The 230,734-nt window shown below is 42.4% G+C and overlaps 2 protein-coding genes, 1 long non-coding RNA gene and 1 pseudogene across 10 annotated transcripts; 2 read left to right on the forward strand and 2 right to left on the reverse strand.

Moving 5' to 3' along the window:
• Window positions 1–8,357: 8,357 nt before the first annotated feature.
• On the reverse strand, window positions 8,358–154,305 carry BMPR1A (bone morphogenetic protein receptor type 1A). 2 transcript variants are annotated; one of them, XM_067710315.1, is made up of 14 exons: window positions 154,169–154,297; window positions 94,260–94,327; window positions 68,633–68,747; window positions 41,089–41,307; window positions 36,501–36,663; window positions 33,865–33,967; window positions 27,794–27,890; window positions 27,531–27,630; window positions 23,374–23,518; window positions 18,413–18,605; window positions 15,524–15,821; window positions 13,477–13,652; window positions 12,317–12,447; window positions 8,358–12,229 (listed from the first exon to the last, which is right to left on the reverse strand). In XM_067710315.1, exons 4-14 carry the CDS (start codon window positions 41,153–41,155, stop codon window positions 12,104–12,106), a joined length of 1,599 nt encoding a protein of 532 aa, XP_067566416.1. In that variant the 5' UTR covers window positions 41,156–41,307; window positions 68,633–68,747; window positions 94,260–94,327; window positions 154,169–154,297; the 3' UTR covers window positions 8,358–12,103. The 2 variants fall into 2 exon arrangements, with proteins under 2 accessions (XP_067566416.1, XP_067566415.1); XM_067710314.1 differs by lacking the exon at window positions 94,260–94,327 and having other exon boundaries at window positions 154,169–154,305.
• LOC137208512 (ATP synthase subunit f, mitochondrial pseudogene) lies at window positions 61,293–61,556 on the forward strand (annotated as a pseudogene).
• Window positions 154,306–154,541: 236 nt separating the features above from the next.
• LOC137209111 (uncharacterized) lies at window positions 154,542–168,091 on the forward strand. Its single transcript, XR_010935899.1, has 3 exons — window positions 154,542–155,540; window positions 157,199–157,345; window positions 163,893–168,091. It is a non-coding gene; the product is annotated as an uncharacterized lncRNA (long non-coding RNA).
• Window positions 163,301–230,437, reverse strand: LDB3 (LIM domain binding 3). Of its 7 annotated transcripts, XR_010935898.1 has the most exons (18): window positions 230,291–230,437; window positions 230,078–230,193; window positions 220,559–220,710; window positions 220,001–220,076; window positions 214,434–214,456; window positions 213,155–213,358; window positions 211,093–211,107; window positions 208,405–208,574; window positions 207,894–207,930; window positions 195,404–195,586; window positions 192,146–192,288; window positions 186,438–186,852; window positions 185,086–185,266; window positions 184,350–184,470; window positions 180,389–180,504; window positions 164,164–164,253; window positions 163,873–163,915; window positions 163,301–163,615 (listed from the first exon to the last, which is right to left on the reverse strand). XR_010935898.1 is itself a non-coding variant. In XM_067710310.1 (17 exons), the coding sequence occupies exons 2-17, from the start codon at window positions 230,168–230,170 to the stop codon at window positions 163,609–163,611; spliced, it is 1,953 nt and encodes a 650-aa protein (XP_067566411.1). In that variant the 5' UTR covers window positions 230,171–230,193; window positions 230,291–230,437; the 3' UTR covers window positions 163,301–163,608. The 7 variants fall into 7 exon arrangements, 6 of the variants coding, with proteins under 6 accessions (XP_067566411.1, XP_067566408.1, XP_067566410.1 ...); XM_067710310.1 differs by lacking the exon at window positions 180,389–180,504; XM_067710307.1 differs by lacking the exons at window positions 163,301–163,615; window positions 163,873–163,915; window positions 164,164–164,253 and adding an exon at window positions 172,254–175,031.
• Window positions 230,438–230,734: the final 297 nt, after the last annotated feature.

Raw genomic sequence — 230,734 nt, forward strand, 5'->3', positions numbered from 1 at the left:
TGAATTTATCTGTAACTTTAATTTGACTTCTTTTTCTCCTTGTCTCATGCTGGATAAAGCCCAAGACATGCCAAACACGAACTAAAATGTGTATAGCCTTCACCTTTTTTGCTTCCTCCAATAGCTTATGGCCACCCTAGTTCTTATTAGCATTTCTAACCAGGAAGGGAGCTGAGGGAAGAGAAGGAAGACTAAAAATCTCCCTCAACAATTATCAACTTTGGAATAAAGTGAAGTCCTTCAGATCTCTGCCTGGTTTGCAGAGCAAACCAGGATGGCGAGCAAAAGGATTTGGTAAAGTAGGTAGAAATTTGGGACAAAATCAAACTATTTAGTATGTGATTTTCATTACTCCAGGCCATATGTGACTTCACAATTCCAGTTAATCCTACACAAAACACTCAGAGGCTTCCCCAGTATCCACAAGAATACTGGCTTAGACAGTACGGCTTACAGTTATGGTTATTCCTACAATACCAATACATGGTTTTCAAAAACTTACAGGTCCTGACGCAAACAGGCTTGAGAAAGCAGTCATCTACTTGTCAGGAAACATTTTTATTTTGGTAGTAGGTATTCAGTATTTGTTGAATATACCTCTCTCCATACGAAAATCAGATTGGTCTGGGTGACAAAAAAGGACAGAGTTGGTTGTCAGGGTTCCCAGCCCTTCTCATTGTTTCCCTGGGCTCATGGATTCAAAGAATTGTCCCTTAGAATTTATTTACCACTAAGCTTGGTGTGCTTGAGGTGCTAAAATATTCGTGTTAAAAGGAACAATATGCCAGGCCACTCTGCCATTGATGGTTGACCTTGGGGTAAATCACGACCTCTCTTGAACATCTCCATCTGTAGTATGAGGTGGTTAGTCTAACAGCTCTAAGTATCCTGGTATTTTATTTTCTTGACCACAGGTTTGGCTCTTGCCTACCTACCCTCCCCTCTGGCCGGGGCCTCCTGCCCGGTACAGCTCAGCTACAAGACCAATCCTGACCCAAGGCGTGATGTATCTGGGCCACTCCTGAGCAAAGGTTGGAAAGCCAGTACCAGGTCACCCTTGCTGCTAGAAAGACAACACTGTGTCTTCTTTCTGCTCAGTCCTGCTATTACTGGTCAGGCTGTGCTGATGACTAAATGGAAACATGCGGGTAAATATAGTCTTAGCATTTAAGACTTTCATTTGGAATTTACTGCATATAATAAGCAGAGTGAACTGATCTCCTCTATAAGGGGCACATGTCTTGCAACCCTCATATGGCTAGTGCTATTCAATAGGGAGGTTATAAATGAAAGTGCTAACTGGTAAACTGGCCAGCAGCATGGATAAGTCACTCCAGAATTTTCCGGGGTGAGAACTAGAGAGACAACGGTTCTTTTAAATAGGGTGCTTTCATTGCAAATTTTACAAAACCTTAATATCAAGTTTAAGTGTAAATTTTCTGTTTAAACACTTCAATAACTAGGACCCCAGATTAACAAGAATTCTGACATTCATTTGATAGATTTCTTATCTCCATTAATATCTCTGGGTGGAGAATCTGTTTGAGTGCGCTGTTACCCAGGCGTCCAGAACAAGACAATGACTGAGCACAGAGTGGTATCAGACTTTCCCAAACCCAATGGAAAAAAAATACACACAAAAATACTCCAAAATATCATTGGAAAACAACAAAGAGTACCATAAGCAGGTCAGGAAATTTTAGTAATTCCTGGAAAACAGGAAGTAGAAGGGAACAAGCAGAAAATGAAACAGCAATAGGAAATCATAACTCAAAACATTTGAGAGATGGGAGTGATTTCAGGGGAGCTCAAACTCAAACTCAGCCCCTAACACACCCGGAGGGGTCTGTGGAGGAGAGGCAGTCAAGGCAGTGGGCAGTCTGTCCCAGCTGCCCCTTGTCTGAGCTAAGCAGCAGGCAGCAGTGGCCTCTGTTTTGAGCTAGAGCGGTGCCCGTCAATCCCGAGCTCTCAGTTACAGGGCAACTACTGACACTTGGAGGTAAGAACCTCCCACACCCAGAAGACACGTGTAACCTTATCACAATCCAGACTCCCAGGAGTGATCTAGAGCTGTGCCTCCACAAACTAGTACATGTCAAAATAACTCCCTATTTCAGAAACACCGTGAAGAGGATATATGGTCTATAAAAAATGCTTCTCAAAACTCCCCTTTCCTCTCATACTCTGAAGCTCCTCTGGTCTCCCATGATGTTTCTCTCGAAAACATCACCAACTCCTCTCCCAGCTCTAGCCTAAGCACCATTCCTCTATCCTCCTTCATCAAGGAAGTTCCCCCAAACCTAGCCCAACAATGACAAAACTCTTTTCTGGGGAAGGGGAAAGGTACACAAGCAGAGTGAGGAAAGCCTGAATCCTCTCGAGTAGGTAAGAAGAGAGCAAAGCATTACTTATTTTTGCTCTAACAGCTAGTCCCATCACTCCTTGATAAAAACAGGAAGCTGAGGAACACAGAACTGGGGTGAGCAGGGGTTGATGAATACACAGATGAGCAACTACTCCAAACTGCTAAACATCTGTGGAAAACTAGTCTCATGGACAAGAGGTTCCAAACTGAAAACTTTGGAATATGTAAATCTCTAGAAAAAATACAGGAAACTGGAAATGTAAATTGATTATTTGCCACCCAGATCCTGGTTTCCAAATATCATCCTCCCTAAAAGGAACCAAAGTGCCTTGGAGAAATGGCTGACCCAATGGCAGGGGCAAGGAAAGTACCAGATGAGCTTGGAACACCTTCATGTGCCCCAAAGTGAGAAGTGCTCAAAAATGATGGGCACGCGTCAAAAGGACTCAGGCGCCATCGTGATGAACTCCCAGTAGCCAAGTCTAGGTCAATTTGAGCCTCAAAACAAAAAATGACCTAATTGACTATAACTTATTGAATAAGAGTCCATACTGATAATAAAAAATAAATGAGAACAGAAGACTTATTCCTTGTAGCAGAATGCCAATTAATAAATGTAAATGTAATAACGGAATCAGAAAATCACCACTTTGTAACCACTGATTCAGGTAGAAGTTATCAATGGATGCTAAAACAGTCTCAAAGTATCTCTGGTAACATACTAATTACAAAGGGAAAACAGTAACTTCACAGTAGGGAAACTAGGTGAGTATCACCTTAAACAAACAATTGACAATGACACCATCAGTAATGAGACACACTGCTGCTGTGGCCTCCTGGTGGGATGCCCTGAGGACACAAACATCATGTCCCGAAAATCACTGGCCTTTACTCTAGAAAATGTTGGTACCGAAAGAGACAAAGCTGGAGAACTGTTTCAGATTAAACGAGAATAAGGAGACAGGACACCTAAATGCAATGCGAGATTCTAGGCAGACTCTGGACCAGGAAAATGTGCTCAAGGACTTTACTGGAACAACTAGCAAAACTTGAATAAGGTCTTCAGACTATGGTATTGCTGATAATTGTTATGGTATATTAACTTTCCTGATTTTGAAAATTGTACATAATTGGTTATATTAACTACCTGAAGTATTCAGGGATAAAGAGGCCTGAGCTCTGTAATTTACTCCAACTAGTTCAGAAAAAAGTATGTGTATGTATGTGTTTGTACACAGATATTCCAAGATGAGCCTTTGTAATTCTTGAATACACACAGAATGACAAAGCAATTGTGACAAAATGTAAGTTTATGAATCTGGATGAAGGGTAAACGGCATTCTTTATACTATTTTTGCAACTTTTCTGGAAGTTTGAAGTTTTTTCAAAATACAAATAAAGTTAAAATAAAATCTGGTTGTTGAAATAAAAACACTCAGTAGGTGGGCTGAAAAGCACAAGGCAGGATGAAACAAACATATGAAAGACATGTTAAGAAATATGGAAGCAACATCCACTGGACCTAATAATATTTGTCTAGTAGCAGTTCTAGAAAGAGGAAAGTAAAAAGGGAAGGGAAGAGTAGAGAAGTGATTGAAGAAAAGTTCCCAGATCTAAGGAACGATTAAAAGGACCCAATTAGTACTAAGTAACAGAATGAATGTATCTAGACATGGCAAAACTTCAAAACATCAAAAACAAAATTTAAATTCTATATTCCTTGAATTAAAAAAATAAGTTAAACTAAAAAGGACTGAATTAGTCACATATCAGACTTCTTACTGGCCACAGGGGTGCTGGAAGATCACAGAGTAGAATCTTCAGTTAGATTCTCTCTTCAACCTAACTACTAGCCAAGTATGAAGACAGAATCAAATAATAAAAATTACTTTTAAAGTGCTCAATTGAAATGCTTTTGCCAACAGCGTTGGTCTTTTTTTTTTTTTTTGCCAGAGCCTTTCCATTCTTTCTTTTAGTGTTTTTCAACACTTATTTGGACTTTAGTCATACAGGAGGGCAACACAGAACAGAGCAGCAGCTGTGCTTCAACCTGATTCTACAGTTGCTTTCAAAAAAGATTCCTCCCCTAAAAAAAATGCCCAAGTTCTTTCTTTGTCTAGCTTAAAAATACTTTCAATATAAGAATTTCACATTGACTTCTAAACAATGGTAACATTTCAGGTTCCCTGGATAAAACCTAGGCCATGACATTTTTCACAGAACTAGAACAAAAAATTTCACAACTTGTATGGAAACACAAAAGACCTCGAATAGCCAAAGCAATCTTGAGAAAGAAAAACAGAGCTGGAGGAATCAGGCTCCCAGACTTCAGACTATACTACAAAGCTACAGTAATCAAGACAGTATGGTACTAGCACAAAAATAGAAATATAGATCAAGGGAACAGGACAGAAAGCCCAGAGATAAACCCACGCACATATGTCACCTTATCTTTGATAAAGGAGGCAAGAATATACAATGGAGAAAAGACAGCCTCTTCAATAAGTGGTGCTGAGAAAATTGGACAGCTACATGTTAAAGAATGAAATTAGAACACTCCCTAACACCACACACAAAAATAAACTCAAAATGGATTAAAGACCTAAATGTAAGGCCAGACACTATAAAACTCTTAGAGGAAAACTTAGGAGGAACACTCTATGACATAAATCACAGCAAGATCCTTTTTGACCCATTTCCTAGAGAAATGGAAATAAAAACAAAAATAAATGGGACCTAATGAAACTTACAACCTTTTGCACAGCAAAGGAAACCATAACCAAGACAAAAAGACAACCCTCAGAACGGGAGAAAATATTTGCAAACGAAGCAACTGACAAAGGATTAATCTCCAAAACACACAAGCAGCTCATGCAGCTCAACATCAAAAAAACAAAAAACAAAAAACAACCCAATCCAAAAATGGGCAGAAGACCCAAATAGACATTACAGATTGCCAACAAACACATGAAAGAATGCTCAACATCACTAATCATTAGAGAAATGCAAATCAAAACTACAATGAGGTATCATCTCATACCGGTCAGAATGGCCATCATCAAAAAATCTACAAACAATTAATGCTGGAGATGGTGTGGAGAAAAGGGAACCCTCTTGCACTGTTGGTGGGAATGTAAATTGATACAGCCACTATGGAGAACAGTATGAAGGTTCCTTAAAAAACTAAAAATAGAACTACCATATGACCCAGCAATCCCACTACTGGGTGTATACTCTGAGAAAACCATAATTCAAAATGAGTCATGTACCACAATGTTCATTGCAGCTCTATTTACAATAGCCAGGACATGGAAGCAACCTAAGTTCCATCAACAGATGAATGGACAAAGAAGATGTGGCACATATATACAATGGAGTATTACACAGCCATAAAAAAAGAATGAAATTGAGTTATTTGTAGTGAGGTGGATGGACCTAGAGTCTGTCATACAGAGTGAAGTAGTCAGAAAGAGAAAAACAAATACCATATGCTAACACATATATATGGAATCTAAAAAAAAAAGAGAAAAACAAATACCATATGCTAACACATATATATGGAATCTAAAAAAAAAAAAAAGGTTCTGAAAAACCTAGGGGCAGGACAGGAATAAAGATGCAGACATAGAGAATGGACTTTAGGACACGGGGAGAGGGGTAAGCTGGGATGAAGTGAGAGAGTGGCATGGACATATATACACTACCAAATGTAAAATAGCTAGCTAGTGGGAAGCAGATGCATAGCACTGGGAAATCAGCTCGGTGCTCTGTGACCACCTAGAGGGGTGGGATAGGGAGGATGGGAGGGCGACGCAAGAGGGAGGGGATATGGGGATATTTGTATACGTATAGCTGATTCACTTTGTTATACATCAGCAACTAACACAACAATGTAAAGCAATTATACTCCAGTAAAGATGTTAAAAAAAAAAATCTAGGCCATGAGTAGTGAGGTGGGTGCAGGGAGCACTGGGGTATCTGGAATCACTCTGAATTTCATTCTGAGCAAGTAACCGGACAAAGACCAGAAAGATAAAGTTCAGAGAAGTAACAGGTAGGCCACATATATTGCATCTAAAAAAGAGAACAATTCAGCAACAATTCAATAACCTTTCAGCCCTAGTCTCTGCTTCTATCTGAAATATTTTTTCATGTACCTTTGCACTTGAACTAAGTTTCCTTTTACTGATTCCCAGCTTCAGGGTGACTTGCCCATTTGCTCTCACCCTGAGCTCACAGTGTTTAACTCCCCATGACTAGAACAGTGCCACTGCCATTAGGTGGCCTCTGCCTACACTCCTGGCCAGTCACCTGCAGTGGACTGTGTCCACTTAGGCTATACTGCTCCAGGGCTGAAGCCAGGCTTTCTTAGGAATATGCATCCAACTGAAGTATGAAGTGCAAGAAATGGTCCATGCATTAGCAACAGATAAATATTTCTCCAAGAGAATGAAGACTTAATGACTGAATTAGCAGCTGCTTAAAATTACCTACAAGGATTAGACTATTCTGGAAGAACAGTATCTCATTTCTTAATGTCTACTCTATTAATGCTACTAATGATGTTAAAGAAACCTTGGAAATAGTCACTCTTCCAACTAAACAGGGAGAGTAACATTATGCTGAGAAGGAAGAATTAATATATTTACCCAGTTTTTGAGTCAGCTTTTTATAGATGGAAAAAAAGCTAGGAAGTATTTGATAGGCCCAAGAAATCCCTGAGTCTTCTTTATCAAGCTGCACAAGAGTACATGCTATTGTTTCAAGAAACTGTCTTACAGTGACACTAAATGCGGATTCCAGTAAGGAATCTATAATAGGCTATCTCCAAACTTTTTTTTTAGCGGGGTGGGGTGGGGTGGGGGTGGGGAGACATCAACTAGTAACAAATCTTTTATAAGGATTTAACATGTTCAAATGACTACAAAAAGGCATCACAAGGCACACGGAGTGAATTTACACACAACTGAAAACAGCTCTGACAGGTGGTGAGAACGATATTGCTACAGAACAGAAGTAAAGCTACCTTTACTTCGATGAAGTTTAAGCTTTTAAAACAGCATTTGTTGCAGCAGGAACACCATAAGGCCAGATAAATGGATTACACTACTCTAAACTAAAAGAAGCTAGTTACAGGCAAGAAATCAGGCACTCTATTAGCAGAAAGAGAAAAAACTTCGAAGAAATTACCTGGCCAGGTAGTGAGATGAGCACTCTCTTACACTGCTCTTAGGAGTGTAAATGAGAAACCCTTCTTGGCAGCAAGACTGCAATATTTAAAGAATCTCAGATTTTTTTTTTTTCATCTTAAAGAATCTTTAAAAAGTTCATATCCACTGGTTCCATTTTTAGGAGTGTAATCTAAGAAAATAAATATATGAAGATTTATGTACAAGGATGTTCAATATATTGGTTATATTTTCCCAAACAATGAAAATAACCCAAATATTCAACAGGGAATTATAAAAATAAATTGTTCCATCTACTTAGTGGAATGCTATGTAGTCAATTTTTAAAAAAATGTTTTCAATGGATATATAATGACATGTTCTATCTTAACATTTAAAAAAATATGCAGCAGCAAAAAAGATCAAAAAGAAACATTCAACTGTAAATAGTTGTACTATCTGGCAATAGGATTTTGAATGATTTCATTTGCTTCTTTATTCTTTCCTATGTTTTCCAAAATTTCTGCAATGAGTACATATTTTTAGAATTAGAAAAAATGTTTTGTTCTTTTTTTTTTTTAAAGGAAAATAACCCTTGGCTATAATAGGCTTATATAACTATTATACCTTCTCTATCTACACAAAGGAAAGAGTGTGTGGCCACTTACCCGCCCTGTGTCCACACTGGGTTTCTGGTGGCTGAAATGCACATCTCAGGGACATCTGTATGTACACTAACTTATTTGTTATAAAATTTCACTGGATAGGTGACTTCTGATACACAATACAGTCCAAGCAGAGTATCACAAAACACATCACTAAAGTATACTAAAATAAGGTTATTTACTTAAAAATGATACACTGGATGTAATCTATATATAGAACAAAGCAATTAATGGTAAACTTAATAAGGCACCTTTTAAACCAGATGCTGTACAAAATACATTTAGTGTGTTACATATCAAAGATGAATCTATATTTTTGGTGTTTTACAAATGCATAATAAAACTGCTTGTTTTTAACCTTCTTTCAGCGTATATGTACAACTTTCCTAATTAAGCTATAATGATACGTTCATTTTATACAATATATACTACATTTTAGTTTTTAAATGGGCAAAGACAACAGTCACTAAAAGGGCTTAAATAATTCCATTGAAAGCATAGTACAGAGCACAAGGTAAAATTACAATATATTTAATCCTTGGCAAAAGCAGTATTCACATACCTTCCTTATAGGATGATTACACATAGCTTCATGTGATGCTGCCCTAGATTTAATCTGCTCTTTATGAATGTATCAGCTCTCTGCAGTTTTCACTGTGACTCTCATAATAGCACTGAGGCAAGAAGATGAACTGCTACACTGCTATTTTAACATCTGACCCAAGCAAATAATAAATATTACCACTTTTAAACAGTACAAGAGCTGCAACAATCTTTTTTAAAAAAAATCAATTCGTATTTCTGCTGTTGAAATTATTTTAGATATTTAGAAACATTTCAAAACGTGTATGAAAAGAAAAATAAATAATTTAATTTATAAAATCTTGCCTGGAATAAATTATTCAATATCAAATTTGATCTTGGGCCAACTTAGAGATGTATTGATTCTTTAAACATTGTATTGCATTTTTGTTCTAAACAGAAGCAAAGCATCTGGGGAAAAAAAGGTACTGAATAGAGCGAATAAATAAAAAATCTGGCACATTCTAGGAAAACATAATTTTCAAAAACTATAGGTCACTTTCTAAGCTCAAAAACACTCCTGAAATTGGAAAGGCAACACAAAATGTTGATTGAAATATCTTTTGTGAAAACATTTCCAGAGAAACCAGATTTGAATTTTATGCTTCAGAAACTTGTCCAATAAGAAAGCACAGGGAAAGTTTAGACTAGACACACTGAAGCCAATTCCTAGCATGCATGCCCTTAATTCTAAAGATATTGATATTTACCAGTATAAAGAGAACTCATAAGGAGAATTTTCTTTGAGGGAGGATTAACTTGTTATATTCAGGTAGTTTTGGTTTTTTGTTTGTTTTGATGTTTTAATTATTTAAAGGGATGACAGACAGAAGCTACACATTTTTAAGATGCCAAGTTGTAAGCTGGACCAAATAATGGCTTCCAGGGTTTTACAAATTATTATTTATGGTACTATGTAATACTTCCTCTTTTACTCTTTAAATATTTAAATATGAACTTAGAAATTTAAGAGTAAGAATAAAAGGAGAGAAAAAATAGATTTCATGCAACTTTTTTTTGACTTTAGGATTTCAAAAATGGAATCATTTGCTTTGTAAAGAACATGTAATATTAGAAAATATTTTTATTGAACAAGTTTCTTGGTATCACTTTTAATAGACCAATTTAATTAAAAAATCATTATAATGCTCTTGTACTTACATATTATCTGCAATTGTCTGCTTCCACATACTATTTTAACATTTCTAAGAATAGAGTTTGCCTTTCCTTACATTTTTTTATTAAGATGACAAATTATTTTCAAGATTTACAGTTTATCAAATAAAAAATAAATCAAGGTTAACCTTACACTAAGTAGAGCTCATAAGTATTCTTAAATCACTTGGAAATTTAGATAAAAATACCTGTACTTCTCAGTACAGAGATGGGGAAAACATTCTCAAACAGGAAGTTACTGGGTACTATATATATCAATATATAAATTTACTTATCTTGATAAACACTTCAAGCTTTAGTTATGTAAGATGAAAATTATTAAACTTGGTCAAAACTGTTAAAGCAAGTCTCAAATTTGTGATTGATGTATAGACAAATATGTAAGCATTTCATCCTTAAATGTCAGTCGCATTTTTGGCAATGGATGGATACATGCTCTGATTCCTCCCCTTTAAAGATTTTTTAACTACGTTGCGATATAATCACATTTATTTTATGCTATATTCAAGAAAACTGTCTCACTTTATGCACCCATGAGTTGTTTGTTCAGAATAAGATATTAATATTTAAAAGGCGTTACAGAAGTATAGTTAGTTTAAGTAGATCAGAATTACTCCTTGGGGAAACAAGGCATCCATAAATATGTAGCATTTTATTGAATAACAGCTATATGGTATAGATATAGGTACTGACTAGATATTGAACTTTTTGCCTGATTCTTCACTGTCTTCACAAACTTACGGAACAGAAATCATAAAACCAAAAATCTCAAATGATTTAAATGTCTAAAACAGTTGTTGACAAATGTGTATTAACTCTGTGACAGAAATTTCTAATTGGGGGATCCTTTCATAAAGGAGAACTGAGATGATGGCATCTTAATGAAAGGCTATACCTATGGTTAGTTCTTGATATTTAAACAAAGTCCTAGACTTGATATACTACTTTGAATTAATTCTGAAAATTTACATGTAGTTCTTCTACTTTACAACTTTTTTTTCTGAAGATCTTTTAATTTTTTTTCCCTTAAGGATGGGATATGAGGTACACATGAGCTGGTTTCTATAGGATGAATGTATGTACACATATAAAATATGGTTGTAAAGGAGCAGGTGTTTTGCAAGTAAAGCATATTACATGCAAAATATAAATAACTTCCCTTTTAAAAGTTACTGAGAATAAAGAATACAGAACATGGTTATAGGCACTTAAATTGCTATCAAATGCAGTAATTAGTACTCACTTCAATAAGAAGTGTTTTCTTTAGAAGGTTCATGGCATTGGAAGTTCCAACTTTGGATAGGATGCTTTTCATGACAAAAATAATAATTACCAAAAAAAAAAAAAAGTTTGTGGTGGGAGGAGAACAGTCCAAATTTACATACACTTTAAACTCCTTTTGGCCTTTATATCAACTTTAATGTTAAAAAATAAAGTTGGTGGAGAAGCTAGCTCACTTGCAAGGTAAATGGCTTTTATGTGATTGGCAAATCTTGGTCAGATAATGCATTTTTAAAGCACAAAACCAACAGCCACCAATATCTTCCTGTGCATTCATAAATTATTTTCTTCTAATTCAAATGGCAGCAGAGGAATTCTGGTATGCATGTATGTACACAGACACACACACACCATTATCAAGGCATGACAAACTATCATAAACTAAGCAGTATCCCAAACAGATCATGATCCATAGGCTGTTTACAAAGGTAGAATACAAATAGATTAAATTTTCTCAGGTAGAAGGTAAAAGTGTACATTTCTCCATCTCTGCTGAATTCATTTATCTTCTTAAGGCTTTCACAGAAAGCACCATTTTATGAACAGGTAATTCAGTACCCAGAGTTTGACTGGAGACATTAATCAGGATTGAAGTCTTGATGCAGTTCATAAAAACCCAATAAAAAAAAGGCATCAAAAACCACATTTATAATAAAGCTGTCCATATATAAAGAACGAAGTGTTTAGAAGTTCCCAGCTTGTATTCTACAGAGTACTGAAAGGTTTAATATTAGCAGCCTGTGAAGGTGTAGTGAGGAAAGAGTCTGAGAACCAAGTTAACATCCTTATTCTATTCTAATTCCACCCGTTCCTTGGGTGAAAACAGTTCTTGCAGTCTAGAATTTCTCCTCATGATTATTTGTCTGTCAAATCTTTACATCTTGAGATTCAACCATCTTGGCAAGTGTCTTCTTGATTCTCAGAGCTGTAAGTCTGGAGGCTGGATTGTGAGCCCAGCATTCTGACATTAGCTTCAAAACTGCTCGTAGACACTGAAAAGTAAAGAGAATGTAGTGAGTAGGTAAATATCGTTGGCAACACTCAGCAATCACTTCCTAAGGGGACTGAATTCCACTTACTTCATCACTGTTCCATCGATTAGACACAATTGGCCGCAAACGTTTGACACACACAACCTCACGCATATCTTCATATGATGGATCATTGGGTACCATGTTATAATATGGCAATTGGTACTCTTCTACAATTCCTGTAGTGAGTTAGAAGGTATAGTGGGCACAAAAATGGTGGCTGGACAAAATACATCAATCCATTCAGTACCTTCTACTGAACTATGGAACTGAAACAAATCCCTCCACAAAGAAGAAAAGACTACAGAGTGGATGATTCACTTTTAATAGTAAATGTATGTTCTCTTTTTTTTAATGTCTAATTATCTTCTCTACCCCCACCATAGCTGTCCATATTGGACATACCAATATCCCTTAAAATAAGCAAGGTGAACCACTCACTTACCCTAAATTTTCAGTCTAATTATTTATGTACACAATTGTTTCTACTAATGAATGAGGTTTTAATTTTTTTAATTATTTTTTTTTCTGCAGTAGAAAGACAACATATATGCAGAAAAGAGTTAATAAAGCAGACCTGAAACTGCTATTCTTAAAAGGCCTGCTTGCAAGACTGGCACTTGACTGGTGTCTGAGAACCTGCCTGGTAAACAGCTCCCTACACTCATATAAAACTAATGAAAAGGTGAGTCACTGTGCCTAGACTGTTTGTGCCAACAATATGGTTTATGCTGGACACCTGGCTTTCTTTCTAGAAGTTTGGAATTTTGATACATACTAGACAGAGGATGCCCACGGGACCAGCCTCCAAAAAAATCTTTGGGTACTAAATCTCTAATGAACTTCCCTGGATGACAATATTTTACACATTATCACAATTCATTGCTGGAGTAACTTAAGCAAATCCCGAGCGACTCCACTGGGAAAAGACTTTTGGAAGCTTGTACCTGATTTCCTCTAAACTTTCTGCCCCATGCACCTTTTCCCCTTTGCTAATTTTGATGTGTAGCCTTTCAGTGTAACAAATTTTAGCTGTGAAGACAACTATATGCTGAGTCCTGGGAGTCCTAATGAAATCACAGAACCGGGGAGGGGTTGATCTTGGGGATCCCTGACACACACGACATCTAAATTATACAACTGGAGCTGATATTTTTTGAATGATGAGTATACAAACATAACCAGAAACATGCTACCTAAACTCCTACCTCCTGTGATACAACGACGAGCCATTTCCCAAATAATCAGGCCAAAGCTATAGATGTCAGCCATTATGTAGGGCTGGAAATGGTTTTTATTCAGGCTTTCATCTAGCACTTCTGGAGCCATGTAGCGTTTGGTACCCACCCTAGTATTCAAAGGTACATCAACTTCATTTGTATCACTGAAACAGAAGACAGACAACGTCCAGGTTGAGGGCCAAGAACAAAATCGTTTCTCATCTATTTTTGTCTCATATTGTAAAAGTCAGGGTCTCTCTCTGTATATATATAACAAAATAAAGATCTATCTATCTATCTAATATGTCTACATCCCCTTAACAGAAATCCTTGGGGTCAGATGTATTTTGAAATTCAGCATCTTTCAGATTTAAAAAAGTAATATACCCTTTAAATATATACTATATATTATATAAATCTCCAGCAGGGTCTGCAGCAGTACTCAATCAAAATCATTAGTAAGTACACAGTGAAAAACTAAGTATGAATGTTCATACTAAGCTGGATAAATAAAGACAGTAAATACCTCACATCAGTTCAGGTCAAGTTTTGTCACCAAACAAGTTTTGTGCCTCTCTAAGAAAGAGAACAATACTGAATATAAAAAAAGTGGTACATAATTATATCCCAGAACAAGTGAATGTGAAAATTAATTGAGAGGAATCATTTGCTTTTATCATTCTCATGTGATCCTTTGTGATTTAGGATTACATTTTTTTTCTTTATGGATCCAACCAACTTAGTTCTACTGTGAGTAATGTTTACATAATCATATTGAAATGATGTTTATTGTTTTTTTCAATTTTTGGAGTAAATTTTAGAGTTAGAAGACATGAATGGTTTGTTTTTAGGTTTCCAGATCTATTAGGTTCTGAAAACTACTCTGAGGCAGAGATTAATATAATGTATTTTATATTTTCTTAAATTAGCATCTGATGAATATTTGAGCCAATAAACACTCCACTGATTAAAAACAACAGGATTAGAATACTGTAAAAATGATGGAAGAAGATTAAAAATTTTTAATGTTTGCTTTATTATGGACTAGTACTTCTATTTTATGGCCTGAAATGAGTTTTGAAATGTGAAATGGCTGCTGTATTCCAGAATTATAACATTAAAACAATTTAAATGGTTTTCTAAAAATCTGATATTCTCATTGTTTAAAAATATTGACAATATCAAGTAGTGATGAAGAAATGGCATACTTATATCTTGTTTATGGGAGTGTAAACTGATGCACGCTTTCTAAAGGGATAACCTAGATAATTAATTAATAACATACTATTAATAACTTAATATGTACATACTCTCTGTTTAGCCCCTTCTCTAGCAATCCATCATGAAGAAATACTTGTACAAGTATTCAAGGATATTATATATGGATAAAATACAATATTCATTAAAGCATTTATAAAATAATAGAGATAAACTGGAGGTAACTTTAATGCTCATCAGTTGAGTCACAGATGAAATAAATTATAGTACATCTATAAAACGGAAAACTTTCCTTAACACTGTTAAAAAGAATGAAGTAGATCTATATATACTGAAACGGAAGGATGTCTAAGACAATAAAAAGTAGGAAATCAAGAATTATGTAGAATAGGATGTAATTTTTGTTAAAAACAGAAAACACAACGACAACAAAACACGAAGACAGGGCTTCCCTGGTGGCACAGTGGTTGGAAGTCCGCCTGCCGGTGCAGGGGACACGGGTTCGTGCCCCGGTCTGGGAGGATCCCACATGCCACGGAGCGGCTGGGCCCGTGACCCATGGCCGCTGAGCCTGCGCGTCCGGAGCCTGTGCTCCGCAACGGGAGAGGCCACAACAGTGAGAGGCCCGCGTACTGCAAAAAAAACAAAACAAAACAAAAAAAAACCCACGAAGACAAACCCCCCCCAACCCAATTTATATAATTATATAAGCACAAATACATGTTTGGAAATCCACTGTCCTGAATACAAATACAAACAGGTAAATATCTTTAGGAGATAACAATAATTTCAAAACAATAGGTAAAGAACCACTCACCTGTTGAATTTAACAGCAAGGCCCAGGTCAGCAATACAGCAACTTCCATTTTTCTTGATGAGGATGTTTTTGCTCTTTAGGTCGCGATGAGCAATTGCAGGCTTTCCTTGAGTGCCATAAATTTCTGTGTGGAGATGGCACAGACCACAGGCAGCTGAATAAGCCAACTTAAGCAGGGCTCTGGTGTCTAGTGTAGCACATTTCAGGAAATCATAGAGAGATCCGTTTTCATGGTAATCGGTAATCAAATAGAGCTGAGTCCAGGAACCTGTACCTTTAATATCTGCTGCTATAAAACCTGTTCAATTAATGAATTTAAAAGGTTAGTTATCAGATGTAGCTAGGAAGAATAATGAATGCTCATTTAGGATACTGAGAATAACTTAGATATAATCTACAGGTAATAAAAATTTAACTTGTCTGACAAAATCTCTTGAATATATTACCAAAACTTTTATTTCTGTCATTTACATATAAAAGTCTATAATTTTGTAATTAATTTCAAGTAATCTTAATAATCATAAAAATGATAATATGACTAAGAAAAAGATCATATATATAATAACCTAGGGAAATGCTATTAATCTACATGATTCTGTAAGGATGAAGAACTATAAAGAAGGAATGTGGAAAAGGCTCTTCATTTCAAAATGAAAAGTGGACCCATTAAAATAATAAAGTTAGTGCTTCCCTGGTGGTGCACTGGTTAAGAATCTGCCTGCCAATTCAAGGGGCATGGGTTCGATCCCTGGTCCGGGAAGATCCCACATGCCTCGGAGCATCTAAGCCCGTGCACCATAACTACTGAGCCCGTGCTCTAGAGCCGGAGAGCCACAACTACTGAAGCCCATGCGCCACAAGTACTGAAGCCCGCGTGCCTAGAGCCCGTGCTCTGTAACAAGAGAAGCCACTGCAATGAGAAGCCCGCACACTGCAATGAAGAGTAGCCCCCGCTCGCCGCAACTAGAGAAAGTCCGCGTGCAGCAACAAAGACCCAACACAGCCAAAAATAAATAAAATAAAATAAAAATAATAAAGTTAAATATGTTCAACTAAGAGTTCGCTCCTAACTAAGCCAACTCCCACTTGCCCATCAATGCCTTATCACATTTTCCTTTTCAGCCTGGCTCACTGACAAGCAAGTTCACAATACTGGCCTTCTTTCTTTCTTTCTCTTCTCCCTCTCTTCAGAAAAAGGTGAGTGCTGAGTTGAATAATGTTCCCCCCCCCCCCCGCATTCATGTCCACCTGGTACCTATAAATGTGACCTTATTTGGAAACAAGGTCTTTGTAGATATAATCAAGTTCAGATGAGGTGATACTAGGTTAGAGTGGGCCCTAAATCAATGACTGGTATCCTTATAGGAAGAGGGAAATATGGATACAGACACACAGGAAGAAGGCCATGTGCCAACAAAGACAGAGATAGGAGTGTGGTCTCCCAAGCCAAGGAATGCCGAAGATAGCTGGCAATCACCAGAATCTGGAAGAGGCAAGGAAGGGTCCTCCCCTAAAGCCTTCAGAGAGCATGGCCCTGTCAACACCTTGATTTTAAACTTCTGGCCTCCATAACTCTGAGAGAATTAAGTTTCTGTTGTTTTAAGCCACCTAGTTTGTGGTACTCTGTTACGGACAGTCCTAGGAAACGAATATAATTAGTATAGGAAACTATACTCTTAGCAACATGTTATGCACTCTCTAAATTAAAGGGCAAGGAAATAGTACCTGAATAGAAAGTCAGGGAAGGTAGATGAGTTTATGCACCCTACTGATCAGATCACACCTAGGTTATTTTGCTACTGTGTGAATGGGGGTGAGGAGAGAGACCTACTAAGCATAGAACATAATAAATGAAGCTACATCCTATGAGGGAGGGGGGTGATTTAATCTGCAACAGGCAAAGGTACATACAGTTCAAGTTACCCTAGAAAATTGCTTAAATTACCTTTAAAAGACTTGTTTTTTGTTACTATATGACTAAGTCCAATAAACTATATTACTTCCACTTTGAAACTCACTGCTGTTTCTGCTCAGCTGGGTAGTAAATATAGACATACCTTGTTTAACCGAGCTTCACAGATACTGGGTTTTTAACAAATTGAAAGTCTGTGGCAACTCCTGCCACAAGTCTATAGGAGCCGTTTTTCAAACAGCATTTGCTCACTTCACGTGCCACATTTTGGTAATTCTCACAAACCTTCAAACTTTTTCATTATTATTATATTTGTTATGGTGATCTGTGATCAGTGGTCTTTGAAGTTACTATTGTAATTGTTTGGCATTTTTTAGCAGTAAAGTATTTTTTTTTTTTTTTTTTTGGTTGTTTTTTTTTTTGCAGTACGCGGGCCTCTCACCGCTGTGGCCTCTCCTGTTGCGGAGCACAGGCTCCGGACGCGCAGGCTCAGCGGCCATGGCTCACGGGCCTAGCCGCTCCGCGGCATGTGGGATCTTCCCGGACCGGGGCACGAACCCGTGTCCCCTGCGTCGGTAGGCAGACTCTCAACCACTGCGCCACCAGGGAAGCCCAGTAAAGTATTTTTAAATTAAGGTATGTACATTGTTTACTAGACATAATGCTACTGCACACTTAATATAGTACAGCATAAACATAACTTTTATATGCACTTGGAAACCAAAATATTTGTGGGACGTGCTTTATTGCAGTGGTCTGGAACCCAACCCCAAAATATCTCTGAGCCTTGTCTGGAAAGTGGTTGGTTGCCATTCAGGACTGGGTTGTATTTAAACTATATATTCCACTAGATTTCCTTTAGCCAAATGCACACAGCTGAACTCACATATGTTTTCAAAGCCCATGTGCCAGGCTTCCACCGGCATCCCACTAACCTTGAAGAATATGGAACTGACTAAAATCAAACGTGTACTCACCGAGTATGTTTTCATGGCGCATTAGCACGGTTTGATAGATTTCCGTTTCTCGAAACCAGCTAGCTTCTTCAGTGGTAAAAAACACTTTGACTGCCACTTTCTCACCACGCCATTTACCCATCCACACTTCTCCATATCGGCCTTTACCAACTTGCCGAACCATCTGAATCTGTTTGGCAATAGTTCGCTGAACCTTCATAGTAAAAAGTAAAATGAGAAGAACATATTAAGATTGAAAAAGTGGTTTAATAGGCCATCCCATCAGAAAGGATGGTGTGGGGCTTCCCTGGTAGCGCAGTGGTTGTTAAGAGCCTGCCTGCTGATGCAGGGGACACGGGTTCGTGCCCTGGTCTGGGAAGATCCCACATGCCGCGGGGCGGCTGGGCCCGTGAGCCATGGCCGCTGAGCCTGCGCTCCGCAACGGGAGAGGCCACAACAGTGAGAGGCCTGCGTACCGCAAAAAAAAAAAGGATGGTATATACAACCAACCAACTCGAAGATTAACATATATACAGTCATATCTGTTCCGCATATCTGTTCCGCATCCTTGGATGTGGAAGGCCGACTGTAAGGGACCTGAGCATCTGTACGTTTTTGTATCTACAAGGGGTCCTGGAACCAACCTCTGAGGTCTATCCTGAGGGAGGACTGTACTGTAATTCAAAAGGAGATGAAACAATGTACAATATATTCTAAAATCACAAAATAACAGGTTAGTCAATGTGGCAGACTGTTTGCAAAAATGGACTATATAATTCCCCTCCCAGTACACACACCCTTGGGTAGTCTCCTCCAGACTCTGGGCTTGGCTACATGTCTTGCTTTGGGCAAAAGAACAATAGCAATTGTAAAACAAGTGAAAAGTCTTTGTGCACCGGGGCTTGCCCTTTCTTGCCATTCTAGGGCACCCTGTGACCAAAATGAGCAAAACCATACCAACTGTTGGCCATGTACATAAACTATACCATTTGGCTCTAGCTGAGCAAATTCAGAAAAAGAACTGCCCAGAAGACCCACAGAATCATGAAAAATAACAAATGTTTGTTGTTTCAAGCCACTAAGCTTTGGGATGGTTTATCATGTAGCAAAATCTAAATGACAGTTAAAAATACTCAACTCAGTCTGTAAGACCCTACATGATCTGGTCCCTGCCTAACTCTCCTGCCTGATCATTGACTCTAATTCCCTCTTATTTACCTTGTTTCAGTTTTTAGAATTCACTCAAGCTCATTCCTGTCTCAATCTTTTTGCATGTGCAGTTCCCTTTACTTAAGAGTGTTGTTTCTCTTAAACACCTTCATAGCATACGTATTTCTCAGTTGCTGCACTTACCACAATTACAATTTTATTATTATTTATATACATATTTGTTTGAATTCCATCCCCCACTACTCACAGAATACAGATACTTATTTAGGACAATACTTGAAGTACAATACTGCTTTCATTAATATTTGTTGGATGAAACAGGCAGGTAAATTGCTACCTTTCATTTTCAGAAGCATTAGCAGCCATTCTAAATTAAAAAAACAACACTAAGGTCCCGGTTGGAAATGTAGTTAAAATGGGCTAGATTTTATGAGCATCTAAACTGACTTACTTTATGTATCACTTATTACAAATTCCTTTTGTGATTTCATTTTAGAAAGCCAGAATTATTGAGGTCTAATTTACATATACTAAAATGCACTCTTTTCGAGAACTGTGTTTTGACAAATGTATACAGTTATGTAACCACCAACATCACAATTAAGATACAGAACATTTCTATAACCCAGAAAAGTTCCCTTTACCGCTTGAAAGTCAATCACCTCCCCACCTACCTTGAGTCCCTGGCATGACTGATCTCTTTTCTTTCCCTACAGTTTTGAACATGACATAAATGGAAACATACAATAGGTAGCCTCTGTATCTAGCTTCTTTCATTCAGCATAAAATACTTTGAAATTAAAAAAAAAATACTTTGAAATTTACCTGTGTTGCTATTGCATGCATCAGTAGTTTGTTCCATTTTACTGACAAGCAGTATTCTACTCAATGAATGTACCACAATTTGTTTATCCATTTACCAACTGACGGACTTCTGGGTTGTTTACAATTTATTATGAACAAAGCTGCTATGAACATTCACAGTCAGTCTTTGCATGGACATGTTTGCATATTCCTTCTGTAAACAATTAGCAGAAGGACTGCTTCACTGTATAAAAAGTATATGCTTAACGTTTTAGTCAGCTATCAACCTGTTCCCCAAAGTAGCTGTATTCTGCATTTCAATCAGCAATATATGAGATTTCCAGTTGATTTAATTAATTAATTAATTAATTTATGGCTGCATTGGGTCTTTGTTGCTGCATGCAGGCTTTTCTCTAGTTGCGGTGAGTGCGGGCTACTCTTCGTTGTGGTGCGCGGGCTTCTCTTGCTGCGGATCACAGGCTCTAGGTGTGCGGCCTTCGGTAGTTGTGGCACACAGGCTCGGTAGTTGTGGCTCGCGGGCTCTAGAGCGCAGGCTCAGCAGCTGCAGTGCACGGGCTTAGGTGCTCCGAAGCATGTGGGATCTTCCCAGACCAGGGCTCGAACTCGTGTCCTCTGCATCGGCAGGCAGATTCTTAACCACTGTGCCACCACGGAAGCCCTGATTTATATTCCTTTCCACACTTAATATTCTCAGTTTTTGTCATACTAGTGAACGTGTAGTATCTCACTGTGTTTAATCTGCATTTCCCTGATGATGCTGAGCATCTTTTCATGTGTTTATCTGCCATTCTTACATCTTCTCTGGGCAAGTGTCTGTTCAAATCATTTGTCCATTTTTAAACAATTGGGTTGTCTCATTCCTGAGTTGTAAAAATTCTTCATATATTCTGCAACACAAATTCTTTATCTGAACTCCTTTGCCAGTCTGTGACTTATTTTTTCACTTTCTTAACAGTGTCTTCTGAATAGGAAAAGTTTTAAATTTTAAGAAAGACCAATTTATCATTTTTTAAAGTGACTCTTGCCTTTTGTGTCCTAAGAAATCTTTACTCAAAGTCACAATAATTTTCTAAAACATTTTCTTTTAAAGGTTTTATACTTTAATTTTTACATTTAGGTCTATTATCCATTTCAAGGTAATTTTGTATATGGAGTGAGATAAGGGTCAAGATTCACCTTTTGGCAAATGGATGCCCAATTTTTCCTGCACCATTTGTTGAATGGACTCTTTTCCCCACTGAATTACTCTGGCATCCAAATCAACTGATCACACATGTGTGCGTCCATCTCTAGACTGTATTCTGTTCCACTGATGTACATACCTATCCTTATGCCAGGATCACATAGTGTTAACTACTGTAGCTGTACAATAAGCCCAGAAATCAGGTAGTGAATCCTCTTTATTCTTCTTCTTCAAAATTGTTTTGGCTCTACTAGGTCCTCTGCATTTCCAAATAATTGTTAGAATAAGCTCATCAATTTCTACAAAAGTTTGCTCTGATTTTGATTTGGATTGAATTGAAACTATAAATCAGTTTTAGGATAACTGAAATCTTAATACTGAGTCTTCTGATTCAAAAACAGGTTAAAAACCTTAACGCTTATTAGGGGTTTTGTTCATTTCTTTTGGCAATGTTTTCTGATTTTTTTTTTTTGCGGTATGCGGGCCTCTCACTGTTGTGGTCTCTCCCGTTGCAGAGCACAGGCTCCGGACGCGCAGGCTCAGCAGCCATGGCTTCACAGGCCTAGCCGCTCTGCGGCATGTGGGATCTTCCTGGACCAGGGCATGAACCTGTGTCCCCTGCATCGGCAGGCGGACTCTCAACCACTGCGCCACCAGGGAAGCCCCATGTTTTCTGATTTTAAGTGTACAGGTCTTACATAAATTTTAAGTTTATTCCAAAATATTTCACGTTTTTGATGGTATTTTAAATGATAGTGCTTTTAAAATTTTAATCCCTAATTGTTTATAGCCAGTGTACATAAATTCAATGATTTTTGTACAATGACCTTGATAAACTCACTTATTGGTTGTTGTAGCTTTATGTTATCATCTTTGAGATTTTCTATGTAGACAATCATGTTGTCTGCACTGTCCTTTCCAATTCAATTACAGAATTACCTGATTCAATGAATTTTATAATTAGAGACCAATGTATTTACTTTAAACAAACCAACTAAACACAGAATTTAAAATCTATCTAGATATCTAGTATTTATTATAAGGGTCCCCTTGACCCCTAAGTCTGAATATTTCTATACATGTAATTCTCTTAGAATTATTTACAACTCGCTTTAACATCATTTTTATGAATTGTGTTTTGGTAACACAGTATTATATTGAGGGAAGTATCCTCTCTATGAAGATGATCTGTGGGAGTAACTTCCTTTTGATTTCAGAATCTGAAATAGTTATACTTCTCCCAACCAATCAGTTTAACCTTACAGATGCAAGGTATTTTACACCTGATTCCTCAAGTTGGCTGTTAAAAACCTGTGAGCTGGGCTTCCCTGGTGGCACAGTGGTTGAGAGTCCGCCTGCCTAATGCAGGGGAGGCGGGTTTGTGTCCCGGTCCGGGAAGATCCCACATGCCGCGTAGCGGCTGGGCCTGTGAGCCATGGCTGTTGAGCCTGCACGTCCAGAGCCTGTGCTCCGCAACGGGAGAGGCCACAACAGTGAGAGGCCCGCGTACCACAAAAAAAAAACAAACCTGTGAGCTTATGTTAACACTTACATAGCACTTCATGACCACATTTTCTCTCTTAACCTTGCTTGTGACTCTACCTTACTTTATTCAATTTTTCTTATTTCATATTTCTTATTTTAACTAATTTCATCTTGCATTACTGTAACCATCTTTCTAAATAAGGGAAAAAAGTGTGTCTAGTAAAGTCCCCTAATATGTAATTATTAAGCCGTCTACCATCATATGACAACACATTCTGTATTAATAAACCATTCATGTTTATATGACATTTCAGCTTACCAATAAGGGTAGTCCAGATCCACTACCAGAACTTTGTGACTGGTCAATAAGGTCTTTTAATGATTCCCCAACTGGAATAAATGCTTCATCCTGTTCCAAGTCACGATTGTAACGGCGTCTGCTTGAGATGCTCTTGCAATAATGTCTTTCAAAAAAAGCAGAAAATAATCTACATTAACATTCTAAAACTATAAAATTCTAAGGTAAGAAAAATCTTGAGGTTGTTGACACTATTATCCTTCCTTCATCACATGGGTTCATATCCAAATTAGTCTTATCATAGAAAAATATATCCTCTGTTAAAATAATGTCCAGAAATGGAGTTTATGAGGTAGAGAGATATATACTATCTTAAAATGGAAAGACGTCCATGGTACATTGGCAAGTGAAAAAAACAGATTAAAAAACAGCATGTAAAGTATGATCCTAGCTATAAACATTTAAAAATTATATGTATCTATACTTGTCTAAAAGGATCAGAAATATATCAAGTTGTATATAATAGTTATTGCTGGGAATGTAGGAATATTTACTTTCTACTTTACATATGTATTTTCATCTGAATTTGTAAGCATGTAGTTTTGTATCAAAATGAACAATAAATATACTTCCATTTTAAAAACGAGTTTATGGAAAAGAAATCAAATAAGTTCACTTAATTCATTCTAATATTTTCAAAGGCTTTTTAAAATTTTTTCAAATTATGAAATGTTTCAAACATGTAGGAAGGTAGAGATTAATTTATTAGGCACCCATGTGTAAGCCATTTAAATTTAATAAATATTGACCTTATGCTATGTTTATTTTAGATATATTTTAAATAAATAAACATTAAAATATTTGCAGCTGCAGCCATTTCCCTCATAATTCCATTTCCCTCATTTACTCCTAAGAGACAAACACTACCCTGAAGGTGGTTATATCCTTCCTATCTATGTATTTATACCTTTACCATAAAAGTATATACACATAAACAACATCGTTCCTCTGGACACAAATGGCATATGTTGTATTAATATTTTACATCATGCTTTAAAAAACTCCTTATGTATTACATATTTACCCATGTTGATACATGTTAAAAAAAACAACAGCTCATTTTTATTGATCTTGAGTGTGTGTCAGGCACTGTTCTATGACTTACTTCATCTTTATTAAACTCGTAAGTACTATTGTTTCCATTTTACAAAAGAGAAAACCATGGCCCAGAGGCTCATCATTTGTCCCAAGTCAGACAGCTGGCTAATTATTCTCCAATACTGAGGCAAGACCCTTCTGGGTACTATAACCAAAACCCCATGAATTATGAGGTTTTCAAGTCACATAGCTGGTGGGAACAGATACTATCCCCAGCCTTGTGTGAGCACTGAATACTGTTTCCTTCCATCTTTTCAGCCGTTCTTTCCCAGCCTTAGGTGGTTTCCTCACTTGAACACACTGATCACGATTCAGCTGAATATTCTATGGGAACGTTCTGAAGATGTCTGGAGTTCTTTCTCTGTGAAACTCTCCTTTCCAGTACTCTGTACCTATGAACTATAGCTGCTGCTCTCTCCCCAGACTCTCAGCTGTATCTCCTCGATTCGGTGTCTGCTGGGCTACACCTGAGTTCTTCCTGTGTCCCGCAGCCAGAAACTCTCTTCAGGGAGTAAGCTGGGCAATCACAAGACTCACCTCATTTGTTTCCTGTTTCTCAGGGATCAGTGCCCTTCACTGGCTGATTGGCAGCTACTAGTATGCGACTGGGGCTTACTGATTACAGGTTTCACTGTAAGACAATCTGCTTGGGCCATTTCACTGGACTTACTAGAGACAGAATACTCAGGTCTTTTTTCTTGGGCTAGATGGATTTTCCCCAAGAACAATCTTATATGTTATCTAGAGGGAACATGCTTGGTTAGCAGGGTTCTGGAGGGTAGGGGGGCCCACAAATTAGTATGTAAATATTCACTTTACCTCCTTATTTTTATTATAATACCTCACCCTCAATAATGGGATACCATAGCTAAGAACATTTTTGTTCTTTTCAGAGACTACACTTCTAGCCTTCTGTTAGAGAGATGGTGGAAAGTCACATCATTATTCAGAAAAAGAGTAGGGATCTCAACATCTGTGGTACTTGGCATCCAAAATGGCCCACAAAATTTCTCAACTCCTGGTATGCCTGCCTTGTTTACTTCCCTTCCATAAAGCAGAGCTCATCTCTGTGACCAACAGAATATGGCAGAAGTGATGGTGTCACTTCTGAGTCTAGCTCATAAACAGCACTGCAGCTTCCACCTTGGTCTCCTGGATCACTCACTCTGGGGGTGCGGGGGAGCCAGGCCTCATGCTGTGAGGAAGCTCATGCAGGCAGCTCAGTAGAGAGCCTCACATCAGAGGAACTAAGGCCTCCTGCCAACTTGTGAGCCTCGGAAGCGAGCTATCTTGGAAGGGGATCTACCAGCTCCACTCAAGCCTCCAGGTGAGCGCAGCCTCTGCTGACATCTGAGCCACTGTCAAGTCACTCCTGAAGTCCTGACCCACAGAAACAATGAGAGATAATAACTGCTGTTTCAAGCCACTAAGTTTGGGAGTGATTTCTTAATGCAGTATTGCACAACTAATACAGCATCTGACTTTCTAAAAACAGACTTTCAAGCAATCCTCTTGGTTTTACTGTCCCCCTCAACTTCACTACCGTAGATAACTGCTACTGCCAATTGAGCTTCTTGGGGAATTTTACAGTATAAACTGGTTGCTGTTTGTCTCATTTTCTAGCCTGGGATTCAGATTTCTTAGGTCTACAAAGTCACTACTCATCCATAAGCTTCACAGGTTCTACAGCTTTTTGCTGTTATCTTGTCTCCTTGTCCTAGTTGGACAAAAAAGTTAAAAACTCTTTATTGCTGTTTTAGTGGGGCACAACAAAAGTAAGTATGCTCAATCTACTTCTTTATCTAAAAAGTCTATTATCAAACATTTGAATCTTTGCCAGTATAATGGGTAAAAAATATCTCAGTACAATTCTAATTTATATTTTTCATATTATGAGTATTCTTAAGTCATCTTTTTATTTTTCTTTTAAGAGCCATATGTATTTCTCTTTAGGTAAAATATATGCTCATTTTTGGGGGCCTTATTTCCCACTGAATTGATTTTTTTCTTTTTGATTTATAGAAGCTCTTTATATTTGAGAAATCAGCTCTTTGTAATATAAGCTGCAGATATTTTTCACTGTTGGTCTGTCTTCTGACCATTTATGGTGGTTTCTACCACATAGTAAAGTTTTATTTTTATGTAGTTGACACCATCAATCTTTTCTTTTTTAATTTTAAGGTTTTGGTTTTTTTGCTTGTAAGTTTTGTGTCAGACTCAGATTATTTAAAAAAATTCTTCCAAGGTTTGTTCTAGTATTTTAATCAATTCAGTTTATATATATAGAGAGAGAGCGAGAGCAAGAGAGAGAGAGAGAGAGAGAGAGAGAGAGAGAGAGAGGGAGAGAAAGGGAGAGCGAGCACCCCAACCTGGCTAAAATTTATTTCAGTGTACGTAATTGATTCAACTTCATTTTCTGCCATATAGCTATCCACTCCCAAATCCATTTACTGAATAAGCCAACTTTTCCTCAGTGATCTGAAATGTTACCTTTATCATATAGTAACTTTCTTTATATACTTGGGTCTACTTATGGGTCTAGTAACGAATTCCACTGATCTCTCTGTTTATTCATATGCCAGTAAGATAATATTTTATTATTGAAGTTTATGCCCTCCTCTTATTGCTCTTCTGGCAAATGTCTTCTGAAATCATGACTAAATGCAAACAATTCTGAACTGCCAAATAACTAAAGAATGATAATACATACAGTTGATTTCTTGGGACAGGTTTTTAAATTTAGATATAAGAAAGTTCAATATTCTATAAATAAGAAAACCTTAAGTACTCGTGAACATAACAAGAAGTATAATGTTGTGTCCAATTAATTGATTAGTAGTAAGGTCTTCTGTTCCCTTAAGAAAACTATAATATAGTTAATTAAAGGAGATAACCAGAAAATACAAGTTAATGGTTCCTGAAATACATTCAGTGTCAATGGTTTCTGCCTACTGGCTTTAAGAACAACTGTTTATATCTAATAGTCAACAAAATATTTTGCATCAAAATAATTATCTTACTTGTAACAAAAGCAGCTGGAGAAGATGATCATAGCAATTATGCAGACAGCCATAGAAATGAGCAAAGCCAGCCATCGAATGTTGCCATCGAAAAATGGACCTGATAATGGAAGTAAACAATGAAAAAGACATATTATCTTTCGATCACATCTTAAAAGGAAAAAATAACTTGTAGTGTTGAACTCTAGAAAGCTTGCTTATTGTTAAAACCAGAGAAAATATTTTACTGAGAATCATGATTGCACTTTTCTCTGCTAACCTACCTATAACAACAGGGGGCAGTGTAGGTTGTAAATACTGGTTACATAAGTTGGTCCGACAACATTCTATTGTCCGGCGTAGCTGGGCTTTTGGTGAATCCTAAAGGAAGAAAATTAGAAAAAATTTGATACACGAAACTGATAATTAATTTTTTAAATATTCATAAAATACAGTTTATAATTCAGTGAGTGAAAAGGACCTGCTAAGTTTGTGTGAAAGTGATTATTGAAAAATTTAAATCTATGGTGAAATAGTGTTGTAAAGACTCTAAAATGTTTTTTCTTAAGGAGAATGTGGATGGTGTGTTAGAACACTAGACTATAACTTAATTACAGATAAACAAAAGTTTATATATATTTTTCACCCAAAATTTGGCATATCTTAAGATATGACTTATTCATTTGTTTTTAGTAAAAAAGTATTTAAAATCATGAGATCTTTTCCTTAAAAACATGGGTAATACATTTTATTACAGTGATAAACTAGCAGGGTAAATATGATCTCATAGGAGTATTGAGACTTAGTTGGATGAGACTTAAGATCTGACTAAAAAGTGGAGCGTGTCCTAGGCCAAAGAAATGACAGGTTAGAAAAGGTAGTCAAGTAGGCAGAAGATACAGTTGATGCTGCCTATAACAACAATGTGGAAACTAATGAACCTGATACGGAAGCAAGTTGAAGTGTACGTGGTGAGGATAAGGTCAAAATATAGAAACAATATTTCTGAGAGTTTTTGGGAGACCACCAACCAGATATGTGTCCCTAATACATCAGAAAATGAGCACAGGGAAAGACTGTAGTCATGGGAACAGATACCAAAAATTATATGTGAAGTTTTATTTCATTAAAAGTACAGTATTTGAGAAGTTCTTAACTTGAATGCTGACATTTCAGCACTACCTGCAAGAAGTGCCATTCTAGACCAAAATAGTAACAGAAAGGAATTGTCTGTCATCACAGAAGTAGCAAGAATATAAGCAGAAATCAACCTTCTTATTCTTAAATATCAGATGGGCAGAAAGGAGAAACCTCGGTATAATCAGGTGTTCCTTTAAAAATGTGAAAATGAGATTCCATAGGGGAATCTATATGGGATTCTATAAGGGACTTGAGATTATATAAGAGAAGAGAAGATGGGTCAAGAGTACTTGGAAACCTCCAAAAGCACAAGTTTTACATTTTACCTAAATTTTTAACTTTCTAACAATTGTTTTTACTTTTAAATGATCATAAAAAGAAAGAGAAAAGAGAGACATGTCAGAAGTTACACAGGTGACTCTGAAAAAAATATCCCAGATCTAGAGAAAACTTACATGAAGGATGGAATGAAGAGTATACAACTAAGATGAATAAAAGAAGCGTGAAGCATCCAAGAATAGTCCAGTATGGCTAAAGTTCAAAATGAGCTCAGCCTTGCAGGACAGAAAATGTAAAGAAAAATCAGGAAGGGGTTTTTGGCAGTGCTAGAAGGAAGACCACCAAGCAATGGATGTAGTATTGCCGACAAAATACTAGGGAATGGAGGACAAAGAAAATGAACACTTCCTTAACTCTCGTTTTGTTCCAGTCTTCTCTATCAAGGATGATTGCAGGAATGAAGAAGGCAGACCAAACGCCAGTAAGTGGGATTGGTATCCCAGAAGTATGCAGAGACCCTACAATGTTTCTGTGTTCTGTCTGAATTCCCATCTTCTCAGCTAGGTGAATTACATCACAGGAAGTTGAGAGCACTTGGGAGAAGGCTGAAAGTGGTATGATTTAAAGATTTTAAAAACGAGGAGTGCTGTAAACTAGATAGCTAAATGTTATATTACTTTTAAAAGGGAAAGAAAGACTTTGCCAACAACAGATTGGGGGCAGCACAGTATTATGGAAACAACAAAGATTTGGGAATCAAACAGCTTAAATCATAGCTTTGCCATTTATTAACTTTGTGACCCTGAGCAATGAACTTACTTCTCTCTGGGCTTTAGTTTCCTCTGCTATGAGACGGAGGATAAAAAATACCTGCCTTATAGGGTAACTAGGGGAAAATGAGGTAAAATATACCAAGCACTCAGCATATTAAATGCAAATAGTAAATGTTCAATAAATTAATTCTTCTTCCTCTAGTGAATGTGACACAGATCCCAGCTGACATTCTAGAATAAGTCACAAATGTTTGTAATCTCCTGGAAGACTCAATGTGGCTTCACTGAGAACAAGCAACATGAAACTCACATCTTTCTTATGTAGGTTAACTACGTATCTGGGTAGGCAAAAGTTACGTGTGTCTAGATTATGAAGTTGGGTGACACAACCTTTCCGGTTCCTGCACTCCCTACTCCCATGCTCCACCCAAGTCCATTTGTATCTCTGGATTTAGGTGGGCAATAAAAATCCTTGTGGGGAAAAAACTCACTTGGCATTCACAAAATAGGAGATTCTAACTTATTTAGTGAGCTTGAATGGGGGGGTTGCGGGTGAGGGGGAGTGGTACACGATAAAGGAACTGAAACCAAATTACAAGAGATGGCAGTGCGGTTTCTGAGAAATAATTCATCCTACTGGAAGAAACAGAATAAGCCAGATTTACCTACAGAGACTGGATTGTGTGAGGGAAAATCAAGGTCTGGGTGAAGCATGGTGATTATCACTTGAACTTGTTTTGATTCAAACCTGACAGTATGTGAAAGCACTGGGAGGAAAAAGCTTAGGTAAAAGTAGCAGAGCTGTTCTGCTCAGATGAGGTGCCAGGTAAATTAAGAGCGAGGTAGAGCAAGATACACAGAAAGTGAGATAAGTGGTGGTCAACATGTTTTGTCTGTGTAACCCCTGAATGAATTCTGAAAAACAATGTATCCCCTCATACATTTTTAGACTGACACCTAAAATTTTTCATCATAAATAGCTGCAAAGAACGTATTGATAATTCCTTGTATATTGCACATATTTTAAAATAAAATTAAAATAACTCTTAAATCTATTCAGTAGAATCTAAATAATATAGCAATTCAATACCCATTATCATTATTTAAAAAAATAAATGGTCAAAATGCTTCTTTAACAATTGAAAATTTTATAGTGTTCCTTTTGCTCCTTGAGCTCCTATTCCGTTTCCACATTTTCCACAATAATTATGTCCTAATGTTCATGGAGAGGGGGAAGGGTAAGCTGGGCCGAAGTGAGAGAGTGGCATAGACATATATACACTACCAAATGTAAAACAGATAGCTAGTGGGAAGCAGCCGCACAGCACAGGGAGATCAGCTTGCATAGCACAGGGAGATCAGCTCGGTGCTTTATGACCACCTACAGGGGTGAGATAGGGAGGGTGGGAGGGAGACGCAAGAGGGAGGAGATATGGGGATATATGTATATGTATAGCTGATTCACTTTGTTATAAAGCAGAAACTAACACAACATTGTAAAGCAATAATACTCCAATAAAGATGTTAAAAAAAAATTGTCCTAATGTAATATGTATCTTGATAAATAATTCTCCACATGAAAAATAAACATATATAATCTATTTTATTTCCTGTGATAGTATGTCTTTAAGTCAAAAAATTATTTTGGTTTGATTTATCATCACAATTATTATTAGTATAAAATTAATCAAAACTGTATATATATTATAATCTTTATTAAAATACTAATATAAAAAGAAAATTTTATTGGAGAGGTATGAGATGAATGACACTTTTAAAAAAACTACTTCATAAATTCATGGATAATTACTTATTGCTAGAATGCGAAAGTTTGGCATTAACTTTAATCCTATTTTTATCTTTTCCTTTTTTGGGGTCAGTACTAAGATTCTTTGTTCACATAAACAAAAAGATGATAATGGAAGGAACTAGTTATACCATTGTCCCATAATTCTTTAGAGACCTTCTAATCGTATGCTAAAACTCCTACAATGATCCTATTAGGAAAAATTATTTTACATGATCTAGCAAATTGGTTGAAAGCAAAAAATGAAAAACTACCAGATATGCAAATATATCTGCTATCCCCGAGTTCCCCACACTGATACTTAGATTTCGAATTATAACACTGTTTGGAAACTTGAGTATTTACATTCCAGGCCACTAATCTGGAAACTGTGACAAGGCTGATGGTGAAAAGGAAGGAAGGAAAAGAGAAATTGCTTAAGAAGCTCTGGTCTCAGGCAGATCAATATTAAGCAATAGGACCTGTGGAAGTTCATGATAGGTAAACCGATCCCCTTAAAACTATCCATGTGCCTATGCGATCCTTGTGTAATGTAGTCTGTGTGCACCCAGGTATATGCGTAACCCAGTTTAAAGCCTGCTTGGTTACATCATCAATATGGTAAAAGCTAACGTTTTCTAAGTCCTTACTATGTGCCAGTTGTGCTAAACTCTCTGCATATATGCTACCTCTCATTTGACCCTTAAGAACTCCTTTGCTGATGAGAAAACAACTTGAGAGTAAAGCTCCCGGCTCAAAGTTCCACAGCCAGCAAGAGGCAGCATGTCTATCTGAACACAGATTGTCAAGCTTAACAACTAAATTACATTGATAAATTCATTTGGGACACATCTAGTTGAGGGGGCCTGCGAGACACTGGTTACTACTGTCGAGCTCAGTGCTTTAACCACAGAGAGGTCTTTCTTCCAACATTTTAAAGTGATTAAACAGTGTACTGTAGTGCGGTTGATAAATATGCAAAGAGCATAAAACTGGAAGAGACAAACAAATCAGCATCCCCCAAATCCTGACAAATTAGAGCAAAGGATTAATTTTAATACAATGAAATTTAACTTAGACAAGTATGTGACAATTGTGTAACAAAACTCATTCCATTCCCACCTACTTGTTTGTGTCAAGAAACCAACAGCACCAATAAAGAATGGAAGAGATAAGGATGAGTAGAAGCATGAGTGAAAGACATGGGGATTTCAGCTGACAGAAAACTCCATATATTTCAAGAATATGGTACGACAATCAAACCTCTAACATGAGATTTGGCTGCATTTAGGAAAAGGGAAAGGAGTTACTAATTCTTGTTTTTTTTTTTTTCTTTTCTTCTGGCCAGACCACAGTCAATTCTGCATCTTACATTGAGAAACTGAAGAGTGAGTAACTCTAAAGCTGGTGATTATAAGGGGCCGTTGAAGTCATTTTGAACTACTATTTTCACTGGGCAAAGACTATAGGGTATGGGGAGTAAAGCGGTACAAAAAAAAATTTCTTCACATAGTAAAGGGCTACCATATTAAAAAGGAAATCAATTTGTTCTCTATGGTCCAAGGAAGTGCAAAGGAAGAGAGACTTGCAGTCATCCAGAGGAAAAGCTTTCTAAGGGTAAGGTCAGGTCATTACTACAGATGAAAAAGGTGGGCTTGGGAGGTAATGAGCCCCTGTCACTAGAGGTGTAGCAAACAGATGGGATGCAATATGTGCGAGCGTGTATGTATGTGTGTGTGTGTGTGTTCGCGTGCGTGCATGTGTGGTTTCTATCAACCCTGAGAACTTCTCATTAATTGGAATAATTTTCTAAAATAGCTGAGGCTTAAATTTGTTAACAAACAGCTCTCTCTGGAGCTGTTTTCAAAAACATTGGAAGGATCCCCTGGGGCAAAATTACTATACAGGATTTTGAAGAGATTAGGTTTATAACCCAAAGCCATCAATATGTTCATAAACTATTACTGATCCTCTGATTCCTTTGCTGTGCTGTTAAAGTAACTCCACTGAGATCTCCTTACAAGGACTTAAGGTCTCTAAGTCGTCTCAGAGAGATGTAAAGGTTATTTACCTGTCACCTTAAAGTCTTTCCAGTCACTTTTATAATCCAGAAATAAGTGTGACAGTATCATTCTTTACAGGCTTGACAATTAAAAAAAAAAAGATGATTTAAAACCTATTTTAAAGTAAAATAATCTGTAATTTCAATTGGCACAATCATATAACGTGAAGCAAGAGCTAAGCTTCCTCCAATATATTTGCTTCCAGAACACACAGCAATGTGCAGACCAGGCATACTTCTCCTTGGGGAATCAACGCTTTTCTTTTCCTGTGGTCCCTCCCTTCTTTATTTCATAGGCCTCAAATTAGGTCTTACCTTGCACTGAAAATCAGATCCTTCATATTTCATACACCCTGAAGCCAACGTGGTTTCTCCCTGGTCATCTTCTTCTATGATGGCAAAGCAATGTCCATTAGTTCTAAAAGAAAAAAAGCCAAAAAACCAAAAACCAACTTCACATTGGAAAGTACTAATTAAATCTCAGTATGAATGTGACCAGTTACTGATCTGATGGCTTTTAGTTCTGAATTAGAATTACATTCACATTTGACTTACTGGCAAAACCGTACGTGTTTTAAGGCAAATGAAAATTGTCATATCTGAACTAAAACCTAAAGGTCTAATAAAAATCCTGTGTTAGGTAGAAAAGGATTTTCTATTAAACAAGTCCCACCAAATATGAAATACTATGTAACTTCTCTTTGCTAATCATAGTCATGTGATCACAGAAAGATGATTTATACAACTTTATAAAGTAAATAATCTTAACGTTTAAAAATATACTTAAAAATAACTATCTCTTTTCATCCATAAGATTTTCAGTATTCCCATACTGTACACAATAATAAATAAAAACAAACTTTACTGTGAAACATAAAAATAGATTCAATGACAAAGAAAAGTATATTTGGGAAGACCAGACTAACTAAGATCCTGAGAGGCACTTTTTATTTAACATGATAGGAAAAAAGGGAGAACTTTTGAAGAGCTGAATTTTCAAGAAATTTATATAAATGGATTTGTATTTAATAAAATGTTATCGGGACTTCCCTGGTGGCGCAGTGGTTAAGAAACCGCCTGCCAATGCAGGGGACATGGGTTTGAACCCTGGTCCGGGAAGATCCCACATGCCGCGGAGCAACTAAGCCTGTGTGCCACAACTACTGAGCCTGTGCTCTAAAGCCCGCGAGCCACAGCTACTGAAGCCCGCACACCTAGAGCCCGCGCTCCGCAACAAGTGAAACCACTGCAATGAGAAACCTGTGCACCACAACAAAGAGTAGCCCCCGCTCGCCACAACTAGAGAAAGCCCACACGCAGCAACGACTACCCAATGCAACCAAAAATAAATTAAATTAAAATAAAATAAAATAAAAAATTGGAAAACCCCAGAGGGGAGTATCTTTAAAAAAAAAAGTTATCATTTTAGTACTAGTATGCCAGAATTTTCTCCTAATATATTCATTAGGCTTTCATGGGTAGGAAGAAACATCTAAAAGATTTTTTGTGTCCCTCCTTACTGTTCATATCAGTAAGTATACTGCTTACAGTTAAAAGAATATTGCATAATTATTCATTTTCTGAAATGAGAAAATGTTAAGTGTGAGGTGAAATTCTGTTAAAATTGATGATTCACAGTTTTACTCTGGGTTACTAAGCCTCTAACAAATAGCCCACACAGATCAAGCAAGAACTACAGACAAGAAGTCTGGCAAGAAGTCTCTTGGTGACAAAGGGAACACTCCCCTAACAACAGATCACCCAGTCTGCCAAAGAAAGTCAACCACCACCAGCACAAACAACAAATCTAAGACATGGTGAACCATCATATAATTTCAGTGTTTTATATGTATACATTTTGGCTTTATATCTGGTCACATTCAAAGAGCATAAAATTATTAGGGAAATACAAAACAAATCAATAATTATTGATTATTACACCTTTATAACAGGGGGACAACTGACTGATGAGATTGAGTCGTTCAGGGAATTTTTTTGGCTAGTAAGTCAATTCCTCAATGTGCCCCAAGAATATGGAATAGAATTACATGATCATATATAAATATTAATTAGTTAACATGAAATTAAGTAGAAAAATTAAAGTGGTTATATAAATCAGATTTGGATTTGCGAGTTCACATAAGAAAATAACACAAAATTAATTAAATATCACAATATCATTCTTATAGATCTGCAAAATATTTCAACCAATTTATTTATTTAATAGGAAGGTTTTTTTAAAAAAATAACTTATTTATTTATTTATGGCTGCATTGGGTCTTTGTTGCTGTGCACAGGCTTTCTTTAGTTGAGGTGAGCGGGGGCTACTCTTCGTTGCGGTGCGTGGGCTTCTCATTACGGTGGCTTCTCTTGTTGTGGAGCATGGGCTCTAGGCATGCGAGCTTCAGTAATTGTGGCACGTGGGCTCAGTAGTTGTGGCTCGGGGGCTCTAGAGCACAGGCTCAGTAGTTGTGGTGCACGGGCTTAGCTGCTCCGTGGCATGTGGGATCTTCCCAGACCAGGGCTCGAACCTGTGTCCCCTGCACTGGCAGGTGGATTCTCAACCACTGCACCACCAGGGAAGCCCCTATTTCAACCAATTTAGAATTACACGGTTTTAGGTGAATTTTCAAGGTTTCTTTTTGGTAATCTCTAAGTTTTCTACAATGAATATCAATCACTTTATGATAAAAAGATCACTAAATAAACCCAAAATGCTAGACAAATACCAGATTTCTTTTAACTCTTTAAAACCTATATTACTCTAAGGAAATAACCATCAATCACTTAATAGTAATAAATGTTCCTATATAAAAAACAAGAAGCTTTTGGCTCTTTGGAAAAACCATATAAAGTTAAAGAAACAAAATTCAGACAAAGTAAACGATTCTTAAAATAGTACTAATAGTACTATTCTCGTAACTTTAAGAAGAACTGCATAAAATACTTACATGCATGTGTTATTAATAGCATCATCCGGGCAGTGTCCTGAGCAATAGCACTTTAAAAAAGGCAAGGTATCCTCTGGTGCTAAGGTTACTCCATTTTCTGACTTTTTCTGGTCGGAGTCTGATTTCATCCCAGTACCATGGAGCATACTGTCTAGATTCTGCCCTGCATTCAAACATGAAGTTGTAAATAAACCATTCTGAAAAGCTAATTCTTTTATTCCAATTTTCAGTGAGAAGTTTCTAAGCTTTCTTATTGTATTAATTGCAGCTAATGTGTGTTTTAATTAAAAATAAATTTCATTCATATAATTAACATTTATTAACAGCCTAAAATGCACGGAAAAACTATCCCAGGTATTGGGATATATGGAGATGATTATGCCACAATTTTTGCACTAGTGAAAGACAAACAAGAGTGGCACAAGGTAGAATACGGTCATAACTTGTAAGAAAGGTACAAAATGGAAAGCAGTTTCAGAGAAGAACGAGATTATTTCCAATCATTAAAAAATATGTATAGCTGATTCACTTTGTTATACAGCAGAAATAACACACCATTGTAAAGCAGTTATACTCCAATAAGGAGGTTTAAAAAAAAAAAAGGCAAATTACAGTTCTTTTTTTAGACTCTCTGGTTCAAAACTTGTGACTAGTTTAAAAAAAGTAAACTCCTTTATTTGTACCTCTATGTGGAAGTGAAACTACTAAGCATCTTGCTCTGGATTTTAATTGCTTAAGTAAGGGAATTATGAGAGCATGGGGACTAATCATATTATCTGGTGCCTTTTATCTCAAGGTCATTGGTTCAAATCCAGACTACGCTGCCAGAAAATGAAGGTCACTGTAGGGCAGTAGTTGGCACATGGAAACAGAACTGTGTTCTTGCATTAGAGTCTCGTAGCCTCACATGACAGATACTGTCATATTTGATACTGATTCTTTCAGGCTGAAAGCAGAACAGAACTAAAACAACGTTTTAGTAATTCCTTTCTCCCTCTGAATCAGCTGAAATCAGCTAGGCTACTCCTTGTAGAGTTGATCTTCATGGAATGAAATGTAGAGCTAAAACAGGTATAAAATATTAAGAGAACTGTGTATGTATTTCATTATAGATGTTAAATAAGTGGTTCAAGGCATAATGTGAACTTGACTTAAAATTTAGCCGTACTGGTGAGATGAACTTGAAAAAAGTAAAAGTAATACATACACCACACATTGATAACAGGAAAAGAATGTGCTGCTAAATAAATTTTAGTGATTCCATGCCATAAATTTCAATAATGTTCACTTAATCCTCTAAATTGCTACAAAACGTAGACTTCATTTATGTTAAGAGCATCAACGAAAAAAAAGGGGCGGGGAAGAGTTTCAGGAAGGGAAGAAATCCACTGGGCTAGAAATGAGGAAATCTAGATTCTGGTCTACTATGTTCCTCCACCATTTATCTAGCTGGATGATCGTGGACAAGCCATGTCATTTCAAGCCTCATTTACTCAATAAGACCATAGGACTAAAGCATATCTGAGGTCTCTTAACCAGTTTTAAAATCATATTACAACAACAGAAGGAAGCATCAATTTAACTATGGAGACCAAATGGCAAACAATATATTTACACACGCAATTAGTTTTTCAAAAATCTAATGATACATAGAAAAAACAGTATAGTGTGGCAGAAATAACACTGAAATAACAGTGAGAAGTCAAGGGTTCAAGTCTTGAATACCTCCATTGATAAGTTAGTCTCTGAACCTCAGATCCCTATCTATAAAAAATGATGATAATTTCTGCCCAATTCAAGAGGGCTTAAATACAAAAGTGTATAAATGAAGATATTACTAATAACAAAGATCATACTAAAAGATCACCAATACCTGGAAAATTCAAAGTTACAGATGGTTAATCCACATAACTTCCGAGAACACTGTTTGAATTTACGAGATAGAAATATTTTAATCATAATAATTTGCATCTGAGGTTTATATTACCTCAAGTATTAATTAACAAAACACTGATTAGAGGCCAACTATGTGCAGGCAAGTTACTGAATGTTGGAAACTGATGTGGTCCTTGAGAAACTTGGAAGGAGACAAAGGTGTATGTGTGTGGAGGGGATAATCACATAAATAAACACAATTCAAAGAGTGATATAATACAAAGGTGCTATGTAAACAAAGGAAGGAGCCAATAACACAAACTCATCCTAGGGTGTCAAACGCAAAGAAACCTGAGCTATAAGTTGTAAAATTTCACTAAATAGAGGCATGGATACAAAGAAAAATAGCTAGCAACAGCCTCTCTGTACTCTCTCCCTAGATGACAGCACTTATTCCCATGGTTTAAATAAATCTCTTCGTTGATGGTTCCTAGATTTACCCCTTCAGCCTTGACTTGCTTAAGTAACTCAAAACTAACTCGTCTAAAATGGAATGCTTGACTTTTCTCCTCAAACCTGGTCCTCCCCAGGTCTTTGGCTCACCCTCCAAGATATATCTCACTTTTTCTCATTTTGGTCTAGTTCCTGCTATTACCCGGGCCCATCATATCATGTCACTTCCAAGACAAGACACTGATCTCCCTACTTCTGTTTTTGCCCCCTCCAACCCATTTCCCACACAGCACAGAGTTATCTTATAAACCTAAATCTGATCCTGTCATTCCCTGCTTAAAACCAATTAATGGCTTCACATACACTCAGAATAAAATCCAACCTCCTTCACCAGGCCTATTGAAGACCTGCAGGATTTGGACCCTGTGGACCTCTCTCTCCATCATGCCCAAACATACAGCCCTGTGTCAGTTCCTAGAACATGCCAATCTCTTTCTACACACAAGTCCTGTGTTTACAAAGCATAAAATTATGAGTCCTGGTGTGGGCTGGAGCTATGGGTTATATATATAACACCACTCTAGCAATCCATAGTAATCTCTAAGAAATAACTTTTTTTTTTGGCTGCTCTTCGCGGCATGTGGAATTTCCCGACCAAAGATTGAACCCGTGCCCCCTGCAGTGGAAGCAGGGAGTCTTAAGCACTGGACCACCAGGCAAGTATGAAATACCATTTTTTCGACATTGGTTTTAGTTCTTTTCCTTAAGAGCAAATATTTTTATCTTATTATTTGAAGGGAACTATCAAACTAATCTTCTTTGAAAGGAAATGTAACAAATTTTGCTTATATTTCAGAGAAATATAATGCTTACTAAGATTTTTCACTTATGCCTGATAACTAATTACCAATTTATTTCATCTAACAAAAGTTTATCGGGACTTCCCAGGCGGTCAGCTGGTTAAGATTCTGTGCTTCCACTGCAGGGGGCACAGGTTCGATCCTTGGTCGGGGAACTAGGATCCCACATGCTGTGCAGTGTGGGCAAAAAAAAAAAAAGTTTATTATATAACAACTTAGGATGGGGAATGAGAATTTTGTATCATATTGTCTCTATGTGATCTATATAGATTAAAAAAATTTTAATACTAAATACTGATTACCTGGGAGTAAGGTAGCAAATACAAATGTTACTATTAATTTAAGTCATCTTCAAAACTATAATAGCTTTGGTTGATACTGATCAACAAGGCATCTAACAAAAGACGTTAAAATAAAGATGTTTTATTAAATAACGTGGTGTTTCACACAAAAATGTAGCTTTTGCAAGAGTGCTTTTATATTCTCAGTATGGGTACTAAACAAGGGTACTAAACCTAAGACAAAATACAAAGAAGCTACAGGTTTCATTATTCTGTTCACTCAAATGAAAATGTCAAAAGATTTATGCTGTTAATCATAATTCTTATTAGCAGATTTTAATCATCACTCTGAACAAAACATTATGAAGAACAATCTGTGAAGGTATAAACTTAAGAGAACGGAGATGTTCAGTAAGTTCTATATAAAATCATTTTGCCAAATACCACTATCTCTTCAGTTTAAAACATTGTCCTAATTAAACCATACAGGGAAAAAGCTCATATGCAAATATATAGCCCATCTGATCCTAAGAGTCATCAAAATAACTTCCTGTTTGGGAGTTCTAAGCTGTGAATGCATAGTGTAAAATTACAATATTAGTCATAAATAAAACTTTGAGTACTCTGAAGAAATTTTAATATTTGGCACACAGAAATTCCATTTATGTTTCTCAACTCTTAACAACAATAAAATGTTTTTTAAAAATTGACATTTATTCCTTATTGTATTTTAAAGGGGAGAGGTATTTTAAAACTAAGTCTTGAGTACCTATTACCCTTAGGCACTAGGTCACCTACTTTATTTTACATTTTATCTCATTTAATCCTCATAAGACCTGGTGTTGTACATCATAATACCTATGTTACAGATAATACACAAAGTTCAAAGAGCCTGAGATTTTATACAGACTTGAAAATGTTTCTATCATAGTCAAGTTCAAAAATTATTTGGCATGTGTTTGTTCTTTGCCTCTATACTTAAAAGCTATTGGCATACTGGGCCTAACTGTTCAAAACGGGACATGAGTTGAAAGAGCGGTCCTAAGAATAAGTGTTTTTTATATACAGAAATAAATTACTAAAAACGAGATAAGATTGCTTAAATGAACACTGATTTACCTTGAACATGAGAAATGATGAACAGATAGGCTCCCAATAATCTGATGTAAATATACAGCTGAGTCATTGTTCAATTTTAACGTTCTCTGTACACTGTCACCTTTAATAACTAGTCTTGTTATGTCACTAATTTAAAAGACTTTCATTCAATGAGATTTTCTTGTAAAAGGTCTCGATCACTTGACAATGACTCCAGCTTCCACTGCTTTCTCTTGATTCCTGAAAGATAAAAATATTAAGAAGGAAATGAATATAACTGAATTCTGGAATGTTTTCAAAAACTAGGAGAGGAAAAACAAATGCCCAAACATACCTTTAAACAATGTAATACATTATTAAAGATTAATGTTATCATTGTTAAAAAAAAAAGGCACTGTAATTTAAAAGCTTAAATAATTTATTAATAGGTTGCCACCTCTCCTGACCTTAGATTAACCATATGTAAAATAAGATAAGAACACTAATATCTTAACAGTCTTTTCTGGCTGCTCTAAAGTAATTATTTTATTGCTATTAAGAAAATTTCTAAATATATTAAGAATAAAACAGGAAGAGCTGAATTTAGAACACTAAGCTAGGACTTCCCTGGTGGCGCAGTGGTTAAGCATCTGCCTGCCAATGTAGGGGACACGGGTTCGAGCCCTTGTCCGGGAAGATGCCACATGCCGCAGAGCAACTAAGCCCGTGCGCCACAACTACTGAGCCTGCACTCTAGAGCCCGCGAGCCACAACTACTGAGCCCACGTGCCACAACTACTGAAGCCCACGTGCCTAGAGCCTGTGTTCCTCAACAAGAGAAGCAACCACAATGAGAAGCCCCCGCACCACAATGAAGAGTAGCCCCTGCTCGCTGCAACTAGAGAAAGCCTGAGCACAGCAACAAAGACCCAAAAGAAACCAGCCAAAAATAATAAATAAGTAAATTAATTAATTAAAAAATAAAACAGTAAGCTACTCATAAAAAATTTTTCAATCCTAGTAGATGTGATAAATAAAAACAACTTGAATCTTTCTAATAAATAATGTATTCTATAGATAGAAGGCCGACCTAGAAAAACATTTAAATATGCAGCATGCTTCCTCATTAAAGCAAAAACATTAGAAATGTATCTTAAATGAAATTATTTACCTAAAATACTACAAATCTGAATTCATTAGGATAAAACTGAGCTTTTCATATGGATCACATGAAACATAACCTCCCCAATTAAGGTTTGGCAATTATAAGATAGTTAAAGAGGTAACAGAAAAAAAGGTTAGTTTGTGTAAAGATGAATATGATTCTGTTTCTTCTCTCATCCTGCTGGTTCAGGCAACTGATTTTACTGACGTCAGCCTGAATTATTCCTCAATGAAAATGATATTATTTATTTGTAACACAATTATCCTGGCATGATTTCTACCATAAATATCACAAGCTTCCTATGTTAACTAAGAATTTTTCACTTTAATTAGCTCTCCAAAGGCACTTAAGAGTATTGAGGAAATAGGATATACAGTGAGATGTCATTTATATTGTACATTTTATATATGGCTTATTCTAAAATCTCTAATTTCTCTACTATGAAATTAATTTGATTTCCATCTACATCATGTTGAGAGAGTAAGATGTAAAGTCTAAAATTATTACAGAATAACATCTGTAATATGAGTTAACAGTATTTGAGAAAACTCACTTCTTGAAATTATGGGATACTTGTTCCAGGTTTCAAATTCAAAAGAAGTTTCCAGTATATTTCCAACATTGAACTCTCTCCTTATTTCTATTTGCCTATTAAATATCTCCACTAGGATTACATCCCACCTGTCCAAATCAAACTCACTAACTTTCCTTCTCATTGCTCTAGACCTGCCTCCTCCTCCTCCACTTGCTATCACAGAGGAGGGTGGTGTCATCCCTCCAGTCACCCATGCCAAAAACCCTGGTATCATTTCTGCTTCTCTTCCTAGCTCTCACTCTCTCCCCATACCTTCACTCATTTATTCATTCACTCACTTATTCACCAACAGTGTTTTCTGAGTATGTATTATACATCAATGCAAGGGGCTAGAAATAAAAATATGAGTATGACAGATTCTACTTCAAGGGCCTCATATTCTTGGTCAGGAAACGGACTGCTATGACTGGTTCCATCTTTCAGTGTCACTGCTTCTTCATCAGTTTACTTAAGCTAATACGTGGTCCTGTCTCATTACAGGTACAACCAAGGCATCCTGCAGTACAGTCGATGAGAGCCTAAGCACCTGCCACACTCACAGTCCCTTTCAGAGGAAAGGGATCATGTGTGATTCCTTCTACACAAACATCTGTGACTCTACCACTCTCAGCACAAGTTTAAATCCTGGATCTGCCTTAAATAAGTAACTTCACCTCTCTGGATGAGTTTCCTCATCTGTAGAACTGGAATTATATTAACTCACAATTATCTGGAGAACTACATGAGGTAATAGCTAACATATATTCACCTCTATGTGGCAGACCATTACAATGCTTTGAATATATTAATATTAATTTACAGAATCATCACAACCACCTTGTAAGATAGGCACAATTTATTATTTTAACTTTACAGATGAGGAAACTAAGGCAAGTGGAGTTTAAGGAATTTATCAAAGATCACACAGCTGGTAAGTGTCAGGGCCATAATTCTAATCAAGAGGATCTGATTCTTGAGCCCATGTGTTAACTGCTACCCTATGCTGCCTTGCTGGATATTTTACATACATTACATAATGTAAACTATACATTATAAAGTATTTAGAAAAGCCTGGTACAGAGTAGGTACTTAATAAAAGTTTCCTCCTCTCAGACATGTTTATAACATACTTGCCAACCTGGCACAGGAAGTAACAGGTGCTCTCCACGACGATCCCATCTGCAAGACATTTTTATACACTAAAAACCCTGCAACAACTTGTATGGAGAACAGCTATCAGCCAAGAGAAGGCTAAAGGTAAAATGGCTTCAAGTGCCTCATTTGTAATCTAACAATGGAAGCCCCTAATCTTTTAAAGAAAAATGTTAGGTTTTAGCTGACTACAAGCTCAATAAGCATCAGTGCTTATGACAATTCTAAGACATGAAGGCAATCTAATCAAGCATTGATAGAAGCACACTGCCATAATCAAAAAGGGTAACCATCTTACTTTATCCCACCTGGTCAGGCCTCAAATACTTTAGAGAAGAATGACAAGAATGCAAAGGATAGAGAAATGACTACACGTGAGATACAACTGAAAGGACCAGGGATCTTTCCTCACAGAGTATCAAAGGAATAAAGTGTGAATGTACCTCTGCCAAGGACATGACAGGCATGATGCAAACAAGACTAGACCAATTAAATGACTTATCAGATTCCCTCCAGCTCTGAATTCCTGAGTGAATAGTGTTCTAGCTATTGAATGTTAATTTATTTCCCAAATATTTATTAAGTGCCTATTATATACATGATTCTGTATGAGACACTGAGAATATAGTGAGAGAGCAAAACAGACTGAGCCTTCATGGAGTTCACAAATAAGATAATTAAGATATTTAGACATTAAACAAGACAATACAAATGATACGTGATCACAACTTGAGGTGAGTGCAAAAAAGAAAAGTGCCAGGTCCTTGAGGGACATGGGGAGTGACCTAATCTAATCCAGATAGAGAGGTCAAGGGAAGCAACGTAGAAAAGTGACATTTAAGGTGTAATCTGAAGAATAAAAGAGTTATTTAGTCAGGTAAAGACACGAGGTTGGGGAGGGGGCTTGTTCTAGGCATAACGAACAGCCTGCTCAAAGATCTTGAGGCAGAGAAGAGCAAAGGAGAACACAATGTTTCTGAAATGTTGAGAACAAGGGTTAATGTAGTGGAAGATGAGGTTGAAGAGACAGAAAAGTCAAGGACCAGGTCAGGCAAGATCATATGAAGGATTTGGGATTTAAATGTAAGTGGGATGGGAAGGCAATTATCTGGTTTCTCTGTAATGAACTGGAGGGGACAAAAGCAGAAGGAAACAGACCATTAAGAAGGATATAGTAGCAGTTTAGGAGAGGGACACTAGTGGTTAAGCTTAGGGTGGTGGTGGTACAGTGGATGGAGTCAAGATATATTTCACAAACAGATTCAGTAGGCCTTGGTAATGGATTAAATGTGGGGGTAAGGGAGAGTGAGGGGTCAAAAAAGATCCCTACATTTCCGGCATGAGCAATTACCAAAAATGGGGACAAATGGATTTTGAAAAAAGTGGGGAGAAGAGATCAATGGTTCAATTTTTAGACATTTGAAATTACTCAAAGGGAATGTCTAATGGGCATTTTTTTGCGGTACGCGGGCCTCTGTTGTGGCCTCTCCCGTTGCGGAGCACAGGCTTCGGACGCGCAGGCCCAGCGACCATGGCTCACGGGCCCAGCCGCTCCGCAGCATGTGGGATCTTCCCGGACCGGGGCACGAACCCGTGTCCCCTGCATCGGCAGGCGGACTCTCAACCACTGCGCCACCAGGGAGGCCCTGTCTAATGGGCATTTGGTTCTGAAACTTAAAGGAAACTTTTGAGACTGAAGATATAAATCTGTTATGTCAACAGCATAGAGATATTTAAAGCTACAGTTCTGTATGAGATGGCCTTCTAGAATGAAAAGAGAAGAAGGCACCAGAACACCAATGTTCATTTAAAAATTAGATTAATAAAAGCATTAACATCATATATATTTACTTGGCATTCACTGATAAAAATAAGTTCATGGTCCAGGATCCATCATATACAATATTAATATAGTATACATTACCACAGCTGGAATATAAACTAATATTCATAAGTGATATTTTTCACAGTTAAAAAAACCCCACCAATCTACCAAAAGATCATTACGGTGATCTAAAATATGTCCACAAATGCTCTGACACTATCTTCAAAAGGTGAAGCCTAATTTCCTCCCTTGAATTCCCACTGGACTTAATGACTCACTTCTAACAAAATAAAATAAGGTGGAAACAACGGTTTGTCTTCTGAAACTAGATCATAAAAGGCACTTCAGATTCCTCCTTGCTCACTCTTAGGGAAGCTAGCTGCCATGTCAATAAGGACACCCACGCAGCCTTATGGAGAGGCCCATGTGGCAAAGAACTCAGGCCTCCTGCCAACAGCCATGTGAGTGAGCCACCTTGGCCGTGGATCCATCGGTGCCAGGGAAGCTTTCCAGTAACTGTAGCTTCATAGACATCTTAACCACAATTTATGAGACTTTAAACTAGAACCATCCAACTAAGCCTCTGGTGGACTCCTGATGGTCAGAATGAGATGATAAATGCTGGATGTTTTAAGCTGCTAAGTTTTTTGGTAATCTGTTGGGCAGCAGTAGATAACATTCATTGCTATAATACAGTCAATTCCAAGAAATTTGTTGAAATAATAAAAGCCTAATCACTATAAGTTATTGCACAGTCAACCAGAAGACAGAAGTCTGGAAGGCATAGTCAAGTCAGAGTATAACAATACAAGTATAACATAAACAGGGAATTCCCTGGCAGTCCAGTCGTTAGGACTCCACGCTTTCACTGCCAAGGGCCCGGGTTCAATCCCTAGTAGGGGAACTAAGATCCTGCAAGATGCGTGGTGCGGCCAAAAAAAAAAAAAAAAAAAGTATAACATAAATAGTCACAATGCTCAAAGAACTAACTGGATAATACAACTAACATCTTTCTTTCAAAGGAGTAACCAGAGTATATTCTTTGTTTTTAAATTACCTCAATAAGTAAGGCTCATTTTTTTGTGGGGGAAAACCTGTCCCTAGTTCCACACTATACACTGTTACATTTGCCCTTTTAAACTATGGATTCCATAACGATGACATCACTTCTGTGTTCTAGGTAAAGGCACTTTTCATATAATATCCTGGCAAATTTAAGAAAGTTAAGTTCTGATGTCAGTCTATTGGTTTCAAAAATCAGCTCCAGTATTTATTTGCTATGTAATTTTGGGGAAGCTACGTAAGCTATCTAGGTCTTGGTTTCCTTAGCCACAAAATGGGGACAATATTACTAACCTAAATGAGTTAGCGCCTTGCATCTCGGTATTAAGCACTCAATAAATAACAGATGTTAGTTGTTATTGTTGTAACTGTTGTTATTCATAACAGAAGTACTGATGATTTCCCCTTTATTTGTCCTAGCATATTAACTATTTCTAAAATTATGATATAGCAAAAATAGTAACCTTATTTTGCAACCATTCTTGAAACTGAGTATTTTATAATTCTAACATCTGAAAATAAAAAATATTTTTAAATTCCTAGAATAATTCATTGGAATTTTTATATGAAAATTAAAAATATCTGATCATGCAATGTTAAGAATATAAGGAAATGCAGACATTTGAAATGCCACATGATCAAAATTTTTAAATGATTCTCATATATATTTTTTTAACGATTCTCATATTTAAAAGCTATTATTAAGTAGTCCAAAAAGGCACCTAAATACATTTACTTTCCTTTGCTATATACACAGGTTGGTGGCTTCTTTTTCAGGATAATAAGACTACAACATTACTCAATAAAATATAAATTATTTTTAAATAAAAAAATTTAAAGCTTTGCAAACAGCAAGAAAGTTAAACCAAGAGTTCAATCAGGATTAAAAAACAAAACAAAACAAAACAGGAAAAGGCTGAAGTCAGCTGAAAAAACAGACTAAAGTCATTCTTTCCTCTTCCCGTTAAGCCCCCCACCCTTAATTTTTACTTTCTAGTAGTGAGGTTTGGGAATTTTCAACAGGCTGGCTTACTGCCAACTCCATAAAGTAGTAAGGAGAAAACTCCCCCTTCCAGGGGTCCTCCCCCTAGGCAGCTCCAGGCGCCTTGTCTGACAAGCTTTCTGAGGACTAGACTCACTGCAGACTTTCTGGCTCCACAGCCATTGTTTGCACGGCTGCTTTGCTCCTGATCCAGAGTTTGGATTAGCATAAGAATATTGTCTTTTCCCTTAACAAGCAACTCATCCATCCCCTCCCCATTTCTAACCTCCAACCCCATCAATTCCTAAACTAATATATACACATACAAATGGAGAAACACTACTCAGGTTATTTTTATATCAGTATAAAAAAAGTCACCCAAATCTAAACATAAACCCTTAAAAAATAACATGCTTAAATAAATAGTTATGAGTGTATCTGTGGTAATACACAGGAATCTCACCAAAAAGCCTGCCTTGGAGTCCATGCTGTGAGAACTTGTGATGGGTGAGACATTCATAATGAGAACTTTTGTAAAGTCTGAAAAAGGAGCTAAGAGAACCAACCATCTAGCTAAATTCTGACCTACAGTAGGGATGGGGAAGTTCCACTTCATAAAGACATTTCTAACTGTGATGTCTTCATCTACCCTGAGGTCACTAATTTCATCATCACCCTTGAAATTACCTTCTGACTAGACCTTCCTTTCCCCAATGCTCAATTATTTATTCAAAGCAAATTTAACAACATTTAACCTCTGTATTTCTGCTCAATTGTCCTCTCTTCATTCAAAACCTTTCACTTTCCTTCAGTGCCAAGAAACTGTTCTCCCCAACACAAGTAAAATTCTTCCAGGAACAGAGAGGTAAGACAAACTAGTATAGCATTATTATAGTTGATGTACTTAGATGTTTTATATCCCTCAGTGGGGGCCACAATATTAGATGCACAATAAATGCTTCTTTGTTTATGAACTATTTTAAAAAACAGGGGATAATCTATTTTCAAAACACCATTCAACTTTGTACTACAAATTCACTAACCTAGTTTCTCCAAAGCTTTTTTGTTTGTTTCATCTTATTAAACAAAAAAACCTCACAAATAATTAGAACTAGATTATGCTATATACCAATCTTTGGTACATCAGTGCTCAGAAGAAATTCTTAATGCCAGCAGTTAATTGAGAGGGTCTGGGTGTTATTCTTCTGTCTCTCCTCTGGAATAGCACAAATGACAAAAAAACAGGTAAAGTGAATCAGTAGTTGCAGAAATGCCTAGGAGGCAACAGAATTTGGTCATCCCTATAGGTATATTATGAGTAATGGTAAACAATACTGTCTTTGTTTCTGCACAATATTTTTATAGAGATAAAATCAGTATAATGTGGTTACTGAATAGTTCAGGGTCTAGCATAATACAGATCTAGGTCTTTTGTGCCAATTAAGTGAGAGAAAATCATATATAGTGTTTAGTGGCAACTTTATGTTAGCACATCACCATCTTAATAATTTGCAAGTTAGTTTTACATGCCTTATACCATACGTATATGACCCTTACAGTAAGTAAAATTATTCCTACTTTTACAGAGAAGAGACAGGTTCAGGAAGCTAAAGTGATCTGCTGAATTCTATACAGCTAGTAACTTGAAGCAAAAACTAAAACCCAGGTCTTTTATTCCCAAGTGCAGTGTTTTATCCAGTAAGTACATCAAAAGGGAAATAGGAAGTTATTCTTTATTGAGCCACATAAGATTTTATTCCATCTTCACAACTCTGCAAGGAAAAAGTGAAGCTCAGCAAAGTTAAGAAACTTGCTCAAGTTCACACAACCAATAAGTAGCAAGTCTGCTGCTGAGAAAGCTCAAATTCCATTCACTATTGCATAGTCAGGAGCGACAGGTAATGAGAAAAAAATGGAAACTACTGTGCCCCGTATTACACTATTGCTTTTCAGCAAAAACAAAGCAATAACAAGCCCCCCCCCCCACCGGCCCCCAAATAAAACCTAACCATTCTGCTTTGTGATGCTGACCTGGGATACCACTAACAAGTCTTTTACCAGCTGGTTCCTTGATAGGTTCTGCCAAAAGGGGAGGGAAGAAGGGACTTTCATCTTTCTGACTTTGTTTGTTGTTCCTGTCAGAGTTATCTGAACTACAGCCTTTGCCATAGCAGCAGCAGTAGATTCCATTTCCAGCTTCCTTCCACACTCCCAGAACCAGCCTCATGGCCCCTGTTCAGACCCAACTGTGCCTACACCTCAGGGTCTGAGTGCCAGCGCCTCAAGACCCCAGAGCAGGTCCTCAGGAGCCGGCAGTAGCTGGGCTCTGAGCTCCCTCAACAGAGGACTGGGTCAGGGCTCCACAGGGGCACTCCTCCAAGCTTCTAGGTTCTGAAACCTCAGCCTCTTAAGGGTGGTATTTGCTTCCCACAATTAGTATTTCAGTTTAATCCCAGTGTTCCTTTAGCTTTTTCAATCCTCTAATACCTGTGTAGTCAACTCCCTACACCAAATTCTCTCTGTTAAAATAACCAGTGTGGTTTCAGCTTTCCTGACAGGGCCCTGATTGATACAAATACTTTCAGAAAACAGATCTCAGAGGGTAACTGACTGACTATATCCACACATACATAACATTTTTTAATATATTCACTTCATCAAAGAGGTCTAACATTTCCTAAGTGCTTACAAAGTGTGTTTTAATATATATTCAAAGAGTATTCTAAGATATTCTGACTTTAGGAATGAATTCTTCTAGACTCAGTACCTATTTCACTTTTCCCACCACAAATAATTTTAACCTATCAAAGTTAGAAATTTGTTCAAGATTGGGTGGTCTTTCTGTTCTAACCTATGTGACCCAAGTCAAAATGCTTGAAAGAGCACCAAAATTTGGCTATCAAAACATTTCTCTTTTCCTTAGCGATACATTTAATCAAAAACTTCTGGAATTAACTCAGTAAATCCCTGTGGCCAAAAAATTAATTCAAATGCTAAATCAATTTTTAAGGAGACTATATCTAACTTCTAGAACTGGGGGAAAAAAGTCAAAGCAGAACTTCAAGAATAACAAAAAACAAACCCATTTTTCATTCAGGAAACCAAATCAAAGTATATCTGTATTTATGTCCTCAATATGAAACACCCTTTCAAAAAGAGTCACAAGTTTCTGCAAGTTTGTACCTCCCTAAGAAGATATGGAAATATACAGGTGATTTTTCGGTTGGAACAATGACTGGGGTAGGACAGGACACACAGTGACCAGGGCCCAAAATGGAAAATGCAATGCAATGTGCAAGGACAATCCCTCAAAACAAAGAATTGTCTCAACCAAATGCCAATAGGGATCTCCTTGTGGAGAAACAACTATTCTTGACGAGAACGACCTATCAGATTCCATTTTGTTTTGGCCACGCCACAAGGCTTGCGGGATCTTAGTTCCCTGACCAGGGATCGAACCTTGGCCCTCAGCAGTGAAAGCACAGAGCCTTAACTGCTGGACTGTCAGGGAATTTCCTCTTAGGTTCTAGATATTCAAAAAGCAATAGTTTTAGGCCTCTAAGAAGAAAAATTATCTTAATCAAACTAATGTCTGAATGCAACTTTACTTTTACTTTACTTTTTTTCCTTCTCATTTGACCACTTTACAAAAGGAATCATCTTCTTGCTGTGTTAACCACAGTGCTTGTACAATGCAAAAGTAATTTAAAAATCAACCATTTTTCTCCACTTTTTTTCCTCTATCTACAACTTTAAAAAATTCATTGTACACAGGTTTCCCTGAAGCACCAGAAGTAGAGGCTCTGTCCTAGCCCAAGCCAATCAGCATATTCTATCTCCTATGCCACAATGAAAAGTTCAGGGGTGAGCCGTACTAACATGGCCTAAGGACTTCAGCTGGCCCTGCAGAGATAAAGTCACTCTTTCAGATTGAACATGAATAAGAAAATAGCAGCTGCTGGCAGCTACGTTGGGACCAGAAGGGGAACCAGAGGCAGAGCTGGGAGAGTAAAAGAAGCCAGATCCTTGGAGCTATCAATGAGCTGCTCAAACAACCCTGCCTGACACCTGGATTGCTTAAGGACTTTTCAGTTAACAGCCAATAAATTCTCCTTATATTTTAGGTCAGAGAGAGATAATTTTTCTGATATAACCAAATATGAAAGGAAAAGGTACACTTGAGTATTCTGGGTTAGATGAGCATAAAATTAGTACTTCTGAGTAATGTCAAATATCTCAGAAAAAGATACTCAATAACACATATGCAAAAAAAAAAAAAAAAAGACTGGTACAAGATAGAATTACTTTTAAGATAGCTCAAATAGTACAAAAATTTACTTAATAATGTAATCAGCAGCTATATAATTTATCATTCCTGGTCTTTCTCCTCTTACCCCCTAAATCTGCTAGACCCTTGGTCTTTCTCACCATAACTAACAGCCTCTCTACTTCTAGCTTCCCAGGCCAAAAGTCGTGGAGTCATTCTGGGCAACTCCCTTCTTCCCTCTCATACTCCACAGGCTATGGTCAGCAAATCCTGTTGGTTCTACCTTCAGAATATATCCAGAACCTATGCACTTCTCACCACACATCCACTATTATCTCTCTGGTCCAAGTCACTAACTAACCTTTTGCCTGGATTACTGAAAAAGCCTCCTAGAACTGGACTCTCTGCTTCTGCCCTTATCCACCTACAATATATTCTCAACACAGCAGCCAAAGTGGTGATAAAAAGCATATTAGATCACATCACTCCCCTTTTCAAAACCCTCCAATGGTTCTCCAACTCACTCAGAGTAAAAGCTGAAATCTACCATGGCCAACAAGACTCCAACTCCTCTACTTCAGCAGCATGGGCCTCCTGGTTCCTCAAACATTTCAGGGATGGCCCTGCTGCAGGACCTCTGCAAGTTCCTCTGTCTATAATATTCCTCCCCAAGACATCTATCCATATGACTTGCTACCTGACCTCTTCCAAGTGCTTACTCAGTACCCCTTTCTTATTTAGTGTTCCTGCTCATCCTATTTAAAACTGTAATCCCATCCACACCGCTGGCACTCCCATCTTCCATCCCTGATATTTTTTTTTCTCTTTAGCACTTGTCACCTGTAATTTTACATATAATTTACTATTTGTTTTGTTTATTGCCTGCCACCTGCTCCAGAATGTATGCTCCGTAAGGGCAGGTGTATAAGTCTACTTTTTCACTCTGTATTTGTAGCACCTAGGATGGTGCTTGGCACATATTTGGTACTAAATAAATATTTGCTGAGGGAATGATTGAGTATAGCAGAAGGAATTAAAACGTTATGCCAATTCCTTTTACTTTCACATACAAATGAGACTCTCCCATAAGGGCTATGCTACGGATAAACTATTCCATTTCCTTTTCTCAACACAATTGAAATGATACAAAAACCACACTACTTCCTTTTGCTCACTTTGAGCCCTGACTTGTGTCAAGATCCAGTAAAAAAAACTTTTTTCCACTGTTTTCACTGGATATACTCAAGTTTGAGTATATGTGAGTAAATTAAAAGGTCTTGAGTATGTCTTGAGACTCAATGTCTTGAGTATATTTGAGTAAATTAAAAGGTCTTTAAGAAAGACATGTATCAGTAAACATTATTTCCCAAGACCTAAAATATTGCTTAAGGCAAACAATGGCTTGGGTTATATTCTGACAGTACCACATAGTTACAGCAAGTTAAATAATTGTGGAAATAACCACAGACAAAAAGAAAATACAGTCCTTTGGTACAAACAATGTGGTCTGACAAAGGGAACTTCAAAGCACTATCTAAACTCAACTGCAATCTTTCAATTAAGTAAAGGTTCAAAGGTAGTATTTATATGTAAATTGTAAGTAACCAAAGGCCCTGAATAAGACCAGAGGGTGTTAAAATCAGATTGTTAACAGTTCTGCCCTGACAAGCATGAACCACAAACTATAGGAAACTAAACCCTGCAAACCTATAGGTCTGAGAAACAACACTCAAGATGACAAATTCGGGCTTATTAATGTGAAGAGCTTGGAAATCCAGAAAGAGTTTTCCCCGTTTTGGATGAAACATCTCCATTTTATTTTCTTTACTCTGTCAGAACATGTCTTAGGTTAGAATGTGCTGGTTTAGAGTGTTTTCATGAAGAAATTCTATGGCAGACTTGACATTAACTTGTCCTTTTTTCCTTTTTAGTATCTTTCTTTCAGCTCCTAGTTTAAATACTTATCAACTTATATTTTTATTAAATATAAAAATATTTTTATTAAATATAAAATTTATATTTTTATTAAATACTTATCAACTTATTTTTTATTAAATATAAAAATATACTGTATTAAGTAACACAGTCTTAGAGTCAGGAGACCTAGGATTCAGTTGCAAATTCTGCCTAATTGGCTAGCTGATCTTGGCCCACTCACTTCCCTCTCCAGGCCTTAGTTTCCTCATCTGTAAAATAAATAATACCATGAAGACTTCTACCTCTCATATCCTATGAGTCTATGAACTACACTCCTGAATACAGTGCCTCAAAGACTTCACCTAATTATATAGGTACTGAGTAAAGCAGGGCAAATACCACTGAAGTGCCACCCTTTCCCTGGTTCTGAGGGAACCACTATTCTGATTATGGTATTTAACACTCATGTCTTTACATGCTTTTATACTATATGTGGTATATATCCCAAATAATATTGTTTTGCATACTGTTAAATTTGCTATAGATGTATAAAAATTGTATCTTCCTATATGTATATTTTTATAATTTGCTTATTTTTCACTCAACGTTGTGATTACCATCATAGATACATATAGTTCCTTTTAATTCGTTTTCATTGTTATATAGTATTCCATTTTATGATTATTTTATAGCTGTATTTATCCATTCTTATGTTGATGGACATTTTAGGTTGTTCCTAGGTTTTGGTATTATGAGCAATGCTGCAATAAATAAACTTGAATAGATGCTTTTGTTATTGTTGTTTGGGTAAATAATTCTGAAGGATAGATTTCTAAAAGTGGGATTCTGGGTCTGATAGTACTTTTGGTAGATATTTTGGTAACCCCCTCTGGGACTGTACCATTTTGTACTTCCAAGTGTACAACACTGATACAAGGACAATTTTAAAATACTGCTGAAGGATACAGAATAAACTTTAACACATGGAAAAACATACCACATTATGTATAGAAAACTTCAAGATCATGTACATCAACTGTTCCTAAATTAATTATAAACTTAATGATATTCTTTATCACATTACAGTTCCCTTCTATTCTTCATTTGCTAATAAGAGTTTTCATCATAAATGGGGTTGAATTACATCACGTACTTTTTCTCCATCTATTGATATAATCACAGTGGCTTCCTCCTTCAATGTGTTAATGTATAAATTAATTAGTAATAATCCGTATTAAGAGCTCTCTTTGTTTTTAAGATTTTTTTTTGATGTAGACCATTTTTAAAGTCTTTATTGAATTTGTTACAATATTGCTTCTGTTTTATGTTTTGGTTTTTTTGGCTGCAAGGCATGTGGGATCTTAGCTTCCCAACCAGAGATCGAACCCGCATTCCCTGCATTGGAAGGCAAAATCTTACCCACTGGACCGCCAGGGAAGTCCCTGAGAGCTCTCTCAAAGAGTAAGCTATCTGTGGTAGTTTTAAAATATGTCCACAAATTCTTTCGTTTTCCTCTTTTCAAGAGGTGGAACCTAATTACTTTGAGAGTGGGCCAGACTGAGAGATTCCCTCCTAACAAACAGAATAAAGTGAAAGTGACAAAGTATGACTTCTGAGACTAGGTCTTGAAAGGTAATGCAGCTTTCTCCTTGCTCTCTTTCTTGGATATCTATTCTGGGGAAACCCAGCTGCCATGGTGTTAGTATATTCAAGGAATCTGTGGAGAGGCTCATACGGTGAGGAACAGAGGCCTCCTGCCAACTGCCATGAGAATGTGTCATCTTGGAAGTGGATTCTCCTCCAGTCAAGCTTTTAAATGAATGTAGCCCCTGTTGACAAAACTACAATCTCACAAAATATCCTGAATCAAAACCACCCAGTAAATTGCTCCTGAATTTCTGTAAGTTAATTTAAGCTTTCATTATTTCAAGTCCTTACGTTTTGGAATGAATTGTTATGCAGCAACAATAACCAACACATTAACATCCTCGGATTTCTGGGATAAATTCTGTTTTGTCATCGTTAAATAAATATTTTGTCTGGTCTCTGTGCCTGGTTCCTGGGTGACAGAAGTGTCTTTGTTATTCACAAGCCTCATGGACCACACCTGAGTTTCTGCTAATTAATGACTCAGGATGGGGGATGGTCACCAAAATGACCAGTGATGTGATTAGAAGAGGGTTTGGGGGCTTCCCTGGTGGCGCAGTGGTTGAGAGTCCGCCTGCCAATGCAGGGGACAAGGGTTCGTGCCCCGGTCCGGGAGGATCCCACATGCCGCGGAGCGGCTGGGCCCATGAGCCATGGCCGCTGAGCCTGCGCGTCCAGAGCCTGTGCTCCGCAGTGGGAGAGGCCACAACAGTGAGAGGCCCTGGTACGGCAAAAAAAAAAAAAAAAAAAGAGGGTTTGGGGCTTGGAGCCAGCCCAGCCTCCAGGGAGTATGGATAGGGAGGGCAGAAGATTGAGTTCAGTCACGTGGCCAATTATTCAATCATGCCTACAAAATGAAACTCCAATAAGAACTGAACACCATGTCTCAGATAAGCTTCCTAGGACAACACACCCTAATTCCAGGGGAAGAGGGCATGGAAGCTCCACATTTGGAAGCCTCCCTGGCCTCACCCTGTGTGTCTTTCATTTAGCTGGTCCCAATCTGTATCCTTTATATTGATAAAACTATCATAAGTATACCACTTGGGACTTCCCCAGTGGCACAGTGGTTAAGAATTCATCTGCCAATGGAGGGGACATGGGTTCAAGCCCTGGTCCAGGGAGATCCCACATGCCTCGGAGCAACTAAGCCCATGCGCCACAACTACTGAGCCTGCGCTCTAGAGCCCATAAGCCACAACTACTGAGCCCGCGTGCCACAACTACTGAGCCCGCGTGCCACAACTACTGAGCCCACGTGCCACAACTACTGAAGCCCATGCACCTAGAGCCCGTGCTCTGCAACAAGAGAAGCCACGGCAACATGAAGCCTGCGCACTGCAAAAGAGAGTAGCTCCTGCTCACCACAACTAGAGAAGGCCTGCACGCAGCTTTCTCTAGAAAGACCCAACGCAGCCAAATATAAATAAATAAAATAAATTTATTTAAAAAAATAAGTCTACCACTTTCTTAAATTCTGTGAGTCATATAAATGAATTGTCAAATGTGGGGGGCAGTCATGGGAATCCTCCAGGATTTGTAGCCAGTTAGTCAGAAGTGTGAGTAGCCTGGGGACCTCCAAACTTGTGACTGGCATCTCAAGTGAGGGCAGTCTTGTTGGGGACTGTGCCCTTAAAACTGTGGAGTCTGACACTAACAGTGGGTAGGCAGTGTCAGAACTGTATTGCAGTACTGTAGACATGATCACGTTTAGATACACCACTGGATTTGTTTTGCTAACAATTTTGTTAGGTTTTACATCTATGTTCATAAGAAAGACTGACCTATAAATTTTTTCTCATATTATCCATGTCTGGTTTCGGTATCAAGGTTATACTACTCACACAGAATAAGCTGAGGAACTTTCCTTATTTTGCTATTCTCTCAAACAGTCTTTGTATATCTGGACATATCTACCACTTGAATAGTTTCATAGAACTCACCTTTAAAATCATCTGAGCCAAGGGCTTATCTGTGAGTATATGGGAGGAGGCAGATCTTTCACTAAAAATTAAAATTCTCTAATAATTACAGAAATATCTAGGTTTTTTATTTCACCTTAATCAATTTTATTGTCACGTTTTAAAAACTGTTGTTTTATTTAAATTGTAAAATGTAGGAGTTCCCTGGTGGCACAGTGGTTAAGAATCCTCCTGCCAATGCAGGGGACACAGGTTCAAGCCCTGGTCTGGGGAGATCCCACATGCCACAGAGCAACTAAGCCCATGCACCACAACTACTGAGCCTGTGCTCTAGAGCCTGCTAGCCACAACTACTGAGCCCACATGCTGCAACTACTGAAGCCCGTGTACCTAGAGCCCGTGCTCTGCAAGAAGAGAAGCCACTGCAATGAGAAGCCCGTGCACCGCAACAAAGAGTAGCCCCCGCTCACCACAACTACAGAAAGGTTGCACTCAGCAACAAAGACCCAATGCAGCCATAAATAAATACATTTTAAAAAAAGTATAGGCATAAACTTATTCAAGGTATCTTTTATTTTTAAAAAATCTCTGCTATATCTGAAGTTATGTCCTCCTTTCCATTCCCAATACTACTTGTGCTTTCTGGGGTTTTCTTGATCAGTTATTCAAATCATTTGTCTGTTTTATCAGCCTTTTCAAGAAACCAACTTTTGGCTATGTTAACTCTCTCCATCATATCTTAACAAAACAAAACAAAACAAAACAAACTTTTCCAATTAGCCCCAATTCTATCACTTATTAACTAGAAGGGTAGATAAGTTTTTCTCTGTGCCTCAGTTTTCCCATCTGTAAAGTGGGAATAATAAGAGTACCTACCTCACAGCGTTGTTGCAAAGATTAAATGAGATAATCCTTGTAAAGCACATGGAACAGTGCCTGGTAAATATAACAAGTGCTCTACAAGTGTTAGCTTTTATTTTTATCACCTATTTTACTTCACTTGAATTTATTCTGTTGTTCTTTTCCTAATTTAAATTAGGTGCTTATCTTATTAATATTTTTAATCTTTTAATATGAGTATGTAAGGCTTCAACATGTCACACAAGTTTAATAAGTCCTAATTTTCTTTATTGTTTAGTTCTAGGTGTTTTCTGACTTGCATTATCATTTTATTTTTGACCTGTGGGATTTACGGAGGTAGGTTTTTAAATTTCCAAATGTGTGCCTGTATATACTGTTTTGTTACTCAGTTTTAACTTAAGTGTATGTTGACAAAAACTATGGCTGATATGATCATTTGAACTGTATAAGAACTTGCTGTACAGCCTAGTACATGATCACTTTTAATAAAATGCTAACTTCTAAACCAAACCTAACTTCTAAAACTAAATGACCTTGTCATGCTCTCTGCTTAAAAAAATCTATAAATATTCTCATTTCATAGGATGGAATTACCAAGATATAAGAAGCATTGTTATGATCTGGCCTCCGCCAGGCTTTCTAACACCATCTTCCCATTCACTCCTCATACCTTTACAATGATCCAACTACACTGAAATCACCGAAGCCTCTATATTTACAGGCATCCCTTTTAGACTCCCATCCTTTGCACATCCTTTTTGTTCTTCCCTTTGTTTCTCACCAAGTTAACTACAGTTCACTCTTCAGACTTGATCTATGCATCATCTGTGTAAGCAATCCCTGACCCCTACATATCAGGTTGAGTGAGCCGGCCCATCTCTGTACTTCTAGTGTACCCAGAACATGAACCATAGCTGCGCCTTAGCTCTTGACTAACACTCATTCATAAAGTATTTATTAATTACTTGGTATGTGCATCACACTTATACAATAGTCAATGAAACAGACGTGATTCCTCCTCTCATAACGCTTATTTAGTCAGGTGATTCTTTTGACTTATCTTGCAGCACTTGTAGCCTCTATTTTCTAGCATGTTACTAAGCAAAACAATAAATGTTCAATAGGTGAATGAAATGAATAAAAATAATATTAATATCTTAAGGGAAACATAACTGGGGAGTTAAATCAACTATAAAATCATATAATAAACTCTAATAGTTCTTTGTAAGTATACTAACATCCACAAATGTATCTCCAAACCTTACAGTTATAGCCAGCTACTACTAACCCAACAATCCAAGTACTAGCTCAATAACTTTGCTCCCCAAATCACCACCCCTCTGGTGATTTCTAGATGTTAGAGAAAAGAAATTTATATCCAAGTCATGAAACGGGGAACCTTAGTATATGGAAAAGCCCTTTCCCCAAAAATATTTCTGCCTTATTTCATATTTTGAATGATCTTTGCTTTAAGTTTATTAGCTTTTTCTTATAATACTGTTTTTTATACTATGAAGTAAGAATTCTAACATGTTATACATACTTGACATGTACTAACTCATTTAATCCTCACACTAACTTTATAAGGCAAGTATTCTCATTAGGCATAATTTTATAAAAATAAATCCCCCAAATCAATAACCTGTAATGTAAAGGTCGGTGAGGTGCAAATGGGGTGGAGGGGAGTGTGGTAAGGAGGGCAGTGGGGTGAGAGTAGTGAAGAGGGCTTTAGGCTTCGGTGCATACTGTCAAAATTGATTGCAAGAACTTATTCATGCCTCATTTATGTACTCTTTTTAAAATTAAAAAAAATTGTTCTGCAAAGAGACAATTAAGCCTCCTCTAGCCCTTAACCCACAAAAAAATGGACGGGAGGGAGGAAAGGAAGAAAGGACGAACAGGTAGGAAGTAGGTGAACTGAGAAGTTAAACTAGAATTTCTATCTGAGACACCCAGAAAGAAACTATTGAAAATATAAGATAGTAGAACAGGAGAGAAGTATTAGGATGGAGGATAAAGACAGGAATTGAAATGTCACTATAGATTATGAAAAGCTGCTACTGGAAATCTTGTGGCACGCTCTTCCTACAGTACCATATGCAGTTGCAATAACACAAACCACCACCGGAATCTAAAAGCATCCAAACTGGAGAATGATCAAATAAGTAAGCAAGGAGAATACCCACCAAACTTAAATTAAGAAAAGAATAAAGATATCTGAGTTATGAGGAGGTAGTCTGAATTGAAGAGAATGGGAATAGACTTTCTCTGTCTCCCTTTCAGGAGTAGCACAATAACCAAAGAGCCTGAGAGGCCTGTAGGATGTTTCTGAGACCATAAGTTCTAGGTTTCTCTACAGAAGACGGTAGGTGTGGGAATACATTTTCAATGGAGTCCAAGGAGAGACCAATAGGAAAGATGAAGCTCATCTTCAAGCCTGGCACTATAACTGTGTTCTGCAATGCTGGACCCTCAAAAGGCTGCTCCATCTAACAGATCTCAGCAGACATAGAAGCAACTCTCGTCTGCCACACTGCTAACAGATCTTGCAGTCGGGAGAGCCTGAGGACTGCTCCCAGAGCTTCAAGAAATGGGCAACAATTTGTCGGCCCCCTTGTTATCAGTCCACAGGACAGAAACAACTCTGACTTTCGTGCCTATTGGTTTGCCACTGAATAATAGATGCCTATAGCCAGAACTAAATGAGTGCTTAGGGAACCCAGAGCCCCGGAATGGGCATAAAAAAATACAATTCATTTAAAGGGAATTCAGCAAACGGAGGGAAGGCTAAGCTGAAAATCAGAACAGCGGCTTCTAGTTAAACGGAACTATTAGAAAAGATTGAGTGACAGTGAATATCCAAGACACCAAGATGGTGTTAGTTGTACCAGTGGAGAAGAAACTCAAGGATGTCAAAATAAAGGATCTGCCAAACTGGATACTGACGCAAGATTTCACCCCCAAAGGCACCATCAGAGCGTTTCAAAGAGGTTACTACCAGTATGACAACAAGTATGTCAATATAAACAAAGGGAGCACCCTTGGGGTTTCTATGGTGCTGGAAGCTGACGTGCTTTTCAACTACTGCGTTTCTTACAAGGAACTCAAACATGAACAGCTACGCAAGAACCACTGATGAGGGTCCCATGTGAAGGGTGCTCTCTGCAGTCCTTACCATGACCATCTTTGGTCTGCAGTCCTTACCATGACCATCTTTGCCCTGAACCTCTCTTTGAAGAAGAACCTCTCTTTGATCTTTGCTGAATCCTATCACACCCTGAGAATTAATGCCCAATGAAAGATGACTGGTACATTTTTTAAATTTTTTAAATTAAAAAAAAGAAGACACTGGGTGACTCAGAAGGCTGCCAGTTTTGATTAGGATCTAGAGGAGAAGAGGCTCTCAGCAGATCAAGCTCTGGTGCAAGCTGCCCTGATGCTCAGATGCAAAGGTATTAGAGACATCTGTGGTAAACGGATGCCATGTCAATTCTCTGGCAAGTTCCAGTAGGAGAGTTGCAGCACAGCCCTCCAGATTTTCTGAAGCAAGCACATAACTTCTACAACACTGCATGAAAAGTGTAGCTCCTGGCATGATATTGGGCCCTGGCAGAGTTCCCAACCATGAAACATTAAGGTTTAGTGACCAGAGCTACCCATCATGACCCACCAAGTCACAAGGTTAGGCACAGCAGCAATCCACTGTGTGATGTAATAGGACCTAGGCAGGTCCAGAAGGCACTACTCAACTACAAGAGGTGGCCCAGAGCTTCATGTCACCTACCTCTACCATATTGGTATCTTTACTTCTGCTCACACCAATGACTTTATGGTTGGTTACTGGTGGCCAATGACAAAAAAACAAACAAACAAACAAACAAAAACACCTGGGGCCTGGTTAACAGAAACAAATAAAAAATGGATTACTACTGCTCTACAGCCCTATTTGGATGGCTCTGAAAGACAATGATGAGGTAGAAATTCTCTCAGTGGGTACGGCGCAGGGAGAAGTGACCAGAGAAGGGAAAACATGGACTCCTTGGGATTGGCAAATGGTATGGCTGACTGGTTAGGGGGATAGAAGGGGCAAAACTGGAAAATAAGAGGGACTTCCCTGGTGGCGCAGTGGTTGAGAGTCCGCCTGCCGATGCAGGGGACACAGGTTTGTGCCCTGGTCCGGGAGGATCCCACATGCTGTGGAGCGGCTGGGCCCGTGAGCCATGGCCGCTGAACCTGCGCGTCCGGAGCCTGTGCTCCGCAACGGGAGAGGCCACAACAGTGAGAGGCCCACGTACCACAAAAACAAAAAAAAACAAAAAACACTGGAAAATAAGACAAAGAATTTGGAGAAGAGGCATGTCGATGGTTCTGTGGGAGTCGGCACAAAGTGCCAATCTTCTATGCCTTATGTTAATGCCCACCACAAAGCAACAAGAGGAAAGGTGCATTGAACTGCATCCCAACTACAGATGGAGTGACTTGTCACTGGACATCAGCCAGCTTCTGCTCTCGACCACCTCAATGCTTAAGCAATAGGGCTGTGAATGGAGGAGCCCTAGTGACAGAAAGGAAGGCTTTACAAAGGCCCAGCAGCATGGTTTCCTTCTCATGAAGATGACCTAATTACTGCTGCTGTGGAATGCCAACTAACACATGCAGGTGCAGAACTGACACTGACTCCAGATGTGGGTTTGCCTTTCCCGCCCACAATATACCCCATGGACAGCACCACTATCCCACAGATTACAGGATCAATTATGGCCTCAGGACCAGCTGCAGTAGAGGGACTACAGCATGTTCCCCTAACCCTCCTGTTTTAGAGACTGCTTTTAGCAATTACAACCAGCCACCACTCTGAAGGGTCAGTGACAGAGTGGACTTAACAGAACACGAGGTAATCTGCATAATAAAAGGGGTGGCAGACACTTGCAGTGCTCAGATCTATGCACTGTCCAACAGCATCTGACATCAAGTGTGAGCCAAGGCACTGCTCTGTTTTGCTCCTCAGGGCTTCCTCCAAACCCAAAGACGACTGCTCAGCAGTATACAGGCACAACTACACAAGTGCTAGAGTTAGAGCTCCAGGAGCCATCCTCAGTTAACAAAAGATGAAAGTCAGTGGATAAATGTCCCAAGTTCCTGTCCGTCCTTTGGTGGGACAATGCTGAGGTGCATTCAGAAGGTACCCAAGGAAATTGAATCCCAGTTGCTCACAGTGATAACTAGCTCATGAACAAATTTTATGTAACTTTACTTTCTTCTCTCTCTCACTTTTCCCATTCTCTCATTTCTGCTTCTCTAGATCATCTCCCAAATAAACTAGCCAAGCCATAAGTCCCTTTCTCAGGCTCTACTTTCAAAGAAACCCAAACTAAGACGTGGTGCAGTTAGAACTCAAACTGAAGAAACTTTGCTCCACTGCCTGTGCTTTGAAGAAGAGTGTGTTGCCTCTAAGTAGAAGAATGTAGTGCAGTACACTATGGGAAACTAAACATAAGTTAGAAGCAACAAGTAAGAATGTACACAGCAACATGAAGAGATATAACTTTCTGGTGCTAAAGAAAATAGTGGGGAAAAAAAAGGGCAGAATATCTGTAACAAAGCCTAATTAAGTCAATTAAACACATACACACCAACAACACTATGTTTTATAAAGATACATTCACTCAAAGGTATAGAGCAAACAAATTAGAATGGTTTCCTATGGCAGAAGGAAAGGAAAATGGGAGTGGAAGTCAAGAATAAAGAAGACAAAATAAAATATATCAACTCAAGGGCCTTATAAAGAACAAAGATAGTAATTTTACTGCCATAAATTGAAGGTATGATTAACTCTAATTTCTGAACCAGAATTCAAAACAGAGAGAAAATAAAGGTGAACATAATTGTCACTATGTTAAATATTACTTGTCACAATAAATATATAACTGGAAAAGTTTACAGATTCATCTGTGTGCCACCTAAAATCATTCTGAATACTACCAGTGATACACACTCAACACTCTGGGAAACACTGTTGTGACTATTCTGAGATAAAAATGATAGAGGAGATCTTAAAATATATATACATATATATTTATACACACACATACATACACAATATATATAGTATAAAAATTAATTTGAGGGCTTAAGCAAATTTATGTTAGAGAGGAAATAACTTGAAAATATAGTTTAATCATAAAGCCTTTTCTTAATGTGATGTTTCCTTCCTCAATAATGTGATGTTTTCCAATTTTACACAATGCGTAATTACAAAACAAATAGTGACTACTTTATTTTCAACATACAGTGTTGAAATATTTCTGAATATGGCAAAGCCCTAAATCAATCATCAATTAAGAGTTGAAAAGAACTTTAATAAAAGCATTAAAAGTAGTTAGTTTTATATTATAAGGTAATATTACCTCACTATAAGGTATTTCTCTAAGGACGTTATCATACTAATGTTTATTTGTTAAAGTGGAACCATCAAATTCTGCTTAATGAGCGTTTTCACAGGTCTCCATTCATTTAGCATAATTCTATTAAATAAGATACCATCTTTCAGTAAGTGTCTGAATTATACCTGCAGAAATGCTTTAAACATTCTTAAATTTTTACTAAATCTTATATAGCATTTAAAATAATACCGAAAGAGATAAATGAGCAGAATAGTATTTATTTCTCTAAAAACTACTCTTCTAAAGAGACAATACTTTGCTTTTTTCACAATACCTCCTTTTCAGTATGCTAAGGCTTGAACAACAATGTGCAAAAATATTTGTTGTATGTAAACAAATGAGGAGACCAACAATACAGCAGAACATCAATTTTAGTGTTTCTTTAAACTCAGAAAACTCGGATTTAACTAGATTTGAAGAATTACTTATGTTTGCTATTAACGATGCCCAATATTATCCCTGCTTTCCAGATAAAAAATGTGGGCATCATCATCTCTTTTCAACATCTAGTCACAAATCAGTGTCCCTTCTTCCTTCACAACATACCCTACTCCATTTAGTCCTTCTTTTCTATTTCCACTATCACCCCTCTGACTGAATTCTGATTACCTCATGCCTAACTACTCCTACAGCCTTCCAAGATCCCTGACTCCTCACTCCATTTCTCTAATGATGTTTGTTCATAAATCACTGCTAGAGTAATTCCCCTAAAATATAGTTTTCTCTATGTCATACTTCCTACCCTCTCCAAGACCTCTTCTACACTCCTATGGAAATATCCATTTTCTATCAATCAGCTTTTCCAGAAACATCTTTTAATTCTTTCTCTACCTACCAAATTCTACTCATCTTTCAAAGCCCAGATCAAATAACCTCTTCTATGTTCTATCTGTACTTCTCAGTGCTACAGAACTCTGACTGGAAGTAATAAATGACTCCTTTGACATTTATCACTTTCACCTGGCGATGCTGGTTATCATTACTTGTATTACTTATATACATACTTTACTGATATGACTATAAGCAGAGGTTGGGGACCATGTTTTTTATTTTCTGATTCCTCCTTTGTGACTTGTTGTTACATAATTTAAGAGGGACCCAAAAAAGTAATATTCTGAAGGACAAAAATAAGTGCTCTGGGACCTTAAACTAGATGAAGAGGGAAAAACATGCCTAGAGAAAAAATAATGTGAGCAGAAGGGAGAAAAAACAGGACAATTTCAAATCATCGGCTGAAGAGCATCATACATGCAAGGGGTATAGAAGAAGAAAATTAAACATTTGCTAAATAATCAATGCTTAAAGTTTTTCATAATTTCAGGTAAGTTGATCCCTACCTTGATCAAGATTCTCATTATTTCTTGCTTGCAACAATTAAGAGTATCCTAATGGTCTCTCTGCTTTTGGTATCTCCCCCTTCCAAACTATCATTCACATCACTGTCATGCTAATTGTAACAAAACAAGATTATGATCCAAAATACCTCTGTTAAAATTTTTCAAAGACTGCCAACTACTCACAAAATGAAGTCTAAACTCCTTATCATGGCATCCAGAGTTCTTCACAAACAAGCTCTCTTCCAGCCTTGTCCCTCAAACCCTCTCTCCCGTCCTGAATTCAAACCATACAAAATGATTTCTTCTGTCTTTTGCACACTCTATACATTTCAAGTTTCCCCTGCTTACACTGGGCTCTATGCATGAAATTCTATTGCCTCCAAATTACACTCAGCAATCTTCTACTTATCCTTTAAAACTCTACTCAAATGCCATTCCCTATGTGAAGCCTCCCTGACAATTCTCGCCTCTAACAATGTTGGTGGAGCCTTTCTAGATGATACCAATACACTTTTCCAATTTCATATAGCACTTTTCAAGTTGCACTCGCATTAACTCTTTGTATACTCATCTCTAAACGGATTATTTTTTGAGAATAAAGTAAGGAACTCATTTTACCGAATGTTGCATATTCTCGGCACCTAACACAGTACCTGCAGTAGAGTAGGTGTTTAGTAAGTGTTTAAAGGGAGAAAGAAATGGATGGATGCAGGCAAAGCTGTCACTCACTTAATGCTACACTGTTGAGAGACTTTATTACCAGAGGAGTTTGTCCTTACTTTGGTAGGCTAACAAAGAGTTACTGACAGTACATGCAGAATTACCTCTGAGAAAATTTAAGCTGGTAGCAACACACAGATGGAAAAGAGAGTGAGGAGAGGCACAAAGTGGGAAAAGTCCTGCAATATTTCAGGTGAAATGTGATGTAAGAACTTAAACTTGGATGATGACGAGGAGATTAGAAAGGAGATGATGAAAACATTCATGATATATTATAGAGGTAAAACTGATAGGACTGATCTCTTATTAAGAGTAGGAAGGAAAAGATGAAGAATCAGATTTGGCACTGAGACTCTGAGCGTGGGTGACAAAGAGGTCCAGTAATAGAAGTGGGAACACTGAGTGTGAAGCAAGCAGTTGAAAATACGTGTCAAAGCTTAGAAAAGTGTCACAGCAGAGATATGATGTTGAGAGAGATCATTTTAGAGGTAATTGCTGAAATCAAGAGATTAGGAAAGACATAAAAAGGAAAAACAAGAATTTCAATTATAAAACCTTAGGGACGGTCATTATTTAATCACAGGAGGACAACTATTCTTTAATTAAAAAAATAATAGGGGAAGAAAGAAAAAAATTTTGAAGGAGTAATTAAAGAAGTAGAACTAGAAGAGCACAGGGTCACAGAAGCCAGCAGCATTTCATGAAAGGAAAAATGGCAACTACTACAGTGATTAAAGAGTATGAAACCTAAAAAAAGACAATTAGAAAGTCATGAATATTTCTCAAAAGAACAAATAGACCAGCCTGGAAGGGACAGAAGGATGATGAATGAATGCTATAAGGAAGCAGAACCTACTATTTAAAGAGGAAAAAGTATAAACCACTTCACAAAAGTGTATGTTCTGGTTGTTATTTTTTAATTTTTTATTTTTTTGTGCGGTACGTGGGCCTCTCACTGTTGTGGCCTCTCCCACTGCGGAGCACAGGCTCCGGACGTGCAAGCTCAGCGGCCATGGCTCACAGGCCCAGCCACTCCGCGGCATGTGGGATCCTCCCAGACCGAGGCACGAACCCGTGTCCCCTGCATCGGCAGGCAGACTCCCAACCACTGCGCCACCAGGGAAGCCCCCTGGTTTTTATTTTTTTAAAGTACAGATCCCTGAAGGATTAAACCTTTTACCTGATAATCTGTCTCTATGGATTTGAAAATAATGAACTTGATTTCTCTGTACATATTGTCTTAGAATGACTTCTTCTCCCCTGTCCCTTATGTTACTGCAGTTCCCATTTCTTTGAATAAATTCTACCTCCAAAGATCTATTATTCAAAGTAACAATTTTATCCTAAATTCTAAATATGTGAAAGTTTCAGAATAATGTAAACATTCATCTTAATATAATCTTCCATTCTAACCTGTTTTGTCATCATGAGAGGAAAGAAATTATTACATACATCATTTAATGCTTATTTGCTACAATTAAAGAAAGTTGTATTAGTAATAAATACTTTTTACTCCTGAAGAGGTTCAACATGTATAAGGAGAGAAAAATATGTTATAACTATTGATACTTATGAACTCATAAGGAAGGTGATTAAAGAATAAAGAAGCTAACATAAAGCTGCAGTGGTAATACAGAAGGACTATTTTCAATTGTTAAGAAATGAGAATTTTCATATTATTCTAATTATTTTCTTAAAAGTCTTTTTCTTACCTCAGAGATGTGGCTAGATAAAACTGTACTTCCAATTTTCTCCAAACAGCTTTGACCTATGCTTCCATCTCATGAATTCCAAGACAGTATTAAACTGATGCATATTTTCATAAATCTGTTTAGAAAAAAGGAACATATTCAAGACTGAAAGAATGTTTATTTGTCAGAATAACACATGTAGAAGAAATACCAAAATTTTATCATGCATAAAACTATACATTTTCAATGTAAAGTCAACGAAAACCTCTACAGTACTTTAGAAATCTATCACTTTACAAACTTCTGCCCAAAGAAGTTTCACATTTTGAGTATTTTCAACTTTACAACACAGTAGTTCTGCAGAAAAAATTACTCACATGTAAAATTTCTGTCATCGGCCTAAGCTTTTGAAGAAAAAAAAAAAATCACATCTCAAATTGAAAAATGATAACAGCCAGAAGCAGCACTAAAATTTACAATTCTACAATATTCAGATTCCTCCTTGAACAAAAATTGGACCACCCAGCCAGTATTTCACTTTCTATCACAAAGTCTCAGTAAGCAGTTTTAATTTCAAACTTCAGCCTAGAACATTAGGAATTGTGAGGGTCAAGAATTAATTGCACTGCTTGGTCTAAGTCCATGGCATAGGTTTCAACTGTGTTACTACTGCATTAGTACCCTACTGCTTTAAGAGACAACGTTCATAAATCTAAACGAGGAAAAACGTTAAAAATTTTAATTTACTGAAAGGCAGGTGTGCTGTTTACTTACAGATCATAAAAATAATTTCATTGAATGTATCTTTTAAGTGAAATGTCAAATAGTACAGTATTCTGTTTCATATTTTAAAAAGAAAAATTTTAAGCTGTATGAATATTACTTATGTCCCACTGCAAGGTCAAAATGCCTTTGTCTTCAAGCCCATTTCGAAGTATCACTTGTGTCACACTGAGGTTTAGTAGTCTTGGCAATAATGACTAAATTCATGTAAACTGGGGCAACCTGAAACGGTCTAGCATATCAGATAGCCTTTCTTAAGGACAAGAGTCTCCACTCAGCAGACAGGCTGCCATAGGGCCATGCTAAATCTTTCATGGTCCAACTAAAGACAGACTGACCCTGAAAGCAATTAGTAATGCTTTGTCTGCATTTAGAAGCCTTTTAACAGTCTTCTCAATGCACTAGTTACCTACAACTTCACCAGACCCCTGACATTTTTCAGGGTATTCATATGACTATAAAACTCTTAGACCATCACTCAGAGAAATCAGGGAGAGCAGTAATGGAGACCTGGTATTTAGGTGTTTTTTTTTTTTCTCTGAGATGATCATAGTCTTAAAAAATTTACCTTATACTAATCAAAAAATAAATGCATTGTGTTTCCACTTTAGAAATGGCATAAAGATTTTCCTCCAAAGCCATTCTTTGCCAATAACTCCGTTCTTCCCTAAGGGTGTATGGAAGAGAGGGGAGGCAATCACTACATTAAACAAAGCTCAGATTAACCTAGTCTCATAAAGTTTTAAATAGTCCATCAAAGTGACTATGTTTAAAAATATATGGCCCGCATTCGTACTTCCCTGGTGGCGCAGTGGTTAAGAATCCGCCTGCCAATGCAGGGGACATGGGTTCGAGCCCTGGTCTGGGAAGATCCCCACATGCTGTGAAGTAACTATGCCCGTGTGCCCTAGAGCCCATGAGTCACAACTACTGAGCCCGTGCTCCACAACTACTGAAGCCCGTGTGCCTACAGCCCACGCTCTGCAACAAGAGATGGCAACCGCAATGAGAAGCCCACGCACCACAACGAAGAATAGCCCCCAATCGTCACAACTATAGAAAGCCCACGTGCAGCAATTAAGATCCAACACAGCCAAAAATAAATAAATTTATTAAAAAATATATATGGCCTGATTCTAATTCTACCAGATATTTACAATGGATCAAACAATAAATAAAATTAGCATGTAAACCACTTATCAACCATTGTTTATTATAGCACTATTTATTACAACACTGCTTCCTTGGTGTGAAAAAAAAGCTACAAGCTTTACGCTAAATCTAAAGTTAATTTAAAAAAAAAGGAAAATACATAATCACAAAGAATCTTCAAATATACCATCTGCAAAGTCCAAGACCCTGAATTATCTATCCTCCCTCAATTCTCTCATATGTACAAATACATGACAAATCATACACTTCAGAAAACCTTTTCTAAGGATTGAATTTAAGACTGGCTAAGGAAAACCAAGTAAGATTTCACTTCATTACTAAGAGGAAAATAAAAGGCAATCAAAGGACAGGATGTGCTTCACGATTCAGGTCTGCAAGTCACTTTTTACATACTAGAAATTGTGTGAGTCAAAGTAAACCGTTTCCTAACCTTTGCAACTACAGTCCTTTAAGCAGAGATCTATAAATATGTACAGGCACAGAAACAGGATTTACATAGGCAAAATGCCTGCAACAACTTTAATCACTCCATTTATAAGGTAATTTGCCACAGGCTTTTAGCACTATAAACTGTGTTTAACAGTGACAAGGGATCCAGTCAGAACCAAACACTAAACAATTGTAAGGATTAATATTTTCACCAGAGATTTTGTGCCTGGGCTTCCCTGGTGACACAGTGGTTGAGAGTCCGCCTGCCGATGCAGGGGACACCAGTTCGTGCCCCGGTCGGGAAGATCCCACATGCCGCGGAGCGGCTGGGCCCGTGAGCCATGGCCACTGAGCCTGCGCGTCCGGAGCCTGTGCTCCGCAACGGGAGAGACCACAGCAGTGAGAGGCCCGCGTACCGCAAAAAAAAAAAAAAAAAGATTCTGTGCCTGAAATTTTCAAGCTTCTTAGTTCTAGAAAACATATTAAGGAAAGGTAATTCTTTTAAAAACACATTAGAGCTTCTTAATGACTCATAATAAATGAAAGGTGAATCTTTCTGGATATATTCTAGTACTTTGTAATTCAGAGCGAACATTGGAATTTCCTCAAAGTTAATAAGCATTTGCAAACATGGGAAAAGTTCATTTTAATCCCATATTGCCTTTACAAAAATCTTTTTTTGCCATAAAAATGTACACATCCCTCTCGGTTTTCAAAATTATTAAAGTGGTTAAATCTTAAAGCACTGGGATACTTTGAAGATCTAACTAACCATACAGAATCCATCAGTGACAAACATCAATTGTGGATATTCTAGTTATCTTTGCGGTGTTAGACATTACCTATTAACTCCTATATTAGTAAGATTTGTACAGGAACTAGTATAAATATGCTTTTGATACTCAGTCTAAGACAAAATTTAAGATTGCTTTTCTATTTGTACCAGATGTCAAAAAGTAGATTTCTTAGTGTTCACAAAATCAGCAATACTGATTGTACATTTTTCCTTCCACCACTCCAAATCCCCTTTCTTCATTTCCCCTCTCTTAGCATTCATAAAAAGCACCCCACATGCTATATAAGTACTGCTGTAAACATCATAGCTGCAATTATAGAACCATTTTTAAAAATAGCAAATTACAAAATAATCATTTTACAAAACATTTCAGTTGGGCTCTTAAACTAAAGGTATTACTATTAAAACTTTCAGTACATTAGCTAAAAAACTCAAACATTATGCTTCAGAAAAACATAATACAGTTTTAGCTGTAACTCAAATGAACAGTATAATTTAGATTAGTTTATCATGCATTTCTATAATAAAGGATGTAATCCACTTAATACAGAAAGGGCGGTCAAACGTATTAACAAGTTATATTCTAAATGTTCCAAAAGTTCATTTATAAATTGAATATAAGCTTGATTTTGAAACTCAAGATGCCTTTTCTCATAAAACTAAAGATATAAACAGTGGCATTAAACCCCAGATACAAATGAACTTTAGCGTATAATTCTATGATAGCACTCTTCCGCTTAAGCATATTTCCGTATCAAACTGTAACTTTCTTATTCATTGCTATATCCTAGAACTTAGCACAGCTAATGACACAGAGTAGGATTTCAACAAATATTAGCTGATCTGAAGTACTGAATAGCAAAAACTCAGTGATGTGAAACTTCGTTGTTTAGAGAACAGAGAACCAAAAGGCATGGGGAAAAAAGCTTCTTCCAAAGAGATATGACAAAAGGATGCCTAACACCAGGGTTAGAAAGCTCTAGTCTAAGCCAATAGTGTCAATTTCCATCACCCCTGCCAATGAGAGGGTTAGCAATAAGCATCTGATGCAATTCTGGACAACAAGACAAGACACTAAGTTTGCTGGGGAGCTTCTGGGAAAGGTTTTCCCAGGCTGATGAAAAAGAGACACCCAGGTGAAAACACGTACTTTTTGCAGGTAACTTTGGGTTTGAATTGTTAAGCAGAACAATGGCAGCCATCTTAGGACCATGAGGAGAGAAACTGCCTAAGAGGACAACCCAACAGAAAAAGAATGGCAGTGTTAAAAGATGGAAAAAACCTGGGTGGTCCTTGGTGATGCTGCTATGCTTGAATGAAATAATCCTAGAATCATTTTACTAACTTGGATCTTTTTATTATAGTATATTCAACCCTTTTATTATTTATGTAATTTTCAATTACCAAAAGTAACCCAGTGGATACAGCCATTTAGGGATAGATACACTATTTCAATGAATTCAACTGTTATTTATACAGTGGTAACTCTCTTAAATTTATATCTTTTTTTTTTTTTTTTTTTTTGCAGTACGCGGGCCTCTCACTGTTGTGGCCTCTCCCATTGCGGAGCACAGGCTCCAGACGCGCAGGCTCAGCAGCCGTGGCTCACAGGCCCAGCCACTCCACGGCATGTGGGATCTTCCCAGACTGGGGCACAACCCCGTGTCCCCTGCATCGGCAGGTGGACGCTCAACCACTGCGCCACCAGGGAAGCCCTAAATTTATATCTTAATCCAGATCCTTCTTTTGAACTAGATACATATTTCCAAACTATATTATACTATATACTATATACTATACAAACTATATACTATAATACAGCTGTATTAAATATTTATTCCAGTGACACATCAAGAGAACAGAATATAACAGCCATCATCTACCAGCACAAAAACTGTTTATGCACCCATATTCACTTTTCTGGCTAATAACAGCACCGGCTACCTGTCAAAGGTTAAAATCTCTGGGTCACTAGTCCCACATCCCACTGCTTTATTTACTATATTGGGCAGTTATTAATTGCTGCCTGTTCTAACTCTGATATATCTTTGAAATCTGTCTCTCTCAACTCTATACACATCTAGTGCAGCCTCCCATCTCTTGTGGAACACACCTCCATTCTTGCCTCTGCACTGCACTCATGTTTCTAAAATACAACTGTGCATCATGAAAAGATTATAAACATCATAAGTCATTAGGAAACACAAATTAAAACTATAATGAGATACCACTACAGAATGGCCATCATCAAAAAGACAGACAACACCAAATGTTGGTAAGGACGTGGAGAAACTGGAATTTCCACACATTGCTGTAAAATGATGCAGCCACTTTGGACAACAGTTTGGTAATTTCTTAAGAAGTTAAATATAAACATAAACTCATCAAAATTCCAAAATTCCCTTCATAGGAACCTATCCAAGAGAGATGAAAATATGTGTCTATATAAAGACTTACATTCAGGGACTTCCCTGGCGGGCCAGTGGTTAAGACTCCACATTTCCAATGCAGGGGGCATGGGTTTGATCCCTGGTGGGGGAACTAAGATCCCACATGTCGCCCGGAGTGCCCACCCACCCCCCACCAAAAAAAAAAGACTTACATACAAATGTTCTCAGTAGCATTACTCAATAGCAAAGAACTGGAAACAATCCAAGCATCCATCAGCTGATGAATGGATAAACAAAGGGTAGTATCATCAAACAATGGAATATTATCAGGTAATAAAAAGGAACAAAATACTGATACGTGTTATAACATGAATGCACCTCAATAATATGCTAAATAAAAGAAGCCAAATGCAAAATACTACATGTATGATTCCATGTATATGAAATACTCAGAAAAGGCAAATTGAAAGAGAGAGAAAGCAAAGCAGTGGTTGCCTAGAGCAAGCGGTAGAAGTGGGAAATTTGGGGCGGTGATGAAATGTTCTGAAATATTCATAGCACAACCCTAAAATTTTATTAGAAATAATAAAAATACAAGTGTGTTTTAAAATTTTTCAGTGATTTCCAATTATGTACAAAATGAAGTCCAAATTCTTTAGGAAGACACTCATAGAATGCTATAATCTGCTTTCAATCTATTTAACCTGCTTTATCTCCTGCTACAATCTCTGCCAAAAAGCCTCTTGCTGGCCATATTAAACTATTTGCTGTTCCTAAATATGCCAGGCTATTTAATGCTTCTACCTTTCTTCAAACTTGCTATTCTAATTCAAAAATCAAAATGTTCTTATCTTTATCTTTTGTCAAGTGAAGTTCCATTTGTCCTCACAAAGATCCATCTCAAATAACTCCTCTGTTGAACCTTCTTCACTCCTTATGTAGCTAGCTGTTCCACAGGAGTCTGGTAATAACACATTATAGCACTTTTCATACTGAATTACGATTGTCTATTTATAGGTATATCTTCTTTATTAAGACAACCCCTGAGTACAGCTGTGTCCCCCTATGTTTTAATAAGCACAGTCCAGTGACTAGCACACAGGAGGTAATCTATATATTTTTGAATAAGCGACTGATGAAGAGTGACAGGGAAGAGAAAAATCCAAAAGTAGGTAAAATGAGCTCTGTATCACAGATAGTTGTATAAGGATGGTTATTGTCAATGTTATTTAAGAAAGAAAAACAGAAGTCACCCAATGTCACCTAAATGTTTTTCAGTGTCCTATCAGTTAAATAGCCAGACTGAACACTCTATGGTCATTAAAAAAAATGAAATACATCTTATCTGTCTGTACTGACTTGGAAAGCTATCCCAAATACTCTTAAGTTTAAAGATGCAGACGTAGAGAACAGATTAGAGGACACGGAGCAGGGGGGAAGGGGAAGCTGGGACCAAGTGAGAGAGTAGCATTGACATGTATACACTACCAAATGTAAAATGGATGGCTAGTGGGAAGCTGCTGCATAGCACAGGGAGATCAGCTCGATGCTTTGTGACGACCTAGAGGGGTGGGAGGGAGGGAGGCGATATGGAGATATATGTATACACATACCTGATTCACTTTGTTGTACAGCAAAAACTAATACAACATTGTAAAGCAATTATACTCCAATAAGGATACTAAAAAAAACATAAAATAGTCACTTCTCCACTATTAAAAAGAAAACTATACACACATATAGTAGTATGTGCATGCACACACGCATGCAATAAATGTGAGGAAGGTAAGGGGCTGAAAGGGCACACACCAACTGTTCTGAGTACAGCCAAGAAAGTGGAAACAACCTAAATGTCTATCAGTTCATGGACAGAGAAACAAAAGGTGGAATATCCAGCCAATGGAGTATTGTTCAGCCATAAAAAAAGCCATAATAAGAACCAATTCAGATATAACAGGGATGAACCTTGAAAATATTTTGTTAAGTGAAAGAAAGAAGCCAGACATAAAAGACCTCATATTGTATGATTCCATTTATATGAAATTCCAGAATATGCAAGTCCATAGAAACAGAAAATATATTAATGGCTGTCTGGGATTGGGGGTAGAGGGTGGGACTGGAGAAAAACACCAAAAGGATGATCCCTAAAAGAAAAAAAATGGATAAATTGGACTTCATCAAAATTTTAAATGTTTGCTCTGCAAAAAACCCTGTTAAGAAGATGAAGACACAGGTACAGACTGGGAAAATATATTTGCAATCCATATATACGACAAAGGACTCATCTAGAATACATGAAGAAATCTCAAAACTCAACATTAAAAAAATTCACCTAGAAAATGGGCAAAGAATATGAAGAAGTATTTCACTGAAGAAGATATCTGGATAGCACATGAAAAGATACGGCCAACAACACTAGCCATCAGGGAAATGCAAATTAAGACTATGCTGAGATATTACTACACACCTAATAGAACAGCTGAAATAAAAAACAGTGACAATACCAAGTGCTGACAAGAATGTGAAGAAAATGGATCTTTCATACATTGCTGTTGAGACTATAAAACGGCATAGCCACTTAGAAAAAGGTTTGAAAGTTTCTTTAAAAACTAAATATACACTCACATGTAACCAACTGCACTCCTGGGCACCTGTCCCAAAGAAACGAACATGAATGTTCACAGCAGCCTTATTTTTAATAGCCAAAACCTGGAAAAAATAGAATGCCCTTCAAAAGATGAATGGTTAAACAAACTATGGTACATTCATACCATGGAATCCTACTCAGCAATAAAAAAGAATAAACTATTGATTCATACAACTTGGATGGATCTCAAAGGATTAGGCTGAGTGAAAAAAGGTCATGTACTGTATGATTCCATTTGAAAAACACTCTCGAAATGACAAAATCATAGAGATGAAAAAGAGATTAATGGTTGCCACAGGGGGCAAGTGTGTGGGTAGCTTAAGGGAGATCTTTGTGGGGAGAGAACCCATGTCTTGATGCTGCAGTGGTTACACACATCTACCACCACAGTGTTTAAATGGGTCAGAACTATATATACAAAATGTACCAGTGTCAACTTCTGGATTATACTGCACTACATGTATGAAGTAACCACTGGGGGAAGGTGAAGGATACAAGGGCCTCACCTTACTATTATTTTTTCAATTTCCTATGAATCTATAATTATTTTAAAATTTAAAATGTAAAAAACTCTACCTTCTAAAAATATTTTTACCTCTGCTTTAGATTTGGAATAGCAAAATAACTGTTCAAAGATTATTTAAGATACATTATTTTTTTCAAATCAGCTAGACAACTTCAATTCTCCAGTGGTTTCCAGTACCCTGTGGGAATGATGAATCCCCATAATAAAAGTCTAAAGAAACCAGCAATTCCTAGACCAAATTCTGGGTCTTCAGTCCCCTCTGTACCCCTCACCCTCTGGTTCTGGGAAAAAGCAGTTACTCCTAGGTGATGTCAGATCTGTTTTAGGGGTAGCAAATGTAGCAAGTTTGATATAACCACCTACAGCAGAACGAACCCCCAAATAATCATCTCCCTGTATGCTCTTTTTCAATTTATTATTCTGACAATGGAGCATAAAAACCTCTACTATATTTTCATTTTAATTTTCTCTATAATTTATTAAGGTAATATTCACAGTAAAAGACATTTAAATGATTTGATACATCTTCTTTTCCTTTCCAAATATATCTAGTTCAGTCAGTAGAGAAATATGTATCACCCATTTTTTTCCTGTAGAGTTTTGAGAAATTATCCATAGATCATTGTTTTATTAGCTGATAGGTAAACACACCATACTACATATAAACAATAAAATTTCTGCTATTAGGAATCATCAGGAATTTATTCTAGAGTGCTAAGGGTTCACCAGTTCTTCTAAAATGTGCATTGTTGCACCTTCTCAAATGAGGAATAAAGATTATTTAGAATTAACGTTATGAACACCAATTACAGAGTTATGCTACAACATAGTGAAATTATCAGGGACTATTAATACATAGTCCTGTTGGCCCCAGTTCTAAATGGTCCCAAGAGTGCTGTGTTTATTTAGATTAAGTCCCCTACATACGAACGAGTTCCCTTCCGAGAGAGCTTTAAGTCCAATTTGTTCGTAAGTCCAACAAAGTTAGCCTAGGTACCCAACTAACACAATCGGCTATATAGGATACTGTAAATAAGTTTATAATACTTTTCAGACAAATAATACATAAAAAACAAACACACAAAAAAAAGAAAACATTTTTAATCTTTCAGTACCTTGAAAAGTACAGTAGTACAGTACAACAGCTGGCATACAAGGGCACGTCTGCATCCTTGAAAGTTTGCAACTTGAAGATTCGCATGTACGGGACTCACTGTACTTATTTACTTGCTTGTCTGCTTATTTGTTTTAGCTTGCATCCCCATTTTTTCTTGTTAAGTTTTCTTTCCCTTGCTAACAGCTACCTAGAATGCATGTTTGCTCATAATAACAGTATCCTCTCCCCACTTTTCATTTACATCATCCCTGTACTAGCTTAATATAGCTCTATGTTTTGAAGTCTATAAAAATAAAAAGGCTGGGGCTTCCCTGGTGGCGCAGTGGTTGGGCATCTGTCTGCCAATGCAGGGGACACGGGTTCGAGCCCTGGTCTGGGAAGATCCCACATGCCGCGGAGCAACTAGGCCCATGAGCCACAACTACTGAGCCTGCGCGTCTGGAGCTTGTGCTCCACAACAAGAGAGGCCGCGACAGTGAGAGACCCGCGCACCACAATCAAGAGTGGCCCCCGCTCGCTGCAACTAGAGAAAGCCCACACACAGAAACGAAGACCCAACACAGCCAAAAATAAAAATAAATAAATAAAATTTTATAAATAAATAAATAAAAAGGCTGCATATGACAGCCTGAGACTGAGGGTATAAAAAGTGAACACATCTTCTATTATGATCAAATAATGTTTATGCTGTGATATTATAACAATTTTTATAAGACCACTTCAAGGAGAAGGGATAGATGAGACACCTGAATGAGACAACCAAGGAAAAAAACAAAGATGAGTGGAGCTAAGAACTATAAACACACCTCAAATCCCTACTCAACATTTCTAACAAGACGCTAAGTTCAAAATACATGAAACAGAACTCATTATTTTGTTTCTCCATCTTCTCACAAACCTGTTTCTCTTTAATTCCTTATTTGGCTTAATGTACAACTGTTTACAAGAAGGTTTTTTTTGCCACTACCTAGTAAAGTTGACATTTTACATACCCAAAGACCCCAAAATTCTAGCTCAAGGTATATAATCTGGGGAACCTTTTGCACATATCTACCAGAAAGCATGTACAAGAGTATTTACAGCAGCATTTTCTTAACAGCAAACACTAGAGGAAACCCAAGTGTCCAACAACAGTAAAATGGATAAACTGTAGTATATTCATATAATGGAATTACCACATAGTAGTATAAATGAATGTACCTCAGATAAGTGTGTCAACATGAATGAAATCTCGAAACCATAATGTTAAACAACAAGTCCAGGGCTTTCCTGGTGGCGCAGTGGTTAAGAATCTGCCTTCCAATGCAGGGGACATGGGTTCGAGCCCTGGTCTGGGAAGATCCCACAAGCTGTGGAGCAACTAAGCCCGTGCACCACAACTACTGAGCCTGTGCTCTAGAGCCTGAAAGCCACAACTACTGAGCCCACGTGCCACAGCTACTGAAGCCTGTGTGCTCTGCAACAAGAGAAGCCACCACAATGAGAAGCCTGCACACCGCAATGAAGAGTAGCTCCTGCTCGCTGCAACCAGAGAAAAGCCCGAGCGCAGCAACGAAGACCCAACACAGCCAAAATAAATAAATAAAATTAAATAATAAAATAAATAAATTAAAAAAAAAAACGAAGGTTGGAGAGAGAGCCAGAGGGGGGGAAGAAAACCAAAAAAGCCCAACAAGTCCAAGAAGAACACATATATACAGTATGACTCCATTCACACAAAACTCAAAAATAGTAAACACTAGGAAAATGTATGTTAAAGGAAAAAATACAAAAGTGGAAAAACTTAAGGAAAAGTAACAGAATAACATTTAATAATTTAGGATGATGGTTTCTTCTGGGAAGGAAGAAGCCATTGTCCTGAGGCCTGGAGAGCTTCTAAGATGCCATTACATTTATTGAGATAGGAGGTTGGGACAGACATATTCATTTATTATTAAAACTTTGTAAAATGTACATCCACATCATATGTACCCTTGTATATAGGATAGATTTTAGAATAAAAATTTTAGTTTAAGCTGGTTAAATGTTAGTATTTTTAAAGTCTGGGTATCAGGTACACAAATGTCTATTATATCACTTCCTATATTTTGGAATCTATCATAAGTTAATTAAAGAAATTAAGACATAAGCATTACAAAATTGTATTTTGAAATTTAAGGACATGATATGACAAATCTTTAGAAGCAATAAAACAAATACTAAGCTAAATACTAGATCCAAACAAATACTATTATAAAATGAAAAAGAAAAAAAATTACTTCATCTCCTGAGATAATGCAACAGAAAATACACAACACTACCTATATATTATTCATTCCAAAAAATTTTATCTTTAGTCATGAAATACAAAAATGCAAACAGTAAATGTAGGGTATCCTATTAAAAAAAAACTAGATGAGATTTCATAAAAGACCATGAGGGTAAGGGTGAGGGGTGGTGGAAACAGTGGCTATTGCAGCTTTCAAATGGCTCAGAAAAAAAAAGTGTGGGTATTTTTATAAACAAAGAGAGAGAGAGCAGATGAGGCAAAATGTTAGCAAGTGAACTGGTAAATATAGCTGAAATGGGTATTTACTATCTGTTCAAATATTATACCAATTTAAAAGTTTTAAAGGTAAAAAAGTTGGGGAAAAGGAGGTACTTTATCCGTTATGAGTTATAATTTTACACATAGCTTTTAGTAAACAATGTCAGTATGACAGAGATTATTAAAATCAAATATTGAGGGCTTCCCTGGTGGCGCAGTGGTTGAGCGTCCACCTGCCGATGCAGGGGACGCGGGTTTGTACCCCGGTCCAGGAGGATCCCACGTGCCGCGGAGCGCCTGGGCCCGTGAGCCATGGCCGCTGGGCCTGCGCGTCCGGAGCCTGTGCTGCGCAACGGGAGAGGCCACAGCAGTGAGAGGCCTGCGTACCGCAAAAAAAAAAAAAAAAAAAAAAAAAATCAAATATTGACAGATCTACACGGAAGTCCCAGAGATCTTTCCTCCATCAGCAAATTTTTAAATTTATTTCCTATAAATTATAAATTGTAAGTTGTTCAAAAGGATGAAAAATACATTTATCTTAACAGGTTGAGAATTACAGCTGTGCTTCAGAAACAGAGTATCATAATCAATTTAAAGGCATATGGGCTTAAAAAAAACGGTTTAGCAAGTCAACTGTACTATAATATAAAAGACTTAAAAAATTTTTATAATTAATTTATTTTTATTATTTATTTATTTATTTTTGGCTGCACTGGGTCTTCATTGCTGTGCACGGGCTTTCTCTAGTCGCGGTGAGCAGGGGCTACTCTTTGTTGCGGTGCGTGGGCTTCTCATTGTGGTCGCTTCTCCTGTTGCACAGCCATGGGCTCTAGGCGCTCGGGCTTCAGTAGCTGTGGCACATGGGCTTAGTTGCTCCTCAGCATGTGGGATCTTCCTGGACCAGGGCTCGAACTTGTGTCCCCTGCATTGGTAGGCAGATTCTTAACCACTGGACCACCAGGGAAGTCCCTACAAAGATTTTATTTGATACTGCCTAAATACATATAGCAATACCAATGTATTAGAACACAGTACTTTTAAATGTCCTATTTAGCAAATAGAAGAATGTTTTAAAATTTCTTTCTCAGAACAGATTTACTTCCTAATGAGGCATACCCATATTTTTCAGGATTGCTAAGGCAAGGCAGTAAGGATGGAATGAATTTCTTTAAACATGTAGTTTCCATAAAAAAAAAAATTATACATCATTAAAATGGATAACCATCCTATTACCTAAGGATGTACTGATGGTCAGAATTTAATCCAGTTAACCTGTGTTCAATATTTGGCTTTCTTTTTATTAAAAACTAAAAACTACCTTCATTAAATATTCAACTGTCATTCATCCAAACGTATGCATCAATGAAACTAAACAACATTCTAGAAATTATAGAAATACAATTTTCAATTAAGAGCACTCATATAAAATTCATCACTTGCACAGGCACATGCAAACTAATCATTTCCGACAGGAGTGGGATATGGACCACAGATATTTCCTCCAAAAGGACAGTGTTGCTTCATGTTCACAGATAGGTAAACACATAGGGAAGAAAGTTTTAGGTGGGAAGGCTGCATTTAAGTTCTCATTTCTATGTGATGAGAGGCAGGTAGTTAATTACTGAACAACGCTGTCTTTTAAATCAGTGAGTCACATGCCTAAGGGAGGGGCCTGTAAGCAGGATAAGCAACAACCAGGGCAATCAAGTAAGAGTTCAAAGAGAAGCAACATCAGGTTTTGAAGAGTTTCAGACAGACAATTAGAAGCAACTACCCCAATATAATGCACATAATACAACAGCCTGACTATGGACTACCCACCTTCTTCAAAACACACCTGTACTTTAGGGACTAAGTTTGTGAAGCTAGATATGTTTGAATGTCAGAGAACAGCTCTATTATCAATAAGCAAGTGAAGTTGAAAGAGAGAGAAAAAAAGATTACTGGATAATACTTCTGAGGGCACTACAGTAAATTTTAAAACATTTTAGACATAGTTCCCTGCTGGCAAGCAACATTTAATCAACTTGAGGAGTCAAGCCATAATATATTAAAGCTTAAACAACAGCACCAGATGACACTACATATACTGTTGTACCACCACACACGACAATTGAGAAATAAAAAAGACTTGCTTCACAGGTGGAGAGATCACTGTGGGCTGGATTTAAAGTGGCCCTTCTAAAGACTGGCAGGGTTTGATAGTATGCAAGGAGGGAGGCATACAGGTTCAGATGGGCTTTTTACTGGGAGGGCTGGGGTGTTGGGGGCTGGGAGGGTGCACTGTGCCTGGCTACTGTTCCACCTGGGGCCCAGATTCTAGAGTGATGGAACATAATAATCAATGCATGGTCTGAACCAGATGATAAATTCCCAGCCACCCTGAAGCCCACGTCCATAGCAGATTATCAATACCTGTTTTAGTTCTCCTTACAATCAAGCATCCAAGATTTCACAGTCCTTCTTAATATAGAACTCCCCAAAGCCAAGATGCCAAGATGTTTGAAATCCACCTACCATTCTTTTAAGAAGGAGAGAATAAAGAGAAGAACACAGGGTTAAGAGCATGGGCTTTGTAGCCAGACTGAGTACCAAGGTTAGAATCCTGGCTCCACCACTAACCTGTTGTAATACTTTAGACCAAGCTGCTTAACCTCCTTGGTATCCAGTCTATAAAGCAGGGAGAATAACTGCATGTATCTGAAGGGTGAGGATCAAAGGAGTTAATGCAGGTATAGCACTTAGAACAGTGCCAGGCAAATGTAAGTACTTTCTAACTGTAAGCTACTATTACTGTTTTCTATCAACAGGAAATCAACTGTATTCTCAGAGAGTAATGAGAGTTTTACATGAGGGAAAATAATATAAAATGTATAAAAATGTTGCTTAGGTACAGAAAACATTCTGAATCATTGATAGAAACAACATTCAGTACTTAACAATGCCTAATAGCATCAAATATTTGCTAGTTGATTTAAGAACAGAAGTGCAACATCAAACATATCATTCTTTATATTTACTGAACATTTACTATGTGCCAGTTACTGTACTAAATTCTATACATTTATTATCTTGTTTAACCTTTAAAATAAACTCTTGAGGCAGGTACCTCTACTAATTCCATATTATAAGAAAACTGAGGCTCAGAGTGGTTGAGTAACCTGACCAAAGTCACACAGTTAACATATAAAGTAGGGCTGGGATTTAACCCAGGTCAGTCAGACTCCAGAGACTGTACTTTTAATCTAAACTATACTTTCTCTTTCCAAATCCTGAACCAACAGGCTTTGATATAACAAAATAAATATAAAATACTATTTTAAAATAATAAAATTCTGGGAGGGTGATAGCTACAGGGTATGAAGGTTTCATTTTAAAATTTTTTTAATTGAAGTATAGTTGTACAACATTATACAAGTTACAGGTGTACAATATAGTGATTCACAATTTTTAAATGAAGGTTTCATTCTGAGGTAATGAAAATGTTCTAAAATTGACTACACTGATGCTGCACATATCTGTGAATATGTACACAAACTGTACACTTTAAATGGGTTAATTGTATGTTATGTGAATTGTAGCTCAATAAAGCTGGTTTAAAATATTCTTAATGGACTTCCCTGGTGGCGCAGTGATCAAGAATCTGCCTGCCAATGCAGAGGACACAGGTTCGAGCCCTGGTCTGGGAAGATCCCACAAGCTGTGGAGCAAGTAAGCCCGTGCACCACAACTACTGAGCCTGAGCTCTAGAGTCCACAAGCCACAACTATTGAGCCCGTGTGCCACAACTACTGAAGCCCACGTGCCTAGAGCCCATGCTCTGCAACAAGAGAAGCGACCATAAAGAGAAGCATGCACACCACAATGAGGGTAGCCCCTGCTCGCCGCCAACTAGAGAAAGCCTGCGCACAGCAATGAAGACCCAACGCAGCCAAAAATAAATAAAATAAATTTATTTAAGAAAATATTCTTAGTAAAATTAGGGTAGATGGTAATTAGGGTTTTACCCACACAAAAACTGATACAGATTAAGAGAGAGAGACTTGAATTTATTTAGGACAGAAAAATAATTATTTTCAGTACCGAAAGATTTATAATCAATAAGAAAAAAATTAAATATATACCTATACTTAAATTAGACCTAAATAATGAATGAAATACCTGTGGGTAACCATGATGTAACAGTGATCCCCTTCTAAACAAGCCCAACATTTTGACGAGAGGGGAAATAACACATTCATCACACAGATACTCACTTTTAGCAAGGGGTGCAGTACAAAATGTAGGCAATAACATGAAGTTTTTGAAAAATGTAATGAAGCTAATGATCTCTTACACCACCCTCGAGTATAAATGAGGATAACCTCTATAGAGGGCAGTTTAGTAACAGGCATAATGTACCCACTAGCCCAGCAATTTTAGTTAACAGAGATTTTTATATTTCACTAATAAAAATCTACCAAAAAAATCATGACATTCATTTAGCTATATGAATGGTCCTACAACAGTCTTAATGATAGCAAAAGAAATAAAACAGAAATAATTTAAACAAACTATAGTAAACTCACATACTATTATCATGATAGTTAACATTTATTAAGTGCCAAGAATTATTTTTTATGTACTATCTCATTTATTACTTACAGCAACCCTAGGAATTAGATAAGAATTAGATAAGAGTGGCATCTTCATTTTCCAGATGAGGAAACTAAAACCCAGAGTAGCAACTTGCTCAAAGTCACACAGCTAGTGAGTATTTGCAGCCAGGATTTCTACCTGGGCAGTTTCAACGCTGCCAATTTGTGTGGCTACTATATTGTACTACAGAAGAATAAGGACTTGGAAATATAATATACTAAAACAGAAAAAAATCAGATATCAAAACAACAGGCATAGTTTGATCCTTCTTTTGTTTAATGCATTAAAAAAAAAAAAAAGATGAAACAGATATGGCCCCAAATTTAACAGTGAGTATCTCTGAGAGGTGACATTACAGTGGATTATGACCTTTCTTATATTTTTCTGTATTTTCCACATTTTGTAATGCAAGGTAAATTTTTTAAAGTGAGGTTCTTAAAAAAAAAGTAAGGGCTTCCCTGGTGGCGCAGTGGTTGAGAGTCCGCCTGCCGATGCAGGGGACACGGGTTCGTGCCCCGATCCGGGAAGATCCCACATGCCACGGAACGGCTAGGCCTGTGAGCCATGGCCGCTGAGCCTGCGCGTCCGGAGCCTGTGCTCCGCAACAGGAGAGGCCACAACAGTGAGAGGCCCGCGTACTGGAAAAAAAAAAAAAGTAAAAAGATAATGACAATTTCAAATACTGCAGAAAGCACAAGTAATTTAAAAACATGGAAAAAGCTGTTAAACTTGCTAAATGGGTTGCTGACGAATTCAAGGGAAGTGGTAGAGGCAAAATGGCAATGGCAAGGAAGTATGTTTAAAAAGTGACAGGAGTGGGGCTTCCCAGGTGGCGCGGTGGTTGAGAGTCCGCCTGCCGATGCAGGGGACACAGGTTCGTGCCCCGGTCCGGGAAGATCCCACATGCCGTGGAGCCATGGCCACTGAGCCTGCGCGTCCGGAGCCTGTGCTCTGCAACGGGAGAGGCCACAGCAGTGAGAGGCCCGCGTACCGCAAAAAAAAAAAAAAAAGTGACAGGAGCTATTCAGGTATAGACTACCATTTTGAGAAGTTCAAAGAAGAATGGTATATAGCCTCAAGGTAATAACAATGTCAAAGGAAGGTTTTGCTGGTTTATTTTCAATTTCAAGGAAATTTGATCAGGCGTTGTAATCTAACTGGAAATAGCCTGTCAAGGATTCATGTCAAAACAGACAAGGAGCGGGAGGTCTCAACGAAGGCAAGGATCTAGCCTTAGAAAAGGGGAAACTTCTTGTGAGACAGGAGAGAGAGAAGAGAAAGACACATAAAAAGGGATCTTTGAGATGAGGAGAAGAAATTTGCAGAACTTACATTTGGTACCTTCAAACTTCTCTAAGAAAGAGAATGAAGTCATCTTCAATAACTGGAAGGGTGGGGATTAGGCACAGGGAGAGATGTACCGAGTAGTGGGAAAAAATGTTGGAAAGTAACTGGATACTTATGAATTTGCCAGAACTAACAGAAACCATCTACCTAATTATCACATGACCATAAAAGAAAGTACTGAAGGAAGGTAGGAAAATCATTTCTTTTTCAGTTAGCATGCACGTTAAACTGCACCATTCAAAACCAGGAGAATCTGTGGTATACCTAGAGACAATACCCTATGATTAATCTCTAGGATAAAAACCACTATAATAATCTATGAAGTTGATGTCATAAAGTGCCATCACTTTTAGGAGACGACATGCATTGTCAAAGGACGCACCAGAGTTCAAGCATAAATTTCTAATTTGACAATAAGAAGGTAGATTTCTAGGAAAAATCAAGTTGCAAAGATCTGAAACTTGGTATAACTGAAAAGTTTCCCCAAGACAGGTAAATTGTACATATACACAGACCTTTCTGAAGCAGCTTAAAAAAAAATAAGTAGCAATCAAGCTCTTCATTTTATTTGAGGATGGAATAAAAGAAAATCTATGAGGTAGGGACTCTTTTCATACAATGAATATTTAATGAGTGCTAACTATGTGTCACATGAACGATTCTAGCCTAGGGATATAGCGATGAACAAAAAGAATGAAAAAAGCCCTGCCTTCTTGGAAATTACATTCTGTTTTACTGTCTGTGTCTTATGAGGTTAAGTAATTTCTCTTTGCAGCCACATCTAGTAGGTGGCAGAGACAGCATTCAAATTCAGATATGTTAGATCACAAGAACATGCTCTTGCACTCAGGTATGATTCCAGCATATATAAACCACTGCTTGACATAAGAAAAAAAAACACTTCTACATTTATCTATACTTTTCAATAATAACATTTATTTTAAGAAGAATTTCGAACACTGTACCATTTTGCTTGTACTACTTCTCTCACTATAGGCATACTTTTCCTTCCATCAACTTGTAAATTTTAAAATAAAGGAAAACTGAGCTAGCTGAAAGTAGTAAGATCTCCTCACCTGCTCTCTTAAATTACTAACCGAAGAACTATTCATACTTCAGCACACTTCTTAAAATATACTGGGGTAGGGCTTCCCTGGTGGCACAGTGGTTGAGAGTCTGCCTGCCGATGCAGGGGACACGGGTTCGTGCCCCAGTCCGGGAAGATCCCACATGCCACGGAGCGACTGGGCCCGTGAGCCATGGCCAATGAGCCTGCGCGTCCGGAGCCTGTGCCCTGCAATGAAAGAGGCCACAGCAGTAAGGGGCCCGCATACCGCAAAAAAAAAAGTCTCCTGGGCTTCCCTGGTGGCGCAGTGGTTGAGAGTCCGCCTGCCGATGTAGGGAACATGGGTTCGTGCCCCGGTCCGGGAAGATCCCACATGTCGCGGAACGGCTAGGCCCATGAGCCATGGCCGCTGAGCCTGCGCATCCGGAGCCTGTGCTCCACAACGGGAGAGGCCACAACAGTGAGAGGCCCGTGTACAGCAAAGGAAAAAAAAAAAAAAAAATATATATATATATATATATATATACACACACACACACACACACACACATATATAGGGGTAATGCGGAATAGGGGAATATTAGAGATGAGCCTCATCGCGAAGAGTATATGCTAATCTTTTCCTTTTATTTGTATTATTATCTGCATTATCTTAATATGCAAACAACTCACTGCTACTATTATTATTCTCTTTCCCTTAAGGAGTTGCTTTCCTATTAGAAATTTCCAGCAAATACCTGGTGATCCTTGGGTACTGTTCATGTAACAGTGAAGCACAGGAACTCTGACTGGACAATGCTGTGGGTATAGGAGGGCTTGTAAACTAGTGGGCTTCACTGTAGGGTAACTGGGCAATCACCTGCCTGTGCAGATATGGAGACCCTCGAATGTCAGGCTCTGCTGCTCTCTTCCCTGGAGTCAGTTTCTTAGAAGAGTCCTCCAGTCTCCTAGATGGAGTATACACTTCTGACTGCCACTGCTCTGCAAACAAGTGGGAAAAGTAACATGGGACAAAAAGTAAGGGCACATCTTCTGATCCAGTAAGTAGACTTTTGCTTAACCATCATTTACAGTGTTTTCCTATTCTGTATTCTGTCCAAATCTAGGGTCTCACTGGTTTAGCTTCTCTGAACACTCAAACATGCAACTTCTGCCAGGACTACTGAATTTGTCCAGGTTGGGTTCAGCACTGTCCAAGATAAATATAATACTGCAAATGCGACTACATGTGTTAATTTAAAATTTTCTAGTGTCCCCATGAAAAAAACTAGAGAAGAAGCTGAAATTAATAGATTTTGTTTCACCCAATGGATCCAAAATGTTATTTCAATATAATAAATATAAAAATTATTAATAAGATATTTTCTTTTCTTTCTTCATAGTTAAACTTCCAAACCTGGTATGTACATTACCATTAAAGCACATCTCAGTCAGGGCTTGCCACATGTTAAGTGCTCAGTAGCCACTGAATAACTCCAAGATTTCAGTGGCTCAACACAACAAAAGTCTACTTCTGTCTCATGTAAAATGCCCAACATAACAAGCAGGATCTGTTTCACAGTCATCCAAGGACCCAGGCTGACTATCTTGTTCTTGTATCAAATGAAACATATGGCTAGGTACTTCCAGATAAAGAAAAAGACCAGCAACTCTTCATGGACTTTTCACTATGTCAACACAGAAATAACACACACCTCCCCTCAAAGTCCACTGGCCAGAATCAGTCACATGATACCACCTAACTTCAAGGAAAAAAAGGAATTAAATGTTCCCATATGCCTGGAATGAAAGGAGAACTGAATGTGGAAGAGCACTAAGAAGTCATTACCACAGGCAGGCACCTGGCTGTGAGGACAAGTGTTAGAAGATGATATAAGCCCTAGATCCTACAGTATAACTGTTTCTTATAAAGATTTTTAAACCTGTTTTCAAAGTGCCTTTGATGAACTTCTTAGTAGACTACTACACACGGCTGAGGAAAGACCTTTGGAGCTTGAGGATATGTCAGGGAAAATCTCCAAAATTGAAAAGCAAACCAAAAAAACACCAAAAAAGAACAGAATATCAAAGAACTGTGGAACAAGTAGAAAAGATGTAACATATGCGTAATGAGAAGGAGAAGTAATACAAAAAGGAGAAGAAAAAGAAAAAGAAAAAGGAACAGGAAACATACTTGAAACACTGATTGAAAATTTCTCCAAATTAATGATAGACACCAAACCACAGATCCAGGAAGTTCAGAGAACACCAAGCAGGTTAAATGACCAAAAAACTACACCTATATAGATCATTTTCAAACTACAGAAAGTAAAAGATTAAGAAAAAATCTTGAAAGAAAATAGAGGGAAAAAACACCTTACCTATAGAGGGGCAAAGATAAGAATTACATCTGACTTCTCTTTAGAAACCATGCAAGCAAGAAGAGAGTGCAATGAAATATTTAAAGTGTCAAGAGAAAAAAAAAAACCAACCTAGAATTCTGTACCGTTACATGGACTATTCATCAAGACAGACCACATTATGGTGGTATATAAAATATACCTTACGGTGGTATATAAAATATACCTTAACAAATTTAAAACAATAGAAATCATACAATATCTCCTCTCAGACCATCACAGAATTAAACTAGAATCAAAAATAGAAAGATAGTTGAAAAATCTCAAAATACTTAAACAATGCACTTCTAAAGGAAATGGGCCAAAGAAGAATTTTCAAGAGACATTTAAGAATAATTTGAACTAAATGGAAATGAAAGCATAAATTTTCAGAATCGATGGGATGCAGTGAAAGCAGTGCTTAGAGGGAAATTTACAGCATTCAATGCATGTATTAGAAAAGAAGAGAGATCTAAAATCAATAACGTAAGGTGCCATCTAAAGAAACTAGGAAAAGAAGGGCAAATTAAATCCAAGAAGAGCAGATGAAAAGTAATAAAAATCAGAGCAGAAAATAATAAAACTGAAAACAGGAAATCAATAGAGAAAAATCAATGAAACCAAAGGTTCTTTGAAAAGGTTCTTTGCAAAGATTCTTTGAAAAGATAAATAAAATTGATAAAAAAGAAAAATGACACAGATTACTAATATCAGAAATGAAAGCGGAGACACCACTACAGATCCCATGGTCATTAAAAGGTTAATCAAGGAATACCATGAGCTCTATGCCAACAAATTAGATAACTTAGATGAAATGGCCCTATTCCTTGAAAGATACAATTTGCTAAAACTCACACATGAATAAACAGACTATCCAAATAGGTCTACATTTTTAGAGAAATTGAATCATAATTAATAATCTTCCAAACCAGAAAGCACCAGGCCCAGATGGGTTCTCTAGTGAATTCTAGCAAACACTTAAGAAGATATTATAACAATTCTCTATAATCTTATTCAGAAGATAGAAACAAAGGGAATACTTCCTAACTCATTCTATGAGGCCAGCATTACCCTAATACCAAAACCAGATAAAGACATTACAAGAAAACTAGAGACCAATCTCTCATAAACATATATACAAAAATCCTGAACAGAATATTAGCACATCAGGAATTCCCTGGTGGTCCAGTGGTTAGGACTCAGTGCACTCACTGCTGGGGCACAGGTTCAATCCCTGGTTGGGGAACTAAGATCCTGCAAACTGTGCAGTGTGGCCAAAAATGAAAAAGAATATTAGCACATCAAATCCAACAATGTATAAAAAGAATTTATACCATGACCAACTGGCATTTAATCCAGGTACACAAGGCTGGTTCAACATTCAAGAAATCAACTAATTCAATCCATCACATCAGAAGACTAAAGAAGAAAAACCACTAAGATGCTATCATTAGATGCAGAAAAAGCATTTGAGACTATTTTACACTCATTCACGATTAAAAGAAAAATCTCAGCAAACTAGGGATAGAGGGGAATATCCTCAATTTGAAGAACACCTACCAAAAACCTATAGCTAACATCACATTTAATAGTGAGACACTCAAAGCTTTCCCACTAAGATCAGGAACAAGGCAACATATCCCTTCTTACCACTCCTTTTCAAATCACACTGGAAATCCAAGCTAATGGAATAAGACAAGAGAAAGAAATAAATGGTATAAAGATTGGAAAGAAAGAACTGTCTTCGTTCACAGATGATGTAATCATCTATATAGAAAATCTACATGAATCAACGACAAAAAAACTCCTAGAATTAATAATCAATTACAGCAAAGTTGCAAGATACAAGGTTAATATACAAAAGTCAATTGCTCTCCTATATGCCAGTAATACGCTTGTGGAATTTGAAATTAAAGACATATCATTTACATCAGCACCCCCAAAATGAAATACTTAGGTATAAATCTAATAAAATACATGTAAGATCTATATGAGGAAAATTACAAAACTAATGAAAAAAGTCAAAGAACTAAATAAATGGACAGTCCATGTTAATGAATAGGAAGACTCAATACTGCCAAGATATCTGTTCTTCCCTATTATCTATTAAGTCAATACAATCCCAGCCAACATCATATGTCACTAAGGAATTATAAATTAAAACAACAATCAGGTAAATGTTACCACACATTTATTAAAATGGTCAAAATCTAAAGCACTGACAACATAAAATGCTGATAAGGATACAGAGCAAAGGGACCCTCATTCATTGCTGATGGTAATGCAAAATGACAGAGCCACACTGGAAGAATTTGGCAGTTTCTTACAAAAACTAAACATACTATTAGCATACAATCCAGAAATCCTGCTACTTGGTATCCCAAATGAGTTGAAAACTTGTGTCCACACAAAAACCTGCCCAAAGATGTTTAAAAGAACTTTATTCATAACTGTCAAAACTTGGAAGCAATCAAGATGTCCTTCAGTAGGTAAATGCATAAATAAGCTGTGGTATATCCAGACAGTGGACTATTATTCATTGATTAATATAATTCATCAACACATTTTAAACATTTTAACAACTGTGAAATCAGAATGTGTCTTAAAATTGATATAATATCATTGTTTAATAGGCATCATTTTTCTTTCTTAATGGATCTTTTCACATTTTAACAACTGTAAAATCAAGATACGTCTTAAGATTAATATCACATCATTGTTTAATAGGTATCATTTATTTTCTTTCTTAATGGTACACAAAATAACAGTACATCAGTGCCTAGGAATTACACAGATATATATTTTAGGGTTGATGTAATACATTCCAGAATGTATACCTCAACTTCAGAACAAACTGGATGAGTTTGCTAGTACTAACAACCAAATATTTCTCACATATATATATAAAACTTGTCAGGTTTATACTGTTATTAACACAATGTAAGTACTAGCAAAACCTGGCTTTTTATTAACTACTGTTCTTTCTACCATAATTACTAATTTTTTGCCAATTTTCTTTTTATCTTTTTGGTAACATCGCCAGTCCTGCAAAATCTTCCTGATCTGGCTTTACAGAGTCAACTGTAAAATTAACTCAAAGAGCCAAACGAATTCTCCACTCTAGAAATATCCTTTTAAAATAAAACTCATCGGGACTTCCCTGGTGACATAGTGGTTAAAATCCGCCTGCCAATGCAGGGGACACGGGTTTGAGCTCTTGTCTGGGAAGATCCCACATGCCACAGAGTAACTAAGCCCGTGAGCCACAACTACTGAGCCTGTGTTCTAGAGCCCGCGAGCCACAACTAGTGAAGCCCATGCACCTAGAGCCCGTGCTCCACAACAAGAGAAACCACCACAATGAGAAGTCTGCGCACTACAACAAAGAGTAGCCCCCGCTCACTGCAGCAAGAGAGAGCCTGCGTGCAGCAACGAAGACCCAATGCAGCCAAAAATAAATAAATAAAAAATAAAACTCATCAATTCTGTTCATTCCTATTCCACTAGTTAATAAAAGACTGCTGTTGCAAATTATAAATTTCTGTGGACAGTGCCACCAACTGACAGAAGGGTTCAAGAAAAACCTGACCAAACTCCAGGAACTACAATGTACTTCACCCACTCATAAGGAAATACACACTTTGCTTTCTTTACCATCACAATTTGCAATTAGAAAAATGTAGTGATACAATCCTTGAAGAAACATCAACATTTTTTCAGCCCAATTCTAACAAAATAAAATGCAAATGACTAGTGAGAAATAATTGTATCTGCATTAACCCACAGAATACAGAAGACCTTGGTCTTCTGGTGAAATACCAGTAAACTTACTTTGGCTTATGGCTGTTCAACTGAAGTGCAAATGAATTTGTGAATGGGCACATTCAAGGATCAAGTATCTAAAAGTAAACAAATCAATATTATCCACAATGAGAAACAGTTTTAAAAAATTATAATCAGTATCTTGATAGGGGTATGGATTACAAAGGTGTATGCATTTTCCAAAACTGATTGAACGGTATACATAAGACCTGCACACTTCACTTTATATGTATGTTTACATATATATACATATTATACTTCAATTTTTAAAACTTAATAAATTAGAACATGGAATGGGGAAAAGCAAAAAAAAAAAAAAAATCCTGTGGGGTTGGATGAGAATTGAGGATGTTAGTATAAACTAAAATTATTTTTTAAAAATATAGTTCCTAACTATGTTCACTGGAAGGGACTGGAAACAATGACACCAGTACTAATGACAATACCTAATGCCCAGATCTTGGTTTCTATATATTGTTTCTCCACTAAGAGAAACCTGGCCTCCTTAAAATCATGACTGATTCTGCCCCATAGATGGGGCACAAAAGGTCCAACGTGAGCCTGGAACATCACTGTGTCAGAAAGTGATAGGGCCACACCCAAAGGACACCAGAGCCAGGATGAAGGGACTCCCACTGTCAGAACCTGGGACAATATGAACATCAAAAAACATAAAGGTTGTAAATGAAAGGATAAAGAGGATGTGGTATATATATATACCCCCCCACACACAAATGGAATACCACTCAGCCATAAAAAAGAACAAAATTTTGCCATGTGCAGCAACATGACTTGGAGGGCATTATGCTAAGTGAAATAAGTCAGACAGAGGACATATACTGTACGATACCACTTTTTTGTGGAATCTTAAAAAAGTACAACAAACTAGCGAATATGACAAACAAGAAGCAGACTCACAGAGAGAGAGCAAACCAGTGGTTACCAATGGGAGGAGGGGAGGCAATATAGGAGTGGGAGAGTGGGAGGTACAAACTACTGGGTGTAAGATAAACTCAAGGATGTATTGTACAACACAGGAAATATAGTCAATATTTTGTTATAACTGTAAATGGAAAAGTAACCTTTTAAAATTGTGTAAAAATTTTTAAATACAAATAACAACAACAAAAAATAAGGGCTGTAATGGATTATAACCCACTGGATAAAGTAGAAGGCCATCAGTCCATATTGATGATAGCTAGATAAAGAGAATAAATAAAGACTAAGATATTCAAGTATTCAAGTATCTCCCCACAGTTTGTTTATTAGTTGTAAAGGGGGAAACAATGACTATACAATGAAGAAACTGGACAACACCCTAGCCAGGTGATCAAAACCAATATTACTAATGCCAAGTAAGGTCAGACACATCATGCTTCTGAATGTGATAGCCTGAGAAAGGACACATCATCATTTATGTAGAATTCTTGCCAGAGATGCATCACCTAAATCTAACAATGAGAAAATGTCAGATAACTCCAAACTGAGGAACACTGTATAAAATAACTGGCCTATATGCTTTTTTTTTTTAATTTCTAGCACTATTTTATTTGTTTATTTTTAATTTATTTATTTTATTCTTTCATTTTTGGCTGTGTTGGGTCTTCGTTGCTGCATGCGGGCTTTCTCTAGCTGCAGCGAGCGGGGGCTACTCTTCACTGCGGTGCGCAGGCTTCTCATTGCGGTGCTTCTCTTGTTGTGGAGCACAGGCTCTAGGCGTGCAGGCTTCAGTAGTTGTGGCATGCAGGCTCAACAGCTGTGACTCGCGGGCTCTAGTGCGCAGGCTCACTAGTTGTGGCGCACAGGTCTAGCTGCTCCACAGCATGTGGGATCCTCCCAGACCAGGGATCGAACCCGTGTCCCCTGCACTGACAGACTGGTTCTCAATCACTGTGCCACCAGGGAAGCCCATGGCCTATATTCTTAAAACATGTTACTGTCATGAAAGACAAAGGACAGCTAAGGAACTGTTCCAGATTAAAGAGACATGACAACTAATAACAGTATGTGATCCCAGACTAAATCCTCTGCTGGGAGGAGGCAGAGTCTAAAAAAGACTTGAGATAGTTGAGATAACAGACGAAAGTGTGTAATAGGTTAAAGTACTGTATCAATGTAAAATTTCCTGAATTTGATAACCTAAGTGTGATTACATATGAGAAAACCCTTGTTTTTAGAAAACAGAAACAAATAGTAAGGATAAAATACATACAACTTAATTCTCTCAAAGAGTTTATCAAAAATAAATTGTGGGTGGCCAGAGGGGAAGATGGTGGAAGAGTAAGACACGGAGATCACCTTCCTCCTCACAGATACACCAGAAATACATCTACACGTGGAACAACTCCTACAGAACACCTACTGAATGCTGGCAGAAGACCTCAGACCTCCCAAAAGGCAAGAAAGTCCCCACGTACCTGGGTAGGGCAAAAGAAAAAAGAATAAACAGAGACAAAAGGATAGGGACGGGACCTGCACCAGTGGGAGGGAGCTGTGAAGGAGGAAAGGTTTCCACACACTAATAAGCCCCTTCGAGGGCGGAGACTGCGGGTGGCAGAGGGGGAAAGCTTCGGGGCCGCGGAGGAGAGCACAACAACAGGGCTGCAGAGGGCAAAGCAGAGAGATCACGCACAGAGAATCGATGCTGACCGGCACTCACCAGCCCGAGAGGCTTGTCTGCTCACCCGACGGGGTGGGCGGGGCTGGGAGCTGAGGCTCCAGCTTCCGTCGGAGCGCAGGGAGAGGACTGGGGTTGGCGGCGTGAACACAGCCTGCAGGGGGTTACTGCACCAGGGCTAGCCGAGAGGGAGTCCGGGGAAAAGTCTGGACCTGTCGAAGAGGCAAGAGACTTTTTCTTCCCTCTGTTTCCTGGTGCGTGAGGAGAGGGGATTAAGAGCGCTGCTTAAAGGAGCTCCAGAGACGGGCGCGAGCCGTGGCTAACAGCGCGGACCCCAGAGACGGGCATGAGACGCTAAGGCTGCTGCTGTCACCACCAAGAAGCCTGTGTGCAAGCACAGGTCACTATCCACACCTCCCTTCCGGGGAGCCTGTGCAGCCCGCCACTGCCAGGGTCCGGGATCCAGGGACAACTTCCCCGGGAGAGCGCACGGTGTGCCTCAGGCTGGTGCAACGTCCTGCCGGCCTCTGCCGCCACAGGCTGGCCCCGCACTCTGTACCCCTCCCTCCCCCAGGCCTGGGTGAGCCAGAACCCCCAAAACAGCGGCTCCTTTAACCCCATCCTGTCTGAGGGAAGAATAGACGCCCTCCGGTCCAAAGATGAGCCCCGGGAGCTGTGAGAACAAAGAAGAGAAAGGGAAATCTCTCCTAGCAGCCTCAGAAGCAGCGGATTAAAGCTCCACAATCAACTAGATGTACCCTGCATCTGTGGAATACATGAATAGACAACGAATCATCCCAAATTAAGGAGGTGGACTTTGAGAGCAAGACTTATTATTTTTTCCCCTTTTCCTCTTTTTGTCAGTGTGGATGTGTATGCCTCTGTGTGAGATTTTGTCTGTATACCTTTGCCTTCACCATTTGTCCTAGGGTTCTATCCATCCGTTTTTTTTAAATTTTTTTCTTAATAATTATTTTTATTTTAATAACTTTATTTTATCTTACCTTCGTTTCTTTTCTTTCTTTCTTTCTTTCCTTCCTTTCTCTCTCTCTCTCTCGCTCTCTGTCTCTCTCTCTTCTTTTTCTCCCTTTTATTCTGAGGTGGGAGAGCCAACTTCAGGACACTGGTCCACAAGAGATCTCCCAGCTCCACATAATATCAAACGCTGAAAATCTCCCAGAGATCGCCATCTCAACACCAACACCCAGCTTCACTCAACGACCAGCAAGCTACAGTACTGGACACCCTATGCCAAACAAATAGCAAGACAGGAACACAACCCCACCCATTAGCAGAGAGGCTGCCTAAAATCATAAGTCCACAGACACCCCAAAACACACCACCAGACGTGTACCTGCCCACCAGAAAGACAAGACCCAGCCTCATCCACCAGAACACAGGCACTAGTCCCCTCTACCAGGAAGCCCACACAACCCACCGAACCAACTTTAGCCACTGGGGAAAGACACCAAAAGCAACGGGAACTACGAACCTGCAGCCAGCAAAAAACAGACCCCAAACACAGTAAGACAAGCAACATGAGAAGACAGAAAAACACACAGCAGATGAAGGAGCAAGATAAAAACCAACCAGACCTAACAAATGAAGAGGAAATAGGCAGTCTACCTGAAAAAGAATTCAGAATAATGATAGTAAAGATGATCCAAAATCTTGGAAATAGAATACACAAAATGCAAGAAACATTTAACAAGGACCTAGAAGAACTAAAGATGAAACAAGCAATGATGAACAACACAATAGATGAATTTAAAAATACTCTAGATGGGGCTTCCCTGGTGGCGCATTGGTTGAGAGTCCGCCTGCCGATGCAGGGGACACGGGTTCGTGCCCCGGTCCGGGAAGATCCCACATGCTGCGAAGCGGCTAGGCCCGTGAGCCATGGCCGCTGAGCCTGTGTGTCCAGAGCCTGTGCTCCGCAACAGGAGACACCACAACAGTGAGAGGCCCGCGTACCGCAAAAAAACAAAACAAAGCAAACAAAAAAACAAAACAAAACAAAACAATACTCTAGATGGGATCAATAGCAGAATAACTGAGGCAGAAGAACAGATAAGTGACCTGGAAGATAAAATAGTGGAAATAACTACTGCAGAGCAGAATAAAGATTAAAGAATGAAAAGAACTGAGGACAGTCTAAGAGACCTCTGGGACAACATTAAACACACCAACATTTGAATTATAGGGGTTCCAGAAGAAGAAGAGAAAAAGAAAGGGACTGAGAAAATATTTGAAGACATTATAGTTGAAAACTTCCCTAATATGGGAAAGGAAATAGTGAAGTCCAGAAGCACAGAGAGTCCCATACAGGATAAATCCAAGGAGAAACACGCCAACACACATATTAATCAAACTGTCAAAAATTAAATACAAAGAAAACATTAAAAGCAGCAAGGGAAAAACAACAAATAACACACAGGGGAATCCCCATAAGATTAACACCTGATCTTTCAGCAGAAACTCTGCATGCCAGAAGGGACTGGCAGGACATATGTAAAATGATGAAGGAGAAGAACCTACAACCAAGATTTCTCTACCCAGCAAGGATCTCATTCAGATTTGATGGAGAAATTAAAACCTTTACAGACAAGCAAAAGCTGAGAGAGTTCAGCACCACCAAACCAGCTTTACAACAAATGCTAAAGGAACTTCTCTAGGCAAGAAACACAAGAGAAGGAAAAGACCTACAATAACAAACCGAAAACAATTAAGAAAATGGGAATAGGAACATACATATCGATAATTACCTTAAATGTAAATGGATTAAATGCTCCCACCAAAGGACACGGACTGGCTGAATGGATACAAAAACAAGACTCATATATATGCTGTCTACAAGAGACCCACTTCAGACCTAGAGACACATACAGACTGAAAGTAAGGGGATGGAAAAAGATATTCCATGCAAATGGTAACCAAAAGAAAGCTGGAGTAGCAATTCTCATATCAGACAAAATAGACTTTAAAATAAAGACCATTACAAGAGACAAAGAAGGACACTACATAATGATCAAGGGATCGATCCAAGAAGAAGATATAACAATTGTAAATATTTATGCACCCAACATAGGAGCACCTCAATACATAAGGCAAATACTAACAGCCATAAAAAGGGAAATCGACAGTAACACATTCACAGTAGGGGACTTTAACACCCCACTTTCACCAATGGACAGATCATCCAAAATGAAAATAAATAAGGAAACACAAGCTTTAAATGATACATTAAACAAGATGGACGTAATTGATATTTATAGGACATTCCATCCAAAAACAACAGAACACACATTTTTCTCAAGTGCTCATGGAATATTCTCCAGGATAGATCATATCTTACGTCACAAATCAAGCCTTGGTAAATTTAAGAAAACTGAAATTGTATCAAGCATCTTTTCTGAACACAACGCTATGAGACTAGATATCAATTACAGGAAAAGATCTGTAAAACATACAAACACATGGAGGCTAAACAATACACTACTTAATAACGAAGTGATCACTGAAGAAATCAAAGAGGAAATTAAAAATTACCTAGAAACAAATGACAATGGAGACACGACGACCCAAAACCTATGGGATGCAGCAAAAGCAGTTCTAAGAGGGAAGATTATAGCAATACAATCCTACCTTAAGAAACAGGAAACATCTCGAATAAACAACCTAACCTTGCACCTAAAGCAAATACAGAAAGAAGAACAAAAAAACCCCGAAGTTAGCAGAAGGAAAGAAATCATAAAGTACAGATCAGAAATAAATGAAAAAGAAATGAAGGAAACGATAGCAAAGATCAATAAAACTAAAAGCTGGTTCTTTGGGAAGATAAACAAAATGGATAAACCATTAGCCAGACTCATCAAGAAAAAAAGAGAGAAGACTCAAATCAATAGAATTAGAAATGAAAAAGGAGAAGTAACAACTGACACTGCAGAAATACAAAAGATCATGAGAGATTACTACAAGCAACTCTATGCCAATAAAATGGACAACCTGGAAGAAATGGACAAATTCTTAGAAAGGCACAACCTGCCAAGACTGAATCAGGAAGAAATAGAAAATATGAACAGACTAATCACAAGCACTGAAATTGAAACTGTGATTAAAAATCTTCCAACAAACAAAAGCCCAGGACCAGATGGCTTCCCAGGCGAGTTCTATCAAACATTTAGAGAAGAGCTAACACCTACCCTTCTCAAAGTCTTCCAAAATATAGCAGAGGGAGGAACACTCCCAAACTGATTCTACAAGGCCACCATCAATCACCCTGATACCAAAACCAGACAAGGATGTCACAAAGAAAGAAAACTACAGGCCAATATCACTGATGAACATAGATGCAAAAATCCTCAAGAAAATACTAGCAAACAGAATCCAACAACACATTAAAAGGATCATACACCACGATCAAGTGGGGTTTATTCCAGAAATGCAAGGATTCTTCAATATACGCAAATCAATCAACATAATACACCACATTAACAAATTGAAGGGGAAAAAACATATGATCATCTCAACAGATGCAGAGAAAGCTTTCGACAAAATTCAACACCCAGTCATGATAAAAACCCTGCAGAAAGTAGGCATAGAGGGAACTTTCCTCAACATAATAAAGGCCATATATGACAAACCCACAGCCAACATCGTCATCCATGGTGAAAAACTGGAAACATTTCCACTAAGATCAGGAAAAAGACAAGGTTGCCCAGTCTCACCACTCTTATTCAACATAGTTTTGGAAGTTTTAGGTACAGCAATCAGAGAAGAAAAGGAAATAAAAGGAATTCAAATTGGAAAAGAAGAAGTAAAGCTGTCACTGTTTGCAGATGACATAATACTATATATAGAGAATCCTAAAGATGCTACCAGAAAACTACTAGAGCTAATCAATGAATTTGGTAAAGTAGCAGGATACAAAATTAATGCACAGAAATCTCTGGCATTCCTATACACTAATGATGAAAAATCTGAAAGTGAAATCAAGAAAACACTCCCATTTACCATTGCAACAAAAAGAATAAAATATCTAGGAATAAACCTACCTAAGGAGACAAAAGACCTGTATGCAGAAAATTATAAGACACTGATGAAAGAAATTAAAGATGATACAAATAGATGGAGAGATATACCATGTTCTTGGATTGGAAGAATCAACATTGTGAAAATGACTCCACTACCCAAAGCAATCTACAGATTCAATGCAATCTCTATCAAACTTCCACTGGCATTTTCACAGAACTAGAACAAAAAAATTCACAATTTGTATGGAAACACAAATGACCCCGAATAGCCAAAGCAATCTTGAGAAAGAAAAACGGAGCTGGAGGAATCAGGCTCCCTGACTTCAGACTATACTACAAAGCTACAGTAATCAAGACAGTATGGTACTGGCACAAAAACAGAAAGATAGATCAATGGAACAGGATAGAAAGCCCAGAGAGAAACCCACGCACATATGGTCACCTTATCTTTGATAAAGGAGGCAGGAATGTACAGTGGAGAAAGGACAGCCTCTTCAATAAGTGGTGCTGGGAAAACTGGACAGCTACATGTAAAAGTATGAGATTAGATCACTCCCTAACAGCATACACAAAAATAAGCTCAAAATGGATTAAAGACCTAAATGTAAAGCCAGAAACTATCAAACGCTTAGAGGAAAACATAGGCAGGACACTCTATGACATAAATCACAGCAAGATCCTTTTTGACCCACCTCCTAGAGAAATGGAAATAAAAACAAAAATAAACAAATGGGACCTAATGAAACTTCAAAGCTTTTGCACAGCAAAGGAAACCATAAACAGGACCAAAAGACAACCCTCAGAATGGGAGAAAATATTTGCAAATGAAGCAACTGCCAAAGGATTCATCTCCAAAATTTACAAGCAGCTCAATAACAAAAAAACAAACAAACCAATCCAAAAATGGGCAGAAGACTTAAACAGACATTTCTCCAAAGAAGATATACACACTGCCAACAAACACATGAAAGAATGCTCAACATCAAGAATCATTAGAGAAATGCAAATCAAAACTACAATGAGATATCATCTCACACCAGTCAGAATGGCCATCATCAAAAAATCTAGAAACCGTAAATGCTGGAGAGGGTGTGGAGAAAAGGGAACACTCTTGCACTGCTGGTGGGAATGTGAATTGGTACAGCCACTGTGGAGAACAGTATGGAGGGTCCTTAAAAAACTACAAATAGAACTACCATATGACCCAGCAATCCCACTGCTGGGCATATACCCTGAGAAAGCCATAATTCAAAAAGAGTCATGTACCAAAATGTTCACTGCAGCTCTATTTATAATAGCCCAGACATGGAAACAACCTAAGTGTCCATCATCAGATGAATGGATAAAGAAGATGTGGCACATATATACAATGGAATATTACTCAGCCATAAAAAGAAATGAAATTGAGCTATTTGTAATGAGGTGGATGAACCTACAGTCTGTCATACAGAGTGAACTAAGTCAGAAAGAGAAAGACAAATACCGTATGCTAACACATATATATGGAATTTAAGAAAAAAAAATGTCATGAAGAACCTAGGGGTAAGACAGGAATAAAGTCACAGACCTACTAGCGAATGGACTTGAGGATATGGGGAGGGGGAAGGGCAAGCTGTGACAAAGCGAGAGAGTGGCATGGACATATATACACTACCAAACGTGAAATAGATAGCTAGTGGGAAGCAGCCGCAAAGCACAGGGAGATCAGTTCGGTGCTTTGTGACCACCTAAAAGGGTGGGATAGGGAGGATGGGAGGGAGGGAGACGCAAGAGGGAAGAGATATGGGAACACATGTATATGTATAACTGATTCACTTCGTTATAAAGCAGAAACTAACACACCATTGTAAAGCAATTATACTCCAGTAAGGATGTAAAAAAAAAATAAAATTGTGTACGTGTAGATTAGGTAAAGGAAAGAAGTAGAGACCCAGAGAACAATGCAAATGTGGGAAAATGTTAAAAATTGATGAGTCACAGATAAAGAGTATATGGGAGTTTTACTGTGCTTTTGTTTTTTAAGGTTTTATTTTTTTAAATACATCTTTATTGGAGTATAATTTCTTCACGATGCTGTTAAGTTTCTGCTATACAACAAAGTGAATCAGCCATATGCATACATATATCCCCATATCCCCTCCCTCTTGAGCCTCCCCCCAGCCTCCCTATTTCACCCCTCTAGGTCGTCACAAAACACGGAGCTGATCTCCCTGTGCTATGCTGCTGCTTCCCACTAGCTATGTGTTTTACATTTGGTAGTGTATATATGTTGATGCTACTCTCACTTCGCCCCAGCTTCACCCTCCACCCCATGTCCTCAAGTCCATTCTCTACGTCTATGTCTTTACTCCTGCTCTGCCGCTAGGTTCATCAGTATCTTGTTTTTTTTTAGGTTCTATATAGCCAGGACATGGAAGCAACCTAAATGTCCATCGACAGATGAATGGATACTATGCTATTCTTGCATCTTTTCTAAGTATGAAGTAATTTCAAAATAAAAAGTAAAAATAAAAACATAAATGAATTACGTTCATGTGTTGTAGTCCTAACCTCCAGTATCTCAGAATGTGACCTTGATTTGAAGATATTGTCTTTACAGAGGTCATCATATTAAAATGAGATCATTAGAGTGGGCCCTAATCGAATATGGCTGGTGTCCTTATAAAAGGGGGAAATTTGTATAAAGACATGTCAAGAGAGACAGGGAGAAGATGGCCATCTACAGTCCAATGAATGCTTGTGGCTATGAGAAGTTAGGAAAGAGGCCTGGAACAGATCCTTCCCTAGCACCCTCAGAGGGAGCATGGCTCAGACAACAACCTGATTTTGGATGTTTAGCCTCCAGAGCTGGGAGAAAATAATTTTCTGCTCTCCTAAGCAGAAATAAACAAAAGAATTAAAATAGTCAAACAAACAAAACACACCTACAGGACATTATGCTAAAATAAATTAAATAATTTTTACAGACATCTGAGATATACTTTCACCAAATAAAGATGTTTAAAAAGCACAGATATTTTAATTACTCACTACTATTCACCAAATAAAGAAGAAATCATCAAACACCAATCTTGCACTGTAAAGAAAATCACGTGATATAAAGAACCAAAAAAAAAAACCCAAAAGAACTAACCAAACTCAATGCACTATCCTATTGATATAAGTGCTTTTAACGTAAACTAAATCCCATATGAGAATAAGTATACTAAAATTCATTTAACAGGTATCATTATTTAAAAACATATTTTTTAAAAATCTCCCATTAGAATCAACCAAAAAATTATTAAAACTAAGAGTTAAACAAGTGAAGTTAATTAAATATACACGTTTTTCATATATTAACAAAAGTTTACAAAATATAATGAAAAAATAATCTCACTCACAGCAGCATCTAAAAATATACTAAAAATTTTACTGAAAGTCAAAGAAGATTAATAAAAGAAGGGGTACCACTTTATGAGTTAGAATACTATATACTGTAAAGACATCAGTTCTATCCAAATCTATCAACAAATGTTAACAGGGTTTTGAATGGAATCAGACAAAAAGGACTCTAAAGATATTTGGAAAAATAAACTTTGGAGTATCCAAAACTTTTGGAAAAGTAACAAAGAAGTATCTGCCTTACCATGTATTAAAATATACTGGAAGCTACATCAATATAAACAATGTGTTCTACTGTCAAGAGACACATTATAAGAGGAGGCCAAAAGTAGATCCATATATATATAAGAATGTAATAAAAGCAGCATCTCAAATAAATAAAAGGTGTTGAATGTGCTGCCCATCTGAGGAAAAACTGAACTGGATCCTTATCTCATGCAACAAAATTAATTCCAGATAAAAGGTTAAGATGTAAAATGTGAAACTATAAAAGAACTTGAAAATACTATTGCAACGGGGAAGTAATTTCTAAATTTGACATTAAAAGCAGAAACCATAAAGAAAATGGCTGGTGTAAACTGTCATTAAAGACAACACTGAATACATTTTTTGTAGCAATCTTAATAAACCTATAACATTATTGCACTTATTATTATGCTTTTAGAGTTGTGGCTAGGGCAGTAAAATCAGAGTATGTTATTCTACCCATGTGATTTCATTTTAAAGGGAACAATTTTCTACTTTGATTTGACAACTGGCTTTTCCTGTAATGCTTAGGAGTTATTTGAGTAACAAAAAGTACTTAACTCCTATTTTTTCACACTTCTGTGTTTGTTATCTTTAGTTAGAATTTTTAAAAAATCTAAAATTTGGGTGACTTCCTATAATTTGACACCAAGTTATTAAAATGTTATGTTTTTTAAATTGACTGAAGTTAATATTCTAGGTGAAGAAATAGTAAGTACCTACAAGGACTTTTTTTTCAGCTTCAGACCCACTGGATCTAAGTGCTACTTGCACCTCAACTTATGTTATAAGCAAATGTTTGTTCTGCAAGGGAAAAAAATGCTTATTTAAATGTGATATTTCATGTCAAATTCCTAGATTCTTCTCCCTTCCCTTTACATCACAGTCATTCAAACATTTGCATTTGCAATACAGAGGCAAGAAGTATTCATAATGGAGTTCAGATTCTTTTTTTTTTTTGCGGTACGCGGGCCTCTCACTGTTGTGGCCTCTCCCGTTGCGGAGCACAGGCTCCGGACGCGCAGGCTCAGCAGCCATCGCTCACGGGCCCAGCCACTCCACAGCATGTGGGATCTTCCCGGACCGGGGCACGAACCCATGTCCCCTGCATGGGCAGGTGGACTCTCAACCACTGCGCCACCAGAGAAGCCCTGGAGTTCAGATTCTTTAACATGATTATTTTTACTTTCGAAATCCTCTTTTTTGTCCTTTCATAAATTAGCCTAAAGTGCAGGATAAAAGGTATAACACCTGAGTTATGATACAGAATTTACACAGGATTTCAGGGCTTAGGTGTAAAGGCTTAAACCAGCAAGAGTCCATTCCTCAGCCCTGACTTATTAGCATGTTCCTCAGCCACCATTTGGACTTCGCTGAAAGACCTGGAAGGCAACAGATTACTACAGCAGATAAGAGTTCCATGCAGAGGAGTCAGTTGTGTCAAATACCACTGAGCAGCTCACGATGAGTACAGAAAATCTGGCACATGGAAGCCATCAATGACACTGACAAGAATGGTTTTTGAGACATTACTCATGGCAAACAGGTAGATGGATGATAAGAGCAGGCTAAATAGTCAAGGGAAGGTGAGGGAGAGAAGGTACTCTGTGGCTACTAAGTGGCTACTAAGCAGGAGGCTGGTAGATAACTGTTTTCTTACTAAGTCTATACTAGAGATTATTTGCTGATGGAAGTAAACCAACGAAGAGGCAAAGACTAGAAAAAAGAGAGGAGAAATAGTCAAAATTCTCACTGATATCAAAACCAAATAGAGTTAACGAGGTGATATTTATCTCTGTGCTTACATCAACCTCAACAGAAATAATTTAGCATTTTTGTAGAAGCTGCCCTGTAAATTTCGTGGTCATATTTTTTTAAGTTTTTTTTGAAAAGATTTATTTACTATTTATTTTATTTTTATTTACTAAGACTATGTTGGGTCTTAGTTGCGGCATGCAGGATCTTTTGTTGTGGCGTGCGGGCTTCTCTCCAGTTGTGGCATGCGGGTTTTTCTCTCTCTAGTTGTGGCACACAGGCTCCAGGGCACGTGGGCTCTGCAGTTTGCAGCACGCAGGCTCTCTAGTTGAGGCATGTGAGATCAGTAGTTGTGGTGTGCTGGCTTAGTTGCCCTGCGGCATGTGGGACCTTAGTTCCCTGACCAGGGATCGAACCTGAGTTCCCTGCATTGTAAGGCAGATTCTTTACCACTGGACCACCAGGGAAGTCCCTCTTGGTCATATTTTCAACACTTAAGCAGTATTTCCATATGAACTCATGTCTCCAAATTATTGGTACTAAAGCATACTAATTTCTTTGCTCTCTAAACACTCTAAGTAACTCAACATACATAAGAGATTTTATGCCCAGGAAATTTCTCTTAATAATATGAGTTTTTCCTTCATAGCAGCTTCACTAATTTTATTTTATTCTCATTTTTTTAAAAACTCCCTGTTGATGTTTGAGTTCGTATTCTAGTAAAAGTTTTTCATTACACATATTTTCCACACATCATATTAAACACAGTTCCTACTATGATTTTTTCTTAAGTCCTAAACTGTGACCTTTGACAGATATATGTAAAAATGTTCTTTATTTTCACAAAGAATTAGAAGCTTTCCTATTTTTCTTAAAACACAAACGGCTCTATTTTAGGCTTCCCTTTTCCGATAGAGTCAAAAAAGCACTGTCACTTTAGGATTGGGGAGACAACACAGAGTGCCAGATTAGAGCATCCTCTACTTAGCTCCACTGATTGTTGCAATTGGGGAACGTAGGTCCTATGCTGCCATATTCCAGTTTTTCAAAATAAGCCAGAGAGCTGGATTTTCTTTTTGGGAAATCTCCCAACTTTTAATTGCTTGTAACTAATTAAAGAAATATAGCGTAAGCCAAATACAGCATGCCCGCAGGCCAAATCCAGCTAAGAGGCCACCAGTTCACAACTTCAAGGTTAAAGAATCATAGTAGGTCTGCTTATTTTTCTTTCACATTTTTCTTGTTTTTAGGTAATTCTTCCCTCCAAAAAGGGATATCACAAGTTTTTCTATAATATAGCCATTCAGAGATTCAAAGCAAGGTTAAATAAGCTCCACCGTCACCAAGTGCCATTTAACATCTGTCTTTTTTAAAGTAATATATCAAATTTGCATTTTGATACTAGTTTGCAATGGGAAAGAAATTCATCTTTAAATTTTCAGTTGCTTTTGTGAAGGGCAGTTTTCTTACACCTACAAGATAATTAACATTTATAGCACACCTAATTAACATTTATAGCACACCTACAGTGTGCAAGGGACACTACTAAACACTCACATTTAGGTATTTCATTAAAGCCTAAATTACCTTGTGAAGTAGATTTTATTATCTCGTTTTAGAGACAACTTGCAACAGTTCACAAACTTCTCAGTTTTTGTTTCTCAGCACTCAGAATCCAGCAGAAATAGTTGGTTAGGCTTGTTTTTTGACAGGTATCATCAATCAAAAATAATTACAACCATCTTAAATCACAGTAACAAAAATGCAAAGCAAAAGTATTGAAGGATGATATCCTTTGAAAATACAGCTAAACCTTAATTTCAACTCCTAATAAATTCTTCACTTTCATTGATCTTACAATCATTGAAATGGCCAGTTATTTTCAAGACAAGTAAAATTGAAGTCAGCTCTGCTTTTTGGTTAATACGTTTCTTTCCAGGGTCTCTAAAAAGACTAAAAGTTTTATAGAATCAAAGCTTTTTTCATTAATTAAAGAGGACTAAAAAAAAAGAACACTGGCTGCTGCCACAAAGAAGTTACTGAACACGTGTGGTGGGCAAGGCACTATGCTCAGCCCAGTAACACACGGAACCAAGTAAGATTCCCTCCTCACATAGAGCCTTACAGTTTCTAAGAATGGAAACACAACAGATCCTGTTAAAAATGTTCATACAAATTATAATTACAATGATGATAAGTGCCAAAAAAGAAATGTAAAACAAGGTATTATGAGAGCTTTGACAAAGATGTGTAAGTTTAAGTAAAAAGACAAAATCTTTTTTGTAAAAAAAAGTAAAAGTAAAGTAAAAGTAAAAGTAAAAAGACATTAAGTAAAAAGACAAAATCTCAATATAATAAGGGGGATAAAAAGACAACTGCTCTGTTACAGTGATGTGGATCCTTTAAAACTATTACAGTCTGGGCCCAGAAGGACCAGGGGCTCCCCTGGGTCCCCAGCTGCCCCAGGAGAGAGAAGGGTCATGCTGAGAGCACTCTGGGACCCAGGGCCACCTGCAGGTTTGGCTCAACTTCACAGCAGCCAGGCCCTGGACACCCTCAACCACAGCAGAACATCTGCCTGTGCCTTCTTCCCTAAAGTCATTTTGATTCCTCTTTTTAGCTTAGCTCCTGTTACTTAATTGATGCTGCAAAAGTTCTTATTAAAGTTTCATATAGTATTATAATTGTAAAATAGTGTTTTTAAAATTAAAAAATTGTTTAATATAATTGATATGAATACATAGCTCCAGGTCGTGAGACCCTCTAGAAATACATAGGTCTTTATTAAATTTTAATAAAGAATTGCTATTTACTACAACCATCAGTGAAATCTGACATGGTAGAAATGTTTAAACAATAAAACCAATTTGTATGTTAATAGCTGTTACTATAAATGTATATATAAATTTACCTGAATAAATTTCTTTTTGGCCATGCCAAAAAAAAAAAATTACAGTCTGAAGGCTTACATTAAAATACTATTAGTACATAATTCTATTTATATTTCATATATGCTAGTGTTAAGTTTCTATGTGTAAGTTTCTACTTACACTTCTAAGGGTAAGTCTTCACTTTGATGTTTTTAAAGCCATTCTTTTCCCTACAAGACACACACACATAACCTCAATATTTAAAAAGTAAAACCCTTATCAGGATTTAATTCCAAAGCTCAATGAACAAAAAATAATTAATACATTATGTATTTATAAAAATTAAAAACAGACAAAACCAATAACATTTATCAAATAATGTGGAGAAAATGGTTAAAATGCTTTTATTGATAATGTGTTAAACAATATTAAGTTTTGAAGTATGGATATTGTAATAAATTTGTCAATTACTTGGTTTTTGCAAAGATATAAAAATAACATGGGTTAGGAAGCTACAAAAGTAAAGCACTAAAATGGGGCACAGGGCTTCCCTGGTGGCGCGGTGGTTGAGAGTCTGCCTGCTAATGCAGGGGACGCGGGTTCGAGCCCTGGTCTGGGAGGATCCCACATGCCGCGGAGCGACTAGGCCCGTGAGCCACAATTGCTGAGCCTGCGCGTCTGGAGCCTGTGCTCCGCAACAAGAGAGGCCGCGACAGTGAGAGGCCCGCGCACCGTGATGAAGGGTGGCCCCCGCTTGCCGCAGCTGCAGAAAGCCCTTGCACAGAAGCAAAGACCCAGCACAGCCAAAAATAAATATAAAAAAATAAATAAATAAAATGGGGCACAGTTTTCTAGTAAAAAATTGGCACCATAGGAATAAATACAAAAATTTAAAAAATATGCTTAAGAAAATGTGTCCAGGGACTTCCCTGGTGGTCCAGTGGTTAAGAATCTGCCTTTCAATGCAGGGGACATGCGTTTGATCCCTGGTCAGGGAACTAAGATTCCATATGCCGGAGGGCAACTAAGCCTGCATGCTGCAACAAAGAGTCCATGTGCTGCAATGAAAGATCCCGCAGGTGCAACAAAGATCCCATGTGCCGCAACTAAGACTTGATGCAACCAAATTAATTAAATAATTAATTTTTTTAAAAAAGAAAGTGTGTCCAAAATGCCTCAACTCTCACTAGCAATTAATGATTTTTATGTCAAAATAACAAACAGCAAATGTACAAAGTGTTCAAATACAATAAAAGATTCAAAACTCAAAAATATCTCATGAGATTTATCTCCATTCTACATCCAGTTTTTTAAATATATAAATATATTCACTTAATGATTTAAATAACAAGATCCTACAGCAGCATACTCTATATTCTCACAGGTTACTTTCAAACATCTTCCCTGCTTCATGCGGTCATAGATTTTTAAGCAATGTAGGGAACCACACGTCAATTGTTTTGGAACACGTTCTATTTTTGAACACATGGAAGTTTAGAAGAAAAACTCATGATGGTGCTGGACATGCCATGCAACTCAAAGAACGATAAATTCACAAATCCTAATAGACTCAGCTTTTCTCGCCCTTTCCAAAAACCATCTTTAAAAGGAAGAGGGAACCAAAATATCAGTCATCTAATCACCCCATATTTATTAAGAACCTAATATGTTTAAGGTTCCCAATATGCATGATAGGAGCCAAAGACAAAAGACGTGACTAAACTTCCAGCACAGCATAACTGTTCACTTTCCTCTTGTAAGTAGGTCAATACTTACCTTACCAGCTATTTTTAAGATTAACAATAATGGCACAGCATACCGTAGAAACACAAATGGTAGCTAGTATAATTATTTTAAATCAGAGACAGAGGACAAATACCTAGAAAGAAAAATAGTACAAACTGTCATTAAAAGCCCTACAGAAGCACAGAAAAGGAAGAAATGATCAAGAGCTCAGATGAAATTAAGGCTTCACTGAAAAGGTAAGATTTAGGTTGAGCCTACTGAGAAGGCTTGGATTTATTAGATAAGAAGAGAAGGAGGGGATTAACAGAGAAGCAAAGATAAGACTACAGAATTAGGGCCACAGAGTATAAAGCCAATCCGACATCTTATTATTGAGCAAAAATATGTAAACAAATTAGAACTTAATCATGAGCTAAAGAGAACAAAACCTGTATGAACAGTATACAACAGAACATCAAGTCCCAATGCCCAGCCACAAATTTTTATCAGTTTTATCTTTCCTCTTTTGGAAAAAGTGTGAGGGGACAATAGTCTTGTTTAGAAAATATGACACCTACTCTCAAAATACTAAAAAGATTGATATAAATGGGACTATATTTCTATGACACAATCTGATTACTAATAATAATGACTTTTTTCTGAAGAGTATTAAGTAGATTGATGCACGTTATTAATACTTAAAATGACCTAGATATGGGGAAAAAAATCAATACTTTTTAATGGACTGATAATGTTTAACAGAGGTATAATTAGTTTACAAATAATGCTTAAGTTTCTTAAACCCTCAGAAATGGGACCAGTTACATATAAACATATACTTATGAAATATATTCAAAATTTTTAAGTGATTCCTTAAAAGTTAAAAAAAAGTTTATATATATTCTAACTAAAACTTAGAACTTGAAAAATTGTAACATAAAACAGTCAAATTAACATTCAGAATATGACACTGGGAATTTTATGACAGTTTTTATGTGAAAAATCTTTTTGAAGTCTTCATTTATCTAAGAGCATCAAGGAAATAGAACAAAAGAAATATTGTAACTGCTTTCGGGTCTTTTTCCCATCACATTTGTGAAATATAATAACAGTCCAATTCATGACATTTTATGCCAGGAAGGTTATTTTTTTTCTCAAAATAAAATATAAAATACTTTTTAAGTTTAACTCAATATTAATTTGAGTTAAATTTGTGTTTAACTGTAATATTAAAATATAATTTGTAGGCCTCTCAAAAAATTACCATTTTTTAAATACCTTTGACTAGACAAAGAAATAATCTTCAGGCTCACTTGGAAGCTAAACTATATAAAAGACTGTAAAAGAAAAAACTAAGTAGCAATTTTTACAAATTTTTAAGTTAAAATTGTTCTCTTTTGGGGGCCCTGCCAGGGAAAATGTCTAAGTCTCTGGCTCCCTACGTGGGGGTGGGACTGAAGATACTGTGGCAAATGCATATTCTAGCCTCACCACTGTGGCTCCAAACTTCAAGTGCAGTGGTAGGCTCTGGAACAAAGAATGTGTAACCTGATCTCTTTTCCTTCTCTCCTCCTTCACAGCAACATTTAGAAAGTAATTTAACCTCTCAAAATGGCATCTTTGTGCTGCTTAGGGGAAAAACATCTATTCACTATTACAGTGTAAGGGAAAAAATAAGAAATCAAATCACTTTTTAAAAATGGTTTTTGCTTAATATACAGTGATATTTTTGTATCAAACATCGAGTACAAAGATAACCCAATTATAAATGAAGACTTCATTTCTATTACTTGAATGTCTACTACCCAAGATTAACAAATGCAGCTCAGGTTTTAAGAACAATTAGTTTTATTAATACAAGGTGGAGTTAGTATTTATTTTGCTTCTATAACAAAGGCAGTAATTAGCTCCTAAGAAGTTTTGAAGAGAAAATTATTTTAAATTAATACAAATAATCTAGATAAATTTGAGTTTTAAATCTTAGTGACTAAAATAAAATGCAGCTTATGTACTTTTAATCCCCATATTATCTTTTCATTTATCATTATTTAAAAAAAGGAGACAAGTTAAGTCCGAAAATATGGGAAAGAACAATAAAAAATTTGCTACCCAGGGATCAAAGAATATTAATATATTGGGAATGTTTAATAACATTCCCACCATTGACAAAAAAATTTTTAAGGTATTCTAAAATTAATACCACAGAAATTTTATATAATTTTTATACATTTCAAAGCAATTCTATAGTCATAAGTTATTTGACCCTCGCAACAACCTTGTGAGTTAGGAGATCACAAATTTGCTTAGTTGAGACAGTCACAAAAAAATTGGTATAAGTCTCCTGACTCCAGGCTATAGCCCTAAACTGTTATTTGTATTTCAATATATACTAGTAAGCACTATTATGCCCCTTTTACCAGAGAGGAAACAGGTTCAGAAGCGAATAACTTGCCTATGGTCACAACTCCAAAGTCTTACCACTTAACCACTACTGTAGTCCTCACGTTTATCAAAATAAATAGATAAAATTAAGTTTAATGTTATATAACTGACTAAAAACCAACTGTGGTAGCAGAACAGTGGTCCCCTCAAAGACATACACATCCTAATCCCTGGAACATATGAATGTTAGCTCGCATGACAAAAGGGATTTTGCAGATGTGATTAAGGGTACAAATCTTGAGATGGGGAGGTTATCCTGTTGGGCTCAACCCAATCACGAGTCCCTAAAAGCAGAGAACCCTTCCCAGCTGTGGTGAGAGAGAGAAAGAGAAGACAAAGGGTCTGAGGGATGAGATCTTGTTGGCTTTGAAGATGATGAGGAAGGAGGCTACAAGCCAAGGATACTGGTTGGCCTATAGAAGCTGAAAAAGACAAAGAATCAGATTCTCCCCTAGAGCCTCCAGAAAGGAACGCAGTCCAGCAGACAGTTTGATTTTAGTCTGAAACCTGTGTTGGACTTCTGACCTACAAAAGTGTAAGATAATAATTTTTTCTGTTTAAAACAGTAAGTCTGTGGTAATTTATTACAGCAGCAATCGAAAACCAACTGTACTGTAAAATACCAACTGTACTGTATAATTGACATACAGACTGAATGTTCATGTCCCTCCAAAATTCATATGTTAAATCCTAATGCCCAATGTAATGATATTTGGAGGTAGAGCCTCTGGAAGGTAATTAGGTTATAAGGGTGGAGCCCTCATGAATGGAATTAGAGCCTTATAAAAGGGAACCCAGAGACTTCCCTTGATCCTTCTGCCATGTGAGGATACAGAGAAAAGATGGCCTTCTATGAACCAGGAAGTGGACTCTCATCAGACTCTGAATCTGTCAGCAGCTTGATCTTGGACTTCTCAGCCTCTGGACTGTGAGAAATGTTGTTGTTTATAAGCCACCCAGTTTTATGGTATTGTGTAATGGCAGCCCGAATGGACTAAGACAATTGACCATTTTGTATTTTAAATTAACTGAACACTATTTTACAATACCAAAAGACATTCTGTCAGTGAGTAAATATGTAATCAGAAATCCTGCCCACCCTGTGTAGATGAAATAAAAATACAGGTACCCATCACTATACAACTGAATGTGATTTGGTTGCCAATGACATTCTGGCCCAATGCTATACCTTTTAATTTTCCTTCCTCCTTCCCTCACAAGTTAAATGTAAATGCTAAACTCTGAAATCCCAAGACACAGATCCAACTAACTTTCCTTTGCCTTGTCCACATCAGCATGCGTACACACGTACAGAAGTCAAGAAAATGATCAAAAGGCACAGAGTAATTGGGGAAAAGACTGTAGTGACGACCAAAAAAGAATGGGATCAATTTATTAAGCACAGGTGGCAGAAGAGTTTTCAGAAAGGAACAAGGCAGTGAGCTACTGAACAGAGTAGGGAGCTGAATACAGTTCAAAGAATATTTGACAATGAATAGTTATAGATATAGTAATAAATAAGTTAGTCCTTGACTTAGGTGCTTTTATTATCCCATTGTACAGGTGGGAAAACAGAGCATAGAATATTATGTATATATTAGCAAAGTCACACTGCTAATAAGTGGCAAAGGCAGGATTCAAACGCAAATAAGTGGAGCTTCAGAGCTGGTACATTTAATTAGTGAATTATGTTGCTCTCCAGAGCATAAGCCTCTCATCTAACCCCTTATGCAAAACAGGAATAACTTCTACCTCAAAGATTTGTGGAAGATTAAAGTGATAACATGTATAAAGCACTTTGAAAAGTACTTGGTATGTAGTAACTGTCGAATAAATGTTAGTGACTAGTGCTAAGTGCCAGGTGCTGTGCTAAACATTTTCCTTACCTGATCTTTTTTTTTTTTTAATAAATTTATTTATTTTTGGCTGCGTGGGATGTTTGTTGCTGAGTGCGGGCTTTCTCTAGTTGCGGCGAGAGAGGGCTACTCTTTGTCGCCGTGCCCGGGCTTCTCATTGCGGTGGCTTCTCTTGTTGCGGAGCACAGGCTCTAGGCACGTGGGCTTCAGTAGTTGTGGCTCGCGGGCTCTAGAGCACAGGCTCAGTAGTTGTGGCGCACAGGCTTAGTTGCTCCATGGCATGTGGGATCTTCCCGGACCAGGGCTCAAACCCGAGTCCCCTGCATTGGCAGGCGGATTCTTAACCACTACGCCACCAGGGTAGCCCTACCTGGTCTTATTTAATCTTCACAACACCCCAGGAAGCTGCATCTTTGTTTTTGGTTATGGGAAGACTGCTTAGAGAGATTAAGGTTACACAACCAATAAGCGACAGAGACGTTTCGAACTTGGGACTTACCTAACATACAAAATCTAATCATTTGAGCACTGGCCTTCAATTACTGGTTAATAGTTTTTTTGGCTTGTGTGTCCCCAAATATAACTGTAAAACCCTACATAATCCCTCACACGTTTTAAAGTTGACATCTAAAATCTTTCACAAGTCAGATAACTGCAAAGAATATGATTTCTGGCCTATTGTAAATACCGACATTTTACATAAATCTGTGACATCACTCTTAAATCTGTTCAACAGAATCCAAACACCACTGTGATCTGACACCCAGTATGATCCACTTGAAAATAAAATTTTCACATCATTTTTTCCCCTCCTTGAACTCATATCATCTTATTCCATTCACCCTGCATGTAATAATTTTTATACTTGAAAGTCTATTATTAATCACTCATACATATCTGCAGTTTGAATGGAAATTTCTTTACAATTTCCTTTGATCATAAATAATCCTCTAAGAGTTTTCAAAATTATTTGAGATTCAATTACCATTACTATTAGCATACATAATTGATTTAAATAAAAAACAATACAGATGTGATAGCAATTAACAACATTAAAAGTAAAAATTTTACTGGAAATGTATCTGTTAATGGGCTGGATGGGGCTTTTTTTTCAATTAGTTCATCTGTTCGCATAATTATTGCTAAAATGAGATGATTCAGTGTATCCCTACTTCTCTGTTTTTGATTTTTTTTTTTAAGAAGGTACTGAGAAATTTTGTTCATATTAATAGGTGACTGGAATGGAAGGAATTTTATCAGTAGAGTCACACAATTTTTTAGAGTCGCACAAATTTGCAAAATTCCTTCCTAGTTATTTACTGAAATTGTCATTTACCACCAAAAATATTTTTAATGACTTAGCAGCTAACAAATTATTTTTGAACATTGGAATTGAAAAATCCTTCGAATTTGTTCAAAGCAAAAAACTGGAAACCATTAAAGAATTTGTTCCCCAAAGATTAAAGCTACTTACTTTCACAATACTAACACCAATATCTGGAAACTGCCACTTTAGGAGTCCCTGAAGTTTTGCTTCGTTTTTGGAGACATAATTCACATATAAAATTTACTCTTTTAAAGCATACAATTCAGTAGTTATCAGCATATTCACAAAACTGTAAAAGCATCACCACTATCTAATTCCAGAACACTTCATCACCCTAAAAAAGAACCTTGTAACAATGAGCAATCACATGCAACTCCCCCCCCGCCCCGGCCGCCCAACCTTGTCCACTTTCTCTATGTATTTGCCTATTCTGGATTTTCATATAAATGGAAGCATACAATATGTGGTCCTTTATGACTGGCTTCTTTCACTTAGCATCATGTTTTCAAGGTTAATCCATGTTGTACGCAGCATGAGTCAGTATTTCACTTCTTTTCAAGGGTGAATATTCCATTGTATAGGTAAACTACATTTTATCTATTTATCAGGTAATGGACATTTGGGTTATTTCCACTTCTTGGCTATTATGAATAATGCTGCAGTGAACTTTCATATACAAGTTTTTGAGTTAACATATTTTTAATTATTTTGGGTATATACCTAAGAGTAGAATTACTGGATCGTATGGTAACTCTTAACTTTTTGAGGAACTGTTAAACTATTTTTCGAAGCAGCTGAATCATTTTACATTCTCACAGCAGCATATAAAGGTTCCCATTTCTCCATATGCTTACCAACACTTGTTTTTATCTGTCTTTTTGATTACAGCCATCCTCATGGGTGTGAAGTGGTATCTCACTGTGGATTTGATTTGCCTTTCTCTGATGACTAATGCTATTGAGCATCTATTTATTTTCTTACCTATCTTACTGGCCACTTCTACATCTTCTTTGGAGAAATGTCTGTTCAAATCCTTTGCTCATTTTTAAATTGAGTTTTTTGTTGTTGTTAGTTACAAATGTTCTTTACGTATCCTGGACACAAGTCAATTATCAGACATGATTTGCATATGAATCTCCCATTCTGTGGGTTGTTTTCTCAACTCTCTTGAAAGTGTTCTTTGAGGTACACCGGTTTTTTAAATTTTGATGAAGTCCAATTTATCTGTTTTTTCCTTTGATGTCGTATCTAAGAAATCACTGCCTAATCCAAAGCCACAAAATTTACACCTATGTTTTCTTCTAAGAGTTTCATACTTCTAGCTCTTACATTTAGGTCTTTACTTTGAGTTATTTTTGTATATGGTATGAGGTAGGGGTCCAAATTCATTCTTTTACAGTTGGATATCCAGTTGCCCCAGCACCTCTGTTTTGGTGTCTTGGAATTGTCTTTTATTCCCTGAGGTATTTCCACCACAGAGCAAATGCATCATGGTAAAAAGTAGCAACAGGAGAAGAGTTATGCCATTATTTTGTAAATGGAAAAGGGGAATGGTAGAAAGGAATGTGGGAAAGAAGAAACCGCTTGAAAGACTGATTCACAAGAAGGTCAATTTTAGGAAAGAGCACATGTGGAAGTTTAGGGTCTATAAATTAATTCACTTGAAATTACCCATGTGTGTGGGTACCTCAAGGAGTTTGTGTCCCCATCCTATGCCCAAGACCAACATTTAAATACTGCTCTAGGGCTTCCCTGGTGGCACAGTGGTTGAGAGTCCGCCTGCCGATGCAGGGGACACGGGTTCGTGCCCCTGTCCGGGAAGATCCCACATGCCACGGAGCGGCTAGGCCCGTGAGCCATGGCCGCTGAGCCTGCGCATCCGGAGCCTGTGCTCTGCAACGGGAGAGGCCACAACAGTGAGAGGCCTGCGTACCGGAAAAACAAAAAACAAAAAAACCCAAAAAACTCATCTTATGAGCCCAGCATTACCCTGATACCAAAGCCAGAAAAAGATACTACTGGAAAAGAAAACTACAGACTAATACCACTAATGAATACAGATGGAAAATCCTCAAAAAATAACAGTAGGAAACCAAATTCAACAGCACAGTTAAAGTGTAATACACCATGACCAAGTGGAATTTATCCCTGTAATTCAAGGATTATTCAACATGAGAAAATCAATAAATGAGATACATCACATTAACACAACTTAGAAAAAAACCCACATGATTATCCAGCAGGTGCAGAAAAAGCATTTGACAGAATTCCACAAACTTTCATGATAAAAACACTCAAACTAGGAATAGAAGGAAATTATTTCAACATAATAAAGATCATATAGTTGACCCTTGAACAATGTGGGTTTGAACTGCACAGGTCCACTTATACTTTATTTTTGTTAATAAATATGTACTGCAGTACGACATAATCCTCAGATGCAGAACCATGAATGCAGAACCACTAACTTATTAACACTGTTAAAATATCCATACTGCCCAAAACGATCTACAGATTCAATGCAATCCTTATGAAAATCCTAATGGCACTTTTTGCATGTATAGTAAAGGCCACCTTAAAATTCATACAGAATCTCAAGAACCCCTAATATTCAAAACGATCTTGAGAAAGAAGAACAAAGCTAGAGGCCTTACGCTTCCTGATTTCAAAACATATTACATAGAGCTACAGTAATAAAAACCATGGTGCTGCCATACATTCAGATGAAATATAAAGACAAACGTACAGATCAATGGAACAGAACTGATATCCTAGAAATAAACCCTTGCATATATGATCAAATGATCTTCAACAAGGCTGCCAACACTGCACAATGAGAAAGGACAGCCTCTTAAACAAATACTGCTAGGAAAACTGGATATGCACACGCAATAGAATGAAGAAGGATCCTTATCTTACACAGTATACAAAAATTAACTCAAAATGGTTTAAGAAGTTAAACATAAGACCTGAAACTATAAAACTCTAGAAGAAAATATAGGGGAAAACCTTCATGACATTGTAATGAACAACGATTTCTTGAATATGACATCAAAAGCACAAGCAACAAAAACTCAAACCTCTAGCCAGGCTCACCAAGAAGAAAAGAGAAAACACCCAAATATACGCAATAAGAAATGAAAGAGGAGGGACTTTCCTGGTGGGGCAGTGGATAAGAATCCGCCTACCAATGCAGGCGACACGGGTTCGATTCCTGGTCCAGAAAGATCCCACATACGGTGGAGCAACTAAGCCCGTGCACCACAACTACTAAGCCAGTGCTCTAGAGCCCGCAAGCCACAACTACTGAAGCCCAAGTACCACAACTATTGAAACCCGTGCACCTAGAGTCCATGCTCTGCAAAAAAAGAAGCCACCGCAATGAGAAACCTGCGCACCTCAACAAAGAGGAGCCCCCGCTTGCCACAACTAGAGAAAGCCTGCGTGTAGCAACAAAGACCAAACTCAGCTAAAAAAATAAAAATTAAATTAAATCTTTTTTTTTTTTGCGGTACGCGGGCCTCTCACTGTTGTGGCCTCTCCTGTTGCGGAGCACAGGCTCTGGACGCGCAGGCTCAGCGGCTATGGCTCACGGGCCCAGCCGCTCTGCGGCATGTGGGATCCTCCCGGACTGGGGCACGAACCTGTGTCCCCTGCACCGGCAGGCGGACTCTCAACCACTGCGCCACCAGGGAAGCCCCAAAATTAAATCTTAAAAAAAAAAAAAGAAATGCAAGAGGAGAAATAACAACCGATACCACAAAAACACAAAAAATCATAAGAGAATACTATGAACGGTTATATGCAAAGATATTGGACAACCTAGAAGAAATAGATGCATTTCTAGAAACATACAGCCTGCCAATACTGAGTCAAGAAGAAACAGATTATTTGACCAATCACTAGAAGTGAATTAGAATCTGTAATAAAAAAAAAACTCTCTGTAAACAAAAATTCAGAATCAGATGGCCTCAATGGGGAATTCTACTAAATACACAAAGAACTTATACCCATCCTTCACAAACTATACCAAAAAATTGAAGAGGAGGGAACACTCCCAAATTCATTCTATGAAGCCACCATCACCCTGATACCAAAACCAGACAAACACACCATCAAAAAAAAAAAAAAAAAAAATACAGGCCAGTATCTTTGATGAATGTAAATGCAGAACTCCTCAGCAAAATATTAGCAAAACAAATCCAACAGTACATAAAAAGGATCATACACCATGATCAAGCTGGATTCATTCCAGGGTTGCCAAGGATGGTTCAACATACACAAATCAATTAATGTGATACAACAGATAAACAAAAGGAAAGACAAAAACCACATGATCATCTCAATAGGCACAGAAAAAGAATCTGACAAAATTCAACATCCATTTATGATAAACATTCTCACCAAAGCAGGTACAGAGGGAACATATCTCAACATAATAAAAGCCATTTATGACAAACCCACAGCCAATATAATACTCAAAGGTGAAAAGCTGAAAGCCTTCATGCTAAATTCAGGAACAAGACAAAGATGTTCACTCCCACCACTTCTATTCAACATAGTATTCGAAGTCCTAGCCACAGCAATCACACAAGAAAAAGAAATTAAAGGTATCCAAAATTGGAAGGGAAAAGGTAAAACTGTCACTATTTGCAGATGACATGATACTATATAGAGAGAACCCTATAGCCTCAACACAAAAACTACTACAACTAATAAATGAATTCAGCAAGGTAGCAGGATACAAGTCTCATATACAGAAATCTGTTGCATTTCTTTACACTAACCATGATATGTCAGAAAGATAAAGTTAAAAAAAAATTCCATTTAAAAACGCATCAAAAAAATAAATAAAATACCTAGGGATAAACTTAACCAAGGAGGTGAAAGACCTATACACTGAAAACTATACAACACTGATATAGGAAACTGAAGATGATTCAAAGAAATGGAAAGATATCCCATTCTCTTAGACTGGAAGAGTTAAAATGTTAAAATGTCCATACTACCTAAAGCAATCTACAGATTTAATGCAATCCCTATGAAAATACCCATGACATTTTTCATGGAACTAGAACAAAACAGTCTAAAACGTATACGGAACCACAAAAACCCAGAATTGCCAAAGCTATCCTGAACAAGAAGAACAAAGCTGGAGGCATAACCCTTCCAGACTTCAGACAATACCACAAAGCTACAATAATCGAAACAGCATGGTACTGGCACAAAAGCAGACATATAGATCAATGGAACAGAACAGAAAGCCCAGAAATAAACCCACACACCTATGGTCAATCTACAACAAAGGACGCAAGAATATAAAATGGAGAAAAGACCGTCTTTTCAACAAGTTGTGTTGGGTAAGCTGGACAGCTACATGTAAATCAATGAAATTAAAACACTCCCTCACAATATATACAAAAATAAACTCAAAATGGTTTCAAGAGCTAAATATAAGAGAGGACACCATAAAACTCCTAGAAGAGAACATAGGGAAAACATTCTTGGCCGTAAATTGTAGCAACATTTTCTTAGATCAGTCTCCCAAGGCAAAAGAAATAAAAGCAAAAATAAACAAGTAGGGCCTAATCAAATTTAAAAGCTTTTGCACAGCAAAGGAAACCATCAACAAAACGAAAAAACCTATGGAATGAGAGAAAATATTTGCAAACGATGTGACTGACTGAGAAGGGATTATTCTCCAAAATATACAAACAGCTCATAAAACTCAATAGCAAAAAAAAAACAAAACCCAATCAAAAAATGGGCAGAAGACCTAAACAGACATTTCTCCAAAGAAGACATACAGATGGCCAACAGGCACATGAAAAAATGCTCAACATTGCTAATCATCAGAGAAATGCAAATCAAAACCACAATGAGGTATCACGTCACACCAGTCAGAATGGCTATCATCAAAAAGTCTACAAATAAATACTAGAGAGGGTGTGGAGAAAAGGGAACCTTCTTATACTGTTAGTGGGAACGTAAATTGGTGCAGCCACTGTGGAAAACAGTACAGAAGCTTCTCAAAAAATTAAAAATAGAACTATTGTATGATCCAGCTATCCCACTTCTGGGTATATATTCAAAAGAATTGAAAAGAGGATCTTGAAGAGATATTTGCACAACCATGTTCATTACAGCATTATTCACAATAGCCAAGAAGTGGATGCAACCAAAATGTCCATCAGCAGGTGAGTGGATAAAGAAAATGTGGTATATAAACACAATGGAATATTATTCAACCTTTGAAAATAAGGAAATCCTGCCATACGTTACAAACATGAATGAACCATGAGGACATTATGTTAAGTTAAATAAGCCAATCACAAAAAGACAAATACTACATGATTTTAGTGACATGTGGTATCTAAAGTAATCAAATTCATAGAAGCAGAAAGTAGAATGGTGGTTGCCAGGGCTGGGGAAAGGGGGAAACAGGACGTTGTTGTTCACTGGGTAAAGTTTCAGTAGGGCAAGATAAAAAGTTCTAGTATAACAATGTACACATAAGTAACAATACTGTACTGTATACTTAAAAATAGTTAAGGGAGTAAATATACGTTCTGGTTTTTTTTACAACAATAACAAACAAGACTTCCGGGAAGATGGCGGAAGAGTAAGACGCGGAGATCACGTTCCTCCCCACAGATACACCAGAAATACATCTACGCGTGGAACAACTCCTACAGAGCATCTACTGAACGCTGGCAGAAGACCTCAGACCTCCCAAAAGGCAAGAAACCCCCCACGTACCTGGGTAGGGCAAAAGAAAAAACTAAACAGAGACAAAAGGATAGGGACGGGTCCTGCACCAGCGGGAGAGAGCTGTGAAGGAGGAAAAGTGTCCACACACTAGGAAGCCCCTTCGCGGGTGGAGACTTCGGGAGGCGGAGTGGGGGAGCTTGGGAGCCGCGGAGGAGAGCACAGCAACAGGGGTGCGGAGGGCAAAGCGGACAGATTCCAGCGCAGAGGATCGGGCCGACCGGAACTTGCCAGCCGAGAGGCTTGTCTGCTCGCCCGCCGGGGCGGGCGGGACTGGGAGCTGAGGCTCCGGCTTTTGTCGGAGCGCCGGGAGAGGACTGAGGTTGGCGGCGTGAACACAGCCTGCGGGGCGTTGGTGCACCGCGGCTGGCCGGGAGAGAGTCCGGGGAGAAGTCTGGAACTGCCGAAGAGGCAAGAGACTTTTACGTCCCTCTTTGTTTCCTGGAGCACGAGGAGAGGGGATTAAGAACGCTGCTTGAGAGAGCTCCAGGGACGGGCGCGAGCCGCGGCTAGGGGTGCGGAGCCCAGAGACGGACGTGGCTAGGGCCGCCCAGAGCGGCTAGGGCCGCTGCTGCCGCCACCGGGAGGCCTGTGTGCGAACACAGGTCACTGGCCACGCGCCCTTCCGGGGAGCCTGTGCAGCCCGCCACTGCTGGGGTCCCGGGATCCAGGGACAACTCCCCCGGGAGAACGCACAGGCGCGCCTCAGGCTGCAACGTCTCGCCGGCCTCTGCAGCCGCAGGCCCACCCCACACTCCGTGCCCCTCCCTACCCCCGGGCCTGAGTGAGCCAGAGCCTCCGAATCAGCGGCTCCTTTAACCCCGTCCTGTCTGAGCAAAGAACAGACGCCCTCCGGCGACCTACACGCACAGGCGGGGCTAAATCCAAAGCTGAGCCCCTGGGAGCTGTGAGAACAAAGAAGAGAAAGGGAAATCTCTCCCAGCAGCCTCAGAAGCAGCGGATTAAAGCTCCACAATCAACTTGATATACCCTGCATCTGTGGAATACCTGAATAGACAACCAATCATCCCAAATTAAGGAGCCCTGTGGATGAAAGGCTCTTGGGGCTGCAGCCAGGAGTCAGTGCTGTGCCTCTGAGGTGGGAGAGCCAACTTCAGGACACTGGTCCACAAGAGACCTCCCAGCTGCACATAATATCAAACAGCAAAAATTTCCGAGAGATCTCCATCTCAACGCCAGCACCCAGCTTCACTCAACGACCAGCAAGCTACAGTGCTGGACATCCTATGCCAAACAACTAGCAAGACAGGAACACAACCCCACCCATTAGCAGAGAGGGGGCCCAAAATCATAATAAGTCTACAGACACCCCAAAACACACCACCAGACGTGGACCTGCACACCAGAAAGACAAGATCTAGCCTCATCCACCAGAACACAGGCACTAGTACCCTCCACCAGGAAGCCTACACAACCCACTTAACCAACCTTAGCCACTGGGGACAGACACAAAAAACAACAGGAACTACGAACCTTCAGCCTGCAAAAAAGGAGACCCCAAACACAGTAAGATAAGCAAAATGAAAAGACAGAAAAACACACCGCAGATGAAGGAGCAAGATAAAAACCCATCAGACCTAACAAATGAAGAGGAAATAGGCAGTCTACCTGAAAAAGAATTCAGAATAATGATAGTAAGGTTGATCCGAAATCTTGGAGATAGAATGGACAATAGAATGGACAAAATGCAAGAATCAGTTAACAAGGACCTAGAAGAACTAAAGATGAAACAAGCAACGATGAACAACACAATAAATGAAATTAAAAGTACTCTGGATGGGATCAATAGCAGAATAACTGAGGCAGAAGAACGGATAAGTGACCTGGAAGATAAAATAGTGGAAATAACTACTGCAGAGCAGAATAAAGAAAAAAGAATGAAAAGAACTGAGGACAGTCTCAGAGACCTCTGGGACAACATTAAACGTACCAACATTCGAATTATAGGGGTTCCAGAAGAAGAAGAGAAAAAGAAAGGGACTGAAAATATTTGAAGAGATTATAGTTGAAAACTTCCCTGATATGGGAAAGGAAATAGTTAATCAAGTCCAGGAAGCACAGAGAGTCCCATACAGGATAAATCCAAGGAGAAATACGCCAAGACACATATTAATCAAACTGTCAAAAATTAAATACAAAGAAAACATATTAAAAGCAGCAAGGGAAAAACAACAAATAACACACAAGGGAATCCCCATAAGGTTAACAGCTGATCTTTCAGCAGAAACTCTGCAAGCCAGAAGGGAGTGGCAGGACATATTGAAAGTGTTGAAGGAGAAAAACCTGCAACCAAGATTACTCTACCCAGCAAGGATCTCATTCAGATTTGATGGAGAAATTAAAACCTTTAGAGACAAGCAAAAGCTGAGAGAGTTCAGCACCACCAAACCAGCTCTACAACAACTGCTAAAGGAACTTCTCTAGGCAAGAAACACAAAAGAAGGAAAAGACCTACAATAACAAACCCAAAACAATTAAGAAAATGGGAATGGGAACACACATATCGATAATTACCTTAAATGTAAATGGACTAAATGCTCCCACCAAAAGACACAGATTGGCTGAATGGATACAAAATTTACAAGCAGCTCATGCAGTTCAATGTCAGAAAAACAAACAACCCAATCCAATAAATAGACCTAAATAGACCTAAATAGACATTTCTCCAAAGAAGATATACAGATTGCCAACAAATATATGAAAGAATCTGCAACATCATTAATCATTAGAGAAATGCAAATCACCACTACAATTAGATATCATCTCATACTGGTCAGAATGGGCATCATCAAAATATCTAGAAACAAAAAATGCTGGAGAGGGTGTGGAGAAAAGGGAACCCTCTTGCACTGTTGGTGGGAATGTAAATTGATACAGCCACTATGGAGAACAGTATGGAGGTTTCTTAAAAAACTAAATATAGAACTACCATAGGACCCAACAATCCCACTACTGGGCATATACCCTAAGAAAACCATAATTCAGAAAGAGTCATGTACCAAAATGTTCATTGCAGCTCTATTTACAATAGGCCGGAGATGGAAAAAACCTAAGTGTCCATCATCAGATGAATGGGTAAAGAAGATGTGGCACATATAGACAATGGAATATTACTCAGCCATAAAAGAAACAAAATTGAGTTATTTGTAGTGAGGTCGATGGACCTAGAGTGTGTCATACAGAGTGAAGTAAATCAGAAAGAGAAAAAGAAATACTGTATGCTAACACATATATGTGGACTCTAAGGGGGAAAAAAAAAAAAAAAGGTCATGAAGAACCTAGGAGCAAGACAGTAATAAAGACACAGACCTACTAAAGAATGGACTTGAGGATATGGGGAGGGGGAAGGGTAAGCTGGGACGAAATGAGAGAGTGGCATGGACATATATACACTACCAAACGTAAAATAGATAGCTAGTGGGAAGCAGCCGCATAGCACAGGGAGATCAGCTCGTTGGTTTGACTAACTAGAGGGGTGGGATAGGGAGGGTTGGAGGGAGGGAGACGCAAGAGGGATGAGATATGGGAACATATGTATATGTATAACTGATTCACTTTGTTATAAAGCAGAAACTAACACACCATTGTAAAGCAATTATACTCCAATAAAGATGTTAAAAAATAAAAAAAAAATAAAAAAAAAATAAAAAAAATAAAAATAAAAATAAAACGATAGACAACAACGAAAAAAAAAAAATAACAACAAAAGTGAAGAGCAGGCACAACTGGATTTATCTAGCAGTGGAGTTTCTCAACTAAGCAATGTAGCAAGTGAGGGCAAGGGTGTTGAGAGTATTTGCAACTGAACAATTGTGACTGACCATAGAATTTAAAATGAATAAGGAGAAGGGATGGGACATAAGGGGGGCTACGGTAAGAAATGACTAAAAGCTAAAAGGGTCAATGGTCCCAGTGAGGTAAAAGGATAGTTTATACTAGAAGGCATGAGCTGAAAAGGTGAGAAGTGAAAATCAGAGAGTACAATACTTGAAACTGAAACAATGGGGGGGGGGTATAATTATAAGCACATTATTATTGAATAACAGACCTGAGCTATGACCACAGGTGGCTGAAGTACAGTGGAAGACACTGGAAGAGGTCAAGAAACCAAGAGACCAGGAAGGTAGTGGAAGAATACCCACCTAGATGTTGAGATCCTCAAGAATTAGAATAAAGTAGTACTGGAGATAGTGAGCTGCATAAGATAAAATCTTCACAGAATAAGGGGCAATAAGTGGGAAGTAAGCCAAGGTTCAACAGAACACTGCAAGGAGCAGCAGTAGCTGGTATTTTCTGATGAGACGATTCAAAACCACCTCTTTTGTTTGACGTTAAGACTGGAGGGAGAGTGGTGTAGAAGTAGCAAAGAGGGGCAAGGAGGATGACCCATCTCCAGGCCCAAAGGAGAGGTGGTGTGGAAGAGAAACTTCCAACACTTTAGTGGGCTGCAAAAAAATCAGTGTCCTCCAGTGTGAATCAAGTTTCAGTTGCTAGCATTCTTAGTCGGAGGCCCATGACCTCAAAAAATTCAGGAGGTCCATAAACTTAGATGAGAAAAAAATTACATCTTTAGTTTCACTTTAGTTTCACTAACTCCTAACTGAAATTTAAATGTAATTATTTAATTATGAGAGTAGGCAAAGCCCACAGTAGTGTTAGCAGTACCTGTAACTTTGTTACCAAAAGAATCATAGTCTCATCAAATTACACTGTTGCAGATAACTCAGAGTATTATTTATGTTCATCATTATTTAAAAATTAGGGCAGTTATTAAAACCCATCTCTGGGTTATTTAATGAGTTAATAAAAGAAAATACACATTACTGTATCTTAAATTTTTTTAATTACTTTAATAGTGGTATTTCAATATAATTGGTTTCCTTTGTAATCCAATGTATTTTATTTTACACACATTTAAAAACATTAGTCTGTCCAAAAAACATAAGAATGCTTGAGAGCAAGAAGATGAATAGAAAGGTCAGAAAAAGAGGCACCATGAAAAGGCTTCAGGGATTGGAGAGCAGCAGGAAGAACGGGTCTGCCAAAGAGATTATACAGAGCCTTAGAGAATAAAGGTCAATGTGAGGTTAAAAACAATGAGGGAGCTACAGAAAATGTTTCACGAAAAAGTCAAGCTGCAACACAAAATGCATACCACCTGTACAAAACACAAGAAATGGAAATATATTTTTGTAAATGGAGAGGAAATTTTAGGATACATAAAGTAGCACCAGCGGTTACCAATGAAAAGTAAACTGAGAAAGGGCAGAGCAGAAAGAAGTAAAGAGGAAACTTCACTTTTCTGTATTGTTTGAGTTATTTACTACGAGCATGTATTACACTAAAAACAAAACTACAAAAAAAACAAACAAACAGAAAAACAAAACTAGTTGTTTTTAGGGGAATCCCTTTTCTGTTTTCCTTACTAGTTTCTTTGGTATTCTTGCAGGACACTAGTAGGAGGCTAGGCCTCCAGGCTCTCCAGGGAACTCAGTGATACATTCTTCGAGGGAATGTTGTCCAGAAACATTTTTTACGGCACGGTGAGATGGGCATCATAGGGAATAGTTTTAGCTGTTTGGGGCTGTCATGAAACAATCAGCCTTGTGTTAGCCCTTCAAACATTTGACTTTTGTGCTGAAGCAAGCACAAAAAATTGGAAGCTTCATCTCCTGCAGCTCTCTCTTCATGATTCAAAGCATTCTGGGACAGGTAACTGCCAAGCAGGCTGGGACTAATAGGTGCTTCTTATCAAACAAAGCAAACACTGATAGCACTTTCAAGCTGAACTGCTATTGCTGGTATATAAGGAGCCTGATTTTTTTGTTCATCGTGTGTTCAGGAACCTTACTGAACTCATTTATTAGTTTTCCAACTTTATCAATTGATTCTCTTGGTTTTTCTAGGTAGATTATACGCTCTGCAAAGGGCATATGCAGAATACAAGTTTTGACTTTCCCTTTCAAATATTTACAGGCATACCTTTGTTTCATTGCAGTGTGTTTTTCACAAATCAAAGGTTTGTGGCAGCCTTGTGTCAAGTAAGTCTATTGATGCCATTTTTCCAACAGTATTTTTGCTCATTTCATGTCTCTGTATCACATTTTGGTAACTCTCACAAAATGACAAACTTTTTCATTATTATTATATTTGTTATGGTGATCTGTGATCTCTGATGTTACCACTGTACGTGTTTTGGGGCACCATGGACCGTGCCTACATAAGACAGCAAATTTAATCGATAAGTGTTGTGTGTGTTCTGACTGCTCCACCAACCAGCCATTCCCCCATCTCTCTCTCTCTCTCTCCTTGGGCCTCCCTATTTCCTGAGACACAACAATACTGAAATTAGGCCAATTAAATACCCTACAGTGGCCTCTAAGTGTTCAAGTGAAAGAAAGGTCGCACATCTCTCACTTTAAATCAAAAGCTAGAAATGATTAAGCTTAGTGAGGGAGGCATGTCGAAAGCCAAGACAGGCCAAAAACTAGGCCTCTTGCACCAAACAGTTAGCCAAGTTGTGCGTGCAAAGGAAAAGTTCTTGAAGGAAATTAAAAGCGCTGCTCCAGTGAACACATAAATGGTAAGAAAGCAAAACAGCCTTACTGCTGGTGGAGAAACTTAGTGGTCTGAACCGAAGATCAAAGCAGTCACAACATCCCCTTAAGCCAAAGCCTAATCTAGAGCAAGGTCCTAACTCTCTTCAATTCTCGGAAGGCTGAGAGAGATGAGGAAGTTACAGAAAAACGTCTGAAGCTAACAAAGGCTGGTTCATGAGGTTTAAGGAAAGAAGCCATCTCCATAACATAAAAGTGCAAGGTGAAACAGCAAGTGCTGATGAAGAAGCTGCAGTAAATTAGCCAAAAGATCTAACTAACATAATTAATGAAAGTGACTAAACAACAGATCTTCAATGTATGTAGATGAGACAGCTTTTTTTTTTTGGCCACGCCTCGTGGCCTATGGGATCTTAGTTCCCCGACCAGAGATGGAACCCGTGCCCCTTGCACTGGAAGCACAGAGTCTTAACCACTGGACCACCAGTGAAGTCCCGAAACAGCCTTATCTTGGAAGAAGACGCCATCTAGGACTTGCTTAACTAGAGAGGAGAAATCCATGCCTGACTTCAAAGCTTCAAAGCACGAACTGACTCTCTTATTAGAGGCTAATGCAGATGGTGACTTTAAGTTGAAGCCAATGCTCATGTACCATCCCAAAAATCCTAGGGCCTTAAGAATTATGCTAAATCTACTCTGCCTATGCTCTCTAAATGAAACAACAAAGCCGGGGTGACAGCACATCTGTTTACAACGTGGTCTACTGAATATTTTAAACCCACTGTTGAGACCTACAGCTCAGAAAAAAAGATTCCTTTTAAAATATTACTGCTCGGGCTTCCCTGGTGGCACAGTGGTTGAGAGTCCGCCTGCCGATGCAGGGGACACGGGTTCGTGCCCTGGTCAGGGAAGATCCCACATGCCATGGAGCAGCTAGACCTGTGAGCCATGGCCACTGAGCCTATGCATCCGGAGCCTGTGCTCCGCAACGGGAGAGGCCACAGCAGTGAGAGGCCCACGTACCGCAAAAAAAAAAAAAAAAAAAAAAAAAAAAAAATTACTGCTCATTGAAAATATCTGCAGATGATGCAACAGACAGGGGTTTAATCTCCAAAATATACAAACAGCTCACACAACTCAACAACAAAAAACCAAAGAACCCAATCAAAAAATGGACAGAAGACCTTAATAGACATTTCTCCAAAAAAGACATACAAATGGCCAGTAGGCACATGAAAAGATGCTCAACATCACTAATCATTAGAGAAATGCAAATCAAAACCACAGTGAGAAAAAAAAAAAAAAAACCACAGTGAGATACCACCTCACACCAGTCAGAACGGCCATCACTAAAAAGTCTACAAACAAATGCTGGAGAAGGTATGGAGAAAAGGGAACCCTCCTACACTGTGGGTGGGAATGTAAGAAGATCCATGCACCCCTATGTTCATAGCAGCACTATTCACAATAACCAAAACATGGAAACAACCTAAGTGTCCATCAACAGATGAATGGATAAAGAAGATGTGGTACATATAGACAATGAAATATTACCCAGCCATTAAAAACGAATGAAATAATGCTGTTTGCAGCAACATGGATGCAACTAGAGATGATCATACTAAGTGAAGTCAGAAAGAGAAAGACAAATACCATATGATATCACTTATATGTGGAATCTAAAATATGGCACAAATTAACCTATCTACAAAACAGAAACAGACTCACAGACAAAGAGAACAGATTTGTGGTTGCCAAGGGAGAGAGGGATGGGAGAGGGAAGGACTGAGAGTTTGGGACTAGCAGATGTAAACTATATAGGATGGATAAACAACAAGGTCCTACTGTATAGCACAGGGAACTATATTCAATATCCTGTGATAAACCATATGGAAAATAATATAAAAAAAAAGAATACCTCTAAGTGTATAACTGGGTCACTCTGCTGTACAGCAGAGATTGGCACAACACTGTAAAGCAACTAGACTTCAATAAAAAAAATAAAATTAAGGGCTTCCCTGGTGGCGCAGTGGTTGAGAGTCCACCTGCCGATGCAGGGGACACGGGTTCGTGCCCCGGTCCGGGAAGATCTCACATGCCGCGGAGTGGCTGGGCCCGTGAGCCATGACTGCTGAGCCTGCGCATCCGGAGCCTGTGCTCCACAACGGGAGAGGCCACAACAGTGAGAGGCCCGCGTACAGCAAAAAAATAATAAAATAAAATAAAATTAAATTAAAAATATTAAAAAGTAAAAAAATAAAATATTACTGCTCATTGACAATGCACCTGGTTACCCAAGAGCTCTGATGGAGATGTACAATAAGATTAGTGTTGTTTTCATGCCTGCTAACACAACATCCATTATGCAGCCCATAGATCAAGGAGTCACTTCAAAGTGTGAATTGAGTATCTTGTTCATTCAGGGTTTTTTTCTTGAATTTTAACATTTTTTACACAGCAGGTTCTTATTAGTCATCCATTTTATACACATCAGTGTATACCTGTCAATCCCAATCTCCCAATTCATCACACCACCACCGCTTCACCCGCCACGTTCCCCCCTTGGTGTCCATACATTTGTTCTCTACATCTGTGTCTCAATTTCTGTCCTGCAAACCAGTTCATCTGTACCATTTTTCTAGGTTCCACATATATGCGTTAATATACGATATTTGTTTTTCTCTTTCTGACTTACTTCACTCTGTATGACAGTCTCTGGATCCATTCATGCCTCTACAAATGACTCAATTTCATTCCTTTTTATGGCTGAGTAATATTCCATTGTATATATGTACCACATCTTCTTTATCCATTCATCTGTCAATGGGCATTTAGGTTGTTTCCATGTCCTGGCTATTGTAAATAACGCTGCAAAGAACACGGGAGTACATCTGTCTTTCTGAATTATGGTTTTCTCTGGGTATACTGCCCAGTAGTGGGATTGCTGGGTCATATGGTAATTCTATCTTTAGTTTTTTAAGGGACCTCCATACTGTTCTCCACAGTGGCTGTATCAATTTACATTCCCACCAACAGTGCAAGAAGGTTCCCTCTTCTCCACACCCTCTCCAGCATTTGTTGTTTGTACATTTTCTGATGATGCCCATTCTAACTGGTGTGAGGTGATACCTCATTGTACTTTTTTTTTTTTTTTTTTTTTTTTTTTTTTTTTTTTTGCGGTACGCAGGCCTCTCACTGCTGTGGCCTCTCCCGTTGCGGAGCACAGGCTCCGGACGCACAGGCTCAGCAGCCATGGCTCACGGGTCCAGCCGCTCCGTGGCATGTGGGATCTTCCTGGACCGGGGCACGAACCCGCATCCCCTGCATCGGCAGGCAGACTCTCAACCACTGCACCACCAGGGAAGCCCCCTCATTGTACTTTTGATCTGCATGATGTTCAGCAGCTTTTCATGTGCTTCTTGGCCATCTGTATGTCTACTTTGGAGAAATGTCTATTTAGCTCTTCTGTTCATTTCTGGATTGGGTTGTTTGTTATTTTAATATTGAGCTGCATCAGCTGTTTATATATTTTGGAGATTAATACTTTGTCCATTAATTCGTTTGCAAATACTTTCTCCCATTATGAGAGTTTGTCTTCTCGTCTTGTTTGTAGTTTCCTTTGCAAAAGCTCTGAAGGTTCATTAGGTCCCATTTGTTTATTTTTGTTTTTATTTCCATTACTCTAGGAGGTGGATCAAAAAAGATCTTGCTGTGATTTATGTCAAAGAGTGTTCTTCCTATGTTTTCCTCTTAGAGTTTTATGGTGTCCGGTCTTACACTTAGGTCTCTAATCCACTTTGAGTTTATTTTTGTGTATGGTGTTAGGGAGTGTTCTAATTTCATTCTTTTGCATGTAGCTGTCCAGTTTTCCCAGCACCACTTACTGAAGAGACTGTCTTTTCTCCATTGTATATCCTTGCCTCCTTTGTCATAGATTAGTTGACCATAGGTACGTGGGTTTATCTCTGGGCTTTCTATCCTGTTCCACTGATCTATATTTCTGTTTTTCTGCCAGTACCATATTGTCTTGATTACTGCAGCTCTGTAGTATAGTCTGAAGTCAGGGAGTCTGATTCCTCCAGATCTGTGTTTTTCCCTCAAAACTGCTTTGGCTATTCAGGGTCTTCTGTGTCTCCATACAAATTTTAAGATTTCTTGTTCTAGTTCCATAAAAAATGCCGTTGGTAATTTGATAGGGATTGTATTGAACCTGTAGATTACTTTGGGTAGTATAGTCATTTTCACCATATTGATTCTTCCAATCCAAGAACATGGTATATCTCTCCATCTGTTGGTATCATCTTTAATTTCTTTCATCAGTGTCTTATAGCTTTCTGCATACAGGTCTTTTGTCTCCCTAGGTAGGTTTATTCCTAGGTACTTTATTCATTTTGCTGCAGTGGTAAATGGGAGTGTTTCCTTAATTTCTCTTTCAGATTTTTCTTCATTAGTGTATAGGAATGCAAGAGATTTCTGTGCATTAATTTTGTATTCTGCAACTTTACCAAATTCACTGATTAGTTCTAGTAGTTTTCTGGTGGCATCTTTAGGATTCCCTATGTATAGTATCATGTCATCTGCAAACAGTGACAGCTTTATTTCTTTTCCAATTTGAATTCCTTTTATTTCTTTTTCTTCTCTGATTGCTGTGGCTAAAAATTCCAAAACCATGTTGAATAATAGTGGTGACAGTGGACATCCTTGTCTTGTTCCTCATCTTAGAGAAAATGCTTTCAGTTTTTCACCACTGAGAATGATGTTTGCTGTGGGTTTGTCATATATGGCCTTTATTATGTTGGGGTAGGTTCCCTCTATGCCCACTTTCTGGAGAGTTATCATAAATGGGTGTTGAATTTTGTCAAAAGCTTTTTATGTATCTATTGAGATGATCATATGGTTTTTCTTCTTCAGTTTGTTAATATGGTGTATCACATTGACTGATTTGCGTATACTGAAGAATCCTTGCATCCCTGGGATAAATCCCACTTGATCATGGTGTGTGATCCTTTTAATGTGTTGTTGGATTCTGTTTGCTAGTATTTTCTTGATTTTTGCATCTATATTCATCAGTGATATTGGTCTGTAATTTCCTTTTTTGTAGTATCTTTGTCTGGTTTTGGTATCAGGGTGATGGTGGCCTCATAGAATGAGTTTGGGAGTCTTCTTTCCTCTGCAATTTTTTGGAAGAGTTTGAGAAGGACAGGTGTTAGCTCTTCTCTAAATGTTTGATAGAATTCACCTGTGAAGCCATCTGGTCCTGGACTTTGGAAGATTTTTAATCACAGTTTCAATTTCATTGCTTGTGATTGGTGTGTTCATATTTCTATTTCTTCCTGGTTCAGTCCTGGAAGGTTATACCTTTCCAAGAATTTGTCCATTTCTTCCAGGTTGTCCATTTTATTGGCATACAGTTGCTTGTAGTAGTCTCTTAGGATGCTTTGTACTTCTGCAGTCCTGTTGTAACATCTCCTTTTTCATTTCTAACTTTATTGATTTTGAGTCCTCTCCATCTTTTTCTTGATGAGGCTGGCTAATGGTTTGTCAATTTTGTTTATCTTCTCGAAGAACCAGCTTTTAGTTTTACTGATCTTTGCTATTGTCTTCTTTGTTTCTATTTCATTTATTTCTGCTCTGATCGTTATGATTTCTTTCCTTCTACTAACTTTGCGTTGTTTGTTCTTCTTTCTCTAGTTCCTTTAGGGGTAAGGTTAGGTTGTTTATTTGAGATGTTGGTTGTTTCTTGAGGTAGGATTGTACCGCTGTAAACTTCCCTCTTAAACTGACTTTGCTGCATTCCATAGGTTTTGGATCATCCTGTTTTCATTGTCATTTGTCTCTAGGTATTTTTTGATTTCCTCTTTGATTTCTTCAGTGATCTCTTGGTTATTTAGTAACGTATTGTTTAGCCTCCTTGTGTTTGTGTTTTTTATGTTTTTTTCCCTGTAATTCATTTCCAATCTCATAGCATCGTGGTCAGAAAAGATGCTTGATATGATTTCAAATTTCTTAAATTTACTGAGGCTTGATTTGTGACCCAAGATGTGATCTATCCTGGAGAATGTTCCATGTGCACTTGAGTAGAAAGTGTAATCTGCTGTTTTTGGATGGAATGTCCTATAAATATCAACTAAATCTATCTGGTCTAATGTGTCATTTAAAGCTTGTGTTTCCTTATTAATTTTCTGTCTGGATGATCTGTCCATTGGGGTAAGTGAGGTGTTAAAGTCCCCCACTGTTACTGTGTTACTGTCGATTTCCTCTTTTACAGCTGTTAGCAGTTGCCTTATGTATTGAGGTGCTCCTATGTTGGGTGCATATATAATTGTTATATCTTCTTCTTGGATTCATCCCTTGATCATTATGTAGTGTCCTTCCTTGTCTCTTGTAACATTCTTTATTTTGAAGTCTATTTTATCCGATGTGAGTATTGCTACTCCAGCTTTCTTTTGATTTCCATTTACATGGAATATCTTTTTCCATCCCCTCACTTTCAGTCTGTACGTGTCCCTAGGTCTGAAGTGGGTCTCTTGTAGACAGCATATATATGGGTCTTATTTTTGTATCCATTCAGCGAGCCTGTGTCTTTTGGTTGGAGCATTTAATCCATTCACGTTTAAGGTACTTATCAATATGTATGTTCTTATTACCATTTTCTTAATTCTTTTGGTTTTTTTTTGGGGGGGGGGTTTGTTTTTGTAGGTCCTTTTCTTCTCTTGTGTTTCCCACTTAGAGAAGTTCCTTTAGTATTTGTTGTAGAGTTGGTTTGGTTTAGTGGTGCTGAATTCTCTTAGCTTTGGCTTGTCTGTAAAGCTTTTGATTTCTCCATCGAATGTGAATGAGATCCTTGCCAGGTAGAGTAATCTTGGTTGTAGGTTCTTCCCTTTCATCACTTTAAATATGTCATGCCACTCCCTTCTGGCTTGTAGAGTTTTTGCTGAGAAATCAGCTGTTAACCTTATGGGAATTCCCTTGTATGTTATTTGTCATTTCACCCTTGCTGCTTTCAATAATTTTTCTTTGTCTTTAATTTTTGCCAATTTGATTACTATGTGTCTTGGCATGTTTCTCTTTGGGTTTATCCTGTATGGGACTCTCTGCACTTCCTGGACTTGGGTGGCTATTTCCTTTCCCATGTTAGGGAAGTTTTCGACTGTAATCTCTTCAAATATTTTCTCAGGCCCTTTCTCTCTCTCTTCTTCTGGGACCCCTATAATGCGAATGTTGTTGCGTTTAATGTTGTCCCAGAGGTCTCTTAGGCTGTCTTCTTTTCATTCTTTTTTCTTTATTCTGTTCCGCAGCAGTGAATTCCACCATTCTGTCTTCCAGGTCACTTACCCATTCTTCTGCCTCAGTTATTCTGCTATTGATTCCTTCTAGTGTATTTTTCATTTCAGTTATTGTATTCTTCATCTGTTTGTTTGTTCTTTAATTCTTCCAGGTCTTTGTTAAACATTTCTTGCACCTTCTCGATCTCTGTCTCCATTCTTTTTCTGAGGTCCTGGATCATCTTCACTAACATTATTTTAAATTCTTTTTCTGGAAGGTTGCCTATCTCCACTTCATTTAGTTGTTTTTCTGGGGTTTCATCTTGTTCCCTCATCTGGTACATAGCTCTCAGCCTTCTCATCTTGTGTTTCTGTGAATGTGGTTTTTGTTCCACAGGCTGCACGATTGTGGTTCTTCTTGCTTCTGCTGTCTGCCCTCTGGTGCATGGGGCTATCTAAGAGGCTTGTGCAAGTTTCCTGATGGGAGGGACTGGTGGTGGGTAGAGCTGGCTGTTGATCTGGTGGGCAGAGCTCATTAAAACTTTAATCCACCTGTCTGCTGATGGGTGAGGCTGGGTTCCCTCCCTGTTGGTTGCTTGGCCTGAGGTGACCCAATATTGGAGCCTACCCAGCCTCTTTGGTGGGGCTAATGGCAGACTCTGGGAGGGCTCACACCAAGGAATACTTCCCAGAACTTCTGCTGCCAGTGTCCTTGTCCTCATGGTGAGACACAGCCACCCCAAGCCTCTGCAGGAGACCCTCCAACACTAGCAGGTAGGTCTGGTTCAGTCTCCTACGGGGTCACTTCTCCTTCCCCTGGGTCCCGACGCGCACACTACTTTGTGTGTGCCCTGCAAGCACGGAGTCTCTGCTTCCCCCAGTCCTGTTGAAGTCCTGCAATCAAATCCCACTAGCCTTCAAAGTCTGATTCTCTAGGAATTCCTCCTCCCGTTGCCAGACCCCCAGGTTGGGAAGCCTGACGTGGGGCTCAGAACCTTCCCTCCAGTGGGTGGACTTCTGTGGTATAAGTGTTCTCCAGTTTGTGAGTCACCCACCCAGTAGTTATGGGGTTTGATTTTATTGTGATTGCGCCCCTCCTACCGTCTCATTGTGGCTTCTCCTTTGTCTTTGGATGTGGGGTATCTTTTTTGGTGAGTTCCAGTGTCTTCCTGTCGATGACTGTTCAGCAGTTAGTTGTGATTCCGGTGCTCTCGCAAGAGGGAGTGAGAGCACATCCTTCTACTCCACCATCTTGAACCAATACACCTCGTTCAATCAGTTTTAATCTTTCTTATTTACTAATTAATATTTAATTGCCATGAATTTCCCATAAAGTTTCACATTGGCTACACTGGTATTACAGTGTGGTCTCACTGTAATTTACTTCTAAATTGTGTGACTTCAGTTATGATTGTCCCTTTAAGCTATCTAAAAGCTATTTAAAAGCTATGTCTCTTCCCCCCTGCCAAGAATGTAGGTGTTTTTGTTTTAGATTTTTTGTTTGTTCTGTATGTTTTTGTTTTTGGGGGGAGGTAAAGCATCCTCTTGCTGTTCATTTCTATAGGCACCGTGGTCAGAAAATATAACCTGTTTGTTTTTTGCTTTCTGAAAAATCTACTGATTTTCTTTGTGGAACAAAAGATGCTCACTTTTGGGGACTATTCCGTGTGTTCCAAAAGCATATATATTCTCAAGAAATCTATGTGTAGGGGGCTTCCCTAGTGGCGCAGTGGTTAAGAATCCACCTGCCAATGCAGGGGACATGGGTTCAAGTCCTGGTCCAGGAAGATCCCACATGCTGCGGAGCAACTAAGCCCCTGTGCCACAACTACTGAGCCCTCGTGCCACAACTACTGAAGCCTGCGTACCCTAGAGCCTGTGCTCCGCAACAAAGAGAAGCCTCTGCAATGAGAAGGCTGCGCACCACAACAGAGAGTAGTCCCCCCCTCACCGCAACTAGAGAAAGCCCACGCGCAGCAACGAAGACCCAACACAGCCAAAAATAAATTAATTAATTAGTTTAAAAAAAATGAATCTATGTGTAGGAACTACAGCCAGTCTTCATTAAGGATCTAGAACTGAGAAACAGAAAGCCATTGAATACCAACAGTTATTTTTTCTCCCCAAATAAGGTACACAACACCTTATTTGTTCAATGCATTTGATTCATTCTTCTCTCTACAGATAAATTTCTGATTGCTTAGGTATTTGAATCCCACCACCCTGACTAGGAGCAAACCCTCTGTGTCTAATGGCCTGAACACTCCAGTCACCAATGGCCCAAAAGCAAACTCCTAGGCAAAACAATCCAACTGGCCCCACTTGAATTAGAGGTCCATCTTCAGTCTACTCAACTATGGCCAGGAAGAGCAAGGTCGTTATTGTAAAGACTTTTTAAAGCTCACCCATAGCCAGGTCTCCTCTACTTCCAGGGACATGGAAGAACTACAATTCTTTACCCCCTTGCAGTTAGGTAAGGCCAAATGACTAGTTCCTACTACTAAAGTTACATACATAATTGCTGGTTACAAGATCCTCCAACGTTCTCCTTCCTTCCATAGCAACCAAGAAAGCCATGTATTCCAGAGGAACAGCTACAAGATGGCAGAGCCTCTGACAGGATTTCTCTCAACTGCTTACTTGACCCAAGCTGAATATGGAATGAGAAACGAACTTTTCACTCTGTCAAGCCACTGAAATTTGAGAAATTTTTTCCTTAATGTGGCATAATTTAGCCTATTCTGATTAATACTGTCCTGTTAACCAATACCTCCGAAAGCTGCAAGGAGGTCAAATTCTCTCTATATTCTCTATTTATAATAAAATTGACATCACCAGTACAAATGAAATTTGGGGACAGAGTCTTTCTTTTCTATAGTCTCCAAATTTTTCTTAAAATAGTATATATATTTTTTCACAATCAGAGAAAAATACTCTTTAAAGAGCTAATAAAATTTCAATGGAATTAGCACTTTGGAACTAGAAACTTAGCCATTATCTCGTCTAGTCCTGACCGCTTCCATTCTACATAACAGAGAACTGAGACCTAAAGCATGTCCTGAATGAGACTATCCAACAGTCAATACTGGACTAAGGATAACCACTCAGGCCTCTGGATTGTTGAAATCAGTTAAGATAACACATTTTAAGATTTATTCTCTTATCTTTTAAAAATATACTTTCTACGATTTTCCATGGGTCTTTTCCCCCGCTTTATTCTAATTTTTACATATCTCACCACATTCTCAACCTAAATAAGGTTAGGTCCCCTACTAACCACTCTCCTAGTACTCTACACTTTTCTTTCCTAGCACCAATACTGCATTGTCATGACATAACTGGGTGAGTTTGTGTTTTTTTAATCTGGTCTCCCCCACTAGAGCATAAGCTCTATGAAAGCAGAACTCAGGGCTATTTTTATTCACTATTGTATAACCAAGTCTGAACAGTCTCTAGTCTGTAACAGGTGCTCATTACACACTTATCAAGTTGAATTATACTTTCCAAGTCTTAAAGACTTAGAAATAATTACCAACACTAAACTGATCATCTCAGAATTCTTGTCTCTGCTTCCTCAAAAAGACTGTTTCTTTCTCCTTAGAAAAGTTAAGGGCTCTATGCAAGTGCCAAGAAAATAGGAGGTTTTCATAAAGGGTACTGAAGCCTCCTAGAAATCAAGTAAATTAGGAATCAAGCTTTGCGAGGGAGATGGAGTTCAAATGTACTAACAGGAAAACAAAATACACCTATTTTGGTCAATCACACCTTTCCTCCTGTCTTATTAAAAAGGGAATTTGATGTAAAACATGAAACTAAAATTCCCCCACAATCCATCCAATCAAACTTGACAAAGAGGAAATCCCAATCATTTTAATTTCTTGAGACGGACACTTAAATCGTTTATTTTTAGGCTTTCTACTTTTCTAACATATATTTTTAAAGCTATAACATTTCCTCTAAGTATGGAATTAACTGTATCCCAAATTTTGATATGACATGTATTTTCATTATTCTTGAATCCCAAATAATTCCTAATTCTTTTGTAACTTATTTGACCCATGTGTGGTTATTTAGAAGTGCACTGTTTAATTTCAAAGATTTTCTCATTATCTTTTGTTATTCGTTTCTAATTTAATTCCATTATCATCAGAGGACATTGTGAATGATTTCAATCCTTTGATATTTGTTGAGGCTTGCTTTAATGACCCAGCAAATGGGTCACACTCTATCCTTACTGGGTGTGATGTTCACTATATATTATGTTTTTCTGTTGCATCACCTGACCTTCCGTATCTTTACTAATGTTCTGTCTGCCAGTTTGATCAGCAGTCAGTGTGGTCATGGTCCCAACCTGAAAGTTTAGGTAATGTACACAGTGCTTACAATGGGTCAAATACAGTTCTAAGATATAAAATACATTTATATTATATACATATGTTTTATGTATACATATGACATATATATATATATATATATATAAAATATATAAACTTACAACCACTCCATGAGGTAGGAGCCGTTATTCCCATTTTACAGATGAGGAAACAGACACAGAGATGTTACTCAATTTATCAAAACTGCTGATGGCCCAGCTAGGAAGAAGCTGAGCTGGGATTTAAACCCAACCAGAGTCCATGCTCTTAACCACTATATATTTATAACACATGATCCTAGGATAAAATGTTTTCCCTCAAGTAGAAAAAAATTTTACTGAAACAGTACCCCCCCCAAATGGTTAAGAACTATTTTTTTATTAGAAATGCTTAAGATGTGAATTTTAAAAGGATACAAACATTGCATCCTCAGAATCAGGCAAACTACACAAAAACTATGAGTAGAAAAAGAAGACTGAAAATAATTATACTGAATGTCAACAATGGTTGTTATGAGATGCTGGGGATGTGTTTCCTTTTTGTTCTACTTTTCCATGTTTTCTGAGTCCTGAATATGTATCATCCCTATAGTAAGTAAAAACTAAAGAGCATTCTATAAGCACTGACTTAACTGACAGTGTTCTGCCTTAATTTTCAAGAGGTAAAAAATGTTAGCAAAACAATGAATCACCAGAGATAATGGATACTAAAAAGTGCTTTGTAAACTATAAAGCTATTCAAATATTAGTAATTTAAGCATCCCAAAACCAAATAAAAGCTTTTTTATGTCTTTCCCTTTTTAAATTTCAACTGTTTTATTTATTTTTTTAGTTTTTCTAGTTTTTGGCTGCACCACGCTGGTATGTAGGATCTTAGCTACCTGACCAGGGATCGAACGCACACCTCCTGCACTGGAAGGCAGCCTTAACCACTGGACTGCCAGGGAAGTCCCTCAACTGTTTTTAAATACCTGATCATTTTAAAACTTAAATATTTTGTCTAAACAAATTCCTAAGAGCTGATTTTTGAAGGGCAGAACATTAAAGTACCACACATCCCTGAATACTAACAAAAACGAAAGCAACCAACAAATTTACAACAGATCACACTCTTTTAGTATCACTGAAAATCCCCTGATCTGTAATCTAATAAAATGTTGATTCACTGCTGAAGATTTCAATAGGAAACCCACATTTAATCCCCCAAAGTGATCTGTTACTTTTGGAAAAGAATTTTTATAACTCCTTAAGAAAAGGGAATAATTCGTTTAAAGATGACTTAATACACACTGTAACACTAAAATTGTCCATATCATAATTAGTTGTAAGAATATCAGCTCAGTCTATTTAGGATATGTTTCTCTTTCAAAGTTTCTTCTGCTATTTCTGCAACAGAACCTATGAACAAAGAACACACAGCTGCCTCGCAGATGTATAATTTCAGTGTTTAGATTCCATTCTTCCTAGCTTCATTCTGCAAGAGATTTTGGATTTTCTACTTCCATATGGTTTTTGACCTTCCTCAGTTTAGGTTCTACCTCCTTACATCTTACTCTATTTTAGTCCATTATTATAGAAAAACACTTCAAATTTGAAACACCTTAATTTTTTTAAAACTTGCACAGCTGAAAAGAGGAGAATATACGCGAAAAAAAGATGAACAGATAACTAGAACAAGACAGCCAAATTTCCAAAACTTTCTATTTCTATTTAGATAACTCCCCCCCACCCCATCCTCTTAATTCTAAGTTTCTTATATTTCAGGTTCAGACATAAAAGTTTAATGTATGCACAGAATTTTAGCTTTACTCACCTAATTTCATCAAATTCTTAAGTTATGGCAGAAACATTAAGCAGTAAGATTTTTTTTAAATGTACACTGTATATACCAAAATGTTTACAGATGTCACCTTTGAGTAGCATGAATATGACAGATTTTTACTTTCTTCTCGGGGCTTTTCTGTGTTTTAAATTTGTTCAGTGAGCACCACTTCTGTAATAAGGAGGCAAAAAAGGCTTTTGTTTTGTTTTAAAGAGAAACCTGCGAGGAAAAGGATTCTTTTTAAATGTCTACATGCCATAACCACTTATGTTTAAAAATTTTTTATGGAACAACATAAGCAATTTACTAATATTCCAGAGGACAGTCTCAGCATCATTAACAGGTAAAAATCAGGTTTCATTTCTCAACCTATTTTACTCCCAAAACTGCCCCCTAGATGAGCTTATTCACTTTCATTTTCAATTGATGTGGCAGTATTTTTAAATTTTTTTCTTCCTGTTCTCTCACAGGATTTTAAGTGTATTCTAAGAAACAATACAAATAACATAATTATGTTTTACAAATATCTACCCAATTTCAACTACTTTAAGAGTAAAAGCCATGGTAAAGCTGTGAAAAAGGCTTGTCTTTGTGATCATCATCAACAATTAAACTGATATATGTCTCAGAAATGAGATATACAACACTAATTTTATTTATTTTAATTAATTAATAAATTAATTATGGCTGCGTTGGGTCTTCCTTGCTGCACACAGGCTTTCTCTCGTTGCGGCGAGTGGCAGCTACTCTTTGTTGCAGTGTTCAGGCTTTGCATTGCCGTGGCTTCTCTTGTTGTGGAGCACGGGCTCTAGGCGCACGGGCTTCAGTAGTTGCAGTGCGCAGGCTCAGTAGTTGTGGCTCACAGGCTCTAGTGCACAGGCTCAGTAGTGTGGCACACGGGCTTAGTTGCTCCACAGCATGTGGGATCTTCCTGGACCAGAGCTCGAACCCGTGTCCCCTGCACTGGCAGGCGGATTCTTAACCACTGCAACACCAGGGAAGTCCCAGTATACTCATTTTAAAAAATATTTACGAGAAGGGTTCTGGATGTTTAAAAAGTAACTGTATTCCACTGACCTTTTAATATCCTTTTTTCTACAATGCACAGGAAACATTAGGAAAGTCAAAGAATGCCAGTCAAAAAGTTACCCATGAAAAGTTTCTAACAAATCTTAAATATTAAAAAGAGGGGCTTCCCTGGTGGCGCAGTGGTTAAGAATCCGCCTGTCAATGCAGGGGACAAGGCATATTACTGAAATGTAGACAATAAAAGTTATCTGTTATCAAGTGACCATATTTTGTTGATTTGGTGTATATTTAAGATACTTCTGGATACTGCTGAAACATTTTTATTTCATGACATTTTTAAATGATTTTTTGAAAAATATATAAGTTTAACAACCTCACCAAATTTTAACAGCCTTTACTTTAACATTTCCCATCAGGAGCTCCTTTCAGCTAGAAATCTAAAATATTCTTAGTTAAATACAAATTTAAGACATTCAAGATCTTATATTCCTAAAATATATTAAAAAAATTTTAATTTCGAATAAGAAAACTACCTGAAAATTTCAATATACACAAAACAGTATGACAACCACGCCAAGTCTCCTCCAGACTTAACTTCAAAATTGAGAGTCTGTAACATTGCAGATAATTTACCTAAAGGCTATGCTCAAAAGAGGAGATAAGAAAGCTGAGCATGGAAGAATACCACTGGTCACACGCTATTCCCTTCATTACCTGAAATGACTGCCAGGACAGGAAGAGTGACTTTTCAGCCAAAAGTCAGAAATCCAGTGCTGTCATCAGGACCCAAAGCATTATAAGACCTGCAATTTCTGTGACTAACTGCTCTACATTGAAGTCATGGAATTTTCTTTCTTTTTTTCTTTAAGCATAAAATAACCTTAAGGGTTATCAAGTCTTTTCACTTTTTAAGATAAGGAAACAGAGATCAGATAGTTAATGCAGTATCCAAGACCGCACAGTTAGCTCAGTGGTAGTACCAGTACTAGATGTTAGTTTATAAAAAATTAGAAGCCAATACTTAAGTGTTCCACTGCTTCTTTAAAATTTTTCATATTTCCCAAATTATCCACAGTAGGTGTACTGCTTTTATAATTTAAAAAAATCTATTTATTTATTTATTTTCGGCTGTGTTGGGTCTTCCTTGCTGCGCTCAGGCTTTCTCTAGTTGCGGCGAGCGGGGGCTACTCTTCGTTGTGGTGCACAGGCTTCTCATTGCGGTGGCTTCTCTTGTTGTGGAGCACGGGCTCTAGGCACACAGGCTTCAGTAGTTGTGGCGCATGGGCTCGGTAGTTGTGGCTCATGGGCTCTAGAGCACAGGCTCGGTAGTTGTGGTGCATGGGTTTAGTAGCTCCGCGGCATGTGGGATCTTCCCGGACCAGGGCTCAAATGCGTGTTCCCTGCATTGGCAGGCGGATTCTTAACCACAGTGCCACCAGTGAAGTCCTGCTTTTATAATTTTTTTTTTCGCGGTACACGGGCCTCCCACTGCCGCGGCCTCTCCCGTTGCGGAGCACAGGCTCCGGACGCGCAGGCTCAGCGGCCATGGCTCACGGGCCCAGCCGCTCCACGGCATGTGGGATCTTCCCGGACCGGGGCACGAACCCGCGTCCCCTGCATCGGCAGGCGGACTCTCAACCACTGCGCCACCAGGGAAGCCCTATAATTTTTAAAAGAGCAAAAAATGTTTGCTTTGAAAACTACTAAATACTTCCGGGAGCCCTCTCCCTCTCCTTTCTGGTCCAAGGTCTCACTCTATATAGGCCACTTTCTCAGGAAGGCCTTCCAAAGCACCTGCACCCTAAACAGACCAGGTTCCCTTATTACACACTCTTATAAGCTCCCTGTGATTGTGTTTTGTATATCTTAATATAACTATAATTAGATAATTATTTGTGAAATTATTTAATGTCTATCTTCTCTACCTAGGTCTTAAATTGCTGTTTCTCAGGGCTGTTCTAGGCTCTCTGCTGTTATATACCAGGAGTTCCTGAAATGAGGTCCATAACATAACCGTGAAATTATACACTTGTTACATTAGTGTATTTTTCTTCAGATACTCAAAAAATGACCTTTAAAAGGGTTAAGAACCAAAAGTAGTACATTTATGTTGTGTACCTACCCAGAGCCATCCTTTCTTTGGGGAAACAACCACTTGCCCATCTCACATGGTTCCAAGAAGGCTATTCGTCCCTGACTGCTCCAGTGGGCATATAAGCCAGTTCTGGCCAATGATGGTACCCCAGACTCCATGTAGACCCGATAACAATCTCCCCATGAGACAGAATACATGCACCTGGGAAAGAAGTGCTTTTTCCCTCTCTTGAATCCATAGCAATAAGGCCCATTATAAGCCTAGAGTTACCAGTGGTCCTCTCTGCCAGATGAGGCCAAAAAAGAGGTAAGCAGAGGGCTTCCCTGGTGGCGCAGTGGTTGAGAGTCCACCTGCCGATGCAGGGGACGCGGGTTCATGCCCCGGTCTGGGAAGATCCCACATGCCGCGGAGCGGCTGGGCCCGTGAGCCATGGCCGCTGGGCCTGCGTGTCCGGAGCCTGTGCTCCGCAACGGTGAGAGGCCCACGTATCGCCCAAAAAAAAAAAAAAAAAAGGTAAACACAGAAGAGAGACCCCCGATTACATCATCTGAACCCTTAGATCCAGCCATACCTACTTCCAGTCTTTTCAAAAACGTGACGGGCGGGGTAGGAGGGGAGCCTTTTTCCCCTTTAAACTATGAGTTAGGTTTGTCACTTGCAAGCATAAGTCACCTGAGAGAGCCACCCAATTCCCACTGTTGAAATATACAACTTATATAGTAATCACTCCCAAATGTCTACCTCCAGCCCAAATCACTGTCAAACTCCAGACCAATATATGCAAGCAACTGCCAAGTAGAGCTCTCTAACTGGTGTTTCAGAGGATCAAAACTATTTTCCTCCAGAAGCCAGCTCTCCCTCCACTTTTTTCATCTCAGCCAACAACACACATCTACCCTACCAGGTTTCCGATCTAGAAACCTGGGAATCATTCTTGACAATCCCACTCCTCCTCTCTCCCCCAGCTAATTACCAAGTCCTGTCCATTCTACGCCCTAACTACCTGCCACTATCCTAGTCTGAGCCAGGATGGAACAGCTTCCCTACAGTTTCAGTGTCTTCAGTCTTCTTTTCTTCAAACTGATTCTCCGCTATGTAACTAATCTCACAAAACTGCAAATTTGACTATTTTATCCCCACACTTGACATACCATTATCCTCCTTAAGTGAACACCCAATTATATACAGATAGAGCAACAACCAAGCTCCACAGCTTCAGATGTTATTAGTGGTAGGTATAAAAAATGTATACAGTAAGAAAACAAGGTTCATCAGAAACATAAAAGTATAGAAGAGTAACAATGTCCATAATATCAGGGTAGCTCAAATTCACCAGTTTTTAATAAAAGATACTCAAGAATATCTTTCCTTATCTAGTTTGTGCCTATTCATTAGTTCTATATTTAACTGCCCTTATGAACTTGGTTTAGGGACCCCCCCTGAGTCCACAAGATGGATTCCACTAATCATCTGATCTCCTTAAGACCCTACTCTAGTGCTTTCTTCAAAAAACATTACTGGGATCTTTGAGCATGTCATTTTGTTTCTATCAATATTTTTATTTATTTATTTATTCATTTATTTTTGGCTGTGTTGGGTCTTCATTTCTGTGCACGGGCTTTCTCTAGTTGCGGCGAGCGGGGGCCACTCTTCATCGCGGTGCGCAGGCCTCTCACTGTCGCGGCCGCTCTTGTTGCGGAGCACAGGCTCCAGACGCACAGGCTCAGTAGTTGTGGCTCACGGGCTTTGCCGCTCCGCGGCATGTGGGATCTTCCCAGACCAGGGCTCGAACCCGTGTCCCCTGCATTGGCAGGCAGACTCTCAACCAATGCGCCACCAGGGAAGCCCCTATCAGTATTTTTTTAGCACTGACAGCCTTTAAAATATTGGCTATACAGCACTATTTACAATAGCCAAGACATGGAAACAACCTAAATATCCATCTACAGATGAATAGATCAGATGTGGTATATATATACAATGGAATATTACTCAGCCATAAAAATGAATGAAATAATGCCACTTGCAGCAACATGGACGGACCTAGAAATTATCATACTAAGCGAAGTAAATAAGACACAGAAAGATAAATATCAAAGATATTTGATATCATATCAAATATCATTTATATGTGGAATCTAAAGTATGACACAGATGAACTTATCTACAAAACAGAAACAGACTCACAGACATAGAGAACAGACTTCTTGTTGCCAAGGGGTAGGGCAATGAGGGAGGGAAGTATTGGGAGTTTGGGATTAGCAGATGCAAACTATTATATATAGGATGGATAAACAACAAAGTCCTACTGTATAGCACAGGGAACTATATTCAATATCCTGAATCAACTTTGCTATCCAGCAGAAATTAATACAACATTGTAAATCAACTATACTTCAATAAAATTTATTAAAAGTTGGCTATAAGGACTTCCCTGGTGGCACAGCAGTTAAGAATCTGCCTGCCAGCTGATTCACTTTGCTATAAAGCAGAAACTAACACACCATTGTAAAGCAATTATACTCCAATAAAAATGTTAAGGAAAAAAAAAAAAAGAATCCTGCCAATGCAGGGGACACGAGTTCAATCCCTGGTCCGGGAAGATCCCACATGCTGCAGAGCAACTAAGCCCATGCACCACAACTACTGAGCCTGCGCTCTAGAGCCCGCGCACCACAACTACTGAAGCCTGCGTGCCTAGAGCCTGCGCTCCGCAACAAGAGAAGCCACTGCAACGAGAAGCCCATGTGCAGCAATGAAGACCCGATGCAGCCAAAAATAAATAAATATATAAATTTATTTATTTTTTTTAAAAAAAGAAAATCCCTTTCTTCAGAAGGGGTTCCATCCAGAATTAGAAAATGGAGAAGACTTCAAAAAGAGATGGAATTTGAAATGGAGCTTGACGGAGGCAGAACTTGTACATACGACAATTAACTATTTATGCAGTCCCAGTAGAGAGAGAGTTATAAGCAACAGCAGAAGAAGGGTGGAAAGAACTTGTGCAGGAAGCAAAAATAGTGGAAGATAAGAATCTGGCAAATCTGAGGCAAATCCCAAGGAAACAATTTCATTTAATAGAAGACACTGGAAACTTCTAAGTGAGGAAGTGACAAGAATGGGATTCAAGATTAATTTAGGCAGAAATGCATAAGTTAACCTGGATAAAGGTGGAAGTAAAGGCAAGAAGATCATAACATTAGGCCAGGTGGGATGAGAACCTGATTCAGCTAGCAGGAAAAAAAAAAAAAAAAAAGATTGAAGAGGGAAAATTATCAAATATACAAATATATACACAGGACGTAATATTGTATACAAGTATATCGAGTCAAAGAAATTTAAAGAAAAAAGGATTATGTGAAAACCAAATAACATTAGACTTGAAAACTCAATAAATAAATTTCTGGAAAAAATATTAAACACTAAAATTCACACAAGAAATAGAAAACCTACACAGATCAACAGCTATTAAATAAACTGAAATGGTACTCAAATTCCTCTCCAGGAAAAAAAATATATATATAAGCCTGAATGCTCTTACAGGTGAGTTCTGCCAAACTCTCAAGTAAAAGATAATCCCAGGGGCTTCCCTGGTGGTGCAGTGGTTGAGAGTCCGCCTGCCGATGCAGGGGACGCGGGTTCGTGCCCCGGTCCGGGAAGATCCCACATGCCGCGGAGCGGCTGGGCCCGTGAGTCATGGCCGCTGAGCCTGCGCGTCCGGAGCCTGTGCTCCGCCAACGGGAGAGACCACAACAGTGACAGGCCCGCGTACCGCAAAAAAAAAAGATAATCCCAGTCTAAACTGTTCCTGAAAAGAGAAAAAAAGAAGGAAAGCGGCCCAACTCACTTTGCAATCTATTATAACCTTGTTACCAACATGTATTAAGAACTGTACCAGAGCTGGCATGAACAGATAGAAGAGTGACAATACCATGAAAGCAGAACCAATAGATGTTGGCTACAGACAACACGTGATGGGATGGGGAAAGGACTAGGTTTGGGATAACATCAACAAAAATAAGGAACACCAGGGAAACAAGTTTGGTAAGAAGGACGAGTTCACTTTGAACCTGAATAATCAGGTAGAGGTACGCATAAAACAATTTGAAAAACCAGAATTCAAGGGCAGAAGGGAAATAAAGAATAGAGATTTGAGAATTATTCAGACAGAAGGGTCTGAAACAATGTCAAAGGACCAGAGATGTATGAAAAATGATCTGAAAAGTGAAACTTGGAGAACACTTACATTAATGAGGAAGAAGGAAGAACAGAAAGTGAAAAGGGGCAAAGAGTAACGAGGTCAGTATAATGTCACAGAAGCCCTGTTTTCATCTAGTTAATTCATACTTATCCTTCAGAACTGTCACAGGGTTCCAATGTAACATTTTTAAGAAGGCCTTCTGAGATTCTTCCAACATACACCAGCACCAGGTCAGGCCCCCATTTTAAGCTCTTATAAATACTCTGTACTTTATCTATACAATTATATTTAATTATAGAATTCATTCTTCAATATACGTCTCCTTCAGTAGACTTTAAGCTCCATGAAGGCAAGGCGCCGTATCTGTTGTTGCCTCCTACTGACTCGTGTGTTACGTTAGAATACAGTAAGTATTCGTTGAATGAAATGGACAGGTGAATGGTGGACAAGGAAAAGTATTTCAAGAATGATGGGTCGATGTTAAATGCTAAAAAAACGCTCAAGCTGACTTGGAAAGGGGGCTTTAAAAGTGTTTATTAGGTTACAGGTGACCTTTGTGAAGGTGAAATCCAGATAATAAGGGGTTAAGAAGTGAATGGATCGCCAGGAAGTAAAGGCAGGAAAAGTAAACTGTTCTTGGCAATGTCTAGAGTTGGGATTATGAAGGAGTGAATTGTAATTTTACTTCATTTTGCTCTATTTTTCTTAACAAACATGTATCACTTTTATAAGGACCTAATTTATTTTTATTGTTAATATGATTTGAAAGGAAAGGCAGCAACAAGACAGGTTGAGGGAGTAGCAGACTCAAGGGAAGGTTTTTGTAAATTGAAGCAATCTTAAGCACATTCGTACTTGTAAGAACTCTAAGACAAAAGAGTAACTTATACTCCATTAAGTAGGAAAGAAGAGAAAAATGAAATAAGGTGTTAACCAGGAGGAAGGACAAAAAATATTCTTCCACTAAGAAGGAAAGAAGGAAAGAAGATGATAAAAGGAATCCAGTAAATTCTGGAAGGAGCTCCCATTGGATGCCTCAATGTTTTCAGGAAAGGATGTGAAGTGAAGAAAGCAGAAAAAGTTTGAAATGAGTTCTACGGAGAATGTGCGGGCGGGCGGGCGGGGTGGTGGTGCAAAACAGGAGTGGAACACTGATTCTGTTAAGAGGTCATTCTAAATTTCAACTGGCCTTTTGTAAACTGCAACCCATTTCTAGCTCAGAACTGCCCATATTTTAGCTTTAATTTTAAATATTTAAATAAAATTCTAGTTCAGAAACTTTCTATTTCAACAACTTAAAAGTTATAAGCATTGATACATTCTACTTTAATTCAGACTTGAACTCCTCTTTTGAAATAAATACAATAAAGGAGCTGTTTTCAACTCAAGCAACAAATGAGCGATCATTTCAAGTATGAGTTTACTGAAAAGCACTCCTAAACGTCAGAGTGTCTGCAGAGAAAGGCTTTTTGTAGTTGTTGTTTAACTCTTCGCATGCCTCACTTTAACAGATCCTGAATAATAGAGAAAATCTTGGGTTCAAATCCCAGCTCATTTAGACAAGTCATACAACCTCTTAGCGTCTCGGTTTCCTCTTCTAAAAAATGAGGAATATACTAACCAGGATTATCATAGGGATTAAATGACGTAACACAGGTGAACGTGCCAAGTTCGTACTATGTACTCGGAACAGTTTGCTAACCGTCTGAAAGACAAAACCTGCAGCACTTTGACCAAATTAAAACATCCGAGAGCCTGAAAGAGCACAAGTCACAAAACGCCAGATCCTAGCACACAGCACATTATGTTTCTTCCCTGACGCAAGCTTTTTTTTTTTTTTTTTCCTTGCCAAACCTTTCCACTAGGAGTCTGGAAAGAGAAAAAAAGGGTTACATTCAATCCAGCAGAAAGTTTTCAGAAACTGAAGTGCAGAATCACAACAGACATGGCAGCGGAGGCAGCGCAGGACAACAGGTGAACCTCCGAGAAACCTGGCACCTTCCCGCGGGCAAGTTTTGCGGGAGGGCTGGCAGTTCCTCCTGGCTCTACCGCCCCACGAAACAGACATTCGTTTTCTCTTTTTTTTTTTTTTTTTTTTTGCAGAAACATAATGGACAAATCGCGAATATCACCCTCGCAGCTCCCGGGCGGGGAGGTGAGCGCCTTTCCCATTTAAGGATTCAAGAATCGTTCTTGGTGGCGGCTTTCGCCCACACAGCCTCCCCAAACTCGGCCTGAAACCCGGGGGTGGGGAACAAAGAGGGGCCCAGAGGCGGGGACGTCGCGGGGGGCAGCCAGGGGGCCCGGGTCTCCGGCAGGGCCAGGCCCGGGGCGGCAGGGCCCAGTCGGCCGCGGCCTGACACAGCCGGGGCAGCGGGGACGCTGCTGAGCGGCCAGGCCCGCCGGCCCCCAGCTCGGGCCTCCCTCGCACTCCCGGCTCCCCCCGAAACTTCGCCCCGAGCCCGCGCCAGCTTCCCTGCCGCGGCCGGCCTCTTCCGACGCGCACACGCACTCTCCGGACGAGCCAACTCACCCGGACCCTGGGGAACTCATCCTGCAGCCCTCGGCGCGGAGCGGGGTGGGCGCGGCGAGCCGCCGGGGCAAGGCGGGGGCCCGGCTCGGCCTCCGCCCTGGGCGTGCAGCGGCCCCAGCCCGGTCGCCCCTCGCGCGGCCGTACGATTCTCGTCTCGCGCGGACGGACGCGGCGCAGCCCGAGCCTTCCTGCCCGCCCTCCTCCCTCCTCCTTTGCCGAGCGCCAGCAGGCGGATTCCAATCTCGGCAGCCGTCGCCGCCGCCGCCGACACTCGCCTAGGAGGGAGGAGTGGAGGCGAGGGGGCCGGCACGGGAGCGGGGTCTGGGGGGAGGGGCGGGCCTCCGCGAGACTGGTTGCAGCGCGCGCGCACTGGGAGGGCGCCCGCCCCGCCCGGCCGGGGACGCGAAAGGAGCCGAGCGCGCGGCGGAAGTGACCGAAGGGTCTGAGGTGCTCGGCGCCCCACTGCCGGGGAGGACGGCTGGCAGCCGGCAAGGGGGCGCCGGGCTGCCGTAGGGGAGGGGGGGTTCTCCTCCGCGCGGCCCCGTCGGCCCCTCCTCACCGAGATGCCCCATTGCCGCTGTGGCGGGGCTGGCCAGTGTCCGGAAGCCGTGTCGAGCAGACGCAGTGCTCGCGCCGTACACGACTGAGCGCCGTGGAACGGCGCGGACATCGTAGCCCCTTGCTGCGCGCTGGCCGGGCCCCCCGGCACTGCCAGTGTTCCGGGGTTCCTTCGTGTGGACCCCTCACCCCGACAAACTCTAACTCAACAAAAATTCTGACACGTGAGGGCAGGTCAGCGCTTGCGGAATAAGCCTAATCGCTGAGAATTCACACGCCACGGCGGGGAACTGCCCGATCGTGGTAGTAGTGGTTGCGACAAAGAAAAGAATAATGTAGCCACAGTACAACCATTATTCACCCACAGCTCCCCGGCTTCTCTTTCTGGGCTCTTTGCCAGCGTGCCGAGGCGCAGGTAGGGAGGTGGAGGTGGACAGGCTCCGAGTGAGCTGCAGGGGAAAGGAGCATTTCCGCGTCGGTCCTGGAGCTCCGAGGCCTGGCCCGCCCGCGGACCCTGTGATGGAGCCCGTGAATTCCAAAGGCATAAGATGAGGAGCGGCGTTAACCCAACAGAACTGAAGTCAGCGGACTATAAATATTGCTCCCTTCTCTACCTTTGGCTCACTCCAGGGACCTCGGGTACACTCCGGAGTCTCATTCCCTCCATTTGGAAAACATAAATAATTGTCACTACCTCTTTTCTTCCATTTGTCCTCATTCTTTGGAAAATGCCGTTAAAAGTATTCAATGTCCTGGATGTGAAGAAAGAGTCTAGGTCCCTTTTTAACAACCAAATGTGACCTTGATCTCTTTGGTAAGTCTTTCAACGAATGTATGGTGTTAAGTCTCTTTACAAAAGATACTCTTTTTTAAAGTTACCTTTATAAAATCACTTTTTAAACTGTTGGGTAAAAAGAGGCAAGGAAAAGAATGTGCCAGGCCCTGATGTTTGTGTTTTACACACATTCTCCCTTGAGAGACATTTAGATTCCAGGCCTTTAGATTCCATTTATATTCTTCTTTAAATAGCTAAATTCCCTTACATTCTTGTTTAATGGGTTTTTTTGGTCCATCTTTTATTCTGTCCCCCTTTTATACATCCACCTTTGCCCTTAATTCCTCAGATACCTTCCATAATTCCAAGTTATTTTTCAATTCTATTTATTCTTGAATTTTTTTCCTGAACTCTATACCTGTCAGGTTTGAGAGTCATGGATCTTGCTATGCAGGATGAATGTATGTTAACATGAGTTTCCCTGCATCTCCTAAAATTTGTCACTTTTTCAAGTTTTCTACATAGGACACTGCTTTGATATCAAGGGAAAGGGTGGACCTTTTGCTTGAGGAGATTCAGACTGATCGACTAAAGAACTCATTGATGTAAGCTGAGCAATGTGTCATGGCAGATAAAACTATGAGAAGTGTGTTAATATACCCTCTAGAGCCTAGTTCAATTTTCAGACATATGAATCAGTCTATAAAATAGACAACCTCAGGTTGGCAGTTTAGTACATCAAGTTTCCGAAATGTACAAATCTGTGTTGCCTAGGTTGTGTTATATGCCACTGTAGAAATAAAAGCAAAACTGAAGCATAAAATTTTAAGTCATGACATCTTTGCTTCTCTACAAAAGGATCTCCTTTTCAAGTTTTCGGAAATTTTACTAGACATCCTTTTGCTCTCCTTGGATAAGGCCCACCTTAGTGCCCAGGCTGAAATCCTTAGCTTTATCACAGCAGGCAACCTACCTACTGACAACTGAGCAGGGCATGGTGTTTTCTCTGGTTCCTGGCACATGTATGCATGCTGGCCTGTTTCTCTGGTTTGCCTGCCCACTAAATGAACAAGAGCAGCCAGGAAGCCCAAGGAGACATCTGGACACGTATAGTCTGGCCCCCAAACTCAAAGGCAACACCTCAAGGTCCAAATTCAACATTCTCTAATGTGATGCTTTTCCTTTAAGTAGCTTAATAGAATGCTCTGGAAATGGGCCTTTTTTCTCTGCATAGTCTGTTTGAGGTACAGGTCTCAAGAGTGGTAGTTGCATGCCGAAATCACATAGCATTAGTTTGGAATGCAAAATCACCTTTCTCCTACAGTTCTCAGGACCTCAGGGACATTTTCCCTGATCACCTGTCTTAAATTAGCACCTCAACACAGCCAATTTTATTTTCTTTATGCCACTTTTTACTATATGAATTTACCTTGTTCATTTAGTTATTTGTTTATGGTCTGAGTTTCTCTGACCCTCTAGAATGTAAACTCTGTGAGAGCAAAGACTTTGTCAATCTTGTTCTCAACTGTTTCCTCAGAGCCTAGTTCCTGGCACATATCTAGTGCTCAATATTTGTTAAATGAATGAGTGAGATAAGGATAGAATTTCCTGTAAGCATTTCTGAACCTTGTCATCAAGACCCAGGTTTTTATTTATTTATTTATTTATTTATTTATTTATTTTCTATTTTCTTTTAGCCGTGCCACGTAGCTTGCAGGATCCTAGTTCCCTGACCAGGGATCAAACCCGGGTCCCATGCAGTGGATGCGTGGAGCCTTAACCATTGGACTGCCAGGGAATCCCAAGACCAAGTTTTAGAGGGTGGCTTGGACTATGTTGAAAAGGTGAGGATGGATCAGGGAAGCTATGGATTATACCATCTTCAGTGAAAAGGAGACATCTGCTTTCAGGGAAGGCATTAGTTCGATAGAATCATCCAAGTTAATCCATCCAAAGTCATTTTCCTGCTGTAAAGACTTTATGAGGCAAAGTCAGCACTAAGTCATCGTGGGTATGGAGATAAATTAGAGTCCACTAAGGAGGGAATAGTGAAGGGATGCCCTTGACAGAGTGATGCTTTAGGTTGGTTTCAAACCCAATATTAATGGACAAGAGTGCTGTGAAGAGTAGAGGAAACAGCTACATTTTTCAGCATGGACACTACTACATCATTTTATTGGTTAATAATACCTTGTCATGGTTTAGAAGGACCAAGCCAAAACAGAAATTGTGTTTGAGAAAAAAAGATGGTTATATATAAATATAACTCAGTGCACAAGATAGAGAAAAGTTTAAAGATCTGAATTTGTTTTTTCTTTGTAATGGTATAATACTTGATTTCCCATTCTATTTTCACTTATAAATAACTTGCTCCTTTTCCCATTTCCGTTTTCACTTCTCCTTGTTTCAAAGGACTTGTTTCCTATGATTAAAAGATGGTTTAGTGAGGCTCTTGCTACAAAGTAGTCACCACTTGGTCCTGCCTAGTCCATGGTCTCTGTAGACCTCTCCCTACTATCGGTACACCTTTTACCATAGAGCCCAATCCTCTCCTGGCCCTGTGACAGGAAGACTTCCCAGAGCTCCAGTCCCAAGCCCAGGACTCAGCCTCCTGCTGCTTCTGCTGCCTACTTGGGAAGCCCTAACCTTGGCTCCGTCTAAGCACTGACTTATAGCCCTTTACTTGCTCTTGAAGCCATGGCCTTTTAGCCTGTGTGGAACTTGATTTTCTCTGCTTGTTGTCTGGACTTTGCTCTCTGGAGTCTGCCCCAGCCCTATAACACAGACTCTTCTGTGCACTGATAGCAATGCTTGTTTGCCTTCAGCTTTTTTCCTAGATTCTCTGAGTCTGTATTATATCCATCTATCAGGGCTCCTTTCCCCCGTTACCTCAAGTTGGACATCCTGATGCCTGCTGCTCTCCTGGACTACCACCTGTTGTTTGCTTACTGCTCTCTGGCTATCAGGTACTGCCTAGAGGGCTGGAGTTCCTCCCACCCAACACCTGGAGCTGGGGCCTCCCTACCCCAGCTCCACTCAGCCCTCGGTAAATCTGTCCTTCCCTGTCCTGTAGCAGTTCACCTCCCTGCCTTTCTCTGTCCTGAGAGCAGTGGGTTTATAACCTATTACACTTTATCTTTTAACCGGATATAAATAAAGACAGAAAGTATATGTGTGTGTGTATATATATATATATATATATATATATAAACATATATATAGTTGGTTTTTGTCTGGTTAAAAAATGAAGTGTAATAAGTGCTTGTAATATGTGTATATGTGTATGTGTATATATGTATATATATGTATATTTATATTACACGTATGTACATGTATAACCCATATCTGACTGTACTTACTACTCCTAAACACTGATTCTACTCAAGAATTCCTTTGGAAAAATAAATAAATAAATAAAAAGAATTCCTTTGGCACTAGTAGTCCAGAAATCCCAGCATCTGGAGCTGAGTAAGATTACCTTGTGAATGATCAGTCAAAGAAAGACAAGGTGTCATGATAAAGATTCAAGCTGAGATAACTGAGGAGATAACAATCCTGGATCAGGAATGCTATGTCATTAACAGCCATACTGTATCAACTGTACATGCTGTACCTAGTTAACCAAATGTATTCCTTGGTGTAGTGTGGTGCTACCAATGTGCATAGGCATACTAGTTTATCCACCACATATGTTGGGGTACCTGTCCCTGTGTGGGACACAAAATTCTAGGGGAGAGAAACTGTCTTTTTCTCACTCCATTGTTTCCCTAGGATCTAGCACGCTGCCTGGCACACCAGTAGGTGTTCAATAAATACTGAATGAATGAATGACTAAGTGTACTAGGCATTATAGTAGACTCCTGTCCCCTAAAAGCTTAAAATGTAGTAAAATAAGATGTGTACATAATTCCTTTATTTGATGTTTGTTTCTGAGGCAGGATTTATTGCCCTTAAAATAGCTGCTAATTCATTTTGTCCTCTACTGATAGTTTGCCCTCACTCATTTCTTCTATTTTTATCAACAAAGGCAGGGTTGGTTTCTTGGCTTTTGTTTTTAATATTTTTGAAGCTTAGTGTTAAAGCACTTACCTTGAGGGAATGAGAGTCTAAGAAATGCTGTAATGATAGCATGGAACTATCACTGACTATCACTTTTTTTTTTTTTTTTTTTTTGCCATGCCATGAGGCTTCATACCAGGGATCAAACCTGAGACCACGGCAGTGAAAGCCCAGAATCCTAACCACTAGGCCACCAGGGAGCTCCCTATCACTGACTTTAAATTTACCAACTCTTCAACAAACAGTGCTTGAGTTCTGAAGTTCCATGTGCTCTTTAAAAAACAACTTCCTCAGATCTCTCATGGGGAAACATCATCAAATATCCAATCAGTAATCAGTAGCTGTCAGTGTTTCTTTTAAAATGTAGGTTTTACATTTGGTTTGCTACCCACCTTAAAATCTGTCTTCCTCGCTGTATACCTGAATTATACCAGCTCTCCTAATTGGTCATTCCCTCTTTCAACCGATCTTGCTGAGTTTTTCCAAATTTCACTTAATGAAATGCCACTGTCATCGAAGTCTGAGAACCACTGCTGTATGGCAGTGTTCTGTTAGACTGGTCACTCCACTTCCTGCAGAATGGGCCACATTCATTCTCCTTTTAATGCCATTCTCCTGCCTGCAATGCCCAAGTACCAGTACCACCTCTTGCAGGAAGTCATCTTTCACGGCTCCATCCTAAACCCCTTAGGCTTTTCTCTCTATGGTCTATATCACTGATGTTTTTGCATAGTTTAGCTGTTCCTATGTCTTTCTCCCAAATATGATTTCATACCTTTATTCACTTACATATGAATAGGGGCTATCTAGCCTCCCAGCCTGGGGAAGGACAGTGTAGAGGGTATCAAAATACACAAGGTATCAAAATAGCAGCCCCAGGCTGGAGCCTACCATTGTGGTAGTCAAAATTCTTGCCTCTTAGTTTTCAAGGTCCAATTGGAGGTGGAGGGGTGGTCACATACTTTTCAATGCATCTGCTGTGCTGCTCTGTCCCTCAAGGTCAAAGAGGGTACTCCTGTTCCTCCTTCCTTTCTACCCTCCCCTGCCCCGATTGTTAGCACAGTTGCTGTAGTCACTGCACTGAGCACCTCGGGCGGCTACGTTGCAAGACTCCAAGGGGAGCCATCCTGCTTTTTGTGAAAGATGCTCCCTGGAGTTGTGCGGTGCACGACTTGCACCTGGCCCCACTGAACACCATGAAAGAGCCACTCCAAGTGCAGGCAGGGAGCCTAGTCCCTAGCTTGCTTAAAGAACCAGCTTTTTAAAATTATTATTAACATTATATATCTATATGTAACATTACATATTACGTAGATATAGATATAACACTGTATTTTATTATATAACATTATATACCTTTCAGGGCAATTGGGGGAAATGAAAGTGGCAAGATGAATATTTTTTAGAATTAAGTCAATTAGAATCTCATATAAGATGTGTAATTAATCAAAATGTTCATTTATTTGATCAATGTAAATGCTCAATAACAAAACTTATTCTGTTGTTATACTTGCAATAATGTATCATGCTAATCAAATTTTATATATATACCATATTTCATCAAAACTAAGATACCATTAATTATAAGCGCTGTTATTTTATGTACAACTAGGAAAGAAAAGCACTGCCAATTAAACTATGTTACATCATTAATTGTAAGACATCTTAATTTCAGAGGTGATACAATGTCAAAAAATGTGCATCTAAGAATTGATGAAATACAGTGTGTATTAATGCATCTAAAAGGCAAAACAACACCATGCAGTCCAGGAGTTTGAAACGTTAGGTTTCTGGGTTTTTGACGTGTAACTTATTTGTTTATTATGCATGATCCTCGAATAGCCACACTATGAATGTTAACCACAAGAGCAGAGACAGTACAGTTCAACTGCATATAGACACGTAAAACAAAAGTCAATAACTTATGATTCAGTCACACAAAGTTTAGAAGAAATACTAGCATCAAGTCACAAGCTTGGATTACATTACAAATAAAAAATTAACTTTTTGACATCTGCTTATACTGAAAACGTGCAATGACAAGAGAAATGGACATGTTTTTATCTTTGGAAAAAGTCAAACTAAACAATCAGAAAAATCTCAGCGGTGCAGTAGAATGACTTTACATTTATCCTGGAAGCTGAACAATAGTGCTTGCTGCTTATGGGGCCATCAGGAAAAGCCAGCTGTGGATTTCTTTCTAGTACAATTAATTGCTTCCGTTGTATATAAAATCGAAAGAATTGGGTGCTTTAGTGCGGAAAAAGGATATCCTGCTACACTGCTCCTATTTCCTCACAAAAGCTATTATTGAGCCTTTTGCCATTAATTCACATGCATTGGATTATCCTGTGATGAAAGACCAAGTGGCTTTTCATTTTTATAGTCTCTTATCTCCTATTTATTTGGCACCTCTCTGGAGATACCCGCTCTTCTCCCAAGACTGGTTAATTGCTAGGATGTCAGAAGGTAGCTAATGACTGACTTCCTTTTCTGAGACTAATTGTGAGCCCATCTCTGTACGTTTTCTTGGAGTGGCCTTTCTCACTGCTGAGAGATATTCCGAGTTCTGTTATTACTTGAAATGACAGAGGCATTTTCAGTGCCAGCTTTCAATCCCTGCCCACCGTTTACTCTGAGACCAGCAAGTGACTCTTTTATAAATCCTCTGTATAGACCTGCACTGTCCAGTATGCAATAGCCACTTGCCATGTGTGGCTATGTAAATTCTGAATCAGTTAAAATGAAATTAAAATTTTAAATTCAGTTTCTCAGTCTCAGCCCACTAAGAGCTCAACAGCCACATGAGGTTAGTGGCTACCATATGGGAAGAGTGCAGTGATAGAACATGTCCATTTTCACAGAAGGTTCTATTGGACAGTGTTGCTATAAACTGACCTGCTCTGTTCAGGCCTCCTGAACAGTATCTGAGCCCATCTTCTGAATTGATATTTCTGTGCTCACCATTCAAGACAAGCGGTAGAAAGGCTACTTTCAGGATCATCTCTACAGTTTGTTACTTGACAAGTTTCTCTGAACATGTAGAGCGCCAGAAATAGGGGGGTTGCTGTTCAACAGGTATAAGGTTACAGTTATGTAAGATGCGTTCTTACCACAATAAAATAAATAGATATATATGTATATTTCTTAACGGTAGAAAACTGACCAAAATGTTAATAGTGTTTGTGGCATCTCCAGGTAGTGGGACCATGATTACTTTTTTCTTCTTCCTATTTAAATGTGTTTTGGGGGGGTTTTATTCAATAAGCACATATTCCTTTCTTAATTAGTAAAAATCACATTTAAGATACTTAAACCCATTCATTTTTTTTGTCACCAGTTTCAAACTAAGGTGGTTTTATCCAGCCCCTGCCTTTAAAGAGAGGAAGTAGTCATTTTGAGCAACTGTTTCTTTAAAAATTAAACTCAGCCAACAGCTTTTAGTTGCGAGATCTGTATTCCCTTCTATCCTAGCATGAAAAGCATCAGAGAACCTGTCCTAGAATCCTGCCAAATAGAATCACAGAACATCCATCTGGAAGAGATGGTTCACGATCACTAGCAATTGTCTCACCCAGGCATTTCTTGGGCATTTTGCCAGGATCCATGCATTTCTAGACTATAGTTCAGAGTCTCAGAATCAAGGCCCAACAGGTTAAGGAGGCTCATGGAGCTGAGGAGAGCTCTATTTTTACCACCGAAAAGAGAACCATAAAAAAGAAATCCTTGTTTCCTAAAAGTTCAGGCATGATCATACAGGTTTAATTAGGAACAGCAAGCTGTTTACAGAAAATTATAAACTGTATAAAGCAGACCTCAGTGAACACTCCCAAAGGATGTCCCATGAACCCTTACTTCTCCAAGTCCAGATTCAGCAGATCTGGCTTGGTGAGGTAGGGTGCCGCAATGCCAGCCAAAGGAGTATCCCAAAAGTCCCCTTCCAGAACTTTCCATGACCAAAGGAGAGGGTCAAGAGATCATGGAAAGCCTCTGTTTTTCTTTCCTTTTGTCCTTGAAACTTGAAGCCAATCCACAATTTCCTTGACTGCTACTGCACCCGCCAAGTAGAGAGACACTTCAGATACAAGCTAAGCAACATTAAATGGTGGGAAGAACACCAACTTTGGAGTCAAAATTCTGGCTGAACTTCCTAATTTTTGACCTTGGGCAGTTTGTCACCCTCTCTGAATCCCAGTTTCTTCATCTATAAAATGAGGATAAATAATACCAATCTAATGAGGCAGATGTGAGAATTAACTGAGAGTATTTGGAAAACAGTTGGCACAGAATCCACACTCAATTAATTTCACTTACCTTTCCTTTTCGTTCTAGGAAGTGATTGGTCCATTGGTGTTCTATTGAAGGGGAAGGAAAACAAACTGTAAAACTCTTAATGAGCCTTACTTCAAACACAGCCCAGTGCAGTTCAGTAATTAGTATATGAGTTTTGCTTCAGCTTGGGGTGGGCCCCAGTTCTTCGTTCCAGCCCTGGCCCAGGAATTTCCTTCTCTAGAAAGCCTTCGCTGCCCACTCCCAAGCTGATTAAGTGTCTCTCCCGAGTAGTCCCGTGGCACCCCAAGCTTGTTTCTGTCCTATCATTTACCTTGCATTCTACTTCTCAAACCAGGGTACCCAGCATTGGGCATGGAGTGTGGGATGTTATAAGGCATCTTCTCCACAGCATCAATTTTATCTAATAATAAATAAAACAAAGGGCATATATATATTTTTTTTAAGGCAAAATATTAGATTACATAAGAAATTTCACGAATTCCCTGGTGGTCCAGTGGTTAGGACTCTGTGCTTCCACTGCAAGGGGCACGGGTTGGATCCCTGGTTGGGGAACAAAGATCCCGCAAGCTGTGCAGGGCGGCCAAAAAAAAAAAAAAAAATTCACAATTGTAGAGGGTTCCTAGAAGACATATGTTCATTGTCCTTTGCTTTTAGGTCTGCTTTTCAGAGAAGTTGGAGAAACATTTATTGCCATATGATAGTGAAATCACACGGTAACTAGTCTGTTTCTCACAGCAGACCGTGAGCTCTGTTAGGGCAGGGATTGTGCCTTATTTGCCTCTGAATCACAAAATTTAGCTACTTAGCATGAGGCCTGGCTCAGAGTAGAGGCTCCATGCAAGTTTATGGAGCTGAACCCAACTCTCTGTCTTCCTCCAGTACTTTGGGGAAACTATAGTATTTCCACCAAGGAGAGGAACTTTGAAATTGTTTAACTGACAGGACTTCACATCGAGTGCCTGTTAGATCACAATCTTAGCTGTACTTTTGGGAAAGGTATTAAACTATCTGACCTTTGTCTTCCCAACCTGGTAGGGTTGTGAAGACTCAATGAGAAAAGATTCACAAAGTGAATTGCGCTTGGCACATAGAAGGTGCATGGAAAAAAGCTTCTTTACTTTTCTTTAAAGTCACATTCTAGTCATTAATCTACAAGCTAAGAGATGATTCTGGTCATTTCAGTCATTCCAAGCAACCTAAAATGGACATGGTACCCACGGCTCAAGTCTCAGCCACGGCCTGGAGCTTCTTCTGCAGCACCCTGGTCCTTCCTCCTAAACCTCCAACCTAATATTACCATACCATCCAACGGCTTCCTTACTGTCTTGGTGACCTTCCCATTACACCTGGGCTTATAAGATAGAGATAATTCAACTAGAAGGTGGAGAAAGATAACCACCTGTTAGGAGTGTGAGCTGCAGAGTCAGGACCCATTTCAAGTCTTGCTTCACTGAGTAATCTGATTTGTTCTCCCAACTCTGAGGCATGTCTTGATCCTGGTTCTGGAGACAGAACCTGGTCCCGGACAAATGTTGCCAATCCCTAACTTAGAGCATGAGCCAGGGAATCGGGATCCCCAAATGGCTGTGTCCTTCGTTCTGTTGGCCTGGGTCTGGAGTATATTTACTGGGAAACTAATGAAGCTTAAGTTTCAGGGTCCCGCACTTTCAAAGGCCCCTCTTTATGCTGAGAATTCCTTGAAGTGTTCTAGGTTGAGAGGGGAAGTCAGGTTGCAATCGGAGCATTCCTATGTAAGCTTTTCTGATAAGTTTGCCTAAGAGATTTTAGAAGAAAGACACAGAGAGCCATGATTCCAGGAATTTGTTGTGATTCTTTCTTGTCCTTCTAAATAAATACTCAGTTTTGTAGTTAATTTTGTGTTTGAAATTTTATATTCTTTTTCTTAAAGATGGTTCCACAAAACCTGTGCCTACCTTTCTCCAATATCTCCCTACCCTACAGCTCACCAGAAAGTCACAAGTATGAGAGGAGAGTCCGCAGGGGTCTCTGTAGTGATGACTCCATGCGAGGTAGACTCACCCTCACTACCTGCGTTCCATCCTGTCCTACAGGCACATGCTGGGCACCTTGTACCAATTTCCTTCCACAAATGCTAGGACCCTTTAGCATTCCCAAGTACTTCTTTAGAAGTAAAAGAGAAAACCTCTGTTAGCTGACTTCTCCCCTGAATCTAAAAACTATTTTGAAATAGTCTCTTTATACCTATTTTTATGCATCAGTAGACTTTGAACTAGAGAGAGGTAAGGGGATAACTGACTTGCAAATGGAAAGGTAGTCTGTAAGAACTTTTGCTTTTTTTTTACATTAAAAATTTTTTTGAATTGAAGTATAGTTGATTTGCAGTGTTACAGGTGTAGAGCAAAGTGATTCAGTTATATGTATTTATATTCTTTTTCAGATTCTTTTCCATTATAGATTATTACAAGATATTGAATATAGTTCCCTGTACTATACAGTAGGTCCTTGAAGAATTTTCTTAATAAGATGTTTTGTTTTTTTTTTAATAGAATTAGTTCATGAAAAAAGGAACACAGATCCCAGCTAAGCGATAACAAGAATGGCATCCTTTTGTCATTTCGGTTCTAAATCTCTCCAATCTAATGCCTAACTGTAGATGGAACCCTCATGATCATTATTACTCAGATAACCTTTAAAATATATTTTAGAGAGGTTTAAGTAGGATCAAACAGTGAAGTTCATAGTTTAAAAAATACACTGTTTTAAAAAGAAGGCAAATCTCAGAACAGTATATATGGTATGATTCCAATTAAGTAAACACAAAGTGTGTGTGCAGTTTGTGTGAGTGTATATACAAGAATAGGTCTGTGTTTCCCAGATTTCAGAAAACAACACTGTGCTGTATCCACACAGAACTAATGTTTCCCAGACTTTAGACAACTGCATAACACCGTTTTTTTTTTTTCTTGGCCGTGCGTCGCGGCTTGCGGGATTTGAGGGATCTGCGGGATCTTAATTCCCCCACCAGGGATCAAACTTGGTCCCCCTGTAGTGGAAGCACAGAGTCCTAACCACTGGACTGCCAGGGAATTCCCTGCATACAACCTTTGCCCGTATTCATCCAGAACTGCTTGATGAACAACTTTGACATTTTTTTTCAAAAGTCTTCTAGGAAAAATAAAATGTATTCTTCTACCAAAAGTGAAGTCCTTCACTTACAGTCAAATATTTATTTCATCTCTTTGCAACTGGCAGGCATTAGAAGGCATCATCTGGCCTGCCTTACCACAGGCTCCAAGGACCTCTGTGCTCTCTCCCTCCTCTCCTGCTGCCCTCTCCTCACCTCTGCTCTCAAGCCCCGTGCCTTCACTGTGCCCAAACTGTACCCTGAAAGCCTCCACATTTCTCTTACCCTCCACTTCAAATTTTGGTGTGGTTGGTTTCTTCTCAACATTCAGACCTCAGCCCAAATGTCACCTCCTCAGCAGGGTCTTCACTGACTGACCACCCGACCGAAAGTAGCTTACTCCAGCCCCCAACACACCGCTCCGTAGCACTCACTATCTTACAGTGTATTGATTATACACTACTTGTTTATTGCTTGTCTCTTTCCTTTAGAGGGTAAGCTTTGTGAAAGCAGGAACCTTGTCTGTATTGTCATCTTCTATCCCTACAACAAAGCCTAGCCATTTAGTGAGTGTTTGTGGAATGAAAAGTTATACTTCTGTAATATTATTCAATGCTAAAAAGAAATGAGCTATCAAGCCATGGAAAAATATGGAGGAGAATGAAATGTATATTGCTAAGTCAAAGAAGCCAATCTGAAAAGGCTACATACTGTAGGATTCCTACTATATGACATTTTGGAAAAGGAAAAACTATGGAGACAGTAAAAAGATCTGTGGTTGTCAGGGGTTAAGGTGGAGGGAGAGATGAGTGAGTGGAGCACAGTGAATTCTCAAGCAACTTTATATGATATTATAATGGTGGATACCTGCCATAATACATTTGTTCAAATCTACAGAATGTGCAACACCAAGAGTGAACGCTAATATAAACTACTGACTCTGAGTGATGTGTCAATGTAGGTTCACTGATTACAACAAATGCACCACTCTGGTGGGGGATGTTAATAATGCAGAAAGCCGTGCATGTGGGGGGGCAGGGGGTGTATGGGAAATCTGTTTACCTTCTGCTCAGTTTTGCTATGAACCTAAAACTGCTCTCAAAATAAAGTCTATTAAAAAAAAAATGGTATATTGCCCAAGCTGTTGATGGTTTAACTAAGTGTGTAAGTGGAACGTTGAGAAAGATTATTTGACATTAGGATTATCCTGGGAAAGTCAGAGCTCAGGAAAGCCTAAACCAAAACTTTAGGCAACGTTTCCCAAATTGGAGTTCCATACTCTGTTCTCAAATAAGTTAAACAGGTTTCTTTATCGAGGGACTCAGTACCCACACAGCTCCCACGTGTGCTGTGAATCTCTAGGGTGAATAGCATATGCAGCTACTTCCTAGCATTTGATCCAGAACCCATTCTTCATGCCATGTTATCATTCACGAGCTTAAGTCCAGCTGAATGCCAGTGCCACTGGGCAGAGCCACTTTAAACAGTCAAAGTATTTCTCCTCAGAACTAACCCCAAATAATTTAGTCATTTACCTAAATTATTAGATACATAATTTGGCTGATTCCATTCCATGAGAACAATATTTTCTGTCTATTTTATTCACTATCACGTTCTTAGTGTCCAGAGCAGTGCCTGGCACACATTCAGTGTTCAATAAATATTTGTTGAAAGAATGAATGAATAAGCAAATGAATAAACATTTTTATTATTTAAGCTTCAGGTGTACAGCATTATGATTTAACATCTGTACACACTACAAAGTGATCAATATCACAAGTCTAGTTGCCATCCATCACCATACAGTTGACCCCCTTCACTCCTTTCACCCAGCCCCCCAATCCCCTTCCCCTCTGGTAACCACTTATCTGTTCTCTGTGTCTATGAGTTTATTTTCTTTGTTCATTTTTTTTTTATATTCCACATATGAGTGAAATCATATGGTATTTGTCTTTCTCTGTCTAGCTTATTTCACTTAGCATATATCTTCAAGTTCCATCTATGCTGTTACAAATTGCAGAATTTCATTCTTTTTTACGGCTGAGAGTATTCCATTGTGTGGGTGTGTATATACAAACACGCACATATATATATGTGCATATATATCACATCTTCTTTATCCATTCATCCATTGATGGACACTTGGGACACTTAGATTGTTCCTATATTTTGGCTATTATAAATAACGCTGCTCTGGCACTATTTACAATAGCCAAGACACAGAAATAACCTAAATGTCCATTGACAAATGAATGGATAAAGAAGATACGGTATATATATATATATATATATATATACATACACACAGTGGAATATTACTCAGCCATAGAAAAGAATGAAATAATGCCGTTTTCAGCAACATGGATGGACCTACAGATTATCATACTAAGTGAAGTAAGTCAGAAAGAGAAGGACAAACACTGTATGATATCACTTATATGTGGAATCTAAAATGCAACACAAATGAACATATCTACGAAACAGACACAGACTCACAGATATAACGAACAGACTTGTGATTGCCAAGGGGCGGGGAGGGAAGGATTGGGAGTTTGGGATTAGCAGATGCAAACTATTGTGTATAGGATGGATAAAAAACAAGGTCCTACTGTATAGCATAGGGAACGATATTCAATATCCTGTGATAAACCATAATGGAAAAGAATATGAAAAAGAACATATATCTGTGTGTGTGTGTGTGTGTGTGTGTGTGTGTATATATATATATAAATAATAACTGAATCACTTTGCTATACACCAGAAACATAACATTGTAAATCAACTGCACTTCAATAAATTTTTTTTAAAAAGCTGCAGTAGGAGCTTCCCTGGTGGCACAGTGGTTAAGAATCCGCCTGCCAATGCAGGGGACATGGGTTCAATCCCTGGTCCAGGAAGATCCCACATACCACGAAGCAACTAAGCCCGTGCACCACAACTACTGAGCCTATGCTCTAGAGCCCATGAGCCACAACTACTGAGCCTGCGTGCCACAATTACTGAAGCCTGCGTGCCTAGAGCCCGTGCTCCACAACGAGAAGTCACCACAATGAGAAGCCCACGCACCGCAACAAAGAGGAGCCCCCCTCGCTGCAGCTAGAGAAAGCCCGCGAACAGTAACAAAGACGCAACGCAGTCAAAAATAAATTAAAAAAAAAAAAGCTGCAGTAATGAAAAAAAATAATGCTGCTGTGAACATAGGTGTGCATATATCTTTTTGAATTAGTTGTGTTCTTTGGATACATACCCAGAAGTAGAATAGCTGGTTCATATGGTGGTTCTATTTTTAATTTTTTGAGGAATCTCCATACTGTTTTCCACAGTGGCTGCACCAATTTACAGTCCTACCAATGGTGTACACGAGTTTCCTTTTTTCCCCATTCTTGCCAGCATGTTATTTCCTGTCTTTCCCATCATGGCCATTCTCACAAGTGTGAGGTGATACCTCATTGTGGTTTTGAGTTGTATTTTCTTAATAATTAGTGATGAATATCTTTTCATGTGTCTGTTGGCCAGCCGTATGTCTTCTTTGGAACAATATCTATTCAGATCCTCTGCCCATTTTTAAAATGGGTTGTCTGGCTTCTTATTGTTGAGTTGTATGAGTTCTTTATGCATTTTGGATATTAACCCCTTATGGGACATACAATTTGCCAGGTATGGCCTTTATTATGTTGAGGTATCTTCCCTCTATACCCACTTTGCTGACAATTTTTCTTATAAATGGATGTTGAATTTTGTCAGATGCTTTTTCTGCATCTATTGAAAGGATCACATGATTTTTAGCCTTCCTTTTATCAATGGATTTATCATGTTGATTGATTTGTGGATGTTGTAACATCCTTGTATCCCTCAAATAAATCCCACTTGATTGTGGTGTATGATCCTTTTAATGTGTTGTTGGATTTGTTTTGCTAATATTTTGTTGAGGATTTTTGCATCTATGTTCATCAAAGATATTGGCCTATAGTTTTCTTTTTCTGTGGTGTCCTTGTCTAGTTTTGGTACCAGGGTAATGCTGGCTTTGTAAAGTATTGAACAAGCAATTTTTATTTGGTCCACAGTTCCTCGGTGAAGAGGGCAGAAATTTTGGTACCAGGTAATTATGCCAAATTCTGATTCACATGGCTCATACTTCTGGGATATTTGTGGAATATTTATTCTTGCTGCTGGTTTTCCCAATGTACTTTTTCTGAATGGACAAGTTGAAGGCATTAAGAAAATGAAGCAGGAGTGAGGAGTTCTGAGCCCACTCTATTGGTGATAATAACAAGGAACATTTGCATTGCAATTTTCTTCCAAAAGTTATTACATTTGGTTCTCAAAACAAAATGCAGGTGTTATTACCTTCATTTTCAGGTAGATATGCAGGCTTAGAGAGACTCTTCTGTTATCATTCAGGTGGTATTAGATCAGCCTTGATCTAGGCTTGATAAGACACTGGTCTTATCATGTCAAAGTCTATGTTCATTTCATGGCACCTGGCTGCCTCCCTGCTGGTTGTGTATATGCCGGGAAGCCACTTCCCCTTTCTGGGCCTCGGTTCATACATCTGGAAAATGCCCAGGTGATCTCTTAGGTTCCAACTTTAAGTTCTGTGACAATGAGCCTTTTTTTCTCCATCATCTCTGTGAAAAATTGCTATAGCTTTACAAAGTACTAAAATAAAAAGATTTTATTTCTCTTTGAAAATCTGATTCGGGTACTAAAAAATCAAATAAATTATGAAAAATATCCCTTTCTTTTAAAGTAATGCCTAGGAATAGAATACCTTGAAAAAGAATGAATTGGTTGTGTTAAACATAGTACCCTCCGAGGTTGTGTTAAACATAGTACCCATAGTCTTCATTATTTTAAAAAAATGCCGTGAGAGGATTTTACTCTAGCTTATTTCAAGACAAAAGATATGGAAGAAAATAGAGCAACTTTTCTAGAAATCAAGTCATTTAGAACAGAAAAAAAAAAAACAAACTGAACTATCTAAATAAATCTAAAGTAGCTAAATAAATAAATCTTTCCAAAGGAAAAGGCCAAGCCTGGTCTTCAGGTTATTATTTACTTGGTAAATTCATTTTGTATGCAAAACATTTGTATTATCCGCATATCCTTGTCTGTTTAAACAAGACGATTAAACTGCTGTTGGGCCACATAGCCAAAAGAGCAAGTGAGTTATATGTTTCTTCTCCTTAGGGCATTTTGTTTTGTCTCAAACTTTTATTTGGAGCCATATAGAAATAACCTACTTTTGGTTGTCACATGAAGAAACTTTACACAGAAAAATCTGTATTTGCACATCCGTTTTAGGGTTTTATTTTGCTAAAAAGAATTCACACAGGCCAAAAAAAAAAAAACATGCAAAATATTTTTGCGCACACTTCTAACACACTATATTCCACTTCTGAAATGTTAAAAATTTAAAAAAATATCCCGAAGCAAGAGTACTTCGGTTGAAAAGTTAACATTATAAAAGCTAGATTCCTAACACAAACACTGCAGACATAAGTCACTCAGTTGCAAAAAGTTAATGTTTATAAATGTTAAATAAATGTCAACAATGAGGAGACAAGAACTGTAGATCCAAAGTGTACTCCCCACCATGAACTATTAAAAATTGTTTGGTGTTGTAGGACATCCACGATGTTAACTTGAAATAGACACAACCTTAACCCAACGCTACGCCAAACTTACAAACATCGAGGGAACCATATTCAGAACTACCTCCTTTTCCTGCTACCTTTAAAATGTTTGTCGCCGTTGTTGTTGATTTTGTGTTTTGGTAAATAAAAGAGTCCCTCAGAATCCACACTAGCTCTGAAATGCAGAAAAAACGATTCAATAAATGACGATGACGAAGTTCTCCTTTGAGATTTTACTTTTCTTTTTCATGATCATACACGTTTTAACGGGCACACTTGTGTGTATGTGTGTGTAAAATCTTTTAAACGATATTTTTGGAAACAACTCTAGGGAAATTTTTTCCCTTTCCTTGAGACCAGTCCCTGATAATTTAAAAGCTGTGGGGTTTTTTTTGTTATTTTTGTTTTTTAAGAGAAAACCTGCCTAGAGCCTTTCTGTACAGTCAGCAACCTCCTTGTTCCTGTATATTTGAACTTTCCAAAAATAAAAGAATGCTTGTTTGCAACTCTTGAAAAATCTCCAGGCACTCCCTGCAGATTTTACCCTGCCTGGTGCTTTATATTGACTTTTTCCCTGCACCAGAAGTAAAGAAGGGTCCTGTGGTAGGAGCACGCTTATGTCCCTCCTGGTGCTCCCTGGGGGATGTTGGTGACTTCACCCTTGGGAAAAAAACCTCGGGCCTTTTGTTAGAGACACATCTAGCTGCTTCCTTCTCCCTCAGGTAGAAAGGCAGTCCCCTGGAAGCCTCAGTTCTCAGAAGAAAAAGTATTCTAATGCATTCTCATAAAACATTTCAAACATGCAAAGAGAAAATCCAAAACAGGAGTCAGGAGAGAGTAGCAGTGATTTGGAAGAGAGCCTAAATATTGTGCTCAAGGGAGAAACATCCACTCAAACCACCTGCTTCAAGGCCATGTTCAATGAGCATAATAACAGCGCTTCCTAAAAGGGTAAGAGACTATACCGCTTCCAACCTCAAAAACTAAGCTTCTCTCTTTATCACCAAACAGCTTTAAAATGCTTGCTTAACTCAAACTATCACTAATACTTTAAGGAAGTTTGAAGACCCAAGTCTATTTCAATAAATGCTTAAATAATTGCTAGATCAACTCAGCTCATACTTTTTCAAAATATTGGCCAAAATGGCAAACGTGTATATATCATATATCATCTTTCCCTTCCAGCAGTCAACACAATTGTATATAATCAGTGTACTGCTTTTAAAGGAAGATACGAGAAGGATGGAGCAGCTCTCAAGTGGGAGGTCCTGCCAGCTCGTGCGTTCTTACTGAGGTTGGCAGAAAGGAAGGTTCCTCTTCCCCACCCAGAGTTTGGGCATGTTCTCAGCCTCTTCTGCCATCCTGTTTCAGACACTGTCTCTCTCTTCTTTTCCACAGGTCACTAAGCCTGTTGGGGGGAGGGGTGCTGAGGAAGACTTCAGCAGTGAGCAGTCATAGTATTGGGAATGAAACACATGCACAAGACTAGACGTTCATGCTAACGAACCTCGTAAAGCCAAACAGAGGCCAAACACAGCCCAGAGTCGTTTTAAAATCTCCTCTCACAAACAGCAAAGCAAAACTGGAAAAACCCAATTCCACCTTCCCACCACAACTCAAAAAGAAGCTAAGCTTTCTGGGGACATTGGATGTTTCAGACTGAAAGAGGGTAGCTGAAGAGCCCTTCTTTCTTCAGCTGTCTGTGCTGTGAGCCCGACCCTTTCCTGAAGCCCTGTCGATTGCCCAGAGGCTCCCAGAAGACATCCCTCCGAGGTCTGGGCTCCCTTGAGAATGTTCAAGCCTGTGCAAGGTCTGAAGTCTGATGCGCAGAGGTAGCTCCATGACGCGAGTAATGGAATAACACTTCCTTTTTTGGTGAGGAAAGCCCAATCGGTCTTAGCTAACAAGCGCTCAGCTATGGCTCTAAAAATATCCTGCAGCGAGGGCTGTTTGGCACTTCATTTTGTTTGCTGGAGGAGCTCTAAAGAACTCCGCAGAATGCTTCAGATTCTCCATGACTGCTCTGAGCTCTGTCCCTGCTCTGGTGACCTCAGGGAAGTGTATCGCGTGGGGAAAGTTACTTTTTCTTTTTCACTTTTGAGTTCTTGGAACTCTGTCCTCAGTGTTTGGAGTACAATTCCAGTCTTGGATTAATTACTAGCTTGGTTCAGGAATCTTCATTTGGCTTCTAGTCTGAACTATGCAAATACACAATCTGTTTGCAGAAGAAAGGACTAAAATTATACTTCAAAAGGGCTCAGTCACTTCCTGTCTTCTCCCTTTTCCCCCCAAAAAGAAACATCAGCCTCCTTGAATCCTTCGTTGCCAGCAGACACCCTGGGCTCCCTACACGTTGATGGCGTGTGCATGCTTCTTGCACAAGGGTTTGTCCTTCTTGGAGTAGAATGGCTGCCCCTCCAGATTCACGTGGCAGACCTGGGACAGAGAACAGATAGGCATGAGACAGCCCATGAGGCAGGGGGACACAAACAAAAGATTTCAGCCACCCCTTTAAGACAAAGTGCTGTCACAGGCAGATGGGAGAAAAGGCAACAGCCTGCTTCTCCCTACCACAAGTGCTTGACAGCTAAAGCAGTGTAGATGCGTTGAGCTATCTAAAAATCAAGATTTCCAAAAAGGAACATGGAATAAACTCAAGTTAAATTAAATTTAATTAATGGAATACGGAACATATACACAATAAGGTGATCAACTGATCAACTATCCAAAATTTATAAGGAACCAATACAAATTCGTAAGTCAATGTCCACAGAAGTGATTAACACCTAAAGAAATATAAAATGTCAGAAAAATGATCCTCACTAATAATTAAAGGAAAAAGTAATTAAAACCTCCATGAGATATCACTAGACACTTGTTAATCTAGCAAAATAAATAAAACAAAAAGCCTCAATAGCTTGTCACCTTTAACCTTATATGACTGGAGCCAGAAAATGAAAAAAAAAAGTAATCAGTCAAAAGTCAGCAATGCCAAAAGGGGATCAGGCCGATCAGGCCTACTTGTCACTGCTAGGGACACATGAATCAGCACGGCCTTCTGCAGGGGATGTGGCAACACTGAAGAGAAGCCATGAAGATGTGCCTGCCCTGTACCCCAGTAACACCACTCTGGAGAATTTCATCTTGCAGCAACTATTGCACAGAACAGGAAAGCAACATATGCTCAACTACAAACTGAAAAACTACTAATATTTCTCTCAATGGGGAGATGATTAAGTTAATTTTTAAGGTGCATTTTTCCAATGACAGGCCACCACGAAAAAATAAATCAAATATGGCAAAGTGTATGCAGGAAAACACTGACTGAAAAAAAAAAGAGGCAAAATTATATATCCCCATGATGACAACATATGAGTGCAGTCTGAAGATGCTGACAAAACAAAAAGAAGGGAGATCAGTAATATTTGTTGAGACTACTGCGGGTCGAGTATGATGCCAGACACTCTGTATACATGGTCTCATTTTTTTATTTTTAATCTTATTTTATTTTTGACTGTGTTGGGTCTTTGTTGCTGCATGCAGGCTTTCTCGAGTTGCAGTGAGCAGGGGCTACTCTTCGTTGTGGTGCACGGGCTTCTCATTGCGGTGGCTTCTTTTTGTTGCAGAGCACAGGCTCTAGGTGCACGAGCTTCTGTAGTTGTAGCATGCGGGCTCAGAAGTTGTGGCAAGTGGGCTCTATAGCACAGGCTCAGTAGTTGTGGCACACAGGTCCAGTCACCCCGCAGCATGTGGGACCTTCCCAGACCAGGGATCGAACCTGTGTCCCTTGCATTGGCAGGCAGATTCTTAACCACTGCACCGCCAGGGAGGTCCCTACATGGTCTCATTTAATTCCCACAAAAACTTTATGGAATAGGTATGACTGTTCCCCATTTCACAATTGAAAGCTGAGGCTCAAAGAGCCCAAGTGTCTTGCTCAAGTCACAGACCTAGAAAGTTGTAGAACCTGGGCATCCATATTCAGGTCTGCGAGACTCCAGTTCTAAGCTCATTCTCCCCACACCTCATAGCAGAGAGGGGCTATGTTTACTTGAAATTGTTCTGGGTTTACGGACTTGTATCGAGGTAGTTCACTAAGCTTGCTGGACTACCAGTATGAAGTCTGGTCCTGGGTGGGCAATCTGCCAGTTGCCAGTCAGCTGGGAAGTCACATAGGCTGGGACAGGCCCTAGCCTCAGAGAGGGCACTGAAGATCTCTAGTGGGGAGCAGAATTGGGGACCACATCCAGGACATTGACATGAGAGGAAGTGCAGGTGGAATTCCCAGGTAGAGGTAAGCATGAGGATACAGAAATCACCCTTCCGAGATGAGCTTGGGCCACTGAGCACGTGTCTGCTCCAAGAAAGCTGGAAAGAAAAGTGGCATCATGGTGGTCCCAAGTGTGAGGCCCTGATGGCCCGGTTGAGGACGTTATACCTGAGATCACACAGGGCTGCCAATGGGCTCTGGAAGCCAACGACCTGAGAAAGTGTCTCAAAACATCCCAGGTAGATGCAGTGATATTGAGTGTAACCAGGCTCCTGTGGTGGCCTCAAGCTGTGGTGACAACTTGGAGACAAGTCTAAGATGGTGGCACCCAAGATCCAACTGGTGAGGATGGGTTTTGGGAGAGACAGGAAGGCAGCTCTGGAATGAGTTGGCAAGGAGCTGCTGGTCAACAGCCGGGGCTCTGGCTAGGAGACCCTGCCTGGTCTGAGACAGTGCTGGTTGCTTGTGAAAACTCTGGATGAGTCAGGCTGGAGAGGGTGTTGGGAGACTGAGGACCAAGGAGTGAGGAAAGGCCAGAGCCTCAGAGGTGGCTCACTGATAAGATGAGACTGAGGGAAAGAACTGTCATAGAGAGGTCGTACTCAGTGCCTTGGGCCAGGAGCCTGCAGGTGGGATGCAATGGGGCTCCATGGTGGAGGAGGCCTCCAACCTACCCATCACAGCGGCACAGCAGGGATGGTCCAACCCCCAGGCTCTGTGGTCAAGTGGCAGCAGGGCCTGGCTGGGAAGGAGTGGTGGCCATAGAGTGCTGACGACAGAGTGGAAGGCGATGAAATAGGCCAGCTGCAGAGGCCCCTCGACTGCCCACAAAAGTTACACCACATCACATCCCTTCCTGGTACCCACACCAACTAGATACCAACTAGACTTAAAGGAGAAGAAGGGCCAGTAAGACATGTTTCCCCAACTAAGGTAGGACTCACATCCTTTCCATTAGGACTCAAGTGCCAAAGCCAGACAGGAGGTAAACCCTCACCCTGACCCGCACTGTCCTTCTCAGCCTTCATTTTATGTGCTTGGGACTTTAGAGATGTTGTCTTGTTCTGTTCATTAATTGCTCATACATGTCAGCTATGTTTTCCTTTCAAGATTCTAAATTCCTTGAAGGTAGAGACTTGTTCTGGGAGACTTTTGTATTCCCAAAACTCAACTGAATTAGTCTGAAGTATGTGCTCCCCTGAGATCTAACTGATGGGAAAACAGCATGTCAGCCGCAAGAGCTAGTCCTGATCTTCCTTTCTTACTAGTTTTTTTTTTTTTTTAAGTTACAGGAAAATATATGCTCATTAAAAGTGATTTGGAAATACAAAGTGATGGAAAAAGGAACAAAGAAAACAAAACCCTGAAAGTTTTCCAATCAAAATATTGCTTTCCAAAAATTAAACCATATTCCACTTTGATATAGCTGCATGGGGCAGTGAGTACTACGCAGGGCTAGTTTGGGGGAGGGCGTAACGATTCTCTGTGCTGATTCTCCAGAGGACGGGATCTGACTGGTTTCTTTGGGCAGACCCTCTGGGCAGTGCTGTGGGTCTTTCACACCTGACTGGAACTTATCTGTAATCTCAGCCTGAACAACCCCAGGCTTTACCGCTTCTTCTTGTCTCTCTCTGGGACTTGTGCCATCATGACTCAGCCAAACACGGCAAGCTTGAGGGAGCAGACCCATGCTCACCTTTGCATGATTCCCTCTCCATGTGACACATGGAGACCTCTCATCAGCCTGCCTTTGGAGAGCAGGCCTTCTATGCCTCTGTCTTCCCTGGACCTCCTCCAAGTCTCTTAGATCTTTCTAGAAGCTGGGTAACCAGATTTGCAGGCAGCATCTTAGGATCAGACAAGCCATGGCTTGAAGGTAAGGGTCAGAAAGCCCTGTACGGTGCCTCGCTGAGCTGTGGCTCTTCAGGGGACAACCCCAAAGCCGGTATATTTATATTGTTGTCCCTTTTTGGAGGGGAGGTCCTGATATAGTTTAAGGACCCTAAAAGGCAATTAGAGAATCTGTTCAAAGGGCTGGAAAAAGTGTTATGGATTGAACTGTGCCGCCCTAAATTCACATGTTAAAGTCCCAACCCCGAGTACCTCCAGCCTATCCAGCACAGGGACATAGCAGTGACCTTATTTGGAAATAGGGTCTTTGCAGACTAAATTAAAACTGAGGTTAAGATGACATCATATGGAGTACGGTGGGCCCTTAATCCAATATGACTAGTGTCCTTATAAGAAGGGAAGAGACACAGAGACAGACACCTGCACAGAGGAGAGTGTCATGTGAAGACACAGACACACAGAGGGAAGGCAGCCTTGTGACAATGGAGGCAGAGATTGCAGTTATGCAGCTACAATTCAAGAAACACCAAGCATGGCTGGCAACCACCAGCAGCTAGGAGAGAGAGCAGGTCCCTGCTGACATCTTGAATTTGGACTTCTAGCCCCCAGAACTGTGAGAGAGTAAGCGTCTGTTGTTTAAGCTATTCAATTGTGGTACTTTGTCACGGCAGCCCTAGCAAACTAATATATGGAGTGAATACAATGCACCCCACAGATGGGAGGGGATATAGAAATGAAGTATAAAAGCTGAAGTGAATTGCAGTAAACATTATGACTATGGTTGTCCTATGTCATAAGTCTATAATAATTGTTCAAGTTTAAACTATGTAGACCTTTCACACGTTCCCAAAATTTACCTTGAGCAACTCTGGTAAAAAAAAAAAAAAAAAGCAGTAGTAGTACATTGATTTTCCCAAATAAAGTTTAGTCAATTATAGATTCACATTACAGGGCTTTATCAGGGACGACTGTTTTCTAATTCTAACGCAGACTCTAAATGTTGGCAGGCTCATTGCCCTGTCCCTTCCCCAGCCCAAAGCCCTTGGAAGGAAAACGTCAATCTCACGGTAAAAATGACCTGGCTGTTCAGCAGAAATAAACTGCACATGGTTAATACTTAATCTAGGGCTTATCTCCTGGCAACTATATATCGAGAATAGGACCATTTAGGAAAATGCAATGATACTCAGCCCTTCTAAAGGTTCAGTCAAAAGAAAACTTATCTCAGCTTTTCATAGGATTAGTCAATAAGCTCCAATCTAGTGTTCATGGTGAAAATTTAGGGAAAACCGTTGAATCACATCATCATATCTTAAATGACCTATAACCATGGGAAGCCACCTGCCCCTATTAAATCCCAACATCATTCACTCCTCCCACCTATTGAGAGCACCACTGCTGAGGAAAGCTGCTAGTTTGCCAGATCCTAAGACACTCTTCTGTCCTTAATGAAGTGGAGAGTAACAAAGCCATATTGGTTAATAAATCATTATTAGTAATAAAACTTTGCTCAGCTGTGACATATCGAGGCATCGTGGTATTTGCCGGCTTTTAAAAATGACAGAATATTAGAATGCCAGGGTTGAAAGGGATGTAAAGGGTTGGTCATCTGGCCCCACTTGGTCCCTCCTGCCTCTTCTCAGAAAGTCAGAACCCCAAGCAAAACACATACTGCGCAAATGAAGCAGGTGTCGTGCCAAGTATGCCCCAGGGCTTCGATAAACTTGTCACCGGCCTCAACGGGGAAATCGCAACCGTGACACTTGGTGCTGAACAGATTGATATAGTCTGAAATGAAAGGCAGAGTAAGGACCAGGCATCCAGGCAGGCTGGGAGGAGTGTCCCAGCCACATCGACCCAATGTCAGAACAACCCCCCAAATCACCGGGCTGGGGGCAGTGGATGAAACCTAATTGGTTACTTGTCATCTTGCAGACAAAATACTCAGTTACATGATTGGTTTTTTCCTTTTCCAATAATTTGCACTGGTGTGGTGCAGATTCAGGCTTAGTCACCACCCTGTGTTGGTTTGATCTGCAAACACTTTCTGGAACTGTCATTAACTTTCTGCAGGGTGATTTTCTCCTCTGCTCTGTCACCTCTTACGGTCCAAACAGACCAATCCCAAAAAAGAAAAAAAATCCTATTTCCCAGCAGCTCTGCTTATTTTGGAAGAGTGAGAGCCTTTAACATTTCTTAGAGTTGTAGCATGTTCTTTGCTTGGTCATTCTTCTGTCATTGGGCATCTGTGTTGATAATAACTTTTCACTACTGGAAACAATACCTGAGCTATTTTGTTGGGACATGTTCCCCTCCCCCAGCCAAAGAGATAATAATACCAAATATTATTTACATAATGCTTTACAGTTTACCAAGCATCCTCACGTAGATTGTATTATTTGCTAGTATCTCAATGTCAAGGTCTATGTATTAGTTTTCTTTTTTTTCTTTTCTTTTTTTTTTGTGGTACGCGGGCCTCTCACTGTTGTGGCCTCTCCCGTCGCGGAGCACAGGCTCCGGACGCGCAGGCTCAGCGGCCATGGCTCACGGGCCCAGCCGCTCCATGGCATGTGGGATCCTCCCAGACCGGGGCACGAACCCGTGTCCCCTGCATCGGCAGGCGGACTCTCAACCACTGCACCACCAGGGAAGCCCTATGTATTAGTTTTCTTTGTACTCCCAGCACAGTGCCTGGCACACAAGTCAGTACCCAACACATATGTCAAATGAATGAGTGAATGGATGAATCACTGAATCAATAAATTAATGAATAAACTTAGTCTTGGCGAAATTGTTTTTGTTCTGTTTTGCGGATGAGGCTGGAAGAGGTGAAGGGCCTAGCCAGAGACACACAGGTGAGACAGCGGGCCAGGCCTGTGCTTCTCGGCCCCAGTTGTCTGGGCCTGGTAGTGGGCAGCACTCCCACTGCACTCACTGTAGAACTCTCCCAGATTCTTCTAGAAGAATCTTGATGCCTTTTACAAAGCCTTCATTCTCCTAGAAGTGTACTTGTCTCTCCACAGCTCTGCCACAGTTGGCTTTTTCTTACAGAGGTTTTCTGCTCAGATCTCCTTGTGGACAGTATGCCTAGTCACTGTCTCAGACCACCTGCTGAGAGTCAACATGAAGTGGGGGCTATGAACTATGAATTTGGTATCACAGGTGTGACCCTAGTACATTTTTTAAAAGTAATTAATTTATTTATTGGCCACACCCCACGGCCTGTGGGATCTTAGCTCCCCAACCAGGGATTGAAGCCACGCCCCCTGCATTGGAAGCGCAGAGTCTTAACCACTGGACTGCCAGGGAAGTCCCCTAATACATTTTTTTTAAAAGCTGGTATTTTCCTCATTTATTCTACAAAAGGGGAATGTAATTGGTATTAAATAAAGTTTGTGCATGGGCCTTTCCCACCAGGAAAATAATCTAGTTTCTCATTTATGTATTCCTTCCTTTATTTCTCCTATTAGGTCTTTATAATTTTCTTTGGGACTGGAGGGAGAGGGGAAAAGGGGAGTTGTTTAATTGGTACAGAGCTTCATATTTGCAAGATGAAAACATTCTGATCTGTTTCAGATCAATCAACAGTGTGAATATACTTAACACTACTGTACTGTACACTTAAAAATGGTTAGGATGGATACATGTATATGTATGGCTGAGTCCCTTTGCTATGCACCAGAAACTATCACAACATTGTTAATCGGTGATACTCCAATATAAAATAAAAAGTGAAAAGCCAAAAAAAAAAAAAAAAACCGTTAGGATGGTAAATTTTATATGTGTATTTTTTCCCCCACGATAATTAAAAAAAAAAAAGACAAGGTCAGAACCAAACACAGTGTCCCATGGTACGGGGACAGGGGCTGACTCTGATATTTTATCTCTAGGGCAGGTTAACCAACAGGCTTGACTTTACCTCACTATTGGATCATCTAGCTCTCCTTTCTTTACTTTGTTTATAAGAATATCACCCTTTATCACATTCAACAAGCATATTAAATTTCTAATGCTCTTTCTAAAATAAAAATTAAATTGTGTTATTTCTTTACTTAAAACATCACAGTGACTCCCATTGCTTAAGGAAGTAGTTTCAAACTGTGCTTCTTGGAGAGCTGTGGGTCTCCCAGAGCAATTACAGAGCTGTGCATCCATTATCTCAGTTAATCCTCACAACAGCCTCTGAGAGTTAAGTGAAGAAGGAGAGACTCAGAAAGGGCAAGCATCCTGTCCATGGTCACACAGCCTGGAAGTGGCCCCTGTGGGCCTTCAGTCAGGGTCTCTCAGGGTGCCTAAGGCTGAGGCTAAACCTGCTTCCTTGCTATCTTTTCTTAACAGTAGATGATCCCTTTCCTGGGTCTTCTTAATCAAAACATCATTTTTGAAAATCTTTTTGGGGGGGGGTGCTAGGGAGAGGAGCACTGGTAATAGTGTTAATCTATCATTCTTTCACAAGCCTCACGCATAAATTGTGGCTTATCACACATTATGAAAGTTATAATGCTTTTAGTCGACTAACAATAGCAATTTGTATTGGTACCACAGCACTTTTATTAATTACCAATCATCACCATTTCCTCCTAAGAAGGGAAAAGACAGGTGTTATCTTCTCCCTTTTACCGATATGAACTCTGAGGCCAGAATGACTGAGTGACTTATTTAAAGTCATTCAGTGAGCCTCAGAGCTGGAAAGAGAATTCACCAGTACCTCAGAACCCAAGAAGTTTCTTTTATAATTTATTGTCAGGGGGAAAAAAATTTTAATTTTGTTTTCCTTTTCCCCTTGAAGAACTGGAATGTTTTCTCCTTTCTGGTTTTAAAGTAAACTAACTTACCGTGTTTCTCTTTTTGCTCTCACATTTGCTACCCAGTCAGTGCAGCTCTGTTATTCTTCATAATCAGCATGTTTCCTTTTCCCTCTTCTTCTTGGTGCTGCTTTGCTAGTTCTATTGTCTTAACTTTCATGTTTTTGTTACCTTTGTTGGAACCTGCCTCAAATCCTTATCTGAAAGAGGCAGGCTATGAATAAATGAGTGTGTGAATGTGTGAGTGACTGAATGGTTAGTTAGCCAGGATGCCCAACTCTAACAGATGGCTTTATCTTCAGAATTTACCGTAATTGACTCCAAGTTATAAGATAACATATAGCGTCTGGGGAGAACAGAGAAACTCCGAATTCAGACAGGGAGTTGGCTGGACGCTGAAGGAACATCAAAGTCTGGTAAACATCACAGGAGCTGGGAGGGGACCTGCATGTACTTGACTAGTTCCGAAGTTTCTTTGGTTTAATCCTCACCACAACTCTGGGAGGCAGGTGTTGATCTCCCCCTCTTACAGATGGGGAGAGTGAGGCTCAGAGAAGTTTAGTAACTCAATCAGGGTTAGAAAGCCAGCCTGAAACAGGAGCCTGGAACAGAACCTAGGACAAAGGCCGGCGCCAAAGCCTTTTCAGACTAGACCTTGTGGTCTTCAAATCAAAACCATCTGAAAGGTTTCCTAAGCGGTCACAAGATGCCGACTTGTGGTCCACATATTTGGTGCAGGGAAAACAGCACAGATTGAATGTGTGCGAAAGGGAACACCTACCCCTTTCTCCCAGACTGTGGGGCCTCCCTACAGCACAGAGGTCCTACCTTTCTCACAGTAGGGCTCCCCATCTTCCATGTGGAAGAGGCTGTTCCCGAAGGGCTTCTTGCAGGCTGCACAGACAAAGCAGGTGGTGTGCCACGTCTGTCTCAAGGCATGCATCACTTCCTGGGGAAAAGAGTCTCAGCTCAGGACAGAAAGGTCCAGGAGGGAGAAGAAGGCAGGCTTAACTTCCACACCAGCCCCGGTCACTGCCGGAGCATCCCATCAGGGAGCAGGGCAGGAGAGCCCAAGAAGCGGGCCTTGGACACGCCGCAGAAGGCTAGGGGCGGCAGAGGAGAGGCTCCTACTCGTGCAGCACTTGCTGGGTGCCAGGTTCTGTGCGTGCTTCCATAAGCTGTGACGCTTCACCCTCCCACCCAACCTGGGAGGGAAGTACTATGTGTTATCGCCATTTTACCAAAGGGGCATCGAGGGTCAAAGCCACATGCAGGTGCACGGTGAGGTCAGGCTAGGAAGCAGTAACTTGCTTTGCAGAAGCTCTGCCACCACTTCAAGCTGTGTGGCCAGAGATGTGGCCCACGGATCTCTTGCTTCAAGTTCATTTACTCCCTAGTTCATTGGTGGCAAACCAACTCCCTTCTAGGACAGAAATGGAGTTGTTCTTGCTCTGTTAGCACAGCAACTTCTTGGCTTCCAAATAGGACCCCACAACCTTGTGGAGGAGGAGAGATTGGTTGGAAAAGAGACAAGGGTCAGAGGAGAGGAATGCAGCCCACTTACCCCCATGATTTTGGTGTTGCACTTGGCACAGACCGGGGCAAAGAACTGCTCATAACACCGCTCACAGTAAACGTTGTTCTGCTCCTCCACAAAGCACACGTCTGCCAGGGAGGTCTTGCAGTAGGCACAGTTGAACTCTTCTGGGTGCCAGGAGCGGCCCATGGCTACCAGAAAGGGGCCCCTGGGGAAGCAGAGAATAGTACCCCCTCTAAGGCAGCCCCCAAAGCTTAACACCAGATATTTCAAAACGCTCAACAATATTCACACTTTGACCCTAGAACGCTATAACTTCTGTGACTGTTCTAACGAAATAACAGGAAATTCAGATAAAGCTCCAGGCAAAAAGATGTTGTTTCATCACTTGCAACAAACAGAGGTGGGGAAGCGACTTGAACATCCACTAGCAGGGGACTGGGTAAGTATGTTATGGAATATCCATTAGGTTGACTACTGATAATTGTAGTAAGAAGAGCAATGATGACGGTGCTAATGGCTAGCATTTATTAAGTGCTTACTCTGCGCCAGGTACCATTCAAGAAGAAATTTGCATTATTTAACGTGTTTAATTCTCACAACAATCCTATGAAGCAGGTACTATTATGATACGCGTTTTCAGATAAGGAAACTGAGGTACAGGGATGTTAAGTAAGTTGTTCAAGGCTATAGGGCTAGTATGGTAGACCCAGGACACAAACCTGTCTCCAGATTAGTAGTCAGACAGTGGCACTGAAGAAACGCTTCATGTTTTAATTTTTACTTTTCTGAATTTTCTAATTCTTCTCTAATGACTATATTTTTTCTAATGATACTTTATTTTTAAATAAAAGTGTATTTTTCATATACACAAGCCCACCCCCCACACACATATGCACATACTATAAACATACTATATTCAAACAAGTACCACCCATGATCCTTGGCCTCTAAGCATGAAATGACTTGTTTTCCTTTCAGTGTGGCAGATGCCCACCAAAGCCCTGAGCAGCACGGGCTTGTCTGTGGACAGACCCAGGAGCATCTCGAAAGGAAGGAAAGATGGGTCAAAACTAGCACTGTCAGCCAGCTTGCAACAGGCCCAATAAATCTACCATCCGGACCTGCAATTCCCAGAACCCAGCCTTAGCCCAAGGGGGCGGTGCTGGGAGCTTCACCCACTCACCTCGTGGAATCCTCCCAACTCCCCAGGGAAGTGGGTATCGCACAGGTATGGAAGCTAAAGCTCAGAGAGGGTCAGACCAGATGGCAAGCCAGAGGGACCTGAGGCTGTCCTGCATGCGGCCTTCTCCCTACATCTGCCCTCCCGTCCCCCTCTCGTCCCAGCACCCCAGCACAGAGGCACAGCTGGCCCTTACCGGATGATGCTGTTGCAGTGGCCACAGAGCGGAGTCCTGCTGCTGGCTGGGAAGCGCTCCGCCCTCTGCACGGTACCCCTGGCAAGGGGGGACACCTGCGGAGCCGGTGGTGCGCTGTAGGCAGGGGCCCCTCGGGGCAGGCCTTGCTTGCTGACAGTGGTGGTGCTCTTGCCAGGGGCAAACTTCTGAGAGAAGCTGTCGTCTGTCACCCATGGGGGACGGCTGGCAGACTCCGCAGGGCCCCCGCTGTAGGGTGCAGGATTATAGCTTGGGGCTGGCGAGGGGGTATAGGCTGGTGCTGGGGAGGGGGAGTAGGCGGGGGCAGGGGAAGGGGTGTACGCGGGGGCAGGGGAGGAGGTGTAGGGGGCTGGACTGTAATTGGCCCCTGGGGATGGGCTGTAGGTAGATGCAGGCACTGCAAGCCAAAAATACCCAAAGAAAAATGTGTCAGGAATTCATTTCTCCCAGCTTCCCCCGCCCCCAGCCAGAGAACTGGAAAAGACAACTTTAATATTAGAGCAGCACAATGCCAGTTTTTACAGGAGACGCGTCCCTGAACTTCTTGATGGCCTCAATTTGAAGTTGCAGCAGGGAGCCAAGGGAGATAAACAGCCGTCGGAGCAGAGCCCTCGGGAGCTTCGGAGCTTCGACAGGGCTGGGAAGGGACAGGGCTATAAATATCTGCAGCTGTGCGGGGTGCGGCTCTGCCAGGCCTTGGCTGCCAGAGGCCTGCAGGAGACAGGGACGGGGGCAGGGGTGGCCGGGCCAGGCTCATATCTGGATCCCCTGGGCCAGGAAGAGGGTGGGAGTGGGTCAGCTTGGCCTTGACTGGAAGATGCCTTTGTTTGCACTCTGACCAGTGATTTGACATCTGAAATGCCTCAATCACAAGCGTTTGCTGAACTGGACCTAGTCCAGCCTTTGGGACAAAGCAGATGACGGGACAGTTAGGTTTTCAGGTTCAGGTTTCAGGTTTAGCTACAATCGTTTTCTTGAAAAACAGCTTGGCTTGATTTGTACTGGGGGAAATTCCATTTCGGTTTCATTTGGGTGGTGGGTCTTGAAGGCAGTATTCGGAGGGAAGCTGGGCAGAGATGCTGGGGCGACACAGCCTAGGTGTAGCTGCTCCCTCAGCCTGTGGCTGCCTCTGGGGGGACACATGCTCCCCCTCATCACTTTGGTGGAAACTGATTTAGGGCGGCAACACGAAGGAGCATAGCAGCTGCTCACCCAAAGCCCTCCGAGGCCTGGGCCCTCAAAACCCAGCTTTCTAAGTTTTGCTGCCCCCCATTGTAAAGCCAGCCGGGGCAGACCCAGCTGTGTCCGGCACACATGGTCTCACCAGCTTCCCCTCCTAGGGAGGGAGCTTCCAGAAGCCTCACCTCAGCTTACAGTCTGTTCCTCTGGAAAGAGGCCTCATTCCCCCTACCCCAGGAAGTGTGTCGGGGCAGCCTCCCTCCCCATTCCTGAGTCTGGCCTGGTGAATGGACTGTGCTGATAGATGCTGAGGCAGCCCCCGTCAGGCCCCAGCCTGGAAAGGAAGGACATTCTCAGGGCTAAAGTTCCCGGCCTGGCCTTTGGTCTCTCCCCACCTGGTTCCCCTAGGTTACCTTAGGTGGCCTGCAGCCTGCTGCTCCAACCCCATACCTTCTACTCCCATATGATTGGCCCTTCAGAGGTGGGTGACATGGAAACCCCCGTGCTGGGAACGGATAGGGACCGGGCCTGTGTTATTGAAAACAGAAGGGGTAAAACCCTCCCCAGCTCTGCCCTAGAGCCATCCTGGGAGTGACGCTGGCTTCCAAAGGTAAACCTTTCTCCATAAGGAAATCTTCCCACTTACTAAGAGGGTAGGCTAGGTACATAACAGGTCATCTGTGTTAATCCCTTTTACAGTTGAGGTCACTGAGGCTCAGACAGAGCTAGTAAGTGGCAGAGTGAATTTGCAAAACCATTCTTTCTATCACCCCAAGCTGCCTCTGTAAAAAACATGAGTCCAAGTTCCAGAATATTTGGGCGCACCACATTGTGGAGGAGTACCTATCAACCTGAAGGAGGCTGCATGGTCTGGCATGTAGCACAGCCATCAAGAGCCCTGGGTTCAGGTCCCAGCTCTACAACATCCTGGCTGTGTGTCCTTGGGCAAGTTCCTTAACGTCTCTAGGCCCAAATTTCCTCGTCTAAAAATGGCTATAATAATTCTTAGTACCTCACAGGGTTGTTATAAGGATGATGGGAGATAAGAACTATAAAGGCTTAGCCTTGTACCTGGCACTGTGTATGTGTCATTAAATGTTAGTGAAGATGGTGAGGAGAGTGACTCCTGGGTCTCATGGTCCAGATGAACTGTCAGCTCGTCTCACAGCTTGATGGTCACCTGAGGGATCCCAGCCCAGGGAGACTGTGGGATGTAGGCGGTGGGAGATGTGGCACCCCTGAAGTCAGTAACCTGGGACTGAGTCTAATCATCAGTGGTGGTAGGTGTGACATCCTTGCCTGCCTCACAGGGTGGGGACCTACTGGAGTGACATGTTGCAGGCACTAGTAAACCTGTGAAGCCCATATTTGAGGTGTTGTCACCCTCCCTAACAAGCTTGCTCAGCTCCCAAGTGCCTGGAACAGAGGGTCTCAAAATGCTAGAGCAGCTTCAGCCCTCTCTCAATAATGGGGTTCTGTGCAAGATCTTATTTCCTTTTTTTTTCTTTTTTGTAAAGTGGGAGGGGGGGATCTCTGCTAAAAGGGATTAAGAATGAAAGCCCTAATCCTGTGTTATCCAATACTTAGCCCTATGTGGCCATTAAGCACTTGAAATGCGGCTAGTCCAAACTGAAACATGCTATAAATATAAAATACACACCAATTCTTAAAGACTTAGTACAAGAAAAGAAAGTAAAATATCTCACTAATAATCTTATATTGATTGTTCATTGAAATGATATTTTGAATATACTGAGTTAAATAAAATATATTAAAATTAATCTCACCTGCTTCCTTTTAAAAAGTGTGGCTACTAGAAAATGTATTGTTATTAGACAGTGCTGTCCTAATCAGAACAACGGTTACCAAGTACTGACTTCTTCCACACGCCAGGGCCCTTATGTGCACTATTTCATGTAATACTCGCTGCAATCCATCGAGGCAGATAGTACTTTCAAGTCCATTTTATAGAAGAGGAGTTGAGGCTTGGAGAATTTAAGAAACGCTGAGCTGAAACTGGCACTCAGGCAGCAGGTCTCAACTCCAGGTTCCCTGCTTAACCACTCCCTAGGCAGCAAAACAAGGTTTAGCACGCCCCTTCCAAATCGGGCCCTTGCCCACTTCCAGCTTCCCTCCAGCAACACTAACCCTATTCCCTGTGCCTGGCAGCCATTCTCTTCCCTCCTCGGAAGGCCTTCCAGATTCCATGATCCACCCCCCTTTTCTAAATCCCCACCACACGAAGGTCTCAGCAGGTCAGAGGCACCCGGCATCTGGGCCCGGGTGGGCTGCTTCCTTGCCCAAGACTACACCCTCCCAGAGCTAGGGCCCTTCCCTTCTTCGAGGCGCAGGCCGGCAGCTTCCCTCAGCCATCAGGTCCCTGGTGAGGAGCAGCTGCTTCCCAGGTCCCTACCCTCTGCGCCCTTCAGCCTGGCTGGCCCCACCATCCCCGACGTGCCAGGAGAGAGACTTGATATCCCATCTGCGAGCCCTGGGCTGTTGCTATTTCTGCTTGACGGAATAAAGCCCGTCCAAATTAGAAGGTGATATTTCATCTCTAATTGGCAAGTTCAAAAGCCCCTATCGCACTCGTTGGCTCGGGAATTGTGTAATTAAACAAGGTGATTTCTGACTCACTCCAGGTCGGGCCCGGCTCCTGCGAGCGCACAGCCCCCGCGGGGATGGGGGTCGGGGTGGAAGTGGGGGGCCCTCTGCCCACGGCCCTCTCCCGGGCCCCAGGTGCTCCGGGGAGCGGCCACCCAGCCTCGGCACAGGCGATAAGATCTGGGCTGCGAACTCCACCCTGGACCCGGAGGAGCCCTCGCGGGGAGCTGCAGCTCGGATGGCACGCGGGCTCCCCGCTCTCCCCGGGCCCGGGGTCGGCGGTGGAGAGGAGGGGAGGGGCCCGGGTCCACGATCCTCGTTTCTCCCCACACCACCTGCCAGCCTCCCTGGGACCCCACCCTCAGGAGAGGGGGCAGAAGCAGGCCGGCTCAGGCGCGCGCCGCCCGGTGGCCTCCTTCCCTCCGGGCAGGAATGAGTTAACGTCTGCAAGGCCTGGGAACTCCGCAGAGGCCGGCAGCTCCAGGGCTCCAGCACGTCTCGCCCCGCCCCGGGCTCCAGTGCCGGAAGGAGGAGGAGACAGACGCCAGGGGGTGGCCCGGCGGTGCGCGCCCCCGGAGCCGTGCCTCCCCCTGGCGGGCCTGCAGAGGAAAGTCGGCGGCCGGGGCCGGGGCGCCGAAACCCGGGGCCCGCCCCGGAAGATGCCCAGAAGGACCTGCCTGGGAGCGGAGCCCGCACCCAGGCGGAAATACTCTCCCTGCGCCCCCTCCATCTGCCGCTGCTCCTCCCAGCTCCTTATCACCCTCCCTCCTGTGCCCCCCATCTCCGCAGAGCAGCTGCTTCCTCTACCTCCATAGGAGATTTTTCACCACAGCAGCCCGCTGCAAATTGCTTCCTAATCCTGTGGACTTTTAACCCAGAACTTTGTGTTCTTGCTTCTGAAGAGACAGAGAAGGGCACCTCCTGTGTGCCAAGCACTGTGCTGGGTGCGTCATTTCATCCCCAGAGCACCAGGTGTACATAATATGCCTATTTTTTAAACGAGGAAATACAGGCCTGGGAGATGAAGTACTTTGCCTTAGATAGCAGAGCGGAGCCTGGCACCGGAGTCTGACGCTAAAGCCACGTCTACACACTCAGCACTAATGTCAGAGTATACTTCATAGAACAGAGGGCTGATTGTGGCTCCTCTGCCCTGCACATCAAGTCAACTCCCCCGAGCAAGGTGCTTCCTGCCTCAGTCCCTGTCTTATCTTCCCTTAAGTTCACTGAGCAGGGGCATGCAGGGGAAGGAGGGGTCTAAGCCAGCCTGAGAACCGCCCTGGAACTCTGGGGAGAGGCCCAACTTTGCCTAGGAAAAGGGAAGACAGAGGCTGAGCCCTGGTCCCCGCAGTGACGAGAATGGGGACCAGAGCGATGGAACAGCCAGCCAGTGAGGCCAGCCACCTGGAGACCCTGTGTGGGCCACTCTCCCGCCTGTCACATGTGCTCTCCATGCCTCTAGTTAGCCTGTCCCAGCTGAAGAAACCAAAGACCAGATAGGTGAGCAGTTTGCCCAGCATCACATTATGCAGTAGGCCTGTTCAAAGCCCGTGGCATTTTTGTTACAGCTGCCTATCCTCTGCCTTGAGCCAGATCCAGACTCCTGGAGGAACAAGCCCCTCCCCTCTAAACCCTCCCTTCCTCACCTGGAGCCTGGAAATCCCCAGGCAGGAATGTCCTCTTCCCAAGAGCTGGGAGGCCCCATCCCTGCCTGGCACTGGCCACTTGTCTCCCCAGCACCAGAGGCAGCTTCCATAAGATTCTGGCCCACAATTGGAGAAAGGAAGGCTGAAACCTCATCAGCAGCGCCTCTATAACCACCATCCTTCAGGGGGACGTGGCTTTGGAGCTGACCCCTGGAGCCCACGCCCAGCCTAGACAGCCTCCCTTCCCACTTTGCCTCTCACCTGGCTGGTAGACAGAAGGCCGGATACTGGCAGTGGTGACAACCCGGGGCTTGGGTGCAGGGGCAGCTGGGGCCTCGCTGTATGTATGGGCGGCAGGTGCTGGAGAGGTGGCCACAGCGGGACTGTAGGCAGAGGCCTGGGGCCTGGAACCAAGGGGTTAAGAGTTAACAGCCAGAAAGACAGCCCCACCCGGGCCCTGGGGCCTGGAGACACAGCAGGCTGGCTCCCAGATCTTTAAGGAGCCTCTCAGGAGGAAACCTGACAAAGATATCCCTGGGGAGCTGCCAGAGGCTGAGAAGGAAAGACCATGGAGGTCTCAGGGGGAGGAAGCTGCTCCTTGGGTGCTGAGTCTTGGTGAGTCTGGTTAGAGCAGCAGAGACACCTTGAGAAATACAGCCCATGGCTGGTGCCACCACCTTAGGAGAGAGGGAGTAGAGGCACCAGCCAGATAGGAGCAGTGAAAACCCTTCAACCCCTGGGTAGAGACTGTGGAATGGGGGCTGGGGCAGGGAAGGGGGCAGAGGAAGGAGAGAGGGGAGATGGAGATGTTCAGAGCTACCCTACTCCCTCCACCTCCTGACCTTTTGGGGCACCTCACAGCCTCAGACCACCTGGCCTCCTCCCCCTCCCCCTTTCTATTGTTGCTGGAGGGAGCAGCAAAGTCTCAGGTTTCTGGGCAAGAGTGCTCCGGGGAGGTCTCATGGGAGGCCAGGAGACCCCCACCCCCACCCCGGGCCCCCCCTACACACACTCAGAGGCTCCTCTTCCATACAGGATTCCTGTTGCCCTCCTCCCAGTGGAACATCTGCTGAGAAGCTTAAAGCAGCCTTTTCCCACTTGTGACCCAGGGACCATGGGACCAAAGAGATGGGAAAACAAAAAAGTTCCAGTTCATTGCCCTCAGGAAATGCTGCGCTTGGCCTCTCCTCTTAGAGAACTGAAGGCTCCTACAGCTAAGCAGTCTGTTTAACTTTGTCTGATCCAGTGCTTCCCAATTCCAATAGTCAGTGAACCCCCCCTTTTTTTTTTCATTTACAACTAATGAAACCTTATAGAACACGTCCCTGGTCTCTCCCTGCATCTTTCACATCCTAAGGGGGATGACATGACCACCCCCAGGGCAAATGGGGCATTGATGGGAGCGCTGGAGAAGTGAGCCCCTTAAAATATACTGACCCCTGCCCACCCATGGCTTCCTGCCTGCCTTTGGGCAGAGTCACAGGATAAGGGAATACCTTCTTCTCTAGGGCTCTGGGAGTGGGTTGCCCTGAGCTAAGAACCCACCGCCAGGCTCCTAAATAGATTCAGAAGGGTCTGTGGTGATGTCGCAGACAACTGGAGGTAGAATGAGTCTCAGAGAGCCAGTGTCCCAGACCTGGGGGCTTGCCACGCCAAGCTGCCGTGTTTCTGGCTGAATGAGGGTACTGTCTCCCCTCCCTGGGCTTGCCCTTCTCTGATATACCCCTGTTAAGACCAGTGGAGTAGGAGCCTCAGTGGAAGAGAAAGAGGCCGTGTCCAAGAGGTACCCAGCTTCCACTGTGGCAGGAGAAGGCCAGACTCTCCCACCAGTGGAGGATGCTTTCCCAGCATCCCAGGAACTACAGGTCCTCTGCCAGAGACTGGTGTTGGGGCCGCAAGCAGAGACTTAAGATATCCAGCAAGAATTCTGAGGCCACGTTGGGCGTCCATTTGTCTCCCATTGGCTCCCTCTAGCTCCATCCCAGCCCGTGTGCAAGGAGGGCCCAGAGCGTGGTCCCCTGGCCCCCTCTGCTCTAGCCTGATGCAGGGAGCCCTCCAGGTCCTTCTCCAGCCTCCGCCCAGGCCTCACATCTCTTTGCAAGGCAAAGTAGAGGAAGGGTTTGTCCCGTTGAGGGAGTCCCGAGGGCCCCCAGACACGGAGGCCTGGAGCGGGCGCTGGAGCTTGCCCTTCAACAGGGCTGAGGCCCCAGGGATGAGGCTAGACCATCCACGGGGCCGCAGCATCTAAAGCCCCCCCTTCAAACTGGGGAGGCATCTTCTCACTAGACAGCAGGGATATATCTTATCCTTCTCAAGGTTTCTTCTTTGTGCAGGGAGCAAGGCCTGAAGAGATTACCTGAAGAGATTCCGGTGTGCAGAAGGGAAGCGGCTTGCTACGTGTCCCCAGGAAGCTGGGATATGAGGAGCCCTGGAAGCCTGGGCCAGGCTCACCCTTGATGCTTGAGTTGGGATGGGGAAAGGCTGGGCTCAGCACCACCTGGGTCACTGTGGAGCCCGGAGGTAGGGACGCAGCACACAGGCCACTTTGCCGACCCTTCATGGGCCTCAGGCTGCACCAGGGAACTATGCACCCTGACCTAGAGCCATGTCTTTCCAGCAAAACCCTGGGAGGGGAGTGTGGCGACTGGGAAAGCTGGCTCTGACCCCAAACACCAACTTGGCAGCTCCACACAGCCCAGAAAGAGCTGGGCCTGCCTGGCCTGTTACACCGCCTGGCGGCTCCAGAATGACCTGTCCAGCCCACCCCCTCTGCCTCCCCACACCCTTCAACACACCCCTCAACACACCCCTCCCCCGACTTGCCTGAGTACCCATGAGGGCAAGCAGGGATGCAGTAACCTGCAATACTTGAGAGCATATTATGTGCTAGGTGTTTTATGTACACTTTTTCTATCCTGACCTTATAAAATAGGCTTTGCATTAGTGCCTTAGCAGATGAGGAAACGGAGGTTCAGAGGAGTTACATCACTTTCTGAAGGTTAGAGACAGTAAGTGGTAGAGCAGAGATGTAAATCCCACTCCATCAGGTGCCTCTGGAGTTAGTATGCTTCTCCATCAAAAGAAGGCAAGGTAGTTGCTAAATATCTGCCCAAATCTGACCCGCCTTCAGTGGGTTACCGCAGCCTCCTCCACGGAGGCCTCCTTGATTTCCTTTCTTTCTCTGTAATCCCAGCTCCAGGAACACGGACTTTCCACACAGTCTCCCTTCGTTATTTAACTTTGTATGTGTGTATGTGACTTTCACCTTTCTCCCTAGAGCATGTGCCCCTGGGGCAGGGTGACACGTCCCAGTGAGCTTCCCTGAAATGCACCTCCAGTTTCCCCTTCTCTCTCAGCACCAAGCAGTGCAGAGCCTTGGCGTCCCCAGGGCCCTGGGGTCCTAACCACTTTGGATGGACCTTTCTGAGGGCCCAACACAGCTGCCAACAGATGGACCCGGGGGAGGCCTTTCCTGCCTCCCTTCCCCGCAGTCAGGGCTGGCACCTGTGGGCCAGTTACCTTGGACTGTCCTCAGGGCTTGAGGCAGGGGCTGCGGCAGAGGCGGTGGCAGCGTGGGCAGCGGCTGTGGCCAGGGGTGGCGAGGCTGCGCTGGGAGAGGCAGCAGCAGGCGGCTGGGCAGAAGCGGGCAGCAGCGGGGTGCTGGCCTGGCTGGTGCACACTGGAGCATGCTCAATGGGGGTGCTGATGAGGCGGACCGAGAAAGACAACAGGTCAAGGACGCCCCTCTGCTGGGGGGCGGTGGCTGCAGAAGAGGCAGGCTGGGTGGAAGGTACCAGCCTTATTGCCAACAGAGCAGGATCTTCCAGAAGTCCTGTCCCCAGGCTCAGGGAAAGAATACGCCCACCCAGGACCCCAAGACGGAAGGGCTCAGACCACAGGGAGATCACAGTAACGTCAAAAATATTTTCAAGCCTAGTGAGATTCCCCTGCCTCCCATTTTTGTGTACTTCCTAATTTGTCTTTCTCAACGTGTACTATAAAAACAGTGCGGTCAAAAAGTAGTCTAAATTATCAACCAAGGTTTCTCGCCCATCCTGTTTTCCTTTCTTTCACCCTTCCTCATTTAGTCAGAGGCACGCTTTGCCTTTGAGAAGGGATGATATAATGACAAAAGCAGAGGTAAGGTATTTTGTTGTCAAGGGCTTAAGCTCTGAAGTTGTGATAGCCTGGGCTTTAGGCTGCAAAGCACTCAGGGCACTGATGATACATTTGGAAGATGGGTAAAAGCTACCATGCCGGACAGATCAAGGTCATCTGGACCAGAAAGGGGGCAACGTGGCATGAGGGATTCGAGAATAGAGGCAGCTGTGCCCGTTTTCTGGGCAAACCCTGGGGAAGTGGCAGGACCCCAGGGTCCCCTATGCCTAGGCCCATGGTGAAGGGGCAGGCAGGCCTGAGGCAGCCCAAAGACCTGTAGGCCATCCTGTGGCCTGGGGGTTGTAGACAGTTTCCCACACACCTGAGAGTGACACTGACGTGGCCCTGAGCGCCTGCGCATCTGAAAGTCCCTGTACTTGGGAACATGAGAGGTGACTGCTCTGCCAGTGTGGACCAGTGTGACCAGACGGATGGAGATAGCCCAGCAGATGCCAGCACAGGTAGACCATGATCAAGGACCAGGTGCCCAGACTCCCCACCCCACCCTCCTTGGCATTCTGCAAGCCCCTCTTTCCCAAAACCACCCCAGACAAGAGGAACATCAGAGCCTGGGTCGATGAGATTAGATTTCGGCCACCTGTGAAATGAGGGAGGGAATAAAAATTAAATTATAGGAAAGCAAAGAAATGTACATGGGTTGTTGGACTAAGATGTGTCTGTACTTGTTACAATGGCGACAGGATACTGCAACTCCTATAGGTGGAAATGATTTTCCTTATGCTATGAAATTCAATTATTGACCTCCTACTATGTGCCAGGCCTATGTCTTTAATTCTCACAAAAACCCTCTGGTGTGGGTATTATCAATTCTTTTTAATAAGTGAAGGAATGGAGACTGAGAGAATTGAATTGCTCCTCCTCGAGGAGGTAGGAGTGGCATTGAAGAGCATCCTGAAGGATCTCCTAGAACTTTCCGGCAGTGACAGCAGGCTCTGACTGAGGCATGTGGATTTGAAGCCTTACCTAGTACCTCAAGGGGTCCCTCATACAGGAACAAAGAACCTTCTTCATGCAATCAGTCAAGGAGAATCTTTCCCCAACAAAAGGCTCTATTCTTATTTGAAATAATTAGAATAATCCTCTTCCCTCTCTGAGTGCTTACCATATGCCAGGCCTTGCCCTAAACAGCTGTATAAGCGGCACCCCATTACTCCATTTGATCCTTTCAACCTCACTGGGCGATTGGTATCAAGATCCTCATTTTACAGATGAGGAACCTGAGGTCCAGAAAGATTGAATCTCTGCTAAAACATCACATTGCTACCAACTGGCAGAGATAGGCGTGATCGCTAACCACTATACCACTTCTCAGACTTTAATATGCAGGCAAATTGCCTGGGAATCTTGTTAAAATGCAGCTTCTGGCCCAGCAGGTATGGGGTGGGGCTGAGAGTCTACATTTCTGACAAGCTTTCAGGTGATGCTGATGCTGCTGGTCCGTGGACCACACTTTGAGGACCAAGGTACTACAAAGGTCTGTCCCAGGTAGGGATGCCAGGGGGCCATGAGCTATTGACCAAAGCGTCACGACGTGCTCTCCTCCATCCAGTGAAGTGTATGGTAGAGAAAGGCATGAAATAGCACGAGAGGGTCAGGGAAGAAGAGGACTGGAGAAGAGGCAAGGCTGAGCGGACTGCCTCAGGGGAGGGCGCACCATTCTTCTCTGGGACTGCATAGGAAACATCCAGGCTGGACAAGGGCAGTGGCCATGCCCTGTGCAGCTCTTTCCCAGCTTAGTGGTTCAGAGAGGAAGCCTTGGACAGCCCAGCTCTTAGGCCTGTGGTGGTACCCAGCCCTGGCCCTTCCATGAGCCACTTCCTCACCCTTCATGAAAGAACCTGGCTTCTGGAAGCCATGCCTGTGAAGTGGCCGCCTCAGAGAAACAGTTGCAGGTCCTGACACCACACTGCTGAACTGGCTGCTCAGAGCCCCATGGCATGGACATGTATGGCCTGGGAAGGCTCCGCCTGACAGAGGACACCCCTCTCCTTTATCTGTTTCTCCCTGACACGGCCACGTGCTTCCAGTGGGCTTCTGGGAATCGAGGACAGCAGTGATGAAAATACCCAGGCTGGGGAAAGTATTCTGCAGGGCAAATAGGAAACTGGCTTTGCCTGTCCCCTGTGCTCCAATTCCCTGTCAGACCAGCTTACCTGCGGCTCTCCCCAGGCATAGCTCCATGTGAACCCTGGATTCTGTGGGGTGAAGCTGGGGCTGGATGTGACCCTACCACAGGGCAGGACCAAGGACATGCACGTGAGCCTGCTGCTTGGGGTTCTGGCTGAGGGGCATCCTATCTAGGACCACTGTCTGCAGACACCAAGCAACCAGGGCCTCGAGGAGGTAGGAGTGGCATTGAAGAGCATCCTGAAGGATCTTGGGTTCTTTTCCAGGTCAGTTCCTGCCTGAAGTTCCCTGAGCCCCCAGAAACCCCAAGGAGGAGGGGGGTGTCTCAGAAAGCAAGCACTGCAGAGAACTTACTAGACCCTGGCTTCAGTCCTAAAGACAGTACCCGTCAGATCACCCCAGCCTGGTCTAGGACTCTATAGCTGCCTCCTGCCTTGGTCATAATTCACCTTAAACATCTAAGCAAAAACCAACCCAACCCAACTATATTGACTGCTGGTGGCTGCATGGGGAGGGTGTGGCCAAAGGAGAAACACAGCCTGGCTCCAGTCCCCTTTTCAGCCCATCCCTCTACCCAGCTGGCATCAGGGTGCAGTGTGCTAACCCTGCACCCTGCTCTGTTGTGGTAGCCTTTGGTTATGCTCTTACTGATGACAATGGTACTAGGTATGGAAAGGATAGGGATGGTGTTGATGGTGGTGGTGCTGGGCCTGGGGGTTTGTAGTCATTGGGCTCAGGCTGGAAATGTTGATGATGGTGGAGGTGCTGTGACTGATGGTTCTGGGCGCGGTTTGCCATTACTGGGGTGATGATGGAGAATGGAATATGAACATCTCTGTTGATTGGATGATGATAGAATGCCAGTCAAGTGGTTGGTCTTGAAATTGTTCATGCTGCCACCTGCCTACCTAGCATTCCACCTTGCAGCCTGATGACTACTGCTCAGGGCAGCCCTGACCATGTCACTCTGCAGCTGGGCTGTTGCCCTGCATGACTCCAGGGGCCACACTGACACTGCAGTCTAGGTGATGACACCCCTCAAGAACTGTGCAGTCCGCAACGATCCCCACAGGCTGTAGTGTGACTGGTGCCCTGCAGCTTTCACTCGTTCCACATTGTGTTGGAATACAGTCAAAACCCAGAGCCTGGCATTTCAGCTCCAGACCGCTACTAACCATAACATCCTCTGCACGCCCTCCATTCCAGCCAAAATGATTAAGTCAGGGTTCTGGGACACTGACCCAGCACCTCTGCTCTGTCTGCTTAGAGTACCTGTGCAGCCTTCCATAACTGCACATGCCCCACTCCTAACTGTTCCGGAAGATCAAACACACAGACCCCTTCTTCCAGGAAGCCTTCTCTGATCCTCCAATCGGAGGAGCGCCCCCTGTCTCTGGACCTCACATGATCAGCCTTGCATTACGGTCAGCCACAATCACATCAGCTCTTTCTGATTCCTTCTGTACCTACAGCAGCTAGGCACAGTGCCTTGACTAATGCCCAAGGACACAGAATGCTGAATGAGGACATCTCTCCCATTTACTCCAGAGGGCTTTACACAGAGCCCTGGCCTGGGGCCACCCAAGGTGCTGCATGCAGTGGCCTGGGGTCACTGGGGAGGCACCAGGCAGGCTGGAAAGCAAACCATCAGGTGGATCCAGGAGGGCTCCGACAGGCCGGGGGGATGGGGACGGGGGATGGGGAGGCCACCAGCTCCGATGGATTGGCTCAGGTCCTCTGCCAGCCTTAGGACACCCACTACCTGGGACCTCTCTCTGTCTGGCAGCCCCCAACCCCCAACCTACCCTTGGCCTCGGAAGTCCTCAGTAAAAGGTCAGCTAAGTATGAGTGTGCTCCAGGATGCCTAGATGCAGGCAGAAGCACCACCACCCTCCCCCCACCTCCCCAGTTGACCCCCTAGCCAGCCTGCCTCGCCTGGTCTTTGCCTTGGCCCTGGAGTCAGACTGCTAGAGGCAGGAAGAGACGGGAGGCCAAGGTGGAACAGGTTGGTGGGGGGCTTTGGGGAGCATCTCAAGGTGGTAGGCAGGACAGAACAGTCTCCCTGGCCAGCTCTTCTAGACCGGATTGCCAAGGTCCCCAGGGTGAGAAAGAGAGCCTGTGCCCAGGCAGCGGGGGTGGGCACGAGGCTGTGGCCCAGTCTAGCCCCAGGGGTGGTGAGGGAGCCCTGAGGGATGGGCCTCAGCACCGGTCATTATTTGCCAAGTGCCGACTATCTCATGTTCTCAGCTTGTGGTTCCTCCAGTCAGGGGTGAGGCTGATGGGCAGACGGGTGGGTGGGGAGGACATAAGCCTGCCAGCCCGGCCCTTCCCAAACGCCCAGGACCAGGACAAGGCCATAGGTGTGTGGAGGCCAGGAGCAAGGGCCTTCCCCTCCTTCCTGCCACCTGAGCAAGTCTCCACCAGGCATACCTCCCAGCTCCTCTCCCCTGAGCCGGGGCCCAGCCCACGGGGGGCCCCCAGCATTTCCCCTGTGAGCCGCTCCTTAGTTCAGGTGTGTCTCCCTGCTGGACCAGGGTTGAGCGTGAGCAGTGCCTTCCTGGGCCAGGGGCTGTGGCACGCTTTCTGATGGGAGGGAGGGACGGCTCGGCCTGCTGGCTGTGGCTGGGTATGGGAGGAGAGGCGCGGGCATTCAGATCCCGCTCCTCTGTCCACGCACACGCTACCCCGAAGGAGGCTAAAGCTGCCCACCAGCCCGCAGCACAGATTCTCACCTGCTGTCCTCTCTGTCTGCGCCCTGCAGCCCTGGGCAGGGCCCTAGGGGTAGGAAAACAGTGGTGGGCAGAGCTCACCAGGTCCCAGCCCCGGCGGGCACTGCCCCTGCACCTCTTCTGTAGGTACCTATCCTCGCCCCATCTCAGACCTGCCCCCTTTGGTGACATGCACACAGGCACAGCAGGACTGGGGCTGGTTTGGTTCATTTCAAATCCTCTTTATTTCAGAATGAGCATGCTTATATGTACAGGAGAGAGAACTAGGGAGCAGCACACACAGCACAGAGAGGAGAACACTTGCTCCAATCTCACCATGACCAGGAAGGGCCTCTACCTCATCCACCCTGGGGCCTCCTCTTCCTCTATAGGGAGCCCTGTCCTGGGCTGCCTGGGCTCCAGAGGGCACAAAGGAGTGAGGGGGGCCGGGGAATTGGCCTCTTCTCAGGACCCTGATCTATGGGCAGCTTGTTCCAGGATGGCACTAGGCCAGGCTGCCCCTCCCAGGAGCTGAGGTTGGTGGGAAGTGGACCAGTGACACATTCTGTTTCCCTTGGTTCTGGGGTGTTCTGCCAGCAAACCCCATCACGTTCTCTCTGATCTACAGGAAGGTCCTGTACAGGGGAGCAGACGCTTGGGCTATCTGGGGGGTGGTGAGGGTTGCACTGAAGGGTGGGGGTAGAGTGGGTGCAGTGCTGCGTGGGGCTGGGCCTCGGCCATCAGCTCTAGGGCGGGCAGAGAGCACAACTGCTGCAGGTGACTAGCGAAGGTGCCCCCCAGCACAGCTATACATTCTCAAGCATCGCCGTGGGGCTCACATGCCAGATCTGTGTGGGGGGAAGGAGGGAGGGGGTCCGGCCTGAGAGGGGTGAGGGGCTCCAGACAGCCTTTTAGCTTTTAACATTAAGGATTTGGGCTGAAAGGCCATGGTGCCAGTTGCGCAATTTGGCAAAACGTGGGCTGTTACGTTCCGTTTCAAACCTTTCCCTGTGGCACAAAGAGAGAAACAGAGAGACAGAGACAGAGAGAGAGAAAGGAAGAAAGAAAGGGGTTAGGGGGTGTGTCCGCCATCACCCTGTCTGAGAGCCGGGGCAGAGGGCATGGGAGGGAGGAAGGGATTCAGCTTGGAGAGGCTTTGCCACCCGGGGGGTACTTTCCAGGGGGTCAGGCAGAGTCGCAAGGACCAGGACGGAGGGACAGATGTTCCCGACTTGAGTGAGCCATGTAGAAGGGGCCTGGCTGAAGAGTCTGAGGGCAGGCTGGGCAAATGGGGGGGTCTCTGGGTTCTCCCTGGCCCATGTGGTTAGAGCTGGGCAGGGCTGCTTTGGCTGTGGGCTCTCGGGACTGAACCCCATAGGCAGGTGAGCCTTGCATGGTCTCTGTCCCCTAGCTGGGCATCAAGAAGGAAGAACGCCTGTCCCCGTGATGAGGCTTGGTGAGCAGACCTGCCATCTCCCTGTGCTGCCCCAGTCTCTCCCAACTCTTTTCTGTCCCCAGAGAGAAGCCTTCAAACACCACTGACTGCCCCGCCCACCTAGGGCTGAGCATAGCCAGGCACACACGTGCAAACGCATACTCACAAGGCCGCTGGCACACATACTGAGGGCCAGGACTTCCCACCAGCAAGGCCTCTGGGGCTCAGCCCACAGCCTGCTCAGCTGAGGGCATAGGACAAAGCAGGTAAGGAACGGCCAGAAATGGAGAAATGGAGGAGACAGTGTGCCTGGGAAAGGCCAGGGCCACAGATGCCAGAACCCTAGATCCTCCAGGCCAGAGGGGCCTCTAACATCCCCCAGAACAGAGGTGCCAATTGGTGGCCCAGGGGCCACATCTAGCCACAAACGCAGTGTGTTTAACCTGGACAGTTTTGAAAACTCATTTAAAAAATTAATTGCTATATCCAGATGATGGAACACTACTTGGCAATAAAAAGACATGCATGAACCATTGGTACACTCCAAAACTTGGATGAACCCCCAGAGAATTAGGCGGACTGAAAAAGCCCATCCCATAAAGTCTCAGGCTGTACGATTCCATTTGCATAACATCCTTGAAATGACAAAATTATAGAAACAGAGAACGGATAACGGGTTAGTGGCTGCTGTGGGTTAAGGACAGGGCGTGCACAGTAGGGAGGTGGGTGTGGCCCAGGGCAACATGGGGGGATCCCGAGGTGATGGAAGTATTCTGCATTCGACTGTATCAGTGTCAACACCCTGGTAGGGATATATCGTACTATCGTTTTGCCAAGACGCTACCAGTGGGGGTAAAGGCTACACAGGATCTCTCTGTACTATTTCTTATAACTACATGCCAATCTGCAATTGTCTCAAGATGAATAGTTTAACCAATGAATCGCCAGCATGTAAAGATCAGGAAGATCGGCTTTAGGTCTTTAAAAGTCAGAGGATGGGGCAATGCTGGTCTTACGTTTCCGTATGGTAACAGTCCTGTGTCCCCACGTGTACACCTGGCCACCTTCCCACATCTGTATTACCTGACAGACTCTCCCCTATACCTTAAGTCCTGCATATGGGTCTCTGTGTAAGAGCCTGTTTGACAAGAGGGGCCCCCTGCTAACATATTTGAAAACCACTGGTCCAAACTTGCCTAATACCAAGAAGAAGCCAAGGCCCAAACACATCACACGGATAGCCTAAAGCCACACGGAAAGTCAGAGGCAGAACCACGATCTAAGTGCCAGGCATCCCCTGCTACTGCCTCTCCTAGGTTGGGGAGAAGGGGCAATGACAGCAGAAGCCCAGGCCCTGCGGCGGAGCCCACATACCCCTGCAGACAGCACCACAGGCGGCAACAATGGACCAGCCCATAGAGACCACCCAGGACACAGACGCGGCCAGTTTGCCCAGCCAGGCCCAAGACTTTTTCATCAATGCTCAGTGACAGGGTCAGGAACAGTCCTGGAGAATCGGCGAGGGTAGTGAGTCTGCTCTGCTTGGAGCGGTTGGGAAATTCACAGCTAGCCAAAGAGAGAAGCAAGAAGAGGGAGGACGAGAAGAGACGGGAAGAGATTGGAGAGCGGGTGAAAGAGAAAGGGAGGGAGGTCCCAGGACAAAAAGGAGGGCTCAGGTGACACCCGGGTGTGTCCTGGTCTCTCCAGTTGTGAATTTTGAACTTGCTAGGCTGGCAGAACACCGAAGACTGAAAATCCACGAAACTCTCGCTACCAGCCCTGAGCTGCGCCAGCACCAGGAGAGTCTGCCCGTGAGCCGGGACAGAGCTGAGCGTGCACGGGGAAGAAGGAGGACACTGACATGCCCAGGGAGGCTGCAGGCGGAGGAGGGGGAAACCAGTGAGTCCTGGTGCTCTGTTAGAAGTGGGGGTGGGGTGGAGAGGAAACAGAACCTTGGACGGTGGCACGTCGGAGAAGGGACTTCAGAGGGTGTTTACATTGTTTGCAGACGCACTGTTGTACAACGCAACCCTCACCTTCAACTCCTCTGGGAACTGGTCACTAAAATCAACATTTTTCTTAATGCTTGGGGACCAGGAAGAGATGCGGAGGTCTTTACTGAGGGGAGCATTTATGTAGACACAGAGACTGAACGTGTAGACAGCGGCACCACAAGGTGGGGACCAGGAGATGCCTGAGTTACACACCGGGGCCCTCCAGGATGGCTACGCCCAAGCAGTGGGATCCAGATGCCTTGCAGATTCAAGCCCTGACTAGGATGAAGCTAGGCTTGCCTGTATTCCCACCCCTGTCAGGGCTGCCCAACGTGGACCCAACCTTCTGAGCCATCCGGAAGTCAGACAGAAGCTGTGGTGACCTCTCTGAGATTAGAGGCTCAGCTTTGGATGGGGCTCTGCTACTTCAGATGAAGGCTGGGAGCCATCTTGTACCCATGTTGAACCTGGCAGTAGGCTGGTGTTTAAGCCCACCTGGACAGTTTGCTGAGGTGCTGGGTCTTTCCTGGGAGGTGAGCCAAGTCTGCAGCTGATGCCTGGACTGTTCAGGGCCTCCCCTGCCTCCCTTGTAAAGATAGAGTCCCTGGAGATTGGAGATTAGGCCAGCAGGTGGGCACTAGAGCCTCGGAGGGAAGCTACTTGCTACCAGATACAGAGACAGCGTCACAGTGCCGGGAGCCAGGGCCAGAGACGAGAGGAGGGGAGGTCAGGGCAGGGCTCTGAGCTGCTCTGGGACTCTGCGGGGGCAGGCCTCGGAGGTGGAGCAGTGACAGATGAGGGGCAAGTTTGCAGGGTCCTCTAACTTGCAGATTACTACTGCCCTTGAGGCCACCAGTGCCCTTCCTGGTACAGAACACCTGGCATCCCTGCCAGCTTTTCCAGGACACAGCAACAGGGAGGAAAAAGCACCCCAGCAGATGTATAAGCCTGTATAGGCTGCCACAGTGCCCAGGTTGCTGGGCACTGGGTTTGGCAAACTCAGGCTGTGCCGGAGTGAGCTACCTGGAAGCGGGGTGCAGTGAAGCTTCTCTGGGGAGGTGCAGCCTTCGTGAGAGACCCTCAGATTCCCCACTGCGAGTCAGGCTAAACTGGGAGGGGGAAAGGCAGAGGCCGTGTCTGTCCTCAGCCAACAAGATGGATCTGGGGGTGCAGATTCCAACTTGGAGGGGGAACAGATATCAGTGGGGCTCAGATCCCCAGGGAGCAAGATGCCTAACCAGCCTGGACCCAGGGCGGGGGTAAGTGTGTTCCCTTCTGCTCAGATGGCCACTCGGATGAGTCTGTGACCTCACCCGTGACCAGTGGTCAGTTACTACTTCAGGCATTAATCACAAACAGAACTGAACCACTGGACCCACTGGACCCCCCGCCTCTCACTTCTGGGCCACAGGCTGCTTGGGATTCAGGGAAATAAAAACACCTACCTTCCTCCTGTGGCCGTGGAAAGAATGGGCATTTTAGGGGAGGCCCTGAAGACAGCCTTCCAGAAATTAAAGTCAGAAAAAAAGGAGAAGGGCAGCAGGCTTAGGCCCCTCCAGTCCTGGGCAGAAGGCTTGCTGGTTGCCTCAGAGCCTACACTGCAGGGCCAGAGACCCCAGAGGGAGGGGCTGACAGTGGCACAGGGCCTTGGGGGGGCAGGGGGTGGGGGCTGCTTTCTCAGGATGGGGGCCTGAACAGAGGGAGGGAGCAGGCTAGAGTTTCTTCTTGGCACCCCCTTTCCAGCTCTCCCTCCAGCAAAACCCTGCAGGGGCTGAGGGAGAGACTCCAAGACCTGCAGCAGAGTTCTCAAGAGCCCCTGCCTTCTGCTGGGATCTGAATGGAGCTAGTGGGCAGTTAGGCCCCAGGGGGAAAGGGCCTACAGGACCAGGCCGAACAAGCCCCAAGAGATGCTTCTGAAAGGAGGGAAGGGGAAGGCCAACGCCAAGGCCTGCAGACCACCCTTGATACTGCCTTTTGTGTTCTCACTCAATAACTTCACAGAGCCTGCAAATATTCCAGGGAAAATACGGAAGACAAAGGTTCCTTGTAAGTTACCTCCACCAGTACCCTTCCACCTTCTACACAGTGTCTGGTTACTGAGATGCAACCTTAGATTGACGGGTGGGAGAAACATAAAGTAACCAGAAGGACTGAGAGGGGGTGACGGCGGCTGGAAAAAAAGTGCAGGTCCCTGCTGGTTTCCTGATGGAAGGGACCTGGAGATTTCTAAGCGGTTTGCTGCGGGGTAGGTACTGTAAAGCCCTCCATCAAATCTTCAGTAAAGACTACATTGCCCACTGGAGCATCTCTGTGAGTGGCTCCGAGGAGGAGGTGAGACAAACACAGAAATGGCGCAGGAGCAGAGGAGGATGGGGAGAGCCGACAGCTTAGTCACGCCTCCAATAGCTCCGTACTACCATTTGCACTAAATCAAACACCATCGCATTTCAGGCTTTTTACAGACACACTGCAGGCACCGACAGGTTAAGAACCACCACTGGAACCGCATGCCACTATTAGCAGGCCAGGGAGAACCACACTTCAGGACCGGATGCCCCAGCCAAAGAGTGGGAGCAACTTCAGCTGGCAGAAGTAGGGGTTCGAAAAGAAACTCCACATCAACTCAAGCTGACCCCAGAGTCCCACTCTCCACACAGTCCTGTGGCCACTACACACTGGTTAGCAAGAACAGAAAGCTTGGCCCAGGGTGGAAAGGCACCTCTGGGCCCCAGCCCCTCACACGGAGGCCACCACAGGATGTGCTGGCCCAAGGCAGACTCTCCCAGGAAGGACATGCAGATGACACATTTGCTTCCAGAAGTGTAAGCACAATCACACCGGGCCTCATGCCTCCCCATGGAAGGCCCTAGCGGGTTCCAATGGGTTCCAGGGCAGTGTGCTCCCATCATGCACAGGGCCATGAGCACCTGACAGGCCAAAGGTGTCAGGCCAGTGGCTGGGGCCTCAGGCCTGCCACCATCGGGGAGACCATATTCAGAGACACCTAGCCCTGCACAAGCCACTCCTCATACCCAGGGCTTTGCTTCCTTGCAGCAGCTGTGGTGCTTTGAGCAATTTGTGGAACTGATACCTCAACATGGGTCTGGAGGGTTGAGTCCAAGGGTCAGTCACCCCCGCCCAGCACGGCCCTCTGCGTGCCTGCTTCCCAGTGCCTACCCTTCAGACTCACAGGGGACAGGCCCTGAGATGAGTGGGCAGGCCAGGCAGCCTGCCCGGTGCCTCACAGGGAGAGATGCCCTCATTCTCAACAGCCCAGCAAAGGCCAAAGCAGCCCTGCCCGCTGCCCAGGGACAGAGCCGGGAGAGCCCAGAGTCCTCGTTCGTGCAGCCCGGGCCCAGGGGATAGAGACTCAGCTCCAGGCACCCACCTCACTGACCCGGGATGCACGCCCCAAGCCAGCATCTGCCGGAGCCCTTCAGGGGTCGGGAATTTCCAAGTGCATTAACTTGAGACGTTCCTTCCATGAGTCGTTTGACCTAGGGGCTGCCCTGGGAGGGAGGGGATTAGAACGGGCAAGGCCACAGAGCCTGAGTCCAGGCACTTACCTTGACCTTCGCAAAGCTTCTTCATCAGGGTCTTGCACTGTGGGTAGAAGTTGCAGGTCAGGAGGAATCACAAGGAACATCAGAAAGAAAAGCTACTAGAGCTCGGTGGGCACGGAGTCCCCACCCATGATGGGACAGTTATTGCTCCCTACCTGTGACCTCTGGGCACAGGGCAGGGGGAGAAAGGGGGCACGAGAGGAAGAGGTGCAGGTGGGAGGGAGTAGCCAGAGGTGTGGCCTGCAAAGTCCTCTCATCCCAATCCGGAAAGCAGCACAGCCAGTCCGCTGCCCGCCGCTGGAGTCCAGGAGCCGAGCAGCAGGCTGATGTCACTGTGCCTGCCCCAGGGACCCAGCAGGGGCGCAGCAGGCTGCTAACTATCTACCGAGGCCAGCTCATCTTCAAGGGTGGGGGGCTCGACTCCCCGGCTTCCGTGGGACTGTGGAGTAGGGCCCAGGACCCTCGCTGGCCCTTCATCGTCGCCCCTTCCTGCCACCCCACAGCCCTCCCTTACTATATTCTGTCCCCGTCATCTGGGCCAGGATGCGGAAGGAGCGAGACTGCAGGCTGGAGGAGCGGCGGGCCCAGTCGTCAGCCTCGTCTTCCGGCTTGTTCTGGTTCTTAATCACAGCCTGATACACGGGAGAGGTGCTGTCTACGGTGAGGTCTTTGACAGGAAGGCTCCTGAAATGCAGAGAGAGGCCATGGGCAAGGGCAGGGCTGGAACCCTGCCCCCGACCTCTGCGCCTCCCCCGGCGCACCCCCCCATGCATGTGGGTAACCCCTACTTGTCTAGATCCACCACGCCCTTATTGCAGGTCAAGCCTGCAATAAGGGCTTGACCTGGGTCCTCAGTGCTCAGGGTGGTCACAGCGAGACAGTGAATTCCGCTCACGGAGGGTCAGGAGGCTCAGAGCCTCCTGCCAGTACCCCCCACCCCCCAGGCTAACGCTAGACACAGGCCTGAAGACCCCCGCCCCCAGGAGCTGTATCTCCTTTAAGGAAAGAAGAGGCAGAAGAGGTCTTCTGGAAGTAATTGCAACCTCCCTGAGCAGGTGCTGAGTTCGGGGCTGGGTGAGGACAGGCCATTTGGGGGGCTCAGAGGCTTCCTCACGGTCAGTCCCTTGGCCTCCTCAAAGCTTGGGATCCAAACAGGGAGCCACCAGTGTCATGACTGCCCTGGAGGAGGACTGTGGGCTCCCACTCTGCAAAGACAGGGCAGCTCGGTGAGGAGGCAGTTGGAGAAACAAGGCAATCAGGCCCCTAACGCCTGGCATCACCCACAGATAGCGCAGCTTCTCGCCCGAGGAACTGGGCGTAGAGCTGCAGGGAGGGTCACTCGTCCTCTGCCCCAGGGCAGCACAGCTTTTTGAGGGGGACCTGGTGACCTTCCCTTAGACTCCCAAGGTCTGGCACATGGTAGGTGCTCAAAACGTAGTTGAATGAACAAATCCTAGATCAGAATCAGAAGGGACCCCAGAGCCCCTTGAGTCCAGGGTCTCTCAGCCCAGATCAGACTTCAGGGCAAGATACATTAAAAGCTTATGGATGACCACTCATCCCAACCAGGGAGGGCTGGGTAATCTAGGCTGCCCAGCCGGCCCTCTCAGCAGTCAGGGTGGGCTCAGGAGAAGCTCACAGCAATAACAGCATGTCTCCCCAGCCTGTGGACCGGTGGCCCAGCCATCTCCTCTTACACATGCCAAAACTGAGGTCCAGAGAGGCTAGCTGACTAGCTCCAGGTTACGTCATGTAGGGGCCCCACTGAGTTAGAACCCAGGCTTCCCAGCTCCCAGCTCAGTGTCCTTTCCATCAGACCCTCTGCAGTGACAGGGCTCAGGAAGGCCACTTATGCCCACTGGGGACTTGCACACCCCAGATGTTCCACATCTGGAGACATGGCCCAGCGCAGACACTCCCCCTGTCCAGCATCGCCCTGCCTGCTGCTATGACTGCCTCTACCTGCCCTTGCTCCCTCGAGGGCTGGCTAGCTGGAGAGGGGACCTCCCCAGTGCCCCTGTCTTCTACCCTCTCTGCAAGGAGCTGGACAGAAGAATTGGCCTAGTCTCCCAGGATTGGTCCCCTAAGTCAGCTCAGGGTGGGCTATGAGAGCAGAGGTGGAGAAAGGTGATGGAAGGTGACTGACCAAGATTGGGTGGAGCTACCCCTACTTTTCTCAAGGCTCTGCCCTGGCCTGGAAAGCTACAGGTCTGTCAGCCTGTGGTTGGGATCAGACAGGGAAGACCAGGGAGTGGAGGAGAAGCTGGGATCTCGCTGGAGAGGTCATTTCTGGCATAGGGAGGAGTCTTAAGGGGTCCTGAGACAGATGGAAGGCACTGGCTGCCACTTCCCTGGAACATGCCCTTGATGTGCTCCCTGCTCCTTCCACATCTCCAAGGGCTCAAGAAAGTGAACCCCAGGAGTGAGTCCCTTGGGAGTCACATTGTCGGCTTCCCTTCCCACAATGCTGTGCAAAGACCAGGGACTTGTGGTGCTGCCGCAACAGACACTGGGAACCAGACGAAGCAACTGCTGTGCCTTTTGAGAATCTGGGGCTCAGGAAGAATATCTACAGAGAGGGGATAGAACAGGCCCTCCAGTTCTGGGACCCTGGGTCCGAGGCCACTCTCTGGAGCCACTCCAGCATGAACTTCTTGCCAACAAAAACACTCCAAGGTCCCCGCAACATCAAGATCACCGGTGGGCATTTACTCCACTGTACACTGCTTCCAAGTCTGACTAATCTTTCGCCTCTTATGGGTGGTCCTGGCAGGCGCTGGGTCCTCCAGATCCATCTTCCATGAGGATTTGGGGGATGGCCTCCAACAGACCCCCTTAGCATCCTCTCCCTGAATAATGGCCCCATGTGGATTCTGACATTAAGATCTCTGCTGTCCCAGTGCAGACAAGAAAGGCTGGGGGGAGCCCCTGCAAAGCACAGCAAGGAGAACACGGAATACACCCCCAGCCAGTGTGGTGTCATTACTCTGATTTCTATGTCCATAGTGACATTATTTGGGGGAAAACCCCAAAAGACAAGCACTTGCCTGTAGAGGCCGCGGGGCATGTCATTTACCTGTGAGGTGGGTGTGAGGAGGAACGTGGACAGAACCACTGTCCTCAGGCACATCCCACCAAACCCACACACCATCCCGCAACCAGACAGACGGACGACGGAACAGATACTGTGGGGTCTACTTACGCCAGTGGTGACGCCCTGCCATGCAGAGGAAAACCCAGCAGTGAGTGCATGTCCATCATGGGAGGGCGGGGGGAGGCGCATACACAAGGGAGCAGGGTTAGGATCAGAAATGAGTTATGGGGGAGTGGGGTGGATAAAGGAGGAAGAGAGAGAGAGACAAAAAGAAAACTGTCAGTGAGGAAGGAATCATGGAAATTAACAGCAGAAATGGAACACCTCATGGCAGACAAGGGCAGCTTTTACCCACTGGCACCACGACAGCATCAACCCAGCAGGGCTGAGTTAGAAGGAAAAGGAAGAATGTTGCTTCCCAGGCACGCAAGGGAGGGGAAAAGGATGGGAGGGGAGGGGAAAGGAAGGAGAAGCCTAGATTAGATTAACAGTGCATCATGTTAAAAAAATATATCATGGGCGACCTAGAGGTAAAACCAAATGATTTGTAGTCTTTTCCCAAGTGCAGAAAACATAAAGTTAGTGAACAGCAGTTCTTCCATTATCTTCCACTGTGCTTCCCTTTGGCCAATGCTACCACTTTTAAGAGCACACCAAGGACACACGTGGCAAACAAATGTTAACAGGAAATCCCCGTTAAACTCTTTGGCTTAATCGGGCAGCCCTGTCTTCCTGGGTACACATGAGCAACAGTTATGTTTTTAAACTTGCATGGTCATATTTTCTGCTTTGAACGATGGGATTAAGTAAGTCAACCCTGCCCAGAGAATTCCGCAAAGAACTGCAGACCTGAGCCTGGTGGGTTTGACTCACGGCTCCAGGGCAAGCAACCATCCACCCCCTGGTGGCCCGAAGGAAGTACTGCGCGCCTGAGAGGGCCAGGCTCCTTTTAACCAGGAGCGCCAGTAAGTCCACACCACGTTCCATCCTTTGGCCTCTGGAACCTGCACTTTATAACCTGCACACTCGTCATGGCCACAAGGGTTGGGCTCTACAAAGGCCAAACGCTATAGGAGTTCTCCGGGACTTCTGAACGCCTCTATCCCTCTTACAACATCTGTTTTTCCTAGTTTCGGAAAAAAGGACAACCATCATTTTAAGATTTCTTGCCTTCAATTGCTGGAGATCCTGACTCAGGGATAAGATGTTACCAAAGAGATAATCAGTTCTGAAAGTCAATACTAACAGTATTTCCAAGTAGAATACAGTAAGGGACTCTCTGCGTGTGTGTGTGTGTGTGTGTGTGTGTGTGTGTGTGTGTGGAAAGGAAGGAAGAGACACACAGAAACAGAAAAAGAGACAGAGAGATAGAGACAGAAAGAGAGACATACACAGTAAGAAAGAAATACAGAGAAGAAACAGAGACTAAGAGAAACAGAGACAGAAAGAAATTCTGAAAGAGGGAGAGAGGTCCACATTAATGTTTGTACTATTACCCATTTCATCCACAAATGATTTTCAGCCAACTCTTTCCCTACTCAGCCCTCAAGTTCTTCAACCATTGCTAACAAGCAAAGTCAGGAACCAAGGATGTCCTAAGTCCCATCGCCCTGAGGCTGAGCTTCCCTGGGGCAAACAGGAGGAGGCGGGTGCTGGGTGCCCCCCGGCTCTGTGGCGGGGCTGACTGTCAACAGCACTGTGGATGGCTGGTCCGGAGGCCCCTTCCCAAACAAGAAACCCACTCATGAACCTGAATTGCCCTCATCATTGGAAGAACACAGCAACTTCCCCCCAAAGAATGGCTTAGTTGTGAGAAGCTGAGGTATCCAGAATGTGACCCTGGTTAACAGGATTCCAGAAGTCTCTTTCTAAACCAGCCCCCTCATGGAGCCTGGGAAAATGCAGAGGCTGTGAAAAGCACATGCTGCATTTCTCCACCCTTCTCCTAAAGCTGACCATGAGATTGACTCTGAAGAGAGAACACCACGTTCTGGGAGGCCCGGGCGAAGGCTGGCTCTCCTGCAAGGGCTGTACCCTGGGAGGATCAAGACGATGGAGGACAGCTGGTCCCGATGCCCAAAGTCTCCGATGGCGCCCAGTGGCCCGGTGCCCTCCTCGGTGATGACGAGGCGGAGGCATCGAGCGCCAGTGGAGGAGGGGAGGCGCTTACCCACTGAAGTCACTGCCCTGGGCCTGGGCCTGCCCGGCGATGGCGTCCATGATGGCGTCCTGGGAGTACATGCTGATGGGCGTGTTGTACTGCGCGTGGATGATGGTGGCCTTGCCGCCCAGCCCCTTCACCTCGATGGGCTTGTGGGTCGACAGGGCCGAGTCCTTCAGGGCGCTGGGGTTGAAGCGTTCCTGGTAGTCGGCGCTGGGGGAGGGGAGCATGGAGCAGGGGAGCGAGGGAGGGGGGTGGAAGGAGAGAAGGGGCAACAGGTGGTGTTACACGGCTCAAGGTGAGGGCTGGTGGTGTAGGGTGTGGAGAGAGACCTCCCTAAGCCTGATCCCAGGAAGGCTACCCACCCCCGACCGACGTGGGCGGGCTGGGTCTGGTCGGGAAAATCCTCTCACCCTCCCCGGAGCCCTTTACGGAAGGCTCTTCTTGCCCGTCTCCGCTTTCCCAGATCCCTGGAGGCCCCGGCTCAGCCTGAGCTACCGCCCAGGGTCAGCAGGGGCGCCAGGCACTGAAAGCTCTCTCACCACACCCGCAGGGAAGCAGAAACGGAAGGGGGTGCGGAGTGGCGGTTGGGATTAGGAGACAGGAGCTGGGCCACGCGTGAGAGGCAGCGGCAGCCCAAGCGGAGTCCAGAACGTCCAAAGGCAAAAAGCAGCCCCACTGGGCACCCGCAGGGATTCTGAGCTTGGTTCCTCCACGAAGGGATTCATCCTGGGTGGCCCGGGGCTCTGCTCCGCCAGACTCTTCAGTGCATGTGCTTCTTCCTCGGAGCAGGGCTTGGGTTCTCAGGCGCCCCCGCCCCCATGTCCAACTTGCTGGGTGGCCCACCAGCTTCTACCCATGGAGGCTTTTCCCTTCAACAGTTAAGCGTGCTCCCCAGGCAAAGACAAGGTCAGGTACAGCCCTTCTGAGTGGTCCGGCCGGGCTGGAAATGTCTTCAGGCTCTCCCAGAACCGGCGTCAGCACGCGCTCCACCCACCGCCCACCGGAGCCAGCCTGCGGTCTAAGCAGCTGCAGCAGCTAATTGGGAACACGGTGGTCCGGGGCATCTGCCGGAGCCCCAGCGCCCCTCCCCACTGCCTTCACTCCATACTCGCAGCTCCACACACATGCAGGCTCACTCAGGGACACAAATGCACCCCCATTCACGCATGCACATACACGTACACATGCCGCTGACACAGACGCACGCTGCCCAGTCCCCCAGACACGCTGTCGCATGCTGGGATATGCAGGCAAGCACACACACGTGCTTTCCTTTGATACTAACTTGGCTGGAGAGTTGGCTACCACCTGGGGGTGGGGGAGAGAAAAAGCAAAGAAAACAGGGCTATCAGAGTGAGGGTCCTGCCAGAGGGTTTGAGCGTAGGGACCTAGGGATGGTCCTCAGACTGGCCATAGTGGAGGCAGAGGCAGCCCAGACTGGCACTGGGTGAGGAGAGTGCGGAGTGAGGAGGGGGAAGAGCTCAGAGTCCCGATCACAGCCGCTCAGTGTGGGTCAGAGATGCCAGCTGCAGCGTAGGTCCACAGTACCTGAAGCTTTACCAGGGAGAAAGGTTTTTTTGTCCATCGTCATAGGTGCTCATTTACCATGTACATGAATGTCCTACATACACCTTGTGTGTAGACACCGGCGAGGAAGCTGGAGATGGAGCCCGGACTAGTGATGGCTGCTCCAGGAACGGCCAAGGCCCCAGGTGCCTGCTGGCCGGATAGTAGCTCTGGACTTACCCTTGTTTAATGGGGGACAGCTCCAGGAGTTCTGTTCCCTGAGCAGGAGTTGCAGTGGTGCTGGGGTTTGGTTGCAGTGGGGTTTCACACAGCCCCGGGAGCATGCTCTCTTTCCCAGAGGAGGGTCAGGCAGCCCTGGACACTCCTCGCGGGGCACAGTAATAAGGGGTCTGTGCAGTTCCCAGTAACTGCCCTTAAAGTCCCTGTGGATGGGCAGTGAGGCAGGATGGAGGAGTGAGGAGGCTTGGGAGAAGTGCAGGTCCTGTACTGCAGGAAAACCGCCGGACAAGGCAGCCCAGCTTGGACACTACAAGAGGGACCCCACCCTCACTCTTATCTGAGAGCCAGCCTCCTGGAGTATCATCTCCTTGAGGGAGGCATTGCCTGCGTTATGTTTCTTTAAATGCAAATTCCTTGCAGTGGCAGACCCTTGTCAGAAACCTGAGGGGAGAAGAGTGCGGAAAGTGGTGTCCCTTTCCCCACACCCTGCCACTTTCCCATATCTGACCACTCTGGGCTCTGGCTGGGAGAGCCTGGGCCTCAGCTGGCCTGGCCCTGGTCACCCCTTGGCCATGACCCTGGGGATCCAGACCAAAACCAGGGAGACCCCCCCATCCCCACCCCCACCAGTCCCAGGCGGCCCAACTCCGTCTCAGGGCTGATAAAATTCCCTCTGTCCTCCCAGGCTCAAAATAGCTGTAAGTGGAGCTATGTTAGGAAAGGACCATCACAGATCTCCAATTCCTTCTCCATTTTTGGCCAGTGCTGACAACCACAGGATCAGCTCTTGCCCGGACCAGCCCAGTGCCCCCTGTAGAGGGCAGTGCTGGCCTCAGGGGCTGCCTATGCCCTTCCCTGCCTAGGTAGCCAGCTCCTTCTTTGGCATTGATTCCTGCCCCCTGCTTAGCGTCTGCCTGAGGACCCAGAGGCTGAGATGCCTGCAACAGACAGAGCTCAGAGAGCGGCAGCCAGGTCTTGGGGAGAATGAGACAAAGATGTAAAAACGCCCCGGGGGCCCTCACACCAACTGGCCTGAGGGACACTGCCCTTCAGTACCAGCTCCAGAGAGGACAAGGATCAGGGCCTGCAGGCCCGGCTGTTCTTTCGCCCCCTCTGTTCCCCTCCACTCCTCCCAAGGGCATACGATCTGCCAAGGGATCCCCTTGAAGCTCCCCAGAGAGAGAGAGTATGGGAAGGAGCTTCCTTCTGCAGCCAGACAGGACAGAGTTCAAATCCTGACCCTACCTCTTCCTAGAGCTGTGACTCTGGACAAGTTACCCACCTGTCTTAGCCTCAGTCCCCTCCTTCATAATACCGAGAGGGTGGTACCCTCCACAGACTGAACAGAATCCTGAGTGTAAAGCCCTCAGCATGGGTTAAGTGTGTGATGAACACACATGGGGAGTAGCATTTGCCAACCCTGTCTCCTGTGAGGCGGCGGCCTCAGCCCTCGGCTAGCCCAGGTCAGAGGCTCTGCCCTCCCTGCTGGGACCGCAGCATCAGCCTTCACTCTGAATGAAGCACGCACCACATTCCCTCCCTAGCCCGTCTTCCCTTTGAAGAAAGTGTTGGACCCTGCTGCTCTGAGTGTCAAGTAATAATCTAACACTCGTCAGGTTCTGAGCAGCCCTTGTGCCAGTGGGAGGGCTTGTCGGGAGTCGGGAGAAACAGGGGTGGGACAGGCAGGTAGGTCCCTGGCTCCATGCAGGGAGAAGTCAGACTGACCTGAGTGCCAGTCCTATCTACCACTCGTTAACTGTGTGACCTTGGGCAAATTACTTGCTCTCTCTGGGTTTCTATTTCCCAGCTGTAAAATGAGGGAATGATGCCCCCCTCTGAAGCTGCTGAGAGAGTTGTGTTAGATAAAGCATATGGATTGTTAACCAGCCCCCAGCCTCGACGGAGGCCTCCGTGAGGGAAGACCTTACCATCACTGCAGGTGGGCCCCATGGAAGTCCAGGTCCACCAGAGCATGACCTCCCTGCTGGGGGCCGGGCCAGAGAGAACCAGGAAGAGCTATCAGCCCACCCAAGGCAGGAGAAAGAGTCCGTTTCTACTCTGTCTTTCCCCGAGCTTTCTGGCAGAAGCCCCTTGCTGGAAAAAGCCTGGGGGTAGAAAGCTTTGCCATCTTGGGCCAGGGAAGCCAGGGTCCAAGTGCTCACACCGTAGAGCGCCCAGCTTCACTCGGGATCCCAGAAAGAGCTATGGGATCCGGGGGAGCTGGGGATCCCCAGGGGAGCAGTGAATGGGCAGAGCACAGATACCATGTGCGGCTAGGTCAAAGGAAGGGTGTGGGCTTGGATCACACCGACCTGGACTGCAATGCTGACTCATCTGTGTACCTGTCGTGTGAGTCCAGGCAGCGATGGCAGGTAGCACGTAGTGAGTGTGCCAGGACAGAGCTCAGCACTGTGCACGTGTTATCTCCTTCAATCCTCCCCATAGTCCTGAGATACGGACAGTCTCATGGAAGAGCCCTGAACCCCTAGCCGCTGGGCCATATGCCTTGACTCAGCCTGCTTCGCCTCCAGCCCAGAGACGATTGTACCAATTGCATGGGGCTATGGAAGAAGTTACAATGAGATAACAGACCTTCAGGACTTGGAAGCTAATATGTGCTCTGCTGGGAGCCTCCCTCCCCTCAGCCCCTCCACAATGCCCACCCTGGCTCTGGCTCTAGTTCTTTTAACTCCTGTGCTCCAAGAGTACCATGAACTAGACCTCGGGGAGCAGGGGGTGGCCTGCTGTTCTCCTGCAGGGCCCCTTTCTCCTCAGGGTCCTGCTCCCTTGCTTCCCCACCCTAGCCAGGGTCAGTCCTGCCAACCCACTCCCCTCACCCTATTGCCCAGTCTCTCTGTACCCAGCTCAGGTGCTCCCTCCTCCAGGCAGCCTTCCCAGACCACTGCCAGACCTAGAGAACTTGCTCTCCCACCTCTCAGGACTCCCAAAGGGGTGGCAACCAGCCTGTCCCTTTGCCCCAGAGCTCCTGGAGTTATTAGGCTTTGTCCTGATGTGAAAGTTTTAGGAGTCAGAGTCTCTTGTATTCAGGCCAAGCTTGGCCACTTAGTAGCTGGACAGCTGGACCTCGACTTAACCTTCTCTGAGCCTCAGTTTCCCTCTCTGCAAAATCTGACACATCGCCCCAGGTTGTGTAAAGCAATGATGGGCCCGGCTCGTGGCAAATGTCAATAGGATGATTGATTTCACTGCTCTTAGCCTGCACTGCCTCATGGGCTTGGGGCTGGCCAGAATGAGGCCAGTTCCTCGCTCTGACCACCTGACCAGGCCTCTACGAGCACTGAGGACCCAGATGGCCCCTGACCACCAGTGGAGAGCTGTGAGCCCATTACCTACCCTCCTAGGAGTCCAGCACCTGAGGCCTTCCCTCGGAGGCTCATCTGATACAGCTGAGCCATCTCCCTCAGGGTCTCTGCCGAGTACAGGCCAACGGGGTTGTTATACTGCCTTGGCTGGCTCGAACCCCGCGGGGCTTTCGGGCTTTGAGAGTCGAGGGCCCCCTCCAGGTTGACCTTGGCCCCCGGGCTGCCCCATGGAGGGCCAGCGTCAGAGGCCTCCGTGTGTGAGGAGAAGACGGAGGTCTGAGAGAAGGAGGAGCTAAGGGTCTGCCCGAGCTCCAGGTTGCCTGGGGTGCCCGGGATGGCCCTCGCCTCGGGGTTGGGGCTGGGTGCTGCCAGGCTGCTGTTCGTGTCCAGAGCAGGGTCCTGGCCCGGGGCAGCACCATGCAGGGGAGAGAGAAGAGAGGAGTTAGAGGCCACGCCCATCCCAGCGCTTCAGCGTGAACCTGAAACAGAGGGGTTAGTGCGAGCGCCTAGCAGCCCACCACCCTGGAGCCTGCAGCCCACTGCACCGAGGTCAGGGTAGGGGGATAGAAAGGACACCTGGAAGAGAAGGGTTTTGCCAAAAAGAGCGGGGTGAAGCCCCTGGCCCTGAAGCTGTCATCCACCTGGACAAAATGCAAAGCCCCACACAGAAAGCTAGGCCAAGCCAGCCTGCCGGCAGGGCTGGAAGAAAGGGGGTGCGGTCTCAGGGAATTGTGGGGAGACCCCTCCATCCTACACCTGTTCCCCCTTCCCCTGAATGGGGGCACCTGGTGAGCACAGCCCTGCCTCCTGCTCTGCTGACCCCACTCTGCAATGTCCCACATGGCCGGTGAGAGGGGGCCTTCTGGGCTGGTGGTGAACAGGCAGAGTAGAGGTGCAGAGGGGAAACTGAGGAAGGAGGGGGGCTGACATTTGCTTCCCTCAGTCTGCCTCTGCAGCTTCTCCCCAACAGCCCTCTGCCCATTTCCTCAATCTGTCACCCACCCCAGACCCCCCGTCATCTTCTTCTTGTCCCCTCTCCCCACCCTGCCCATCACCCACTCTGCCCCACTGGACAGGGAGGGTCAGTATGAGGTCCTGCGAGGAGGGGTGGAGAGTGGTGGGAGTGTGTAGTCCTGTAGGAGCAGTGGGTAGGCCTCCCATGCTCCGGGTCCCTCAGGGTTGAGCTGCTTAGAGGGAGCTGGGAAGGGGCCTGGTACCTGCTGGCTGCACCAGCACTTCTGAGTGTGGTATAGGAGCGTGCAACTGGGAGGAGAAAGGGAAACAGGAGGGAGAGAGCCTGTGACACAGGAGAAACCCTGAGGGCCAGCAGGCCCCCCACGCCTGGGAGCTCCTCCTGGGGTGACCAGCTCAAACTGGGGCCTCGGCTTTCATGCCACGGTCACCCCCCTCCCCAGTGCCCTCAGGAGGATGAGGGTCAGAGCCTTGTGGGCACTTGTCCCTACTTGGCTGGGAGAATGGGACCTTTCCTGAAAACACCGCTGCCTAAGTGGATTTCCTGTCAGCCCGCCCACGAGGCCCAGGGTGTTGGCTAGGCACCCAGGCGGGCACCCCTACATGCAGCATTTTACGGGGCTTGAACGCTTCTCCCCAGGGGGTCTGCGCCACCTCCCCGGCATCAGCCGAGGCAGGGCAGGGCTGGGGCCGGGCTGATCCCCCCACCTTGCCAGAGTCAGGCCAGCCGAGGGGCAGGCAGGCAGACCAGGGGCTGCACTCTGGGAACCACGGCCCAGAGTGGAGCCTGCCACCCACAGTCAGCACCTACCTTTTGGTGGGGGATCACAGGCAGAGGGGACTGGATCAGGGGCGCTGCCGTGGAGATGAGAATGGGACGCTTTGACCTGGAAAAACCAGAAATGAAGACAGTTGCCATTGGGTCCGGGAGCTCCTGCCTGAGAAGGACTGGAGAGGGGAGAACATCCGGAACCCAGGGAGCCAGGGCAGAGGACCTGGGTGTCTCCTGGGCCTGACCAGCATGGAGAAGTCACGGCTCTGGGGTACTTTGCAGCCACGGGCCTCTGCTAGGTCTCAGGGAGGCTGCCTGTGCACAGAGGAAGCAGGGAAGACCCTGGCTTCCAGGCCCAGCCGCCCACATACCAGCAGCACCGTTATCCACCCTCTCTGAGGCTCATCTGTAAAGTGAGGCACAGACATGGCAGGTGCTTGATGACTTGGGCCTGTCCTTCTTCTGGTCCAGAGGCTGTCCTCACTTCCCTGTGCGGTCCGGTAGCACAAGGCTGGGTCCATGCTGGACAGCTCCTCTCCCAGGCCCTTGGTGCCCACACCCAACCTCTGCCCCCTGCTCTGGAGAGCTCCCACCTACTTCTGCAGCGTGAGACTCAGGTTGTAGCTGGCAGACTTGATCTTGTTCTGGGCCTCCAGGTGGGTCATGGTATCTGTGTTGACGCCGTCAATGGCCACCACAAGGTCACCTGGGCTGAGCTGGGACTGGGCGGCCTTGCTGCCCGGTGTGATCTGAGAGGGTAGCAGATGGGAGGTGAACGTAAGAAGGGTGACCTGAGGATGGGCCTGTCCTCAGGGAAGAATCACCAGGAGTCATCCAGTAGAGGCTTGCCATTTTGTCTTTCATTCACTATGACCACCAAGCCTGCTTCCTTTTCCTGGCGCAGAGCTACCACATTTCCTGGTGCTTTGTATCTGAGCGCAGCCATGAGATTAGCTCTGAAATCAATGCACACCACTTCCAGGCCTGCCCCTAGCAACCATCTTGCCATCCTGCACTCTCTCTGCTTGTCAGCTGACTGGATGCAGAGGACCCAGAGGAGGACAGCCAAGCCACTGTCTGCAAGGGACCTGGATCATGGAGTCACTGCTTGGAGGGGAGATGACTAAGGAGCACTGAATTGGATGTTGCATGAATGAGAAATAAACTTCCACTGTGCTAAGAGAACTGGGGGTTGTTTGTTACACCAATCAGCCTACTATAACATCTGCACCTTGAAAACCCATGGCACACTTTCCAGGCTCCAGAAGAGTTCAGCAGCTGCTAAGACTCCGCACCACCATAGAGATGCTGCCAGGCCAGTAGGCCGGCCAAACGTACCCTCACAAAAGCATCCTAGTGTAAGTGTGTCGTACTCTACTGTGGCAGGTGTGCAGAGAGGGCTGGCAGGGCTGTCGGGCCTGCTTGCGGGAGCAAGGTCAGCTGGGACATGGAGCTCAGTGCTTTGTGGTTGGCTTCATATTTCCCAAAGGGGAGGTGCAGATGTGGAGGCCAGTTCCCAAATCTTGCGCTCTAGTGACATTACAGAACGCTAGAGTCTGGGGGCCCTACCCCCAGTGTGATCACATAGAATGTCACGGATGTGCCACCCCACCAACCCCCCATGCAATGTCCGGAAGACCACACTCCCAGTGAGCACACTCCCAGTGACATGCACAATGCCAAATTCTGCATGTCCAGCCCCCAGTAATAGCACCCTGAATGCCATGGTGGCCTCCTATGCAGTGACATCCCATGAAATGCAAAATTCTGGAAGGCCTAGTGACATCATCTAAAATAGCTTGCGGGCCGGCCCCTAGTGACATTACATGGAGTGTGGTGAGCTTCACCCCTAAAGGCGTCTCGTGGGATGTCGTGGAGACCTTGGCTGTACCCCCTCCTGACATCACACAGAATGATTTTATAACCTGACCCCCACGACATAGTGTGGAAGCGCGCTGTGACATCACATGGGGTGCTGGGCAGGGCTTGCCTCCAGTGACATCATAGGAAAGAGGAGCCCCTGGGAGTCACCCCCCACCGAGCTGTGCCTAGAGGGTGTCCCTTGGCTTTTCCTCCCCAACATGCCCACCAGCCAGTCCTCCTGGCTTCTCTGGCCACATCCCAGTCACCTTCCTGGCTATACCCCAAGGACAAGGCTGGCTCCTAATGCTGGCAGAGGCCATTTTCTGGCCCAGGCTTGGGGACCATCCTAGAAGGAGCCCAAAGAGGTCCTGGGGACAGTCCCATACCCTGGGTGCCAGGCCTCAGTGGGCCTCTGGCCAGATTCTGGGCTCTCAGACATGGATGGAAACTTCCTGCCAGGCCCCTCAGAGGGAACTCTCATCGTAACCAGAGCCCTGCAGTCACCAGCCTTCAGCCCATTCCCAGACAGGCTCTACAGGGTGGGCCAGGAACCATGTGTGTTAACCCAGTGATTATAGCAAGACCAGGAGAACTCTTGCCAGTTGCCGTTGACCCGCCAATTTCAGACCCAGGAACTGTGGTACCTTCTTAAACACTGGCCACCTTGTGCCCTGAGCAGCCTCCCCACCGCCCCTGGAATCTGCTGGGATGAGGCCAGGACAATAGAGAAACAAATGCCTTGATTGTCAGGAAGCCACATTGTCCGGTTTGCCAAGTCCCGCCTACTCTCCAGGCTCCCGTAGGGGCATCTTGGAAGCGCTCGGGCCATCTCAAAACACACGTCGCCTTTATCCCCAAATCAATGGCCGTACAGAGCCTCTACTAGTGACAGGAGTGTGTTGTTTCCTTTGATTTAAGCGGTTAAGCAAAGGGTAAAAAACAACAACAAAGAAAAGCAAAACATTTTCTAGGCTGAGAGGGGACTCCTGAGGGCAAATTGAGTTGCCCAGCCAGGCCTGTCCTGCAAGAAAATCACCTTTCCCTACACCTTCTAGCTTCATGTTCAGGCCTCTGCTCTTCGGGTATTTTATTATAGATACCTTCAAACACAGTAAGGCAGAACTAATTCTACGGGGAGCACCCGAATACCCACCACCGAGGTTCTACTGTAGCATTTCACTCAACCTGCTGGTCAAGTGTCCATCCCTCTCTCCATCCATCAGTCCATATTATGTTTGAAGCATTTCAGAGAAAGTGCAGACGCCAGGATGCTCCCATTCAGGGTGAATTGCGCCATGCCTCTGCTGTCTTGGTGGACTGCCCACAGGGCTTCCCCACAGCAGGACACCCCCATGCCAGGGCTCCCTGACCCAGGGCTCCCCCAGATGCTTCTAAGCATCCGCAGAGAAGGGGGCCATCAGCCTGCAGCAGGGACCTCCCAGGCAGGACAGCCACAGACCCCAGACAGAGTGGAGGGCCTCATGCCTGCAGAGGTGACCAGAGCTGTGTCCAGGAGATCATGGGTTAAGTGTGAACAAGGACACCAGAATGACATCCAAGAGAGGCTGGGGCCAGACCAGCTAGGGCAAACCACGGGGCCATCTGGAATGCCCTCCCTTCCAGGCTGCCTCGAGGACTTATTTCTCCCTCAGGCATGGGTTAGCTAACATCATACCTTCCCACAGGGCTCCCACCTTCCCCTTGCCTGGCCCTGGCCGGCTCCCCTTCACCCTCGGGTATAGACTGAGCTGATCCTTTGCCCAGGGAAGAGCCCAGGCTCCCCCAGGCTTGGTCAACAGCCAAACCCCCTGAGGAATTTGCCACCAGGCTGGCTCCAGCCTGCCCCTGGCGCCTCTCCTTGCACCTGTGTGTGCTCGTCAGGGCTCAGCTGGCCTGACCTTTGGCTGCCCTGAGCAGGGTTCAAGACCCCTCGGGCTGGTGGGGTGGAGGATGCTATAATCCTCTTGTAGAGAGGTGCTCTGCTAGTTCTGCCCAGGTCTCCCTAGAGAAGGAGGCAGGGACTCTAAGGAAGTTGCCCCTCAGCTCTGGCCAAGGACCGTCAGATCCCTCCTCGCTCTGCAGGAGCAGCCTGCGTGGCAGAAGGGTGTGGCCACCCTTGAACACTTGCCCAGAGCCCAGGGCTTGTGAAGAGTGCGGTCCAGGTGTGAGGTACCCATGTACCCCTGGTCTGACTCCCTAGCCCCCTCCCTCTGCTTTCCTTGTCCCAGAAAAGACCCAAAGCTCCTAAATCCTTGGAGGATTTCTTTTTCTTTTCTTTAAAGTCTTTCTAGCCCCTCTGTAGCATTTGAAAAATTCTTTGTAATGATTGTTTCATTCCCATTTCACTTTTCACCTTTTCTAGTCACCAGCCACCTCTCCACAGGGAACCCAGCCATGGGCAGAGCTCCAGGACCGAGGTCCTGTCTCGGAAGCCCCTAAGGCAGGCTCTAGGTGTTTGGGGGCCAAGATTGCCACCTAGCCCACCCTCCTTGCTGGGCCATGGTTTAGGGCACCCCAGAGGGGGCACAGGGATAACCGGTGCCAGGGAGCAGCTGTGGCCCCCGTGACCTTCGGGTGCCTTGGGGGGAAGCAGTAGAGCAAAGACCATGGACTGTAGTCTGAGCCAGACCTGAGGTTGCAGTGCCAGCCTCCAGGACCTCTGCGTAAAGACAGCCATGATGCCTTTCTCCCGGGATTGTGGAGAGGATTTCATCACTAAATAGGGCATTATACAAAGACAGTGCAGAGCTGAGACAATTTCAGGGAAGCTCCCAACCGAGGAGGTGCAAGTGCTGTCCCTGATCCCTTCCCCGGGAGGTGCCAGGGGTTGGAGTCTGGGAGGCTGCAGCCCCTGCCTCCAGAGGACACAAGATCGGGGGCTGGCAGCGGGTGGTGTGCGAAGGGCCAGCCCTGACCGATCAGTCCTGAGCCAGTGTCCTGTCCCTAGAGGGGCCTGAGCATCAGCTGGAGGGGAGAGAAGTTCTGTCCAGGGTCCCAGGGAAGCAAGGCACTGGCTGGGGCTCAGGCACACCCATGCCCTTGGCTCCCATTTCCCCGGCTCCCTGGCAGCAGAGGGGGCCACTGGGCTCCGCAGAAGGTCCCGGCCATCACTCCTAGTGCTTAAAGGCAGACAGGTCCCTGACTTCCTTTCCCTCTAGACCTGCCAGTGTAGGTGCGGCAAGGGATGGGAGCCAAGGGCAGGCAGTGGGTGCTGTGGACTGTGCAGCTTCCAGCATCTCCTCCTGACCTTCCCAGGCTGACATCCCAGGGGATTTCCAGGGAGCCCTAAGTGCATTTTACATTGTGGGATTAAATTACTGTCATGCCATGCTCTGTTCCCTTCCCATCTGGCCTCCCCTGGGGCCTTGCTCCGTCCCTTGCCCTCTCACTGGAAGCTTCTGTCTTCCCATGGCCCCTCTCTCCAACCCCACCCTGGCTGATAAGAAAGCCAGAGTCTTATCTGTGCTCAAAAAGCCTCTCCTTACACAGAGGACTTTTAGGGCGGTGAAAATACTCTCTGTGATACTATAATGGTGGATGCATGTCATAATACATTGGTTCAAAACCATAGAACGTACACACCAAGCATGAACGCTAATGTAAGCTATGGGCTCTGGGTAGTAATGGTGGCCAGTGTAGTTTCATCAGTTATAACAAATGTACACTCTGGAGGGGGACGTTGGTGATGCGGGAGGCTGTGCATGCATGGGGGCAGAGGCGTTATGAGAAATCTCTTTATCTTCCTCTCAACGTTGCAGTGAACCTAAAACTGCTCTCAAAAAGTTATCTTGGGAAAAAAAAGCCTTAGCTGCTCCAGCTGGCTCCTGCCATGTTTCTCTCCCTTTCTTCACCACCAGGCGTTTCCAAGAAGTGACCAGCAGGTCTGGCCTCTACAGTCTCCCATCCCTCTCACATCAGCCATCTGACGTTGGCCCCCACCACTCCACATACCAATGACTTCCCTGTGCCAAAGCTAGGGGTCACTGGCCCCCTCTCTAGCTGACCACACCCTTTCCTGGCCTTCTGAGTCTCTTTCTTCTCCTCTTGTCCCCCAGTTCTAGGTCCTGGATGGCAAAGTCTGCTTCATGCCACTTAGAATGGTTCCTGGGAAGAGGTGGATCCTGGCTTCAAAGGGGTGGAGAAGCTGTGTTTGGGAATGGAAGGGCCCTGGGTGGGGGCCTTTCAATCATGGCTAGCCCCTGGACAAGAGGGAGATTCAGGGAACTGGGGAGATATCTCCCAGGCAGGACAGCTGCCCCAGCAGGCCCAGCAGACATCACCCAGGAAGCCCTGCCCTCCTCGCACTTGCTGCCGTCTCACAATGTCTTTAGCCCGAGGAGCCCCCCGGGGGCCTGCCAGTGAAGTTACTCTTGTCCTATGTCCCGGCCCAGGACCTCAGAAGGCCCTCTCCCCAGGGCCCAGCCAGCCTCATGCCCACTCACTTCAGGGACCTCCCGGGGTCAGGAACAGCTCTGTGCACCAGGGAGAAGAAGCATGCTGGGAGAGGGCCTGGCCTGGGAACCTCTAAGGATGTATTCCCCAGCGGTGGGCCACTGTCTGGTTATCTTCCGCATTCGTTCATTCGGGAGCCAGCCCCGCAGCAGCCCTCCAGAGGCTTGCCTGACCTTCAGCATGGCTATAAACAGCACTTGCTGTCAGCACTGCTAGGCGCTGCCCAAGAAACAGCACCATGGCCTCAAAATTCCAGGAATCACCAGTGCAGCTGCCCCAGAAAAATCTCAGCCTGTCCCCCTTCCCCTCTCGGGGACCCTCTGTCCTCTGTGTCGCCACCATAGCCAGGAGAGTCTGACAAATACTGGAACCGAGAACAGCAAAGGGGCAGAGGTGAGCCTGCTGGGCCTGTGGGTAAGGCCGTAAGGAGTGGAGGCCTTGGAGCAGAAAGGTAGGACCCCCCCTGGGCCCAGGCTCAGTTCCACCACTCCCCCATCCTCACAAGCAGCCCATGTGGAAAAATAGGTGTATTTTCATAAGTGCACATTAGAAAGAACTCTCACGTGTACTCTTACCGACGTACCATCCCTATTTTACAGATGAGAAAACTGAGGCTGAGCAGGTGAACTGACTTTTCTAAGGTGACACAGCTGTGAGTACCAGAGCCAAACAAAACCATACGCCACTGCCATAAAATCAAGGGCTGCAACTCGTGCGCCAAGAGGCAAGGCCCCAGACCGTGGCCCTGGCCTCAGGCCTAGCTGCCCCGACAGGGGTGGGGGCTGGGCCTTTGGAACTGTTCCCTCTTGGCTGCTCCCACCCCTTTCCCACTTCCTGGAGGACTGGCTGGGATTGGGGGAGGGTGGGGGTGGGAGGGCAGCTCATGTTGCAGGCCCAGCCACACCTGTCCAAGATAAATAAAGGCATTTCCCCTCCACCCTCCGAGTCTCCCTCCTGAACTCATTTCTCTGTGGGTCCTCAGGCTGAGACCCACCGAAGGGAGGACTTGAGGGGCTGTTACTGCCCCAAGGTTGATTCTGTGGGGCTGGTGGGCAGGGTGGGGTGGGTACAGGGGCTACCACCCAGGCTGCACGTGGCCAGCCTTCTTACAGGAGGAGCTGCAGCACACAGGGGACGGCCCCACGCAGTGCTTTTCTACTAGCCCCTAGCCAGAGGGTGAGGAAGCAGGCATGGGGTTACCAAGGTCACAAGAGCGCATGAGCAAGTTGGAGCCTCAGTTTGCCCGGCTCTAAAGTGAGATGCCAATCCCAGACCTGCCTGCCTGACCACCTGCCTCAGGGTTGCAGTGCGTGTGCCCAGGGGTGCCGGCCCCTGCTGAGAACGAGCCGGCCCCGCCTTTGCGAGTCCCCCCACCACAATACGTCACTACTGCCCTGTCGCAAAGACCCAGGCCAGGACATCTACTGGCCCTCTGTGGGAAGCAGGTCAGGGCTGCAGTGGAAATAGGATTCTTCCAGACAGCTCTGGCCTTGCATCCCCTTAGGGGAGAAGTTCCTGGTGCAGAAGGACCTGGAGCGCCCCAGCAGGAAATACCACAGCCCTGTTGGGAGGGCAGGGCTAGTGCCCCGAGGCCTGCCTGGCCAGCAACGCTGAGCCTGGGACGCCCGAGCCCAGGGTATCAGCAGCACACCAGAGGACTTATCAAGAAGCTCCAAGCCCTGGGAAGGCCCCAGCGCCCAGTCCAGCTGGTTCCATGGCCTCAGTGATTTGGGGGCACGCCTCTGAAGGGAATTGAGAGACCCATCCCCTGATGCCCTGCCTGAGCTGCGGGTTCTATTTTTAAAAGTCCCCCCTAGTCGTTGGCTCTAGTACATCCCAATACACCCCCTGCCTACAGTGAGGACATTCTTCCTGCTGTCTGTCTAGCTTAAGGCCTCTGTGCTGCAATTTAAGCCCTGGGCTGGCTGGGGCCAGGTGGCGCATAGACCCCGGATGAGGTCATCGGCTATCCTGGGTGCCACTGAGCCAGGAGGCTAATTTCCACCAGGTGGAGGCCTTGAGGATAGTGGGGCTGGGGGAGATCTAGGCTCAGTCCCAGGCGTGGGAAGCTGGTGGACCCATGAGAGTGACGGTGGAGGGTCCTGCCTTGTACAGGGAGGAGACCTGTAACCAGGGGTGTGGGGAGCTGTGCAGGGTCCTGGGGGCAGAGGGGGTGTGTCTGCTGGGGCTCAAATGCCCCTGTGTCGCCATATCATCAGACTGAGTGTGTAAGTCTCTGGGTGCCCTTCTAATATGGGACCCTGGGGTCTCCAGGGCAGTGGGTCTGGAGACGCAGGTTGGAATAAGCCAGACCTCCCGCAGGATGGCGGCCAAGGCCTTCTCCCTGGACTAGAGCCAGGCCAGCACCCCAGAGGAGTTGTGAGGCTGTCGTGAGGCTCCCATAACACCCCTGAGTGGAGCTTTCCATCTTAGGGTCCCCCCAAGTGTCCACATTTGGTTGCATAGCCAGGACTGTGCCTCCAGTGGGGACATTGGCTCCCTGCCCCCTCTGCCAAGCACCTTTCAGGCCTTCCCTGGCTGCCCACTTCAGTGCCTCCCCACCACCCTCCCCGTCCCACCCTCAGGCCCAAGGCAAGTCTCCATGCCCTGGAGAAGAAACTGTCTCCCTGTCTCCAGGTGAGCAGTGACCCAGACACCCCTGCCCATCCATCACCCTCCAGTGACAGCCTGGGGCCTCAGCCTGCCCCCTTGTGCGCACGCCAGCACTGCTGGGGCTCAGTCTCAGCAGACCCCACCAGGCAGGGGCTGTGATTGCCCTGGCACCTTTCACAGTCCACCCTGAGCCTTGGGGCCTTCAGCGCCCCTCTGCTGGACTTCCCTTTACTTGATAAGTGTTGCCTGAGCTCCTACTATGTCCTAGGTACTGGTCTAGGTGCCAGGGACACAGCAGTGTTTAAAACAAAGTCCCTTCTCACAGACCGCTTCCTCTCAAGCAGATCTAGCTTCTTGCTTCTCTGTACTTCAGTGTCTCCAGCTGGGCAATAGAGTTACTCAGACAATCTCCAAAGATCTGTGACCTTCCCCTCAGGCAGTGCCATTCCCTGATCACAGACACTGCAGAACACACAGGCCATTTCCCCAGGTGAGCATGGCGAACCAGACTTGAGACGGGCAGGCAGAGCAGCTGTAGGTGAATGGCTAGGACCTCCAGCAAGCGAGGAAGGCCCAGCTCCGCGAAGCCAGCCAGTGTGAGGGCCCACAGCAGCCCCGGGAAGGCGGGGGTAGAAGGCGACTGTTATCTCAGGTCTGGGATGGAGTGGATGCAGGAGACCGGTTACCAGCCCAGCCCAGCTCCGAGCCCTGATAGCAGGGCAGCCGAGGTCAGCAGTCTGTACATCTAACCGTCTGCCCGCCTGTCACCTGACCTCTCCATGCTAGGAGTGCTCTTTCCCCAAAGCAGCTGCCCTCTTCCAGGCTTGGGGGGTACCCTGAGCCCACCCTCCCGGAGAAAGGCTTAGGAAGGCCCTGTACTTTCTGTCCACCTGCCTGCCTGGCCTGCAAACTTGGCATTTCTTCCTCTGCTCAAAACACCAGCCGCTTGCCCATGTTTCATACTCATAATAGGCCAGTCAGCGAGGGTGGGCAACAGCTGTGGCCAAGACCAGGGGCCTGTGGCCGGCAGTATCCAGTTGGGTCCAGTCCCACCCCCAGACCAGGAAAGCGTGCTCTGCTTTCCAAGAGCCTCAGGGAGGACAGACTGATGGAGGGATGGAGGCACACACCCTCCTTTGAGCATGCCCCGCCCCTGTGGGTTCTAGGCCGTGGGCCGTGCACACTCACCCGGGATATGGTGAGTGGCATGTTGAAGTCCTTGCCCCCCTGCAGACGGAAGCCCCAGGGCCCAGGCCCGGTCAGGGTCACGCTGTAAGACATGCCGGTGCTGACAGCGGCGGCCTCTGCGGATGAAGGGAGAAGAGTAGAGTGAGAGGACCCTCACGCATCCTGCCTCCCCAGCCCGTACCTCGGCCCCTGCCCCCGACCCCCCGGCCTTGCCTGCTCCGTCCCTTTCTGCCTGGCCGGGCTGTGTGCAGCTCCTGAGAGGCTCCTAAGAATAGCTGGGAACGAATGCCATCGACACTGATATCTGCCCTCTGCTGCTCCCATAAATGGACTGTAACCCTACACTGTGCCCGCCCGCCCTCGGCCTCCCAGCGGGTCCACTGTGACTCACAAGGCTAATATAGCCCCTGGGGAGGGGTGTCCGGCACCCAGCACCCCCCAGAGGGCAGAAGAGGGGCCTGGCCAGGGTAGTGATAATGCTCTGCCCCCCTGCTCTCCTCTCCTTGCTCCCTCCACCCTCTGGAGAGCCCAGACTGCCCAGCTGCCCTCTCTGCCTGGCTGTACCCACCCCCTTGCCCAGAAGACCGTGGCTGAGCTCCCTTGGCCAGGGGCTTTGTGACTTGGGTCTTTGCTGCCCTGTGTTCTCTGGTGAGGACC

This window comes from Pseudorca crassidens, chromosome 16 (assembly GCF_039906515.1).
Source record: "Pseudorca crassidens isolate mPseCra1 chromosome 16, mPseCra1.hap1, whole genome shotgun sequence".
Classification (NCBI taxonomy): domain Eukaryota; kingdom Metazoa; phylum Chordata; class Mammalia; order Artiodactyla; family Delphinidae; genus Pseudorca; species Pseudorca crassidens.

Bases quoted from the DNA above. Each gene is read 5' to 3' on its own strand.
- BMPR1A (XM_067710314.1), bottom strand. From the start codon at position 41,155: ATGACTCAGCTGTATATTTACATCAGATTATTGGGAGCCTATCTGTTC. The intron at 18,606-23,373 runs GTAAGCTGAAAT...TTTACTATGAAG, and splicing joins GATCTGGACTACCCTTATTG to GTTCAGCGAACTATTGCCAA. The intron at 12,230-12,316 runs GTAAGTGGAATT...TTTACTTTTCAG, and splicing joins ATCGATGGAACAGTGATGAA to TGTCTACGAGCAGTTTTGAA.
- LDB3 (XM_067710307.1), bottom strand. From the start codon at position 230,170: ATGTCTTACAGCGTGACCCTGACCGGGCCTGGGCCCTGGGGCTTCCGT. The intron at 220,711-230,077 runs GTGAGTGTGCAC...CTACCCTCTCAG, and splicing joins TGCCACTCACCATATCCCGG to ATCACACCGGGCAGCAAGGC. The intron at 214,457-220,000 runs GTAGGTGCTGAC...CCCCACCCCCAG, and splicing joins CTGTGATCCCCCACCAAAAG to GTGGTAGCCAACTCTCCAGC.